The sequence below is a fragment of the Cryptomeria japonica genome, chromosome 4 (assembly GCF_030272615.1).
Source record: "Cryptomeria japonica chromosome 4, Sugi_1.0, whole genome shotgun sequence".
Taxonomy (NCBI): domain Eukaryota; kingdom Viridiplantae; phylum Streptophyta; class Pinopsida; order Cupressales; family Cupressaceae; genus Cryptomeria; species Cryptomeria japonica.
In genome coordinates this window covers 455,453,335-455,741,692 of record NC_081408.1, presented here as the reverse complement: position 1 = coordinate 455,741,692, position 288,358 = coordinate 455,453,335, and the positions used below count along the sequence as shown (strand labels likewise).

At 37.4% G+C, this 288,358-nt stretch overlaps 3 protein-coding genes across 6 annotated transcripts; 2 read left to right on the top strand and 1 right to left on the bottom strand.

The window, feature by feature from the left end:
* Positions 1–29,931: 29,931 nt before the first annotated feature.
* LOC131875162 (uncharacterized) lies at positions 29,932–30,588 on the top strand. Its single transcript, XM_059219196.1, has one exon. The coding sequence runs from the start codon at positions 29,932–29,934 to the stop codon at positions 30,586–30,588; it is 657 nt and encodes a 218-aa protein (XP_059075179.1).
* Positions 30,589–83,703: 53,115 nt separating this feature from the next.
* LOC131077377 (pentatricopeptide repeat-containing protein At5g02860) lies at positions 83,704–247,379 on the bottom strand. 4 transcript variants are annotated; one of them, XR_009113580.2, is made up of 3 exons: positions 244,721–247,379; positions 172,477–172,529; positions 83,704–83,755 (listed from the first exon to the last, which is right to left on the bottom strand). XR_009113580.2 is itself a non-coding variant. In XM_058014864.2 (2 exons), the coding sequence occupies exon 1, from the start codon at positions 247,231–247,233 to the stop codon at positions 244,735–244,737; it is 2,499 nt and encodes an 832-aa protein (XP_057870847.2). In that variant the 5' UTR covers positions 247,234–247,379; the 3' UTR covers positions 172,154–172,529; positions 244,721–244,734. The 4 variants fall into 4 exon arrangements, 2 of the variants coding, with proteins under 2 accessions (XP_057870847.2, XP_057870848.2); XR_009113581.2 differs by lacking the exon at positions 83,704–83,755 and adding an exon at positions 123,013–123,342; XM_058014864.2 differs by lacking the exon at positions 83,704–83,755 and having other exon boundaries at positions 172,154–172,529.
* On the top strand, positions 146,420–148,061 carry LOC131875161 (uncharacterized). Its single transcript, XM_059219195.1, has 5 exons — positions 146,420–146,542; positions 146,649–146,881; positions 146,982–147,134; positions 147,241–147,641; positions 147,750–148,061. The coding sequence occupies exons 1-5, from the start codon at positions 146,454–146,456 to the stop codon at positions 148,059–148,061; spliced, it is 1,188 nt and encodes a 395-aa protein (XP_059075178.1). The 5' UTR covers positions 146,420–146,453.
* Positions 247,380–288,358: the final 40,979 nt, after the last annotated feature.

The window sequence follows — 288,358 nt, the reverse complement described above, 5'->3', positions numbered from 1 at the left end:
AATAAGCTACCCCCATCTTTCAACTATCCATTTACATGCTACCAACTACCCCATACATTCATAAGATTCTATGCCTTGCTAGACATTGGGGTAAATAAATACATCTTGCTTGAGAATAAATCTTGACATTTCTTTTACGTGGATCAAAAAATGATTCAAAATTCTTTCAAAATCCAAAAAAAAAAAAACCATAAAATGTCGTAAAAAAAAGCCCTAAAAAATAAAAAAATCAAATAAAATTGAAAATCAGAGCAATAAATCGTAGACCATCCATCAAATCAAATCAACAACAAGCAAGCTCTCAAATATTGCAATCAACCTAGTCACATGTCTTGTTAACCAATCTATCAATCAAACCCAATGCCTTACATTCCTTAAACTTAGTGAAAAATTCATATTTTGAATGCATAAAATAAATCCAAGTATATCTTAAGACATCATTAATGAATGAAAAATAATATTGAGATCTATTCAAATAGTCAACATCCATTGGACCACATACATCCGGATGAATAATCTCTAAAAGTCTCTTAGCTTTATTAACTCCTTTAGGAAATGAAGATCTACTTTATTTATCAAAGACACAGTTTTCAAAAAAATCACTCTTACTAACATAATAATCAGAAATCCACTCAACTAGTTTCTTATTGAGAATGGTCTTTAGACCTTTTTCACCAATGTGACCCAATCTATGATGCCACAACATACATGCATTTTTAGTCCTAGTTACAAAAGAATTACAAAAAGTAGAAGCATGTAGCTTAAACAAAGTCCTTGTCTGAGATCCTTTAGCCACTACCAACTTCCCCTTACCAACCTGCAACTAGATTATCAAATGTCACATGCATTCCAAAATTATTTAACTTGGAAACCATAAGTAAAATTCTTGCAAGATCTAGAGTTTGTAAAACATTATCAATGGAAACAATCCTCCCATCATTGAAAGACAATTTTACCTTTCCTTTACCAACAATCTTCATTGAGGTGTTATCAACAAGAAAAACTTATCCTCCATCATATCTTTTATACACAAAAAAGCACTCCTTATGCAGAGTCATATGGTAGGCAATACCTGAATCAACAAACCAAGTATCATTACTAAGATAGTTAGCTAAAATAAATAAATCATCAAAATCACCATCATTTGAGGACTTATCCGTGGAAGCTTCGATACTCTTTTTCACGTTTCTACACTCCTTCACATGCCCTCTTTTACCACAAGTCAAACACTTCACTTTTCTCTTTTTGGGGGTCTTATAACATCCTTTTGACTTGTCCTTCTTTTTTATCCCCTTTAGGCCCTTTTTCCTTAAGCCTTCCTTGAACATCCAAGGCATCTTGGGAGCCAACATTCATGGTCTTTCTCTACATTTCTTATGAAAGAAGTATGGAAATCAAACTGTCCATCTTAGGCTTTGGACCACCACTACTTATGGCAACAATTAGATTTTCCCAAGAATCAAACAAAGAGAAAATTAGAAGAATACATTTGTCTTCATCTTCAATACTAACATTCATTGATGCAAGATGATTTAAAATCAAATTAAAAAAATTCAAATGTTTAGCAATAGAATCACCATCTCTTAATTTCAAAGAATACAAATGTCTTTTTCGATAAAGCTTGTTAGACAAGCTCCTATTTTGATATATACCACCTATTTTCCTTCATAGCTTGTATGCAATGTCTTCTATAGATACATTAAAGAGGATAGAGTCTAACTTTTTCCACTCATCTTTTGTCAAGGAAGAATCCTTAGATTTCATTTCTTTTGAAACTGACAACCACTAATCTCTCTCTTCTAGGAGATCCTCAACTTTTAGCTTTCACATATCATAACTAGTGCCATTGAACTTCTCGATATATTGATGAGAGGTAGAGGCCATGGTATACAACCTTTCTCAAATCTGCAAAAAACCCACAAAATGAGAGTTCTCAGTACAAAAAAACACCTTCAACACTTATACAAAAAGGCAACCCTTCCTCAACATAACCGTTATCTCTGATACCAAATATTGTAAAACAAGGTGAAGAAAGCTTGCAATATTAACTTTAAATGAATATTATTGCAAATCTGAAGCTAAAGATAAACCCTTAACAAAGTGATTGCAAAATGAAAACAAGGGAAGAAAACTATAACACACGAAATGATAGATTTACATGGAGAAACCATTTTGATAAAAAACTCCACCACAGAAAGAGAGGCAAGTATATTACTAATCAAGTGAAGATTAAAACACCAATACATTTCTCTTGTATACCTCTATAATATTTGACAAAATTTCGTTATCTTGGAAATTGAACACCATTGAATAAATAACTCTAGCTTAAGGCCCCAATTTATAGAGATTTGTGAGGATGAATACCACCATGGTATAACCAAATAGTTGGATACAAAACCACCTAAAAAGCTCACATGTATCTCCTCGAAATGAGTCAAAAATACCCAAAATAGCCTCTTATAGATGCTCTTACAATTGTCATAAGACATCTCTCATGCATGGGTACTTGCGTAAGGATTTCATCATAAATATTGTCATAGAATAAATAATGTTTGCCATAACCATTAGAGATGCTCTTACAAGCCTTGATAAGTGTCCAACCACCTCAAATTAGAAGCTTTCAAAAGGTGTCACCTAGCTATTTTTTCCTTTCCCCAAAGACATGGTAAAAGTAACTTTGCCTTTACATGATCTCTTTCACCTATTGGTTAAACAATTTAACCTCTTGTGGATAAATTACAAAAAATATTAGGAAAATAATAAATAAATAATTTAGAAGGTTGATCACACCTAAATCCTAATATGATAGTCAACTAATAAAATACAAGGAAATCGTCCCTATAAAGGAATGATAGGTTTTAGCTTAAGGGTAATTTGGCCAGTGTGTTATCTCCTATTAACCACTATTGGGGAAATGGGCACAATCAGACTTGCAGAGCCAAATGGAGTTGATTCCCTATACCTGCATCACTCAAACACATTATAGGTACATGTGCATGTTCATCATAGTTGAAGCATATATCGTTGGGAAAATGGTGACTCAACCTTGCATTTACATAAGGTTACTATTTATAGTAAGTTTTTGTTTGAGCACGAATTGGTTCAAAATTCTCTCGAAAGCTTTGGATTGGAGAGATTAGCATGCCGATAAATTTTTGTTGCAAGATTATAACTAGATTTGAAGATATTAAAGTTTTCATTTTTTTAAGTTGTGATAAATGTTTTAAATTTAATTTTGAGGACCTTAGAGGCTCCAAAACAGCCTAAAAAGTGGGTGTAGCCAACATAGTAGGTTACTGTTGACAAGAGACACTGTACAGGTTATCCAGTGTTGTCATTGCTGGAAACCCAAGTCAGTGCACCCATTTGCATTTCTGTATGTGATCCTACCGAAGTCAAATTCAAGATTGATTCAAGTCCGACAAGCTAGATCAGAGCATCTGAGAGTGTTGTGTATTTTGGTTGATACATCCTTTCTAGTTATCATCTTGTGTTGTGGATCTGGTTGTAGGTTGATAGATGTTTGGACAACCTTATTCCAGATTTTTAGTCTTCGATGATGATTTGTGTTCGAGTTAGAAGCTTCGGTGTATCAGTTTTTAGATTATTAGTGTAGGGCAACCGACTTGTGTGGATAATCCTTATGCAGATTATTTGGATCATTTTTGGTGATTATTTTTGTGGTCTAGGTGTTTAGTCTGATGGATGTGGTAATGTGTGGACAATTGTTTTGGTCCACATTGGTATTTTGATTTTGGATTTAGCCAATAGTGTGTACACATTTCATAATATGCTAAGTGTTCTTCAAGTCGACATGTGAATGATCTAATATCTTGTTGTAGATATATATAAGCGATGTATTTGATCATTTTAGTGCATGTAGTGAATGTGAAAGGTGTTGGTGATTGATTGTGCGTAGTTGCAGGTGTGTGAATTAGTGATTTATGCTCTGAATAAGAGTAGAATAGTGGAACAAAGCAGTATAAGGCAGGGTATGAAAAGTTTGTGTAATGTGCTTAACCATAACTATAATCAAGCATTTGTAGATGCTATTATTTAGTTCGTGTACTTCAATAATCTTATGTAACTCATTTGAAGGTAGTGAGACTCTCCTTTTTAAGCAGTGAGCTCTAGGTAGTGTGCTTGAATGCATGTGCATTCAATTGTAAAACTTATATTTGAGTATACTCATCTTGTGGGTCTCATCCCCACCATGGTTTTTCCCTTGAATGGTTTTTCCATGTATAATATCTTTGTGTTATGATGCTATAGTTAATTTATTTGTGCTCTTGCATCTTTTTGTTGGCTCAATGTATTAAGTGGTTGAAGGAACAAATTAATAAAGTTAAAATTTGCAGAACACTGATTCACACCCCTCTCTCAGTGTTCTTTGATTCCAAAAATTGGTATCAGAGCCTAGTTCCTTGAAAGAAGTCTAACAGCTTGAGGAGGATCCAGGAAGGTGGTTCAATGGATTTCAGTGGTCTTCAACATCAACTTCTTGTTGCATTTAATGATCTTGATCAGTCAAAAGATGAAGTCCAGGAATTGAAAGTGAATCTTAAGGATGCTGAAAATTTCATTCAGTCATTGAAGGAGCAATTGAATAAGTCCAGGGAAAAGAGAAAGGAACTCGTTGATCAGCTAAAGCGGAAAGAAATCCAAAGCATAGATGATGGTCCCTTGAATCAAGCTTTAAAGGAGAAGATAGAAGAATGTGAGAAGCTTTGATGGAATCTATAGTAATGAGGTTGACAAAGGAGATTGAGGGAAGAAAGAAGAATGAAGAGAGCCTTAATTAGTCCTTGAAAGAGAGATCTGATGAATGTTGTAGAATCAATTGTGAAAATGATCAGTTGAAGATTGAATTGCAACAATCATAAAACAATGAAGAAGAGGTTGAAATGTAGATTGTCATTCTTAGGGATGAACTTGCTACTGCAAATGAGTACAAGGAAAAGTTCAAGATTAGCTCAACTAAGCTTGATGACTTGCTGCAAAGTTAGAAGAATGAATATGACAAGCGAGGTCTTAGATATGAGAAAGGATAAATCTCCGGATCTGGTCAAAGCAATCGTAAGTCAAAAGATCAGAGGAACAAAGCTAAAAGGTCTCCAGTAAGACAACCTAATGCTCAAATTTTTTTTGGTGACTATTTTGTTTGCAATAAATTTGGTCATAAAACTAGTTAATGTAGAAATAAGATGAATCAAAATAGTCCATCTTTCTTTGGTCAGTGTTTCAACTGCAACAACTATGGTCATATATCAAGTGAATGTAGAAGTCTGACAAATAACTCTTTCAATAGAAGGAATGTTAGATGTTATGCTTGTGGTAGGTTTGGTCATATTGATAATCAATGCAGATCAAGAGGAAATCAAGGGAATTATAGGCCTAGATAGAGAAATGTTGTGTTCTATGATTGCAACAAATCCGATCACATTGCAAAATTTTGTAGAAGAATGAATGTGAATAGGAATGGTCCGACAGACAAGAACAAGAATGTGCAGAAAGATGATAAAGGAAAAGGAAAAATAACTGTGGATGAGATTAGGAATCATATGAAGAAGACATGGGTGAAAAAGAGATGGCAATGCAGGAAATGGATTTGCACTTGAATCTGGTGCTGGAAATTCCTACAAGAATTAGTTTAAGGCCTCTAGCCTAGGGGGAGTTTTCAAGAAAATATTCTCCTGTCGTGCCACCAGTTGGTACCGGAATGCGAAAGATTGTTAGTAGTTGCATTGATGTATTGCAGATCATCTCAAAGGATTTTCAGAGGTATTTGAGCGAAATTGGAGATCCACAGGAGAAATTTTAAGAGTAGTATGCAATACCAGGGTATTCGAAAGGGTTAGGGTAAGTGCATTTATTACATCTAAAATTTAAAAGTGTGAATGATAAAAGGCAACCTTTACCTTTCATTTTTCACCTCACATTCTATAAGAGAGAGTAGAAGAAAGCTCTGCGAGAAGATTTCCGAGTGATCAAAGTGTGAAGGTGTTTCAACATGAAAACCCTAATCCGGTGAAGTAAGGTATTTCTCTATGAAGTTTGTAAACTCAATATCTCTGCAATGGATACACCTTTGGTAGTTGATATAACTGAGAGATCTTGACCCAAATTCAAAAAGAAGCCTTTCAAATCAGTAGAAGATGATCCTCTAGGCACATTTTCATCCGTTTCGTATGGTGTTCTTCATGTAGAGGATATTAGGTCATACATACATGAGAATATTGAAGGATTAGGAGGTTCCTAGTTGTTGAATTTGTACACCGATCATATATTAGAAGATGATTTCAAGATCAAGCTCGAATTCAATGCTTTGAAGGAAAAATTACTTTACGCAAGTCATTAGGTTTCCAGTGTTTGACAAAAATGAGTGGGTCCGATATGTTTTGAGACAAATTCATGATGAATTCATGTGGTTAAACCAACTGTTCAAGATTATGAAGGATGTAATCAGAACTGTAATAGGTTTAAGCTCATCCAATGGTTTGCCCACACTCTAGTTTGTAAAGGATCAAATGGTCACTGATGCAACTGGTTCCAAGTTTGACAAAAGGGCTATGACGATCAATGATATTGTTGAGTCAAATGTGAAATTTGCTTCAATGATTATCAGATACAAGGTTTATCACTCTAGCTGAGAGAATTTGGTGTTCGATACTTCTATACATGTTGCATATCAGATGGTGAAGGAGAACAAGGAGTATGATCTATGTGAACTACTCTAGAGCCAGCTTATAGAGAATCTGACCAACATACAGAAGGATAAGAATAATACATTCAAATATGGAACCTTGATATTATGTTTATTCTTCTAATTCATGAATGAGATTTCGGGTATTGATAATATTCAATGGGCTATTGACAAACCGGTTGCAGTCCAGATCAAAGATCTTTTATATAGCATTGGAGATAGAAAAACTTGGAGAACTTCACTTTGGGGATACTTCAAGAACTTCTAGAGCATGATGCAATCTAGGGAAAGAATCCCTAAATCTATAGTGGAGAAGTACAACGACACCATATACTTCATGGTAGACATTGATCAATGTTTAATGTAAGTGATATAACCTAGGATAGTATGGATCATGCCCATGGGGTATGAGGTAGATGAACATTTATTGGAAGTGTATGCTCAACATTTATTGAGTAAGCTTGTTGATGATTGATAAGAGAGGTTTGGCACATTCACTGAGAAGGATTTACAATAACGTAGGTAGTTCAAGAAGCCTGAGATGATCCAGAAAGTGAGAAAGGAGGTGGAGCAATATGCAAAGAGCATTGGCATTATTACTTAAGTGGTTAAGGAAGCTAGGAAGAGGAGAGAGAAAGCTGAAGAAGGAAGGAAAATAAAGGTTGAGTCAGTTAGTCTAGCAACTTCCTCTGCCAGATCTAGACCTACTAGGAGCTCTGCACCTTCCTCTAGTTCTCAAAATCCAACCAACTCACAAAAATACCAAGTCAAGCCATCGAGAAGAGAAGGGAAGAGGAAGAAGGATAAAGGCACAAGAGTCTATGTTGTTGTGGATGATAATGAAGAGACTGACTTTGATTAAGTAGTAAAGGAAATAAAGACAAAGGGCTCTAAAGCTTCAAAAGTATCTAAGGACAAGCCCTCTGGTGAGGAGAAAGCCAACAAGAATATGAAGCTAGATCCATTCGGTATGTCTGTTGAAGATGTTGAAAAACCTCTCACTATTCAAGGTAATCTCAAGCCAGTCTTTGAATGTTATGACAAATTTGATGAAGTCGATCAGAGAACTCTAGAAGAAGCCACTATTAAGTACTTGAATATATTCAATGGGGATCTTGTTGAGATTATGTCTGAGATTCCTAAAAGCCTATATGATGTATTAGAAATGAGAAGATTTAGTGCTAAGGAAGAAGATAACAGACTTAGAGAGCGCGCCTTGATAAATCTTTGTCCTCTAATTTCAGTAGAAGAGGTGAATAAAATTCTCAAAGAAACCAAGAGTGAGTTTAGAAGTAAGACCAGAGTAAATAAGTTAATGATTGGGGAGATTGAGAAAGTAATTAGAGAAACAAAGAAGATTTTGAAATCAGTCCTGCTAAGGAACCATTTTGATGTTGTCTCAGAAGAGGCTCCTTTTGGTGGTAAGTCATATGTTCTGGAAGCTCATGGAATGCAATCTAAAGATGAACAGGCTGAGGTGAATGTTCTTTTTGCTCCGGATGAAGGAGAGTTGACCAAAAGTGGTGAAGTGTCAATCAAAGCAGCTACAGTTGAGGATACTCAAAATCCTCTGAATCTTGCTAAGACATCTGTGAAGAATGAAGTCCCATCTAGTGAAGAAGTAGTGAAGGTGGGAGAAGTTAAGAATGAACCAGTCACAAAAAAAGAGACACTGCAAAGGCAATTAAGGTATTTTTGGAGAAGGACAAGAAAGAACTAGATGATCTTGAGTTAATCAAAGGGCCTATCGACCTGACCACTCTTTGTCCCATCTAGAAATTGCAGCTAGCATCATTTGCTCAGGCCAGAGCAAGGGAAGAGATGCTAAAGTATCATATTGAGGATAATGAGCTACTTACTCTTGCATCTAGTGTCTTGGAGAAGATCATGCCTTCATATGTCAAGGACACACCGGATACTCCCTCCGGTTAGCTAAGAAGCCTAATATATTTGGTAAGAAGACACCTTGAATAATTTGAGAAGTCAGCTAAGGTTAGGTCCAAAATGATTTTGATGCTAAGAGGTTCAATTCATTTAAGAATATGATTGCAAATGATAGAATCTTGTTAGACACATGTATGAAGAGTATTGAAAATGCTTTATCGGGAGGAGGCAGTGTCTACAAGTCACGTCTATTATTTTCTAAGTTTACTGAGGATATTGAGAAGAAAATAAAAGAGAATGAGTAGTTATTGGCCGATATATCCCAATCCTTTGATCCTTTGGCTGTTTTGGTGGCCAGTCAAGATGGTCAAGTCATTTCCTTGCTTGACAAGATCAAGAATTTGATGCATGAAAATGATAGGATTGTTGGTAGAGCCGGTGAGATTTGAAGCCTAATTGGTCCCAAATTGGAAACTTTATTCAGTTCTTTGAAGGAAGCCCAACATGCCATGGTAACCAATGAACCCTCAGACCTTCATATAGTAGAAATGCAAGCATTTCTTTTTAGTGGGCAAATTTCAATTTTGGAGAGTCTCAAGAAAGGTTGGGATAGTGATCTGGTCTTATTGAAGATTTTTTTTGCAGATGTACTTAAATATATGTATGTTATGAGAGTCTGTTTGTATATATGCAGTCTGTTCATAGAAATTTTGTATGAATTTTGGCATGTGGATCCCTACCTTTTTCATTGATGTCAAAGGGGAAGTGTAGGGTAGTGAAAAATTCTATATTCATCTCAGGGGGAGTTTTGGAATTTGGAAGTCTATTTTGCAATTTGTATTCATGATTGGTCCGACAGTCATTTTTTAGTAAGTGTTGCCATCAATGCCAATGGCGGAGATTGTTGGAAAAATAAATTGCACAGGTTATTCAGTGTTGTCATTGTTGGTAACCCAAGTCAATGCACCCATCCACATTGCTGTATGTGATCCTACCAAAAGTAAAATTCAAGATTGATTGAAGTCCAACAAGCTAGATTAGAGCATCCGAGAGTGTTGTGCATTTTGGTTGATACATCTTTTCTGGTTATCATCTTGTGTTGCGGATTTGGTTGTAGGTTGATGGATGTCTGGATAGCCTTATTCCAGAGTTTTAGCCTCCGATGATGATTTGTGTTCGAGTTAGAAGCTCCAGCGTATCGGTTTTCAGTTTATCAATGTAGGGCAATCGAGTTGTGTGGATGATCCTTATGCGGATTATGTGGATCGATTTTGGTGATTATTTTTGTGGTCCAGGTGTTTAGTCTGATGGTTGTGGCAATGTGTGAACAATTTTTTTGGTTCGCATTGGTATTTTAATTTCGGATTTAGCCGCCAGTATGCACACGTTTTATAATATGCTAAGTGTTCTTGAAGCCGACATGTGAATGATCTAATATCTTGTTGTAGATATATATAAGCAATTTATTTGATCATTTTAGTGCATGTAGTGAATGCGAAAGGTGTTGGTGATCGATTGTGTGCAATTCCACATGCACAAATTAGAGATTTATGGTCCAGATCAGAGTAGAATAGTGGAACAGAGTAGTATAAGGCATAGTATGAAAAGTTGTGTAATGTGCTTAACCAAAACTATAATCAGGTATTTGTAGATTCTATTATTTAGTTCATGTACTTCAATAATATTATGTAATTCATTTGTAGGTAGTGAGCCTCTCATTTTTTAGCAGTGAGCTCTAGGAAGTGTATCTGAATGCATGTGTATTATATTGTAAAACTTATATTTGAGTATACTCATCTTGTGGGTCTCATCCCCACTGTGGTTTTTCCCTTGACTACGTTTTCCACATATAAAATCTTTGTGTTATGGTACTATGGTTGATTGCTTTGTGCTCTTGCATCTTTCTTTTGGCTCAATGTATTAAGTGGTTGAAGGAACAAATTAATAAAGTTAAAATTTGCAAAACACTGATTCACCCCCCTCTTAGTGTTCTTTTATTCCAACAATTATGAGATGATATAGCACATCGCGAGATTTTCGGCGCTTGAAATAGTTCGTCAATCAGACACATGGTTCACAAGTTATGGCCTCTGAAAGTTTGGTCTCCTGAAATAAGAAATATAAAAATGCATTGGACACATAAATGAGCTGGAAAAGGGAGTTAGACATGTTGATGTTTTTTTTGACACATCATAGGGCATCTAGATTGGAGATAAAGATAGTTCCTATTTATTGGGTGGTTTTAGTTGATGGTTTTGTAATACCATTTGACAGTTTCATGTATTGTATCTCCTATATATGGGGTGCATGAAATAGAGGTTGCGTGTAAGACTCTTATAGCTATTGAGTTACCTCTAAATCTCTGGTTGGTGGTACTCCTGAGAAGAGCTTGCTTTGCAAGTATATTGTAATCAATTATTAATTTCTGAGTAATATATTGGGTGGCTTTTAAAGTGTGAGATTTTTCTCCCAAAAGGGTTTTCCCGATGTAAATCATTGTGTTGGAGTATGCATGCTATTTATATTTATTTTTGTTAAATTTTTATAACTATTATAATGATCTATAGAATTTTTTGCATTACCCTCCTCTCAAGGTTAGTGTAGGAAGTTGCTCCACTACTTAACTTCCTTAAAAGTGGTATCAGAGCCTGATAACCTTTGGTTTCAGTTGTGAGTTGTTGGGTTTTTTGAAATAATTCATATTTGAGTGGGAGCTTGTGTAGAAGATACATTTTGATCTTGTTGCAAGAATTATTACATGGCAAGTTTATCAAGACGAATAAAGGTGGATAATTTTTTTGGAAGTAATTTTGAGATGTGAAAGCTAAAGATGGAGGATCTGCTAATAGATCGAGATCTATGGGATGCTATTGATGCAAATGTCTCAAAACCTTTAGATCATACTGCAAATACTTAGTATGATGTTATAGACCATAAAGCCAATGGTCTAATAAGATTGTGCTTGGAAGACTTTGTTCTAATCAATGTCCATGAATAGACATTTTCAAAGAAGTTATGGACTAAGCTTGGTGAAATGTATCAAGCCAAATCTTTATTGAATACCATTTTCTTGAGGAAGAAATTGTATTCCTTAAGAATGGAAGAGAGTGGATAAATTATAGACCACCTGGAAGCATTTAATATGTTGGTGGCTCAATTGGTATTTGTTAGTGTCAAGATGGATAAGGAGAAGAAATGTCAAATCTTTCTTTGTTCATACCTAATTTATTGGATTCTCTTATTATGGCTATCAGTAATACTTCTATTTTTTTTCAAGTTTGAGGATGTGGTGGGTGCACTACTTGGTGAAGAGATGCAGAGGAAGGTAACCATCAGTTCAAAATAAGCCCTAATTGTTCATGAAGACCTAAGGAGAAAGGCAAGAATAATGATAAGCGTAACAAATCCAAGTCTAGAGGGAGATCAAAATCTCCTGGAAAGTCCAAAGTCATTTGTTGGAATTGCGGTAAATCAGGACACAACCATAAGGACTCCAAAGAAGAAAACAAAAAAAAATGTTTGGTTTTGATTTTGAGTTTGAGAATGAAGATGGTGATGCATTCATTGCAACTTTGGCTACTCATGTAGGTAATGATGCATAGTTATTTGACTCAGGTGCATCTTTTTATATGAATTTTAATAGAGATTAATTTTCTGAATATGAAGAATTCAATGGAGGTAAGGTGTACTTGGGTGATGATTCATATTTAGATATTGTTGGTTGTGGTAAAGTTAGAATAAAATTTCCTTATGGTAGAATAAAAAAGATTAGCGGTGTGTAGGTAGTTTTTTTTTTTATGTAGGATGTAAAATGGTTAAGAGTGCTATGGTGATTGCGAGAGGTGTTAGATTTGACACTTTGTATAAGCTAGAAGCATACACTATTGACTGTAATAACACTTCTATAAAAAGTAAATTTATGGCTACTTCATTGGAAGATTTGAAGATTTCACCTTTAGTGGATGGACATGGCTTTTGTGTACCTAAGGGTGCTCTTTCTTCTAAAGTAAAGTTACCTGTAGAGAAGACTATGTTATGGCACTAGAGGCTTGACCACATTGGAGAAAAATGTCTAAGGACCTTGAAAAATAAGAACCTTGTTGAAGGTTTGAATGATTGTAAACACTACTTTGATTTCTGTGAGTATTGCATTTATGGAAAAAAGTCACGTTCAGTTTTACTTGAGTTCTCATAAATCTTTTGGTGTTTTGGATCTTATTCATTCTGATGTGTTTGGCCCTATAGATGTTCCTTACATTGGAAAATCCACATATAATGTTTCATTTATTGATGATTTTAGTAGAAGGACATGGGTATACTTTCTAAAGAGTAAATCTGAAATATTTAGTTGATTTAAAGAATTTAAAGCAATGGTTGAGTTGTAGGGTGGACAGAAAATTAAATGTTTGAGGACTGATAATGGGGGTGAATTTTGCTCTAATTATTTTGATATATTTTGTAAAAATTGTGGCATTAATAGAGAAAAGACAACTCCGTATTCTCCACAACAAAATGGAGTTGCCAAAAGAATGAATAAAACACTAATGGAGAAGGTTAGGACTATGTTGAGTGGTGCTGGTCTAGAACAAAAGTTTTGGGTTGAAGCTATTGCCACTACTTGCTACCTAATTAATAGGTATCCTATATCAACCCTTGTTGATAAAACACCTATGGAAGCATGGTCAGGTCACAAGTCTTCATTGAGACATCTTAGAGTTTTTGGTTGCGAGGCATATGCACATGTGCCAAAGGATAAGTGAACAAAGTTGGAGAACAAGGCTAGGAAATGTATCTTCATTGGATACATTTATGGTGCCAAAGGATACAAACTTAGGGACTTGTTGCAAAAAAGGTAATACATAGTAAAAATATTATTTATAGAAATTAAGTCTCTTATTACATTGCAGCCAGAACAGACTAAATAGGAAGATGTAATTCAATTCCCTTCTACGCCTGAAAGAGTTGAATCGAGACCCTTAGATGGGCAAGAAGTTGAGGAGAGCTCATGTAGCTTTGAATCTTCATAAGAGGAGGAAGAACCTCCAACTCAGCTTGTTCAATGGTCTACAAGACATAGACAATCACCTAAAAGGTATTCACTTGATGATTGGAGATGTATTTTTTCTTTGAATATTAATGTGGATGAACCTAGATCTGTAGAAGAGGTATTAGGTATGAATGATGCAAAATCTTGGAAGATTGCTATGGAAGAAGAAATGACAGTCATGAAATAGAATGATACATGAGACCTTGTACCATTTCTTAAAGGATAAAAACCTATTGGTTGTAAATGGGTGTTCAAAAAAAAGATTGGTTCAGATGGAGCTATTGAGAAGTATAAAGCAAGGTTGGTTGCAAAAGGCTACTCTCAAGTTGAGGGTGTTGATTATGGTGAGGTATTTTCTCTTGTTGCAAAAATGACATCCATTAGATTTTTACTTTCTATTATTGTTGCTTATGATTTAGAGGTTTAACAAATGGATGTGAAAACTGCTTTCCTTCATAGTAATTTGGAGGAGGATATTTATATGACACAACCAGAGAACTATGTGGTAAAAGGTAAAAGTAATTTGGTCTATAAATTTAAGAAATCTTTGTATAGTCTCAAATAGAGTCCTAGAATGTGGTCCATAAATTTGATATATATGTGTTGAGTTTGGAATTTGAGCATTCTAAATCAAATCATTGTGTTTATTATAAATCAGATGGTGATCATTTCCTGTACATTACATTATATTTATTGGTTAAGGAAAATGTATGATTTCAAAACTAAAGTCTTATATTGCTAGTAAATTTGAAATGAAAGATCTTGGTGTAGTGAATCATATTCTTGGGATGGAAATTAGAAGAGATAGAGTGAACAAAAATCTATGGCTAGGCCAAAATAAGTATGTGAATTTAGTTTTATGAAGGTTCAACATGCAATATTGTAAACCATTATGTGTTCCTTTTATAGATGGAACAAAATTATTTGTTTTAGATTGTCCTACATCTCCATCGGAGATGGAAGTCATGAGTAGAGTGCCTTACCAAAGTGCAGTTGGAAGTTTGATGTATGCTATGGTCTATACTAGACCAGACACTACCCAAGAAGTGGGAGTTCTTTCTAGGCACATGTCTACTCCTGACAGAGTTCATTGGGATGCAGTTAAAAGAGTCTTCAGATATTTGAAGGGTAACTTAGAGTATTGTTTGTGTTATCATGGTAATTTGGTAGGAGATGTTATTTCCCTTGATATTCATGGTTATGTGGATTTAGACTGGGTAGGTGATATTGATAGCAAAAGATCCACTAGTGCTTATGTGTTAACTTTATTTGGTGGTGTAATTAGTTGGATGAGTAAGTGATAGGGTGTGGTTGCTTTGTCCACTACAAAAGAAGAATATATGGAAACTACTCATGCTTGTAAAGAAGCTATTTGGATTAAAATATTGTTAAAATAGTGGAATAAAACAAGGTGCAGTGACAGTCAAAGTGCGATATACCTAGCTAAGAACCCAACATTTCATGCTTGGATCAAGCACATTGATATTGAGTATCATTTTGTTAGTGATATGATCAAAGATGGTAGGGTGAAGTTGGTTAAGGTAGAGACTTTGATGGATGTTGCAGATTCTTTAACTAAAGATATGAGCATAGAGAAGTGTAGATGGTGTTTAGAGTCTATGAGCCTCATGGCCCTTAAAAATTGATTTATTGTGTAGAAACTCCATTTGCTCTTGCAAGGTGTTCGACAAGTGGGAGAATGTTGCAAAAATAATGTCTCAAACTTGAATTTACATAAGGTTACTAATTATACTAATTTTTTGTTTGATCACGAATTGGTTCAAAATTTTCTCCAAATCTTTAGATTGGCTAGATAAGCATGTTAGTAATTTTTCGTTGCAAGATCATAACTGGATTTGAAGATATTAAATTTTTTATTTTTGGAAATTGTGATAAATATTTCAAATTTAAGTTTGATAACTTTAGAGGCTCGAATACGGCCTGAAAAGTGGGCATAACCGGCATAGTTGGTTATGCGGTGATAGAACACACGTGAGATTTTTTTCACTTCAAATGCTTCTTCAATTGGACACCCAATCACAAGTTATGGCCTCCAAAAGTTTGGTCTCTTGAAATAGGAAATATAAAAAATATATCGTATTCATAAATGAGTTGTAAAAAGGAGTTACATGTGTTGATGTGTGTTTTGACGCATCATAGGGCATCTAGATCGGAGATAGGGTTAGTTTCACTTTATTGGGTGGTTTTATCCCATGGTTTTGTAAAACCATTTGACAGTTTCATGTATTGTATCTCCTATATATGAGGTGCACGAGATAAAGGTTGTGTGTAAGAGTCTTATAGCTATTGAGTTACCTCTGAATCTCTAGTTGGTGGTACTCTCGAGAAGAGCTTGCTCTGCAAGTATATTGTAATCTATTATTGATTTCCAAATAATATATTGGGTGGCTATTAGAGTGTGGGGTTTTTCTCCCTTTCTCTCAAAAGGGTTTTCCCTACATAAATCACTGTGGTGTGGTATGCATGCTATTTATGTTTATAACTGTTAAATTTTTTTAATTGTTATAATGATCTGTAAATTTTTTTGCATTACTCTCCTCTCAAGGTTATTGTAGGAAGTTGTTCTGCTACATAACTTCCTTATAGACATAAATACATATATAATATTCCCTAATTAGGGTCAACACAATAACATTGTTAGTACATAATCCATCATTATAAACATAATAAATATCATAATATAATCACATCAACTAAATCTAACATGTATACTATCAATTGCAACAATAAGCATTTAATATCTTTAACTAAATACAATAACAAAAAATATCACTTTCTACATTTTAATGATTGATCAAATTCACATTTCATTCTAATATTCATATCAACATCTTAATATGACAATTTTGATTCATTACATCACTCTAACTCAACAATCATTTAATATTGAAAAAGCACAATTATTCCATGTTAACCAATACACCAAGATCAATAGGTCCAATATCCAAATTAGGATAAGATTCACATCACACCACTCTCATGAACAAAATTCAGCCATATCACATACATTCTCACACCCAGACACAAGGGTAAGAGCACATATCGGTGCAACAACACCATCATGGTCATCAAGAAGTAGTCCAATACATCATTGGGTCATGACAAGAACATAATACATCTAAAAGTAAAAAACAAAACAATATCCCAATAGCAACATGCAACAATAAGCATCTAGAAACAGGATCATAACATCACAAAATATTGAAATCACTAGAATGTCAAAAGGAGTATAACCATAGGAACAAGGCTGAATGGACAACAAGAAATATGTAATGCAAAAGAGTAAATGGGAGAGGCGTTACTCCCCCCCAAGGACTAAGCTTACTCTTGGAAGCCTACAAATCAATAACAGGGCACATTTGGTGTGCAATCCAACAAACACATGAAACATACAAAAACAATGATTCAACTCACTCACATTAGGCCACAACATAACTCTCTCACCAAGCATCACTACAACTATGAACTGGACCATCCACATAGTCTAAAAGAGCACCAAAAACTCATAAGATTCAACAAAGGGCCACTTAGGGTGATAGGAACTCCATCAAACCAGCAACACAACCAAGAATGACACAAACACTAACAAATTTACCTCATCATGAGGCAACAACGCATAAAATTGAGCTCTCTAGAGTCTATTTTGAGACCAAGGTACAAAATTTTTAGAGCTAAAACCCAAAATCAATAGAGAATACCATTCCACAAGACTAAAAAGCATCGCCATGCCCATCTAGAGCATACTTCAATTCTAGAAAAAGGTGTCAATTCTTCAACATATTTCTAGATAGTCAGGATTTTCTTAACATAACCACCTCTCTTCATGAAACTAGATGCCAATTAAAGGTTCTCAGAGGCACAAACACAAAGAAATCACCTCCTACAACTAGGAACATTCACACTGTAGAGGTTCAACAACTCTAAACTTCACAAGAAGGGAAACACAACTACCAACTAAAGACAAAGGATAGGAGAAAATTAAGCTTTCTCTACTATCGAATGTGCAAAGTTAGCTCCAACTAAGGGTTACACAAACTAGCTTGAGCATGAATTCATGATCAACAATGTGACAAAGAGCCTTCAATAGAGTTAACTTCACACACACCCAAATAGGAAACACACTCAAGATAGCCATTTTCTCTCCTAGGACCTACATCCTCTTCCAACCTTAGGCTAAGAACTACACAAACCACTAAGGAGAACTCCTAGAACTCAAAAATGACCTCCAACAAGGAGTCCCACATAAGACATATTCATATAAATATAGCTGCTGGAAATCTAAGCTATGTTGTCATTGATGTTAAAATTGTTGGTTCGGATATGGTCATTAATATTGAAATTGTTGGTCTAGATGTGGTCTAGTTTGGATATAGTCTTGTGTTGGGAAAACTATATTTGGTGACAGGTGAGCTATTATTATGTTGTCATGCAAATATACGAAGGTTTCTCTATTTTATAATGCTAATAAAGGGTGTCAGAAATTGGCATTGTTGTTGAGTTTGATTGGTGTCTCAGTTGAGTTTGTTGTGGAAGATGATCAAAGATGTATGATGTCAATATGTATTGCTTGGTGTTTATATTGAGTTTGATTGGTATCTTAGTTGATGTTGTGTTGTCATTGATGTTACAATATGTTATATAAAATTGTAGAAGATGTTTAGTGGTATATTTGGTCTAGTATTGAGTGTTCAAATGTCATATTGCCTAGTGAAGATGTTGTGCTTACATGAGGAGTTTTTGGAAGATCAATGTAGCTGAAGTTTCAATATGCAAAAAAGATTACTTAATGCCCCAGTGGAAGAATATTTTATTCTAGATTATAAAGAGTATGGTGTGCGGAATTGGATATAATGTTAATATTTTATTAATTATGTCCTATCAAGTTTGCAAGTCCTCTGGTTGCTCAGATAATGAGATTAGTTGTTGTTGTTCTCTAACAATGAGAGTGTCTGTTAGACTGGTCCAAAATTAGCTTGGTTGCTTCTAGATATGTGAATTCGAGCATTGTCATTTTGAGGACATGCTTATTTGGTTTGTATACTATTTTAGTTCTAATCTTTGGTGTTGTTTTTGTTCTGCAAGTGAGTTATGTTGGTTTGTGCTTGGCATGGTCAATTGTGTTGGGTCTTAGTGTGCTTGGATGGATTATCTTATTTGGATTATGTTATTTTCATTCGGATATGCATTGGAAGGGTCTCATCACAGTATACAAAGATCCACATTAGGTAATTTGTATTATAAGATGCTTTTGGGCCAACTGGTTGCTAAATTTTATTGTTTTTCTACATGTTTTATTTGGAATTAGCTTTGGAAGATGTGTTAGGGTATGTGGCTAATTTGAATCAACTTAGAAGGATGCATGGTTTTGATTTTGGGTCCTCTCTTTCTCCTAGAGTGGACCACATTAGATATTATTGGTCCATATGGTCTAGTTCATGTAATTTTATATAATCTATTTTGGGCCAACCTAGTTAAGTGTTTTAATGAATATGTTTGTATAAACGAATGAGTAAATGTATGTGTTGATGTGTATAGAAGATTGGACATGTTTCAAATGATGTGATGTGCATGTGTGTGTGATATGCAAACAGATTTGATGGAAAAGGTGTGAAAAATTTAGTTGAGAAGATCTTTGACAGTGTTCGATAATAGAGTTGGAGTCCAAATGTATTTGCTATGATATTAGACACTTGACATAGAGGTTCAAGGCACATTTCATGATCAGAAGATCCTATCCATTGTCAGGTCAACTATCCATATTGGAAGACAATGTGTCTCTCTTGCCAACTCTCTGTATCTTTTCGTAAAGCATTAAATTTCAATTGTGCAAGTACTTTATATCTTGCCCTAAGGTTGTGTGCCTTAGCTAGCAAGTCTGATCTAGGTGGATATTTTTCACCAAAAATTTGATTGTTCCAAATTCTCAAGATAACAATACCATGTTGAATAGCTTGTTGAGATGATTCCAATGATGCTTGAATTGTGTGAAAATGAGTCTATATGCAAAAGTTATGGCCAATCAAAGTTTTCAAGAACATGTTAACAAGAATGTACAAATGATGATGCCAACATGGTGATGTGGCAGTTACAATTAGCATATGATGTGGCATGTATAATTGGTAGATGATGTGGAAATTTTATAACATGGTGCAATGACATGGACCAATGACATGGTGCCACATGTCATGATGTGGATGAATGGAATGATTCTGCGTGAACCAATGGTTGGGTGCCACGTGGCACCACTACGTCTAGAATTTTTTTTTTTGTTGTTTAAAATTGGTTAAAGTTTGCACCCTTGTTGAATACAAATGTTCAACAACCTTGTGAAGCATGGAAACAACCTCCAAGTGTGGGACCTTGCACATGTGAGTTTGAATCTCTAGAGAAGTCTGACTTCCTTTTCAGTTAGGGTGCAATGTTAAACCAACTCAACACTTGTAAAACCTATTCTAAGCCTATTTTGATTAATTTCAGACGAAAAGGAAGAAGGAATGCTAAAAGGGAAATGAAAGGTGATACACCAAGATTGAAATGGATCTTCCCTTGCCTGTGAATTCACAAGACATCAATAAAACCACCCAAGGACATGCACAAATCTCAACCTATCAACTATCTCCAAGGAAAAATAGAAAGGCTAGAACTTAATATGATATTGAGAGGGATTGAAAGATATCCTCAAATAAAATGTATAAGCACATTTAAGACAATCTGAAATTTAAAAAAAATAAAGAAAGAAAGATTACAAATAAAAGGTGAAAAAAACATAGTGTATTTGCCAACAAAGATAAGGCAAGGCAATAACAGTTATAGTGAAGATTTTTGTAAGAGAAATAGGGAGTAGACCTCAAGAATATGTTACAAAGTCGCATTTAAATAGCTCAAGCACAACTCTGGTAGAATATTAGGCTCATAAACCCTAACTGACTAGGGTTAGGTTATAGAGATAGATTGAGATCATGAATCAGATGGAAGATGTGATGTTGCGTGTTGGAGTAGATCCATAGAGTGTTACTTTAGTTGATGGAGATAGAAGTTCTCAAAAAATCTGGGTAGCCTTGATAGGAGATGGCATCTGATGTCCTACGTTAGGTCAAAAAGTCCTTTTCATGCCATAAATAGGTATGGGCGATCTTGGGAAATATTTATAGAGCCTAAAAGGAGTAATGGCCATCAAATTATGTTGACTGTGGGTGGTTGGAACACATTCTGATCATGAATGGTGCGTCGATGGGACTTGCATTCAATTTTGACCTGAAGGGTCGACAACCACCACAACAACTATTTGAATTTTAGCGTTCATCCCCAAGTTTAAATCTCGGCCCCTAGATCTTCCCTTCATGTGTGGATGAATGACTGATATGCATCTAGAAAACCTCAATTAGATCCTTAATGATAAAATAAAACACAGATGTTGATCTTCTCCTTAAGCAAAATCAGATGAACGTCCCTTGCATGTGAAGCTCTATTGGTCCCACCATCATTTCTCACTAACTAGGTTGGACATGTGGTAGGATCTCATGAAATCGCAAGTTGGCTCAAAATGGTTACAAAGAACTGCGAAGGTGTGATTAACATTTCATTTAACTGTAAGAACCTGGTTGCAAGATTGTAGGCTGTAAATAGCACATGTCCTAACCATTGTAATGATGTGGTAGGTAGATTATAGTAACCTCCAATGGTCTATCGTGACATCACAAGGCTAATTGGCAGTTCACCTTGACTACTGCGAACTTGCGATGAATGAACTTCCTGCATGTCGATATTAAGTAAGATAGTATGGGGCTAGTTTTGAGATGAATAAGGGACACTCCAGTAGGTGGCACTTAAGTGATATGACCACTTGAGCCGGTAGATGGGAAAAAAGAACAAGGTCGAAAAAGACCAAGGAAGGAAAACTTAAGGGCTTAGGGTCTGAGGCCTTGGGGAAACATATAGAGTTTTAGCCATTAGGTTATCTTAGATCGGTCATTTGCATGGATAAGGTTGACATAAAAAATGTCAACATTTCAGCTGACTCAGGGGGGATGCAAGCCTGCTTGGCATATAGATCAGTGGCCTTGAGTCACAACTATAATAAACATATGAATTCCTCCCTCAACAACTTGTAAACTATTAAAACTTCATCACTCGAGGAAGGAATAGCTTGTGCTCGAGAACTTCTTGGAAAGTTGAAAACTAAACTAACTTTTTACAATGTTTTTTATAGAATGAATTAAACAAAGCCATTGAATGGCTTATCAAAACAACTGCCTTTCCTGACTAGCTTTTGATGCTTCTCATGCTTGTGGTCAATGAGCCAAGAAAAGAAAAATGACAGACATCCAATAGGTTGTTGGAATGCCTCCCAAGCTTGAGAACTAAGAAGCTCATGGGCATGTTTGAACAATATCCTCCTAAGATGGATGAGTGAACAAAATTCGTTCTCCTTGATGCTCAACTTCATGCTCAGAGGTAAGCAAGACTAAGGGTGACTTGAAGGTCTGGTTTAGATGCTTGATAGGGCATCCCCTTGAAGGAATCAGGCTCAGGACATCATGGTCGGCCTCCCCTTGAAGGACTACTTTATATTTTGCTGGTTGGAAAAGTCTACCCTTTGTTGTTAATCTGGTGACAAAATAGGCACCTTTGAGATATGCTTTTGTTGCTCATGGTTGTTTGCCTTTCCTAGGAATGCAATATCCTCCACCCTCTCATGGCATTCGCAAGTTAATTCATAGGAGGGTGTTAGCTTAGCACCCAAACCTAGACAAAAACCCTCAAAGTCATCCCAAAATGAGTTTTCCTCTAGTTCCTCTTCACTATTCTGCATAATAGTGCTCATGTTGGTGTTGTTATAGCTCCCTTGAAGTTCCTTTGATTTTGAGATAGGAGCAATCTTGGGATGCTCCATGATACCACAATCTTCATAATAGTTCAAAGGCAAGATAGGCTCCTTTATGGCATCATGCATAGGTTGGGGAGCAACCCCATGTACATTAGCCTCATACTCATGGACAAGGCTGTCCTCATGAACTCCTTCTACCTCCAACTCTGGCTCATGCACCTGTTCCCTGTGATCATCAACATCACCTTGCTACTCCAAGGCCACCATTGATGTGAGCGTAGAAGTGCCCTTTTCTTCATGATCAATGAAGAAAGGAAGATAATCAAATGAGAGGACCAAGTCCTCTTCTTCACTATTAGATTTCCTTAGTTTGATGGTTTGCTATTGCGACTGGTCATTATCAATATCCTCCTGCAACATATTTACCTCTTCCTCTTTTGGAGCATGCAGAGGCTCACCAATGGCACATTGAACACCTTCCTCATAAAGAGGATGACAACCATCTACTCTCCATAGAAAAATACCACTCTTAAAAAGGTAGATACCATCAAGCATAGGTCTTGGCGGTGGGGAAATTTGCAAAGGGCACTGAGGGGTTTGAATAGTGGGTTCTTGTATAAGAACAACTGGAGTTCCCCTAAAATTTGGGATCTCAAATTTGGGGCTCTCTTGAATAAGATCCTCAAAAGGCTTGGAATGTCTCCCTTGCCCAAATCTTGGGATTTTAAATTTGGGAACTTTAGAGGTAGAACCCTCCTCTTGCATGAGCCACATCTCCAAAGCTTCTAGCTATTAAATTTATTTCTTCCCATTAAAAGAAAGGAACTCCTCATGTTGTTGTCCTTGGGTTTCCATCCGTTGTTGTTGAAGTTGAGCTTGATAAGAAAGTTGACCTTGCTATAGAACATACTCTTGCTCCCCATAATGCCTCTTTGAGCCTCCAAATATTGCTCACAAAGATAGGCCTGATAGGTTAGCTCCTCCTATTGCAAGTCAAACTCTTGTGCCTCTTGATCTCATCTACTTGCTTTCTGAATTCTAGCAACATGTTTTTTATTTCTATAATTTTTCCTCCTTCATAATTCTAGAGTTGATTGGGCTACCAAGAAGGTTGAGCAGGGGGAGGGTGGAAAACATTAGGAAAGTACCCACTTGCTACTGAAGTGGAGCTGTTTGGGTTGAAACTAGGAGCAATCCTAGTTTGATCTTTTTGATAAGGAGGAGAAATAAAACTTGCATTGTCATGAAACAAAGGGGAATAGAAGGTACACCCATGATATGTATTCATGATAAAACATTCAAGAATACAAAACTATTTTTTATAAAAAAAAATGTTTGGAAGATAGACAGGTCTACTTTTCCAAAGATCTAGAACATACCATCAGATGCCAAAAAATGATTGTAGAGTCGCCGGGTATGTAAAATGTTGCCTGCAAAGGCAAAAATTTCTAATAGACACACCAACTATCAACAATTGATAAGAGAACTTGAACTAGAGATAGTTCAACTAGTCCCACTGGGTGTGCCAGAAACTGTTGTCACAAAAGTTTTCACCCTTGTTGAATGCGAATGTTGAACAACCTTATGAAACATGGAAATAACTTCCAAGTGTGGGACCTGCTCATGTGAGGTTTAATCTTCAAAGAAGGCTGGCTTCCTTTTCAATCAGGGTGCAATGTTGAACCAACTAAACACTTGTAAAACCTATTCTAAACATATTCTAATTACTTGTAGAGGAAAAGGGAGAAGGAATGATGAAAGGGAAATGAAAGGTGATACACCAAGATTGAAATGGATCTTCCCCTACCTGTGAATGCACAAGACATCAATAAAACCACCCAAGGACATGCACAAATCTCAACCTATTAGTTGTCTCCAAGGAAAAATAGAAAGGTTAGAACCTAATGATGCTAAGAGGGATTGAAATATATCCTCAAACAAAATGCATAAGCACATTTAACACAATCTGAAATTTAGAAAAAACAGAGAAAGAATGATTCGAGATAAAAGGTGAAAAACACACAATGCATTTACCATTAGAGAAGGAAAAATAGATAAAATTCTTAACATAAAGGAAAGACAACTAAAATTACAAACCGAATATTTCTGTAAGAGAATAAGGGAGAAGACCCCGAGAATATGTTACAAAGTTGCCTTTATAGTTGTTAATATTATTTCGTGATTGTTCGCAGGTGGTATATTTCGCTAAGTGGCAGTGCCTTCTGTTGTTTTCTGACTTGCTTTCCTGTTCGTTAGCACGCGTTCCAAGTGGTGTCTCAACGTTGGTCTAAGAGGCTCGCTTTTCTTGCCCAATGTTGAGAGAACGCAGAGCTGCCACGTGGCTCAAGTATTTTCCTCGGAGTGTGCATCTTGGCCCCACCATCCCCTGTGTAAAGGTAGGGACACTTGGTGCCCCCACATTGCATGTTCCAGTCCTCTTTTTGCGCTCGACTTCAGGTCTCCCCTGAGTTGCTGCATGTCTTCCTTGATAGTTCGTGAACCAGATTGCTTTTCACACCACGATTTTCTTGTTTGGCAGGTGTAGGGGTCGCCATGATGCGGTTGAGGTAACAACTTTGAATCCCGTTTTTGCCGGGCAATGTCTCGTAGAGTGCCACGCTAGGAGATTCCTATCTGAAGCATTTGTTAGGATTTTGCTAATGCTTTCGTGCTATTTGTTGAGGGCCAAGGGCTCTACATAGGCCTTCTTTTTCTTCTTTTAAAGAGGTTCAGACTTTAGAGAGTTTTTGAGACTTTGGGTCATTGAAGAAGCCTTTATGTTAATTAAATTTGGTGAATGATAGACATGTCAGATTGTGCCTATGGCCTTTATGATTGTTTTATTTTAATCTTTATAGATTGACTTCTGTGTTGTATTCAAATTTGATAACTTCTGTGATATATGTTATGAGACTCCACAGACTAAATTATGTTTTAGGACTTGTTATCTGTTGGATGAATGGTGAATGTCATATTATGTTGAATGAGTTTTTGTTGAATTATCCTCTCAAATAGTTCTGAGCATGTAGATTGTTGAATGAACTTTAAAACCGCATGTATCTAGGTTTCATATACTATTAGTGTTTTCAAAAATATTCTGGCGTATCGCCCAAGTAGTGTAGCTTTTTAAAGTTTTCCTCTTCCCCCTTTCTCCCCCAATTGTATGAAGAGCCGACTTCTCAAACCTGGAGGTCATTCAACGAGTCTCGCGCAAAAGGTCCCCTATCATTGAATTTCCCATAAGACTGTTAGCATTTAATGCAAAATTAATAGTCAACAATTGTTTTTCTGGCACGCCCAGTGGGACCGTAATTTTGAACAAGCCTAAGAAAGTTTATGAGCCATAGACCTGTTACCAGGACCCAAACAACTTAAATCCTAGTTTGCTTCTCCTACCCCTGGTAAGCGTCCATTCTCTCACAACTGCTTCTTCTCAGAATCCACCTATTTTTCCTGCTGTACTTGTTCCCATAGTAATGGCTCAGATTCCTCCTAGAAACTTTGTGACTTGGAATAATGGTAGCCCTCTCATTCCTCCCATTCCATTTGCAGTATGGGGGCCAATTCCTACCTCTCTGCTAAAAGTCATCCCTAAATTCACCGAATAATGTTTCAAGACGCTGGGGGAACACCTACAAGATGTGGCCAATGTCTGCACCGTCCATAACATTACAAATCAAAATGTAGCTCTGAGATTGCTTGTGATTTTCTTCAAAGGGAAATCTTTAGATTTGTACAGATCTTGTGGTCCAAAATCTATAACCGTTTGGGACCAGCTGGGTGAGCGCTTCTTTGAGAGATTTTTCGACAAGGTTGATAAATCATCCCTAATGCAAAAATTGATTACCATAAAAAGAACTCCTCAAGAAGCGGTGACATAATTCAATATGGGATTTCAAAGGACTTGGCAAAGAATACCATTGTCTACTTGTCCACCTGCGGATATGACATTTATTTTTTATCCAAAAGCCTTCAATTCAGATATACCTATGATGATCCAATCTCTCGGAGGAAATACTTTCCTGGATGCGTATGATTTTGCGGTCTGAGAAGAAAACAATTTAACTGATGCTGGAAAGCTTGTGCCATGACTACTCATGTCGGTCTTTCCTGAACCAGTCGTGCCTAGCACATCTGCACCCCAATCTATGTATGTGTATCCCGGATCCCAACAAGCAAGTACGTCTTCCCCCTCATCTCTGGCTGTGGAAGTCAATGATATGAAAAATTTGTTGAGATCTTTCTCAAATGAAATCGTTAATTTGAAAAGATCCCAAATCCCACCTGCTAGACCTCCCTTCCAACAAAATTTCTAAGGGAATAGACTCACATATCAGCAAAACCAATATGCGAATAACCGAGCTTCCCCAAGTCAGTCGAATGGCCAGATAGTTCTAGTGCCCAATCCTTTGCAAATTATCTATCCCAGTACCAATAAAGAGTTGACCGTAGGACAAAATAATCTAGCGGATGACACCAATTCTTGGTGTTTTCCATTTAACAATGCTCATGTCCCAAGAAACTACTTGAAAGGCAATTTGCAACAAAAAATTGCAGATCAGCGAAGCCAAGGTGTTTCCTCAGATAATTTGATTTATGCATCCCCTGGCAAGGACAATGTGACTCTTATCACACAGATGCAAGGTATGTCAATAGAGTAGGAAACAAAGATAGCTCCAGACCATGCATTATTCATTTGGATGGAGGATGAAGACGTCGTGCTCACAAATGACACAATTGCATCAAGCTCGAGGGGTCCTCAAGTGCAGTCAGATTACAACCTTTGGTCAAAAAGACATTTTACGGGAGAGAATGTAGGCACGCAAGGGAGGTTCATCTCAGATAAAGTTCCTGAACAACCTGCGGTTGCCACCACATATTCGAGAAAGGAGTTTATTCCCTATAAGCCGAGAGAGGCAAAAACATCAGTGCCATCAGTATTGGACATGGTGGAGTAGCTAAAGAAAGCCCTGACTAACATCTCCTTATGAGATCTCCTTAGCATCCTAGAGCAGAAGAATTGGTTGAAAGAAGCTCTGTTAGAGGTGGAGAGACCCGTTGGTAGGAATGTTGCCAGTTCTTCGCAAGCTAGTGAAGAAAGATTTGTGCCCCCCACATAATAATCATGCTCACCGATGGTGTTGACAAATGAGGTCGTACCACCTAGATCCCTATTGGAAGGTAGGCCTAAACCAAACCCTTTCTATTTGACCCTCATAGTAGGAGACAAGCTTTTTCATAATTCTATGATAGATTCCGGTGCTAGCACCACCGTCATGCCTAAGCAAATTGCTTAGGTTTTGAACATTAAATATTAGCCTTTAATCAAGGGTGTTATGCAACTAGATAGAAATAAATTCCAGACTCTGGGTCTTATTAAAAGCCTTCTGCTAACATTGTTTGCGTGTCCTAGTGTCACCGTGTCCCAATAAGTAGTAGTTATTGATATACCACCTGTTTTCATCCTTTGCCTTTCTCGAGACTTCACCACCAAAATAGGAGGTTACCTATCTTTAGATTGGTCCCACCTCATCCTCCGGACCCAGCATGGTGCTAAGCTCAAAATTCTTTCAGAACCCCTACACACCAAGCACGTAGCTGATCAAGCTATGCTCAACTTAGAGCTTACTTATACCTCCATCTCTAATGAGGAGAGAAAAATGGTAGAACTTCTAGAGGATGAAGAGGTGACCAGGGATATTACACCAGAGCAAGAAGTTTTTCTCAATGAATTCATAAATTCTGATCCTTATTCCAATTACCATGCCACAGGTCTCGGTACCTACTATATTTTTGATGAGGATCAAGTTATCCCAAAACTAATTAAGGGTCCACTAACCAAGGAAAAGCTATCTTATGCTCTTTGGACCTTGCACTTTGACGATGTAAGATGCAAGGTAGGTTCAGGCGCTGGAATTTGCCTTACTTCGCCTTCGGGTGAAGAATTCCTGAGATCTTTCCGCTTGCAGTTTGCTTGCTCCAACAATGAAGCAGAATATGAAGGGTTGATCCAAGGCCTAAGTTTAGTAGAAAGGATGGGCATAAAGCAACTGAAAGTTTTGGGTGATTCTAAGTTGATCGCGCACTAGGTCTAAGGAATCTCAAGTGCCAAGCATGTTCGCATGAGGTCCTACCATCATAAGACATGGGATCTGATTGAAAGCTTTGATGCCTTCGACATCCAAAGAATTCCTCAAAAAACAAATGCATCTGCTAATCAGATGGCCACTATTGGGTCGCAATTCAACCTTTCTATGGACTTGCTCACTAACCCCTAGGTGGTTTGTGTGATTGTTTGACCAGCTATTCTAGACAATGACACCCACTAACAAGTTTTTGAGAATGATGAGCAAATTGCTCTGTTCATTCAAAACTCTAAAGATTTTGCTTATCAATTGCAGTCTAAAGTAAAGGAGGCTTATGGGGATCAAATAATTCAATTGAAATCCAACAAGCTCCCAAATGGATTGATCACCCTGGAGAATTTATTTGACCATGATGATGCTAAAAATGAGAAGCGAAAACTTACGGCCGATAAAGGTGACTATGCCGAAATGTCAGTAGGAAATGGGAGAACACTTAAGATCGGAAAGGAAGTTCCCCCAGAAGACTGAAAAAGATTGGCTCAATATTGTGATGAATACGTGGGCGTGCTAGCATGGTCATATGAGGATTTGAAAGGTTACAATTATATCATCATTCAACACACCATTGAGCTCACCGATGGGGCCAAGCCGGTTTGACAGAAGCAAAGACCTATCAATCTGAAGATTGAGTTTCTTTTGGTGCAGGAATTGAAGAAATTGATAGAGTCCAAGATTGTATATCCCATCAAGCATAGTATATGGGTATCAAATTTGGTACCAGTCAGATAGAAGAATAGGGATATATGACTCTGTGTGGACTTTCGTGACTTGAATAAAGCCTCTCTAAAAGACCATTACCCTTTGCCACCCATAGAATAGTTGTTAAGCACTATGGCGGGGTCGGAGATGATTTCGATGTTGGATGGATTCTCAGGTTATAACCAAGTGTTGGTAAAGCCAGACGACCAACATTAGACCACCTTCACAACCAAGTGGGGAACATGTGCTTACCAGAAAATGTCGTTTGGATTGTCAAACACAGACATCACTTTTTCAGAGGGCTATGGATCTCACTTTTAAAGTGTTGATTGATAAAATCTTCCTCATCTACTTGGATGAATTGACGATGTTTTCAAAGCGTAAAGAAGATCATTTCAATCATCTCCAACTAGTTTTCCAGAATTGTTTGGAATTCCCACAAGGGAAATTATTGGGACACGTAGTGTCAAAAGAAGGAGTCTCCATCGATCTAGATTGAGTGAAGGCAATAAAGGAGCTTCCTCTTCCTGTCAACAAGAAGAGCGTTTAGTCCTTCCTAGGTAAAGTCAAATTTTTTAGCCGTTTCATCTCAGAATTTGCTGGAATGGTGAGGCTTATCACGCTAATGCTTAAGAGGGAAATGCATTTTAAATGGACTCCTGAAGCAGAAGAGGCATTTGTGAAGATCAAAGATGGCATCTCTTTTGATCCAGTACTCTCGAACCCTAATATGTCTAAGGATTTAATAATGTATGTTTTCTCTAGTGATTATAGCATTGTCGTGTTACTGACCCAAAAAGATGCAGACAAAAGGGGTGAACATTCGATAGCTTTCCATTCCAAAACCCTAAAGGAGTACGAGGCTAAATACAACTTTGTTGAAAAGCAAGCACTGGCCATTGTCAAATTCCTCAAAAAGTTTAGGCATTTCATTGCCTACAATAAGACTACTATGTATGTCACTCATCCTTCAGTAGGAGAGTATATAATGGAGGGTGACATTATAGAGAAAAGGGAAAACTGGATTACCAAAATATTAGAATATGACATTGATGTTAGACCCACTAAGGTAATCCATGGTAAAGGCTTGTGCGAATATATAGCCCAAGAGTCTGACCTTCGAGAGGCTGAGACTACTACAAGGGAAGTTGTAATGGTCACCTCCGAGCAAACAAAAGCATGCTGGATTGAGAACCGAAAACATTTCATGAAGACTGGAATCTTCCCTGCCGACCTCCCTCTTGAAAAGAAGAGATTTTAAAGGATGTAGAATAGCGGTTTCCGCTTGGTTGAAGGAGTGCTTTCTAAAAGAAATTTTGATAGAATCCTACTCCGCTGCATAGACCAAGGCCAAGCATGTAAAATTTTACATGAATTCCACCATGGCCTTTCAAGGGGTCATTATTCGGTGCAAACCACCATCATTAAGATTACCTGTGATAGGTATTTTTGGCCCTTGATGTTGAAAGATGCACATACTCTAGTAAGAGAAAGCAAATAATCCCAATACTATAGTGGTAGGTCTAGAAAGGCAGCAATCCTGCTTAGGCCCATAATGGTGGAAGAACCCTTTGCTCAATGAGGTCTGGATTTCATAGGAATGATTAATCCTCCAAGCTCAGCTAGACACAAATGGATCCTTACTGCCATTGATTACTTCACTAGATGGTCAGAGGCTGTACCCCTAAGGAATTGATTAGAGACAAAAATACTAGCATTTTTGGAGGACTTAGTGTGCCGGTATGGTCCGCTGAAGACCATAATATCGGACAATGCATGAGCATTCATAGGCTTAGGAGTCACTTAGTTTTCTCTCAGTCGCGGTATCTACCTGAAGACCTCCTCAAATTATTATCCACAGGGAAATGGTCTAGTTGAGTCTACTAATAAGAATCTCATAAGACTCATTAAAAGGATGGTGTTTGAACACAAAAGGGAACGACATCACCATTTGAAGAGCGCATTATGGGTGGATTGGATCATGCCCAAGCTGATTTTAAAGAACTCTCCATACAAGCTAGTCTACAACAAGGACACCTTATTCCCCGTGTCCTTGGAGATCCCCTCTTTACAACTCCTCAAGTCCATTGAGGTGGCCAAAAACAAGCCCATGGAGGTAAGGTTGGTAGATCTTATGGAGCTAGAAGAAGCAAGGGAGGCGACATTCGAGTCTCTTCATAACTACCAACAAACCGTTAAGAGGTGGTTTAATAACAAGAAAAGCTCTCACCCAGGACTCAAATAGGATGACCTTGTTTTGAAATATAATGAGAGGGTAGCCAAGCTTGGTCAACAAGCTAAGTTTGATGGTTTATGGGAGGGACCCTTCCACATCATGAATTGTAAGGGGTTTAATGCTTTCAATCTCAAGAATATGCAGGGGGAATCTCTCAAAATCCTGGTTAACGGGTTTCATCTTAAACCCTTCCACTAAAGTAGCGACTTTCCTAATCTAAATAATGTATTTTTAGTGTGCCTTATCTATTTAATTATGTTTCCTCATGAATTCCAAGAAGCAAAAAGTGAACCACAAGATATGCCTTGAGCAGACAAAAGGAGATCACTATATTATATAAGTATCTTTGTGCAATACATACAGAAGGCATGCAGCCTATATTTGAAAAGTAAAGTGACAAATTTTTGGAACAAGGTGGTAGTATTATAGGGGTCTTCCTCATCTTCCTCCTCGTCCATCCGGAATTTAGAATCATCATCTTTCGACCACTCATGGTCAGAGTCATTGTTGGATTCCTGAGCTATCGACACAAGCACCGGGTTTGGAAGAATTTGTGGTGTCAAGATCTGCAGGAAGATGGAAGAAGTAATCTCTGAATTCAGTGTACCAATTTGTGCCAGCCAGAATAGGCACTATTAGATGAACCCGAAGGAGGAACTCCGTGCCAAGCTCAGCTCAGAAGTAATGAGATGACAATGAAATGGTCTTCAAGCCACCTATAAGCAGATACCAAGTCACCTCCTCTCTGAGGGTGATGAAACACTGCAGATCTGAAGCCAGAGGTAAACCTCTAAAAGGAATGTAATATGCCACAACATCCTCCAAGCCGCCTAGATATTGCAGAGGGAAGAGCTCCTGGGTTAGCTCTGAAGTCAGATAACCAGTCATTGCAATATCCAGTAGTGAGGCCACAAAACATGAACAGATCCGTGTTGACACGATATCTATCCACGTCGTCAATAAAGTCTTCCCCGAGCACCCATTTGATGGCATCGTTGATTAGAGGATTTTTACGTCGCATCATTCCTTGCAACCTCCGGTCTGAGATGTTTCCTAAGAAAGCAACTTGAGCTTTACTACCGGTAAGCCTGACGGGAGTATCTATGGTTCAAGAAACTTTGCCATTGAGATAGATACTGTGCAAAAGAATGTCTGAAAAAACATATTTATAGCGGATTTCCAGCTCCAGGTAATAAATAAAATGAAAATCCAATGCTCTCGATCTTTGATGCAACTATCTTTTCTCATAACTTGCACGAGTAAATGGAGTCAAGCCTGAAGGTTGCGTACGTCCCATCTAGAACCTCGAAAAGAGAAGTAGTTTCGTCAGATGCCACACGTATATCCAAGTATATCGTGCCTAAGTCTAGTAACCCACAGGTCTGTTTTGGCTCGTGCAAGCCTCACTGGCTATAGATACTCTCCTTAATGAGGAGATTTGTCTGGACAAACAGATTGTCTCAAGCAGTTCAAAGTAATGACATATTGAACAGGCATCTTTTTGAGAAATGAAGATGGCAATGCTTATCCCTATTTTAGAATTAATTGCAGCTTGGAAAATGAGGTGGCATATGTGCGGACATGCGTTTATCATTAAATTCCCTCTTTTGCATAAATCTAGGCATGTGATGCATTTAAGGAAGAAGGCCTCAAAAAGTGCATGTCGTATTATTCATTTTGCATCCCAAGCGCCAAAACTCTTCAAAGGTGTCAGAAGGAAAAGCTTACTTGCAAAAAATAGAGATGGAAGCAGCCTCCTCAAATCCTTTCCAAGAGAAAATGTGGGTGGACGTATATGGGGAAATCTTATATGCCTCCCATGCCGTGCCCCCAAAGCTGGAAAATCCAAAGACCAAACCCAAATCAAAGTTAGCCACCTGCAATCCTGTGGCGTTGATCGATTCTTTGGAGAATGTCGTCAAGCCCGAACTACATAGGTAGTTGAAGAACCTCAGGGAAGCCGCTTGCGCAAGAATGGTAAATCACAGGATGCCTACTACCCGTCCTGTTAGCTTCCTGTTAGCTTCCTATGATGCCTACTAGTTTTCAGACTGTTTCCTGACCCTTGTCCTTCATGATTTTGGTTTTATCCCCGAAGAGCCTCTTGCTCATTTTTCCCAAATACAAATGAATTAGATGTGCAATGAATGCCCCTCTTGTGACTGGTTTCTGGGTAGTGATTTTTATTTTGTCTAGGTGCATGGATTCTCTGAAGAACCCTTCCACCTACGTACGTATGTCATAGAGAGAACCCTTGCCCTTGAAATTTTCCAACAATTGGCAAAGGTTGAGAGAGCTATAGGGGTGGGAAAACATGATACTTCTATAACAGAAGACCACAAGGCTATTGGCTCCATTACTCTCATACAGAGGATAATTGCTAAGAATGTCTTGACCTGCAAGCTGGTGCAACTCAGATTGGTAGCAATTGATGATGTGTGGAGCACTGGAGCTATGACCTAGACGAATGCCTATCTAAAAGAAAAAATGCAGTTAAGCATGAATCGCAGAGTTCGTGGGAAGGACGCACCAACCCGCTAGTGAATGACCCAAATCTTTATGTGGGTCCTAGTGATTTTCCTATTTTGAAACATCCCTCATGGTTGAATTTTTACCCTATCCTTCAAAAGCATAATCCAGTGAAGCCCATTCCCCAGAGCATGCTAGAAGCCATGAGAAATGATTCATGGCCTAAGAAAAAGAGGGAAGATTTCTGGATCTACCGTTAGGAAATGAATAAGCCCAGGGCTAATATCGGGAACACTCCTTTCAATGAGTGTTTTGAGGCTGAATTGCGACAACAAAATAAATCAGATGAAGAGACAGGCGATGGGTCCCCACGTGATGACTCATCCCCTAAGGAGGCTCGACATCAAGAGGTAGAAGTTATAAATGTAGAAGGGAAAGAGACCGAGTCCAATATTTATCTTCCTCTCACTGGTTCAAGCCGGAGACCTCATTCCCAAACCGCCAAAAGATCAGTTGAAAAGAAGGAACTTGATTCCCCTTTCAGTAAGAAACAATATTTAGGTTCTGCCAAGAAGGGTTTGTCTTTTCAGATCCCTGTGGTTCCTCTAGCCTCTCAATGACTGGTGACTTCTATGGTTCAGGTACGTCCTTCTCTTCCATTTCTCTCTGCTAAATCTGTGTCTTCTGTAGCATCCCAAGTTGCATCTATGCCTTCCCAAGTCCCCACAGCCCTCACATTAGCACCTGTCGAAATGCCGATTGACCCCCAAGTTACGTCATCGCAGGCCGCTCTTTCGCTCCCTGCCCCTAATTTAATTCCTCCTGCAACATTTTTCCCACATATATCTATTAGAGTTGCTGTCTTGCATAGGCTTGGTTTTGGAGAGACCACTTCTCCCCCAAATGTTAGGGTATCATCCACTAATCTATCTTTTTTAGGAGCCCCTTTGTGCCATTGTTCTCCCCAACCATGCTTGAACAACTCATTCAAACCTCTTTTAGTGGCCCTATTTCCCATTTCCCCTTTGCAATCCCTCCTGATGTAGCGTTTGCAGACCAAGCTATTTCAAACCCGAATGCTTATCAGCAATAGGTTACCTACTCCAAGACTGCACGTATTGGAAAGACCGACAAGATAAAGGAGAAGGATGGTGCCAAACAAGCCCGATCGCATGTGCAAACACATTTCAACAAGGAAAAGGATAGTCTCTTCTTTGCAACCATGTTCCCAAAGGTCGACAAGCCGAAGGCCCAAATGAGATCCAATGAATACACTCTACATGTTGTTGGGGTCAATCTCTTGAACACTACGACATTAGATAAAATAGAAATTATGGAAGAAACCTTGAAGGCCGTGTCTTAAAATTTCATCAAAAAGAGCTATCGTCTGGAGAAAATGCAAGCGGAAAATGTGAGCCTCAGAGAATTTTTGGACCAACAGAGAAAAGAAGACAGAGATAGAAATGCTGAAATCAACTGCTTGCAGGGCTTGTTAACACAAGTCAACTCTGAAAAAAGGAAGTTGTAGTCTGCCCTGAACAACATGAGCTCTCAATTGAAAGGGAAAGAAGCGAAATGGAATGTGGCATTGAAAGATTTGCAGGAGAGGGAGAAAGTGATACAACAACTGAAAGAAGCTTCCAGAGATGCTACCCAAATTCATACTCAGCTGCGAGAGAAGGTCCATTTGAAGGAAGAATATGATCGACAGATGAGCAAAACATAGTTCACGCTTTCAAAGGAAAGAGCAAGGTTTGAGATAGATGCACGTGAGAAACAAAGTAGTTTGGAGCAAGCTAAAAAGAAATTCCTGGATGTGGAGGGATTGCTGCAGCAAGAACGGGATCGCATGTCGTGACTTCAAGAGGCTTTTCAAGATGGAGGCACAAAGATCCTCACTTTGGAAAATCAGGTTGCCCATGAACAAGATAGGTGCAGGGAGCTGCAAAACAAGATAAGAGCGAAGGACGAGGAAGTCATGCGGTTATCGAACCTTCCCCCCCCTCTGGAGGTTCTTCAAGATTTGTATCCAGTTATAGTAGAATTGTATGTTTCTCATTGGGAGACAATTAAGTAGTATTGCCCTTCACTGCAACCATACTGAGATTGCTAGGAGAAGCACAATCTCTCTCTGCTGAAGCGGGCGCTCTCATTAACAACACAATGCTTTTCATAGGTCCTAAGCTCCCCGTAGCCCAGAGCTTAATTCAGTTGTTGTATGCTGCTCCAGATGAAGATTTGAGAGCAAAAGGAATTACAGACCGCAAGCAATTAATCAGGAAGAGTAACATTTTCATTAACCCGCACAGGGTAATCATGCATGTATCAACAACACTTGAGCCTTTGAAGATTTTGGTTCCAGACATCAAGTAGCGTGTAGAGAGGTTTGTTTTCCTGGGTCTGCCTTCTCCTTTTCTCGTAGATGGTTCTGTGCTAGGGATTGAACAAGTTATGAGCCAAATAGAGCAATTACAACAAGATCAAACCCTCCTACAATGCCTGAGTAGTCCTATTTCAGCGGAGGAAGTCAAGCATCTCTTGCACCCCCTAGCCCAACTCTACGCACTCCTAAAGTTGGTCCATGATGAACCAATGAGCTTGCCATTTGATGAAGTGATTTGTTTAGACCAAAACTATCAGAATTTGGAAGCTCAGGTGCTACCCTTCGAGGATGATTGGTTTCCATTGTAGTAGGTCTTTGATCTACTTTTCCCCATTTAGGCATGAAGTCTGGTCTCCAAACCCGCAATTTTAGGTTCTAGCATTCCGCAGGCAGAATTCCCCATTGGGTTGCCAAGAAATCTTAATATTGTTTCGTGGTCATTTATAGGCGGTATTTTTCACTAAGTGGCAACGCCTTCTTTTATTTTCCGTCCCATTTTTCTATTCGTCAGCACGCCTGCAAAGTGGTGTCTCGGCATTTCTCTAAGCGGCTCACTTTTCTCACTAAGTGTTGAGAGAACGTAGAGCTGCCGTGTGGCTCAAGTCTTTTCCTCGGTGTGTGTTTCTTGGCCCCACCATCCCTCATGTAAAGGTAGCGACACTTGGTTCCCCCACATTTCACGTTCCAATCCTCTTTTTGCGCTCGATTTCGGGTCTCCCTTTGAGTCGCCGCGTGTCTTCCATGATGGTTCATGAACTAGAATGTTGTTCGCACCGCAATTTCTTGTTTGGCAGGTGCAGGGTCACCATGATGCGGTTGAGGTAACAACTTTAAAGCACATTTTCGTCGGGTAGCGTCTCGCGGAAAGCCACGCTGGGAGATTCCTATCCGAAGTGGTTGCTAGGATTTTGTAGATGCTTTCATGCTATTTGTTGAGGGTCGAGGGCTCTATATAGGCCTTCTTTTTCTGCTTTTAAAGATGTTCAAACTTTAGAGAGTTTTGAGACTTTGTCTCATTGAAGAAGCCTATATATTAATTAAATTTGGTGAATGATAGACATGTCAGATTGTGCCTATGGCCTTTATGATTGTTTTATTTGAAGCTTAATAGACTGACTTCTGTGCTATTTTCAAATTTGACAACTTCTATGATATATGATGTGAGATTCCACAGATTAAATTATGTTTTAGGACTTGTTATCTACTGGATGAATGGTGAATTTCATATTATGTTGAATGAGTTTTTGTTGAATCATCCTCTCAAATAGTTCTGAGCATGTAGATTGTTGAATGAGCTTTAAAACTGCATTTATTTGGGTTTCATATGTTGTTAGTGTTTTCAAAAATATTTTGGCATATCACCCAAGTAGTGTAGCTTTTTAAAGTTTTCCTCTTCCCTTTTCTCCCCCAATTGTATGAAGAGTCGACTTCTCAAACCTGAAGGTCATTTAGTGAGTCTTGAGCAAAAGGTCCCCCATCACTGAATTTCCCATAAGGTTGTTAGTGTTTAATGTAAAATTCCATTGAAACAACCTTACAATAACTATATTTGGTTATTTTATAAGCGGTGAAGACCCAAAAATCAAGGGGCTCGAGTTTGAACATGACCCCTCCTCTATATAAGGCAAAAAATTTCACCATTGAGGCAGAGTTCAAAGGTATGACAAATTAGTGAGCGGTGTTATATATGAAGTTGTATTTTTCTTAGGATAGCTAGAGTTTTTAAAATAAAGGTTGTTGAAGCCTAATTATTGTAATCACAAGGGGAAGAATACTTGAAGACTTCTTCACTATTAAGAAGACTGTTTAAAGGCTTTACCTGTAGATTGAGGGTGCCTTCTTATGTATTCAAGCATTTAGAACATCATTAAGGATTGACAATTAATTGGAGAGTGGTCCAGAGACAAGCTAATTTTGGGTGAACTCCATTATCAATTTGTCATCTTTGTCCTCTTTTCTATATGTTGTTCTCATACTTATTTCCAGTTCTTTAATGTCTTTGAAAAACTTTTTATTAGTTTTAAGGCAATATATCCGTTTATCTAATACAACATTCACTAAGCAACTATCATCATAGAATATTTTTGGATTAAAGTCTGGGGCAATGAGCTCCTTGGCCTGTGGCCTAATCATTGTAATCATTTATATCTATATTGTGAGTGTTATTCTTGCTGTGGTTTTTCCCTTGGGTTTTCCACATAAATTTGGTGTTCATGAGTCGATTATGTTTTGTGCTTTCATGATTTAATTAAAGTAATATGCTAATTTTGGTTTGATGTCTAATAGAACAAAAATAAAGTTGTATTAGGGATCTAGACTAATTCACCCCCCTCTTAGTCCTGCTATGTTCAACAATTGGTATTTGAGCCTGGTCCCTTCTTGAAAAGCTTAACCGCTTGAGGGAGATTTAGAATGATGCAGAATTTGAATTTCAAAGCACCTGAGTTTGAAGGTAGAATTTACTCATATTGGAAAGAGATAATGGAATTTCACTAGGAGTCTCTATCGAAGGGATTATGAGAAATTATCAAGATTGGTTATATTGCCCCACACAATGGTCCTCCAAAGACTATAGATGAGATTAAATATTTTGAGAATAATAAAAAGGTTAAGTTTGCTATTGTCAGTTGCTTAAGTGATGAAGTGTTTGCCAGGGTTGTGGTATTGAAGACTATTAAACAAATTTGGGAAAAGCTAAGAAGTGTATATGAAGGTGATCCGAAGACAAAGCAAGCTAATTTGACAAATCTAAAGCACAAATTTGAGAACCTAAGGATGTATGATGATGATCTCATTGAAGACTATATACATAGGGTAAATAAAGTTGTAAATGTTATCAAAGTTGCTCGTCGAAAAATAGAAGAAAGCAATGCTGTGAGAAAAGTGTTGTTGACACTGCCTAAACCTTACAAGTCCAATAGGTATGCTATTTAGGAGAGTCATGATTTGGATAAGTGCACACCAAACCAGCTTCTTGGTTCACTATCTACTTTTGAGATTTTTGAAATGGATGATATAAAAAAGGAAAGGAGAGAAGTGGCATTCAATGTTTCAAAGAAGCCTAAAGATGAATAGACAACAAGTGAAGAGATGGATGAGCTTGAAGAAAACTTTGTAAGAAGAATGAAAAGGGGAACTAGAAAGTACAAAGGTAAGTTACTTTTGAAATGATTTAATTGTGGTAGAATTGGTCATTATGCTTCTAGATATATGTGTAAGGAACATTACTAAAGATTCGATGATGATAAAAGGAAGGATAGATACAAAAGTAGTGACAGAAATAAGAAGATAGATGACAAAGATAAAGGAAACAAAGTCTTTTGTTCAATGGAGACACACTTATTTGAAGATGAAGATGGTGATGATTCGAATGAAGAATTATTGTTTTTGGCTCTAAAGGATAAGTGTAAAGGAAGGTCTGGAAGACTAGAGAATATGAAGAATAGTGGAAAACCTTGAAAAAGGAAAAACTGCTTTGCATGCTAAAGTTGAACCAAAGGCTTGGATCATTGACTTTGGTTGCTCAAACCATATGATAGGTGATAAAGGGAAGTTGATTTACCTTGAAAAGTATGATGGTGGATCAGTGAAATTTGCAGGAGAAGAGGCAACACCTATTTGTGGAAAAGGAAGCATTACAATTGATGGTAAGCATAAGATTGATGATGTTTACTATGTCAAAGGTCTGGGACATAATTTGTTGAGTGTAAGTCAATTGTGAAATAAAAGTTATGAGGTCATATTTAAAAAGTCTAAAAGCGTGATCAGAAAAGGAAGTATTGAGAAATTAGTTACAAAAGGTATGAGAATTGATGTAAATGTCTACTATGTGAAGGATAACAATGGAAGCAACTATTTGCTGGTGCAAGTTTGTGGAGAATGGAATCAGACTAAGATTGAACTTGAACTTGAGAATGAGGTTATTCCTATTGTTGTAGAAGAAAAGAAAGCTATAGAAGTTAAAATTTGGATAAATATTGTTGAAGAGGATCAAAATCAGATAGAGGAAAGTCAAACATTAGAACACACGCCTATAAAAATAAACAAACTTAGATAGAAACCGAGAGGATGTTCATGAGTAGGCTGAATAAAGATGGTAAAGAAAAAGAAAAGATAAAAAAAAGAATTAAATCAAGATGAACTCACTATGGTCTAGAACAAAAGGAATTTTAGGAAGCCTTCTTCTCTTCCTACTCAAACTAGGTACTCATCATCTTTCAATGGTAACTATTGTGCATGCAATAAATTTGGACATAAAATGAGTGTGTAGAAGTCAAAAAGGATAACAGTCATTCAATAAACAATGTTATGTTTGTAATAAGTTTAGTCATAAAGCTAATGTGTGTAGAAGTAGAATAATATGGAATGGAAATATGAATGGAAGGCATGGTAGGAATGTTCAGTATTTCAATGGATATTGCTATACTTGCAATATGTATAGGCACAAGGCCATTGAGTGTAGGTCTAATGGAAGATCCAAAAGGACTAGTGATGGCATAATGAACAAAAGTGGACTACAACAAGGTTTGGTATGCTATAACTATAACAAAATTAGGCATATTGCTAAGTAATGCAAAGAAAGGAATGATAAGTCTATTGATCTAGAAAACAAGATTAATCTAAAGAGAAGTTGAAGATACTATGGATGAAGAAATTAGATGAAGATATGTTTATGAATGGATCTGCATCCTCAGTTGGTGTTGATTCTTTTGGGAACCAAGCATAATATTGTGTTTGGGGGGAGATTTGTCTAAAAATCTTATGAAACCCCTTAAAGATTTGGGTGCTAAATTGTCTTCAACATTGTTAATTGATAAAGAGATCTTAGGAAGCTTGTACTCCCAATGTGAGTTTTTAGATGAAAATGCATAAGAGGTGATCCAAATATGGAATCAATCTAAAATGTGGATAATAGAAGAATCTTAGATGGTGGTAGATTGATTTCTTGGAGCAGAATTTAGTGTCATTATCTATTGTAAAAGAAAAATACTTTGCAACAATTCCTTGTGGTACTCAGATCATCATATAACATAAACTCTAAAAATCATTAAGGAGGAGACCTAAATCTTATCTTCTATCTCCTGGATTGGTACAATGGTTTCTTTCAGGGAGAGTGGTGTAGTATATGCTTCCTCAGTTTTAAGAAATTGGTTGTAGATGAGAGTTGTCCCTATCAAGAGGAGTATTGCATGTATTAGAGAAAGAGAATGTATCAAGATAAAAGAGTTCAGATGAATATTACAAGGAGGGAGAGAGCTCTGAATGAAGGTGATTGTTTTTAGAGTGTGCCCTTTGTATTTGATGTAAAAGAGGGAGAAATTTCAGTAGAATATAGTACAAGTCTTGCCATCAATGACAAAGGGGGAGATTGTTGGAAATCTAAGTTATGTTGTCATTGATGTCAAACTTGTTGGTCCGAATGTGGTTCATTGATGTCAAACTTGTTGGTTCAGATGTGGTCTAGTTCAGATACAGTCTTGGGTTGTGCAAACTATTGTTGGTGATAGGTGAGCTATTATTATGTTATCATGCAAGTATATGAAGGTTTCTCTATTTCTTTATTGTCGGTTATGGGTGTCAGAAATTGGTGTTGCTATTGAGTTTGATTGGTGTCTCAATTGAGTTTGTTGTGGAAGATGATAAGAGATGTATGATGTCAACATGTGTTGCTTGGTGTTGTTGAGTTGGATTGGTATCTTAGTTGAGGTTGTGCTGTCATTGATGTTACAGTAATATAAATTTGTAAAATATGTTTAGTGGTATATTTGGTCTGGTGTTGAGTGTTTAAAGATGCTGCCATATTGTATGGTGAAGATGTTGTGCTTACATGAGGAGTTTTTGAAAGATCAATGTAGCTGAAGTTTCAATATGTAGGAAAGAGTATTTAATGCTCCAATGGAAGAAAGTTTTGTTTCAAATTGTGAAGAGTATGGTGTGTGGACTTGGATATAATGTTAATGTTCTGTGAATGGTGTACTATCAATTTTTTTAGGTCCTTTGGTTGCTTAGATGAGGAGACTAGTTGTTGTTCTCTAATAGTGAGAGTGTCTATTGAATTGGTTCAAATTTTTCTTGGTGGCTTTCAGACATTTGAATTCAAGTGTTGTGTTTTGGAGGACATGCTTATTTGGTTCACATAGTGTTACAGTTTGAATCTTTGGTGTTATTTTTGTTCCACAAGTGAGTTATGCTGGTTTGTGATTAGTATGGTCACTTGTATTGGGTCTCAGTCTGCCTAGATGGATTATCTCGTCTGGATCATGCTTTTTTGGTCTAGATATGCATTGGAGGTTGAGTTAGAATATTGTTTTGGGTGGTTAGGTAATTTGCATTGGAAAATGCTTTTGGGCTGACTGGTTGTTGGGTTTTATTGTTTATTTATGTATATTATTTGGAACCAACTTTAGAAGATGTGTTAGGGAATTTGGTTCATTGGAATTAACTTAGAAGGATGTGTGGTGCTAACTTCTAGTCCCATCTTTCTCTTGGAGTGGACCACATTGGATATTATTGGTCTAGATTACCTAGTTTAAGTAATTTTATATACTGATTTGGGCCGACCTAGTTGAGAGTTTTAATGAATATCTTTGTGTATAAGGATGAGTAAAAGTATGCGATGATGTGTATAAAAGAGTGGATGTATTTTAAATCATGTGATGTGGATGTAAATTATATGCAAACAAATTTGATAAAAAAAGGTGTGTGAAAGTTAGCTGAAAAAGAGCTTTGACAGTGCTTGGTAACAAAGTTTGAGGTCAAATGTATTTGCCATGATATTGGACACTTGAAATAGAGGTTCAAGGTCAATTTTATGATCAATAGATCCTATTCATTGTCAGTTCAACTATTACTATTAGAAGATAGCATGTCTCTCTTGGCATCTCTCTATATCTTTCCCTAAAGCAGTGAGTTTTAGTTGTGCAAGTCCTTCGTATCTTGCCCTAAGGTTGTACACCTTAGCTAGAAAGTTTGAAGCAGTGAGATCCATGGCATGTGGCCTAATCAGCGTAATCATTTATATCTCTATTGTGAGCATTTCTCACCGTGATTTTTCCCCTCTTGGGGTTTCCACATAAATATACTATTCATGAGTGGATTGTGTATTGTGCTTTTATGATTTCATTAAAGTAATATGTTAGCTATGGTTTGAAGTTTAATAGATCGAAAATAAAGTTGTGTTAGAGATCTGGGTTGATTCACCTGGGGCCCCCTCTCAGTCTCGTTTGTGTTCAACACTAGTGTATATATATATATATATATAATCATTAAGTGTCGAAGCACTAAGAGTACTTCTTGTCCCTACACTATGTCAATCATACATGTAGTTAGAGAATTTGCCTTTATAATGACATGATGTGCACCCACAAGCAATAATTATCAAGGCCAATGATGTGTTAAACACCTCTATAATCACTTCGAGAGTATTGATCACTTAGCAAAACACGATCTCAAGACCACACAAGAAAGAATAAGCATCATAAGTGGACTATGTTACACCCAACCATTTACTATTAATTAGAACCAACCATGATAAGAACACATGATCTTACTATCACAAGCAAGAGATCATACAAGAATTACCATAAGCACATTATGAGTATCCAAATACACTACACACAAAATCCAATACAAGCACCCACATTTAAACAATATCACACAAGCACACATTTACACTTACTAAGAACAAGGAATTTGCAATTTATTATTATCCTCGCTAATGCAATACTTATGTAATTCACATATGATCAGCCACACATCTCTTAACCATTTAAATACAATTTTAGAAACTTCAATCACATTTTATCATACAAATTATCTTTTAATCTAACTAGAAATCTAACCTCAAAAATGGTAAAATCTCTGTGATGTACTCCCTTGTACATATGATCAGAGGTTCATAACAAATGTGATAGTAAACAACAATTAACATGACACATTACCAACAATACAAAACATTCAAAATAGCCACCGTTAGATTAAAAAACCAAGTGGGGGAATCATCATTCAACATTAAATTATAGAAATGCACACAATTTCAACAATAAATAAAGTGTGGCAAGTGTCAGAAAATCGATAGATTGAAGAGTTTGGTGACTGATTTTAGGCATAAGAAAGAAAATAATTAAAGCTAGCCCATACAATGTATGGAACAATTCATCAAAAATAAACTAAAATATCGAATATGAAGCAAATTCAAATAACAAAGTAACTACTATTTGCCACATTTGAGGGAGTAACCACTACATGACGCCCAAAAATACATCCCAAGTTCATTATAGAATGTACCCAAGCACAATATACAATTAAGTCATCTACACTTCACTACTAAGCAACATCTATGCAATAATGCTTTCTACTCACTTGCAACCATTCTTTATCTTATTGTAATGCAATCACATCCTTATGCGAGATAACATCTACATGGGAAAATAGTACCACATCCACATGGAATACATTCACTTGAAAGGGTTAGGTTCAGTTAGAGTATCACATTTGCAAGGTAATTCATGATCACAAGGGTAACATGCACAAAATTCCATGAGGGTAATATGCACAAAATTCACCATACTCACATGTTCAAAACACAAGGCCACTTCAAGGAACATTATGCTTTCAACATACGAGTGCTTTAAAAATTGACACATTCAAGGGCGACTAGCATAAGCCTCATAGAAAGTTCCACACAAGGGTCATGTTTAAACTCAGATCATGATTCACTATCACAACAAAGATATACTAATATTCACATACTTACAAAAACAAATCAACAAAAGGCACTTTTCCTCATCAACACAAGGGTGTCATAATGCAAGATTTATGTTAACCATATAAAATACACACTATATAATATGGGGTTCACGTAAGGTTATGGCCAACAATGCCAAATGATGTTGAATCCTCTTTAGAATACCTTATGGTACACTATACAAGGTAAGAAAGTAATACCATGGTTGCAATAGTAAGATGCACATGATGCAAATGAACTGAATAAACTTCTTCTAATGTTACAAGGCAATACACCATCAAGATTCTCATATGAAGACAATGAACAATGTGAATTGGGGACCTAAGTTATTAACCCAATTGATCTACCATGATGATTCGAACAATTATCACTAATGGTCATTTTGTTTCACATATGCAATGATGCATTTGACCAAAACTAACACATAAAACTATATCAATTTATCATGAACATGAATTAGTTCTATCTCTATCACATCTAAATGTAGTACACACACAATGTGGTATACAATGCTCAATCATGATCCAATCAATAAGAACTCAAGACAATTTAGACCGAGAAAACAATCATACCATCTTGAAAGGGACACAAGAAACATGACTACGTAAGGGCCACTAAAGATATAGATAAGCAAGAATTGATCATTGAGGAGACTCTCACACTAGAAGGAACTCCACAAAACACACGAGGGTCTAACTAACCCTTATAACATACACTCAACAAATATATCATACTAGGTCAAATAAGGCAACACAACCATTGTAACCAAAATCATTTCAACACTCCAAACCACACAAAAAGCCAACAAGAGGTCACATACAAGGAGAAATGCACCAACAATTGATCTTAGCCATCTTAAGAGGCTCACATAGGGGTATCAATCCTTCCCTCCTAGATGCTAAAGGTCTATGAGGTACTCTCCATCCACTGCATGTTACTTAGGTTGCTTCATATTGAGCTCATGAAAATGCCACACAAGACACCCAAGAAAAGCCAAACAATTGACTCACAACACAAATTTCTATGCAACGATGCATCGACAACATCAACTTCATGGGAAACGTTGCAACCAAAGATCCAAATGCTACAACATGGACTTTGTTAATAGATTTAATGCCATTCTAAGGAACTGCCAAGGATAAGAGCTAAATACACATAAGAATACATGGATTTTTTATTTATTGAAGTGATTAAGTGTAACACATGCATTTTAAACAAGTTCCAAAGATCAAACTTCAAGAAGCACAACACCATGTCAACATACTACACTGCACAAACAGAAGACTTAAAGCACTAGCCACTAAATGAGCCTAGAGAAGGGTCTCCAAAAACCTAAGGCTATGACCAAAACAATATTAGAGTCACATAGTACCCTTCCTAAAGGAATTAGACTTGATTCAGAAGACATAACCCTCTACTAGGTCCTAGGTGTCACCGACGGCTTTGACAAGCATAGGCTTGCACTCGAATGCCCTTGACAACACCAAAACTTACTTTAAACATTCAATAGACACCCCAGAGGTTCCCCTAACACTAATACCCATGAAACACAACCTTAGACTTGATCAAGCTAACCTTAAGACACCAGGAAACATTGCCAAACAAGAAAGCTAAACAAGAGTGCCAATAGAGGTCCTAAACTTATTGCTAGGACACTAGCATACCTGATAGACACTAGAATGATGTGCCTTAGTCTTCCACTTGTGAAAGTGTCCTATTCTTGTGAATGTGTCCAATTTCTTCATTGGATTCCTCTAGGACTGGTAACCCGCACTATCATCCTCTAAGATGCACGTTCGTCTAGACCAATGAGCTTGCCAATTGGAGTGTTTGGTCCCTTGGACACCCCAGACATGCTAGTGAATTCCAAATATGTGGAGAATAATTTAAACAAGAGAAAAAAAAATGTGGACACAAGGTATGCAAAAGGTCTCCCACACACTCGAATTCTACTTGCATTCACTCGATTTCAATTGTAATACACAAGACAACAATAAGAAGGGACTCTAACAACTTGGAGACACCACATGACACAAAATAGGTTCATTTTAAGCACCAAACAAAGTGTTCCTAAACACTTAACCAATTATATCACAATGAGTAAGAAGAAGATGCCATATCCAATCGTGTCCAATACCAACGTTGAGACATGTAAAGCTACTCTAATCAATTACAATGACTTTGAATTACATAAATCTCTATAAGGAGTGTACACTAATATAATTAATTTACATCTCCCTTTGAATGCATTAAATAGCTTTCAATGGAAAGAAATAAAGAGCATGAAGGAGAATGTGAAGAAGAGGATAGATATGTGTTGTGTAATTCCCCGCCAAGAAACCCTAAAGGGTACAACTACAAACACTTGAAAAGAGTGCAATTTTTTTTTATAAACAATATAACATTGCAATAGAAGTTGCACAAGAGGAAGACTTAACTCAAACTCCTAAAGGGTTTCCCAATGTGAATTACTTAATTAAACTAATCCTTACTTAAGATCAATTAATCCACTTAAGAAATATATTTAACCATAAGGAACTTAGTTACACTAATCAATGACTGTTTCATTCTTTGCATGAGATAACATTATCATTTCTATACTTCATTCATGTTAACACGTTCAATTACATTACATTAATAAATTAATTAAAGATAGAAATCCTAACATATAACTCACATCATAATACATTTCTTTTACATTGCAAGGATAACTTAGTATTAGAATTGCACTTAATACATCAAGTCTCATAAAAATTACATAATGATTACATCAAATTACAACTGCCATGAAGGCATACATATAACATATGATACAACCAACCACATAAGTGTCCAAGAGATACAAATATGAACCAAGAAGAATAAGAAGGATCCAACTAGTACAATAGAATGAAATGAATCCAAGAGAAACATCTAGAGCACCTGTGAAGCTAATCCCTCACAAGAAGGCACGAACAAAATACCCAATGGAAAGTGGCACTACCACCCGACCATGTCGCCCAAAAAGGAACCACCCCTCCATGATAGGAGATAGTAATAAGGCCCTCAAGCAAGCCATAACAAAGCATCACATGGTCTAACATGTACATCAAGTACTCACACAAGGTATACACATACAAATAAGACTCCCACAAGAGTGCTCCAAGTAAATCCAACACATGACTACACACTAGTGAACATAAGGGAAGAGTGTCATCGCATAGTTGGTATGGGTTATCTTGGTAGGCCTCCATAGGCCCCGACCCCCATCCTAGGTTATCTTGGTAGCCTCTCCTGAACCCCCGACCCTCATCTGGACTCATGTGGACCCAACAAACCTTTCGTGAATATGTAAGGTAGTTGGTTTTTCATTCCAGGCCTTCCCATTGCATCCTGAGTCTGTACTAGCACTCAACCATGAGTGGGGCACAATTAATCTTGATTAATGTTTGAAACCCATCCCTAGTTTATTAATTAAGTTATCACTTATTACTCAACTTCCAAGGGGTTATCTTGGAAGCCACTTTGGGCCCCGTCCCCCACTTAGAAGCCACTCTTCCTTATGACACTACACAACCTCCAAAGAACCCCAAGCCAATCAAAAAAGCCAACTAACACAAGGAGTTCAAAAACAAAACCGAAGAACAACTTGATTATACAAACCTTCTACCAAGGTTAAACCATCTGGAGGTGTGAAATGAACAATTGGTCTATTCACAAGACAAGACCACAACCAAAATAAAGAAAGTACAACCACAATAAAAACTTAACCAAACCAACTTGCAATATGGACTTGCATTCAACAATATACCACACAACACAAAAATGACTCTTTCAAATCAACACCAAAATCCATGAATTAGAGTAAATACTCAAAAGGGTACACTTGCACTCTAAACACATCCATGTTAAGAGTCATAACGATCATTCAAAATACAATTAAAAGCTAATGTTATCTAATTGCAACTCTTTCAATAAATGACTCTTTCATGATAAGAAAAACCACAATAGGGAATAACACATAAAAAAAAAGTCTAAGTAAACATACACCCAAATAGACTTGCACAATACATGATTTAAAAATCATACAACCTATAAACGCAACTCGTAGACTAAATAAGCCATCATTTAAAACAAATATAAATCTTTTCCAATTAAAGTCAATTTGGCTATAAACAAATTCCATTTGCCTTCAAATTTCTAATTAATAAAAATAACTATTAAATACCTTTGAAAACTAAAATCATTATTTAGATCAAAATAAACCTTTTCAATTAAAAATCATATCGACTAAACTTAATTGATGACTATTCATATAGCCTTTATTTTCACAAATCAATTACGACTATATCGAATCAATCTTAACATTTAATTCATATTACTAATTCCAAAATACATATTATACACACACACACATGTGTGTGTGTATTTATTAAATTCAAAATCTAAAAACCATTTTAAAAATCAATCCCACTAAACCTCATATCAATTTAAAATTACACACACACATAAATCACATTTTAATACCTATCGAGATCCACACGACCAAAACAATTTTTGATCGGCGAATTAAAAAAAATGAAATGCACTGCGCATTCTCCCCACAATGTGGAGGAAGAGGCCTCCATGACAGTGGAGAGCTCCCCCCATTGTGTGGGGTGAGGAGCCTCCACATGTTGTGAAGAGTCTCCCCCCCACGACTGTGGTGAGGGGACACCACAACAGTGGTGCCCTCTCCCCACCACTATGGGTTGAGAGGAACCATGGTGCTGGTACCCTCTCTCCACATTGTGGGGTTTGGGCTCCACGCCCCCCCCACAATTTCATTTTTTTGTTATAATTTAAATTTTTTTTAAAAAAAAATTCCTCTTCTTTGTGGAATTCGGCCTAGACTTTTTATTTATTTATTTAAAAAAAAAAGACTCTTCTCTATGAAATTGAACAAAGATAAAAATAAATTCAGACAAGAGCTGTAATTAAAACAACAAAATCATCAAATTGAATTGTCTTCATGGGGTTATTAAAATTTAAAATCTTGTTTTTCTATCTGGGTTTTCAAACCATAAATTTCTATTTTTTTAAAAATGAACTCACAACCCAAGCTGGAAAAACAACAAACCCCCATTTCTTCTTCTCCCAAAATTGGGAAAACTAAAACCCCATTTCCAAATTCCCAAAACACAACACAAAAGCAGACAAGAAAGAACAACACATAACATGAAAACCATATTTCCCATCTCTTCTTTCTTCCCAAACAGAGAGGATACCAAAAAAACAAACAACTGACAAACAAACACAAATAAACAAGCAGAGGTTTTAAAACTCCAACCTTCCATAGCTTTCCTAGAAAGAAATTGAGAAGAGCTCCCCATCCTCCCAAAATGCTAGAGCTTTCACCCAAAACCCCAATCACCAACATAGAGGAAATTTTTTCCAAAATTAAAAACTAATCCCCCTTTTTAGAAATTTCCCCAAATTATAAAGCCATTTCACCCTAAAATCTATTTCAGGGCACAAATTCACTTTTTTATAAAAATCGAAAATCTAATTTTATTTAAAACATTTACATGACATATTTAAAAAAAAATCTATTATTCTTTTATTTTTTCAGCACAAAAGTCAAAATATTTTAATTTCTAAAAGTAAAAATTGACTTTTTATAAATACACAAGGCATAAAAATAAGCCTACCATATGATAAATTTAAACAATAATTTAAATCAATCAACCTAGCATGCTTGCTTTATTAATTTAACCCTATTTAATTTATAAACGTGATTCACATAAAACAACACCAGAAGAATAAATAAAGTCACAAAACACATTACACTCAAACTCAACTTAAACAAAAAAGAGACATGACCCACATACCAACATTGGAATAGAAGCCTACTTGGCAATCGGACAGGCTTGACAAAAGATTGACGACGCTCACAATCGAGAAAGGCTAGGGGTGGCATTAGGGCCTTAGAACTATGTTCTCCACTTCCATCGGGTTAATTAGGTATGCTCAAACCTGTGGAGCCAGGTGGAGTCGGTACCTTGTACCTGCAATTCCTGCATCACCGAACCACACATACATATATATACAAACATGGTAAACACACTGGTGAAGGAGAATCATGACTTTTCATGTCTCACCGAAATGAGTGACAAAAAATCATCTCCTCACACCCCATACACTTTCCACACATACATAATGACATATACACAGTGCAACTCACATATGAAGTAAATGTGTTAGTCCATCGTTAGCAACACATGAATAAAATTAACATTTCATCACTTATAAAATCCAATGCATAAGCAGAGTTAATGACTACTTATTTAAAGAAATAGCACCTAATCAACATCTAGTCCTCAATCAGCAATACTGCATAGTCATATTCACCAAATCACACTCCAAAGCATAATACCTGGATAAAACATCACAATCACAATAAATCAACCATCCACGTAAGCCACAAAATTCAACCAGGGTCAATGAGGTCTAAAAGGGTTTGATTAGGGTAGGGGTACTACATCCTCCCCTAAGGGTTAAACTTACTCCTGGAAGTCGCAAGGCTATGATGGAACAACAAAGACACCTAAGTCATCGCACTCACATATCATAGCCCAAAATCTTAACTTGACTTAAGGAGGATGCAATCCGCAAAATCAATATACTAATGTAGAGAAATCAACATCCAAGTCATCTATCTTAACATAAACATTTCCCGCGTTTTCTAAATCAATTAGTTAACATTGAACAATCTTCCTTTTACGTTCCTCAATTATGGAAATCAATGCATTAAAATGGTTATAACAAAATGCGTTATCTATAATTACTTAGGTTAAACATACTAACATCCTTATTCAACTTTTAGGAACCACTATTCAAACATACATTCATACAAGTAAAGAGCTTCTATAGAAATCCTTATCCAAAAATATACATATCATATTGTACAAAGCATCATAAATTAGTCTATCCAAATATGAAAACATTTATTTTACATCAATAAGCATCATAAAAATGATATTTACATGTCTACTGCAACATCCTAATTATACACACTTCCTTGCATTACCAGGTTAATCACAACATACTCTTATATCTAACTCTAAAATTCAGTCATAACTAACATTTCACACTACCTCTCAGGTACATAATGCATACACATTGAATGAATAAAAATTCATGGTGCAAAATCACATCAACAACAACACCAAAACATCACTCCTAAGGCAAGATACAACCTCATACGAAAGAAGAAAGAAATATAATTACCTACATCCAACCATCTAATATCCACTTAATTCATTTAAAACTCATGTAGGTGACTGCTCTTCTTAATGGTTCAATAATATAGACCTTGAAATCATACCTCAGGGATTGGACATCCAACTAAGTAATTATCTTTCACCATGAAGGTTCATTGAATTGTCAACACGAGGCGTATACTTGAAATGGGTCTGCAAGGTATATGTACTAGAAAGACTAAAACAACCACTTTTCCTATTGCTAGAATTAGAATGCTAGAAATGAATAACTGAAATATTTGTAAAGAAAGCTAACTACCTTCTAAGAATCAACTAAGGAAAACAAAATTTATCCATGATCAACAAACATGATTCTACCCAACTCATGGTGGTTGCAAGAATAGTCGCTTAAACCATTATCTTTATTGATTTCAAAGTACTTCACAACATAACAATTCGTTGAAAGTCTGTTTATTTCTAATTCAGAACTGTATTACTATAACTGCAAGCTATCTTTTCCTCAACCACCACACAAGAGAAGGTGGGAGGTTTATTTAAAGAATAAAATCCCTAACTGACTAGCATACCACTCTCAAGGTTCAAGGAGGATGCTTTTATTGAACAAGGAGGAAGAAAAAGGCGAAATTACACATGCTGAGAACCAGTCAAAGTTCGTTGGAACAATAGAGAGAATCTAGTATAACTTCAATCCTAAATCTATTCCTTCAACAAAGGAAACCATTAAGTCTTCAGATAAGTCATAATGAACCACTTCCAACTGCCATCTGACTTCTTCAACAATGATCCTTGCTGTCCCTTACTTGGCCAGTGACTCCATCATCTTTATTGCTAAGCATCCTAGATTGGTTCAACATCCTTCTTTAATCCTGCATGAAGTCGTTAACGTGCACACATATAGGCCTAATTATTCCTATTAAAATAACATTCAAAATCTACATGAGACATTACCACGAATATCCCTCAAAAACCATTATCTATTATATTGCATCAGAAAGGAACATATATCAAATGAGTTTATGCCAAATGACCATATCATCAGGACATATAAAATAATATCACTTTAGAAAAAGGTTCTAGACTCAAAAACAAACTCCTAATGTCTCATAAAAGACACATACACATAGACAAAATAGAGCCATTCTTTTTGGCTCATCATTTCCCCCAACTTAGAATCTTACTGGTCCTCTAGAAGATGAGGATGCTGCATTTCTTCCCTTTGCTTGAGCTCTGTAATTAATAACTTGGTTCTATCATGATCCTCCTGTAGCAATATTCCAATAAAATCCCTTGTTCTTTTTGAGCCTATCCCATCTAGCCTTTTCTGTTGTCTCATCAAATGAATTGGCATACCTGTTGCAATTTGGTATCGACCACAAAAGAATAAGTGGTTGGAAGAGTAAATGAAGCCAATTATTCATTTTTTTTCATCCCAACTAGAGGTACCATGAAGTCCTTTTCAAAGTTGCATAGTAGTTTTGCAAAGAGTGTGGCTCTGTCATTTGTAGTTCTTCTGTAAGACTGTCCCATCTTCTTGCCACATGTCCTAAAGTTGATTGTGCCTCAGAGGCCCTCATTGATTCAAACTCCTGATATGCTTCTTCCCTTAAGGCTAATATTTTGGACTTAAAATCGGGATGATACAAAATTTTCTACCAATCATAATACAGTCGCCTTGGATTATTACTCTATTCTCTTATCGACAAAGAAATCTTAAGTTCTTCTTCCTGATAGGTTTTAGCTTCTTCACCCCTTGTATGCTCATTCTGAATCTAGGATATTAATGCCCTCAAATGTATGTCACCAATATATAATAAAGGATTCCATTCCCTATCATTAGGTATTGCATAGTTGTGTAAGTAAAATTCACAAAGAAAATTTCTAATTACAACAGGAGAGTTCTGGTAAACCTAATAAAATTCTTGAGCAGTTTCCAAGGAATGATCTCTATCTGAAAGAACACTGGACATTTTAAAAGTGAGGAAGCATTCCTTTAAGTACATAGAATAGACCCTAGCTGGTGGTCCACACTCAAGAATACTGGGCACCATATTCACCACAATGTCTATTTTTCCTTTAAGAGTGGCAATCTCCTTATCTTTCTTTTCAATTTCCTTCTAAAGCTATCGCTTCTCATTTTCCCACTCTGCCTCCTTATCCATCATATCTAGGTATAAATCAAATGCAACTGATATCCATGAAAAAGGAGTGGGCCTATGTCTAACTACCAAAAGAATTCTCTCACCTTTCCTCTGTTCTTCAGTTGATTGTTCTTGCTCTGTCACTTGCTCTTGTTGTATTTCTTTTTCAATGATGGAGTTATGCCCTCCTACTGCAGGAACTTCCTCCCGTTCTATTACCTTCTCCATTGCTTTTGCTAAATTATTCAACCCATTCATGTTCTCCTCACCATAGTATTGTCCTCTCTGAATTTTCTGCTGTTTTGCAATGCTCTGTTCTTCCTTAGAAATCTGATGATTTTCAGAAGATGCACCTATTTCTTCCTCCAACTCAATTTCGTCTTCTTTTTCTTCATAATCCGGGGTTTGAAAGGCTAATCTTGAGGAATCAACCTAAATAGGTCCCTTGGATTTTACGTTGGAGTTTCTTTTGAGCTTCCCTTTAAGCCTATGACTTATTCTTTAAAATTTAGCTAGAAAACCCTTATGGGTTCTAGAAATTTCAGATTCCTTTGTACTCTCTTTAGATGAAAGAGTTGCAACAAGAGGTTTTGCAACTCCCCGTTTCTTTCTTCCAAGGGCTGAAGTTTCTTCTTCTAATTTCTTATCAAGTTTCCTCTTTCCATCTTTCTTCTGATGTAGTCTCACAGGGTTCTCCATACTAGGGTTTTCTTTTTTCACAGATTTCAACTTCAGTTGACTCTATTGGCTTATCCTTCCCCTTCCGAGCAGAAGCCCTAGTTTTTCTAGGAATGTTCATCAAAAGATCTCCACAAGTGCCTATAGGAACTGACTCAACATTACTCGAGATTTCTTTTACTGCAAGAGAATCTACAACAGAGGAATCTTTAAAACTTGAGGCTCCAAGGGTCGTTTTCCTTCTTTTTCTGTAAACCCTAGTATTTACTTCTGCAATTCTTTCCTGACCCTGATAATTTTCTGCCCTAAATTCATGAAGTGACATGAATTCCTCCCATGATAGTTGAGACACATCCCTTAATGACCGTTCCACTAATAATTTGATTAAACAATGGTGGGAGACAAAATTTGACCTACCTTTCTGGGTTTCAATGACCATAATCATTAGGAGATTATACAACACATTTGGACCATTCATCCTCATTCCATGCCTAGGATGACTAAGCAACTTTAAGTGTATTGAATGTAAACAAGACGATCTCCCTTCACCTGTTAAATACTTAATTATGTGAACAACTACTGCCATCCATTTATCTGGCAAAGAAATTCTTCTGGCCCCTTGTTTATCAACAATTAGTGGACGATCTACGGGTCTCGTAAATTCCGCTCAGGCACTCCTGGAATCCTTTGATTCTGGATATTTGGATATTTCGCTCCTTTAGCAGGTAAACGGGTTGCTTCTACAATTCTTTCTTCAATGGCCAAGACTCTCAATCCTTTAACATTTGCTTCTCCATTAGAGAAGGTCATGGAAAATTCAGTGGCTATTTCTTCATTAAAATCTTTCAACTTCAAAAAGTAATTCAGCCGTCCACTATGAACAAATTACTAACCACATACTTGATCTTGCACAACAAAGGTATGAACTGTGAGTTCATGCCTTATCAAAGACCCCCATTGTGCTCTTTCAGTGTGGTTTACACAATATTCCAAAATCTTCCATTTTATCTGCTTACTAGTGTCACTTGTATCTCTCCAACTTGTTATTTCAAAGAAAAACCTTTCTTGAGTGAAAATAACTGAGGACGACGATTGGTAATCACATGGGTGACAAGACAATGCAATTATGACTTTTAAAGGTGACAAAATTAATCAGAATGGCAATTCATGCAAGGTTTTCAAAAAAATGACGTGCATAAAATGTCATAATCAGTTTATTCGCTCAAAATTTGATTTTCATGAAAAACTATATATATACAAAAAGTGATGCAAAGTACTGATGACATAAGATACGAAAAAAATAGATCACATGCATGAAATCAATCACACGTAGGAGATCAAATTATACATAGGAATAAATCAAATCACGACATACTCCCCCCAACCTAAAATGTGCCAAGTGTCCTCACATGGCGGAAGAAAAATAATAGCAAGGCAACGCGGAATATACATGGCAATTTGAATGCAGTGAATGATTGTATCTAACAGGAAATAATTGAAGCGTCAATTTGTGATGTACTTGGAGTGATGTGGCGTAATGCATGGAAGAGTCCATTTCATATACATGCAGTTAACTTAATGATAAAAATTGAAAAGCGGATAAATATGAAGTGAGGTGAAGTGATACGAAAGATATGAGGGTGAAGTGGAGTGAAATACATATATTATTACAAAGAAATAACTTCCAGGATTATGGAAGTTTTTTTAATTATGAATCAAAGTTTTTACTTAATTAGAAGGCAGGGCTAAAGGCCCACTGTCATTGGCTGTAGGAAACTCCAAGCGTGAAGTTGTAGGAGAAAAAACAGTTGAAGTAAATTGTTTCAAGAAGGCTTGTTTAGAGGAGGGCTTACGATATAATTTCAATCCGTGCCCGTTAACCAACAACTTCAATCTTACAGGATCAATTGTTGTGAGTTGAACATTGCCATTGTCAAACACCTGTGATATTTCATATGGCCCTAGCCATTTGGTGTGAAGCTTTCCTAGATTATCTTGATATCTGGGAATAGTAGAGCCCAATCTCTAGATTGAAAGTGTTTGTCCTTGATATATTTATCATGCCATTTTATTCATTGATTCTGTAGGAGTTCTCTGTGTTGCAAGGCAGTTGTTCGGACTTTATCTAACTCATTGAGTTGCATAATTCTTGCTTGTTGTGCATCAGTAATGTCCATGCCCAATTCAACTGTTGTTCTTAAAGTTTTGAGCTCAAATTCAATTGGTATTGTTGATTTCTTACCATAGAGCATCTCAAAAGGAGTAAACCCTGTTGTTGTTTTCCATGATGTCTTATATGCCCAGACTGCTTTAGGTAACCGAGCTGCCCAATCTTTTCTATGAAGATTAACAATCTTGGTTAAGATGCTCTCAATTTCCTTGTTTGTAACTTCTTCTTGTCCATTGGCTTGAGGATGGTATGGTGTAGATTTCCTATGCCTGATGTTGTATTCATTTACTAATGCTTTAGCAAGTTGAGAGGTGAATAGTGCTCCTTGGTCTGTGACAATTTCTTTAGGAACTCCATATATTGTGAAGATTTCTTCATATAGAAATTCAACAACCTTGTTATCTATGGCATGTGTCATTGCCTTAGCTTTTACCCATTTGGTGACATAATCAGTACAAACCAAAATGTAAGACTTACCATTAGATGGTGGATCAATTGGTCCTACAAAATCAAGACCCCATTTGTCAAATGGCATGACCATCATTCGAGGATGCAAAGACATTTCATCTAATCTAGTTGGTCGTCTTATCCTCTGGCATATATCACATTGCCTTGTATACTTCGTTGCATCTTTATGAAGGGTTGGCCAATAATATCTTGTGTTAAGTATTTTGATAGCTGTTCTTTTGGCTCATCTGGAAATGAATCATCCAAAATGGGTGATTCTAGATTTGTTGTTAAGCGTGAAAGAAAATCTACAACTACATTTGCTCTTCCTGGTTTATCTATGATTGTGATGTCAAATTCTTGCATTAGAAGAATCCATCTAGCTAACTTTCCTGATATTGATGGTTTATTCATAAGACATCTGATTGCTGCATGGTCAGTGTGGACATAGACTTTATATCCAGTTATATAATGTCTAAATTTATTGAGAGCATAGATAACTGCCAACATCTCTTTCTCTATTATTGTGTAGTTAAATTCAACACCTTGCAAGTTTTTGATGACAAAATAGATTGCATGCTCTACTGATGTTTCTTTTTGTTGTAGAACAACTCCATTTGCATGATCAGATGCATCAATATGTAAATGGAATGGAAGTTCCCATTTAGGACCTTGAAGCACTGGTGCATGAGTTAATGCCTCCTTCAACTTAGAGAATTCTTTGTTGCATAAATCTGTCCACTAGAATGCTGCATCTTTAGTGAGGAGTGTATACAATGGTGCTGCAATTTTAATAAAATCTTTGATGAATCTTCTGTCATAACCTGCATGGCCTAAGAAAATCCTAACATCTTTCTGTTTTGTTGGTACAGGCAAATTAGAAATAACTTCAATCTTTGCTGGATCTACTTGAATTCTTTTATGAGAAAGATAGTGGCCAAGAACAACACCTTCCCGAAGCATCATAAAACACTTATTACTATTTCAAGATAAATTATGATCCTCACATCTCTGTAGAGTCTTTTATAGGTTACCCAATGCTTCTTCAAAAGTACCACCATAGGTAGTGAAGTCATCCATGTATATTTCCATGCAATCGTGAGAAATATCTGAGAACATACTGATAACTGCCCTTTGAAAAGTGGCTGGGGCATTACATAAACCAAATGGAAGAACTAAGTAGGCATAGGTCCCCTATGGGAATGTGAAAGTTCTCTTGTCTTGGTCCTCAGGGGCTATTCTTATTTGATTGTATCCACTGAAACCATCTAAGAAGGAAAAATATTCCTTTCCTGCTAAGGAGTCCAATTCCTGGTCAATAAAAGGAAGAGGGAAGTGATCCTTCTTGGTTGTAGCATTAAGTTCCCTATAATCTACACAAACTCTCCACTTTCCATTTTTCTTAAGAAAAATAACTAAAGGCGATATCCATTCACTATCAGAAATAGGATATATAAATCCTGCATTGAGTAACTTCTGCAATTCTTGCTTAACTATTTCCCTTAATGTAGGGTTTATTCTTCTTTGAGGCTGCCTTACTGGTTTACAATCTTCTCCAATGTAGATTCGGTGTGTGCATAATTTCTGATGTAAACCTTTCATATTTGTGTAGTCCTAGACAACCGCTTCTTTGTGGGATTGTAATATTCTTGTTAAAGACATTGTTCTTGGGTAAGGTGACTATTGACATTCAACCATTTTTCCGGTGCCACTTCAACTTGCTTAACTAGCTCCATTATAGATGCCGCAGGAAAATGTGGAACTGTTATTTCATGCGGCAACAATGTATGCATTAAATCTATGGTTGCAGGAGATCCTACAAAAGTGGCTGACAGTAATGGTTGTAGAAAACACACATTTTGTGCATTACATTCACCAATTTGATCAGGGATTCCATATTGATTTTGCAAAACATTAGAGAGCACATCCTCTTCTTCTTGAAGTTGCAAGAAGGGGTCTCTCCTTATCATCATCAATTGTTGTATTGTATTGACTTTATTAGATTCTTCTTCTATATCTGGCCAAACTAAATGCTTGTCCTCAAGTTGAGGTTGGGCAGGTGAATATAATGCAAGTGTTTTAGTTTTTGTCCCATCAGAAATGGTGATGTCCCCTGATGTACATCCTATGAAAGCATCTGCTATGGCTAACCAGGGTCTACCCAAAATAATAGGATTGCCTCCTAAAGTTGCTTTGAGTGAGAGAATGACAAAGTCATCTAGATATTCCCAGGAATCCAATGTTACTACAAGATCTTCCACCATACCATCTGGTGTAACAGTATAACTGTCCGCAAGTTGTAGGACAATAGTTGTAGTCCTCCAATTGGTGATATTGAGTTTCTGCATCACATCCTTTATCATAACATTTATAGCTACCCCAAGGTCTATAAGAGCATTCTGAACTTGAACTCCATTGATAACTACTGCTACAAGAGGACTTATTAGGTCTGAATACTTAGGGATAGAAAATTTCCCTAACATAAGGTTTGCTAATTGGCCTACAACATGAACCATAGGTGGATCTTTCTTCTTTCTCCCTGGCTTTTTCAAGCAAGCTTCCTTAATTTCCTTTCCATATATTGGAACATCCTTTAATGCTTGAAACAAGGGAATCTTGATACATACTTTCTTTAATTGATCCACAATATCAAATATGGGTTCTTCTTTTTGTTTGGTTGGCTCTACCTCTAATCTTTGAGGAAATGGAGGTATATTGCTTGATTCTTGATGTTCTGGCCTTGATGGAACTGGTGAATTTTTGACACTTTTGTAGATATCACCTTCATTAGGCATTTCAGTTATAATTGGAGGCGAAGGTGCAGGAAGAGTGGTCCCAGACCTTAAATGGATATCACTTATACTAACAACATAGGCAACGTATTATTTGGATCAGTAGCATAAGCCTGTTGTTGTTGTGGTTGTTTATTGTTAGGATTTGGAATGGGCTGATCTAATAATTGAGTAGGTTTAGGCAGTGCAATAACATTTGGATTAGGTGGAGGCATTAGGACTTGCTGGTGAGGTTGTTGAGGCTGTTGGAAACCAGATGACTGATTTGGCCATTGTTGTCCTCCTCTCCACTGTGGTGCTTGTTGCCAGTTTCCTTGAGGTGGCTGCCAATTTTATTTATTTTTCTGCCAAGGAGGAGGGGAATTATGGTAATTGGTCCATGCATTCTGGGAGTTGTTCCAATTTTGTTGAGGGAAGTTCCCATAATAGGGAGGCTACTGATTTTTTTATTGATTACTAGAATTATATGAATTGGAATAAGGACCATTATTAGATAAAGGACCAGGTGGCATACCTTGTCGTGGAACCCATGGTCTTCTTTGAGCTACATAAAAGATTTGGTCCTCTTCTCTTTCAATAGGTTTGAATTTCAGTGAGGAATGGTGGTTTTCAATATTTTCTACTATCTTGCATCTGCAATCTCTTTTCTTTTGCTTGCAGTGAGGGCAATATTCAATTAGGGCTGCTTCTTCTTCCTCATGCTTCCTTTTTTCCTGAAGTGTGTCTAGCTGTGTGGCCATATTATTTATAATATCTTGCTTGAAGTTATACAATAAGCGAGTAATCTCCATCCTTGAAACTCCATTGGAGGATTTTCCTTTGGTAACTTGATATCCTCGTCCCTTTTTCACAGCTGCTCGAGAATGTTTCTGACCTATTTTCTTTAGATCTTCCCAAGACACCTGAGAGATATCTCCTCCTCCTATCAGATCCAGAGCTTCAATACAGTCATCACTTATTCCTCTGAGAAAAAGCAACTTTTGGGATTCTTCATTAAGAGTACAATTTGATTTTTTTCTTGAGACAGAACAAGAACCTTGAAATAAAGTCTTCCAAATTTTCATCCTCTTTTTCCTGCATCCTAAAGATGTCATCTCCCCTACTACCACTTTTTTGCAATATTCTTTATATTTCTCAAGAAATTTTGTTTTCACATCTTCCCAACTGTCAACAACATCTCTGCCAAGACTCATAAACCATCTGAGGGCTCCTTCTTTCAGAGTAGCAGGAAACAGTTTTAATCTATGAGCATCGGTAGTGTAATCATAGCTTTGACAAAGGATATCAAATTCAAACGAAAAGGAGTCTGGATCCTCTCTTACAAGCCCATAAAACTTAGGAAGAAATGAAGTAGGGATATTCTTGAGATTATTATTATCATGCTGATATGTGATAGGGAGTTCAAAGGTAGCTTGATTGGGTTGATTTTGGGCTACTATCCTTGCTTGATAAAGTATCATGGCAAATGGGTTCTCAACAAGTTCTTGGTCTGCAAGCTCGTCAATTTTGGCAAACAACTCAACTTATGGGTTTATATCTTGGTCTCCCTCTTCAAATAAATTATAAGGTTGCTCAAAATTATTACTAGGATAGGGGTCGTTAGGAAGAAACCTCCCTAAAGCGTCTCTTCTCCTAGGCATGCAGTAGTATTATGGGTCATTACTTCTAGAAAGTTAAATGGAAACATGCTTTTTAACTAGTGAAAATAGAGTACAACTATCAATGACTGCAAAGGTTTCTAGTTTGACATCATCCCCGACAATGGTGCCAAAAATGACTGCTCTTCTTAATGGTTCAATAATTTAGACCTTGAATTCATACCTCAGGGATTGGACATCCAACTAAGTAATTATCTTTCACTATTAAGGTTCATTTAATTGTCAACCCGTGGCGTAGACTTGAAATGGGTCTGCAAGGTATATGCACTAGAAAGACTAAAACAACCACTTTTACTATTGCTGTAATTAGAATGCTGGAAATGAATAACTAAAATACTTGTAAATAAATCTAACTACCTTCTAAGAATCAACTAAGGAAAATAAAAATTATCCGTGATCAACAAACAAAATTCTACCTAGTTCATGGTGGCTACAGAAACAGTCATAGGAAATGTTTCAGTGGTTGCAGGAGTAGTCCGTGATTAGAATAATACTAAGTACAAAACAAGAAATAACTGATAAAAGAAACCAAAGGAGTACTCACTAAGTGGGCCCCATTAGCAAGCATCTAGATAACTGAACCAAACGACTGGAGCTTAAACCATCATCTTTATTGATTTCAAAGTACTTCACAACATAACAATTTGCTGAAAGTCTGTTTATTTCTAATTCAGAACTGTATTACTATAAATGAAAACTATCTTTTCCTCAACCACCACACAAGAGAAGGTGTGAGGTTTATTTAAAGCATAAAATACCTAACTAACTATCATACCACTCCCAAGGTTCAAGGAGGATGCTTTTATTGAACAAGGAGAAAGAAAAAGGCGAAATTACACATGCTGAGAACCAGTCAAAGTTCATTGGAATAACAAAGAGAATCGAGTATAAATTCAATCCTAAATCTACTCCTTCAAAAAATGAAACCATTAAGTCTTTTGATAAGTCATAATGAACCACTTCCAACCACCAACTGACTTCTTCAACAACGATCCTTGCTGTCCCTTCCTTGGCCAGTGGCTCCATCATCTTTATTGTTGAGCATCTTGGACCAGTTCAACATCCTTCTTTAATCCTGCATGAAGTCGTTAATGTGCACAAATATAGGCCTAATTATTCCTATTAGAATAACATTCAAAATCTACATGTGACATTACCATGGATATCCCTCATAACACCATTATCTATTATATTGCATTAGAAAGGAACATATATCAAATGAGTTTATGCGAAATGACCATATCATCAAGACATATAAAATAATATCACTTTAGCAAAAGGTTCTAGACTCAAAAGACATAAACAGACTCCTAATGTCCCAAAAAAGACACATACACAGACAAAATAGAGCCATTCTTTTTGGCTCATCAGTAGGCTTTCCAAACACTCGACGATAACAATAAATCTATAGATCATCAATATTTATCTAAAATTTTTCACACAATTAACTAGATCCAGTTCACACTTCTTCCTATCACATCTTATGATTCATATGATTACAAACCAATTTCATCAAAGAATATACACTTATTTCCTTAACTAATCTAATTATTTATTTAGTTACCTCATTATGCCTAGAATCACTCTCTGCGGTGTTCTCCCTTAACACATTATCAGAGGTTCAAACGAACATAATAGATATAAAACTTAACATGATTGAATCATGTATGATTGTTATCTGTTTGTTTTAACTTTATTTTATGTTACTGCACTATTCTGTTTTTGCATAACAGTAAAGTTATTATTCAAGAAAAGTTTTGAAGTACTGATTCACCCCTCCCCTCTCATTACATTAGCTTTCCATATTGGGCCTAACAATTGGTATCAGAGCTACAATCTTGGAAAAGGGTTTAACTACTTAAAGAGAAAGATCTTATCAATGGAAGGCTATAAACAATCTCAGAGGATTGTGTATCTACAAGAAGAGATGGATCATGCAAATCAAGTGATTGCAGACATGCAAAGGCAAATGCAAAAATCTCTGAAAGTAAGAAGAAGATTATCTGATGACTTGCATGATTCTAATGAGTTAGTGGAACAAATTGAGACATCATCTGAGAATAGTATATCTGAAGAGACTGAAGAAATGATTGGAGCATTGAAAGAAAAGAACAAAGCATTGGCTGATCAACTAAAAGCAATGAAAAGAGAAACATGAACCTTTCAGTACACAGATGACTGAAAATCTAGATGCATTGAGGACAACAGAGGATAAAGCAAGAGATCTACAAAGAGAGAAACAACAACTTGAAGTCTTAGTATCTGATAAGAATGATGAAATCATAAGGTTAACTGGGATTCAACAAAATATGACAGATCAACTAGGTTATACACATCATGAAGCAATTCTGAAGAATGATGAAAATCAAGGATTGAAACTTGAAGTATCAAGATTGATTGATGAACTTGAAACAGAGAAGAAATCCAAAGAAACATTGAAGAAGAGTTATGAAGCATCAAAGATGTTGGATGAGCAACTGAATACAAGAAGACCCAACAAAGATGCAGGACTCGATTACAAAAGAAAAGAATCTATCGAGAAAGGAATTCATACTACCGAGAGAGGAGAATCATCAAAGCAAGCTGGAAAAAAGAATAACATCAAAAGGAAGAAGCCTATTTGCTACTACTGTGGAAATCAAGGTCATACTGCCAACTTATGCCAGATCAGAAAAGGTAAGCAACCGAATATCACTAAGTCCAATGATTATTGTTACAATTGCAATAAATATGGTCACACATCTAATCAATGTAGGACTAAGTCTGTTAACAACTATCAGAAGACAAAATTCAAAGGGTTTTGTAAAAATTGCAATAGATATGGACATAGTATCGAGAAGTGCTCGTCTAAGCAAAAGAACTACATGCGGTGTCCACACTGAGCAAATGCTAGAGGTTACCGAACTCACACAAATTCTTACCGACAATATGCAGCAGTACCATGGGATTACAATACAAGGATATGGTGCGAATGTTGTGGAAGATATAGACATATTAGTGCCAACTGTTTTATAAGGTTTGGAATGAACAACTAAAGATCATGGAGAAATCCTGGTATGGCATGTTTTCATTGTCACAAAGATGGACATTTAGCTGGAGATTGCAGAGATCAACCTAGAAGAGACACTGAAGAGATAAAAGAAAAATTTAAGATGATTTGGAAAAAGAAGGAAATCATGTCAGACGAAGAAAGCACCTTACCTATCGAGTTAGGTGCACCTATTTCAAATTAATCAGAAAAGGTATGAAGGGACTGCATTCTCTAAAGGTTAAATCATAACAGTTCCTATTCTATTATGTACTAAATTCAAAATCTGCATAGTTAAGATGCATTAGTAGGTTTGGAATTCTATCAAAAGCACTTTACAAGGAAGCCTGTCAAATCGGTAAATGAAGGAAAGTTGGTTACTCAGTTAAAACAAAAAGGAGTAAATCGGTTAAAGGTAAACCGAGTGCATTTAATGTTTTGACCTAACTTGCATGAAGCCCGATAAGGTATTTTGTGTACTTAAAGGTATTTTTGCGGTCATTTTCATTCACCAAAGTTTTCAAGAGAGCAGTGCAGAGCGAATCAAGGCGATCAAACTTCATTCAGAGCGAATTTCAAGGTATTTACATCATATTTCTTCGCATTGTTACGCTGGTTTCCGATCTTGTCAAATTGTTATTATCTACCGAGTATGAAGCATCAGTCGTTTGTAAACCGTCAAACCGTAAGGATAGTTTGCTAAGTTTTTACCTGAAATCTACAATGGCACCTAAGATCCAAGATCCTGTAGTTTTCAAGAATGTGGAGAAGCCCTCACTGAAATACTCTTTGACTCCTAAAGTCGCCTCTGAACCGGATGACAAAACTGCATTTTCACTCATCCCAGATTGAGTCTTGTTAGTCAAAGATGTTAGATTCTTCACCAAATGCCGTGTTGAAGAACTTAGTCATGTTGAGATTAGTGACACATATGATGAACTTTGTACCGATGGCAAAATGGATAGCAAGTACGAGCATATCAAGCCCTAGCCTATCCCCGTGTGTTCAAACCCCAGTGGGTTAAGTTTGTTTTAAGCAGTGTTCATGATGATTTTATGTGGCTAGAGGAGCAACCATTCAAAATCACCAAGGAGATCATTCATGTGATCACCGGGTATCCTATCTATGATCATGAATGAGCACAGAAAATGATATCACATAAGGAGTTGATCAGTCTAACTGGAGTAGAATTTGATTACCGAGGACTAAAATTGAACAATGTCACTGATTCAGAACTCAAGTTTGCAATTAGAGTAATTGGTTACTGTTTCTTCCAATCAACAAGGGAAAACAGTGTACCCTGTGCAGCGGTTGACTTAGCCTACAAAATAGTGAAAAAGGGAATGAAAGTAGATTTATGTGAAGTTCTACTGAAGAACTTGTTTGAGAACCTGAACACAATTAGGAAGCCAAAGAAGAACAACTCGGCAAATACACTGAAGTTTGGTTCACTTCTTGTATGCATGTTTTTCTACTTTGAGAAGTTCTTTCCCTTAGTCGGTAAAGTAGTTTGGGAGCTACACCGACCTATCACCCATCAAATCAATGATTTTATCAAGAAGTTGGGAGATAATTTTAATGATATCATGGATGACTACTTCAACAAATTTCAAGAGAAGATGCACAACAGGTACCGGATTCCACTGCAGCTGGTAGAGAAATATAAGGATGATATATGTTTTGAGGTAGACATCGATTACTGTTATGTGAATGCTGTTGAGCTGAGGATTCAATCTTTGCCACCAATGGGTTATGAGATTGACTATGATATCACACAACAGCAGATTGATGCCTATCTTTCATTACCAAGGCATGCTACTGAACTAAGGTATGGAACTTATGAAGAAGTTAAAGAAAAGGTGAAAATGAGCATTGTAGTACCTAAAGCTACAAGAAAGGCTACAAAGATGATCAAGGTTTTATCTGAGAAATTAGGAGAAGAATCTTCCTCTACACTTGTCAAAGGCACTCTTGCCATTACCGAAGAGGAATCAGAAGCTCAAGAGGCAGCAATAACATTAAGTACCGAGTTGCCTAAGGGTAAAGTTTTGAAAAGAAAGAAACAAGACATTTCAAAGGCCCTACTGACTCCACCAACAAAGAGACTTAACACTAGAGCATCAGCTGCATCACTGAGTAAGAAACAAAAGAGTGTTACTGTTCCCAAGGTAACCAAGACCTATAAGAAATCTACTCGGAGACTCATTCTGGCAAAAGAGTCTAGTGATACAGAATCCGATGATGCAAACAAATTTCAGATTGTAAAAAGCAAGAAGGTAAATATTCATAGTGTTGAAAATTTTTGTGCCAATCTTAAAGAATATGATGGATTTGTAGGATTTAGATATGTCAAGTATGAGACTAGGAATAATGATGAGAAGCGACAAATTGAAGAAGCTGTCATCTGCACACTTCTAAAGTTTCGGCTAGCTCCATTAGAACTAGTAAAGTCACTTCTGAGTGAATTATACTTACATATTGATAATAGATGGAAATATGCAATGGACTCAGAGAAACAAATAAGAGAAAGAAGTCTAGTCCATCTATTTCCTGATATGTCTGTGGCAGAAACTAAGGAGCATTTGACAATATACAATTCTGAATTTCTTGTCAAACATTGAGCCTTAAAAATTGATGAATGGGCTATACATTGATGTAGAAAATGAGACAAAAGCCAAGTGGCAGGAAATCTTCAAACTAAAGGATGTCGGTGAACAATCTCAAGTTGAAATTGTTGACGTCACTAAACAAGATCTTGATGTCACCAAGCAAGGTCCTGATGCTACCAAGCAAGACCCAGCTGACACTATTCAAATTGATGAAGATGTCATGGATGTAGAAGCATCGGAGCAGGAAATGATAGAAGACACTACCTATGCAAAACTTGTATCTAGTGAATTTGTCTTAGAACAAGTTCAGCGTTATCCGCCGGTCAAGCCACCTGTCTCTACCGAAGCTCCTAAGGATACAAAACAAGGAACCAAAGGTCACAAGTCTGAAACAATAGAAGGTACAACTAAAGATTAGACGTCTCAAGCACTGAAAATGTTGCAGCTGAGACACCTAGTACCGAGACACCCAAGGTCACCACAACGGCTACAGGAACCAAGCAAAGTGTTGCATCTATCGAGCAACCTACCGAGGGTCAACAAGCCTCACAAGCACTTGTCTTAGTACAATCGACCAAAGGTAAAGAGAAGAAGGTGAGAAAGCATAGTTTCAAAGTTGATTTGACTAAACCGATAGTGTTGCCCAATGTGGATATTTCAAAATTAAAAGGGCAAGCACTTATTGATTTTGGTGAACTATGTAAAGCAAAGGCCGAACAGGAAAAACAATTGGCCATTCAAAAGAAGAATAAAGTACTACAGAAGGTAAAGACACTGCTAACAGATATGCTACCTTCAGCAACAGTGTCCACCGATGCAGCCATCCACACTCAACTAGATGAACTCCTTACTCAAATACAAACATCTGGAGTTGATGCATCTGAGTACTTGGGCAAGCTAAAAGATAAAGAGCTTATTGAAAAGATGATTGAAGAGGTACAAAAAGCTCTCGCTATTGGAAAGGTTAAGCTTGTCAAATTCATTGCTGAGTTGTCCCCTAAACTCAAGCATATTCTTTATTTATTTCAGAAACTTTGTACATTTTCCTTATTCATTAAAGATATCAAGAATAAAATTGATGCAATTGAGAAAGAGATCACTGATCTCTCAACTAAGCTAACCACCGAGCCTCATTCAGTTCACAATTTTTACACCAAGCTTCAACGGCTCATGGCTCAATAGTTAGAACTCAGAAATGAAGAGCATAAGATCAAGATGGATATAATGACCCTCCAGACATTATTCCTTCCTCATCTCTCATCAGTCCAAGAGCAGATTAATCGAGCTACACACCTATCAACTACACAAGAGGGAAGCACTCTTGATGGCTTAATATCACTATTGGCTGATATTCAAGCACAAAATTCTTTAATGGAAAGTGTAAAGGATGCACTCTCAGTCGCACTCATCGACGCCCAAAACAAGTATAAATCTATTTTTGATCAGTTACCGCCCCCGGATGGAAATTAAGTTTTTGATGTTTGTCAAAAAGGGGGAGTAATACTACATAGGGGGAGCAATACCAGATAAAGGGGGAGTAATACTATATTCAGGGAGTGATACAATTTTGGTTATACAGTTTTGAGTATTGTATACAAGGGGAGTATACCGACAAGAATATATAGAGTATGTAGAGCAAGCAGAGCACTCAAGCACAAAACCAAGCATGCAAAATCAGAGTTATGGACAGTATAATGATAAGGGGAGTATATCTGGATGTACTATTTCATTGACTGTTGTATATATTGTCAAGTGTAGTCATTTTGCAAAGTATATAGATTTTTGAATTATGACTTTGAAAGTAGTTTTTGTCAAACATCTCAACTAATGTCAAAAGGGGAGATTGTTACTACTTATCAAATTGCCATTAGTTTTTATATTCAAAGTCATACTATATATTCTAGTCGGTTAGCACTACCGAATCAAGAAGTTGGTATAAACAGAGAAGTCGGTATGCACAATCTAGTCGGTTACAGAAGAAAGTAGTCACAAAACACAGTATACACCGAGCTGTCTACCGAGTATTTTTTTATGGCTACCGAGCAGTTAAGATAACACACCGAGTTGATATTCACTGAGTGAAACATGTTACTAGATACATTGAACCTGGACATGCATATGAAAACGTGTTACAAGATCGAGGCACATCTAACCGTTATTACATTGGAAATTACACTAGAAGATTGTGTATGATTACAAGGTCAATCTAACCAATGAAATATTTTGTTTAGTTATTCATTCGAGGAATTTTGTTTGTAAGATCGAAGCAATGAATTAGATCACCGTTTTAAGAGATCTATTTATATAGCATGAGAAAAAGAGAAAGGTGTGAGTGTGCATGTATGGATGAAGGAAGACTGTCACAGAGACACAGAGGTCACCGAGAAAGTTTTTCAGAGAACAGTCGAAGAACAGAGTAAACAGAAGGGTTTACCGAGTTACTATAAGGGTTACCGAGGTATGCTATAAGCAAGGTAATCTTATTCTAAGCACATAGAATCTGCTATAACATTTTAGATGTAAAGTTGTAGATATTTGTAATGATTCTATTGTAATATTGTGAAGATTGAAAGAGAAACCTTTAACAGGGTAAAAGACTCTAACCAAGTCTATAAATTGTAAAGCCTCTAATGAGGTGCAACATTCAGATTAAATGTTGTAAAATCCTTTAGCAAGGTAGATCTAACTGATCTTATTACTTCTAGCAGGGCAAACTATCAGAAATAGCTAAATGTAGCTCTAACCGAGCATTCTTTATTATTGCAGTAGTGAAGTTATGGGTGCCATCCCCACCGCAGTTTTTCTCTCTAACCAAGAGTTTCTACGTAACCAAAATATATGTGTTATGGAGTGAATCATGTATGATTGTTATCTGTTTGTTTTAACTTTATTTTACGTTATTGCACTATTCTGTTTTTGCATAACAGTAAAGTTATTATTCAAGAAAAGTTTTGAAGTACTGATTCATCCCTCCCCTCTCAGTACATTAGCTTTCCATATTGGGCCTAACAAAGAAATCTCAAAAGAAAATGCTAGCCCCATAGCCACAAAACATTAGTCAAAAGAAAGTCAAAACACTGTCGCAATAAAAACACGAAACAAAGTGACCATTTTCAGTCACATCATAGGGAGTAACCACTACACTACATCCAAGATCACATGTCTTGAGTGCATTAGAGAATGAATAATAGACACTGAGGCTATTAGATTAACTACTTTATCTTAATACCATACAATCTCTATCACAAATATCACTTTCCCAACATTATCATTTATCCATATTACTAGAATACCTAAATCGAATAAAGTAAGGAAGTAACATTATTTCTATATTTTCAAAATAAAACGGAACCACTAAAGAATAATTTCCTATACCCTACACACATTCTACATGCAGTAATAAGATTATCTTAATCAATACTCCTTCTCCATCATGATCTATCAAACATCTAAATTACATGGACTACCTAGAGAGTATATGCAAAAAGTATTCCATTTACTTACTTACTTACTTGACATGATGCTCTAATAGACAAAGCAAGACACTTTGGTTTTCAATGCAAATAGACATTTCTTAGTACATGCCTCATAATATTCATTTACAAACAATCAATTATTTCTATTTAATTTTCAATTACATCATTTAATAGCATTTCTATGAATCTTCATAACTAGATAGAGAGAAGAGGGAGAGAATTTCGATAGTCAATCAATTCACACCTATGCACGTAAACCAACAAGATCATACAAGTATGACTTAAATTTCTCCCTCTATGCCTATCATCTTTATTGTACTATTTTTCATTTCACTACTGATATAAAAGAATGCAAATTGGCTTATCATGATATTTCTTTACATTAAATATGCCACTAATATCCTAGTTTCCAAATGAGATTAATAAAAACAATCTTTCCTTACATGCTAACTTTATAGCGAAACCACTCTACTCTTAATTGATAAAAATACATCATTAACTATGGCCATTCATTGAATGTCAAAATATGAAGAGAAGAAGAAAAATGAAATCACCCATTAACTAACATAGGGTTATGTAGGCACATCATACACATTCTACATTTACACATCCTATTTATACAAAGTCAATTTGATATGCCTACTGCAATTACATTATTGTATTGTTCTTACAGGTCATTATTTGAGTTGGTCATACAAAAGACACAATGAAATCTCTAATGAAAACACATTCAATTCCCTCCTATACCACTATAACATGATCCTTTACACATCCAAGATATCTTCTAACATTCAAGTACACACTAACCTCTCCAAGGTTCACATAAGGGTTTTAGGAAATCACAACATTCATTCGCAACAAGAAGACATACTCAACCGTAAGCACACGAGATATAGATATATTAATTTCTAGAGAAAAGGAGGAAGGAAGAAATACATTCAATTCGCTATGAATATGCACTCAACATTTTCTATGCAAGTTCTTAAAATTACGACACTGAGTCCAATTACATGAATAACACAAGCGCATAGTCATACTTTCAGACTTAAGGCAATGTATTATCCAACTAATAAGCTAATCTAAATAGTATAATATCAGTTAAGAATGTACATCCAATTATCTCTAAAAATGAGAGTAATTGTAGACCTAAACATCTTACAAGAAAACAACACACATATAATCACATAACACGAACTAATCATCAATCACAAAGAGAAAGAACTGAATACACATGTTACACTCGTTTAGGGTTTCCAGAAAGAGTTAAAATCAAACAGAGCACAAAACATCTAAGATCTTCAAGATTCCAAGCGTTAATCACAAGCATACATCAGAGGGACAAGCATACAACGAAAAAACTATATATCGCACACCAACTATGGGCACAAGTTACACTAGAGATCCCAGTGTTTGCAAACCTTGGCTTTGATACCAAGTGTAATGCCTCGCCAAGAAACCTTAAAGGATACTACAAACACTCGAAAAGAGTGCAAAATATTTTTTTTAAAACAATATAACATTGCAATAGAAGTTGCACAAGTGAAAGACTTAACTCAAACTCCTAAAGGGTTTCCCAACGAGAATTACTTAATTAAACTAATTCTTACTTAAAATCAATTAATCCACTTAAGAAATATATTTAACCATAAGGAACTTAGTTACACTAATCAATGTCTGTTTCATTCTTTGTACGAGATAACACTATCATTTCTATACTTCATTCATGTTAACACATTCAATTACATTACATTAATGAATTAATTAAAGATAGAAATCCTAACATATAACTCACATCATAATATGTTTCTTTTACATTGCAAGGATAACTTAGTATTACAATTGCACTTAATACATCAAGTCTCATAAAAATTACATAATGATTACATCAAATTACAACTGCCATGAAGGCATACATATAACATATGATACAACCGACCACATAAGGGTCCAAGAGATACAAATATGAACCAAGAAGAATAAGAAGGATCCAACTGGTACAATAGAATGAAATGAATCCAAGAGAAACATCTGGTGCACTTGCGAAGCTAATCCCTTGTAAGAAGGCACAAACAAAATACTCAATGGAAAGTGGCACTACCACCCAACCATGTGACCCAAAAAGGAACCACCCCTCCGTGCTAGGAGATAGTAATAAGACCCTCAAGCAAGCCACAACAAAGCATCACATGGTCTAATATGTACATAAGGTACTCACACAAGGTATAAGCATACAAATAAGACTCCCACAAGAGTGATCCAAGTAAAGCCAACACATGACTACACACTAGTGAACATAAGGGAAGAGTGTCATCGCATAGATGGTAGCAGGCCTCCATAGGCCCTGACCCCATCCTGGGTTATCCTGGTAGCAGACCCAACAAACCTTTCGTGAATACAAGGCAATTGGTTTTCCATTCCAGGCCTTCCCACTGCATCCTGAGTCTGTACTAGCACTCAACCATGTGCGGGGCACAATTAATCTTGATTAATGTTTGAAACCCAACCCTAGTTTATTAATTAAGTTATCACTTATTATTCAACTTCCATGGGGTTATCCTAGCAGCCACTTTGGGCCCCGACCTCCACTTAGAAGCCACTCTTCCTTATGACATTACACAACCTCCAAAGAACCCCAAGGCAATCACAAAAGCCAACTAACACAAGGAGTTCAAAAACAAAACCGAAGAACAACTTGATTATACAAACCTTCTACCAAGGTTAAACCATCTGGAGGTGTGAAACGAACAACTGGTCTATTCACAAGACAAGACCACAACCAAAATAAAGCAAGTACGACCACAATCAAAACTTAAACAAAACAACTTGCATGATGGACTTGCATTCAACAACATACCACAACACAAAAATGACTCTTTCAAATCAACACCAAAATCCATGAATCAGAGTAAATACTCAAAAGGGTACACTTGCACTCTAAACACATCCATGTTAAGGAATCATAATGATCACTCAAAATACAATTAAAAGCTAATGTTATCTGATTGCAACTCTTTCAATAACTGACTCTTTTATGATAAGAAAATCCACAATAGGGAATAACGTATAAAAAAAAGTCTAAGTAAACATACACCCAAATAGACTTGCACAATACTTGATTTAAAAACCATACACCCTATTAACGCAACTCGCAGACTAGATAAGCCATCATTTAAAACAAATATAAATCTTTTTCAATTAAAGCCAATTTGGCTATAAACAAATTCGATTTGCCTTCAAATTTCTAATTAATAAAAATAACAATTAAATACCTTTGAAAACTAAAATAATTATTTAAATCAAAATACGCCTTTTCAATTAAAAATCATATCAACTAAACTTAATTGATGACTATTCATATAGCATTTATTTTAACAAATCAATTATGATTGTATCGAATCAATCTTAACATTTAATTCATATTACTAATTCCAAAATACATATTACACACACACACACACACACACACACATATAAACACAAATATATTTATTTATTAAATTCAAAATCTTAAAACCATTTTAAAAATCAATATCCCACTAAACCTCATATCAATTTAAAACACACACACACACACACACACACACACACACAGATAGAGAGAGAGATATATATCACATTTTAATACCTATCAAAATAACTTTTGATCGACGAATTAAAAAACAAAACGAAATGCACTGCGCATTCTCCCCACAACATGGAGGAAGAGGTCTCCGCGATAGTGGAGAGCTCCCCCTATTGTGTGGGGTGAGGAGTCTCCACATGCCGCAGAGAGTCTCCCCCCATGACTGTGGTGAGGGGACACTGCAACAGTGGTGCCCTCTCCCCACCACTGTGGGTTGAGAGGCACCACTGCTGTGGTGCCCTCTCCCCACATCGTGGCGTTTGGGCTCCATGCCCCCCCACAATTTCATTTTTTTTTATAATTTAAAAAAAAAAAAATTCTCTTCTCTGTGGAATTCGGTTGAAACTTTTGTTTTTATTAATTTAAAAAAAAAAGACTATTCTCTGTGAAATTCAACAGAGATAAAAATAAATTCAGACAAGAACTGTAATTAAAACAACAAAATCATCAAATTGAATTGTCTTCTTGGGGTTATTAAAATTTAAAATCTTGTTTTTCTAACTGGCTTTTCAAACCATAATTTTTAATTTAATTTAATTTTTTAAATGAACTCACAACACAAGTTGGAAAAACAAAAAACCCCCATTTGTTCTGCTCCCAAAATTGAGAAAACTAAAACCCCATTTCCAAATTCCCAAAACACAATACAAAAGCAGACAAGAAATAACAACATATAACATGAAAACCAGATTTCCCATCTCTTCTTTCTTCCCAAACAGAGAGGATACCAGAAAAACAAACAATTGACAAACAAACACAAATAAACAAGGAGAGGTTTTAAAACTCCAACCTTCCATAGCTTTCCTGGAAAGAAATTGAGAAAATCTCCCCATCTTCCCAAAATGTCAGAGCTTTCACCCAAAACCCCAATCACCAGCAGAGAGGAAAAAATTTCCAGAATGAAAAACCAATCCCCCTTTTTAAAAATTTCCCCAAATTATAAAGCCATTTCACCCCAAAATCTATTTAAGGCACAAATTCACTTTTTAATGAAAAATGAAAATCTAATTTTATTTAAAACATTTACACGACATTTAAAAAAAATCTATTATTCTTTTATTTTTTCAACACAAAAGTCATAAAATATTTTAATTTCTAAAAGTAAGAATTGATTTTTTATAAATACACAAGGTATAAAAATAAGCCCACCATATGATAAATTTAAACATCAATTTAAATCAATCAACCTAGCATGCTTGCTTTATTAATTTAACCCTATTTAATTTATAAACGCGATTCACATAAAACAACACCATAAGAATAAATAAAGTCACAAAACACATTACACACAAACTCAATTTAAACAAAACAGAGACATGACCCACATACCAGCATCAAAATATCAGCCTACTTGACAATCCGATAGGCATGACAAAATATTGACGATGCTCACAGTCGAGCAAGGATAGGGGTGACATTAGGGCCTTAGAACTATCTCCTCCACTTCCATAGGGTTAATTAGTTACGCTCAGACCTGTGGAGCTAGGTGGAGTCGGTACCTTGTACCTACAATTCTTGCATCATCGAACCACACATACACATATATACAAACATGATAAACACACCAGTGAAGGAGAATCATGACTTTCCGTGTCTCACCGAAATGAGTGACGAAAAATCATCTCCTCGCACCCCATACACTTTCCACACATACATAATGACATATATACATCACAACTCACATATGAAGTAAATGTGTTAGTCCATCATTAGTAACACATGAATAGAATTAACATTTCATCACTTATAAAAATGCAATGCATAAGCAGAGTTAACGACTACTTATTTAAATAAATATCGTCTAATCAACATCTACTCCTCAATCAACAATAATGCATAATCATATTCACCAAATCACACTCCATAGCATAATACCTGGATAAAACATCACACTCACAATAAATCAACCATCCACGTAAGCCACTGAAAAGTGAACCAGGGTCAACGAGGTCTGAAAGGGTCTGATTAGGGTATGTATACTACATGTTGAGTCCAATATTCAAATCCAAGTCCACCGGTCCCCAACTGTGGTTGGCAACACCACCCAACCATGTGAAACTTGTAGGTCCACCCCACTATGCTCATGGATATAGTCACTAAACCCAAACAACCAAACAAATAAGGTACAAGGGGATAAGAATTACATAGTCCCAAATAGGGAGTATCCACTCAACATGGATAACACCGACCATTCATCGACCATAATGCAACATCAAGCTAAGAAATACCATAAAAAATGCATCATCATCATCATCATCATCATCATAGAGCAAAAATTAAATAAGAAAGGTGTCCAAGCAACAATAAGAAATCATAAAAAGGGAGAGGAAGCCTCCTCAAATAACAACAATAAGGACAAGAGGCACCATCAATGAGAAATACCAAATTTTCCACAAGGCACAATAGTGCAACACAATAACTAAAATGATCAAGCAATAATAAATCCATTGGGTGCTACTCAACTACTAGGTCCTAGATATTAGAGTGCTAAGTGTAGGGAGTGCCATCATGTGTGCTCGTGAGGCTGCACTACATAGAATCAAGCATTCTCTTCTACATTTGAGAACAACGGTCATGCAAGTCCCAAGACTACATGAGCGGGCATGTCTCTCTAGACAAGTCCTAGTGCTCCATGTGTAGGCATGCCTTCCCAAGTCATCCTTAGCCTCATACTAGTGCTCAAAGAATGCTTGGGAAACCAATTATCTTAGTTAATGTTTAATCCCAATGTTATATTATGTTATCACTTGATTACAAGACTCCCTTGTTGTACATATGAATGCCATTGTTGTCATTGATGTCAAAACCGATGTTAGTATGTGTTGTCAAGTTGTTGTTGATCATCTTGATATGTATTTTGATGAATGTTGAGTGTAAGTATGGTGTATCTAGTTGATGGTCCCAATGTCTATTTCTATGATATTATGCTACAAAATTGATTGTAGATTCATGTGGTGTTGATAAGAGGATATGGGATGATGATTCAGTGTGTTTCTAGAAGTTAGGTGTTCCTTACCTAGTCCGAAAGTGATTCTATTATCTTTGGTGACTACTTTGGTGAACTATGTTATGTTCTAAAATGTATGCTTGTACTAGATATGCTTTAGATAATTGTGTAGATAAATTGTTACTATTCTTAAGGTGCTTTATTTCTTTTATGGTGGACTGCTTATTCTGTTTTTGGGTCTGGGTTAAGACATTTTGAATTTAGCAAATCAATTTGTACCGACTTATGCATATTGGTCTAAGTGGTTGCATGCAAAGCTTTTAGATGATGATTGGAAGGTGTGATGACTTGGTGTGAATCCTCACATGCCTACTTTACCTTCCAGATGTTATATTTTTGGGTGGATACTATGTACACGTTATATTTTCCTTTAGCCAACCTAGCAAAGTTTATTTTGATCCGATTGGTATATATTAGACAGATCAATCATGTTTGATATAAGACATATGATGACAATGGATGAAAAGAGTGTGCTATGATGATTTGAACAAAGTGTGAAGTAGATCTAAGGTTCGATGGTTGTGAAGAGCAGACAAATGAGTATAAAATGTGAACTGGTATCCATATTTTGACAGATATTATTTTGTATACAGTTCAACCTATTATTTCTATTATATCTGAACAACAATTTATATCTAGCCCTGAAAAAGTGACCTTCAATTGAGTAAAACCTAATTTTGTATCTTTCGTAAGGTTGTGTGCCTTAGTCTGCAAGTTCAGAGCAGTGAGCTCTTTTACAAGAAGCCATATTCATTGTAAACAATTGATATATAGTGAGTTAGATTCTCACCGTGGTTTTTCCGAGCTTGGGTTTTCTACGTAAAAAATTGGGTGTTCTTGTGTGTGGATGCTTTTGGTGTTCTGGTTATTTACTTTTATGCATAAGTGTTTGGATGAATGTTATGGTTCAATTAACTTAATTTAATCAAGTTTTTGTATATGTTGATTCACCCCCTCCCTCTCAACTTCTGGTAGTGTTCAACAATAGGTATCAAAGCATTGGTTCCTAAAAAGATAACTTAACTGTTGAGGTGGATCATGGATTTTGAACATTATGTTTGAAGAAGAATTAAATGATATGGATCGAAATGATTGGAATGATGTGGATGGCATTGTTTATATGGAAGGCAAATTGAGATATGCATTGGTAGACTTGGATGATAGTAGAGAAAAACATAAAAAGGCAGTTGAGAAGATTTCTCTTTTGAGAAGTCTACTTGATTATAAAGGAAAGAACGTCATTGATGAATTTGAAACAAAACTTAATGAGAAGACTAGAGAATTTTCAAGGCTCTAAGAAGAAATTGGCAAACTCAAGGAGGAATTGAAAGTTGCAAAGGATCAAATTGATATGGATTAAAACTCAAAGGTGGCAGTGAAGTGTTAGATGTTCTCAATACTCAAAAACATTATAAAGACAAGAGTGGACTTGGCTTTGAAAAGGTGAATGTTCAAAGGACAAAGGAAAAGACAAGATCAATGAGAACTCTAGCAAGAATTAGAAAAACTTCATTCCAGACCAAAGCTTCAAAAATTCAAGGAATGTCCAGAGACCTCTTTTTGTACCTACCAGGTATTCATCCTTTAGTGGTAACTGTTTTTCATGTAATAAATTTGGGCATAGAGCTGGTGAATGCAAAACTCAAATAAAACTCAATATTTTATGGAAGATGCCATTATTGTAACAAATTTGGTCATAAGGCAAGTGATTGTAGAAGTGGAATGAATTGGAATAAAGATGTAAAGTTGAATTTCAGCAGAGGTGTTAAATCTTTTAGTGTAACTAGTTATGCTTGAAGGACCTATGGGCACAAATATTTGATTGCAGAATAAATTGGAGATTTAGAAATAGTAGAATGAATGACAATAAACTTCAGAAAGGTCTAGTATGCTACAATGGTAACAAAATGGGACACATTGCGAGACATTGCAGAAGCAGAACTAAGAAATCTAATGATCTAGAAAGAAAATCAATATCAATGAAGAAAAGGAGAAGATGAAGATGAAATGGGTGAAGAAAACAAATGATAAGACTAAAGATAAGATTGAGGATGGATCTACACCTTCTGTGGGTGCATACCCTTCTTCTAGTAACTAGCTCAAACAATTGTGTTTGAGGGGGGGAGAGCTTAACACATATCTTTTGTCCCCTCTTGGTTTGGTGTTGAGTTTCTCTCAACATGGCAAAAGTGTGAAAGACATTTTTGGTGGATTGTAAGCAAGTGTGATGGTTCAAAACTTTTTGGGTGACCACAGTGTACATCTTTTTGAGAAAACCCTAGGTGACGATTATATATTGCTTATTCAGAATTCAATTGTACAAATATGATCAAAGAGCTACAGAGTGCGAAGAGAAGTGAAGGAGATCAATCAAAGGTATTTCTCTTGTTTGTGATATTTTCTAATGGAAAATCCTAGAATTATTAATGTCAATAGTGTGGCAGACCTAGTTCTGAGTTTTGACCATTTATTTTGGCGATGAGCGACCCGATTGGTGCATTTTATGTTGTTTCCAACAAAGTGGTATGTAAAGAAGATATTTTTCAGTTACATTAATGTTTCTCTGTAAGAGTATGATCAACACAAACTTAATGTTTTTAAGAAGATTCACCCAATAGATGGTACATAGAGATTTAAGGCAAAGTATACTAGTTTAGGGCATAATGGATTTGGATGCTTGGAGTAATTTTTTCATGTTTAATGATGAAGAAATAATTAAGATAGTGCTAAGCAGAATTCATGAAGACTATTTATGGTTGGATCAAACCATATTTGATTTCAAAAGAATCCCTAAGGGATATAATTGGTTTATGCTCGTTTGGAACCATGCTTGCTTTGAAACTTGTAAAGAATAATGAGGTGAACAGATTACTTGGTGTTGTGTCTGATAAGAGAGCCCTTCAGATTAGGAGTATTGATGACTTTGCAATTAGATATGAGACTATGGGAATTTCACAAGGTGTATTAAGGAATCATGAAGTATTGTCTTCTTCCATGATGGTATATGTGGCCTATAAAATGGTGAAAGAAAATACTAACTATGATCTGTGTGAATTGTTGAGGCGATAATTATTGGACAACCTTTGACTGATGAAGACTGAATTGTACCCTTTCTAGTGTGGTTCACTCATTGTGTGCCTAGGATTTATTTTTCTCAATGCATTGACTGGAATAAATATTGTGGTATGGAGGATAAATGTTAATGTCAATACTCAAATTAAGGAATATTTGGATAGTTTGGATGATTGTGATGCTGCTTGTCACAAGATTTTTATGGATATTCAGACATAGATGATTGTGATGAATCAGATCCCTCTGAAAGTGGTTGAATGGTACAAGGATATTTGGCCTACAAATGTATGATAGGTATTCCTATTTTGATTGTATTCTAGAGATTTTTGTTAGGGGGAGTTGTAGTTTTTTCTCAATATGTTTTTTTTAGTTTGAGAAGTTGTCCTTTGTCATTGTTGTCAAAGGGGGAGAAATATTGCTTGATGAAGTTTTTATTTTGCCATCAATGACAAAGGGAGAGATTGTTGCACATATGAATGCCATTGTTGTCATTGATGTCAAAACCGATGTCAGCCTGTGTGGTCTAGTTGTTGTTGATGATCCGAATATGCATTTTGATAAATATGTTCAATGGAAGTATGGTGTATCTAGTTGATGGTCTGGATGTCTGTTTCTATGATATTATGATATATAATTGATTGTAGATTCACGTGGTGTTGATCAAAGGATATGGGATGGTGTTTCAATGTGTTTTCAAAAGTCTGATGTTCCTTAGTTGGTCCGAAAGTGATTTTGTTATCTTTGCTGAATGCTTTGGTGAACTATGTTATGTTCCAAAATGTATGCTTGTACCAGATATTCTTTCGATAGTCATGTAGATCAATTTTTACTATTCTTAAGGTGGTGTGCTTCTTTTATGGTGGTTTGCTTATTCTATTTTTGTGTCCGGGTTAAAACATTTTAATCAATTTGTACCAGCTTTTGCATATTGGTCCAAGCAGTTGCATGGAAATTTTTTTTATGATGATTGGAAGGTGTGTTGACTTGGTGTGAATCTGCACACGTCTTCTTTACCTTCCAAATGATATATTTTTGGGTCAATACTATGTACACGTTACAGTTTCCTTTGGTCGACCTCACAAAGATTATTTTGATCTGATTAGTATATATTAGACAAATCGATTATGTTTGATATAAGACACATGATGATGATGATGGATGAAAAGAGTATCCTATGATGACATAAAGTAAAATGTAGATCTAAGGTTTGGTGGTTGTACAAAGCAGACAGATGAGTACAAATTGTGAACTGTTATCCGCATTTTCATAGATGTTATTTTGTATACAATTCAATCTATTATTTCTATTATATCTGGACAATAGTTTGTATCTTGCCCTGAAGAAGTGATCTTCAGTTGACCAAGTCCTGATTTTGTATCTTGTCTAAGGTTGTGCACCTTAGTCTACAAGTTCAGAGCAACGATCTCTGGCAAGAGTCCATATTCATTGTAAACAGTTAATATATATCATGAATTAGATTGTCATTGTGGTTTTTCCCAATTTGAGTTTTCCACGTAAAAATCTTGGTGTTCTTGTATGGATATTTTGGGTGTTTTGGTGGTTTAATTTTATGTATAAGTGTATGGATGAATGTTATGGTTCAAGTAACTTAATGTTATCAAGTTTTTGTATATGTTGATTCACTCCCCCCACCCTCTCAGCTTTTGGTAGTTTGCAACATCCTCAACCTTGATTGCCAAGTGTACCACTTGCGGGTTGGGAACACAAATGGGAACCACTCCCTGGACTCACTCTACTACCTAATCCTAAGGCTCATACCATCCACAAAGAACGAGAGAACAAATCTAAATCAAATACACTATGAATATCGTAACGATTTTCAGATCAAATCTTATGACACTTATGGCCAATGAATCCTCAATTTTCACATAATACAAAGTATCGCAATGTCACTATTTTCCATATTGCCCAAATGCCCAATTGCCTAGTAAATCATGATACAAATCAAATTTGATCCCAAATATGAAATTCCAAATACATTATCGATTATCCCACATCATAATATCAAGAGAAAACATTCAAAATTCACTTTTTGTTTTTACACAAAAAAACGCCCAAAAACTAGTCATAAACCATAACCTCCATTAGAGGTCCTTCAAAAAGCTTCAAAAATCTAAAATTTAATCAATACCCATTGGTTTAAATATGAACATCCCAAATCCATAATAAAATTTCACTTTCATGCATTTAAACTAATTTTGGCAACATAACATTACCTAGGGCATCATTTTGGATTTTCAATCAATAGAAATTATAGAATGGATAAAACCATTTAATCCAAATGATTGAAATGTTTAAAATCATATTGTTAAATCAAAGAAACAAATTTTAATCGAAAAGAATGAGAAACTAGGGAGAAATCAAAATTTTCCTACCTCAACTTGAGCAAAATTACAAAATTGAAGAATATTTCACAAATCCAATCATAACTCGAATCCTTCGGACAAAAAGAAGAATTCATGAAGACAAATCCATTAAGATTCCACCCACAAAAATCTTCCCAATAAATCTCTCCCAACTAAAATCCCAAAATTTAAATGTAGGAGAATTTGGAGATCAAAAGTGTGGGGGACAACGGTCACAATGCTTTTGCTAAGCCCATGAGTAGCCATTCTATGCCCATTTTGCAGTTTAACTGTTTGCATAACACAAAAAGTTCTCAATCATATGATAGCGTGGTTTTGGAGCCAGATTAGGTGCATTCGTAAAAAAGAAATAAGTGTGAAAATAACTTATGATTCCTCATTATAAAACTCACTTTTGAAATGAATTATAAAAAGAATAAGTTAAATTATAATTTAAATCTCTCAAATAAACCTGAAAAGCCAACTTATGCAATTACCAACATTTTGCATACTCATAAGGCATATAAACAATCAAATCAATTAGAATAAAATAGTATCTATAAATTCCCAACAAGCCCTAATTATCAAATCATATCATTGCCTTCAATTAAAATACATACAAGGCATCTATAAGCATTTAATTATTGAATCACCACAAATATCATTATAACACATTAGTATATAAAAATACAACAATAAATTGAAAATAAACCAAAATGCTCAAACACTCTTTACAAGCCGACTACACATGACAACTAGGTTTTTTGAACACTACCAACTATAGTAGTTAGGGCTCAAATCATAAAAAAAGAAGAAATTGTCCTTATCAAGGAACGACGAGTTTTGGATCGAGGATATTTGGCTAATGTGCTATCTCATATTAACCATAATGGGAAATGGGCATGCTCAGACATGTGGAGCCAAGTGGAGTTGGTGCCCTATACCTACATCACTCAAACACATTACAGGTACTTGTGCATATTCATCATAGTTGAAGCACATATATATACAAATATGATATCCCCCAATCAAGGTCAACACAATAACATGGTTAGTATGTAATCCATCATTGTAAACATAATAAACATCATAATATAATCACACCAACTAAATCTAACATGTATACTATCAATTGCAACAATAAGCATTTTATATCTTTAACTAAATAAAATGACATAAAATATCACTTGCTACATTTTAATGACTGATCAAATTCACATTTCATTCTAATATTCATATCAACATCTCAATATGACAATCATGAACCACAACATCAATCTAACTCAATAACCATTTAGTATTGAAAAAGCATATTTATTTCAAGTTAGACCAATACACCAACATCAATAGGTCCAACTCAAGACAAGAGTAGATGAACATCACATCACTCTTAGAAACATAATTCAGCCATATCACATACATTCTCACACCCAAACACATGAGGGTAAGCATACATCTCAATGCAACAACACCATCATGATCATCAAGAAGCAATCCAATACATCACTAGGCCATATGAGAACATAATACATGTAAAAATTAAAAAAATAGAACAAAATCCCAATAGAAACATGCAACAATAAGCATCCAGAAACAAGGTCGTAGCATCACAAAATATTGAAATCACTAGAATGCCAAAAGGGGTACAATCATAGGCACAAGGCTGAATCCACAACAAGAAATATGCAATGCAAAAGAGCAAATGGGAGAGACATTACACATTTACATCTCCAAGTCTCTTCACATGGTTAGGGATAGGCCTTAGAATCAATTGCTTGACTATGAGGGTCTCCCTTTCAGATGTAGATGATGCTTTACCATTAATCATCTAGCTACCGATTGTCCTCTCTCTTGGTGCAAGTGTTTGGCTACTTGGTGTAAGAATGCTAATGAAGATCACTTGACAACTCATTCCCTTGAATCTCTAGTAGATGGCTCTTATGAAGATGATGAGTCTTATCAAGAGAATGACTCTTTAGATTTTGGTGTGGCTCTAACATGTGATACTCCTTTTTCTGATTCAAAACCCATATTATAACATCTTGCTCCAATATATTAACTTGCTTTACCTTTGGTTTTAGATCAAACTTATATTATTCATGTGGTTGGAGGTCATTATTTGTCTTTTCCTTGATGAACTATTGCTCCTTCTTCACACTTTAGACTCTTTGAAGGGGACTCCCCTTTTAGTTCCCCCTATACCAAGGACTTGGAGGATAATCTCTTGAATTGTTGTTAAAATAAATTAGAAAATTCTTCCGAGATCTTTCTCCCAAACTTATACCAGAGTGAAGGGTGTGAGGACAATTAGAGTAAGGTCTATAATTGTCTTAAGTGGGACCTTGAGGGTCCTAACTTTATCTTTTGATAGTAGTTTTTTATAGCTTAGCTACAATTGCTTCACACTCTTCATTATCTTGTTGTGTGATTTGGTTTGTCCTACTAGTCACAATACACATTTCATGTCTTTTGGCTATTTTTTGTACAAGGGTTAAGGCCCTTTCAATCTCATTTATCAATATTAAAAATAATTGTCATTGCCATTATAACATTATAAATAATGTTCAAATTATCAGAATACAAAAAGTCTTGTATTTTTATGAATGCTTCAAGCTATTATATGATTAGTGTAATTGATTATGATCAATATAACTGATTCTGCAACAACAAAAAATGAACCCAATGGCAACATTGTATGTGGCGAAGTTTCTAACCTTCCAAATAAGTACAATGATATCATCTTGAGATCCATTTAATGAGGAAACTAGATTTATTGTAGCTCTAATAGATAGATTCTTGTTAATTTGGATAAAACCTAATCACAGTAATTTACAATGTCTTCTCTCCTAGTAACAATGATTCTACAAGAGCCATATTAGATATATAAGTGAAGCTAAATTAAAAAGAAATGGAAAAAAAACATGTATTATAATTGTTATTGTAGTCACATAAATTTGTCCATCTAATTAAATGAATATTTACTATTTATTTGATTAATAAACCCACTAGCCAACAGTTAATTAAATTAACATTTAATTAATTCATCCTCAAACATTCTCCTAATAATTAAATAAATTATCCAATTTATTTAAATTAATTCATTAAACCAAATTCACAATCAATTAAATGAATAAATCCTATTTATTTAATTTAATCATCTTTCCTCTTTTAAATAAATAATTAAAACATTTATTTAAATCATTAAATCCCCCCACTTGCATTCTCCTACAAATACAAAATGTAACCACAATTGAAATAAATTAATTTTATTTTAATTTAAATCCTAATTTTCCTCACCCACCAAACCCACTTGCAATCCTAAATCTCCTTTTAGACCCTTCTAACCACTTTCTAATCATTCCTAATTAGCCTAATCCATCCCCTAATTATTGTCACATTCCTAAGCAACTTGGAGTCACTTCTCAAAGCCTTCAAAGTCTTTGAAAAGCATTTAATGTTTTATGTGTTCAACAAGCTAACCTCTAAAGTCTTCCAAACCACTAATGGCTCTTACATAACCATTTATGGTTAAATCCACTTGCCCCCATAGTTAAAGACTTTCCCTCTAACACAACCCTCATTTAACCCATGGGTCTCTTCAAGTATTTATTGCTTTGACCATAGTTATCGTCACTAACTTTTGCATAAGAGTTTATCCATTGGATAAAGACATTATTTATTGGATATTGGCTTTATTCATTCAACTCAACATTAACTTTACCTCCCAAGTTAACCCTTAAGTCATGTCAAACATTTAATGCTTATTCCTTCCCTTCTCAACCCATCTCTTGTTGACATTTGTCATCTTGGGATTGGGTTGAAAGTCCTCACATAGATCATAAACCCATCAATCCTGGCCCTTGTTGAGATTACTCAATCTCAACCATCCATTGCTCCATTTTACCTATAAATATAACTAATTTCTTCATAATCCAGATCCTGAAAACTTATATGCATCTAACTTATAGTGAATTTTAGAGAGCATTTAGCACAATCATCTCACAATGTTATTTTGGGCTAAAATAAATCTTAGTTAATTACATAATGTATCATATTTAGTTTGTTTTACACTTGCATTTGCATAGTTTAAAGCATTTACAATCTTGAACCTCCATAAGACATCCAGAATAGTGCAAAAAGCTACTGAGAGCTACACTCATTTGGGAACTTGGAGAGGAGAGGAACAATGGAGGAGCCACTATGAATGTTTTGGTCAGCATTTGGAGGAGTTTAATATACCTCTTTTGTCTTTGCATGCTTTCCATTTCTTATTTAGTATCTCTCTTGATATGCTTGCTTAGGATAGTATTTGATTTGTGATTGCTAACACTAACGTTTGAATTTGTTTATTGTGTTTTTGTGTTTGCATAACTCTCCTAACCATCCTTTTTGTAGAACATCATTTAATGAACCTGACGTAAATCCAACACGCAACCTTCTGATATCTTTTCTTTTGAAAACTACTAACTTTTGCATGTTTTAATTGACACATTGGTCGCGCTTTAGCACCTTCGTTCACGCTTTAGCGCCTTCGAAAGTGGGTACTTTAGTGCTATTGTTCCTAATAATAGCGCTATTATCTCTCAACTGGCGCTATTATCCGTCTTTTAGCGCCATTGACCATTAAATAGTGTTATCGTATCTATTTTTAGCACTTTCAGCTCTCTATTTGACAGAATTAATTCTATCTAACAGAGTTCTTTTAGCGCTTTTGTCTATTTTTTTAGCGTGTTTGCATTTCTTTTGGCGCTTTTGATTGTTATTTAGCGCTTTCGTGTTAAATAACGCTTCTGTTTTCACATAGAGTAGCGCTATTGTAATAGAGTTGTAAAAAAGACTTTTTGTAACCGAAAAATCAAGATTTAAGATTGTAGAAGCCCACCATAATCATTTTTTTTTGAACTGTTTATCTCCTTGTGTAGGTTTTTAAATTAGATTAGGAAGTAGATTTACTTTTTTTAACTAACTTTTTCAAAGTTGGCTTAAAAATGAATTCACTTTTTATTTTAGTTTAAAATCAACTTCACATTTCCATTTGGGCTCTTAAAAAGAATCACATATTTTGTTTGGGCTCATAAAAATAATCTCATTTGTCAAGGTAAAAAGAACCACAATTTCAAAGCCCAACAAAACTTCTTTTTTTTGCAAGATAGGAGCAAAATCTTTATTTTTGGTTCTTAAAATCAACAACACAAATTTCATTTCTTGCATCAACTTACAGAAATCACAATCCACACTTCATTTTTGGCAAGCTTAAAAAGAGCAAGCCATTTTTTTCCTTCAAGTTCAAAAGCAATTTTACTTCAAAGCAAAAACGTGTTCTCAATTCAGTTGACCAGGATTTCAAATTCTTAAACTACAAAACATTTTGTCTTTGAAGTTAAAAAGAACACCATGGTTGTTGGAGCAACATCTCCAAATAGTTAGATCACATTGCAATGAAAATCAGTTAAAAAGAACAAGTGTTTTCAGTGATTGACATGCTTGTGCAAAGTTTGTTGAGTGGTCCTACTTCTAACACACTATCATCTCCTTTGGCTTTCGTGGTCCTAGGTGCAAGAGAAAAGTGTTAGTAACACTCAAAATTTTATCTTTTTAAGAGAGGCCTGCCAAGAGACACATCACTCTTGGGAATGACCTCGTGCAGTAAATCCTTCAAGCCGCTATAAAAATCAGGTGTGAGCGAAAGTTGTAGCCTTGGGTATAGCTATTCCTACAGTGTAACTTGCCGAAAGGACAAATGAGCCCCACCACAAGTTACATGGCTCTTAAGTGAGTCACCACAAAATGAACTTATGTCCAAAAACATCGAACATTACTAGACACCTTTTTATATAGAAACCCACCCATTCTATTGGTTGAGGATATTTGTGATAAATTCAGTGCAAGAGCATAGATGGTTTTGCTCCCAAGATACTCACCATACATATTTCCTTGAGTAGAAACACAACTTTTTGAAAGGATACTTGTAGCTTGATGAAAGTGGTGACTCCCCCATCATAGGGATCATCTATTTGTTATGCTCACGCAAGACTTAGTATATCACATCCTTACCTGCCACGACGGGATTCATAAGGTATGTAGTACCATAGTTGAAGAAATGTCAAGATGTGGGCTGAAATTATCGCAACTGGCCATTTGACCTTAGGGATAAAGTGTGTTTGAAGTGTCTTTGTTTTGTGTCAGACCAGTGATAAATTGAGCCGACTTTAGGCTTTTGGAAAAACATACACAAGAACATTTGGAAACTTGGGTCAAAAAGTTCGAAGATTGGGTTGATTTAGACCCACACTTATTTGTGCATTTTGAGGCAACATTATTGTGTTTGTGTGCTTGCTCTGTTTTCTTGTCAAAGAAAATCAAAACCAATTCAAAAACAAGTATTCATCCAACACAAAAGTTTCAAAACCAACATTTGACAAACATAAAAAACAAAGTGCAAACAAGATATCAAACTATATGACTATCCTTCACATTTTGAGAAAGAGGAATCTTCATCAACATATCAATTTGAAGAAAAGACCATTAAGCTCAAAGGCTTTCATCAAAAGAAGGAGATTTTTCTATCTCAATAGACAAATTTTTGTCTCACACAGAGCCTTCTTGCGTCATATGCGTCTATATCTTCAAGGAAAATCCAACGAGTTTGATCAATAATCTTTGAACAACAAAGCTTTTACTCAATATAGAGCTTTGAGTTATCATAAAAACAAAGGAGGCAAAATCAATCCTGCCTTCTTTCTAGACATCTGCATAGCATATAACATAGCTCGGGAAGAACCACCAACCTGTGAGAGAGAAGAGGAAGAATTTGTTCTATATGTAACACAAAGTTTTTATTGAAGTTAACATTCCATCCATCCTCACATTCATACATCATCAATCCATTCCAACTCTCGAAACATAAAAAGGTCTTGTCCTAAGTTCTTTTTTAGATATTGCTTGAATCAAAACAAACACATCACTTTTTAGAGTGTCTCTACATCTAGGATAAACTCATCCTAAGAGGCATTTCTATGCGGGTTAAAACTAGTCTATGAGTGCATCCTCTCATTACTAGGTAGCTTGGTCTATAACACATCTCAAACTTTGCTATACCTTATCATCTCAAAACATTGTCAACAAACACAACAAGCAATTCATAGGACTTTGGTAACATCAACCTTTAGTGTTAGAGATCCATATTCTAAACACTTCACCAAACATTTATCTCTCATTCCATCACCAACTCATAATCATTTTCACCAAACTTCAAGAACAACTTAAAAAAAAAATGGCTCAAACCAGATCAAGGACTAGACAACTAGAGATCGAAGAAGAAGAGGAGGAAAATCTCAATGAATTCCAAGAAGCCCTTGGAGGAAATGCAAATGATGAAAATCCTAGTACTCCCACTCCTGAAGCAATAGAAAGGGCACAACACGACCCTCTCTTTAATCGACTTTTCGATGAAATTCTCAAAAACAACGCTGATGCTCATTTTTTAAGACTTTCTCAAGAGGGAGCCAAACTACCCTTTGATTTTGATATTGCACAATTACAGCAAGCATCAGAACACCATAGTCGTAACAAGGGTGGAAGAGGTCGAGATAACTTCAGATATGACCTTAAATCAAGGAAATCCCCCACCTCCTCCTCCTCCTAATGAAATTGACATGTTGATGCAACCAGTCGAGAATATAGCCCAACAACTCCACAGTGGTGTGAAAACTACCCAGTTTTCACTTAATGATATTTGTCTCTATCCCTTTGATAGGAATTTACATATGCCACCTTTTCCATGAGGGTTTCAACACCTAAGTTCAAAAAATATCAGGGAAAAGGAGACCCTCGAGATCATGTCAGGAAATTTTACTTAGCTTGCCTAGAAGTGGCATATGAAGACACATATCTAATGTGCCTCTTTCCTCAGAGTTTGGGAGGGACAACCACACAATGGTTTTCCCAACTAATAGGCGGCATTAGGACATTCGAAGAACTGGTCCAAAAGTTCCTCGCACATTATTCACACAACATAGAATGCGATGTCACCATGATATATCTGTGTAACACCAAGCAAAAACCAGGGGAGCTATTTTCAGCTTTCCTGCAACGGTGGAGACAACTATCTAGTAGATGTTCTCTTCATGTACCTGAACGAGAGCTACTGGAAATATTTATTTCCAACTTGAACGATGAAATGGAATTCCACCTAGACTTGAAGGGCACATAATCCTTTGCTGACATGATCACCCAAGGGTTAAAATGTGAACGGGCCCTCATTAAAAAGGGGCTTATCAAGATATACAATGAACCAAAAGATGGCCCTCGCTCGTGCTTCAATAGTGATAAACCCAGCTTCTAGAATAAAAACGAAAACATCGTCAATGAAGGGGTTTTGGATGCAAGGACTATAAAGAGTGCACAACCTGTGGTCCGATTTGCGGGGCAAAACCCCCCTCCTAAAGACAACATGGTTGCTCCTCCGCAAAATCAAGAATGCAATGCACCGCAAGAGGAACCGAGACAATGCCAACAAAATTATAAGCCAAAACGTACATACACTCCCTTAGGGGAACCTATTGAAACAGTGTTACGTCAATTGGTCTCTTCAAATCTGCTGACCTTACCAAAGACATCTAATTACAAACCTTAGGTCAAGCCTCCATGGTGGAGAGATAATGAACATTGCAAATTCCATCAAGGGAAAGGGCATAAAACAAGTAATTGTCATAAATTGAAAGATCTTGTTCAGGATCTTATTGACCGAGGAGAGATTGAAATTGAAGGACATGACCCAAAAACCTCAAATAATGATCATCTCATGTTTAAGAATCCGCTTCCATCACAAGATCAAAGGGGTCCTTCCACTTTAGGGCGAAACACAGATACCAATGATTATATGCAAGCCGCCTATAATTACACTGTGAATCACCTATATGATGCCAATGAACAAATTACAACTATTACCATCAAAGATCCAAACCATACCTGCAATGTTGTTATGCGATGTAGCAAGATCACCATTAAAGAATCTCCACAAGGCACAACATCCATCCCAAAGCAGTATAACCTTGTGGAACAATTAGATAAGACGCCCGCACTTATATCCATCTTAGATATTTTGCACCTATCACCGTCTCATAAAACAATCTTGGATCAAGCTCTTCGAGAGGTGTTAGTCTCTACCAATCTAAATACAGATCAATTTCAAGCTATCGTTGGTAATCTGAGGTCATCACCATGTCTCACTTTCTCTGAAAGCGACAATACATCCTTCCAACAACCCCATAATGCCTCACTCCATATTGAAGGATTTATCAACCAACACAGGATCAAGCGAGTCTTGATTGATAATGGAGCAGGCCTGAATATATGTACATTACAGTTGGTCACAACATTGGGATATGCAGTTGAATCAGTGGACCCCCGCAAAAAGATAACCATAAAAGCCTATGATGATGCAGAGCGTTCTTGAAAAGGAGCAGTTGTGTTACCAAACCGAGTGGGCCCAATGGTGAAGCACATCATATGTCAAGTTTTGGACCTTCCTCTGCCGTATAATTTGTTGTTAGGAAGACCTTGGATACATGTCATGCAAGCCGTTCCATCCACCTATCACTAGTGTATCAAGTTCCCTCATAACGGTGTAGAAATTATAATCCTTGGTGATGCAAATCCATTTGCATATTGTAACAATATCAACCATCAGCCAAAGGTTACCGTTCCCAACAACAGAGAAGCTATTCCATCCACATCATATGTAAGTCCAACCTCTCTTTCCAGTTCAAACACCACTATACCAGAGCAAGAGAAGCTACAAATGAAAATGGAAGAGGAAGGTCCCGGGGAATACAATCTAAGCCAACTCTTTTGTGTTGGACAACTACCCACTTCCCCTAGAACTCATGGTAAGCCTCAAAGGTTACTTTAAGCACCACTAGTCAAGCCAACATGCACTTTGGCACCTTTTATCCTTGGAAAGAGACAAGAAGAGGAGACCATAGATGAGGACTTAGCAGAATGGATCTATAAAGATCCTATCACCACATAAATCTCACAAGCTAAGCTTCCCACAAATCAATATTGCAAAGGCCTTACCATTATGGAAAGAATGGGCTATGATGGTCAGAGTGCTTTGGAACCTTGCAAGCAAGGAGGACATGAGCCGTTACAACCTGAATTAAAGCCTAAAGATAACACTGGATTAGGCTTTCAAAAGGAGACTCTTCCTAAGCTTGGATTCAAAGGGAAACCCAACAAACCTCTATATCAACCTAATACTCTAAAGAGGCCACCCTTGATTATATCAGCAACACCAAGAACCACACCAACTGCCCCAATGACGCTGAGAATCCCATCAATACCATCCATAGTACCAATCATACCGCCCATCAAACCAACAACCCCGTCAGCAGCAGCAACCACATCAACAACATCATTAGCAGTATCAGAACCCCCAGCAGTATCGACAACACTGATAATTCCATCAGAAACAACAGATTCAACAACACTGATACTCCCAGTATCAGATTCACTGATCCCAATAATCCTCCCCGCATCACCAACCATTCCATCTCCAAAGGTACATCACCCGATTACACCTGCAGTGTTCAACTCAAAAGATATCCCGGTTTAGTATAGTAATTGGATACTGGAAAGCGACTCAGAGACCGACTCACATGAGTGGGAATTTGATTCAGTACATCTCAATACTTCAGATGAGGAAAACACATCTCCCCCTCCACCTCACAAAGAAATCCTTGTTTACGGAGAAGCACATATTAAAACCTCTTGGGTTCCTGAATTGAAAACACCTTCCACAAACCCTACGTCACATCCCGCGCTTGATTAAGATAAGGAGAGTACCATCAACAACCTTCACCACAATATCTTAACCCTCACTGACACATCTTATGAACTTAACCTCATTGATGAGGTAATGCCCATTATCCATCCTGAACTCATCGAATGGAACCAACCACATCCCCCATGCCTTGACCAATTCCAAAACAATGAGGCGATCATTGACTTTTTGGAACTATGAGATAATATACCAAGCGGGGATCACAAATTTGGATTCGCCATCGAACTTAATAGCACAACATACTTTGGGGTGGATGCCAAACCTTTCAGCTCCAAAAATATTACAATAAAACATGGATCTTCTAGTGAAAACCACACTGTGTCACTGTTTGATCCCAAAAAAGTAAAAAGAAAGAGTGTATCCAATGGTGAAAACCTCTCTGAGGCACCTGAGGATGAAAGGTTTGACATCCTCCCCTCTAGTACAAATCAGGAATGATCAACGATCCTTATTGAGGAAACAAAAGAATTCAATGTGGGGACCCCTGAGACTCCTCACCACATACATCTGGCATCCATCTGACATCTCTTTTAACTTCAGAGGAACAACCTAAGTTTGTAGAATTCTTCCAGAAGCGTCAGATCAACTTTGCATGGTCATATGCCGACATGCCTGGTCTCAATCTTGATTTGGTCATGCATCACCTCATCGTGGCCGAAGGAGCTAAGCCTACCAAACAGAAGCTTCGCAAGATGCACCCCCAGATTGCGGTACTAGTCAAAGCAGAACTTAAGAAACTCTAGATGTTGGTTTCATCCGACCAATCGATTATGTAAATTGCATCTCCAACATTGTACCTGTCGGCAAACCGAATGGGGGCATTCGTATCTGTACAGATTTTCGAGATTTGAACAAGGCATGTCCTAAGGATGACTTTCCCCTACCAAACATTGACATAATTGTGGACCTAACAACAAGAAATGCCATGCTATCTCTTATGGATGGCTTTTTAGGTTACAACCAGATAAAGATCGCTCCAGAGGATCAACATAAGACTGCCTTCACATGTCCATGGGGAACATACTGTTGGAACGTAATGCCTTTTGGTCTAAGGAATGCAAGGGTGACCAATCAAAAAGCAATGACCACCATCTTTCATGATATGATGCATACCATAATGGAGGATTATGTCGATGACTTATTGGCAAAATCATTAACAAGAGAAGGTCATCTGGAAATATTAGATAAAATTTGACAAACAAGAACAATATAATGTTCGACTCAACCTGAAGAAATGTGTCTTTGAAGTAACCTTAGGGAAGCTTCTAGGATACATTGTCTCAAGCAAGGGTATTGAGGTCGACCCAACAAAGGTTATAACAATCATAAACATGCCACCTCCAAGGAACATCAGTCAACTAAGGACACTACAAGGGCGACTACAATCCATCTGAAGATTCATTGCACAACTGGTAGATAAGTGTCACCCCTTTAGACACCTGTTACACAAAAACATCCGCTTTCAATGGGATGCCAGATGCCAGCAAGCATTCCGGATGCTTAAGGACTATCTCATGAATACACCGTTGTTGATCCCACTAGATCCAAGTAGACCTCTATTGCTCTATATTTTAGCTACTAATACAACATTAGGAGTATTGCTGGCTCAACACAATGCAAAAGGGAAAGAGTGTGTTGTATACTATATCTCTCGCACACTAGTCAGCTATGAACTCAATTACACACCTATTGAGCGAACTTGCCTAGCTGGTATTCTTGGCAGCCACTAAACTGAGGCACTACCTATTAACACATAAAGTACAACTCATTGCAAAGATCGATCCACTAAAATACTTACTCAACAAAGCAACATTAACAGGCCGCTTGGCCAAATGGGTGATGATTCTGAGTGAGTTTGACATTGAGTATGTGGACCGTAAGGCTATTAAGGGTCAAGTTATTGTAGATCAGTTGGCCGATGCACCCCTCACAGGTAATCATCCTCTTGTTTCCAATTTTCCAGATGAAGAGATATTCATGATCACAACAGCACAACCATAGAAACTATACTTTGATGGTTCATATACTAGGCATGGCTCGGGGACAAGCATTCTGTTTATCACACTTCAAGGTGACAACATCCCGAAGTCTTATAGGCTAACTTTTCCATGTACAAACAACATAGCAGAATATGAGGCCTTGATCACAGGACTCAGACTAGCCATACAATGGAAATTGAAAGAGCTACAGATATATGGCGACTCCCAATTGGTCATCTGACAAGTCATAGATGAATATCAGACCAAGGATGATAAACTCATGCCGTACAAGCAAATGGTGGGTAGTTTAAAGGCATCATTTACGACTATCACCTTTGAGCAGATACTTAGAGATCAGAATCGAGCTGCTGACGCCATGGCTACCATTGCATCTCTCCTAGATCTTCCACATAATCCAACACGCTATGAGTCCTTGGTAGAACAACTTTCGATTCCCGCTTATGATACCCCTGAATCTGAGATGATATGTTGCCTTGTCGGTTCTGAATCCCCATGGTACGGTGAGTTCTACACCTACCTACGTGATCACACACTTCCTTCTAACCAATCGAATAACCAACGTAAAACCTTCATTCGCCAAACCGCTTGATATACCATCATTGTTGAAACCCTATATCAATCAGGATTCCCGCTTATGATATCCCCGAATCCGAGATGATATGTCGCCTTGTCGGTTCCAAATCCCCATGGTACGGTGAGTTCTACACCTACCTATGTGATCACACACTTCCTCCTAACCAATCAAATAACCAATGTAAAACCTTCATTCGCCAAACCGCTCGATATAACATCATTGCTAAAACCTTATACCAATCAGGATGTCCGTGAGCTCTATGAGAAGTTTCACATCCAACACCGCTTTTCCACTCCCTATTACCCACAAGGAAATAGTCAGGCCGAAACATCGAACAAGAACGAATTGAGAATCCTCAAAAAAATAGTCAATGATGCTGGTCACGATTGACACGTTCAATTAAATCCAGCACTATGGATTTATCGAACTAGCATTCAAACCCCTATAGGCGCAAGTCCCTACTCACTGGTCTATGGCACAGAAGCCATCCTTCATATTGAGGTTGAGATACCATCTCTACGGGTTTCTTTGCATAATTTGATAGATGATGAAGCATAGCGAGTTTCACGTCTTCAAGACTTGGAACTACTTGATGAAAGGCGACAAGCTGCATACAACCACCTCAAAGCCTATCAGCAGTGCATGAGCAAAAGCTATAATCATTGGGTTAAACCTCGTACATTTGAGGTAGGTGATCTTGTTCTTAGAGAAAATCCTCGTAATCAACCAAACTGAGAACATTAGGGAAAGTTTGAATCAAACTAGCTGGGTCCATATGTTATCACTGTTGTATTTGGGTCTGGGGCATACCAGTTGGCTACTTCAGAAGGGGAACCGCTAGCAGATCCGATCAACAACATGCACCTCAAACGGTTTCATACATAAAGCTGTACAGAACATCAAGCTCCAATACATACCAGAAAAACACCAAAAATATTCAGATAAATGTCCTGAAGAAAATACAAAAAAATCAAAATAGTAAAGAAAACTCATGCATCCAAACGGTGAACAACCACTCCGGTGGCACCTTGGGTAAGTGCGATGGTGAAAACTTGGCAAATAGGCACCACTCGTAAAGGCTATGGCTCCATTGTCTTTCAGACTTGTTGCGATCACATTCATTACATCCAATCATCCATCAATCAAACCATGGTTTGTTATTGATCTGCAATCAAGGATAGTACTTCATGCGTCTTGCATCTCGCTTTTTCATAGTCATGTCTAAACTGGGGGCAATGCTCTTATAATATTGATGGAAGTGGCTTCTACATTACTTATGATTCATTAAGTTTTTCATTCAAAACTGACTTACAAAATTCAAAAACATTAAAAAACACTCGCAAAATACCAAAAAAATTAAAAAACAACTCACAAACTCCAAAAACATCAAAAATCAATCAAAAACATGGCAACGCATTGTACATACACATCGAAACAGACACCACGCAAACATTTTGAGCTACTCAACACGATGATCACTTATAAAATCAACCAAACAATCAACACAAGTACACACAATTGTCTTAACAAGGATGCATCCTTATTTACCAAAACAAAGACATGATAACATTTTCTTTGACAAGAAAATTCTGTTTAAGCTATCAAGTACTTGGTCGGTTTGTTAGTTATTTATTCATTTATATCAGATTCCTACACTACTCCGGGATATCCACAAGTGATTAGAGTAGTCAGGATGGTTCCTAAGTATCATTTTGTTTGTTGTATGTGAATTATTCCAATGAAGTTCTGGGGCATGTACTAATGATGTCTACGTGGGAAGTTCACTAAGCTACGTGATCATATGCAAAATCTAGTCATGGATCACTATGGCTTGTTGACTACAACGTATACCTCGACCATATGAGCATGAACCATTATGGAGGGTCCATATTCTTTATCTATACTGTTTGCTTATAGGTACAATGCTCCAAACTTGGTTCCTACTACCTCATCCAAGATTGATGCTACCATGCTCAATGATGAAAAATAAAGCACTATGGATCGTCATTTCATCTCATCTGTTTATATTGCATTTTGTTGCATATCACCCATCCATTTGCTCATTCATTATTCACATTTATAGTTTTATATGCAAGTGGAAACAAGTATAAATATGAAAAATTATTTAAAAATGAATTGGTCTTGGATACAATCATGACGAAGTTCTCTGATACATCATCAGTGCATCATACAATTTCTCACCAACTTGCATTCATCTATCATGAACGCATGGCATTATCATTCCATTGCATTTAAATGCATCTAGTTCATTATCTTTAACTTGCATATAGGTTCATTACATCCATCTTATATATTCATTTAGTCGCATTCATTATCATTTACTTACATTAGCATCCTTACATCATTTCATCGTTGCAAATAAAGGCATTTAGATTCATTTGTATAAATTTCCCATCATTTCATTTACTGCCATTATTATCCATTAACGTACGTTCATTTAGTCATCTAGGTACAGTTAGATGTCTTTTAAATCATTCAAAATCACTAATCATCCAGTATATTCTTATACTCATTCATTTCATTCTCATCTTAAAAAGTTTCATCTGGATTCATTAAGATGCATTCATTATTCTTTTTAATTGCATTAAGGTGTAGTTATTCATTATCCCTTAGTTGCATTTATTTGCATTATCATTTCACTTAGTCATGTTTTAAGTCATTTAGAATCATAACATAAACATTTGTCTCAACATGTGTTTATTCATTTTACAAGTGCATTCATTTAAGATCATCACATAAACATTTGAATCACAATTTGTTTATCCATTTTGCATTCATTTTTAACCATCTATAAACATTTACATAAATCATATCAAACACAAGATGCATCTCATCATTTCATCAACATAAACATAAAGTACTATCTATCTCATAGTCAACATCATTCATTCATCATTATGCATACATCATCATCAACAACACATCATATATGTATTAACCTGTATCCACAGGTTAGCATCATATTCATAAACATGCATATGGACATCATCAAATCATCATCACATGCATCTAGACAGCATAAAATCATCATCACATGCATATAGAAATCATCTCATCAACATATACATCTAGCAAGTAAAAACATCTATCTAAGCATAAATCAAATCATCATCCTGCATAAAACCCATACATATCATCAACATGCATATCATCACAAAATATGCGATCTCCTCATATATCACATCATATATCATCTCGCAAAAACATACATGTATTAGAGTACAGTGATGTAAAAAATATCGGCTACCAAGAGCCATCCAAGTCACAGTCCAAAATGACAATGTAATAAAATACATAAATCTCTCTCAAATGGCACTATGTCTAGATGTTGCACCCCTTGCACCACCCGCATTATCTCACCATGGAGGACCCATCACACCACCACTGCCTTGCATCCTCTGAGACCTCTCTGATCTCATCCGACGCATCTGTGAATAGCTCAGTGCCTATTGACTGGATGGCACCGCTTGCTCATATAAACCCCGCCAATACTCTATCTCTGCTTGAGCTCGTTGTATCTCCCTCATCACCTCCCTAGTAGGACCTTGTGCTCTTTCCCCAACTCGTACTCTCTCCTGCAGCTCCATCAATCTCTCCACTGCATCATCTCTCTCGCAGCACTACAGTCAACTCTGACTCCCGTGCAAACAACTGAACATCTCTAGCTGCAACCTCTGCCTCCATCTCCTCCACCCGTGCCTCGACTACTGTAAGTCAAGTCTGCATATATACTAGCATATGCTCCCACACATCTCCCTCTCCTCCACCAGTAGCTCCCTCTCCCGTATCCATAGGTGCCTCTCCCTCCCCCATATCCCTGCCACCTAATCTGACTCCTCCCTGAATCAAAGGACCCTGTGATAGTCGCAATGACTGCTCGCCTCTCCCTCTCCGCTGTAACCATCCTCCTCTATCACCCCCACCTCCGAATACTCCTCCTCCAAAACCACCACCACCACCACCACCACTCCCTCCTCCTCCTCCAAAACCACCACCACCAACACCACCACCACCTCCTTTGTCACCTCTACCTCCTCCTCCTACTCTTCTGCCTCCTCTCCTCCGTCGTTGTCTCCTATCATCCTCAAAATATGGTACTGACTCAGCTGGATTTGAAATGCGCAGAATCGGATGCGCAGTTCGATACTGCGTGTACTCTGTCACCCCTGCATCTATAATCCCCAGCCTCATATGCCATGGTCTCGCCTGTAAAGTCCGGAATTCGGCTAAGGCTTGGTCATACGGTAATACTGGCCCCTACTGGAATCTCTCCTGTACCGCCCGCGCATACTCCCCTGATCCACTCGGCAATCCCTACCTCCGACTGAACTGCCTCATCACTCTGCCAGGTACCTGTCTCTCCACATTGTAGGATGTCCTACCAATCAAGTACCGTGTCATAAATACATAAGGAAAGGCCTCTGCATCATCATCTCAAGGCTCACACTCAATATAGGGCCTCCATATCACTATATCTAAATCGTCTAATGTCCACCGCCACCACTCCAACTTCCCCACGTGGGGCTGAATCATCATACCTCTGTACATATACACATAGAGCTGATCTACTGCTCTAAATCTCAAACTCACAAGTCGTGTCACAGGTAGGTGCTCCCATGCCCAAATATGCAACATAGTGATCCCAACTCCCAGCGAGCTCGTCTCTGGTATACCACCTCATGAAGCTCCCTGTATAGGTGTGATAGAACACATGGTCCCCATGCAAAGCGGGTCCCCTCAGTCACCATCTGCTCTATAACCTGGCCCCAACCCACGGCCAGTCCATGTGATCATCAATCAGGGCATAGCAGGCCCCCAACAATCCCTGATAACACAGCTGGAAGTGGCTCATATAACGCAGCTATCTCCTCCCACGCTACCGAGCCATCATGAATAAAAACATCCTCATCAAATATCCGCTGCACAGTTGTTGTCCCCCATGCTCGGTCATGTCACTAGTTCCCCTCAGATAGGGATATGCAAGATCCGCCACACATCCTCCAGTGTCACGGTCATCTCACCTATAGCCAGATGGAACGTGCAAGTCTCGTCGTGCCACCGCTCCGCCAGTGCTGTCATCAGTCCGCGATTTGTCTGAATCACGAGCATTTACATCACATCATAAAGGCATGTCATTGCAATGCAATCAATCTCGACCTCCCTCAACCAATCTCTCAATTGCTGTGTGACTGGATGTCGCTCCCGCATCTATAAGATGGGAAGATCCTCCTACACGCGCATCAACATCATCATCAGTTGTTTTGTTTCAAACTTTCTTAAGTTTAAACCTAGACTATCAACAAATACTTTGATCAAGTATCTTCGGGTCTCAACAGGTAAGCGATCATGGCAAACCTAGACTACAACATACATTTATCATAATGATCTAGTCTCAACAGGGTTGCTATGATTCAAAACAACTTATCCATCCATCCATCCAACATCGGCATCAGGAGATTATTTTTCTAAACACTGGGGCATCTATTTTTTCGGACAATAGCGCTATTCTGCTAACAGTCGCGCTAAAACTACACACTAGCACTAAAAAACCAATAGCGCTAAAAACAGTGCACAACAACGCCATTCCAGGGCAATAGCGCTACAAGATTGACTTGATCGCACTAAAACTACACTAGCGCTAAAACTACTACACGACTGCGCTAAACCTTGCAATAATGCTATAGCGACACAAAAGCACTAGTTTAAGTGACAACGACGCTAAAACACAATTTTAATGCTATTGTCTTGACTCAACTTGGAAGCTTGCAAAAAGACATAAAAAATGCATGAAAAAAAAAAATTCAAATTTGTGTACCACTGGTTTGTAGTCATCTGGCCGCTGGAATCGACAAACTCGCTTTAGCCGATGATTTTTTATCAGTACTAGCATCCTGACTACTGCTCGCTCTTTCAAAGAAGTCACTATCAGAGCTCTAAATCACTATGGAGATGGATGCAAATGACTCTGTTTTTACCCCTTCACCCCCATATATACCCTCAACCCTAACCCTAATTTTACCTTGCTCAGCGCTGTGGTCCCCGTGAACTTCCAACGCCTCCCATTTCTCCATTTTACTCCCGATTTCTTCTATTCTTTCAATGTTATTGTTATTTTCTTCTCTTCTACCTCCCCGCCAATTCTCATTCTTTTTCAAAAGATTGCCCGATTTTTTGAAATTTTTCGGTCCATCTCTCGAGGGGGCATACCACCCATTAAATTAACATTTATGAGGCATATTTCTTCACACCTATTTTTCTTTCTTTGAAACGACGTGATAAACCGCATTGTCTCAAAGAGGGGCAAATGTAGTCACATAAATCTGTCCATCTAATTAAATGAATATTTACTATTTATTTGATTAATAAACCCACTAGCCAACAATTAATTAAATTAACATTTAATTAATTCATCCTCAAACATTCTTCTATTTATTAAATAAATTATCCAATTTATTTAAATTAATTCAGTAACCAAATTCACAATCAATTAAATAAATAAATCTAATTTATTTAATTTAATCCCCTTTCCTCTTTTAAATAAATAATTAAAACATTTAAATCCCCTCATTTGCATTCTTCTACAAATGCAAGTTGCAACCACAATTGAAATAAATTAATTTTATTTTAATTTAAATCTTATTTTTTCTCACCCACCAAACCCACTTGCAATCCTAAATCTCCTTCTAGACCCTTCTAACCACTTTCTAATCATTCCTAATTAGCCTAATCTATCCCCTAATTATTGTCACATTCCTAAGCAACTTGGAGTCACTTCTCAAAACCTTCAAAGTCTTTGAAAAACATTTAATGCTTTATGTGTTCAACAACCTAACCTCTAAAGTCTTCCAAACCATTAATGGCTCTTACATAACCATTTATGGTTAAATCTACTTGCCCCCATGGTTAGAGCCTTTCCCTCTAACTCAACCCTCATTTAACCCATGGGTCTCTTCAAGCATTTATTGCTTTGACTATAGTTATCCTCACTAACTCTTGCACAAGAGTTTATCCATTGGATAAAGACATTATTTATTGGATAATGACTTTATTCATTCAACTCAACATTAACCTTACCTCCCAAGTTAACCCTCAAGTCATGTCAAACATTTAATGCTTATTCCCTCCTCTCTCAACCCATCTCTTGTTGACATTTGTTATCTTGAGATTGGGTTGAAAGTCCTCACATAGATCATAAACCCATCAATCCTGACCCTTGTTGAGATTAATCAATCTCAACCATCCATTGCTCCATTTTACCTATAAATAGAGCTCATTTCTTCATAATCCAGATCTTGAAAAACTTATATGCATTTAACTCATAATGAATTTTAGAGAGCATTTAGCACAATCATCTCACATTGTTATGTTGAGCTAAAATTAATCTTAGTTAATTACATAATGTCTCATATTTAGTTTGTTTTACACTTGCATTTGCATAGTTTAAAACATTTACAATCTTGAACCTCCATAAGACATCCAGAATAATGCAAAAAGATACTGAGAGCTACACTCATTTGGAAACTTGGAGAGGAGAGGAACAAGGGAGGAGCCACTATGAATGTTTTGGTCAGCATTTAGAGGAGTTTAGTTTACCTCTTTTCTCTTTGCATGCTTTCCATTTCTTATTTAGTATCTCTCTTGATATGCTTGCTTAGGATAGTATTTGATTTGTGATTGCTAACACTAACGTTTGAACTCGTTTATTGTGTTTTTGTGTTTGCATAACTCTCCTAACCATCCTTTTTGTAGAGCATCAGTTATCACTAAAGTTCGCACACACGTTGAGCTCTCAACTCAACAACCTAGTGATACATGGAATATACACCTGGGCTTGTGGGTTGCTTATAGTTTGGAGTGGATCTCCAGAGAAGGTTGGTTCCTCTGGAGCTATCACCTAAAACTATGACTTGATTGGGAAAAGGAAATAAAATGTCTCTAAATGAAACCTACTTTGTCAAGGTGATGCACCAAATTTTGTTTCAAACATAAAACAATTGTTTTCCTCACACTGAATGATCAATGCACAAGATAATCCTAATACAACTCAAGTTTTGACATATTCACAAATCAATACTTCATAGGAAAGTTGACGTTTATCCAATCGTGGAAAGAAAAAATAGACTTCTCACAGCAAGAAAGGTTGTTCAAACTAATGACATAACCTACAACTTGTATAAAATATGTTTTTCTCTACATAAGGTGTTGAAAAATAAGACATACTTAAAAGATTTGAATAAAATCACATAAAATATATCTCCCATTCATTGGTACACACAAAGGGACAAATTAGAGAAGGCAGACTCCTTTTTTTATTCATCAGAATGTAATTACAAAACAACTCTAAAAATCTGATATATTATTATTCTCTCTAGAGAATAACTCAAGAGTCACAAATATAGCCTAGAAAGGATAGAACTAATTGAAATAAGGCCTAAAAGTTGTGTTTTATAGCTTACACTAAGCTTCCTACAAGTTTGTAATGTGTGTCATAAAGAGCAGGAAAAGTATTCAAACTATTTTTGGGTCGGATGAAACTGAAAATGGTCATCAAAGACCCTTGAAAGTGCTCCAAAATGATTGTTGTATGAAAAAATTCCTTAACATTGACCCCCTATTGATGAGGTTCATCAATTAGATCCTAGATGCTCTCAAAAGGCTTGAAAAAGTCTTAAATTGCCCAAATAAATTTGCTCAACTACTTCACAAGGTCTTCCAACTGTTCTAGATCTATTCAACCACTTGACAAGGTCTTCCAAGTGTCCCTATATTCCCTCCAGATGTTGCACAACTTCCTTTTACTTTTCCTTGACTATTGTCACCCTCCATTTACAAGTTTATAGGAAATGTGCAATAGTAGCGAAATAATCTTGAACCTGCTAGGGATGTGGTAGATATTCTTGGACAAGTTTTTGACATAAAAGGCACTTAATTGTAGGTATTCCACTCTCAAATTTACCCTATACTTGGCACAAAATAGATTTTCATATGTGAAGCAGTCACCGTTGAGGAGAGACCTCAAGGAGATCAATCCGTACCGATCAACAAGAGTAAACACAACGAAAACACAAGATATGATGGAGGCAATGCTGAACAGATTGTTTTATTGCATGAAATCTGATTACATCCAATTGGTAACAACCGGGTTACAACATACTAGCTCACAGGCTTGGTAGAGTGGGTCACAACCAGGACCTTGAATCGAAAGATCTATCTTCTATGCACAGTCTAGCTACTTGATTCTCTGTTTGATTGCATTCTAAAACATAATTACAAATATATATACCGATCTAAAGGATCCAGTCAGCCCAAAAGGGATCAAAACCCAAAGAACAAGACTTAACATGAAAAATAACAAGGTCGGACTCCACCAAGAGATTCCCCTGGAAAATCCAAAGGATGAAATGTAGATCGCGGGAAAAGGTCGGCCACATGCCAAGGAACATCGAGATCAACATCCAAAGCTCCGCAAGCTTTGGAATGGGTTCCGATAGATCACCATAACCGGTAACAAAGGAACAACCAGTAACAAGAAACTGTCATGGAAACCGGTAACAATATCTTGTCGAAAAGTGATCCAAATGCGATGCAGTTTGAAAGCAAGAAAGATGATCAAGTCTTCAAGTAGAATCCAACTCCACAAGATCCGGTGAGCCAAAACCGAGACACACAGAAAGGAAAACTGAAACTGCAAACATAAAATAAAACAGAAAGGAAAATGTTTTTGGTTGATGCAAAATTGTTGTGAACCGGGGATGCTCCTGCATCAGACATCCGAGGTTAATGAAAAAGTGAGCCACTCACTTTGTTGGTGTCAGAGGGAAACCAAGGCGGTCTACCTCTGCCTGAGAAATCCAAGATGAATCTTCAACTGGTCTGTCCTTTCACTTCACAAGATATTCCTTATACTCACTGCTCTGGGTACTACGCCCAATCCTATTGTCCAAAATCTCTTCAATCTGATCCGGTTCCTTCCGGGGTAACTGTTTCTCAAAGTCAGCAACACTGTTCTCACTGAATTCTGGTTCATGGTACTCATGAAGATCTGCAATGTTGAATATAGGTGAAATACTTAGACTATCTGGTAGCTCTACTTCATATGCATTTCCAAAACTGAACTTCCTCAAAATCTTACAAGGTCCAAACTTCTTCATCTGCAACTTATTAAATGTTCCAACTGGGAATCTCTCTTTTCTCAGATATACCATCACTTCATCGCCCAACGTCAAATTCCTTATGTCTCCTTTTCTCATCTGCCTTCTCCTTATATTTGTTGTTCATGTCTTCCAAATTTTGTTTAACCTGAATATGCAATGCTGCCATGTGATCTGCAAAATCTTGTACTTCTGAACTCTTTCGGTCTTCATTGCTAATGTCTCTCAATTCTGCTATACCTCTAGGGTGCACTTCGGTAACAATCTCAAAAGGTGTTTTTTCGGTACTTCTATTCACTAAATTGTTGTAGGCAAACTTTGTTTGTGCAAGGATTAAATCCCAACTTCCGGTTTTATCTCCCACTAAACATCTCAACAAATTTCCCAAACTCCGGTCAACTACTTTTGTCTGTCCATCGGTCTGTGGATGAAAAGTAGAAATGAACTTCAAATCTGTCTTCATCTTCTTCCAAAGTGTTCTCCAAAAATAGCTAACAAACTTAGTGTCTCTGTTTAAAACTATGCTCTTAGGTAATCCATGCAATCTCACCACTTCTTTGAAAAATAGGTCTACTACATGCAATGCATCAAATGCCTTCTTACAAGGTACAAAATGAGCCATCTTCAAAAATCTATCCATTGCCACAAATATAGAATCATTCCCTCTCGGTGTCTTAGGCAATTCAAGTACAAAATCCATGCTTATATCCTCCCAAGGTCTTACCGGTACTCTCAAAGGTTTATACAATCTCACATTCTGACTACTACCTTTTGCAACTTGACAAACTCTACAACTCTGTACATATCTCTTAACATCCTTATGAATCTGGGGCCAAAAGTATTACTCACTCACCAATGCAACTGTTTTGTCAATGCCAAAATGTCCAGCTAGTCCTCCACTATGTTTCTCCTTTATCAAGTTCTCTCTCATGGAACTCTTAGGTATGCACAACTCAACTCCCCTGAATAACATCCCATCCTGAATGAAGTAATCCAACCATTTGCTCCTATCAACCATAACCGGTTCTCTAAATGTTTTCCAAGGTTCTGTAAAATTTGAGTCTTCATCATACAAGGTCTTCAAATCTTCAAAACCTAATACTGTCACTCTCATCTCTGTCAACAAATTCCTTCTCCTACTCAATGCATCAACAACTTTGTTAGATTGTCCACTTCTATGCTTCAACACAAAGGTGTAACTTTACAAGAATTCTACCCATCTCATATGTTTTTTATTCAACTTACTCTGATTGTTCAAATACTGCAAAGCTTGATGATTTGTATACAACACAAACTCCTTAGGCAACAAGTAGTGTCTCCAATTCTTCAAGGCTTGAACTATGGCATAAAATTGTTGATCATACACTGAATATTACCTCCGGGCATCATTCAATTTTTCACTAAAATAAGCTACTGCTCTCCCTTCTTGACTCAAGACTGCTCCTATTGTTGTTCCACTTGCATCAAAAAACCACTTGAAATACTTATTGAAATCCAGTAAAGCTAACACAGTTTGCTCAGTCACTTTCTGCTTCAACAATTCAAAACTTTTGTTTGCTCCAGTGGTCTACTTGAATTCCTTCTGATCTCCCCTCAAGGTCTTAGTCATATGGTTACAAACTGAACTGAAATTTCTGATAAATTTTCGATAAAAAATAGTCAATCCATGAAATGATCTTACTTCTCCAATGCTTTCCGGTGTAGGCCACTCAACAATGCCTTTCACTTTCTCAGGGTCCATCTTCAAACCATCCTCAAATATCACAAATCCTAAATAGACTAACTCATCCTTCATGAAAGTACACTTCTTGATATTGATCAACAACTTTTCTTCTCTCAACCTCTATAAAACTTGTCTTAACTGCAACAAATGCTCCTCTTTCGTCAAACTGAAAATAAAAATGTCATCCAAATACACAATAACAAACTTACCCAAGAATTTCTTCAATACATCATTCATTAGCCTCATGAAAGTACTCGGTGCATTAGTCAATCCAAAAGGCATCACCAACCATTCATATAGTCCTTCATTTGTCTTAAATGTTGTCTTCCACTCATCACCTTCTTTGATCCTGATCTGATTATATCCACTCTTCAAATCTATCTTTGTAAAGTATTTTGCTCCAATCAAACAGTCCATTATGTCATTCATCCTAGGCAAAGGAAACCGGTATTTCACTATGATCTTGTTTATTACTCTTGAATCGGTACACATTCTTCACTCTCCATTCTTCTTAGGTGCAAATACTGTTGGTACTGCACAAGGGCTCAAACTCTCGCTGATCAAACCTTTCTTCAACAACTCCTGAACTCGTCTATTCAGTTCTTCATTTTCTGTCGGTGTCGATCGATTTGCAGCTTTGTTAGGCAAAATAGCTCTGGGAACCAAGTCCATGCAATGACTAATACTTCTTACAGGTGGCAATCCATCAGATACACTATTTGAAATGATGTCCTCATATTCTGTCAGCAAATCTCTTATCTCTTTCGGGTGTTCTCCATTCGGTTCCAATCTCTCAGTCTTCTTAGGAATTAAGGCAAAACACACATTCTCATGTCTCAGTCCATCCATGAATTTCCTTCCATACACTAAAGAGATTCTGGCATTCGTACAAACTTCATTCTTCAAAGGTTCCTCCAAAGGTAATAAGGTTTGCTTCATCCCATTGGCCACAATAGTGTATGTATTCTTCCTCCCATCATGTATTGCATGTCTAACAAAAGATGACAAATATCCATAGGCATATTATCACACAAAACTTCATCATAATAATTTCCAATTTTCAATTTCACCAAGCATTGTTCACCTACTAACAACTTATGTTCATCCTGAATCCATGCTATCTGGTAAGGCTTAGGGTGTTTCAATCTCTCCAATTTCAACTTATTCACCATCATCTCCGAAAAAAGATTATCTGAACTACCACTATCAATAAAAACTTTACAACACTTACTGAATACCTTACATCTGGTTTTGAACAGATTCTTCCTCTGCAAGGGCTCTTCGCCTCCTCCGGTATGACACAAAGCTCTCCTCATCATCAATAGTTATCTATCTTCCAATTTATTGTCTGATCCGGTGGGGGTTTTCTTCCACCACTGTTGCTCTTCCGGTAGCCTCTGTCTTCTTACATTCGAATGCACGGTGTCCTCCTCCACACTTAAAGAAGGTTCCTCTAAATGTCCTATTGTCTTGTCTTCCAAAGTTCTCATTCTGGTAACCATTCAGTTCTCTCCTCCGATAGAAATTTCTATCATCCTTCCAGTATGAATTACCTTCTTTGCTCACTTCCTTGTCCTTGTTCTGATCTGTACTGGTTCTTCTTCCTCCTTGAAATTTGCCTCTGGTAAACCTTCCACCTCTACCTCTTTGTATCTACTCATGTCTTTTGTTCAATTTCTCTTCAGCCTTTAGGGCATACTAGTAAGCCTCTTCAACACTCTCCAATTTGATCACACTGAGTTCATCTTGTATAGACATCCACAATCCGTTCAAATATCTTGCAGTTTGTTCAACTTCATCATCAACAAGTCAAGATCTGATGTTCAACTTGTAAAATGCTTTCATGTACTCCTTCACACTAGATTCCTTTTGTCTCAGATTCTGCAACTTCTAGAACAAATCCACTTGATAATTTGTTGGCACAAACTTTGATTTCAACTTAGCAATCTACCTATCCCACCTCTTAATCTTCTCTTTACTTCTTCTATGTCTGTCAACTTGCAAATGCTCCCACCAAAGAGATGCATGACCTTTCAATCGGGTACAGGCATATTTCACCTTCCTCTCTTCTGCAGTGTTTTCAAATCAAAATACTTCTCCATCTTTGAGATCCAATCCATCAATTAATCCAAATCTAACTTCCCACCATATTCTGGTGGGGTAAAATGAGGTTTAGTGTTCGCCCTCCTCAAAACCCTTAAAAATATTTCTTCATCTGGATCAATCGTCGGTGGGTTCGCTTGTTCTGTTGGGGCTTCTTCTCCTTCATCTTCACTTGCATCTTCAATATATCGGCCTCTTCTTTGGGTTGTCTCCACGACTTCTAATCGTGCAACTATTCCTCGCAACATCTCCATCACAACAGGGTTTGCATTCCCACGCGCTCCACCATTCCTAGTTCCTCTTCGCGCCATCGATTCATGCTAGTCCTTCGCAATTGCAAGTCAAATCCGCAATCCACCACCCTACAACAAGAAATTCAGGACACGCAACCTCCAGAACGAAACTTCGCTCTGATACCACTTGAAGCAATCACCGGTGAGGATGGATCTCAAAGAGGTCAATCCGAACCGATTGGCAAGAGTAAACACAATGGAAACACAAGATATGATGGAGGCAATGCAGAACAGATTGTTTTATTGCATGAAATTTGATTACATCCAACTGGTAACAATCGGGTTACAACATACTGGCTCATAAGCCTAGTAGAGTGGGTCACAACCGAGACCTTGAATCAAAAGATCTATCTTCTACGCATAGTCTAGCTACTTGATTCTCTGATTGATTGCATTCTAAAGCATAATAAAAAATATATATATCAATCCAAAGGATCTAGTTGGCCCAAAAGGGATAAAAAATCGAAGAACAAGACCTAACATGAAAAATAACAAGGTCAGCCTCCGCCAAGAGATTCCTCCGAAAAATCGAAAGGATGAAATGTATATCGCGGGAAAAGGTCGGCCACACACCAAGGAACATCGAGAACAACGTCCAAGGCTTTGCAGGCTTCATAATGGGTTCCGTTAGATTACTAGAATAGGTCTCAGGCAACCGGTAACAAAGGAACAACTAGTAACAAGAAATTGTCATGGAAACCAGTAGCAATATCTTATTGGAAAGTGATCCAAATGTGATGCGGTCTGAAAGCAAGAAAGATGATCAAGTCTTCAAGTAGAATCCAATTCCACAAGATCCGGTGAGCCAAAACCGAGACACACAGAAAGGAAAACTGAAACTGCAAACAAAAAACAAAACAAAAAGGAAAATGTTTTTGGTTGATGCAAGATTGATGTGAATTGGGGATGCTCTTGCATCAATATGACTATATTTGAGTGTATTTGGGACTATCATTGCTATCCTCCATGATTGCCCTTCCTATTTTAACCATAGATTATCATAATACTTGGCATCTTTTATTGATGATTGTTGGCCTTTTGTTGTAACTGCTTACCTCAGTGATTACTCATGGCTGTCATAATTATGGTACCATTGTCATAGTAAAAAATATATGATAGCCTTGAGGATCTTAGGGTAATGGTCTTTGTTCTTTTGCTCTCAATTTTTCGTTGATGTTGCAATTAAAGAGCTCACTATCCTCTATGATTTTATTTTCTAGTATCTTGGGTCCAATTATAACTAATAACTATCATATCTTGTCTTACATCTCATGCATGCAAGCTTCACAAATTCTATATTCTTTGTGCCTTCTACTTCCTTGGACTAAACTCTTCCTCAGAAGCTACCCTTAAAATAGTTTCATCTCATCAATACCCTTTTGATCTTCTATTACCACTATTATGCATCACTTGAAAATGTTGTCAACAGTCATGGGACTGTCTATTTATTCTTTGCTTGGAATCATGACCTCAATAAGTTGATTTTCACTTGCATTGCTATAATATCTCTTGGAAACTCTATCTTACCATATCTAGAAGACTATACTTGTGTTTGTCTTATTCATGTTATTATCCTTTGAATTCATGAGGTCCCTCTTTTGATGGATGCCTTTTAATGAGAACTTTATAAAACTGTCATTTGCATCTATGTCATGCTTCATCATGTCCTAAGGACTTTCCCTCATTCTCTGTTAGTATTTTTTTACCCCTTTGATCCTTTTCTCTTTTTTTTTCCACGTAACCGCTCTCTTTGGGACTGCCACCTTGCTTTAGTCTCTGTCATTACGCTTACCCATAAACTGTCTTTTTGATTGATTTTTCTCTTTGGACTCTCTCTTGATTGAACTGTCTAATTCATGTTTATTGTTTTGTAGTAGACTTATGTTGGATCTACATCATTGTCATCATTGATACAATGAGTAGTGTTTTTCTTTAAGTGCTTTAAGGTTTTTTCTATTGTACTATATAGATGTCCTATTGTATAATGATTGCATGATCTCTTTGATGACCACCATTCTTGAAAGTTTATTTTCTTTGCATAAGGTCAATTTAGACTTGAAACTATTCCTTAAAGTTTCATGGGCCCTTATCTTTCAAATGTGATCCCTCTTTGTAAAATCCATGACATCATGTCAATATATCTTTAGTAACACTGTCTTCTATGTATGCATTTCAAAATCCTAACAATGACAGAGGTTATCTTTGGATTTTGACAACTTCTTGATGTTATAACTATCTATTTATGGATAGAGTATGGGGTATTTGCCTTTCCTAGACTTTAATCATGCATGCAAACCTCATTTTCTTGTATTTTTGGGTCTACTAAGAACTAAGCAACCTCTACAAGGGCAAAAAGATTTGTGAAAAAGAACGACAACAATAATGCAAACATAAAATTCAAAGTTGATAATTGTAAGTTCCCACCTTGTCCTCAGCATTAAAAATATTCTCATCAATTCTTTGTGACATAATTTCCATCAAGGCACAGTGTTTATGTGAACCTTCATTGTTATTGCACACTGTCTTCACAAGTCATTAGGCTAGTTATTCCTTTTGGTCTCACTGCCATGTTGTGTAGTCCCTATTCTTGTATTTTTTAACACTTGAGAATTGTCTTTTGTAAAGCACCATCTTCTTATCTTGCAAACCTTTGGCTATCTTAAATCCCTTTCCTTGTGTAAGTTTGTAGTGTAAAAGGAAAACTGTGATCTTATAAAAGTTTTCCATTACTGTTGTCATTTCTCATGTTGTCCAATAATAATTGTATTAGTGACTGTCATGGAACAATGCATCATCATTTTGTCTATTTCTAGATCCAACCCTAAATATTTGACAAAGGTATTCCTTTTCAACAAACTCTCATGCCTTATACACTGTGATCTAGCAAATAAAACTGAAAATATTTCTACAATCACTGTGCTTTTGCTAGTAAGCCCTGACATACTTCATCACGGCGATTTCTCTATTCATTATAGATGAATACAACCTATCTTATCACAAGATCAGGGCAAACTCAAAGAACAACAATACCAAAAAGGGAAACCTAACCACTATGTGAACTTGAATGAAATGAGGTCAAGACTTTCAAACCTAGCATAATCTCCTTTATCCACGTGCACAACAATGGGTAAACTGTAATGCTTCAAAAATACTCTCTCAACCTTCCTTCCATGTGCCTAAAGCTTAAAAGAAAATTTATCCCCACATTCCATGGCAACCATATCTGCTTGATCTTGGGGCTAAGTATTAATTAGTGAAGCCCTACGTTTTCCTTCAAAATGATGCTTGAAATAGTCTTTGATTCCATAGAAAGTTGCATAAATTTTTGAACAACGAATGCCCAGATATCATGAAAACCTAAAGGACTTAGTCAAAGAAACCCAAACTTGTGTATGGGAGCTTCTTTGGCAAAACTAAAGAGAAATTAGACGTTGGAACAACACCCTTGACTCTTTGACCCTTTCAAATGTATCCACAAAGATGTGGCAACAAGATTTTTACGAAAACAAACATGTAAAAAAAGTTAAACCTAAAGACTCATTTTGAGAACATGGTTCTAAGGCCATTTAGACCATGGGAGAAAAATGGCTAACACTTTGGCAACCTTTGTACATGTTTTTCTTGTTAAAACTTAGAAAACCAATTGGCTTGCATATCCATTGGGTTATAGTCATCACAACCTAAAACTAACTCAAACTTGACATCATTGCTAGCACCCCAAAAACTAACAACCAAAAACTAACAAGCTAACTAAACAACTACTAAAACTTACCCAAAAGACCAACTAATTGTGCATCAACACTTATTGGAAAGGAAACCTAGCCTATCCTACACTAACAAAAGACAAAACCGCTTAAACAAAGTCATTATCAGGTTGACTAAAATAGTTGCCCCATCTTGTTAACACGCAATGTTTTTCATGTTTGAGGATAGTTGATAAGAGTTGGTGCATAGATAGGTATCCAATAGATAGTTGTGAAGCTTCTTGAAGGGCATAGATAAACTCATTCACTTCTTCATTATATACATGCACACTATTGTTGTAAAGTGGATAAGAAAGTTTCATCTGCTCTTCTTCAGTAACAATCTCATTCTTCTATGCAAGCATGACCAATGCTTCTTTTTTGGACTCCATCATAGCCAAATGCCTAATAGGGCATCCCCTTGAAAGAAAAAAACTCAAGCTCTTCTTGTTGATTTCATGTTTCTGAGCATACACTTTCACTACAATTTCATGTTGATCAAAATGAGTTAGCTCATGTGATTCAAATGCAAAAACAACTTCCTTCTCAATTTGATTATGTTGTCACATTTTTCTAATTTAAGAGGTGTTAACTTGTCATCAAGTTTTATACAAGACTCCTCTACAATATTGGAAAACATGTCTTCATCAAGTTCTTCATTAGTTGTGTCATACATAACATGCTCTATTTCAAATTCATGATCCGTTTCTTGGATATTTGAAGGAATATCAAAACCCATACCTTGGAAAAGATATTCTTGTTCAACTTGATGATAACTTATGAATGCATATCAACCTTTTCATATCTCAAAACAAGGTTGTCCTTATTTCCTTCTTGATGGACCAACACCTTGTCAAAGTGATTTGCATCATCTTGTTGTCCAAAACTTGTCATTAATGTTAGTATGGGCATGTTCTCTTTACCATCATCAATATACAAAGGAAGCTCATTACACAAATCAGTCATTACCTTGTCACTTTGCTCAATAAAACCAGGAAGCTCATCCAAAATGAAAAAAAAAATTTGTTAACATCTCATGTTCAACACTCATTTCCTACTTATTACCCTACTGTCCCAGCTAGTTTTGTTCACAATTCACTTGTAGTAGGTCTGATTTTTCCCTTTGAACCTCATGCAAGAGTGCATCAACAATAAAAGACTCTTCTTCTACCTTACAAAACTCCTTTGTTTTCTTATTGAGCCAACTCTCTTGGTACACAATAGGTCCATCCAAATAAAGATAAATAGTAGGAGGGCAAGGAGGATGACTTGTTAAAGAAAGTTGGGGAGTTTGTTGGGTTTCTTGAAGGTGAGTGGGCTCTTGAAAAAGTTGCTCTTGAGGAACAATGGGTTGAGATAATGCATTTGGCATATTTTCTTGCAATGAATGAGGCCTTCTAAAACTCAAAATTACAAACTTAGGATACTCATTTGTAGACTCAAGAGATTTACTTTGTTTGAAACTTGGAAATTTGTGCTTATGAATCTCTTCTTCAACATTAAGAGGATTTGGAAAGTAAAGACCTAATTTAGTTTCCAACCTTTGAACTTGAGCAACAAAAGCTTCATCTGCTCTTCTTCTGCAGCCACCTCCCTTGCAAGATCTTCCTCATGTTGCCTCCTTTGTGTCTCCGACTCCTTCTCATGAAGATAAGCTTGATAATACAACTCTACCTACTGTGGATCAAACTCTTGTTGTCTCTTAATGTCATTCAGCTGCTTAGTGAAGTTCAACAACATACTTCACATCTCTCTAACATCTCTAAGCTCCACATCTTTATTATTTTGAGGTTGGATTTGCAGGCAAGCATGTTGTTTTGGAGAAAAATAGATTTCTCGGGTTTGGCTTTGAGCACACAGTGGCTGCCAAGAAGGTGGGTGGGTGGTAAGCCTGTTGATCTTGTTGATAACTCGTTGCCAATGAGATATTTTGGTTAAGGGTAACAGTTTGCTCAGCTTGATATGCAATGTAAGAAGGAACATTTTCATGATATGGAGGGTGATAGGACATATCTCCATGAAATGAAGACATAATAAAGCATTCATAGAAGCTGGAAAATCAGAATAAAATATATTTTATTTAGAACATACCAACACTCAAACTGTTGAAACCAGTAAGTTTGAGCTCGTAGTCACCAGGTGTCTAAAGATATTGCTTCCAAAGGCTGAAGTTGCTAACATACACATAAATATCAGCAAAGCATGGAAATTTTTTGAACCAAGACAATTCAAACTATCACAATGGGCATTGCCAAAAACTGTTATCACTAAAGTTTGCACCCTTGTTGAGTTCTCAACTCAACAACCTAGTGATACATGGAAACACTCCTAGGTGTGTGGGTTGCCCGCAAGTTTGAGTGAATCTCCATAGAAGGCTGGTTCTTTTGGAGCTATCACCTAAAACTATGACTTCATTGGTAAAAGGGAAAAGAATGTCTGTAAGTGAAACCTACTCTGACAGGGTTAAGTACCAAATTATGTTTTAGACAAAACTATTGTTTTCCTCACCCTAAATGATCAATGCACAAGCTAATCCTTACACAACTCAAGTTTTGACATATTCACACATCAGTATTTCATAGGAAAGTCAAATTTTAACCGACCCTAGAAGGAAAAATCAGATTTCTCACAACTAGAAAGGTTGTTCAAACCAATGACACAACCTATAACCTGTATAAAATATGTCTATCTTATGATAAAAGAGGGTACTATATATATATATATGGCTTTATTGGGATCTGCACTGACATAGTCATTATGTTTAAAACCATTAAATCATGCGACATCATTGATATTAAAAAAAGGTTGAAAATGAAACATACTTAAAGGATTTAAATAAAATCACAGAAAATATATCACCAATTCATTGTTACACACAAAAGGACAGATTAGAGAAGGCAAAATGCTTATTTTATTCATTAAAATGTGATTAAAAAGTAGTTGTACAAATCTAAAAATTAGATAAATTGTTCCTTCTAGAGAAGAACTCCCGAGAGTTATAAAAATAGCCTAGAAAAGCAAAAACTATATGAACAAAGGCCTAAAAGCTGTGTTTTGTAGCTTACAATTATCTTGCTACAAGTTTTCAACATGTTCCATAAAGAGAAGAAAAAGTCTTCGACCTGTTTTTGGGTCAGATGAAACTGAAAATGATCATTTAAGACCCTTGAAAGTGCTCCAAAATGGTTGTTGTATGAAGAAAAGTCCTCAACATTACCCCCCTATTGATGAGGTTCATCAATAAAATCCTAAATGATCTCAAAAAGCTTGAAAAAGTCTTCAAGCTACCCTCCTAAATCTGCTCACCTACTTGACAAGGTCTTCCAATAGTCTCTATATTCCCTCCATATATTGCTCAATTGCCTTTTGCCTTTCCTTGACTGTTGTCACCCTCCATTTCCAAGTTTATAGGACATGTGCAAGAGTAGTGAAATAGTCTTGAACCTCCTAGTCATGCCGGAGATATTCTTGAACATTTTTTTGACACATAAGCCACTTAGCTGTAGCTCTTTCATTCTCAAATTTACCCTGTAATTGGCAGAAAATCACTGTTCATATGACTCTATTTGATTTTGGGTGTATCTGGGACTATCATCACTATCCTCCATGATTGCCCTTCCTATTTTAACCATAGATTATCATAATATTTGGCATCTTTTATTGATGATTGTAGGCCTTTTGTTGTAACTGCTTACCTCAACTATTGATCATGGCTGTCATAATTATGGCATGACTATCCTAGTACAAAATATATGATAGCCTTGAGGATAGTCCTTAGGCTAATGGTCTCTGTTCTTTGGCTCTCAATTTTTTGTTGATTCTTCACTCAAAGAGCTCACTATCCTCCATTATTTTAGTTCCTACTGTCTTTGCTCCAACTGTAAATAATAATTGTTGTAACCAGTCCTACATCTCATGCATGGAAGCTTCACAAATTCTATCTTCTTTGTGCCTCGTAGTTCCTTAGATTAAACTCTTGCTTGGAAGCTTCCCTTAAACTAACTTCATGTCATCATATAACCTTTTGATCTTCTATTACCACTATTATGCATCACTTGAAAAGCTGTCAACAGTCATAGGACTGTCTCTTTATTCTTTGATTGGAATCATGACCTCAAAATAAATGTTGACGGTCACTTACATTGCTTCAATATCTCTTGGAAACTATTTCTTAGTACCATATTTAGAAGAAAGTACTTTTGTTTGTCTTATTCATGTTATTATCCTTTGAAATCATGGGGTCCCTCTTTTGATGGTTGTCTTTTAATGAGAACTCCATAAAGAATTATCATTTGCATCTATGTCATGCTTCATCACGTCCTAAGAACTTTACCTCATTCCTCGTTAGTATGACCTACCCCTTTAATCCTTCTATTTTTGTCACTTGACTACTCTCTTTGGGACTGCCACCTTGCTTTGGTCTCTATCATTACACTTAACCATAAACTGTCTTTTTGACTGATTTTTCTCTTTGGACTCTCTTTTGATTGACCTTTGTCTGATTCATGTTGACTGTCCTGCAGTAGACCTATGTTTCATCTACCTCATTGTCACCATTGACACAATGAGTAGATAGTGTAGGCCTTTAAGTGATTTAAGGTATGTCCTCCTGTATGGTGACTGCATGATCTCTTTGATGACCGTCATTCTCTAAAGTTTATTTTCTTTGCATAAGCTCAATCTAGACATGAAACTATTCCTTAAATTTCCATGGACTCTTATCTATCAAATGTGATCCCTCTTTGTTAAATCCATTAAATCATGTCAAGCTTTCCTTAGGAACACTATCTTCTATTCATGTATTTCACAATCCTATCAATGACAGAGGCTATCTTTGGATTTTGACACCTTCTTGCTCTTATAACTGTCTATTTATGGACAGAATATGGGGTCTTTGCCTTTCCCAAACTTAAATCATGCATGCGAACCCCATTTTCTTGTATTTTTGGGTCTACTGAGAATTGAGCAACCTCTACAAGGGCAACAAGCTTTGTGAAAATGAACAACAAAAATAATGCAAACATACAATTCTAAGTTGACAAGTATAAGTTCCCAACTCGTCCTCAGCATTCAAAATATTCTTGAATCAATTCTTTGTGACACTTTCTATCAAGGCACAGTGTTTATGTGAACCTTCATTGTCATTGCTCATTGTCTTCACAAGTCATTAGGCTAGTTGTTCCTTTTGGTCTCACTGTCATGTTGTGCAGTCCCTATTTTTGTATTTTTTAACACTTGAGAATTGTCTTTTGTAAAGCACCATCTTCTTATCTTGCAAACCTCTGGCTATCTTGAATCCCTTTCCTTGCATAAGTTTGTAGTCCAAAAGGAAGACTATGACCTTTTAAAAGTTTTCCATTACCACTGTCACTTCTCCTCATGCTTTCCAATACTAATTTTAACAATGACTGCCATGGGACAACAACAATGTGTCATCATTTTATCTATTTCTGGATACAACCTTCTTGTTTATAAGAGATCCAATCCTATATCTTTGATAAAGGTATTCATTTTCAAAAAACTCTCATTCCTTATACACTGTGATCTAGCCAATAAAACAACTAAAACTGAAAATATTTCTACAATCACTGTGCTTTTACTAGTAAACCCTGGGGGACTTCATCACTATGATTTCTCTTTTCATTATAGATGAAATACAACCTATCTTCTCATGAGATCAGGGAAAACTCAAAGAAAAACAATACCAAAAAGGGAAACCTAACCACTGTGTGAACTTGAATGAAATGAGATCAAGACTTTCAAACCTGGCATAATCTCCTCTACCCACATGCACAACAATGGATGAACTGTAATGCTTAAAAATTACTCTCTTAGCCTTCCTTCCACGTGCCTAAAGCTTGAAAATGTATCCCCACATTCCATGGTAGCCATATCTGCTTGATCTCGGGGTTGAGTATTAATTAGGAGTGAAGCTCCACGTTTTCCTTCAAAATGATGCTTGAAATAGTCTTTGATGCCATAGGAAGTTGCAGAAAATTTTGAACAACAAATGTCCCGATATCATGATAACCTAAACAATTTTACTCAGTCAAAGAAACCCAAAACTGGGTTTGCTAAGTTTCCCTGCAACTCGTGTATGGGTGCTTCTTTGGCAAAACTAAAGAGAAATTAGATGTGGCAACAAGACCCTTGACTTTTTGACCCTTTCAAATCTATCCACAAAGACGTGGCAACAAGCTTTTTAGGAGAACAAACATGTAAAAAATGTTAAACCTAAAAACTCATTTTGAGAACATGGTTCTAAGGCCATTCAAACCATGGGAAATAAACGGCTAACAACAATAACTTATGATTTACATGGATTATAACATCATTCACGAATAATAGAGCATATAAAACCAATGTGTTAGTAATATACTCAGCTGCCAGCCTGCTTCAATGTTGTTAAGATCATTGCATTAGAACACAACTAATTTTTATGACAACATTTTGAATAAAATATAAAAAATCCAATTACAAATCATCTTGCCTTCTTAATATTTATATATGCTTCTTGACCTATTATGTGATAACTATAATTGATTCTACAACATAAAAGAATAAACCCAATGGCACCACAATGTGGAAGTTTTGACCTTTCAAATGAGTATGATGATATCATATTGAGGGTCGTTTAAAGAGGAAACTTAATTTAAAGCAGCCCCCATAGTGAAATACAGTATTTTATGATTTAGGTGTATGGTTAAATGATTCATGAAGTGTGAAAGTATAAAATGTATAATATAATGGTATCGACAACATACCCACCTGCCAGCCTACTTCAATGATGTTAAGATTAGTGTCATCAAATGATCCTAAAAAAATAAACATTTGAGACAAGCTTAATTCACTAGGGGTTTTTATGTGGGGCTTATATCATTCATACTTTCTTTTGCACCATAGCATTATATTCTTACATGGGCTATTGCATGTTGCACAACCAAAACAAGTGAAAGAAAAAGCAAAAAACTTTTCACAACAAAATCACAGTATATATTCATTCCATATTGTTGGGTGAAAATTTTGTACACTTGGGGGATGTGCAAAATTGTGGTTTCAGCCACAATGTGTGAGTATGATACTCTCCTAATTTATGGAAGGCTCCCCCTAGCTATATACTAAACTAATTTAATATGGGTGGGACAACAGTCTTTCTTCTTCTTTCAAGAAAAATTATACTCTTTTCTCTTCACAGAAAAGTAATAGCAATTGGAAATAAATAACAACAAATACAGAAATGAGACTTTTTTGCAGGATTTTTGGAACATAAAGGGAAGCAAAGTTTCCATGAAGGCACAAAGACCTTCGTCACTTCCTCGAGACGAGAAAACAGAAATGAAAGCACAAAGTCTTCAACACTTCTCTTCTCCTATCAACCTCTTTAGATGATTTTTTGCTAGTCAAGCACAGTATGTAGCAGCTCAAAGTCTAACTACATGATGCACCTCTTACGGACAAACATAGAAAATAAAAGAAGCACAAAGTTTGCAAGTTACCTTCTTACTTTGAGCTTTCTACACTGGCTTCAAACATGATAAGCAGCTCAAAGTCTGCAAGACCAAGTCTGAAAAACAATCTAAAATTCCAAATGCAATAAGCATCTGCAAGATTGAGCTTGAATCCCTTTTGTATAACACCTCAAAACTCACAATCAATCTCCAGAAAATGTCGTCACATAACACCTTGAATTAACACAAAGTTTGAAAGCAATTTGCCTCTTTAAATTGACTGCAATCTGATTTACAACTAAGCTCAAAGTCTTAGAGTGTACATACAAACTGACAGAGTTTTGTTGCATTGCCAAAAGATATCAATTACAATAGACCCCCTCAGGTATTTATAGGAGAGAAGCCTTGAGAAAAAGGTGGGAGGATCCTAACTAACTTGATAAATTCTCTCAACCACCATGACTTATTCCAACTACTAACTAAGACTTATTCAAAATTACAAGTCCTATTCTAAATTGACTTGTAATCAACTTACTTGTAATTACAAAAGTGCAGGTGATAAACTTGCAATTACCAAATTGTTTTTCTTTTTTTTACAAGTAAACTTTGTTGAAAGGAAAACTACAATTCTGAAACTATTATGTGTTCGAAGACACAACTCTAATTAGATCATCCTTTGTTTTGAAAATCTTCATGCTGCTACAACTGTGATTGAGGCAAATGACATCTTGAACTGGAACAAGAACTTGCACCTTTGATAGTCTTTGTGTCTTTAACCAGTAAGCTCCAACCTTTCACATGCTTGGGGTAGTACTGACTTTTCAGGAGAGAAGTTCTTTGCAAGGCTGAAGTAAGAAGCCTATCTCTGTCTTGAAAGCATTCTATGCTCTCAACCATTCATGTCACTTATCCATCTCCTAGTGTGGCTCCGTCATGTTGTTTTTCTTTCTTTGTATCATCCTCCAATCTTGGAATCTGCTTGCAAAATAAGGCCCATGCCTTAATTTCCTGATTTGGTAGATCGTGTGTGCAAACAAGACTGACAAGGGAAGGGATAAATTGATGCAAAAGTGGGCTCACAAGTGAATTTCGGGTTCTGGAAACTGCATTACATGTGTGGAAAAACAAGAGCATTAACTTGCAATTGTGGAGAACAAACATGCAACTTCATATGTGTAATGCGAAAACACAAGTTTGCACTTGTAATTGGACCTTTAAGACTCATTTTCAAGTGTTTTTGAGTGCATTTTGGACCAATTTAGGGTTTTGAAAGGTTGGTTGCAAGTGGAGACACAACTGCTATCGGGTTTTTTAATTTCGACTGCAAGTAGACTTTAAATGGGAAAAATGGATGAAAGTGAAATGAATGGATGAAATGGGGTTTTGACATGAGAGGAAAATGGAAAGAATGATACCAATCGGTAATGGAAAACTTGGAAAATGGGAAAAACTTTTGCTTGCAATCAGATTTGTAAAACCTGAAATCAAATGAATGAGTCTCATGGCAATTCTTCAACATTTGTAAATTTTGTAAAAAGAAGATTAACTCTTTATACCAAAGAGGGAAGGTCAACATTACCACAGTTACTTGTAATCGGGTTTTGAAAACCCGAATACAAGTAAATAGGAAAAATGAAAGAGGGAAAAACCTTGCACATTTACAACTTGCATTTAATGAACCTTGCTTGAAGAATGCCCTAGACCAAAACAAATGAGCTTGGGAAGAACCGAAATGCTCTATAAATAGATAAGGAAGCCACCACATTATGATTGCAATCAACAAACAAAATCGGTTTTGCCTTTAAACCTTTCCACCAAAAACGGCTTAGAAGGAGAGGTATGCTTGACTTCAAACACTCATTAATGGAGGACGTACAAGACGTGTTTGCAATGTGGCAAGAAGGCAATTCTCCTGCTTCAAAACGTGGTAATAACCAACAAAGGGTGTATTCCAAAAACGTCTTCAATAATGTTTCCAAAAATACATTCAAAAATGCCTCACATGTTCACCCAATCCGTTTTTGGTGAAAAACGTGGCAACCAACATTGATTCCCAACAATTTTGCATGAATGGGATGGATTTTGGGGAAGAAAGCCACACAAAATGGATTTGTGAGAACAAACGTGCAGGTCGGGTTCTTCCTTAGCAAATACAAGTAGATGTGCCCTCCAAAGATGCAATTGGGTTTTTAAAACCCCTTTACAAGCTTTAAATTGCATTACTTTTCCTGCACTTGAGCAATTTCAGGTTTCTAGGGAAGAAGAGCACAAAAATAAAGAACAAATTGACTTGCAATGGGAAAATAAAACCCCTACAACAACTAAAAGGAATAAAAACATAAAAACTTGTAATAGGGAAATAAAATTCCCATTACAAGTAAAGACACAAGACATAAAATCTTAAAAACTTAAAAAGACTTGTAGTAGGGAAACAAAATCCTTATTACAACTTAAAAGCACAAAGTAGGAACTTTAATGAGAACTTACAAGTTCTCATTAAACTTGTAATTTTAAAATTCACTTGCAATTTGTCCAAAAAATTCCTATAGACAACTTAAAAGACAAAAAGGGAAATGGAAAAAAAAAAGCAAGTTACAAGTTACAAGTTACAAGTCTTTTATAAAGTTCACTTATAATTGCTTGAAAAATCCCCTACAACACAAACAAAAGAAAACTCCTAACCTGTAGAAGAAAGAAAATTTCCCACTTGCAGTCAAGAGGAAAAAACCCAAATTTGAAGGAAAGACATAGCAAATGAACTCGGAACGCGATGAAATTTGAAACACGGATCGAGGATGGACTGAAGATCAATCCAGTTTAACCAAAAGCAAAATTTTTGCCTCGGGAAACATTTCATAGAGTAATTTTTTTCATTTTTTAACAAAATTTTTGAAGGGGTTTTCCAATTTTGTGAATGCAAAAATGTAGACAACACATACGTGTATAATCTTCTTCAAGAAAGGCTATGAAAATTGTGATGTCCCCATCCTAGTCAGCGACAGTGGTTTGAGGAGTTAGCCTATTTTTGGACCCTTGTAGGCTAACAGGGTATGGATAACGGAGCCAGTGATGCAGTATCTTGAGGAGTGGTTTGTCTATTTGTTCTGGTTTAGTGTCGAGTTCAGTTCTGATCTTCGTTTCATCAGTTTCTGACATTATATGAGGATTTCCTAATTTTTAGGGAAAAACTGCTAAAAATAGACATGGTCCTATTTTCATTGGCATGGTGAACTGTGGCCCCAGCTTCTGACAAATTCAGTTTTTGAGCAATAATGAGGGAGATGTGAATTTTTAAGTGATTCCCACAAGGAATTAATGTTTTAATGAAATATTAAAATAAAACCACAAAGTGCATCGCTTAAATTTATTTAAGTGAAAATTTAATATCTCCTAGGTTGGGCGTTGCTTTTAGGGTTAAGTAGGGAACCCTAAAAGCAAGTTATGATTTTTAAAAACCTAATTGCCAAAAATCGTACTTTTTGGTTATTTAGGCAGCCAAGAGGAAATTAAACCTCATTCATTGATATTGAGCATTTGACATTTCTTTTGAGCACTTGGCTATGGCGGTTAGGGTTTGGACCTGTTTTGGAGAGCGTGCATTCTTCAGAATTCAGTAGCTTTGAGATTGTGAAAGATCAATCGAATTGTTGCAGCTTGGTTGGCTTCATTCAGAAGTCAAATTGAATTAAATTGGGGCAGATTTGGCTTCTTACAAGGCAGATTTGTTGTAGGTTTCCTATTTACTGTTTGTTGTTAATTTTTCTATGGTTTGGAGGCTTCTTTTCCCAAACACACAACTTGCTCATTTATTGGTGCCATCTTCCACTGTTTGGGTGTCTTAGTATTAAATAAGAGTAGATCTGAATTGTTTCAGAATAAAAAATCAGAACTTTGTAAATTGTTGATCGAATTCTTTTAATTCAATAAATTGGCTAAGGACCTACGGGTATGCTCCTAAATTCTCCAGTTTATTGTTTCAGTCATAGAAACAAGACTCGGACTCGACGCGGACTCAGCAAGGCTGAGCCGACTCGGGACTCGACAAAAAATCGACAGGACTCGGCAAAAACTCAACAAAACTCGGCAAAAAAACCAATTTCTAGTGATTTTTGCCTAGAGCGAGTCAGGTCAGTCTTGCCGAGTCCGAGCCACCCAGGACTCGCCGAGGGTCACTCGGCCCATGACTCGCCGAGTTTTGGCGAGTCACAAAACTCTGGTTTTAGTTGATTAATTTCATGTATTATTTCAATATGTGTTGCAAATTAAAGAAACCCCCTTCTGCAACTTCTGTCTATTTTTGAAAGACCATCTTAATAATCAAAATTACAAAGAAGATCTACAAATTATAGCAGGTTGAAGAGTTGAACCAGCAAGGGTTCATCACGGTGGTATTAGAGCTTTGATCCTGCCATCCTGGAGGGTTAGAATTTTTTATGCATCAACAACAGACTAGGCATCACAAGTATTACACACGCAGGTGACCTGGTTTACAGGGTGATCTTGATCAAACTGAAGAAATACCCTTGGAAATTATGGGGGGCAAGAATGATGGTGAGCCACACAGAGAGGCTGTTAACAACGAGGACCAAGACGTCGAAGTTATTATGAGGGGTTTAGTAACAGGGCAGAGACAAGTGGCAAATGTGTTGAAGCAGTTGACTACAACCATACAACAGATCATTGTGCCAAGGGGGCATAATCAGAACCAGGAGGAAAATGGTAGTGTTGTTGGTCGCCCAAGGGCAAGAGTGACTCCCACACACACCTATGATAGGCCTACACACCCAACCTTTGTTAGAAATGAACCTAAAGAAGAGGATTTGGCTGACGAGGAAGATGAGGTGGCCTTTACGGTTAACGTGACCACACTTCATGATGAATGGGATGCATTACCACCAAGAGTTCAGGAACATCTTAACTTTGACAGGTTTATGAGTCAGAAGAGGGAACACAGCAAGAAGTGGAATTGGAATGACATGAAACCTTGGAACAAAACTAATGATCTCAAATATGCAATCAACAAGCTCATACTTTCTACTTTTGATGGCACCGGTAGAGTTACAGCCAGAGCTTGGATTAGCAAGTTGGATACCTTCTTGAACCTACGTCGTATGTCAGAAGAAGATGCTATTAAGTTTGCAGCCTTGCATTTGGATGGGGTAGCCCATGATTGGTGGCACCATGGGATGGTGACTTGGCATCATGACCTTATTACTAAATACCAAGAATTCACTAACAGATTGGTTGCGTTTTGATAAAAGAGATCCAGAGTTGTATTTCAGGGATTTAGCTCAGCTGAAACAAATGGGCAGCTTGGAATCTTATATTAGTGAATTTCAGAAGCTTTCAGTTATGGTAACTAACATCTCAGAGAGAAGGCTGGTCATTCTTTTTGTTGAAGGTCTTTATGAGCCTATGAAAGGTTGGATTAAGGCTTTTGATCCCCCTACCTTGCAAGAAGCCATGAGGAAGGGATGTAGCATAGAACTTACCGCTCCTCATAGTAAGTTCACTCCAAACAACTCAAAACCGTCCTCATCATTTAATGACAGCAAGTTTGATCAAAAGAAATTAGAAAATGTGGACCAAGGGAAGAAGTTTACAGTGCCTTTGGATAGGGAAACACTTAATGATTTGCATAGAAGGAAGCTATGTTTTCATTGTAAGGGCCCTTATGATCAAAACCATGATTGTCCCCTCAAGCCTAAGGGTCAAAATAGGAATATGGAGTGGTTTTATGAGGGAGAAAACATGACTGTTAACATAGACGAGCAAATTGATCAAGATGATTCCGAGACTGAAAATTCAGAAAAGGAAGTTGAAAATGAAGGAGAATTCAATCTATGGGAAACTCACATGTCTAGCATGCAAGGAGAAGGTTCTTTTAGGTTGTGTGGACTCTTGGCTGGTCAAAGAGTCATTTTTCTACTTGATACAGGTGCAACTCATAATTTCATAGATGCACAGTTGGTGGAGAAGCGCGGGATTCAAACTCAAGAGTTTGAAGGCATAAGGGTGAAAGTTGTTGATGGTAATGTCCTGACTTGTGATAGAATGATTTCAGACTTACCCATGAAACTCAATAATTATGAATTCAAAGCTAACTTTTATGTGGTTAACATGGGAAACATGGACGTGGTCCTTGGCATGACATGGCTTCATGCCATAGGTGAATTTACACTCAACCTCAAAGATATGGAGATGAAATTCAGGGTTGATGGGACTAATCATGTTCTTAAAGCTATCAAGGCCAGCAATTTGAAATTAATCACTCTTACAAGAATGGAGAGACTTATCAGGCATGACATGGTGGATTGGGCAGCGGAGTGTAAACTAATGCCTGCTTATGAGGAGCAGCATAAAACACCTTACCATTCAGATATTCAAGAGCTTAGAGTTAAGCATACAAAGGTGTTTAGTGACATACCTCCTGGTAGGCCTCCTAATAGAGGCATAGAGCAAATTATTGAGCTAGAAGAGGGCACCAAGCCCATCATGATTACACCTATCGGCACCCCAAGCGGTTGAAAGATGAAATTGAGAAAACCATCAAAGAACTTCTAGCGATGGGACACATAAGGCCGAGTAAATCTCCTTTCGCTTCATCAGTTGTTTTGGTGAAGAAGAAAGATGGCACACTTAGAATGTGCATTGATTACCGTATGCTGAATAGAAGGACTATAAAAAACATGTATCCCATTCCTCGCATCGATGAGTTGTTAGATGAGCTTCACGGAGCTTGTTATTTCTCCAAGATTGACTTGAGGACAGGTTATCATCAGATCAATGTCAGGGAGCACGATATTGAGAAGACTGCATTTCGATGTCATTGCGGACACTATGAGTTTTTGGTTGACCAACGCACCAGCCATCTTTCAGTCCACTATGAACAGGGTCTTCCAGTTCCAATTGAGGAGATTTGTTTTGGTTTTCTTTGATGACATTTTGGTTTATAGTAGAACTTGGGAGGAGCACCTAGTTCACTTGGATACTGTTTTAAGCATACTTGACAGGGAGTCCTTTTACGCAAAAGAGTCCAAGTGTGCATTGGGAATGGCCGAACTTTTGTATTTGGGTCACATAATCAGCAAAGAGGGAGTTTGCATGGATCTTGATAAGATTCGTGACATTGTTGATTGGCCTACGCCTGAGACCCTAACACAACTCAGGGGATTTGTGGGTTTATGTGCCTTCTACCGTCGGTTTGTTAGTGATTTTTCACGGCATGCCTCACCACTCACTAATTTGACCAAGAAGGGTGCATTTGTTTGGACACCTCTCGCATAGGAGTGTTTTGAGAAGTTCAAGCAATTGATGACTACATGTCCAGTTCTTGCTTTACCCGATTTCACCAAACCTTTTGAGCTTCATTGTGACGCATGTGGAGAGGGTATTGGTGCAGTAGTTATGCAGGATTGTCATCCTATAGCTTATGGGAGTAGGAAGCTTCGGGGTCCGGAGAGGAGCTATAGTATTTATGATAGGGAAATGTTGGTCATCATGCATGCAATGGCCAAGTTCAGGCAATATTTAGTTGGCAGCAAGTTTTGTGTCAAAACTGATCATAATAGTTTGAAGTATTTCCTTCGACAGCGGGATCTAAATGAGCGTCAACAGAAGTGGGTCAGCAAGTTACAGTTTTATGATTTTGACATCTCCTATGTCAGAGGGACTCAGAACATTGTTGTTGATGCTTTATCTCGCCGCCCCCATTTGAGCTCCATGGCAGCTATTTCCGTAGATTGGAAAAACTTGATTATAGAAGAGTATGCCAAGAATCTATGAGCTTCTAGTATTATTGATGGGACAGTACAAGACAATAGGTACTCTCTTGCGAATAACCTCATCATTTACAAAGAGAGGATATTTCTAGATCCTAGGTTCTGAGGTGAAGTGCATAGTATTGAGGACTTTCCATGATTCACCTATGGTTGGACATCCCGGTTACTTTAAGACCTATAGGCAGGTATGAGAGAGATTCTCTTGGAAGGGTCTCAAATCTGATGTTCTTCAGTACATTAGAGAGTGTTCATGTCTGCTAGCAGAACAAGCAAGAGCACAACTTTCTTACAGGGTTACTTCAGCCACTTCCTATTCCTGACAGGAAGTGGGAATGCGTGTCTATGGACTTTATTATGGGCTTGCCGAAAGCTCAAGGGAGAGACAACATTTATGTGTTAGTTGATCGGTTGACTAAGTATGCACATTTCTTCCCGATCACGACTACTTATTCAATTGGATAGGTGGCTGATCTTTTCTTTCGTGAGGTATTCAGATTGCATGGTATACCTCGGAGTATTGTCAGTGATAGGGACAGCAGGTTCATGGGTCACTTCTAGCAAGAGTTATTCAGACTTTGCGGGACAGAGCTCACTCCGAGTACCAGTTACCACCCCTAGATTGGTGAACATACAAAGATTGTCAACAAATGGGTGGAAGGATACCTGCGGGACTATATTTCAGGGCAGCAAAAGGCTTGGGTGAAGTGGTTACATTTGTGTGAGTATTGTTATAATTCCACTCACCACATGACTATTCAAATGACACCTTTAAGAGCTTTATATGGATATGATGCTCCTAGTTTTTTGGATTTATTGATGAGCGATTGCAGAGTACCGAGTGTTGGGAATCTGTTATAGGAGAACCAGGATATTATGAGAGCACTTCGTGATAATATTCAGAAGGCTCAAAACCAGCAAAAGCAATATGCTGATCAAAGGAGGGTTGAGCGATCTTTTGAGATTGGGGATATGGTATATCTGATGCTACAGACCTATAGACAGTCCTCTCTTAGGAAGAAGGGCTTAGAGAAACTCAAGCCACGTTATTATAGTCCTTTCAGGATTACCAGGCGAGTTGGCCAGGTGGCTTATGAGTTAGATTTACCGGCTGATAGTAAGGTTCATAATGTGTTCCATGTGTCACGCCTTAAGAAGGCATTGAAACAATAAATAGTTCCTTCTGCAGTTTTACCACCCCTAGATGATGAGGGGAAGTTAGTGCTAGTACCTGAGGCCATTTTGGAGTTTAGAGAGTGTCATTTGCGGAGAAGTGTCATCAGGGAATTTTTTATTAAATGGAAGGATCTGCAGATAGAGGATGCTACTTGGGAGTGTGATAACATTTTACAGCATCCAACATTGAGTTTGCTTGAGGACAAGCAAATTTTGGGAGGGCGGATTGTGATGTCCCCATCCTAGTCAAGGACAATGGTTTGAGGAGTCAGCCTATTTTTGGACCCTTGTAGGCTAACAGGGTATGGATAAGGGGGTCAGTGATGCAGAATCTTGAGGAGTGGTCTTTCTATTTGTTCTAGTTTAGTGTTGAGTTCAATTCTGGTCTTCATTTCATCAGTTTTTGACATTATATGAGGATTTCCTAATTTTTTAAGAAAAATTGCTAAAAATAGACATGGTCTTATTTTCATTGGCATGGTGAACTGAGGCCCCAGCTTTTGATAGATTCAGTTTCTGAGCAATAATGAGAGAGAGAGAGAGATGAATTTTTAAGTGATTCCCACAGGCAATTAATGTTTTAATGAAATATTATAATAAAACCACAAAGTGCATCACTTATATTTAAGTGAAAATTTAATATCTCCTAAGTTGGGCGTTGCTTTTAGGGTTAAGTTGGGAACCCTAAAAGCAAGTTATGATTTTTAAAAACCTAATTGCCAAAAATCATACTTTTTGGGTATTTAGGCAGCCAAGAGGAAATTAAACCTCATTCATTGATATTGAGCATTTGACATTTCTTTTGAGCACTTGGCTATGGCGGCTAGGGTTTGGACCTGTTTTGGAGAGCGTGCATTCTTCAGAATTCAGTAGCTTTGAGATTGTGAAAGATCAATCGAATTGTTGCAGCTTGGTTGGCTTCACTCAGAAGTCAAATTGAATTAAATTGGGGCAGATTTGGCTTCTTACAAGGCAAATTTGTTGTAGGTTTCCTATTTACTCTTCCCTCACATTCCTTCCACCCCACATTCCTCTCACACATGTTGGGCCCCACGAAATCTGAAGTGGAGATTCAAAAAGGGTTCTTTTAAGGCATAGAGCATTTCTTTTGACTACTGTATCATTAATTGGGCCCCACAAGCTCTTGAGGTGGAAATTTAAAAAGTTTTTTAAGATATTAATAATGCTATTTTATATACTGGACCCCACCCAGCTCTAAGATGGAATACAAAGTTCGAAGCATCCACCTCACCCTTCCTTTTGACCCCTGATATCCCCAGCATAAGCCATGATGAGACATGTTGATGTGTGTTTTATGCACATAACATTTCATAATAAAATACCAAGGTAATTTACCCTCTCTTTAACAAAATCACCTCAGATGCTAAGGGTAAGATCAACTAAAATGATTCCAAGGTTTCTACATGTCAGGTCTTGATGAGTGGGTAACTCAATGGTCGATGTGAATTGTTGTGTTCACTTGGGGACTTACATAAATGTTCGATCTATCTTCTTTGATCATGAAATATGTGGAATAGGTGTGCTGACAACTTAGGATTTAGCAATGTAGCTCTGGACTTAATTCTTACTAAAAAAATGGGCAAAAGGAATAGGGTTCAAGAAATCTATTCTAAGCCTAGGAATGTAGGAAATGATGAATAAATCTAGTGGAATCGAACTAGGCAAGGTCTCACAAACAGGTATCGACACAAGCTTAGTGCAATCATCTAAGGTGTACTTATTGATTTTCAAACTATTACCATCACACATTGACACCATCCAAGTTGACGCTTGTCAAGGGATGCATAATAATTGAAGTTAAACTTACTCAAATTTCTAGTTGACCACGCACAGCGCACTTACCAACGACAAGAGGCTAGTGGTATGGATTAAAGATTCCACACAAATATACTCAACAAATCTTTCACTCAATCTAACAAACATGAAAACAAATTCTAATCTAGCTTGGAAGAATTGAGAACCATGAATGCAAAGACAACATTTGAAGAGCAAAATCACCAACAATTGAACAATGATTTAAATTCAAATAACTGCAACATATACCAACAATTCTACAAAAACTCTCTTACAAATGAGAGACAATGAGGTATATATAGAGTCTCATACAAAATGGATGGCCAAGATTAAAACTAAATCAAGGGCCAAGATCATGCCAACAAAACCCTAGAATTGCCCTAATTAGGGTTTACATAAAAAATGGTGCCACCAACATATGGCCCAATAGAAAGATACCTAGTCATCAAATAGAGAATCTTCTTGAAGATTCCCCCTGCATCTCTCTCTCTCCTAGCATATTCCAAGAATCTAGCCAATACAGAATCTAACTCCTCCATGGAAATGCTAGGTAAGGTATCTTGCTCCAAATCAATCATATCCAATGTATCCAAGCAAGCGTCCAAAGTGTTCTCCCAATCTGGCATGAGCTTCTGCGAAATATGAACATGAATCAACAAAGAGACCAAATCATCCATCTAACTCTTCTTCAAAGAGTCCAACTGACAAAAATACATAAGTTTCATCTTGTCTCTTAATTCGACTAAGTGTAAACCACTAGCATCACTAACATCAACACCCAATAACTCCTCAATCGAGGCAACGATCTTCAATTGAATATCCTGAATCGATCCTTCCATCTCTGTACAACTCAACTGGGCGTTCTCATAAGTATCTGTCTCCACTGTGCACAATGTTCTCGCTGATCAATGTGGACTTGGGAATCTTCTTCAAAGCTTTGAGGCGTGGAATAGTCCTCTCCTGGATAGGCCGGAATTCTTCCCAAACTCCCTCCATATACTGGATTCTAAACATGAGCTCTGTTGTCCTATCATATGCCTGGACAAACTGAGTAAGGAAATCATCCGCCTATTTTCTTGCACTTTCAATCTATTTCTCCACCTCCGAGAGCGTAGCTCTCGCTGACTCATAGTGTGAATGTAGTCCATGATCAACCGCAATAGGGGAAATAAGGGTGGGATTCTCACACCTTATCCCCGCAATATACTCTCTAAGTCTGATATTCTCTTCTATGTACGTCTCCTTCTCTTCAATCTCTTTGTCCAATCTTGTGCTGATCGCCCTAAGGTTATCACCAACCTCTTGAAATTCTTGCTCTCTTGTAGTACGGCCAAGGGCAACTGAAGTAATCTGGAAATCCATAGGAGTAGCAATGTCCGCCATCACACCTCCAATAGGAACAGCCACCTGCGCAATCCGCATTCCTGTCTCATCTCTAGCTATGTGCAACAAGATCTCAGCTCTCATAGGTTCTGGCTCCTTATTGCTCCTAGCTAAGTAGTCATCAATGTTATCAATAGGCTGTACCTCTATCATTTTCTTACTCTTTTCCATACTTTTCATCAGCCAATCAGGAATAGCGGATATCTCCATACCATCATCGAGACACATCTCTCGATCAAGCCCTCTCAATGTCGAGATAACATCATCATCATCATCATCAGGATTACTCCTGGTCAAATCATATACCTCATTTCCCAAACTAACTTCCAAAAAGATAGTAGGGGATCCCGGTTGATCATCATTCTCATTTGGTGGAGCGGATGTCGTTGTGGCATGTAAATCCTCAATATTCTCCGGTAGTATCACTGTGTTGGAACATTGTTGGGTCTCCTTAATCTGTTCTGTCATTTCAACTTCCTTAATTGATGAGACACTGAGAGGGGGTGAAGGAATGATAGTCTTTTGTTTCTTCTTCTTGACCTCCTCAATCTTCCTTCCTCTGGCTTTGTCTCTTCCTGGCGTGTTTTTCCTTCTCTTGGGAGCTTAACTCTCCTCATCCGCATGAATCCTGACATCATTGATAGTCCTCTGATCATCATCGGAAGTGGATTCTTCCGGTTTCATCTTTTTATAAGTGAAGGAAACACCCATATCAACTAACTTATTTATCTGAATATCCACCCATGCACAGGAGAAACTCAAAACCTCTCTCATCAATATCTTCAAATCTATATCCTCTGACTCTAACCAATTAGGCAATAAGATCACCTTCTTCACTTCATTTTCATACTATGGATGCATATGATCTCTGTCGTCTAACACCTGATCAGGAATGAGGAAAAGTCCACACTTCCTCATGAAATCCACTAACATTCTGGACCACATTTGTCTCTTCACTGCCTTCTCGTTCATCAGGTTGGCCCAATAATCTTCTATGTCTACCTTGTGGATGAACCTCTCTCCCCTAATCCTTCCAACTTTTTTATCTGGTCAAATCTTTCTCTTTTCTTGAAGGTTGCTAATCAATAGAATGCAAGCTCCTCACTCGCAATGATGGCGGCTAAGGCAGACTGGCAAACCTCCAACATTTTCCCAACTGAGATAGGGAATGTCATGCCTGTCCTATGCTTCTCTTTCTGAATAGAATCAACCTCTAGAAGTTGTCTCACCACTTCCAACAAGATCATTTTGTCAGAAGGATATCTAGGAAGTCTGTAGGGTTTGGATTGAAACCCATGAATCCTATAGCACGAGAAAGTGGGAAACTGTATATACCACGATCCATATTTCTCTATTAGCTCTGTTGCCTCCTTGGACAACCTCATGTGGATTCTGCCCTGCAGCATCCGCGTAATGTACATTGTGAATACATCATTCACTCTCTTATAATCTTCAATTCTATACATGTTCAACTATGGATAGCACTCATAACTCCTGAATTGTTCTTTCCCATTCCCGACTTCACCTTTGCATATCATTCCTTTGTATGTAACAAACCGTGCAAGTAGGTATACCAAGTAGGAAGTCATGGCGAATGACTTGGACCACTCCACATTCCTCAGTTGAAAGTCCAGATTGTCACTTATGATTCTAGACCAATTTATTAATATTCCTATAAGACAATCCTAGATAAAATAGAACATCCATCCATCGTATATTGCACCCTGAGGCATCCCCATCACTCAGTTAAGCAGGAATACTAAATCACTATATTCCTCTTTAAAGTTTGTGCACATGAGTGTCTTGGGAGCCTTGGAATGATGAGGTATAGGCTCGATCATCCACTCCATATTCACCATGGTCTTACACGCATCCATCTTCTTTGTATATCGATCTTCATATTCATCTTTAGTTACATCCTTCATGTCTGCTCCACGTGGAATTCCAAACATTTCAGCAATCGCATCCTCGGCAAGGTAGGCAATGACAACGCCCATAGGAGTCTTGATCATTTGGAAGTGAGGATCATAACATCGTGCACACTCTAGGATAAGCTCACTACACTGTATGGATTGTGGAAATCCAGCGGCTTGAAAAATACCACTTTTCGTAATGTTTACATACGTTGGGGAAGGAATCTGGCTTCCAACTCCGAACATCCGCTGTCGCATCAGGTTCAAGTTCAAGAAATGCATGTTCGTATCCGTTATCTCCTTCCATTTGGATGACATCTTGGATTCTGGATAGAATCCAATCTCCAATATCTTTTGTTGTTCTCTCATTTCCTTCCTAAGTCCGGACTTTGACATCGCACCTATATGAAGATCGAAGTTAAAACTTCGGAAAAATAATAATATTCTCAATAAAATTCCTGACTTCTTAGTGATTTAGACCGATTAGGGTATGAAAATCAGGAAAATAATCCACACTCTAGGGGTAGATTTCAACAGTTTAAATACGAAATGTGACAAGGTTAGGGTATGAAACCCCCATGAAATCAACACCTCCTTATACTTAGAAATTTTGTGCAAATTAAAGTGCAAAGGAGTATACCGGATCAAGAGTGATTAAGGAAATATGTGTAAGTGGTTTTGGAGCACCAAGTGAACCAAGTGTACCTCCTGATTCCAATGACGTATATGGGGTCAAATATGAACATTTTGAGTTCTAGATGTTTTCTTGTGTCAAATAAGGTCTAATGAGATCAATAGCATTGTAATAAGGTCATTTGACCATTCATGTAATCAAGTTGTCTAGATGGTCTTAGGAAGGTCTTGATTTGGCCAATATTGTGCAAATGAGTCAAAATGGGTCAAATTGATGTAATAATGTATAAGTTGGTTCCAATGGTCCTTTCATGTCTATTTGGACCTATTTTAATGTGTTTTAAGGTCATGGTTTAGCAAAATATTGAAAGTTGTCATAATTGACAAATGTTGTCATGAGCAACTTTTCTTTGTAAAGGGCGGTTTTATTTCTCCAACGGTCAGTTCAGTTTGAAAAATGGTTGAAGGTTGTGTTCGTTTGGGGTGACACCTTTAAGGACCGAATCCCAATGCAGAAATAGAGGCAGATGCAGGTACACACTTCAAAAAATGAAGTACGGCAGGCACAAATTTCAAGAAAAAAATTCCGATTGATCCAAAAAAATCTGAAGACAACCCAGAAATCCTTGCGAAAAACCCAGAAAGAATCTGCTGTCGGAATATGGATCCGCTGGATTGAAAATTGAGGCATGAAAATCGAGGCACCCAGAAAATTCTGACGACCCAGTTGAGAACTCGAAAAACCCACCACGAATCTGTGCTCAGAAAAAAATTTCGACTGAATCTAGAGGGTCAAAACCCTAGCCGAAAATGCAGATTTCCATCCAAAAATGGCAGAAAAAAAATCTGCAGGCGGGAAAAAAACGAGTCGCGTGGTTGCACGAAATGCAGGAGACGGGTCGCAAGAGAGGGCAGAAAATAGCCAGAAAACCCTAGTAGTTGCAGCCAAAACGAACTGTCAAAGTAGCAATTTCGAATAAACAAAGAAATTTTTCAAAAAAAACTATTAAAAATTCATGACGAATTTTCAATTGAAAAATTATTTCGAAAATAACCAAGGCTCTGATACCATAAAACAGTGCGAGACACGCAATGGATTTCTGGGTTGTCTTCGGATTTTTCAAGGTCAGCCGAATTTTTTTTCTTGAAATTTGTGCCCGTCGTACTTCATTTTTTGACGTCTGTACCTACATCTGCCTCTGTTTTTGCATTGGGATTCGAATTTTTTGAATTTCCTGTCAGCCTCTTCTCAGTTTTTTCATTTTTCGTGCATTGGGAAACATGCAAGATGGCGTCATTGACCAACTTGATGTTGGAAGGCAGTCAGGTTTTGTGCACTTAGCATCTTCTCGGTATCTCGTTTTTCATGCCTCGAAAAGCGTGAAGATGGCTTATGGGCATCGATGTTTGTTTCGGTTTTTAATATTTTTTTACCTAAAAAAAATTCTGATGGGTTTTAATATTTTTTCCCTTAAAAAAATATGTGGGTTTTAATAATTTTGTCCTAAAAAATTATCTGTGGGTTTTTAAATATTTTTTGTCCCTGTAAAAAAAAAATCATGAGGGTTTATGATTTTTTCCTCAAAAATTGTACTTTGTTGCAGTCGGTTTTTCGTCGCACCTGGAGTTGTGCGAACATCTGCACTAGTCTCTTATTTGCAGTCTATTTTCGGGCATCTTGCTCATCTGCAATAGTTTGGAGGGTTTGCCGATTTTTTCCTCAAAATCGTGACAGTTGTTCTTGGTGTGTCTCTGGTTACAGGGAGGGACAGTTCTCCAACATCAGGTTGGACGGTTGGTGTTGTTTTGGGTATCTCTAGAAGTTTTGCAGTTTCTGGGAGGGTTGGTGGCAGACTCATCTCAAGTGGCAGAGTTAGTGGCAAGCTATTGTCTTTTGTTGTAGCGTGTTCTGAGAAGAAGGGGGCAACCTTCTCTGTTATTTCTCTTGGTAGTTAGAACGATGACCATTAAGGGAGGGTATTAGAATAATATCTTTCTCTCTGTGTTATTAATGGGCATTTAAGTTGTTTCTAATTTCGCCTCTAGTTAACGATTGTTTCTTTTAGAAACATCGTCTTTGTAACTCTATTTAAAGGAGCTTTGTCTCCTTGATTAATTGAACAACATCAATTCTTTGAAATCCATATGCTTTTGCATCTGTATTAAAGGGTGTGTAGATTTGATTGTTTTGAGAAGGAAATTGAAGCATCAAAACTATTGGAAACGCAGGAAAACGTCTAATTTTTGTTGATTGGATATTGAAGGTGGATTGGCAAGAATGATCATCACATAGATCCTGAAACTAGATTGTTTTACCTTTGTTTTGCATTTGGTGTGAAGCCTTGAAGTTATTGCTGCCCCATTCTACAAGCAAATCTCTACCGGGCAGCCTAAAACCTTCAAACCCCTAGGGTTTGATTGTAATAATGGGTTTTGGCCTATCAATCCTTAACTGAACACTCTACCGTTATAGGAAATGATAGGCCATTGTATCATACGTCACTTCCAAGAGCCATTAAGAGGACACAACACGGCAAAGAGGATGGACAACTAACCCTAGGTCTGGCATCTCTATGTGATAGATCGGTTTGATGAGTGCAATGCGAGAGAATTGAGTGGTAGAGCACTGGAAAGGGGTTTGAATGTGATAGAGGAGTATTTTGGAGTTTGACACAACATTTCATGGTTAGGGATAGTCATCTTTTAGGAGAACCAAGCAAGTTTGTGACAAGTGTTCAGTCAAATAGGCCTAATTGCCCTATTAGGTCTGTTAGTGCAGTATTGGTTGGGATATCTGCAAGTTGGTCTAGTACCAGAAACTGAGATATTGTTGAGAACTCCAAAAAGGGTATCTGGAAATATAATTTGTTTGCCTAGATCCTCAGAGTGTCAAAAGTTATCACTCGATTCCTTCAAATGGAGGCCTAATTGCAACTGGTTTTGTTTGTGGGCAAGTGAGTCAAAATTGATGTTCTGGTGGGTCTAAACCATGAAATCCTGTTTCATTTGTGTTAAGGTGTTGTGAGAACACCCCTCCAAGGGTTGTTGTATTGAATTGGTCAAGTGGGCCATTCTAACCCCTAAAGCCTAGTAGTAGCCCACTCATGTATGCAAGGGTGTGTAGTCACACAAGACTTGAGAGTGTTAGTTGTTTGTAAGTGGACATATTGGAGCCCTTGAGTCTCCTAAGGCATTGTTTAGTGTCATTGAACCATTGCTTGACTTGGTGTTGTGTAAATACCCTTTCGTAGTAGGATTTTGGTTGAGTTTGCGAGCCTTAGAGATTGGTTGGTTCAAGGTTATCCTTCCAGTCTGTTGCCTCCTCATCATATTGGTATCAGAGCAAGGAAGTAGGTCCCTGAAAAAGATAGTTGGGTTTTGAGAGAAGGGTAAGTAAGAGGTTGAAGTCAAGATGCCTCCTAAGAGTGTGGGTACTGCTAGAGAGTTACAAGAGTTAAAGGAGAAGAATGCAAGGTTGCAAGAATCCTATAATGCAGTGATGGCAAGGCTTGAAGCCTTAGAGTCCAATCAAAGAAGGAATGTTGATATAGGAGATGTGAGTGATGAAGAGGAAGAAGAAGAGGAGTTCCAAGAAGCACAGGAGGACGAACAAGTAGATCCTGAGGAGCAGCGGACGCTCAGATTGTTAAGGCAATGAAAGGTGATCAGTACAAGGCAAGAGTTGACCTACCTATGTATGGTGGGAATCTAAATGAAGAAGAGTTGCTTGATTGGGTAGCAGCCATGTATACTTATTTTGAGAGTGAAGATGTGCCAGAGGATCAGAGGGTCAAAGTGGCAAAGACAAAGTTGAACGGACATGCTCTCCTATGGTGAGATTATGAACAAGCAGAACGAAGAAAGAAAGGCAAAGCCAAAATCATATCTTGGGACAGGATGGTTGCAAAACTTAAAGGTAAATTTCTTCCTAGAGACTATGAAGTTCAAATGTTTAAGAAATTGCAAAGTTTAAAACAAAGGGATTTAGATGTGAAGGCATATACTGATGAGTTTTATAAGTTGAATATAAGAGTAGGAAGGGATGAGGATGAAGTTGAAAAGGTGGCTAGGTACCTTGGTGGTCTTAGATTCAATATTCAAGATGAGTTGGTGATTGCTAACCCCAAAAGTGTGGAAGAATGTTTCCAATTGGCACTCAGGGCTGAGGAGAAAATCAAAAGAAGGTAAGAGAAATCTACAAAAGGAAGAGGCAGCAGTACTAACAGAGGAAGAGGTGCACTTCCTTCACATAAGCAAACCAATGATGAGCAAGGTGATACAAGCAAAGGTAAAGAACAATCATTTTCTGATTTTAGAGGTGGATTTGGTAATAATAGAGGCAGATTTGGTAGAGGTTCTAATCAATTTTCAGGAAGATGTTATAATTGTAATGAATATGGTCATCCTTCTTTTAAGTGTCCTGAAAAGACAACATCATCGTCATCTAAGGTTGACAAGAGGGTTGCATTTGCTCAAGAGGAGGAGGAGGTTGATAGTAGTCCAAGGGAAGTTGTATGCAATTCAGAAGTTGGTGAGTGTTTGATGATCAAGCAGCATATCTTGAAGACCTCACAGGAACCTGAACCCATCCAGAGAAGGAGCCTTTTTAGAACAAGGTGTCAATGTAAAGGTAAAGTGTGTACTCCTGTTGTTGATTCTAGTTCCACTGATAACATGGTTTCTACTGAAATGGTTGACAAGTTACATTTGGAAAGATTGCCTCATAATAATCCTTATAGAGTTTCTTGGGTCAATGATGATGTTAGTCTATTGGTTAAGGAACAAGCAAGGGTTGATTTTCAAATTGGTCAATATAAGGAGAGTGTTCTATATGACATTTTACCCATGGAATGTAGCCATATTTTACTTGGTAGACCTTGGCAATATGACAACCATACTAGTTATGATGGTAGGAGAAACACTTATACTATTGAAAAGGATGGGGTTAAGTACACTTTATGGCCAATTAATGGTGGTGTCAAGGGTAAGAACAAAATAGTCATGTTTGGGAAGAAGACATTGCCTGAGGATGAAGAGTTGGTATCCAAGTCACGGATAAAAAGGGTTGGAAAAGATAATTTGTGTGAAGGTATAATGGTTGGTTCAGTTTTATGTCCATTTGTACAGGACATGGTGAAGGATAAATCTGATGTTGCAGGTAAGAAAGAGCAGGTACAGCAAACAGAGGTTGGGGAAGTGGAGAAGAAGGTGCAAGGGCAACCACCTATTGAAGATTCTTGGTATCCACCAAGTACTATGGTGGTTGGAGTTCCTTTGTGGACTAATTGGTTTTTGTATTTTGGTTTTTATCAGTTTCTTGGAGGTTTTCAGAAGGCTGGAGTTGATGTTCCCTCATGGGACATGAGGATTTTTCAAGGGGTGGAGTATGGTGCAAGAGCACCAAGTGAACCAAGTGTACCTCTTGATTCCAATGACCTATATGGGGTCAAATATGAACATTTTGAATTCTAGATGGTTTTTTGTGTCAAATAAGGTCTAATGAGACCAATAGCATTGTAATAAGGTCATTTGACCATTCATGTAATCAAGTTGTCTAGATGGTCCTAGGAAGGTCCTGTTTTGGCCAATATTGTGCAAATGAGTCAAAATGGGTCAAATTGATGTAATAATGTAAAAGTTGGTTCCAACGGTCTTTTCATGTCTATTTGGACCTATTTCAATGTGTTTAAGGTCATGGTTTAGCAATATGTTGAAAGTTGTCATTATTGACAAATGTTGTCATGAACAACTTTTCTTTGTAAAGGGCAGTTTTATTTCTCCAATGGCCAGTTCAGTTTGAAAAACGGTTGGAGGAGGTTGTGTTCATTTGGGGTGACACCTTTAAGGACCCCAAACCCCGAAAGATGTAAGGGTGTGTTGATTTGATTGTTTTGAGAAGGAAATTGAAGCATCAAAACTATTGGAAATGCAAGAAAACATCTATTTTTTGTTGATTGCATAGTGAAGGTGGATTGGCAAGAATGATCATCACATAGATCCTGAAACTAGATTGTTTTACCTTTGTTTCACATTTGGTGTGAAGCCTTGAAGTTATCGCTGCCCCATTCTACAAGCAAATCTCTACCGGGTAGCCTAAAACCTTCAAACCCCTAGGGTTTGATTGTAATAATGGGTTTTGGCCTATCAATCCTTAACTGAACATTCTACCCTTATAGGAGATGATAGGCCACTGTATCATATGTCACTTTCAAGAGCCATTAAGAGGACACAATAGGGCAAAGAGGATGGACAACTAACCCTAGGTCTGACATCTCTATGTGACAGACCGGTTTGATGAGTGCAATGTGAGAGAATTGAGTGGTAGAGCACTGGAAAGGGGTTTGAATGTGATAGAGGAGTATTTTGGAGGTTGACACAACATTTCATGGTCATGGATAGTCATCTTTTAGGAGAACCAAGCAAGTTTGTGACAGGTTTTCAGTCAAATAGGCCTAATTGCCCTATTAGGTCTGTTAGTGCAGTATTGGTTGGGATATCTGCAAGTTGGTCTGGTACCGGAAACAGAGATATTGTTGAGTACTTCAAAAAAGGTATCTGAAAATATAATTTGTTTGCCTAGATCCTTAGAGTGTCAAAAGTTATCACCCTATTTCTTCAAATGGAGGCCTAATTGCAACCGGTTTTGTTTGTGGGCAAGTGAGTCAAAATTGATGTTCTGGTGGGTCTAAACGATGAAATCCTGATTCATTTGTGTTAAGGTGTTGTGAGAACACCCCTCCAAGGGTTGTTGTATTGAATTGGTCAAGTGGGCCATTCTAACCCCTAAAGCCTAGTAGTAGCCCACTCATGTATGCAAGGGTGTGTGTAGTCACACAAGACTGAGTGTTAGTTGTTTGTAAGTGGACATATTGGAGCCCTTGAGTCTCCTTAGGCATTGTTTAGTGTCATTGAACCATTGCTTGACTTGGTGTTGTGTAAGGACTCTTTGGTAGTAGGGTTTTGGTTGAGTTTGCGAGCCTTGGAGATTGGTTGGTTCAAGGTTATCCTTCCAGTCTGTTGCCTCCTCATCAGAAAGGATGTGTTTTCACACAAAAATTATGTCCGAGGACACCTTCTGCAGTCAACAATGGCTGCCAACAAATTTGAAGACAACCTGCAACTAATAAATTAACCTCTCAAAACAAGTTGCAATCATTCAAAATATGCACAAATTTGATGAAAATCAGTCTTTATGACGAAAGCAATCAAACTAAGGAACATAGGTATGGCTGGTAAAAGTTAAATTTCTAAGGACAAGCAGCCAATAACAAAGTTGCAGACCTATGACAACCTTCCAATGGTCTGAAAATGATCTCAAAATGCCCCCGAAATGTCTCCAAATGTAAATCGTTGTAGTTGTAGTTAGCTGGGCAATAAAAGTTAGGTCTGAAAATTGATGATCAGCCAACAGTGGAGGTCGAACTAGCTGAAGCAATGGCGTCAAAATTCAGATCTGCAGTAACCACAGCAAGTAGGAACAATGGCAGCCACCAAGCGTGAAGGGATCCACCAAAATATGGCACCAAACCAAAATCGAAATTTTCCAGCTATGGCGGCACCTCACACAAGTCTGAAAAATGTCATCAATGGCATTCAAATTTGCCAACTTAGGTCTGAGAACAGCAAGCAAGGATGGAGGTATCAAGAAAAATCGCCCCAAGTTGGAGGTAGAAGCTCCAAGCACAAAATAGCTCCTCCACACAAAATTGCTACCTCACCAAAAAATCGTGGCATTCAATCAACAATCACAGCCACCAAACATGTCGCCCAGCTGGAAAATGGAATGGCAATGGGGAAAAATGGCAGCAAGAAGAGTTTTCAATCAATCACTTTACTTGAACACTTGCTCCAAAATCGTCAACTATGGAGAAAATCGCCCTTGCATAGACACACTTGGCAAACTCAATAATAAAATAATGTTGGCTTTCCCTTTATTTGAACTCACTTTCATTATCAAATCTCACCACACAAGCAATGTGGGATAGAACCAGAGAAACGGGACTCGCCCGAAATCGCCTAAACTCGGCAAGTCCGGGTCCGAGTCAGGCCAAACGAGTCCCAGGGGCTCGGACTCGGACTCGGCCGAGTCTGGCGAGTAAACTCGCCAGACTCGCCGAGTTGGCGATTTTGGCCCAAAATCGCCAAACTCGGCGAGTCCCGAGCCTCGGACTCGGCCGGCGTGGGCATGGCTTAAAACACAAAAAAAAATTAATTTGCATAGTTTTTTTAAATCCGTTTTTTTATGTTAAATGTCTTCTAACCCTAAAAGTGACTTTTATTTCATTCACTTGCAAAAAAAGGAAGAGTAAAGTGAGTTGGGAAGAAAAACAAGGGTGCATAGAAGAAAAACCAGCAAGGAGGATGCTCTAGTTTTCTTCAATTTGTCACATTGGAGCTGCATTGTGTTTCGATTTGGTGCATCAAGAGTTCGATAGGAAGAGTTTGTAGCTCATTTCAAGCTTGTTGTAAGAGGTAAGATTGTTTTTTTTAACATTATTTTGTTTCTTATATGCAAAAATTCCATTTTCTATTTATTTATTTTGAAAGTTTTATATTTTCTTGTATGCAAGATCTTTTGCATGTTTGTAATTTGTATGTAGCATGTAGTATGTAGTTGTACCATGTAGGGTTGTATGTAGGGTTTGTAAATTTTATTTTTTTTAAATTGTAGGGTTTGACAAACCCTACAATTTTTTTAAAAAAAAATTTACAAACCCTACTTTAGTTTTTTTGAATGTATGTATTAATTTTATTTTGCATTTGTAATGTTTTATTGCAGCAAACTTCACTTTATTATTTGCCTCAGCTTCAACTTTCACAAAACTATCCTAAAATGTCTACTTCAGCTTCTAGACCCCCCATGAGAAAGGACCCTGCTTGGAAATATCATGAGGATTTTCCAGGGCAAGGAAAGGGGCAAACAAAATGTATGTTTTGCAAAACAATATTCCATGGAGGTATATATAGGCTGAAATACCATATTGCTGGTGTGCGTGGACATGATGCCGAACCATGCCCAAAAGCAGTCTCTGAGGCCATACGTGATTGTTATGTAATGGTTGAGGAGATTGAAAGAAAAAAAAAAAAAAAGGAGGATCGAGCGGCCATTGGGAGAGAGACAGTTTTAGGATGAGGGACACAGTTAGGTTGTGTTGGAGGCCCTTCTTCCTTACCTCCATATCGTCCCACTCAGTTTGCTACTGCTGGTGCTTCCGTTTCTGCTTCTGCTTCTATAAGTGGCAGTGCCACTGCCACCGCCACTTCTCATGCTCCTACCACTAGTAGTCATAGTGGGAATGTTACCATTGGACCTAGGATTCGTAAATCTAGGTTGGATTCCTTCTTCGTGCCTCGCACTACTCCTGGGTCCCAACCGTCGCTTGAGGGCATGGGTTGGAACAAGGAGGTCCATGATGCTGCTAAAATGGCAATTGGCAGGTTTTGGAGCTACAGCTGTATTCCATTCTTTGTAGCCAGGTGAATGTTTTACTTTTATGTTTGATAACTTTGATTGTTTTAATTTTTATAGTTAACTTATCTCATTGAATTTTTATACTTATCTCATTGAGTTTCTTTGCGACAGGTCTCCTTATTGGCAACAAATGGTTGATGCCATTACCATATGCGGGGCGGGGTTCAAAGCCCCTAGTGAGAGTGATTTGAGGGGACCCATTTTGTCTCAAATGGTGGATGATGTGAAAAAGGATTTAGATGAACAACGCCACATATGGAGCACTAAAGGCTGCACCATCATGACTGATGGTTGGACGGATAGGAGAAATAGAACTCTCCTTAATTTTCTTGTTTCTTCCGCAGGTGATTGATTAATTTTAGTTTCATATAGTCTTTAATTTTTTATTTTTTATCTAATGGTTTATTGAATGATCATTGACCTAGCTTTATTTTTTTATTTCAGGGGGCACCGTTTTCATCAAGTCCATTGATGCCTCCACCCATTGCAAGAATGCCACCTACCTATGTGAGCAGATAGAGGAGGTGATTGAAGATGTGGGTGAGGAGAACGTGGTACAGGTGGTGACCGACAATGCAGCAAATTATGTTGCTGCGGGTAAACTTTTGATTACAAACTAATTTTGTTTGCAAATTAATTACTATCTTGTAGTTTGTACCTCCATTAATTACAATTTACAATGCAACAAATTATGTTGCTGCAGGTAGACTATTGATGGAGAGGCACCCATCTATAGTTTGGACTCCATGTGCTGCTCATTGCATTGACCTCATGTTGGAGGATATTGGAAAAATCCCATGGGTCAAGAGATGTGTAGAAAGGGCAAGAAATGTCTACAAATTTGTATATAATCATTCATGGGTGTTGGCTCTTATGAGACAATACACAGAGCAGAAGGAGTTGCATCGTCCAGGAATCACAAGATTTGCCACAAACTTCCTCACATTGCAATCCATGCTTAGGTCTAAGCCTGCCTTGAGACGTATGATTGTTGGTGAGGAGTGGTCTTCCTCATCCTATGCTACCACCCCTGCAGGGATAGAGATGGCAGACTGCATTTTTGATGAGCAAGGCTTTTGGGTCCCTTGTGATGAGATAGTGAAGGTAATTTTTTTATAAATTCTACAATTTAGCTTCATGTTTTATAAGTTATTATATGTATTCTCTTATTTGCTCATTTTTCTAAATTACACAATATTTTCAATTTTGCAGTTTGTTAAGCCCTTGGTGGTTTTGTTGCGAGTTGCGGATGGAGATAAGCCCGAAATGGGCTATATATATGAGGGCATGGATAGGGCGAAGGAGGCCATCAAATTCGTCTATGGAGCAGATGAGAGCAAGTATGGTCCCATTTGGGAGATCATTGATAGGAGATGGCATCATCAGCTACATAGGCCCATCCATGCGGCAACCTATTATCTGAATCCGGCATTCCGTTTTATCCCTTCTTTCAAGGCTGATGCGGAGGTCCTTAATGGGCTATATGCAATCATGGAGAAGATGGGACCTGCCAGTATTTCTTAGATAGACCTTTTTCGAGAGCTACAGATGTTCTCAGATGCACAAGGGGAGACCTTCTCTCGTCCTGTTGCCAAACACGCTAGAACAACTATGATGCTAGGTAAAAATAAATTGTTAGGCTTAATTTTAGTTTTATTCAATACTATATTGTAACTTGTTAAATGAGTTCATGAGTGAGACTGATTTTATTTATTTTTCTCATTTCAAACTCAGATCATTGGTGGAACTTTTTTGGCCCAGAGACACCAAATGTTCAGAAGTTGGCCATTCGTATCTTGAGCCAACCATGCAGTGCATCAGGTTGTGAGCGCAATTGGAGTATGTTTGAGCACGTACACTCCAAGAAGCGCAATAGATTATCTGTGGAGAAGATGAATGATCTCGTCTTTGTTCACTACAACCTCCGCCTGAGAATGAGAAAGAATGCAACAGTTGACATGTCTCCTATCATTCTAGATGAGGTTGATCTTGAAGCAGAGTGGGCCAATGAGAATCAGACAGCTCCTGGGACTCCTACAGCTGTATTTAGTGATGATGACATTGATTGGATCGACCAGGTAGATATAGAGGCTGAGGCTGTAGCCATGGCAGAGGAGGAGCAGAGAACACGAGCAGAGACAGGAAATACTGAGACTCGGAGTGACACAGCTGTTCCTGTTGTTGGTGAGCATGACACAGCCGTTCCTGATGTTGGTGAGCATGGCATGGTGTCACGGGGAGCAACTATGGCTGCTGAATCATCCAGGACCTACTTTAAACGCCTTCGCAGGGGGCCAGGGCGAGAGGGTGCACGGCCATCTCAGCCATAGGCTTGTACACTTGTAGTTGTATTTAGTTTTACTATTTACCTTTGGTATTTGTATGAAACATTTGATGATGATCATATGATGACATGGATTTTTTATTCCATGAGTTTTGTAATATTGTATACATTTGACAATATTTATATATCTATGTTTCTTATTTTCTTCAGCTACAATTTGCGTTTATGCTTATGTGATTGATGTATACTTGTGTATGTAATCAAATGAGCCGAGTTTAATGATGTTTTTGTGTCTTTAAGGTGTATTCAATAAAGGGTGTCTGAAACAAGTTTTAAATCTTTAAAAATCTCTAAATTTCTTGAGTTTTTCACTTTCCCGAGTCCAGCCGAGTTTGGAGCCGAGTCTGACGCCGAGTCCCGAGTCCGAGTCCGAGTCGGCCTTGCCGAGTACGAGCCGAGTCCGAGTCCTGTTTCTTTGGATAGAACACTTGTTTTTATACTTGCTTGGTGAAACCGATTTGCTTCTAGAAGGTTGAAAACATTAAATGCTTATTGCAAATCATTCATTGTTTTTTTATTTTTTAAATAATAATCATTGTCTTTCATTAAAAAACAATTAAATGGGGCTCATTTTATTAAAATATTTCAATTTAAATCCAAAATGGGCCAATTGGGGAAAATCGATCCCAATAAGGATTAAAAAATCCTCACAAAAATCACCTAAAATCATCAAATATCCCCTTAGGGGAAAATCGATCTAGGTGTGGAATGAAAATTCCACTTAAAATTAAGTCAGGACACAAAAAAACCCCTCTGGTGGAAAAACGACCTCAGTCTGGATGAAAATCCGGATTCAAAAGATTGAAAATCTCTCGCAGTGGAAAATCGCCTTGAGTCAGGACTAAGTGTCTGCACAAAAATCCTCAAAACTTATCACAAAAGTCCTGGTGGAAAATCGACCCAGGTGTGGAATCAAGACAAATGTAATCCACAATCCCATTGATACTCCTTGGTGGAAAAACGTGGGTAGTCAAGATAAATCTTGACACTTAGTCAAAATTTAACGCATCCAGGGGAAAAACGACCCCAGTATGGATTCACAGTGGTGGAAAATTGAGGCAAGTATGGATTTCAAGGGAAATCCATGTCCAGTTTGGATTTTGAGTGAGGAAAACCATGGGTAATCAAGAATATGAGGGGAAAAGCACCTCTAGTATGGAATTTTGACCTCCTAAACCTTAGAATATGGATTTTCATCTAGAAAATGATGATTTTTCCACTCAAAACCACTAGGAAACTTCAAAACTCAATAAAACTCAACTGAACTTAGGCAAATTTACCAAAAATTGGAGCGTAACACAAGGAAATTTATCGGGATAGAGTGTGAAATCAACTTGAATAACTTCCTAGGAGCGAGAAAACAACTCCAAAAGGTCTAAAAACACCTTAGCACTTAAAATCACCGATGAGGACGTTTAAAAACCCGTTAACGCTCCATGGGGGGTCAACACTTGGACAAAACTAGGGTCATTAAAAATCTCAATTTTCATGCGCTTGATCCTATAACTTCAAAACCCTAAACGACACTAGGCATGATCAAAACTCCAAGACTTGAGCACGGGAAACACAAAATTGCCCACTAAGCTGCCAAAACCTTAACCTAAACAACGCGGAAAGCAGGAAAAGAGGGGGTCCCCGTTAGCAATGGCGCGATGTGTGAAAAGGTCACAACAAGACATAATATAAGGTGTGGCATCAAAAAGATAGGGAGATGGCCTTTGAATGAGGATGTGTCACTTCAACAAAAACAGAGTAAAACAGACCCTTAGCATCCAACGCCCATATAAAGAGTGTGATTCACGTCATTTTAGCACCATTCAATAAGAGATTCTGATCAGATATTAAGAAAGCAATTTTAGTGATTAAGATCAGACCTGATTTTAGCAAATTTTCCAGATATATCGTGATCAGTATCATCATGTCTAGACTTGAATAGGTTGTAGGAAGATTGATTTTTGCAGAAAATTGTTTTCATTCCTCATGTTTTGATGCAAAATATTTTTGCTTTTCAGGCTTGGTATGAAGATAAAAGAAAAGAGAAAGATGAGCATCCAAGGAAGCATGGAGCAGCAGTCATTAAGGCAAATTTTGATCGAATTTCCCAGTAAATTCCATCAGCACATTGTGTAAAGGTGAATTCCATGATGGTTGCAGCTATTTTGATCAACAACAAAGACAGTTTTCAGATTGATTCTCAAGCAGTTTCTAACATAGCCAGGGTAACATCAGAGGTTATTCAAGCAAATTTAAGGCAGAGATGAGATGAATTGTAGGAGTAAGATGATTTTCCATCAGAAATTCAACTTTTCAAAGCAATCCAAGTGAGTACCAACAGAGGAAGGCTCAAATCAGATGCAAGACAAGTAATGGATGAAGGAGGCCGGTGTTAATGTTAAAAGATTGGAAGGAGATAACCTTTTGAAGGAGAAACAAGCTAATTGAATGTAAATCTGGGTGGATTTCTTCATCAACTTCAGTAGTTCCAGATTTTGAGACATCATGAGAAGGGTAATACATGACGAATGATCGCTGGATGAGGCTGAATGATGAGGAAAGGAACAACAACAATCTGAAAGAGCTAAGTTTAAAGCCATACAAGGAAGCAAATCAAAGATAGAGGCTTGATCAGGACAATACAAACGAAAACAGAATTTGAATGGAAGAACTACTTTGAGGATTCTTGGTGATTGTAAGGCTGAGAGCAGGCTGGAGATAGCCATTTAAGGTGACTTCCCCTGCCATCCAAATAGTCCAATGCATTTCCTTTGCTCATCAAGAGAAGTGAACTGCACTTCCTTTGCTCATGCATTCAAGCGAACTTACTAACTTGCTGACCTTACTCATTGGCATAACATAAACAAGTGAAGGGGACCGAATTAATGGAGATTTTGATAAAAAGCTGGTAGAGAAGGTAAATTTGAGCGATCTCCTCTTGAAAAGCATTTCCTTTGCCTTTGAATTTGAGCAATCTTCATGAGAAGTTTGAAATGTCCCCTTTTTCGCTCTAATTTGTTTTGGGCACTGTTGGCCAATTCCGAGACCCGTTGGTCAATCAAAGGTAGAAATTTAGATTTATGATTTTCTAGGAGGATGCTTTGGCAGTTTTGGTGGCTTGCCTGTTAGAATTTTACAGTTCTGATTCTAGATTCCTTCTGGGTTTTTACAGAGCTTCGTGATGGTGTGACATGCAACTGAATCTGAGGACTTTTCCGAACTTACTATTCTTAGTAAGTGGGGGGGAGGACAACTTATTTTTGGGGGTTTTTCTGGGTTTTCAAAGAACCTCGCGATGGTGTGACATGCAAACGAATCCGAAGACTTTTCCAAACTTACTATTTTTAGTAAGTTGTGATGGCTGCTCAGAATGTGATTAAAATGCATTTGGACACACACTATTTTTAGCAGTATGCTATTTTTAGTAAGTTCTATTTTCAACGGTGCTATTTTTAACAGGGTTTTAGTAGGTCAGTTTGAGTAGTTGGTCTTCTAGCATTTTTGGAGCTATTTTGGCAAGTCTGAGCTTATGTTGGGCGACTTCATGGTTGAGGAAAAATATTTTATAAGTACATTATTTATAAGGCATGATGGACGCCTTAGAAAGAAATAAGTTAATTATTTCTTTTCACTTTATTACCTTGGACGTTATAACACACTTTATTGATATTTTTATGAAGTATATTTGCTACCTTGAGGGGGTTGATTTCTTGGAAAATGTTGTTTAAAGTTGGATTATAACTAGGCAATATGGACGATTTATTAAAGGGATTGCTTAAGTTATATTAGTCATTTTCTCAATTATATGTTGGGCGCTCACATTATGTGTTATTTGCATTTTAATAAAGTGTCTTGTCTAGGTAAAATGGGATGACTTGGTGAAAGGGATGAAATGAAATGCAAATTAAAGTGAATTTGAATGCCATTGTTTAGTCCCACATTGGAAGGAAAAGGAGGTTTGATTTGGGAGAAGGTTATAAATAAGTGCCTTGGCCTTCATTTGAGACTATCCATGTTGATTGATATAGTTATGCTACCTGTTGTGGCCTAATCACACATCACCCCATCCCAGATGGGGACCCCCTACTTTTTAGGCCCTCTCGGTCGTTTGGTTTTGGTTTTTGGGGTCTTTTGGTGGCAATCTTGTCAGTCTCTCTACTTTGCAAGCATTTGGGGGTCAAAATGATCAAGTCTGCTTTTCGTTTGAATGAATTTGGTGAATCTAGGGCTCGTTTTGTCAATTTTAGGGTTTTGCCTTTAGTCCAAGATTTTAGGGTTTTCTATTAGGTTTTTTGAAAAATTGAATGCAAAACTGGAATCAGGACGCTTCGAGGAATCTCCCACTAAAATTTGAAATCGGAGCAACTTTCTATTTTTAGAAAGTTCCTATTTTAGGGATTTTACTATGTCCTAGAATGTCTTCATTTTGCCCAAAATCAAATTTACTAGTTTTAGTAATTTCTATTTTTAGGAAGTTTCTATTTATAGTAAGTCATCCTATGTTTTTTTGGCTCTAACTCTGACATTTTGAAAAGTTTCTATTTTTGGAAAGATTGTTTTTGACGGGACCATTTAGGCAGGGAATGAAGATTGAACATTCACGACTATTTCTAAATCCGGAACGCCAAAAGAAGACATGCTGGATCAAAAATGGCTAAGTGTTGGCATCAAGTCTTGAAATGGAAAGCTCGAAAATTCATCTAAGTCCGGGAAATCACTTCAGATCCACAAATGGCATCCTGATCCGGAAGCGGCTAGAATCGACTAAGTCTGGATAAAAAAGGATCAAATTCCAAGGCAAGGTGAAATTGGCACCCTAGAAGTCAAGCGGGCGCCAAAGTTGATGTGTCATGGAATTCATTCCGAAGTCAAGAATCCCTCCCTGAGTCAAAATTGCGCCCATACTTGGGATGGGGCGCTAAAATCACATCATCATGGAAAATATTGAGCATGTTGAAATTCCATGTCTCAGTCAAAAATGCGCCCAATAACAGAGGAGGGCACTAAAGTAGGGTTGTCCTGGAAAACTCCAAAATGCAATGAATCCTCGGCTAAGTCAAAAATCCACCCAAGCTAGGAAGAAGGCACCAAATGTAAGGAGTCAAGAAAAATGTTAAATGCATCAAATTCCCTGCCTTGAGGAGAATTGTGCCTAAGGAAGGTATAAGGGTGCTAAAAGAGACCTTCTGTGGAAAGCATGGAAAGTATGAGATTCCATGACACATGCCAAATTCGCCCTAGGATTCATTAGGTCACTGAAGGAGGGTAGGTTTGGAGAATGTGAAAAATTATAAATTCCCTCACACAAGAAAAATTCCACTCAAGGTAGCTAGGAGGGCGCTAAAGTGCTCAATCCATGGAGAAAACTCAAAAGTTATGAATTCCAAGCCAAAGTTAGATTAGCGCCCTAGGACAAGGGCGCCAAAGCAGATGGTGCATGGAAAAATGTTGGAGTTAGAAATTCCTTGCCTTGGGGAAAATTGTGCCTAGGGAAGGTACTAGGGTGCCAAAACTTGATGATCATGGAAAGCTTCAAAATCACAAAATTTCTTACCAATACAGAATCATTACCCAAGTCCAAAGGCAGGTGCCCAAGTCAAGGTATCAAGGAAGAGCATGGGAAGGATGAATTTCCTCCGTCGAAGTCAAAGTTCCATAACCAGTCAGGAAGTTAAAAAATTTCAAAGGCAGAAATAATGAAATTCCTTCACCAAACTGGATTCCACGTTCAAGTCTAAGAATGAAGAGGAATTTTCCAAGGCAAAAAGAAATCCAAGGGTCAAGAAAGGAAAGGAAAAGCAAGAGATCCCCTCGGTAAAAAATTTGAAATTTCCATTTTTAGACACCAAATCTCACTGGGATTCGAATTTTTTTTCAGATTTGGACTCATGAGAGAATTCTCTCTCCACTAGACCCGGGTCCTAAATTTGAGGAAAATCCCTAAAAAATAGGATATTGTAAAAAGGCGTAGAAAAATCCCTTCGGAGCAAGAAAAGTCAAGCCAAGGAGATGAATTAAGTGAATCTTGAAGGAATCTTCTAATTTCCCTCCAAAATTTGAAAAAATGGAAATTAATAAGTTGGCAAGGGAATATTCTAAGTATGACGCACAATTCAATGCAATAAGAGAAATTTCCAAATTTAAACTCAACTACGAGGGAAATTCCACTTGCATGGTGTGGTGATTGGGAGGGTATGACGCATAATGAATGCAGTTGCCGAATTAGATTCCTCCCAACTTAGCAGCATGATTGGGGAAATTCTATATAAGCATGAAGATGCATTCCATTTCTCACGTGCAAGATTTAAGAAAAAAGAGTTGGCGAAGAGGTGAAGAAAGTCATACTTAGAGAATTTTTCATCATTTCCAAGAAGCTTTTCCAGGATGGCAGAATCAAGCAAGGCAGCTACTATCACTAGGCAAGCACAGATAAAAGCAGAGATGAATGGATTCCTTCCTGATTCCAAGATTGCTTCCAGGTGGAAGGAGATTAGCGATACAAATTTAGGCATGTTCAAGTTGGCTGCCTTCAAGATCAAGATGTTTGGAACAGCTGGGCATAATCCATCTCCTATAGCTGTCAAGTTTGTCAAAAGCGGAATTGTTGTAGCAACTGGTTTTCCTGCTGCTATCCAGTGTCCAGATTTGATTCTAGAATGTGCAAAGCATTACAATTTGGAGTGGAAGACAATTTCAATGTTAGATGGCAAGCTACTGGCGACATTGACTCTGGAATCGATTGGTGAAGCCTTCGGAATTCCTTCAAACTATTCCATGACATACATGACCATAAATGGAGCTAAGGCAGTTTATGAAGCGGGTCCTGGCAGATGTGCAGATATGATCAATAAACCGTGGTTGCTAAAGCCTAGGCCGCATATCTCCAAAATGCCTAAGGTTCTCACTATCTTCGAATTCAAATAGGAATATGTGGACCTGATAAAGATGCCAAGTAGGATAATGGGATGTTCACATTTTGTGAATTTTGAGCCATGGATGTTCTTCTACATCGGCGAGATCATGAATGCCAATGGGTTAGTGGATTGGGCTAGGTTGATCAGCCACTACTTGCATGAATAACTGAGAGATTTGAAAGAAAGGAAGTCCCAATCCTTCTTCATGAGCTCCTACGTGATCTATATGCTTGCAAGAAGGGGAGGCTTTGATGGTTTGCCGACAAAAGGAATCATGGGTTGCGGACCGGCACAACTGTAAGTGCATGAGTGTTATCCTCAGTTGCATCTTCATAATAATTCTTACAAGCTGGCGAATGACACCCTCACTATGTACTTGGCAAGGCTTATGTAGAATGAATTTTACACAAGGGTGTCACCACAGGCTAGGGCCCTAGTTCAGAAATATGGAGCCACGTTCTTGCAATTTCCGAAGTTCACCTATATCAGGACGCAAGGATTCTCATTCCAGTCATACAAATTACCAAGGTATCCATTCGACAAACTGGTATTGCTTGAACTCATGAGGCAGTTGACAGCCTATGATCAATTACAAAAGAAGAAGAAGAAGCAGTCTATTGAATTCCCAGTTGTCCTAGGTGATTACATGGACGTGTGCCTGAATTTGGAAGCAGCTGAGAAAGAAGCAGAGGAGTTGGCATTCTATCACTTGGCATTTTACATATCCAAAGCTCAATATGATCCTTATCGCCAAATCAAAAAGGTTGTTGGAGTGAAATTTATACATAAGTTTCACCTAGAAGACTTTTGGGCAAGTGCCAAGGATGACCTTGAAGTCCAGAAGAAAATGTACTCCAGACTGCCCCTTGACACCATCAGGATAAGTGAGATAATGCAAATGCCGAATCAAGTGAAGGAAGATTCGGACCTGGTGCAACCAAAATTCGAAAGGGTGAAAGATCAACCCATTCAGCGACCAGATAGGTCAAAACCTGAAATTGACGATCTAGACATCCTAGCCAAACTAGTTCTAAAGTTTACCAGACATTGGGTTGATAGGCATATCAAAAGGTTGAAAAAGGGAGTTGTCTACCTGACTTTCCAATTAATGGGAAATCTTGATTCCCACAGCGAGGCTATGGAAGGATCTTCACAAGCTCAGGATGAAGAAGGAGAAGCTCAGCAAAAAGGAGAAGTCCAGCTTGATAGAGGGAAAAGTGCTCCAAAGAGGCCGAGGATGACAAGGAAGAAGGATGTCCAACAAGAAGCCCAACAGAAAACCCAGCAGGAAGACCATCAAGAAATTCATCAGGAAGTTCAACAAGAAGTGAAGCAGGAAGAACCACCGCAAAAGAGAGCAAGGGTAGAAAGGATGCAGTCACCGGCTAGTTCTTCCAGTGTGCAGGAGGTAGAAATGTTTTCGCAGGAAAATCTAGTAAATCCACCTCCAGGCAACATCCTTGACAATGCTCCAGCACAAGATATTCTCAGCGTCAGTGCTTCGCATAGACCAAATCAGCCAAGAAGTCAAAGATAGGAAATTCCTTCTTATCAGGAAGAAACTCGCCAGGATAGTTTCGTGGAAGCCATCCTTGGCAAGATGGAGGAAGTATCACAAGAGCAAGAGCAAATGGAAATCCATAGTCACTCCATTCCCGCTCCTGATTGGTCGATGGATAGATTAAGAAAGGAGTTGGAAAAGGAGATTGATCTAGCATAGGAGTTACAAGAGTTGTTAAAAAGAATGGATCAGCCAGCAGAGAGGAAGCCTCCCCAGAAATTTTCCAAGGTCGTGAGGGATGAATCTGGATCCCGAACCTTGCATATAGCTGAGCCTATAGTAGATAAAGACAGGATTAAAATTATGCCAGAAGATTATGTGATTAGACAGATTGATCTAGGGTGTGCTTCCATTGGGCAGGTAATTGAAGACTTTGAAGGATCTTCCTTGGCCATGACAGAAAAGATGCACAAGACAAAGGCAAAATGTAAAAGGCTGAAGGAAGAAAATAGGGCCTTATGTGAATACATTAGAAATCTCAAGCAGTCGCTCAGAGAAGCAGATCCCTCATTCATTCCTCCTTCCTCTCTCCCTAAGGAAGTCGTTGACGACACAAAAGTAATCAGAGTGATGGCCCAGAGTTCCAGGGAATGGGTGGAAGATGTATTTACTGTGGCTGGAAAGTTCATTGAAGATTTGGCTCAGCTTCATACCAGATTTGTGGCCCTTCTAAACAGATTGGAGATAGCAGAAGGTTTGTGGGAAGATGTCCACATTTATCAGGACTCAACCATTCCACGACTCAGGGCTCTAATGAAGATTCTGAAGCAAACACTGATAAAAGGAAAAGTAATCCAAGAGAATGAAATCTATGATTTTTCCTGATGGTTCTGTGTCGTTTGCTCAGGGAAGAATACCTTTGAAAAGTTTAGCATGGAGTCTTTAACTTTGAAAGACTCAATTAGAAGGGTGCAGGAGGAAGTGATCAATGTGATCGAAGCACTGTTCGCAAAGAGGCTCAATGAGGATGGAGTAACGATGAACTCCTTGAAATCCCAGTTACATGAGTTCTTCGTAGGTTCCTATTGATGTGTTTTTTACGCACATGCGAACACAGATTAAAATAACTAAGAGTATCCTATCCTCTCTTGAACAAAATCTCTCAAATGTTGAAGATTAGCTTAAGGATCACTTGACAAGACTCCAAGGTTCATGAATGTAGGGTCACTACGTGTGGATAAGCTCCATTGGTTGATGTGATTATGCTGGAATCACAAGGGGACTTACCTTGAATTGTCGAATGCTTGAATTGCTGGAACTTAGATCATCTGATGTTGCGATCTTGTGATGCTTTGTTTTATCCTAAACTAGCTTGAGTTTGAAAAAATGACAAAAGATGAAGGGTTGAGAGAGTCTATTCTAAGGCCTAGAATGTAAGAATATGGGTGAATGATTAGATGGAATCCTACTGAACGAGGTCTCACCATCAACTTGAACAATTTGACACAAGCTCAATGCAATCTTCTAAGGACATTTCAAAGATATTTGAATCAATACCATCGAACACTGTTCACCATTCAAGTTAATGCATAAACAATGGATGTATAGCGATTTGAAGTTAAGCTCATATTACTCCAGTTGACCACACAAGGCACACTTACAATCAGCAAGAGGCTAGTGGTATGGACGAAACGGATTCCACGCAAATGCACTCTAAATTTTTTTTTCCATTTGAACTAATCAACATGAAAGTAAATTGAGAAGTAAAGAGCATGCGGGTTGTTGAAGCAACAAATCAAATTCACCACAACTTCAACGAAATCAATTGTTCTCTACAACAAGGTTTGGCAACAATCTTTGCCTTCTCCTAATCTAACTCCTATTATAATTGCTATTCTTCTAAGTTATCTATTATTCTATTCTATTCACTATTAACCTTTACAAATGAGAGGGTTGAGCCTTTTATAGTGCTCTCAATACAATTCAATGGCTCAGATCCATTTGAAATCAATGGCCGAGATTTTACAATGAAAACCCTAATTAGGGTTTGTTACAACAAACTCAATTTGGCCAATGAAATAATTACAACACTTTAATATAACCAATATATAACAAGGGTAGGTGCCTTGGAGTTTGTGCCATCACTGGTGAGTCAGGTACATTGAATCAAGACGAGCTGATGTGGAACTTCTTTGATTGGTGAGTGGTGACTGGGACGATGACTAGGATTCCACCTTCCAACTTGCACTTTATAGACTTGATTTGATTCATCATCATGAAGGGATGTTGAGAGATATCTCTTGATACTCAACATTATCCAATTTGCTTGAAGTGATGATGATGATTGAGAAGCAAACTTTGATTAACTCTTATGAAACTATCTGCTCCCTCGATCATGCTCAATGTAGGTCTTGCGATGACTTTGGTTGATCTTCCTTCGTTTTTGACATACTTGATGAATGATGCAACTGGTTGAATGTAGCTCTTCATCGTACTGACTTCGATTCTTGGATTCCCGAAGGGAATTCAAGATTGTAAAACATCCTTTCATCATGTAAGTTATCCTTCCTTGATGCTCTAGTGCCTTGAGGTAGTTGGATGATTTCTCCTTTGCACTCCTCTGATCTTTCCATATCAATGTGATAGAATGAGAACCTTGAAGATATCCCACTCTACTGCTTGCAGCTATGCAATTGAGGTGGTGAGAGTCTTTAAACACTTTGAGATCTTCTCTTCCTTGATGTTCTTGCGTTTGTTGACGAAGCTTCTTGAAGAGGTTCTCCTTGTATCTTGCTTCATCTCCTGCAAAACAAACAAGCAAGTATCAAATACAATTGATATATAGGTTTAATAAGAGCATAAAAAGAGAATTCGTCCTCATGATGTGACACTCGAAGTTGTTTTTGTGCTCCTTGGAGAGGAGTTCTTGAAGTTTATTCCATCCTCGATGTTCATTAAGTTGCCCTCGTCTTGCCTTTGAATTTACTTTCATTCTTGACATTCACTTTTGCAGCTCAGAACATGAAGTTCGCTCCCCTCTGTCCATTCATGATGTTCACTCTTGCATGTTGAGTTTGTGAAATTCAATATGAAATTTGCTCATGCATGCTGATTCATGAAGTTGAGATTCGCTCATGTACATTTGAAGATGAAGATTGCTCTAGATGGTGTTCATGTGAAGCTTGTTCCAATCACCTTGCTTATTAAGTTCTCGTCTTTCTCAACTCATAAAATTCACTCCAATCTTCTAAGTCATGAAGTTCACTTTTGTAGAAATTTGCTCCAAATCCTCAACTCCTGAAGTTCGCTCCAAGGTGGCAACTCATGAAGTTCTAAAATTCGCTCCAAGGTGACAACTCGTGAAGTAGAAAATTCGCTCCAAGGTGGCAACTCATGAAGTTGTAAAATTTCGCTCCAATTGCTCAATTCATGAAGTAAGAAATTTCGCTCCAATTTGTCAACTCATGAAGTAGTAAATTCGCTCCAAGAAGGCAACTCATGAAGTTGTAAAATTTCGCTCCAAGATGGCAACTCATGAAGTTGTAAAATTTCGCTCCAAGATGGCAACTCATGAAGTTGTAAATTTCGCTCCAAGATGGCAACTCATGAAGTAGAAAATTCGCTCCAAGAAGGCAACTCGTGAAGTAGAAAATTCGCTCCAAGAAGGCAACTCATGAAGTTGTAAAATTTCGCTCCAATTGCTCAATTCATGAAGTCAGAAATTTAAATTCGCTCCAAGAAGGCAACTCATGAAGTAGAAAATTCGCTCCAAGAAGGCAACTCATGAAGTAGAAAATTCGCTCCAAGAAGGCAACTCATGAAGTTGTAAAATTTCGCTCCAATTGCTCAATTCATGAAGTCAGAAATTTTGCTCCAAAAGTCCAACTCATTAAGTTCAAGTTCACTTCAATTGCTCAACTCATGAAGTGCATTTGAAATCCGCTCTAAGGGATGTACACATGATGTCTTATTTCAATCACATTGCTTGCTAAGCTTGCTTGTCTCTTTCAAACATAAAGTTCGCTCCAAAAGGTGAAGTCATGAATTTCGCTCCAAAACATGAAGTCATGAAGTTCGCTCCAAAACATGAAGTCATCAAGTTCGCTCCAGACTTGCAACTCATGAAGTTTGATCTAAATGTTGAATTCATGAAGTTCATGTTCTCAAATTTGCTTCATTCCATTATTCCTAGCTTCACTCATGAAGGCTTGAAGATGTAATTCACTCCAATCTCCTTATTCATGAATTTTACTCCAAAAGTCCAACTCGTGAAGTTCAAGTTCACTCCAAGAGGTGAAGTCCTGAAGTTCGCTCCAAGAGGCAAAGTCATGAAGCTCGCTTGTGAATTCTTGAACATGAAGCGAGTGGTTCCAAATTTCCTTCATCTCTTTATCTTCCATTTCGCTTGTGAAGCATTGAATGTGAAATTCGCTCCAATACCCCAACTCATGAAGTTTGCTCCAAAAGTGCAACTTATGAAGTTGGAAAATTTCGCTCCAATTGCTCAATTCATGAAGTTAGAAATTTGCTCCAAAAGTGCAACTCATGAAGTAAGTTCTCTTAAATCCTTCACTTCGTTTCTTTATTGCCAACCTCATTCAAGAAAGCTTGAAAGTGAAATTCGCTCCAATCTCCTCATTCATGAAGTTAAAGTTAGCTCCAAGAGGTGAAGTCATGAAGTTCGCTCCAAAGGTCTAAATCATGAAGTTTGCTCCAAAACATGAAGTCATGAAGTTCACTTGGCATTGAATCCATTCAAAGCGATTACTATCAAACACCCTTCATTTCTCATTCGACTTTGCTCATGTAGGCTTGCTTATGTATGCTCATTGATGAAATTCGCTCCACGGTGGCAAGTCATGAAGTTCGCTCCAAGATGGCGAGTCATGAAGTTTGCTCCAAGATGGCAAGTCATGAAGTTAAAACCTCTTGTGAACTCACAATACTGGTTCCCACTTTTTGACCAATTGACACTTAGATGAACATTTTGAAAAAAACCTTCACTTTCCGATACCTATAACTTTTAAACCGTTAAGAATTTGAAGATGATATAGACTAGTGATTTGTAACATCTTGTTTGTAGATTCTAAATATATTTTTTTCAAAAAAATTTGAATAAAATTTTATTGATTTTTCCATCTCCCTTGAAAAGTAGTTTTTTACAACAAACAACATTTTTTAAGAGTGATGTGCATCCTGAAACGCATAACTTTTTTTCTATAAATGATAAAAACTTAATTCTTTTGAATTTTGGTTTGTAACATCAATACCCAGGGCATGTAGTTGGTTTGATAGTGATATGTCGAATATTTTTCATTTTATTTAGTTTTGAAATCCGACTAATTATAATTTTGATATAGGTGTACGTTTGAACACATAACTTGTTCTATATATATCAAAATTCAATTTTTTTTTTTTGTTAGAAAGAAGACATCAATAACTAGGGCATAGATATTTTTCAGAATTTTTTTGAATTAGTTTACTATTTTTCCCAATGCATTGAACAAAGAAGTTCATGTTCGGTGAAAAACCTACATTCATAAGAAATAAAACAAAAGTATATTAATGAAATTAAATATATTAAAAATTATACTATTTGGAAAGCTTATAATAAGGACTAAATACTTAAAAAAACAGAACTTCTAAATGAACTCATTTGAGCCCCGAAAAGCTAATGTAAAATTGGTTTTTTATTAGTATTTGATAGATGCAAAGGAGACTCCATTGCAAGTATGATTTAAAAGTAGAGAGGTTCTATCCAAGAAATTTTGATCTAAGAGCCTTTGATCTAACTCTCTTCAATTAATTACTTCAAATGGGACCTCTTAAAGCTTTAATCATTATATTTTCTAAAAAATGTATGATTTCAGCAAAAATCAGGATGTACCAAAAAGTGGGAACCAGTATTGTGAGTTCTCATCCCTCTAGAGAAGACTTAGGGATGAGGCGGATTACAAATGAGCCTATTGATTATTTCATTGCACAAGAATTCAATCCTTGGAATAATTCATTCAAACGCTCAAACTCATACTTACACCTATTCCCAAAGAAAAGACTCAAGGAAAAAATTCACTCATCTATCACTCAACATGAAGTGTGATTTTGAGGCTTAGAGACTAACGTGATTTGACATCTTAAAATTGCTCATTTGCATATCACCTTGATCCATTCTCTCCCTTCAAGCTTTTGAGATGAAGACTCTTGGAAACAACTTCAACTAAAGATAACTAAAACAATGGAGTCTACTTACAACCTTGAACTCTTGGATTGTCGCTACTAGCAACTTCTTTAGACCTTTTAGCTGGACCCAAACCCTACAAACTTACTCATTTCACATTTCACACAAGGCTATTCACCTGACTCCTAGCCTCTTGACCTTATTTTCCTCTTCAAATGCAAAGGCCAATAGCTAAGGACACAAATACAACCTAGAAAGCCAAAAAAAAAGTGGGGGTCCCCATTTGCAATGGGGCGATGTGTGAATACCTCACAACAGTTCCTTTTCTAAAGAACATTTTCAGAATGTTTCCTCATTTTCCAACACAATGAAGAAGGCACAGGAAATGATAGTGGAACGGGAAAGCTTCTTTTCCAAGAGCAAGGAAGAAATCACCTTGATGGAGTTTGGCATTGAAAGCGTGCCAAGTGTCTCCATAGGAGAGTTGGAGGCCATCATCAGTAAATTCATTGCGTATGCAATTAATGAGAGGGGTAATGGTCGTCCATTCTTGGACGAGAATCTTTTGACTTAGTGGTGGCGCATTTACTGGTAGGATATTTTGACTTAGTGGCAGCACGGTCAATGCATGTTAAAAGCATGAAGAATCTTGTTGCATGCATCCGCCATATTAATGACTTTATGACAGATTCCTTTTGCCTATAGTCGTCGCATGAAGAATGATGGGCATTTATGTTTGCATAGGGAATATTTGTGGTATTTTGGGCAAATTTGATGTAATGGGGTGCATTTCATGCACAAATGGATGCCATTTTTGGGCTAATTTGAATTAATTGTATATAGGCTTAGTGGGTATTAATTGTTGATTCCCACCTTGTTGCATCTTGAGTGGAGAATCTTTTAGGGTGAAACCCTAATTAGGGTTTGCATGTAGCCAAGGCTAGAAGCCTATATAAAGGGGTGACCCCCCTCATTTGTAAGGGAGGAGAGATTGTTTTCTGAGATTGTTGCATTAAGATTGTTGAAGTAGCCAACTTAATACATTGTTCAATTTGATGGTGTATTCTTGTTCTATTTTAGCAATCCGCATGGTCTTGCTCTCTTCAGTTAGAATAGATTTTGCTTTATGTTGTTAGAAGAACTAGATTTGATAGGATTACATGTTGCAAAGTCTGAGCTCATACTTTTGGTGTGCAGTTGATTGTTGCATACTGTGCAAAGTTAGCCCGAGCCTTCGTTATATGTGTATGCTTAACTTCAATCATCAATGAAGATTGTTCATATTGATGGTTTCCATTGATGATTTGAAAATCCTTAACACACCCTCTGAAGATTGCACCGCCTTCGCATAGTTGTGCTCTGCTAGCGAAATGAAGTGTGGTTAGATTTTGCGTGAGTGATCCCGTCTCCTCGTTCTTAGGTCTAGATTAGAATTAGCGTAGTTCTCTCGACCCTATCCTATTTACTTTTCTGCATATCTTAACCCAAAAATCCAAAAAATAGAGCTTTCATTGCAAATCATTCGAGCAGAAATCCTTGAACCTGCAAGTTTGTTAAGATCTTTTGTGAGCATACGTAAGGCCCCTTGGGTTAACAGCAAACCCATCAACTAACTGAGTCATGTCCATGCGCAAAGGGAACCTTGAGATTAGCCGTTTGATCTTTCTTTGCAATCTTAGCATACAGTTTGATTTTAAACAAGAGAGAGTGAAGTGACCATTGGAAACTTTATTCCGTGTTAGACGTAGTCCTAAAAACCACGTCAACATTGTCGGATTGGTGCCAATTGAGCTTTGAAGTTGAGAGCTTCCTAGCAACCATTAGTTTCGTGCTTGAGAGATAGCACCTAGCTGGTCTATTGAGACTATCTTTCATCCAAAGAGATAGAGTGAGCTGATAGAATGGATTGTGAGCCTATTTTTCAGTTTTTCGAGTGTTTTGGTGTGTTTCCAGCTTGCTGGTTTTGGGTGTGGCTGTAGCGTATTTTAATTCATAACTCTCTATCCATGTATCCATTCATTATGGATAATAGCTCATTGGAAGCCCCTTTGCTGGGCGATTTTTCACCTGGAGGCTCGTATTATGAGGTGAAGTGTGTAATTTTTCATTGCTGGTCAAGTTTCCTTGTTGGCCGTACCTTGCCTGGAGCTGTCTTGGAATGCATGCATTAAATATTGGATCAGATTTGCAATGAGTTATTGATCCTAGCCCGGGTGCCTCCTCTCTAGAGTTCATTTGCATTCAGTTTCAGGTATTTTCGTTGAGTTTTGGTGAAGTTGTAAGCATTTTGGTGTGTCTTAATGTTGCTGGTCTGTGATTTTCAGTCTGCTGGAAAGTATATCAGATTTTGAGTTTTGGAGTTTGGGGTTGTTTTCTAGATTGGTAGTTGCTTGTAGCTTGTGAAGTGTAATGAGCTTTATTTGTAGTTTGGACAGCGATATCTCTTGATCTGAATAAGTTCATGCTCTATATTGTAATGCTGATTAGTAGTACTAACAGCAATCATTGTCTGATTTGTTTCACAGTACCCACTGAATAAGTGGAAGAGGCTGGCTTTGCCACCTATCTTATTTCATTGTACTTTTGTTTTCCTGCTAAATAAGTGGTTGAGTGGATTGTTATTAATATTTTCAGTCCTCCAACTACATAAGTGGTTGAGTGATCTATTTCCTTGTTTGTAATAATTGTCCTCCCGTTGAAAAGTGGTTAAGTGATTTGTAAGAACCTCAAAAGGGCCACAATTCTGACAACTGAGGTTTAGTTGAACCTGTTGCGTTTTAAGTTTGTTCTTTGCAAATTTTTGAACAGCAAGTATAATTTTGACTATTACAAGCTCAAAAAGCAACTATGGGAAATTGCTAGAAATCAATTTTAATTTGATAGTATACTGACCAAACCCTTATTACAATGCTAAAGAGGAAGCTGATAAATACCAAGAAATTCTGAAACCTCTTATTTCCTTCTTGCTGGCCAGAAACAGTCCATTATGACAGCACGCTGTAATTTATTCCAGACTGGCCCGAACAGCTTGCATGATAGCTTGATGGGAAAGTCAAGGCTAGGTGCACCTTCTACCTATTTTTAATATTTTTTTGCAACCCTCCAGTATGCAGATCTCAGCCTCCTTAAGGTGATTGGCGCAACTCCCAAGCAGCCGTACAAGTCTCCACAATCACCCAATAATATCCTCTTTCTCCTGCCTTTGTCTCCCTCTCACTGCTGCAATCAAATCAATGAAGATTGACGATGACTCTCTGATCAATTAGCACAAACTTGGTCCCTGAATGAAACCAACTGAATAAGCAAGATCAACTGATATTTCACAGCCTCTAATGTTGATGTACAAGAATCCCACGTTGTCCTGCACCGATACCTCCGATCACTGCAGAAGAAGCTTCTGCTGAAACCCTTGACCAAAAACTCCTCTCAAAGCTCAAATCCAAAATATCAAAACTCAGCATAATGAAAAGAAGACCTAAAATCTTCTTTTATCTTCTCCTCTTAGGGTGTGGTGCGATTCCCAAGAAAGGTGCGATTTTGGCATTAAATGATATTTTAACTTATTATTTATTTTTGACTATTGAAGTATCAAAAATAAATCGCTTTCAATTTAATATAAAAATTGGCCCCATCTGATGAGAAATAGACCCTCACTTAAGTTATAACTTAAAGTGACTTTTAAAACATTAAAACATTAAAGTTCGCCATTAAAGTAATTAAATATTAATATCTCTCTAAGTATCCATTAGAATTGCCTGTCGTTAGCACTGGAGACTGCCAAACCATACTCTACCCCTGCCCAACCCACTGGCTATAAATAGCAGGACTGCTAAAAATAGAAAGTATCTCAAACGGAGTCCTGGAGACCTCAAACGAAAACCAATCCTGGAGTGCTCACTCTAAAGATAAAGAATCAAACTCCGAAGGACCCTCTAACCAACCTCATCATCCTACGAGGGTCAGTGATAGGCTAATCTACTCAACTGACAGATGTCAACTAGAAGGGGACATCACATCTCCATAGTCACCCAATAATATCCTCTTTCTCCTACCTTTGTCTCCCTCTCACTGCTGCAATCAAATCAATGAAGATTGATGATGACTCTCTGATCAATTAGCACAAACTTGGTCCCTGAATGAAACCAACCGAATAAGCAAGATCAACTGATATTTCACAGCCTCTGATGCTGATGTACAAGAATCCCATGTTTTCCTGCACCGATACCTCCGATCACTGCAGAAGAAGCTTCTGCTGAAACTCTTGGCCAAAAACTCCTCTCAGAGCTCAAATCCAAAATATCAAAACTTAGCATAATGAAAAGAAGACCTAAAATCTTCTTTTATCTTCTCCTCTTAGGGTTTGGCGTGATTCCCAAGAAAGGTGCGATTTTGGCATTCAATGATGTTTTAACTTTTATTATTTATTTTTGACTATTGAAGTATCAAAAATAAATCACTTTCAATTTATTATAAAAATTGGCCCCATTTGATGAGAAATAGACCCTCACTTAAGTTATAACTTAAAGTGACTTTTAAAACACTAAAACATTAAAGTTCGTCATTTAATATTTAATTAAAGTAATTAAATATTAATATCTCTTTAAGTATCCATCAGAATTGCCTGCCATCAGCACTGGAGACTGCCAAACCATACTCTGCCCCTGCCCAACCCACTGGCTATAAATAGCAGGACTGCTAAAAATAGAAAGTATCTCAAACGGAGTCCTGGAGACCTCAAACGAAAACCAGTCCTGGAGTGCTCACTCTGAAGATGAAGAATCAAACTCTGGAGGACCCTCTAACCAACCTCATCAACCTATGAGGATCAGTGATAGGCTAATCTACTCAGCTGACAGATGTCAACTAGAAGGGGACATCACATGATTCTTCTTAAGTTGTTCTTGCCCACTGGACAAGCGGAAGGGGTTGGTTTGCTGCCCTACATTGTATTTCAATTGATTATTGGAGCTAACGATCCCCTATTCACCATATGCTCTCACCTTCCCACATTGGGCTCTTGGTGATCAGAAAGTGGAAAGGTTACCTTTCAGTAGTGTTGTGATTATCTTTTCTAACCCTAACAGATGCTTTGTGATGTTTGTAACTGGAAATAATTGAAAAATAAAAGTAAGGAGATATTTCAAAGTCGCTTAAAGTCCATGAGATTTGGAGTGAACTTTAAGTGCATGAGATTTGGAGTGAACTTCACATGCATGAGATCTGGAGCGAACTTCAAGTGCTTCATCTTTGGAGCGAAACTTGCTTCATGAGCTCTCCCCTTAGAGCAAATTTGCCTTTGAAGCCTTGATTGAGCACAATTTAAAGCATTTGAGTGGTCACGAGTGAAGATAGTGAACATGACTTTAATTTGAAATTCACTTCAAGTGATCCTTTGGAGCGAAAACCACTTTGAGTGCCCCACTTTTAGACAAATTTCACTTCAAGTGCTCCTCATTGAGAGCGAATCTGCTTCATTTGCCTAGGATAAGATGCGAAATTGCTTATAGAACATTGCCTTGAGCCAATTTGATGTCTTCATATGCTTATAAAGGAGAATTTTTGAATTTAAGATGATGGAGAGCGAAATTGAAGGCTACTTCAAGAGCTCCTCTTTTGGAGCAAACTTCAAGTGCTCCTTATTGAAAGCGAATTCCTTCTTTTAACTGTTGCAAGCATAATTCCAAATGCATTTTAGCACCAAACATGAATTTGAAAAAGAAAATGCTTATAAACTTTTCAAGTCGGCCACCCTAAGGAAAGACAATTTAATTTTTATTTGCTTTAGGTCAAGTCGGCCTTCACTCTAAAGGACATACCTCTCCATTAAGGTGCCTATATAAAGGGACTCAAAGCGTTCATTCAATCACCAATTCAAAGCAATTCTTTCTTCTACAGCAAATCTGATCAGCAGATAGTGAATTTCACAAGCCAGGCAACGATTTCAATCAGCTTTGGCAGCAGATTTCATCATAGGGAAAGCAAATTCAATCACAAAGATTGCAGACTCAATAATCAAGAGGAGCGAACTTCATCATACAATAGCGAAATTCATCAAAGAGAGTAGCGAAATTCATCAAGGGATAGCAGCAAAATCCATCACAAAGACAACGACCTCCCCTATAGAGACACATACCAAAACTAAGATGAAGAAAGAAATCAAGGGGATCACGTTGGAGGAGGATCAAAACAAGTATCTCAAGGAGGAAATTTCAATGTCAAGGTCAAGAAGACGTCCTCAAGAGGAAAACTTCAACAGCAAATACAAAAACATCAATGATGATGATTGCAAAGCAAAAGGAGGAAGATTGTAAGATCTACACCAACATGAAAAGAAGAAAACTTCATTTACAAGCACAAAATGCCCAAGAGGAATCTCAACTCTCACCACACAATGGAGACATGAAGTTATCAAAGGAGTGCGAAGGAGAAATCATACAATCACCCCAAGGCAAGCAGGCGAGGATGGAGGAATGACTTAGCTACATCAATGCTTCCCATTACCACTACTTTGAGCAAACTTGAAATGTTGAGTATCAAGAGATATCTCTCGACATCCCTTCATGATAATCTACCAAGTACAAGTACAAGTTGAAGTGGCAACCTAGTCATCATCCCAGTCACTACTCCACCAATCAAAGAAGTTCCACCTCAGCACGTCTAGATGCAATGAACTTGACTCGTCCATGATGGCACAAACTTCAAGGCACATACACCTATTATCTATTTTTTTTTTGATCGGTCATGTCAAAATGTTATAATTATTTTATTGGCCAAAATAGAGTTTGTTGTAACAAACCCTAATTAGGGTTTTCATTGTAAAATCTCGGCCATTGATCTCAAATTGATCTAAGCCACTGAATTGTATTGAGAGCATTATAAAAGGCTCAAGTTCTTCATTTGTAAAGGTTAATAGTTAATAGATAGTTTTAGAAGAATAGAATAGAAAATAGTTCAATATCAGATATCAATTAGAGTAGAAGTTAGATTACGAGAAGGCAAAGATTGTTGCCAAACCTTGTTGTAAAGAGCAATTGATTTCATTGAAGTTATGGTGAATTTGATTTGTCACTTCAACAACTTGCATGGTCTTTACTTCTCAATTTACTTTCATGTTGATTAGATTGAATAGAGGAATTTGTTGGATGCATTTGTGTGGAATCTGTTTAGTCCATACCACTAGCCTCTTACTGATTGTAAGTGTGCCTTGTGTGGTCAACTAGAATGATATGAGCTTAACTTCAAATTATTATGAGTCCATTGTTTATGCATTAACTTGAATGGTGATCAATGTTTGACGGTAATTATTTGAATATCTCTGAATTGCACCTTAGAAGATTGCATTGAGTTTGTGTCAAATCGTTCAATTTGATGGTGAGACCTTGCCCAATAGGATTCCATCTAATCATTCACCCATCTTCTTGCATTCTAGGCTTTAAGAGCAATAAAGTATTGGGATTGACTTGCTTTTAGAATATGGATGACTAGAAAAGAAGATGGAAAAAAATTCTTATATGCATGGACAGTAATACAACATGCTACAATAAGTTGCTAATATGCCTTTTGAGAATGCAAATAAACAAAGCAAAGAGGACAATTTTGGGGGGTTTTAAAATACATTTCCTTGTATTTTTTAAAATCATTTTGAACTGTCAGAAACAAAGTAAAAAATGGTTGGAAGTGAGTTTAGGGTTAGTAGAGTTGAATATGCATTCTAGTTTTTGGATCAAGTGTTACCAAAGCAAGGTTCTAGACATCCTTGCATGTGTGTGACAGGATATTCTGAAGATTTCTTATACAACAAAATAACCGACTTAGAAGGGGTCCCTATCATACAAGATTACCCATAGTAATCTTAGTTTGACTAAAACACCTAGAAAAGATTTTTTTGGCATTCCAAGTTTGTTGTTGATACTTTGTTTCTCCAACTTTTGGTCTTTCACTATGATATAAGGTGCTAATAAGCCTTTTGATACTGCAAATAAACAAAGCGAAGAGGACAGTTTTGGGGGGTTTTAAAATACATTTCCTTCTATTTTTTAAAATCATTTTGAACTGTCATAAAAAAAGTAAAAAAAGGTTGGAAGTGAGTCTAGGGTTAGCAGAGTTGAGTAGGAGAGGGATTCATGCTTGTTCATACTTAATTAATTTTAGTGTTTTGATCCTTTCAATTAATCCATAAGTTGATGACTTGCATATGGAATATGCATTCTAGTTTTTGGATCGAGTGGTACCAAAGCAAGGTTCTAGACATCCTTGCATGTGCACGATAGGTTAAGCCATCAACAAGAGCAAGTGGCAATGGAATTTTGGGCCCTTTCAAGACCAAAATCAGAAAGGAAGAGTAGAATATGACAGCTTCCCAATCCAAAAACAAGAGGTTGATGGAGAAATGAAGTAATAACAAGTTAGACCAATAGGTCTCAAAAATGGAGGGGTAGTTTAGTCTCCATAAATGAACAGAAAAAGGTAACATGTGACTTGGTTAATCAGTTTTCTCAGTTGTTTCTTGAGCAGAAAGGGCTGCCTCTAAAGAGAGTGGTAGTGCATGGAATACAATTGTTGTCTGATTGCCCACTTCCAAACATTGGGATATACCATCAAAGTTACGTAGAGGCTAATGAGGTCATCATACAGGTGAAGGCACTCCTTGAGCAAAGTGTAATCAGACCTAGCAACTCACGTTGCTGTTCTTCTATTGTTGTTGTACCAAAGAAACATGGGACTTGGCGAATGTGCATTGACTACATGGTTTTGAAGAAAGCAACCATAAAAAAATATTTGGTATCCTACAGTGATATCTTTTGGAACACCTGCATACCAAATGTTTTTTACTAGGTTCAACATCAAATCAAGGTATCACCATGTCCAAATCAAAAAAGAGAATGAGCGAAATAAGCTTACTCTTAGGCATACAGAGGAGAAGCAGAGCAGGGGCAATGTAAATAAATGTGCTATTTAACTGGTAATCTTGCTTTGTTGAAACTCCATCCAAAGACAAATAAATGTACCTGTGAAATGTAGACTGATGGAAAAATAAATGTGCACTTGAATGAACTGCAAACTGTAGACAAAAACACATTAACAATACAGACATAAGTCATATGGATGCGGGAGAAAAGCTAATTTAGTTTAATAAGTTTTTTCAAGTCCATATAGTTGTGAAAAATTAAAACAATAACAAAATAAAACTGCTTCTGGTTAAACTTGTCCTAAAAAAAATATACATTTTCTAAACATAATTCTATAGAGATGATCAAATCTTCCGATGGTATTGGGGATCACGGTGAATATTGATATGTATTGGGGTTAGGGGGGTTCCGATGGTAATGGCTTGCCTGTTCTAGAATTAAATTCACAAGTTTGAAAGACAGGTTTTAATATCTCAAAACAATATAAGGTAAATCGGAATGGAATACTCTTGTGATGGGGTGTCATAGCGGGATCTGATCAAATTGATGTTTTGCTCGTTTATCATGAGTTCTAAACAAACACTTCTTTTGTAAAATAGAATGTAGGAGTTCTTCTGTCTTTTCTTGCGGATTAGATTTTACCTAAACCATTTTTCAAAAACTCATTTGTAATGTCTAAACAATTTGTTAACAGAAGTTGGTTCTTTTGTGGTAGTAGTTATAAGCAGGTAAAAGCTGAACCTTAACTAATGAAAGAAATGTATAGGGTAGCATGGAAGCTTATTATAATTCCATTATGATAGAAGTGATGAGGTGAAAGATTTGAAGAGACTAAATCAAAGTTTACTTATTACAATCACCAATGAAAGAAAATAAATATATGAGTTGTAAAACAAATATTCTTGTGAGGAAGCCATGTGTTTGCTAAAGAATGAGCTTACTCAAACAAGAATATTGAGTGAAAGTCATGAAAAATTATGTACTTAATTGACACAAGGAAAAAACGAGCTGGAAGATAAGTTGAAAGAGTGCAATGATGAGATTAAAGAATTACAATCTCTAAAAAAATGAGCTTAATCAAATAAGAATATTGAGTAAGAGTCATGACAAATTATGTACTCAATTGGCACAAGAAAAAGATGAGCTCAATTAAACAACAATATTGTGTGAGAATTGTGAAAATTTATGTTCTCAATTAGCAAAATGTTGGAAAATAAGGTGCATAATAATCAATACTGAAAGAAAAAAAGAGAGAAATATAGTACTATGGAAAGGTATTTTGCAATATTAAAGATCATAGAAATGTGCATAATTAGAAAATAATTGACGACCCTCAGACAACCTTAATCAGGATTTGATGATTGGGCCTATAACTTGGCTTCAAATTAGCATTTCATTACTGCAATTTTTTGTAAAATAAGGCATGGGTAGTGTGTGTCTCCCAGATTTCCTCTCAAAGATAAATGTCAAAAGGTGGAACACAATTTGATTCCCACAGGTTCTTCTATAAGGTTGAACAATAATCAAAAAGAGTATGCAGGGCACCTTGTGATATTTAAGCAAGTGACAAGCAACAAATGCAAATGAGACATCCTATAGGTAATTGGGCTAGGGAGCGGGTAGAAGAGAAAAAAGGACAGACCATGGTTATGATTGAAACTTTTGGAGTTCCAGAAGTATCATCCTGAAAGGGGACTAAGAAGAAAGAAATATGATATAAGAGCAGGAGACATTGGAGATGAGGGTTTGTACAATATATGGTGAGCTGCATGCCAGTGACGTGAAAATAAAGGTCTATGTGCTACCAAAATCAGAATTCAAGCTAAACAGGTAGACAAGCAAAGCTTGATTTTTTATTTTTGAGCTTTTTGGAAATTTATGGCTTCACTGCTACAAAACAAAGTTTCAACTCTTTTTGTTTCGTTTTTAGCAAAGCTATTAGAGCTGTTGAGCAATCTGCAAGAAAAGTAGATTGGGAGCTGCCATCAGGAAGGTTAGGCAAATAAACTCAAAATGAAGTTGATAACCTGATCTAAAGCAGACTTGTCCTCATGGGCAGACAACATCATTTAAAATAGTCAAACAGAGAATGTTTTATATCCCTTATTTTGATCTGTAAAGCATACAAGTCAAATAACAAATTACAAATAAAGGGTGTAGGACAGTAAACTCAATAGGTAAAGCAATCCTTAGGCAAGGTGACAAAGGCAATTTTAAGAATGGGACAATCGATACCAGATCTAGCATAACAAATTAGATGGGAACAGAATTTGGAAAGGGCAATTTTGAGAATGGGACAATCAATACCAGATATATTATAACAAATTAAATGGGAAAAAAACCTGGGCTGGACACTTTCAATTAAAAGAAATATTTATGAAATATCCCAGACCAATTATTTCAATTTTTCAAAAAGTAATGCAACATACATCCGTTAGGGTTAGCACTTAAACCAAAACGATGCGGAATACAACTCTAACCAAGAATGTACACCAGGATCCCGGGTTGGGTAAGGTGTGAGCATATGGTCAGAGGGTCTTAAAGCATTCTGAAAGTGACTCTAACCAAGAATGTGCCCAAAATGGACTAACATATGGTCAGAGGATCTTAGTGCATGCTGAAAGCAACTCTAACCAAGAATGTGCCCAAGATGGACTAACATATGGTCAAAGGATCTTTACAATTACAACTGCTGAAAGGAAAACTCGACACCAAGCATGTGCTTTCAAACCCAAGGTGGGAATGGAGCTACCATATGGCGGAGATGCTAAGAACTTAGAAATGGAATCAAATGTAAATAACAAGCGTGAAATGAAAATGAGAAGAAATGCTGTCAGTACTACTGTTCAGCTTACAATTTGATAGTGAATGCTTGCCAAGATCATAAGATTAAGACTATACAATGCTGCAACAATATAGAAGACTCTCCCGGGCTTAACAAAAATGATAAGTCCAAGAAATTCTTCTCAAGGATCAATCTTAATATTCTGATTTATGACAGACCTGCATTTGAAATGCTTAATCGGCAACACCATGGAATCACTAAAATGCTCATTACTCTCTCAATACGAGTCCGAATGACCCAAAACCAAAAGCAATGGCTTCCTATGGAGGCGACCAAACCAATACCAAGAAATCAGACATTAACCCAACAGATTATTTAACACGAACCCCAAGGCAATTCCCAGCAGTGATGCCAAGCAAGAATGGCGATTCTTCTCTATAAAATAAAACACTTCATATTAGAATCTGCAAATTTGCACAAAGGAGCGCCCAGCCAAAACAAGAGGAAATATGCAATACCCAGAATGAATATGTTTTTGTTTTGAAATATATGAGTGAAACTACAAATCTGCCCTACTAACCGCGACTCCCGAAAATGAAATGAAATGCAAATAACTGAACTTCCAGCATAACTCTAGCTACAATGCAATCCTCACTACAAACTCTCACAACTACACTAAATCACCACTAGTTGCTATCTTTCAAGCAAGAAGCAATGTCAAGGCTAGGAGGCATTCATCCCTCGAAACAACCCCAATACCATTCCAGCAGAGTAACATTATAATAGACATAAGATGCCCAAATGAAGGGAAGAGGCCTCCATTTATAAGCTTAACAAGGAATCTCAAGAGGCTTCTAGAAAGTGCGCCCTAATTTCATATTTGAATTTTCCTCCAAGAGATGGCGCCACTTTTAAAAGCTTTAATTAACCTTTATTTTAATTCACTTCTCTTCATAAAGTTGGCACCCCTTTTCATAAGCAAGATTTTAGACCTTAGGAAATATTAAATCCCTTCCATGATGCGTCCACCCTTGAAGACCACCTTTTAAAACAACTTGAAGTGATGAAGCTAGGCCAAGGGGTCAACTTTAAAATATAACATTAAAACATAACATTATTTAAATGAAAAGAACTTATCTCTCAAAAAACATCCCAAGGCCAAAAGTGACGAAGCCAACTGAACCAACTGAAGAAGAGAACCAACTGTGCCGAAATAATCAGGACCACTGCCAGAAATAGAATTTACTAAAAATAGTAAATTCCAAAAAGTGCTCGGAACGCAAAGCCGGACATACCACTGCGAAGCCCTCTGAAAACCCAGAAAGAATCCACGATCCAAACTCTAATTCACGAGCAACAACAACCTCCAAAACTAGAAACCCTAATTTCACCCATTGAGTAGCCTACGGGTCTCCGAAATAGGCCATCGGTCAACTGAAACATCATTCCTGAGAAGGGGCCATTACAATTTACATGGTAAAAACACACATATAGCAAAGATGAATGACGGTAGAGATTTATAGGATGCTTGTAAGTCAGATATGCAAACAGAAATTGTAAAGCTATAAAATAAGCTTGATTTTGCAATTAATTAAATTGAGTACCAGAAATTACAAAATAAAATTATTGAAGATGGATTCTCTTTTGATGCTTGTAATGTTGAGTTAAAAGGAAGAGTTGCCTCTTTCTAGAAAAATTGTACAGCTAATTTAGAAGAAACAGTTGTAGAGCTGCAAAATGAGCTTGATGAATCTAGAATTTTGTCATAGAAGAACCAAGTATGTTGCAATGAAATTAGTAAAGAAAAGATTGAATTGGAAACTAAATTAATCAGCTGGAGTTGCAAAATGAGATTGACAGTACCAAGAAATTGAATGTAAAGATGACTGACGATAACAAGCTGTGGGATTTTTGTAGGACAAAGTTGAAAGGCATGGTTGCAGGGCTAGAAAATGAAGAACAGTCCACAAAGCTAGGGAAGGGAAAAAATGTTTTAGAAAACAAGTTGAAAGAGTTTAATGATATAAATGAGGAATTACAAAATAAAATGATTGAAAATGGATTTTTGTTTGATACTTGTGAGGTAGAGTTTGTTGTGACGTTTTCACACATCGCCCTATTGCAAATGGGGACCCTTGCTTTTTTTGCTTTTTAGGGTTTGTTTTCTGGGTCTTTTAGGGTTTTGTCTGTTAGCCTTTGCATTTCGAGTGTCGCCAAGGGTATCACCTGGATAGCAAGTTCTACTTGAGTTAGGTCAAGTTGGTGAGTGATGAAGACTGGAATGTCCCAATCCTGAAATTTGACTAAGTCTGGAAAACTGAAAATCCTCCAAAAACTAGATTTTGCAATATAGCTCCTGGAGGTCTAAAACCACTCTCAAACATCCTGAAAGTATATATGGAATATAACTTAAAGTATAATATACTTAAATGTTATATTCCATAAAATGATCCTGACAGAGAGTTCAAAAAGTCAAATTTCGCTCCTGACCCTTCCAGAGGGTCCAAAGCGAATCTTGCCCCTGACCCTTCCAGAGGGTCCAGGGCGAAAATCAACCTAGGACTCATTTCTTTCCTTATTTGACCAAACTTTGAATTGCAAGGCATTTTGAAGGGAAAAATGGAAATGTTTGAAAACCTTGAAAAAATGATGGATTTTGGCCGAGATTAGGAATTACGCTCCTGACCCTTCCAGAGGGTCCAGAGCGAAATTCATTATAAAATTCATTTGCCACCTTGTTTGAGCTTGAAACCTTGTTCCTAACTTGGAAAATGATCTAACCTTGCCTCATGAAGTGGTTTGAAACTAAAAAATTGAGCAATTTGGCCTAGAATGAAGATTTCGCTCCTGACCCTTCCAGAGGGTCCAGAGCGAAAATCTTATTTGAGCTTATTTGTCACTAATTTTGGCTAAATTTTTATGTGCAGGGTCTCCTGGAAGGAAGATTAGATGTTACTTGATGCGAATTGGAGGAGCGAAATATAGCATGTTGGAGGCGAAATTCTACTAAGTGTGGAGACTAAGGAGGGTGGAACTCATTTTGAAGGCTAATGGAGGCGTAATTCATCCAAGGGAGGACTATAATCTAAGCCTTGTCCATCAAGATCAAGTCTTCTTTCATCATTTTCCAAGGTTGTGTAGTTAAGCATTCAAGGAGGAGGTATGAAGAACTTTTTGAACTTCTTATTCAAGACTTATTGTGATTTCATGGCAATTTTGTAAAGTCTAAGTCTTGAAAATCCAATTTCCATTCATAATTAATTTGAAAATGTGTAATTCTTGATTTATCATGTCTTTTTCAAATTAATATCTTAAACTATTCCTTTGAAAGGTCTGGAATTCTATGCTTTAAGGTTTGATGCTCAAAGACTAACTTTAATCTTTTGTGTAGGCATCAAATGGCGGCCCTAGTCAGAAGATCTATTACTTGACAGACTCTCATCAAAGAAAATCAAGCCACATCAAGGACAGTCTCTTCCAAGAAGATCAAGCAAGGATAAGGGCGACCTCCTCCAATCTAGCATCGACAAGGACGGCCTTCTTCGGTCAAGCATCATCAAGAATAACCTCTTCCAATCCAGCATTCCAAGGCGAGGTACATCATCATCCTGCACATCAAAGACAAAAGAAGTCAGAGCAAGGGTTCGCCGAAGAAGCAGTTAGTTTCAGATGAATTAATTAAAGCTAGCTTCTCAGCATCATCGAATTGGATATCTACCAAGTTGCAAGTATCAGACAAGGTGGCATCCTAGTCATCACTCCTCCAGTCGGGTTGGTCCACCTCAACATGTCCAGATTCAATGTACCTGGCTCATTAAAGGTGGCACAAACTTCGATGTACCTACCCCAGCTATCCATTGGTCAAATATTCCAAAGAAGACGTGTCCAATTAATACAATTATTTCATTGGTCAGAATTGAGTTTGTTGTAACAAACCCTAATTAGGGTTTTCATTGTAGAGTCTTGGCCATTGATCTCAAATTGATCTAAGCCATTGAATTGTATTAAGGGCACTATATAAGCCCCGGTTCTTCATTTTTGTAAAGGCTAATAGAAAGTGGGGAGTGAATAGTTAGACGTTAGTAAATAGAGAGTAGTTAGAAGGGGAATAGTTAGCTAATAGTGGATAGTCAATTGATAGAATAGCAATTAGAGTAGAATAGAAAGAGAAGGCAAAGATTGTTGCCAAGATGTTGTTGTAAAAGACTTGTAAAACTTCATTGAAGAAATGGTGAAATTTATGGGTCGATTCAACAATTTGCATGGTCTCTATACTTCTCATATTTGATTTCATGTTATTAGATGAGTGGAAGAAATGTGTTTGATTGATGGTGAAATTCGTATATCCATACTACTATCAGTTTGTTGATTGCAGACTTGCCTTGTGTAGTCAACAGGAATCATTCAGCTTAAGCTTAATTTCAATTGTCGCTTCTTCATTGATATGCATCAGCCTGATGGTGTCTATGCCTGTAGTGATGATCTGAACATCATAAAGCTTTCCTTCGAAGATCGCACTAACCTTGTGGAGATGGTCTTGGGATGTCAAAACAAGACTTAGTTAAAATTTCATCAAAGATCATTCATTGCTCCTACATTCTTTGTGTTAGGAATAGATCCTTTCCTCGCCCTCGTTCTTTTTCCTTTTTTTCAAATCAAAGCTAGTAAAATCCTGTGTTCCAGCAATATTCAAAGCAAATCAGACGTTTAGGTCGTCAAGTGTAAGTCCCCTTGTGATTCCAGCAAATCACATCATACCACAAAGAGCTTATCCACACGTAGAGATCCTACAGCAAAGAACCTTGAAGTCATCCCGATTGATCCTTTTCGCGACATCTTCAGCATTCAGAGACTTTATTCAAGAGAGGATAAGGTACCCTTTAGGTATTTTATTCTGTGTTCGCATGTGCATGAAAAACACATCAATAGAATTGGCGCTAGAAGGTGGGCCTGATCGCAATGAATGCCTAAACAGCTAGACTTCAGATTATATCAATTCATGTTTACAGGAGTAATCTTAAAGACCTTTTTTTACCCTCCTCCTAGGCTCGACAGAATTGAAGCAGAAGAAAGGTGAGCGAATACGAACTCTCGAATCCAAGGAAGATCAGTGGAAAGCCTTTTCTCAAACACTCGACGGAAGTAATACAGAGAAGGAAGGTGGTCGCTGGGTCGTCAGTTGGACTTGCGAAAACAAGGAATCAAGCTGGAACCAGTTGAACGTTCAAGTTGAATCTGAGATATTCAAGATCTCTCTTATTCCAGAAAATCAAAAAAAAAAAGTGAAAAAACCAAAATAAAAAAAAAAGTGAAAAAATAGAAAATCCAAAAAAAGGTCAAAATAGAAAATCCAAAAAAATCAAAAAATCAAAAAATCAAAAAGAAAAGATTTCTCAATGGAGCGGCAACAGTTTCACGAGCAGCAACAAGTTGATTTTCCTCAACTTTGGTGGAGATTAGATACACAGCTTTATCCACACAGATTGTCCGAGTTTGCAAGACCAAGGCAGTGTCGAGTCCATGAGACAAAAGAACATGATGAAATGCATTGCTTGAAGTACTTGTCAAGAATGGAATCGGCAGCGCAGGGAAAAATCTTCTTTTGGGATGTCCCCAGGCCAAAAACAGAAGAAGGCAGCTTCAGTGTCCCAGAGAGCAAGGATCCTCTTCTAAGCTTCATGTGGATGATCGAGAGTCAACTCATTTTGAATGGCGAAATGCGTTTTGAAAACATATTGCTACCATTGTGGTGTAGAATTCACAACTCACCTCACTCTGAATTTACTTGCTCAGTATGTGAAATGGCTATCAATCAAGTCAGAAACCAGTTTGGAATGCCAACTTTGTCCGAGGAAGAATGCATCATGAACAGATCTTGGGGTTCACATCTTGCAGTTGAATTCAGGAGAACCTATGAACAAGACATTGCTCCAGCATTTGATTGTGAGAAGGATCAGTTGTATGTTGACGATACAAATGCACCTGAGGAACGATGTATTACAGTAGATAGCTCACCATGCCTTGCACCTGAAAAGGAATACCATGAAACAAAAGTTGAAGAATCAATTGAGAATACTCAAACAGTAATAAAGGAAGATCCAAGAGTTGAACAAGCAATTAAAGGAGAAGATGACTCATTCCTTGAAGAATTCTCGTTTATGCTACAAAAGGAGATCCTTGAGGTTAAACTGTAGGAGGTTTCAAATGGCCTCATTGAAGAAGACAATCAAGTTGAGATGTTGAACAAAGAGATACAAATCACATCATACCATAGAGAGCTTATCCACACGTAGAGATCCTACAGTAAAGAACCTTGAAGTCATCCCGATTGATCCTTTTCGCGACATCTTCAGCATTCGGAGACTTTATTCAAGAGCGGATAAGGTACCCTTTAGGTATTTTATTCTGTGTTCGCATGTGCATGAAAAACACATCACCCAAACTCCAATAAAAGATGCCATTTAGAATGCCTAGGTGAAGTTTTGAACTTGCAAAAAATAGGATATTCAAGGCCTAATTTGAAAAATCACTCCTGACCCTTGCTAAGGGTCCAGGGCGAAGTTATTGGCATTCTTCATTGATACCTTAATCAAGCATTGATATTTCTCAAATCCCCCTTTGGAAAGATTAAATCAAATTCGCATTAAATTAGAGGCGTTTTTAATTTAATGAATTAATTTTGACCTTGAAATCATCAAAAGGGCATCTTAGAGGCATCTAAAATTAATTTTTTAAATTAAATTTGTTAATGAGCGCTCAAGGCATTATTTTGCCTTTACTTAGCAAGTCGGCCCACCTTTTTTAAAGGTTTTATTTATTTTTTACCTCCTTATTAACAAGTCGGCCTTGGGGAAACAAGAGGTGAGCGCTCTATATAATGGAGATGCTTTGTTCAAGTTTTAATCATTCATTCATCCCTTTTTAAATGCGAAGTTGAAGTGCGAATTGGAGGAGCGAAATATAGCATGTTGGAGGCGAAATTCTACTAAGTGTGGAGACTAAGGAGGGTGGAACTCATTTTGAAGGCTAATGGAGGCGTAATTCATCCAAGGGAGGACTATAATCTAAGCCTTGTCCATCAAGATCCGGTCTTCTTTCATCATTTTCCAAGGTTGTGTAGTTAAGCATTCAAGGAGGAGGTATGAAGAATTTTTTGAACTTCTTATTCAAGACTTATTGTGATTTCATGGTAATTTTGTAAAGTCTAAGTCTTGAAAATCCAATTTCCATTCATAATTAATTTGAAAATGTGTAATTCTTGATTTATCATGTCTTTTTCAAATTAATATCTTAAACTATTCCTTTGAAAGGTCTGGAATTCTATGCTTTAAGGTTTGATGCTCAAAGACTAACTTTAATCTTTTGTGTAGGCATCAAATGGCGGCCCTAGAGTCGGAAGATCTATTACTTGACAGACTCTCATCAAAGAAAATCAAGCCAGATCAAGGACGGTCTCTTCCAAGAAGATCAAGCAAGGATAAGGGCGACCTCCTCCAGTCTAGCATCGACAAGGACGGCCTTCTTCGGTCAAGCATCATCAAGAATAACCTCTTCCAATCCAGCATTCCAAGGCGAGGTACATCATCATCCTGCACATCAAAGACAAAAGAAGTCAGAGCAAGGGTTCGCCGAAGAAGCAGTTAGTTTCAGATGAATTAATTAAAGCTAGCTTCTCAGCATCATCGAATTGGATATCTACCAAGTTGCAAGTATCAGACAAGGTGGCATCCTAGTCATCACTCCTCCAGTCGGGTTGGTCCACCTCAACATGTCCAGATTCAATGTACCTGGCTCATTAAAGGTGGCACAAACTTCGATGTACCTACCCCAGCTATCCATTGGTCAAATATTCCAAAGAAGACGTGTCCAATTAATACAATTATTTCATTGGTCAGAATTGAGTTTGTTGTAACAAACCCTAATTAGGGTTTTCATTGTAGAGTCTTGGCCATTGATCTCAAATTGATCTAAGCCATTGAATTGTATTAAGGGCACTATATAAGCCCCGGTTCTTCATTTTTGTAAAGGCTAATAGAAAGTGGGGAGTGAATAGTTAGACGTTAGTAAATAGAGAGTAGTTAGAAGGGGAATAGTTAGCTAATAGTGGATAGTCAATTGATAGAATAGCAATTAGAGTAGAATAGAAAGAGAAGGCAAAGATTGTTGCCAAGATGTTGTTGTAAAAGACTTGTAAAACTTCATTGAAGAAATGGTGAAATTTATGGGTCGATTCAACAATTTGCATGGTCTCTATACTTCTCATATTTGATTTCATGTTATTAGATGAGTGGAAGAAATGTGTTTGATTGATGGTGAAATTCGTATATCCATACTACTAGCAGTTTGTTGATTGCAGACTTGCCTTGTGTAGTCAACAGGAATCATTCAGCTTAAGCTTAACTTCAATTGTCGCTTCTTCATTGATATGCATCAGCCTGATGGTGTCTATGCCTGTAGTGATGATCTGAACATCATAAAGCTTTCCTTCGAAGATCGCACTAACCTTGTGGAGATGGTCTTGGGATGTCAAAACAAGACTTAGTTAAAATTTCATCAAAGATCATTCATTGCTCCTACATTCTTTGTGTTACGAATAGATCCTTTCCTCGCCCTCGTTTTTTTTCCTTTTTTTCAAATCAAAGCTAGTAAAATCCTGTGTTCCAGCAATATTCAAAGCAAATCAGACGTTTAGGTCGTCAAGTGTAAGTCCCCTTGTGATTCCAGCAAATCACATCATACCACAGAGAGCTTATCCACACATAGAGATCCTACAGCAAAGAACCTTGAAGTCATCCCGATTGATCCTTTTCGCGACATCTTCAGCATTCAGAGACTTTATTCAAGAGAGGATAAGGTACCCTTTAGGTATTTTATTCTGTGTTCGCTTGTGCATGAAAAACACATCAACAGAGTTGAATGTAAGAATTGCGGAGCTCAATGCAACAAGATTGGAGCTTAAAGAAGAAACCACTTGGAAGAAAAGTTGAAAGGGTTTACTTATCAGAACAAAGAATTGCAAAATGAGCTTATCAAAGAATTAAATGCAAAATTGCTCTTACGGGATACTTGTAAGGAAAACTTGGAAGGCAAAATTGCAGGTCTGCTGTATGAAAAAAAGGACAATGAGTCAGGAACATGAAATCCGGGATTCCATGAAAAAACAGGTCTAGACCAAAACCCATACACTATGGATATGAAGCTATGGTTTTTTGAAAATAAGAGTGCTATTGCACTCTCAGAATTTTGATGGTTCTACTCACAGGGTCTTTTACAATTACACAAAGAAGAAATCAACTGTGGGAAAAATCTGACTTAACCCTCAAAGATACGGGAGTATCATTCTTTAAAACTACTTGTTGCACCCAAGATGTCATTACACTTGCAATAGTATATCACTGTATAGCAAGTGGAAAATGTCATAAGAGACTCATCTAAGTTGTAAGTCATAAACACAATTACTATTAACCAAAACTGAAAATTCCCAATACTTCTTCATCTTGACTCTTAGCCTTCAAATTCAGGATTTTGTAACAAACAGTTATTCCATTCTATAAGAACATTACAAACCTAAAAATAAAAGTTAATGCAGTCGATGACTAAAAATAACATAACAAAACTTTATTCAAAAATAAAGTTAATTGTGATAAGCTAAAGCAGTATGCCAATCAAGCTTTCATAGCAAAGCCCCATATTGAAATTTCTAGACATGTTCACATGCGAGATTTCAGTAATACAATATGCTAAAATTGATGACGCCAGGTGCAATCAGGTGTTAATATAGCATTCCATTCTGGGTGCAGCATGTTTAAAGTGATAAGCGCTTATGCAAGATGACATGCTTAACCTGATGTGTCGCAATACAATATTTATGCAATATACTACATCAGTTTCTAGACATGACATAGTGTAATGTCCCCGTCTCATTGATGCTCTTTCAGTGGTCCATTAGCCTATTCTTGAGACCCGTAGGCTAGGTGGAATGAGGAATGAGGGTCTAGCATTGATGAAATGAGGACTTACTATTTTTAGTAAGTCAGGGAATGACCATTCTGGTGTTCCTGTCCTACTGAGTTCTCCTTGTTTTGCCCCTGGTCGCGATGATCATGTTTTTCTGAGCATTAATTCTTCACTTACTATTTTTAGTAAGTGGCTGTGTGGCACAATTCTATTTTTGGCAGTAGACAGGGTTCTGATTTTGCAGCAGTTCTGTGGTCGTCCAGGCTCAGTTTCATCCTGGTTGTGATAATAATCAGTACGGGAGTCATTTGCGACATAATTAAATATTATTTCCTTATCCTAAGGTTAATATTTAATTAATCTGTTTATTGGCTACTGGTTTATTAAATTTGGGATTAATGCCTATTTTATCCTAAGTTTGGCGAAACTTAGGTGTACTATGGGATGAGAAATATTTTAGAAGAATATTATTTCACTTTTGCATCGCCATTATTTGCCTAAGTGTTTAGCGTGGGTCCTCCCCCTTCTTGGGCGTGAGTTTTGACCTAGGAGAATGGGGAGCTACACTTGGGTCCACATGTAGTGGAATGAAATTCAAATGCAAGGCGTGGAATTTGGAGGGATGTCATTTGGATTTGAAGAATGAAGTTATAAATATGAGGCTTGGGCTCCCATTTGCACTATCTTTGAAAATTGCATCGTTATGCTGCCGGTTTGACTACTGAAAATCTGAGCTTCGAAGTTGGCTTCCTAGCTGAGTCTCAGTTTTGTACTTGCAATATAGTACCTAGCTGTGCCCTTGTGTTCCCATTGCAGATTGGGTAATTAGTTGCAGAATTATGGAGCGATTGATGATGGATTTGACTGTTTTTGGTTGCTGGTCGCGGGATTGTTGAAAGTGAAATTTGCTCATACCTCTCAACCAGGCGACTCCATCCATCTGGGTACCGGCTCATTCTTCCTTCCATGCCATGGCGATACATTGTGTGAGCTTCTAGCTATTTTGTTTGAGCAATGATTTTATTAGACAAAATCGAAATTCCTAGTCTAGGCGTGGGTTTTCTGTGTTGCATTGGGATGCATGCAAAATAAAAATGGGCTTGTTTGGGTTGTGGCTTTGATTAGTTTTCATTGCATTGGATGTACGGTGGGATTGGGATTGGTTTGAATCAGTTCAGGTAAAAATTGAGTGAGTGATGAGTGTTTTGGTGTTTCCTTGGGCTACTGAAACTGTACTTTCAGCCTGTAGATCAGTGTAACAGAAAATTACAGTATTGTTGTTGAAATCTGCATTTAATCTTCTCATCTCATCTCTATATTGTAAGGTTGTTTCAGTAGTACTGATCATCCCATTCTATTTGCTTTCATTTGTAATCCCCACTGCATAAGTGGAAGAGGCTGGCTTGCCGCCTTCTAAGTTTTGTAATTCAGTTTTTGTAATCAATCCTCCCGCTGAATAAGTGGTCGAGTGATAAGTTCAATACTATGGTCCTAGAGTGATTGTTTAATGTAATGTCCTCCCGCTGAAATATGCGATAGAGTGATTGAACTTTAATTTCTTGTAATTTTCCTTGGTCGGTTCACCGCCAAGAGTTTAGTTTCTATCCTACTGGATAAGCAGAAGGGGCTGGCTTGCCGCCCATGCATTGTAATTTTCAGTTTGATTATTGTTGTTGACGATCCCCGGAACACCGTATGCTCTCACCCTCCCAGTCTGGGCTCTCGGTGAACAAAAGGTGGAAGGGTTCCCTTTTAGTTGTTTTATTTATTCCTCTAACCTTAATGGGTTATTTGTTGTGGATGAATTGTTATTGGCCTTTAAAAAAACAAAAAAAAAATTAATAAGATATTACAGTGGTATCAGAGCTGGTTTTCCTACCAGCCTGTGAGAGTCAGTGGGTTCAGAAGTCTCCATGAGTGACAGAGACATCAGACACTACAACAGAGAGCAGAAGAGACAGCAGTTTCAGATTCCTATAGTGCCTGAAGAGGACACATTTTCAGAAGTACTGAGAAACAGAGGGAAGGATCTAGATACCTCAGATTCAGTGGATTCAATGGGAGATAAGACTACAGAAACAAATGAGGCACCCGACAAGAAGGCAGAAAGGCAATTCAATGCCATGATGGATATGATGTCTTTACTGCTAACAAAGCTCAACCAGAATGTTGTTGGGGTCCCTAATCAGCCAAACACCAAGGAAGATCTTATGAAAGATCTTAATTTGGACGACTTAATGTTGACGTGTATTTTGTACACTATCAAACACAGAATAAAATACCCAAGGGTACCTTATCCTCTCTTGAATAAAGCCTCTGATTGCTGAAGATATCGCGAAAAAGGATCAATCAGGATGACTCCAAGGTTCTTGTATGTAGGGTCTCTACGTGTGGATAAGCTCTTTGTGGTATGATGTGATTTGCTGGAATCACAAGGGGACTTACATTTGATGATTGAACGTCTGATCTGCTTTGAATATTGCTGGAACTCGGGATCTTACTAGCTTTGACTTGAAAAAAGGAAAAAAAGACGAGGGCGAGGAAAGGATCTAATCCTAACACTAAGAATGTAAGAGCAATGAATGATCTTTGATGGAATTCTAACTAAGTCTTGTTTTGACATCCCAGGACCATCTCCACAAGGTTAGTGCGATCTTCGAAGGAAAGCTTTATGATGTTCAAATCATCACTGCAGGCATAGACATCATCAGGTTGATGCATATCAATGAAGAATCGACAATTGAAGTTAAGCTTAAGCTGAATGATTCCAATTGACTACACAAGGCAAGTCTGCAATCCACAAACTGCTAGTAGTACGGATATACAAATTCCACCATCAATCAAGCACATTTCTTCCACTCATCTAATAACATGAAATCAAATATGAGAAGTATAAAGACCATGCAAATTGCCAAATCAACCCATAAATTTCACCATTTCTTCAATGAAGTTACAAGTCTTTTACAACAACATCTTGGCAACAATCTTTGCCTTCTCTCTCTACTCTACTCTAATTGCTATTCTATCAACTAGCTAACTACTCTCTATTCACTAACTCCTTTCTAACTGCTTCCAACTATATCTCTTATCTATTCCCTTTACAAAATGAAATGCCAGAGCTTATATAGTGCCCTCAATACAATTTGATGGCTTAGATCAATTTGAGATCAATGGCCAAGATTCAACAATGAAAACCCTAATTAGGGTTTGTTACAACCATTACATAACATTTAATGCTTGACCAATGATAAAATTGTATTGCTTGGACACATGTCTTCTCTAGAAAATTCCACCAATGGATAGCTAGGGTAGGTACATCGGAGTTTGTGCCACCTTCCATGAGTTAGGTACATTGAATCTGGAAATGCTGAGGTGGACCACATTGACTGGAGAAGTGATGACTAGGATGCCACCTTGTCTGACACTTGTAACTTGGTAAATATTCAACTTGATGTTGTTGAGAAGCTAGCTTTAATTAATTCATCTGGAACTATCTGCTTCTTCAACGAACCCTTCTTCTAACTTCTTGTGTCCTTGATGCGCAGGATGATTGATGTACCTCGCCTTGGAATACTGGATTGGAGAAGTCACCCTTGATGACGTTAGTCCAAAGAAGGTCGTCCTTGTCGATGCTAGGCTGGAGGAGGTCGCCCTTGTCCTTGCTTGATCGTCCTTGATCTGGCTTGATTTTCCTTGAGGAGAGTCCTCCGACTTGTAGATCCTCCGGGCTTTGGAGTCGCCATCTTGATACCTACACAACATTTCAAAATTAGTAATATATCTTGAAATCTAAAAATTAAACTTTAAAAGGAAGATTCAAGATTTTAATTTAGGAAACTTCATGATAAATCTTGAGTTATCATTTCCTAATTTTAGGATTTTCAAAGCAAAATTTAAATCTTCAAAAATGGTGCCAAGGTGATTACGCGATACCTCCACTTGGGAATTAATTCTAAAAAAAAGATGCAAAAATAGGAGAATTCGCTAGGCAAAATGTAGATCAAGACTCCCTTTAGCAAAATGCGCCCCCTTTAGTCTTCACAAGCATCAACTCCACCACCTCTAGCCTTCAACACCTTCAAAACATCTGGAATTTATCCTCCAATCTAGCAAGAAATATGCCTCTCCAATAGCCTTCAAGATGAATTTCGCCTTCCTTAGTCTCCACACTTGGTAGAAATTCGCTCCACACAAGCTAGATTTCGCACATCCTTCCTTGCTTCTCCAAATCGCACTTGAAACAATGAGTGAATGATTTGAATAATGAAAAATACACCCCAAATATATAGAGCGCTCACCATTTCACCTCCCCATAGGCCGACTTGATGAAAATAGGCCAAAAAAATAAATAAAACTAAAAAGGAAGAGGCCGACTTAATTAAGCAATAAAAAATGATACCCCAAGCGCTCTTCTTTTAAATTTTAAATTAATAATAATTAATTTCGAAATGCCTCAATTAATTAAAAAAAACGATTTTCCAAGGCTCAAAATTAATTATTAAATGCTATGCGATTTTCAATAAATGCCAATTTAATTAGAATTTTTTTAAAATATTTCGAAGTTTTTTGGCGAACTTGGCGTCTAGTGCGATTTGCTAAAATAAGGCAAAAAATAATGAATTTTGATAACTTCGCTCCGGTCCCTTGGAGAGGGACAGGAGCGCTCCTGCATTTTTGTCCTCCATCCTTCATTTTTTATGTTCAAAACCTCATCCTTGACGTTCAAAATGGCATTTTATCTGGAACTTTAAGTTCAATTCATGTGATCTTTGGAAGGAGCTTGCCTTAAGGCATTTTCGCCCTGGTCCCTTGGTGAGGGACATGAGCGACTTTTGGGTCATTGCACAAACTCTTGATCATATCAACCTCGAATTACTTTCTAGACGTAGAACATCACTCCCCACTTCATCTTGAGTCCTGGCAACAAGAAATAGCATTTCAAAATGTTAGGCACTTAGGCATTTTGAAGATTTCGCTCTAGTCCCTTGGAGAGGGATAGGAGCGATTTTGCAACTATGAGCTTACTTGTGTTTTGCTAGCCTTCGAAATTATCTTCATTGTACCAATCACGCCCCTTTTCATTCATTTCAAACATAAAACTTGCTTTGCCATTGCCCGAAGTTTGTCTTGTGAGAAAATCGCTCTGGTCCCTTGGAGGGGGCAGGAGCGCCTAGTGCAACTTGGGTTGATTCTCTCCTTTGTGGCCTATTCAAGTTATATTCAACGGGCAAAACATACTTCCCTTGACCTCTTCAAATCGCGAAATCACTTAAATCTTGCAAGGATAATGCAAATTTGGAATTCAAGCTCCGGTCCTTCAGTGAGGGACGGGAGCACTTTTGCAATTACAAGCCAATTCATCCTTTGCTAGTCTTCCAAATTATCTTCAATGGATGAATCTTGCCCTCCTTCATTCATTTCAATCACGCAACTTGCCTTGCCTTTGCAAGAAATTTGTATTTTTAGAAAAGTGGGATGGTCCTTCAGTGAGGGACGGGAGCACTTTGTCTTGGTCCCTTGGTGAGGGACAGGAGCACCTTTTCACTTTTGTCCTCAATCCTTCATTTTTTAATTGCCAATTCACGTTGTGGGGCTAGCAATGATCTCTTTCGTCCCTTCAGTGCATGTTCAACTCGTTTTTTGCAAGGCAAAATTGATGTTCTAGAGATTTTCGCCCTGGTCCTTCAGTGAGGGACAGGAGCGATTTTGCAAATCCAAGCTTATCCGTCCTTTGTTAGCCTTCCAAATTATATTCAATGGATAAATCATGTTTTCCTTGGTCTCTGCAAATCATAAAATTGTCTTGATCCTGCAAGAACAGTGCAAATTTGAAATTCAAGCTCTGGTCCTTCAGTGAGGGACAGGAGCGAATTTTATCTTCTAGGCCAAAATGCTTCACTTTTCACCATGAAATGACTTGGCTAAGGAAGATATCATCTTGTTACACGCCATGAATAAGAGTTCAAGTCTAAGAAAGGTCTAAAAATGTGTATATAAAGAAAATCGCTCTGGTCCCTTGGTGAGGGACAGGAGCGCTTTTACCTTTGTAGACAAAAACTCCATCATTTCATTGTCTTTGATCAAGTCTGGATGCTCTATCATGCTCATTTCGTCCTTCACCATGCTTTTGATGTCTCAATTTGACCAAACAAGGTCAAGAATGACTCAAATAAGCTTTTTCGCCCTGGACCCTTGGTGAGGGACAGGAGCGCTTTGCCTTGGTCCCTTGGAGAGGGACAAGAGCGAAATTCGCTCTGGATCCTCAGTGAAGGACAGGAGCGAAACTTGACTTTTTGAACTCTCTATCAAGATAATTTTTATGGAATATAACATTTAAGTATAAGTGCTTATACTTTAAGTTATATTCCATATGTACTTTCAGGATGTTTGAGAGTGGTTTCAGACCTCCAGGAGTTATATTGCAAAATCTAGTTTTTTGAGGTTTTTCAGTTTCCAGACTTAGCCAAATTTCAAGAGCAGGACTTTCAGACTTAGCCAAATTTTCAGGATTAGGACTTCACTCTAGCAGGACCTGCTATCCTATTGATCTCCCCGACAGTACTCAAAATGCAAAGGCTAACTAACAAAACCCTAAAAGACCTAGAAAACAAACCCTAAAAAGCAAAAAAGCAAGGGTCCCCATTTGCAATGGGGCGATGTGTGAAAACGTCACAACAGGGTTCCCTTTCAGTTGTTTTATTTATTCCTCTAACCTTAATGGGTTATTTGTTGTGGATGAATTGTTATTGGCCTTTAAAAAAAAATAAAAAAATTAATGGGATATTACAGTGGTATCAAAGCTGGTTTTCCTGCCAGCCTGTGAGAGTCAGTGGGTTCAGAAGTCTCCATAAGTGACAGAGACATCAGACACTACAACAGAGAGCAGAAGAGACAGCAGTTTCAGATTCCTATAGTGCCCGAAGAGGACACATTTTCAGAAGTACTGAGAAACAGAGGGAAGGATCTAGATACCTCAGATTCAGCGGATTCAATGGGAGATAAGACTACAGAAACAAATGAGGCACCCGACAAGGCGGCAAAGAGGCAATTCAATGCCATGATGGACATGATGTCTTTACTGCTAACAAAGCTCAACCAGAACGTTGTTGGGGTCCCTAATCAGCCCAAAAATGGACCGGAAGCCAGCACTTCTAACACTCCTATAGGCAATAGAAATGGGAGTAACAACGGGAGTAACAATGGAGGTTCAGCCCCAAGGCCTTTACAACCTGTCTTTTTGCCCAAAGAAGTACAACAAGCTGAAACAGAGATACCCACAGCTGATGAGATAAGAAATAGCTATATGGAGTATGCTTCCCTTCCTGGTGAGATCCGAGATATCCTAACTTTGGATCAATTCATGAATCAGAAAATGAAAAGAGGAAGGAGGAATGACTACAAGTTTGCTGCCCCAAGAGATTTCCAACAAGCTCTTGGAAACGTGACCTTAGCACACTTTGATGGGAGCGCTAAGAGTATTGCTAGAGCATGGGTACAGAAGTTGGACAATTACTTGTCCTTGAGACCGATGCCGGAGGAGGATGCCATCAAGTTTGCTACCTTGCACTTGGATGGAGTGGCCCACGAATGGTGGTACCATGGGTTGGTCACCCTTGGTCACAACTTAGTCACCACCTACGCTGATTTCACCAACAAGCTAATTGAGAGATTTGACACCAGGGATCCAAAGGTGAAGTTTAGAGAACTTGCACAACTGAGGCAGCAACGTTCCTTGGACATTTACGTGACTGAATTCCAAAACTTGTTAGTCATGGTGAGTAGCATCTCAGAGAAGCGACTAGTTGTCCTTTTCACTGAAGGACTTGAAGAACCATTGAGAGGATGGGTCAAAGCTTTTGATCCGCCCACACTGGCAGAAGCTATTAAAAAATCTAGAAGTATGGAGTTGGCTGCCCCTAAGAGTAAAATTCAGTCCAAGCCTTTCCCTTTCAGAAAGGATAAGAAGAAATTCACTAATCAGACCAAGAGGTTCCCTCCGCGAATGGATGATGGGCTCTGTCAAGAGCTCCGGAGAAAGAATCTATGTTATTCTTGCAAAGAACCTTGGATTCCCGAGCATAGGTGCCATGGAAAGGGGAATTTGCATCAAATGGAATGCTATTCAGAAGATGGATCAAATTCTGAAATTTCAGAACAGCAGACTGAAGTTGAGGACAGCGAGTATGAAGAGGCTCCTGAAAGACCTGAATTTGGGTCAGAAGATAGAGGAGCGGTTGCTCAACTCTCGAGCATTCACAAGAATGAGTCTTTCAGAGTTCGGGGTGTGATTGGAGAGCATCGTGTCATAGCTCTCATTGACACAGATGCAACACACAACTTCATTGATGAAAGGATTGTTGCAAAAAAGGGACAAGTGGCAGAGGAAGTTGAGGGCTTAAAAGTCATGGTAGCAGATGGCTCCACTATATCCTGTAATAGAATGATTTCCAACATGTCTCTGAAGTTGGGAAATCATGAAATCAGAGATGATTTCTTTGTGGTAAGCATTGGAGGGATTGATGATGCAGTCTTCGGGATTCAATGGCTAAGATCTCTTGGTGAGATCACACTAAACTTACAAACCATGGAGCTGAAATTCATGTCTGAAGGGAAGAAGGTAGTTTTGAGAGGAATGTCGCATGGGGGACTTAAAGTTGTATCCTTGAAAAGAATGGAAAGGCTGATCCGCCATAATCAGGTGGAGTGGGCAGTTGAGCGTTTGATAATGCCCTCCAATCCTTTGGTGGATAAGGGCAACTATTCCTCAGATATTTCAGCAATGGTCAAGGATAAGAGCAAGATCATGGTAACACCTTCAGAACCACAACAAGAGCATAGAAAGTATCCTAAAGACATTCAAGCCTTGATAACTAAGAGAAGCAAGGTGTTCGAAAATCCACCTCCTGGCAGACCTCCTGAAAGAGGTGTTGAACACATTATTGAGCTTGAGGAAGGAGCTAAGCTAGTCATGACTACTCCTTACCGATACCCCAAAAAGCAGAAAGATGAGATTGATAAAGCAATTCAGGAATTGCTTGACATGGGTTACATCCGGCCTAGCAAAAGCCCCTTTGCTTCGACTGTTGTTTTGGTGAGAAAGAAGGATGGGACCATGCGCATGTGTGTGGATTACAGAGCACTGAATCATAAAACCATCAAGAATCGGTATCCTATTCCGAGGATTGATGAGCTCATTGACGAGCTACATGGGGTAGTGTTCTTTTCCAAGATTGACCTCAAATCAGGGTACCATCATATTAGAATGAGAGCTTCAGATGTGGAGAAGACTGCTTTCAGGTGCCACTTTGGGCACTTTGAGTTCCTAGTCATGCCCTTTGGTTTGACTAATGCTCCTGCTACATTCCAGTCATGCATGAACAGAATCTTCCAAGAACAGTTGAGGAAGTTTGTTTTGATATTTTTTGATGACATCCTAATTTTCAGCAGATCTTGGAAAGAGCATCTTCAGCAGTTGGATGAAGTGTTGGGCATACTAGAATCCGAATCCCTGTTTGCCAAGGAATCCAAATGTGAATTTGGGATGGAAGAGTTGCTCTACCTTGGTCACATCATCAGTGCAGGTGGTGTGAAGGTAGACCCTGAAAAGATTAGAGCTATCATTGATTGGCACACTCCCGAAAACATAACACATCTGAGAGGATTTTTGGGATTGTGTGGATTCTATCAGAGATTTGTAAAGGGATATTCTCAGTTGGCTGCCCCCCTTACAGATCTTACCAAGAAAGGGGCTTTTGAATGGTCCGAAAAGGCACAGGCAACATTTGAGCAATTTAAGAGGATCATGAGCTCCTGCCCAGTTTTAGCATTACCTGATTTCACCAAGCCATTTGAGCTACAATGTGATGCATCTGGAGAAGGTGTTGGTGCGGTCCTCATGCAGGATAAGCACCCTATAGTTTTTGAGAGCAGAAAGTTGAGAGGCCCTGAGAGACTATATTCCATTTATGACAAGGAAATGTTTTCCATAATGCATGCACTTGCAAAATTCAGACAATATTTGGTGGGGAGTAAGTTCATTGTTAAGACTGACCACAACAGTCTTAAGCACTTCATGCACCAGAAGGATCTGAATGAGAGACAGCAGAAATGGGTGAGTAAGCTACAAGCTTACGACTTCAATATTGAGTATGTTAAAGGGAAAAACAATGTGGTGGCAGATGCCTTATCCAGGAGGCCCCATTTGAGCTCACTCTGCGAGCTTACTGCTGGTTGGAGAGAGTTATTGCTTGCTGATTATGCCAAAAATCAGTTTGCAATCAGCCTTATAAAAGGTACTTTTCATGATGAAAGGTACAAATTGGTTGAGGGATTGATACTGTACAAGGGAAGAATCTTCATAGTACCTGAATCTAAGTTAAAAGAGAAGATTTTGAAGACTTTCCATGACATTCCCCTTGCTGGTCACCAAGGTTATTTCAAGACATACAGGTAGATCCGCGAGAGATTCTCTTGGAAGGGGCTTAAAAATGATGTTTTGAAGTACATTAAAGAGTGTCATACATGTCAGAAGAACAAGGATGAGCACACTCTACCTGCTGGTTTGTTACAACCCTTGCCTATTCCCGGTCAAAAATGGGAAAGTATTTCCATGGATTTCATCACGGGGTTGCCTCGGGCTCAAGGAAAGGATAGTATTTATGTGGTGGTGGACAGACTTACAAAGTTTGCTCATTTCTTCGCCATTACCAGCTCTTTTACAGCAACACAAGTTGCTAAAGTGTTCTTCCGGGAGGTGTTCAGATTGCATGGTTTACCGAAGAACATTATAAGTGATAGGGACAGCAAGTTCCTAAGTGCTTTTTGGCAGGAGATTTTCAGATTGTGTGGTACTGTGCTCACTCCAAGCACTAGTTATCACCCTCAAACTGATGGACAGACCGAGATAGTGAATAAGTGGTTGGAAGGTTATCTTAGAAACTATGTCTCGGAGCAGCAGAATACTTGGGTGAGATGGCTTCACCTAGGGGAATATTGTTACAATTCTTCCTATCACATGTCCATCCGGATGTCACCATTCATGGCACTATATGGTTATGAAGCTCCTAGCTTCGCAGACTTGGTATTTGGTGATAGTAGAACCCCTCAGGCAAAGGATATGATGCAGCAAAGTCAGGATATTCTGAGAATTTTGAGCAACAATCTCCAGCATGCACAGAATCAGCAGAAGTTGTATGCTGATCAGCAGCGTATTGAGTGCACCTTTGAGGTGGGCGACATGGTTTATTTGAGGCTCCAGCCCTACAGACAGTCTACTCTCAAGAAGAGTGGGGTTGAGAAATTGAAGCCTCGATTCTATGGGCCTTTCAGAGTCAGCAGAAGGGTTGGAGAAGTGGCTTACGAGTTGGAATTACCAGCAAGCAGCAGGATCCATAATGTATTTCATGTGTCTCGCCTTAAGAAGGCTTTGGGGCATTATGTTGTTGCTTCCGCTGAGTTACCTCCACTAGATGAGGAGGGAGAGTTGGTTTTGGTTCCAGAAGCTATCCTTGAATTCAGGGAACGAACCTTGAGAAGAAGAGTGATCAGGGAATACTTGGTCAAATGGAAGAATCTACCAGCAAAAGATGCTACGTGGGAAAATGAGGAGATTTTGTTGCATCCAGCCTTACAATTGCTTGAGAACAAGCAATTTTGGGGAGGGCGGACTGTAATGTCCCCGTCTCATTGATGCTCTTTCAGTGGTCCATTAGCCTATTCCTGAGACCCGTAGGCTAGGTGGAATGAGGAATGAGGATCTAGCATTGATGAAATGAGGACTTGCTATTTTTAGTAAGTCAGGGAATGACCATTCTGGTGTTACTGTCCTACTGAGTTCTCCTTGTTTTGCCCCTGGTCGCGATGATCATGTTTTTCTGAGCATTAATTCTTCACTTACTATTTTTAGTAAGTGGTTGTGTGGCACAATTCTATTTTTGGCAGTAGACAAGGCTCTGATTCTGCAGCAGTTCTGTAGTCGTCCGGGCTCAATTTCATCCTGGTTGTGATAATAATCAGTACGGGAGTCATTTGCGACATAATTAAATATTATTTCCTTATCCTAAGGTTAATATTTAATTAATCTGTTTATTGGCTACTGGTTTATTAAATTTGGGATTAATGCCTATTTTATCCTAAGTTTGGTGAAACTCAGGTGTACTATGGGATGAGAAATATTTTAGAAGAATATTATTTCACTTTTGCATCGCCATTATTTGCCTAAGTGTTTAACGTGGGTCCTCCCCCTTCTTGTGCGTGAGTTTTGACCTAGGAGAATGGGGCGCTACACTTGGGTCCACATATAGTGGAATGAAATTCAAATGCAAGGCGTGGAATTTGGAGGGATGTCATTTGGATTTGAAGAATGAAGTTATAAATATGAGGCTTGGGCTCCCATTTGCACTATGTTTGAAAATTGCATGGTTATGCTGCCGGTTTGGCTACTGAAAATCTGAGCTTTGAAGTTGGCTTCCTAGCTGAGTCTCAGTTTTGTACTTGCAATATAGTACCTAGCTGTGCCCTTGTGTTCCCATTGCAGATTGGTTAATGAGTTGCAGAATTATGGAGCGATTGATGATGGATTTGACTGTTTTTTGTTGTTGGTCGCAGGATTGCTGAAAGTGAAATTTGCTCATACCTCTCAACCAGGCGACTCCATCCATCTGGGTACCGGCTCATTCTTCCTTCCATGCCATGGCGATACATTGTGTGAGCTTCTAGCTATTTTGTTTGAGCAATGATTTTATTAGACAAAATCGAAATTCCTAGTCTAGGCGTGGGTTTTTTGTGTTGCATTGGGATGCATGCAAAATAAAAATGGGCTTGTTTGGGTTGTGGCTTTGATTAGTTTTCATTGCATTGGATGTACGGTGGGATTGGGATTGGTTTGAATCAGTTCAGGTAAAAATTGAGTGAGTGATGAGTGTTTTGGTGTTTCCTTGGGCTACTGAAACTGTACTTTCAGCCTGTAGATCAGTGTAACAGAAAATTACAGTATTGTTGTTGAAATCTGCATTTAATCTTCTCATCTCATCTCTATATTGTAAGGTTGTTTCAATAGTACTGATCATCCCATTCTATTTGCTTTCATTTGTAATCCCCACTGCATAAGTGGAAGAGGCTGGCTTGCCGCCTTCTAAGTTTTGTAATTCAGTTTTTGTAATCAGTCCTCCTGCTGAATAAGTGGTCGAGTGATAAGTTCAATACTATGGTCCTCCCGCTGAAATATGTGGTAGAGTGATTGTTTAATGTAATGTCCTCCCGCTGAAATACACGGTAGAGTGATTGAACTTTAATTTCTTGTAATTTTCCTTGGTCGGTTCACCGCCAAGAGTTTAGTTTCTATCCTACTAGATAAGCAGAAGGGGCTGGCTTGCCGCCCATGCATTGTAATTTTCAGTTTGATTATTGTTACTGACGATCCCCGGAACACCGTATGCTCTCACCCTCCCAATCTGGGCTCTCGATGAACAAAAGGTGGAAGGGTTCCCTTTCAGTTGTTTTGTTTATTCCTCTAACCTTAACGGGTTATTTGTTGTGGATGAATTGTTATTGGCCTAAAAAAAACAAAAAAAAAATTAGTGGGATATTACACATAGCAAGTATAAGACTGTGGTGTAACCCAATTGATAAGGGACAGGTGCAAAAGCTAGGTGCCTTTGGTAAAATACACACCATCAATCAGAGCATTTAAACCAAAATAATCCCTCTAAACATTAAGGAGGTGATTTACATAGAAAAAATAACAATATAAAACTAAAATCAGCCGAATTTCATTCAGACATAGATGTGCTCCATTGCAAGCTGAGACAATTTGAACCCAAAGATTGTATATATCTATTGGTTTGTGAGTGTTTTTAAGCGTTGGTGTATGTTGATGGCGAAAAAGAGCTTGCACTTTCAATCAACATAGAATAGAATGCTGAGCATATCCTACCCTCTCTTGAATAAGGAGATCTCTAGTGCTATTTGGGGCTGATCATGGAAGATAACCTCAAGGCTCATGTTGTCAGGTCTTGACTGGCTAAGGATAACTTAGTGTTGATATGTTTCGCTGGAAAACACAAGGGAGCTTATGCCTGCTGTGAGGATAGACTTTTAGGACAGGTTCTACAGGCAACTTTAAGACTTCACAGGCCTTACATTCATCAAATATCAATATTCATGATGCTATCTTATATACTTGTAACAGATTCTGAAATAAACAGCAAAAAGAAGGGTTAAAGAGATTAATTTATCCTAGATAGAACAGCTTTCAAGTTAGTAGACAGAGTCTTTAGAAACCAAGCCTTGCTTTGCCAATTTTTGGACACAACTCAGCAAATACTAGTGCAATCTTCAAGGGATTAAAACAGATTTTCAAATTGCTAAATGCAAACATTGAACTCTAAAGATACATAGCATTTCAACATAACATCCAGCAAATAAACTAAGATTCATACATGTTCAGCCTAACCATACACAGGAAATAACACAACTAATTCCTAATGGTATGAACAAAAAACTCTATCAGATACTAACTCAAAGAAACCATTCCATATTAATATGCATAAACAGAAGTAAATAAATGGGAAGAAGGAGAACCATGCACTCACATGAAATTCATACATAGACTATTCTTCAAACAGTTTTTGTATTGATTTTGGCAAAGCTTTTGCAACAATCCTTAAGCTTCTTAAAACAAATGGGAGAAAGCATGCTCCCTTTCATAGAATTTCAAAAACTGGATGAATGGCCAGGATTTAATCCATCAAATGGCCTAGATTCATCCATAAAATATGCCCCCCATACCTAGTAAAGGATATATTTCACTTCCCAACTAAATCTACAACTACCAGCCATTAATTCCCTTCAGAAAGTAAACTGCACAAAGCTCAAGACAAAAAAAGCTAACTTATCTTGTTGAGGAAATAACTAACTTTGGGCATTGTGTTTTATCTCTTATTTCAGCCCAAAATAGATATAAATCCTTTTCACCATCTAAATACCTTTTCCACCTATCCCGTCCTGCTACTCACTCTACCCGAACATATTCTTGTAACTTTATCAGGACAAACCTTATCTCTTGACCAGAAGGCATGGGTGTGTTGTGCATTTGATAACCGGTATCCATAATATGATTCTCCACCCTTTTCAAATCCCGCTTCCACTCAGCCTTGTTGGCTTCATACTGACGTATCACAGCACACAACCTACTAGCAGTCACCATGTCACCTTTGGAATACAGGGTTCCATCATTCCTCAGCTAGCTTTTCCAGAGAAGCCTCAGCATGTCAATTTCCATTTTGGGATGTTTATCGCCGATCATACTCTCTAGAAGCAAGGAGTAACTATCTCCGACGAACGCAACAGCATTTTTCACAATTCTCCCATCCCCCATCAATGATGTTCAGTATGTCATTTTACAATCTCAAGGCCCAATGCCAATCCTCGATGGTGTTGAATTCATGTGGTTCTATAATTTGCTGGCCTGTGGTGATCTCAAGAAAGGTCCACAACAAGGCATTTAAGAGGGGAATTGGATTATTAACTAATTTTTTCAATTCTTCCAAGCTGTTTTTGAGGGTTTCCATTGATTGCATATCCCGATCCACCTCACGCTGCAAGGAAATTATTTCCTTGTGCTCCTGGTTCCCTTTCTTGGTTATATCCCCAAACCATTCGTGTGTTATTCTAGCAGTGGTCCTTATCTTTTCGAACTTAGTTGTTGTCTTCTATGCCAATGCCGTGGGAGGGACATAAGACTCATCTGCTTGCTGTAATGGCCTGAGCAAGTGATCAATGTATTTCTAAGCCTGTTTAGCCCAGGATTTATACATCTCTTACTTCTCCATTTCTTTCTTCAATATTCTCAATATTGCCTCAAAGGAGTCCAGAAATTCTTCAACTTCCTGCTCTTTGGTTGCTTTCCCCATTTCTACTAATAAAATGTGGTAATCCGCAAGGGTTACATCTTCAATTGATTTGTCTAATGGTGGAATAGCAACATGAATGACCCTATTTTGTTGTGCATCCCTAATTATCCTTGAGTAGGTCCTAGGCTTCTTCTTCTCTTTGACTTGAGGTTGTCCTTCTCTAGCAAATAAGTCCTCAAGACTTATGGGTGCCTTCACTGTTGTTTTCTTCTCTATCTGGGTCTGCAACCATATGGGAGGTGCAGGCTGGCTGAAAGTGGCTACAATTTCCTTCCCCTGCTCTTCGGAAGCTACAACTGACCCATCATTCACCTTCTCTTGCCAACCTATGGATAGAGGTTGGTCCTCAACAGCATCTTGCTCCTTCCCTCTGGTCAAGCTTTCTCTGATTTCACTTAGTAGCTACTATTGTACCTCGGTGTCTTACTGTTCTCCACCTTTGTCTGTGTCCTCCTCTTTGTCATCAGACCCTACAAGCGGGATTTCTCCTTCCTCAATTTGATTTGTAAGATCTTCTAAATAAATAATTTGTATCTCTTGCTGCTGGAAATTCGACTCTTCTAGGTCGGTTGTCTCTATGAAGACGGATTCCATTTGCAGCCTGGGAGGAGTGGGTTGGCATTCTATGTCAAAATAGAGTCCTCTTGAGAGGTGGTTGTAGTAGAAGGTCGCCTTATCTTTAGTTTCTTACAGGTGGGAGCCTCAAGTGACGAGCTCTTCTTTCTTCTGGATTTCCTGGATGCCTTGGGCTCTTTGCTGGCCTTTTTCTTCTTCCTTTTCTTTTGAGGTTCTTCATCACTGTCCTTATTTTCTTCATCTTCTTGTGCTACAATGAGTGTCTCTTCTTCACTTTTAGAGGATTGAGACTCGAGGCCTCCCATCAAATTGTAGATGAATTTCACACCCTCATGTGTCAGCTCTTCAATTCGTTGTTGTATCCAAGCGTCAATGAATTTCTTGGGTTCCCTCATTATCACCACCAAACTAGTGATAGGATCCTGAGACCAATTGATCAAGGCCGGTGAACGATCCTTGACAGAGTCATAGACATGGTGTTGTAGGCAATACCCATCATCATCTATCTGGTCAAGAACTCGGGCATATTCATAGATCTTGATTTGATACAAGCTTAGCCGAGAACACTCCCTTCTTCAGACCTCGAAGTCATTGTTGCATCTAGCCCAATAATCCTCTATGTTTACCTTATGCCTGTAATGCCTGCCATAGGCCTTCTGTCCCAAATCTGTAGAATCAAAGTTTTTCCTACTAGGGTGCTCTTGTAAACCATATGTTGCCAATTCCTCTGCCGACTGACCTGCTTGGGCAATAATTTTCAAATACACATCATTGTCCCCAGTGGCCATTACAAACGACACCCCTATGACCTTTTCTCTAAGGATCTTCCCTATTGCATTTGTCTATCTGGCCACCTCCAAGAGTACTAGTAGATTTGTGGGGTACTTAGGGAGTCTATACGGAGAGCCTTCGGATCTAGAAATTATCAAGTAAGAGAATCTAGGGAATTGTATGAACCAAGCCCCATATTGCTTCACTAGTGCAATTGCTTGTTTGAACAGCCTTTGTTGCAGCCCTTCTTGCATTATCCTGACCATTCGCATGGTGAAAACATCGTTCACCCTCTCATATAGGCCCATTGCATATGCTGCATTGTTCCTTTCCCTTTGGCCTATGTTGTGATAGTGAAGCTAGGGGTAGCATTTGTGTACCTTCATTTGCCTCTCCTGTTTCCGACCTTGCCAAGGCGGATCAATCCCACAAGTCTAGAATGTCGAGCTAGCATATACACCACATAAGAGGACATGATGAACATCCTCTTTTCTAATAGTAGCACCAGCTACTCATGGATGTTGTCACTAATCATCGGAGCCCAATCTAACATGAGCTTGCCCCCAGAAACCTCCTCTGCATAGTAGAAAATCCACTCCTCGAACAACTCGAACAAGTTCGAGTGGGGTAATCCCATGATACGGTTGAGGAGGGTGACCATATCCCCGTATTCTTCATTGAACTCGCTTTTGTAGGTCTTTTTGAGGATCTTGGAGCTGTGAGGCCTCTTCTCCTTGAACCAATTATCATTCGTTTTATTTTTACATTTAATTGGGTTTTGGTCGCACATTGCTTGGGCTTCATCCATTTGCACGACTATCGCATCCTCATGGACAAGAATGCCAAAAACCTTTGTGAGGGCCTCAAGAGTAAAATCAGCTATCACCATTTCGTTGATGAAGACCGCCCTTTCTGTTGGTTTATAGTGCTTGGCACCCTCCACAATCAATTCATAGTTTTGGATAGCCTGCGGAAAACCAGCAGCCTATGCTATCCCACTCTACACCATCATTTGTGCTCTCCAGGTTGGATTCGGGCCATACATCCTATCCTTGAATTGTTGGATGTCGATGTGCCCAAAGTCTGTATCCCCGACATTTTCCCACCTACTCAGAACTTTTGAGTCCGGCAACACTTCTTGGTACTCATACTTCATTTTGTTTAACTTGAGGGGATTCTCAGCTCTAGACATCTGAGATCTACTTGGTGCATCGAGTGCCTTGGAAAAGCCAACCACCTTAGGAGGCATCTACCCTACGCACCATGACGCAGATTACACTGGATTTTTTGATGAATAAAATAGGGGTTAGCTTTGCCAAAGACTGCATTAGCATGTAAGCATCAACACAATGATGAAAGAATTCAATTTCAATTTGTGCAAAAGTATAAAGGTGGTTTAAGCGTTTTAATTGACAGGCAATGATTTTTAGTTTCTGGCCTTGCACACATTCCAGGACTTCAGCTAAAAAAATAGTCTGAGACTCTAATGTGCACTTTATCATTCCAAATCAATTTTAACAAAACCCAAGGAAAATTTCAGAGTTGGCAGGTTTGTTGGAAATAAGCCCTATTTCATTTTTGTGTTGCAAATCCCAAGTTTTGTGCTAGCAAGGCAATTTTAAAGTTTTGTTTTCAACGTCTAGTTGTGTTTGTGTTTAACCTAGGGTTTGATCTAGGTTAATTTTGAATGAAGTTTTCAATGGATGCAAACCACAGGTGTTGATCATTTAAACCTAGGGTTTAATAGCAAGATTTCATTATCAATTTAAACACAAATTTTAACTTGTTTTGCTAATACAACCAGAAAAGCATACCTGTTGCTATGCGTTTTATCATTTACCGAACATTAGAATAAAGTATCCAAGGATATTCTATCCTCTCCTGAACAAAATCACTACTTGTGCCAAGATTGCGAGAAAGACCACAAGGTGACTCCAAGGTCTATATGTGCGAACGAGCAACTTTGTGTTGGATAGCTACCTTGGTTATGTATGCTGAAATACAAGGGGGACTTACGCTTGGCTTGTTCAATTCACAATGGAGATTTATCGTTTGAGTTTTGGATCATGGATTTCAAGAAAACTGAAGTGGAGATAAGGGTTTAGAAATTCTAATCTATTCCTAAGAACTCAAGAGACGGTAAAGACTGGGTGAAACTAATAACAACACTTTGTTTCGCCACACTTAGGACAACTACGCAAAGCATGTGCAATCTATTAATATTATATTTTCCTAAGTTAGTTATTAATGCTCAATCGTGTAATATATTGTATTTTAGAAACTTTCCTTTTTGTAAATCTTTGTAATCTATTTATTGAGCGTTCTTGCTCATTGTTAATAACAATTATTTTTTACCAATTATGTTTCCGTAATATGGTATCAGAGCCTGTATCTAAAATTTCCTAATTTTTCTTCAGGGCCTGCATTCGTAATATTGTGGGTTTTTCTTTAGGCAATTTTTTCACCCAAGTTCGCGTTCTGTTTGGTCGATTTTCTCATCTCACTGCATGGAAGGTTTATGCGACACGCGTTTTTCATTTTCGCATCGGAAATTAGTTTCTTCTACACATGACCTTTCGTGTCTGGTTCTTCTGTGACCGCGCGTTTGTTTTTTCATCCAAAACCTCGAGTTTTCTGCGTGCAACTTTATTCGAGCAACCTACCGCCACCCGCCATTCCCAGATGCCAAGTAATTTCATGGCTTCTCCTCTGCAACCTACAATTTTTATTTTCGTGTGGCATTTTTTTTTTTGACGGGAATTTTCTAGCCGGATTTCTCAGACGCGCGACGGCCGCAACTTTTTTTTTCTCTCTGCGCAACTTTATTTTGTGCAGCTTCTCTTCCTTTCTGCGCACGACAGATCTTTAACTCGCGATTATTTTTTTGTCCGTGTTCTCTCTTGAACCCAACTTGGCTAGGGTTTCAAAGCGACGACTCTTTGTTTTTTCTCAGCAACTAGGGTTTTGATCCCTATTTTCTGCATTTTGAACAAAATATACTATTTTTTTAGCTCCAACTAGGATTTCTTCGAAATCCTCAGACTTTTTGGTCGAAATAAAATTTAAACAGCAAATTCCTTGTGGTTTTTTGCGTAGTTTTTTGGGTCTACGTCGGATTTTTCAAGGTCAGCTGGAAACTTTTTCTCGAAATCCGTGTTAGTCATAATTCGAATTCTTCAGTTTGTATTTGATTCTACCCTTATTTCAGATTCACGCCTTTTCAGATTTTCTCGTTTTCCGTGCATTGGGAAACGTGCATAATGGCAACATTGACCAACTTGATGTTGAAAGGCATTCAACGATTCAACGGCAAAAATTATAACACCTGGAAGCAGGGCATGATGACTATTTTCGAATATCGTTGCCTAGATGATTTGGTTTTGGGAAAAGAATCTCATCCTTCCACAGTAGGAGCAAATCAGGACAAATTTGATGACCGCAATAGGGAAGCCGTTATGCTTCTCAAGCTCTCTGTCACAGTTTGTCACAGATGACCAGTTACCTCAGATTCCTTTCGGCAAGTCAGCCTCAGAAATTTGGAAGCATCTAAAGGAGTTGCATGAGACATTCGACAAAAGCCGAGCGTTCTTTCTGAAGAACCAGTTGTTCTCCATCATGATGGATGAACGCATGTCCTTACAGGGGCATCTAACGAAGATTAAGGACATTCGAGATCAGCTCGAAGCCATTGGTCGGAAAATGGAGGAAGAGGATATGGTAGTCATAACCTTGAAGAGTCTACCAAAATCCTACGAGCACTTTATCAAGACACTCACATTACGTCTACGAATGTTGATTTGAAATTTCTAGAGTTGTGCACCAAACTTCTGCAGCAAGATCGTTGGAAACAATAGTTTGGTAGCGGTGCCACTTCATCCTCCTCAGAGTAAGCCTTCACAACCAAATCCTTTCATAAGGATAAAGGCAAAGCTCAGTCATTGCAATCATCTCAGCAGAAGGGCTCTAGTCAATCACAGGAAGGTTCGAAGAAGAAGGTTCAATGCAATTATTGTCACAAATATGGCCATCTGAGTAAGGATTGTCGCAATCGCATAGCTTCCGAACAGCGGAAGCAAGGAGGGTCTCAACCTAAAGCCAATGTCGCTGAGCACACAGAGCATAAAGAGTCTGCCTTTTACACCTTCATGGCTAAAAGCCTGCAGACCACGTGAAATCTTCTACTTGGTATATTGATTCTGGTGCTTCTCGACATTTCACTCACAGACGTGATTGGTTTACAGAATTCTCTCCTTATACTGATTCCATCATATTTGGAAGAGGTGAGGAGTATACAGTTGTCGGCAATGGAGAACGTTCAGATACAGTCTGGTGGGAGGAATCTCATATTCCTCAATGTATACTACATTCCTGGCATGGAACTAAACCTTCTCTCTGTGAGTCAGATTATGAGGCATTCTCCTCAGCTTGATGTCATCTTCAGTGCACATAAGTGTCCCATTGTTGATCGTGCGACACGCACTACTGTTGTTGTTGGTATTGAGGATCATGGTCTTTACAGACTTGTGGATACAAGTGATTCTCTTGAGCATGCCTTCGCAGTCCTCCTCTATCACCCATCTATGGCATCAACAATTTGGTCACCTGAATATTCATTATCTTGCTCAGCTTGTTCGGGAAGATTTAGTGCATGGCCTACCTGAAATTCAAACTCAGAATCAGTGAGTTTGTGAAGCTTGTCAGGCTGGGAAGCAACACAGGACACCGTTCAAGGATGGTGACTCATGGCGAGCATCTAAGGTACTACAGTTGGTTCACGTTGATGTATGTGGTCCAATGAATACTCCTTCTGTTACTGGGTGCAGATATTTCTTACTTTTTGTTGATGATTACAATCGTAAGATGTGGGTGTACTTTCTTAGACAAAAATCAGATGTGTTTCCTGTATTTCTGAAATTTATGGCCTTGGTAGAAAAAGAGTATGGTTGTTCTATTATTACTCTTAGGTCTGATAATGGGGGGAGTTTTGTTCTACTGCTTTCTCCACTTTCTGTGATACACATGGCATAAAACGTCAGTTAACCACACCCTACACCCCTTAGCAGAACAGCGTTGTAGAACGTCGCAACCGCACCATTACAGAAATGGCTCGGTCTATGTTGGAACACAGAAATGTTCCTAAGAAGTATTGGGCAGAAGCAGTGTTTAATGCAGTCTATCTCCTTAATAGGTCTCCCATTCATGTTGTTAAGGGGAAGATTCCTGAGGAAGCCTGGACTGGTCGCAAACACAAGATTAGTCACTTGAAATTTTTTCGCTCTCTTGCATATGTTCGGATTCCAAATGTCAAGCGCTCTAAGTTGGATTCCAAGGGTCAAAAGCTTATGTTTAAAGGATACAATGACAACCATAAGGCTTACCAGCTGATTGATGTAGACACTGATCATCTCATCTTCAGTCGCGATGTTGTCTTTGATGAAGATCGAGGACCATTTCAGCTTTACTCATCTGAGCAGAATTTTGAAGATTAGCCTTTGAAGGCTTCTGATTTAGGTGTTTGTCTTCCATTTGGTTCACCTAATGGGAGGGATGATGCAGATTCTGTATTTGATGATGCACTACCTAAATTTCCTCCGGATGATGCTAATCTTCCACCTATTCCAGATCCTCTTCCACCTCCAATTCCAGTTATTCCTCCTCCATCTGATGTTGGCACATCTACTCTCCGGCCTAAGTGGTGGGCTAAGACCATCAGTGATCTTTGTCCTGATGAGCTCATTGAGGGTAGATCTTTCAGAAATAAGGGCAAGCAGCAAAATACAGTTAACTTTGCTCTCATGGCCAACATTCATAGTATATATGAGCCTCAGACCTATATTGAATCAAAAGGGATTCCAGAGTGGGAGCAGGCAATGGATGCAGAATACCAGAGCCTTCTGAAGAACAACATCTGGGTTCTCATTGATCTTCCTCTAGGGAATAAGCCCATTAGCTGCAAATGGATCTATAAGGTCAAGTATCATGCAGATGGTACTTTGGATAAGTACAAGACCAGATTAGTTGCTCGAGGATTCATACAGCGGGAGGGCATTGATTATGAGGAGACATTTGCTCCTACTGCCAAGATGAGTACCATTCGACTTCTTCTCGCTATTACAGCTCAATTTGGATGGAAAATCCATCATATAGGTGTTAAGAGTGCCTTCCTCAAAGGGGAGTTGCAGGAAGAAGTCTACATGACGCAGCCACCTGGTTTCAAGGTTGCCAACAAAGAACATCAAGTATGTAGACTCATTAAAGCACTCTATGGACTTAAACAAGCTCCTTGAGCGTGGTACATTAAGATTGATCAGTACTTGGTTGCTCATGGTTTTCAGTGTTGCCCTTCTGACAGTAATCTGTATATCAAACATTTTGGTGATGATATTCTCTTTCTTGTTGTCTATGTGGATGACTTGATCAATACTGGCAGTTCAGCACATTTGATTGCAGAAATCAAACAAGACCTGTGCAAGGATTTTGATATGACGGATTTGGGGCTTCTCCATTATTGTTTAGGTGTTGAGGTTTGGCAGACTGATGGTAGCATTTTTATTTCTCAATCTAAGTATGCCAGAAACTTGCTTGACAAATTCCGGTTGCGGGATTGCAAACCTGCCTCCACACCTATAGAGTCAGTACTGAAGTTGTCAGCCAAGTCTGATTGTCCTCCTATAGATGAAACATAATTCAGGCAAGTAGTGGCCAATCTCATCTATCTTATTGCTACTAGACCTGATCTCAGTTTTGCAATGAGCTACATTTCACGCTTCATGACAGCCCCCAAGGTTGATCATTGGGTAGAAGTGAAGCGTGTGCTGCGTTATGTGAAGGGCACCTCTGATTATGGACTTCTTTACACCAGGAGTCATGATCCTAGACTCAGTGGGTTCACAGATTCAGATTGGGCAGGTTCGGTTGATGACAAGAAATAAACCTTTGGATATGTGTTCAGTTTGGGATCCGGTGCAGTCACATGGACTAGTAAAAAGCAGCAGGCAGTGGCTCTCTCCTCGACAGAAGCAGAGTATCGAGGAGCAGTTAAGGCAGCATGTGAGGCAGTTTGGCTTCACCAGATGCTTGCGGATATGCAGATATCTCAAGCAGGTCCGACTCCCTTGTTCTGTGATAATCAGGGAGTGCTCAAACTTGCCAAAAATCCCGTCTTCCATGAAAGAACCAAGCACGTGGAAACTCACTGTCATTTAATCTGAAAGCTTGTTGAAGACGATTCAATTCAGTTGTTGTATGTTCCAACAGTAGAGCAGACAGCAAATATTCTCACCAAATCGCTTAGTCCAGATAAGTTTGTCAAATTCAGGGGGCAACTTGGTGTCATTGATAGATTGAGCATTAAGGGAGTGTATTAATATTATATTTTCCTTAGTTATTAATGCTCAATCGTGTAATATATTGTATTTTAGAAACTTTCTTTTTTGTAAATCTTTGTAATCTATTTATTGTGCGTTCTTGCTCATTGTTAATAACAATTTTTTTTACCAATTACGTTTCCGTAATACAATCTTCTAAGGTTGTGCTCAAGATTTTCACACTTGTGAGTAATACCAACAATTGAAAAATATTACTCAAACTAGAAGTTAAGCATCCACATCAAAAGCTCAAGCTAACTTTACACATTGAATGAAAATCATCCATCCAACAAAAGTATGAGCAAAAAGTTTCACCAATCCAAACTATCAAATCCTTCATTCATCTAACATACATGAAATAAAATCTAAACTATGATGAGGGATAAGAACCATGCAAACTCCAAAATAAGAGAGGTAATCACCATCAATTCGAACAATGCATTACTTATTACTTTGGCTGTTGTAAGCAACAATTACATATTTCAACATGTTTTGCAACATGCTCCCATGATTTACAAATGAGGGGTAAGCTCAATTTATAGGCTCCCCAATTACAATTCAATGGCCAGGATTGATTTCAAATCAACGGTCAAGATTACAAAATAAAACCCTAATTAGGGTTTGTTACAACTAACTACCCCTCGACCAATGAGAAAATTACACTTGAGGACACTTGTCCTTCTTGCTAAATATAAACCAATAATAAAGTAGAAGGTTGTTACATTGTGAAGTGTGCCTTCTAGAAGCTTCTGGATAAGTCAGGTTCATTGAACTTGGACACGTTGACTTGGAACAATCCGATTCTCCAATTTGTGTTGAAAAATTGCCTATGTGGAAATTTGTTTGGAATACTCTTCTTGCCGCCAACTAATCTTGATTGGGAGCCTGTCTTCAGGAGATGAAATCCTTCAAGAAATCCGGAATTTCTTTTTCAAATTTTTGCCAAGTCTGTGCCCTGATTTTGGAGAAGAACTTCCCTGTGCCTTCGCCACAAAGAAGGAAATTGGAACTTTTCTGTAAAGTGTTTCCCATACTTAGCCAAATTTTGGCTGGTGAATTTTACCTTGTGATACCTTCATGTGGATCCTTCAACACCTAGCCAAGATTTTGCCCATCTCTATGCTTGAATGAACTTTGTCTATGGTTTTGCCCTCAATTCTGAATCTAGCTTGTGCTAAATTGAACAAACTCCACCTTTGGACAAGAATTTTATTCATCTCTTTATTTTCCTCTTTGTTCTTCTTCTTTCTTCATGTTTCCTCTCCAACACTTACTCAAAATTTGATTCTTTTGGTTGAGGAAAATTCCATACTTAGCCATTTTTCATGTGTCAAACTTTTATTTTCCAACCCGTTCATTTGTTTGACCCTTGATTTCATGTGCTACTTTGTCAAATTTGTTTTTCCCTTTAGCCATTTTCTCTCTTCCGCAAGGCAAGTTGATCTTCATGTTTGATCTTCAAATCTTGGGCGAATTTTCATGTCTGGCTTAGGCATCTTCACATATTCCATTTATGCCTAGGTTGAATTTGGAATATTAATGTTTTTGCCAAGTTTAAAATTTTGTCCAATTTACTTCGCCATCTTTTAATTTCTTCTTAAGGAGAATTTTCATTAGGCTTTGAACATCTAAACCTTGCCTAGGTAAACTTGATACAAGTCTAGACCATGTCTTTCTTTCTTCGTGGTAGACTTGGATAGTCTTATGCCAATGTCTTCTTTGCTTTTTGGCGGACTTGGGAGTTAACATGCTTGCCAACTTTATTTACCTTTTCATGTTTTGCCTTTATTCCTCTCCTTGTGGCGAACTTGGAGTCTTCTAAGACAAGGCAGAATTCAAGGTTCTCTTACCATGCTTTTATGCTTTCATACTTAGCTGGGCGGAGTTCACACAAATCTAGACATCTTTCTTTATGCCTTGGCGGAGTTTGAGGGTCTCATGACATGGGCGGACTTGGAAGAAGTCTTGCCAACTTTGCCTTGATCATTCTTAGGCGGGGTTTGAGGATGTCTAGATAGTCCTAGGCGGACTTCAAACTTTGTTGGACATCTCCTTGAAGGGCGGACTTTGAAGACATCCTGCCATTTGTTATACATGCCTAGCGGACTCTAGAGAATTTTGGACATTAATCATAGGGGCAGACTTTGAAGACCATTGGACAGGTTCCTCTTGGCGGACTTTAGACATGCTTGGACATCTTGTATATCATGTCTTAGGCGGACCTTGAAGACACTTTGCCAACTTAATCTCATCAAGTGTATAGGGCAGACTTTGAAGTGTATCAGCCAATTTATGCTTTGCTTTAGTCTTTCTCCTAGAGAGCGGACTTTGACAATCCCTTTCCACACTTGCCTAGGCGGACTTTACCAACCTCTTTCCAAACTAGCATGGGTGGACTTCAAGGGTCTTAGGCGGACCTTGAAGACACTTTGCCAACTTAATCTCATCAAGTGTATAGGGCGGACTTTGAAGTGCATCAGCCAATTTATGCTTTGCTTTAGTCTTTCTCCTAGAGAGCAGACTTTGACAATCCCTTTCCACACTTGCCTAGGCGGACTTTACCAACCTCTTTCCAAACTAGCATGGGTGGACTTCAAGGGTCTTGGACATTATGCATAGGTGGACTTCATGCTTCTTTAGACCGTCCAAGGGCTGACTTCATGTCTTCTTGGCCATGTTGCCTTATGTCTTAGGCGAAGTTTGAGACTGCCTTGAAATGGGCAGACTTGGAGGCTCCCTTGCCAAGGCGGTCTTTGCCAACCCTTTGCCACTTCAACTTCCAAACCTCTTGGGCGGACTTCATGAATGAGCTGCCATCTTTGTTTGTTTGACCTTAACCAAAGGTAGGAGTTTGATTAACTCTCGCCATGAGTTCCTTAACTGAAGGTAGGAGTTTATCGTGTGTCTGACAACTTGTTTGTGCATGGGCGGACTTGAAGAGAGCTTGGACATCCAAGTTGATGTGCCATCTTCCATGCTTCTAGACAAGGCGGACTTCAACCTTTGTCTGCCATTCTTCCCTTGGGCGAATTTTATCTGGACAGCCATGTCTTCACACTTATTCAAACTGTCATGTCCATCTCTGACTTACCATGTTCATACTTGGATCATCTGAAACAAAAAACCCTAATTAGGTTTTTACCTTGCTTTTTGCACTTAAAGACATAATTTTTCAATTCTTAAGACATGGGTACTAATCATATGGCCTGAGGAGTGATCTTCCGGAACAAAACCCTAATTAAGGTTTCTAGCTTGCTTTTTACACTTAGAGACCAAATTTTTCAAATCTGAAGACATGGGCAGTGATGATATGGCCTAAGGATCAAAACCCTAATTGTCACATCCCCTCCTAGATACTCTTATTTTGATACTTAGTTGTGTCGATGCCGTAGATGGATATTGGTTACTGAAACAATGATTTTGATGCCCTGCAAGATTTTGGTTTTGCTAACAGTGGTATTGGTTTTTCAATGATGCCCTAAATGCTATTGAATGCTAGAAACAGTGGTTTAGCCTAAATGATGCCCTAGTTGAAAATGGCTTTATTTCTTATTTTTGAATATTATAAATATATGAAATGTTGTGATGTTCATTTACGTAAAGTAATGTTATAACTCATCTTTTGATTTACCAAATATAAACATTAAGGTTGAATTATCAAGATGATGGACTAACTACTCTAGTTTAGACAAGTGGATGCAGGAATGACTTGGCCTCCAAGAAGAAGGGGAAAAAGATATCACCGAGAAAGAGGGAAGTGAAATGGTTATGGTCAATGATCGAATGGAATATAAGACTGGTATGTACTAGCTAATGTCAGCTAGTGTGACCTGGTCAACCTGGTTTTCCCTATTAGGACCATGGAAATTATGTCTATTAGTGTCTCCGACTTGCTCCGGCTCATTTGTCGAACCCTTGTTCTTGCATTGAAAAATCATTATTATGTACCTTCTATTATTGTCTTAATTAATACCTTCATTAGACATGTTTTCGTCTTGCGAAAGTCGACTCCGTATATATTTACGATAAAATATATACTTTGATCAATTGTAAAATAATCGAAATAAAGATATATTGTTATTAAATTTTAAATTTTTATTTTTTTTAAAAGAAAAGAAATATTTATTAACTTTATTAATTAATTTAATGTTATTATAAAAAAAATATTCTATTACTTAGTTTTTTAATCTCTCTTGGACCTTTTACGTTCCTTTAAAATCTAATTTTATTAAATATTGAACCTTCTCGATTAAATACTTTATCCTCTAACCTTATCGGGCTACATTTATATTTTCGTATAGTTTGGTATAGGGGGGGGGGAACTATGAGGTTTGTTTTGAAAATTTATTTATTTGCCATCGGACATGATTCCGCCTCCCAGAGCCACAACGGGAGATGGCGGAATCATAGCAGCTTTTCCTCCCGTAAAACATTAGGGTGGCGGGGCTTAAAGGAAAACGAATTTTGGTTTTGAGGGGCATTATTCCTTCTTCGGCAGCTCTAGTTTAATTTTTCTTCATTTTTCTTGATGAACGGGAGAACCTATGAGATGGAGTGAAGGCACCATGATTTCAATTCTTCTGCAGTGGAAGGAAGTGTATCCAGTCACCGTGGTTGCCAGGACCTCTCTATCAATCTCATTGTTCAATCCTTTTGCTGTGCAAATTCTCTCACATTCCAGGCACGAGGACTTTCTTATGTCTTTCTCTTTTTTTCTTTCCAGTAGAGAGCAAAAATATTGTTGCAATGAGGCTTAGCCAAAAACTACGAAGGGGTCTTAGTTTTAAGAGTTGTATTCTCCTGAGAATCTAGCTAGTTAAATTTGCTTTGTAACTCAACAAAAGCTTCTTATTTGTTCTTTCCTTCATAATTTCTGCGTTGTTGTTCCTGAAGGAGTCTTTGGTAAATACCAATACTGGTTTTTCCTTATATAATCATTTACTATTCAGTAGGAACCTCAGCTGCAGCAAGAAATTAAATAGAATTTAATTAAAGAATGGTAATATAATCATTTACTGTTCAGTAGGAACCTCTGCTGCAGCAAGAAATTAAAGAGAATTTAAATTAATGAATGGTAAATTTTATATAAGGGTTTACACCCAGTCAGAAAAAGATTAACCTGTAAGTGTGAGATAAAAGTATTAACCTCACAAGTACCATAAGAAATTTCTGGTGAAATTCCAGTTTCTTATTTTTGTTAATAAATTAAAAGTGCAAGTCGGATAGGGTGGAACTGAGTCTCATAAAAACATGTAGACAAACCCTTGGCCAAGGTGCACTAGCTGCATGTAGTGCTTGTCAGTTCTAAGAATCCAGATACAGTCCTAGTCAGGAATTATACTAGTTAGCAGGCAGCTATAGGGTGTAATTGATTACGACTGTAGGGTCTTACACCAGTTCCAGCATGACTTGACGTAACCATTCTCTTACCCTTGCGGAGGGCCGGGCCACTTCAGCTAGAAGTGAGCAAAGGGGATCGGAAACGATCTAAGGATGGGTGGATAAACGCCCTGGTGATATCTTTTTCCCCTCTATGATTCAGAGAGAATTTAAAGATGAGCAAGTTTGCCAGATAACAAATGAAAAGTACATTCTAAACCCTTCATCTTTTTCTTATATATAGAAAATAGTTGCAAACATATTTTCTGTTCATGTTTCCAAAGAACTGATGTTATTTTGTTCAATAAAGAATATTTTTTTCTTCCTGCTCTGTCATTTAGCTTATCATAAAAAAATGCATATGATAATGGCATTAGTATTCATGTTCACTATTTTCTTTTTTCAAAATAAAACTAATCGTTACTTGCTTTTCTTGTTATTTAAAGTATAAAACTAGCCGTTATATGCTTGAGAGATTTATGTATGTTACACTAATTCTAGAAAAAAGCAAAAAAAACATAGCCCTACTTTTTGTACTTAAGAGGCAAAAAAATTCGAATCCGACAACATGGGCAGTGACCAAATGATCTGAGGAACAAAACCCAAGTTCTACTTTCAAAAAAGCAAAAAAAAGCAAAAAACAAGCCAAAAAAACTGCTTCCCGAAATGTGCCCAAAGTGCCAAAAATCAAACTTTCTATTTTTTTTTTAAAAACAAAAAAGCAAAAAAACAGAAATTCCTAAAAATAGAAAGTTGTCAGAAATGACTCAAAGCAATTGCGATCCTCGTCCTTCAGACCTTCTAAGCACTTTGACAACATTCAAACCTGATTCTGAGCATGATTTCTCCATTTGGCTCGGGATGATTTCTCAAAAACTCTAACTCCTCACTGTAAAAAGACTGGTGATTAGCAGTTGCGACGCCAAAGCAAAACCCTAAAAAGCAGAAACAGGGGTCCCCATTTGCAAAGGGGCGATGTGTGGAAAAGGTCACAACAATACCTAAAAGGAATATTGTGCCTTGTCTACTGATTTTGTTCTCCCTTCTAAAAATGTTTTGCAATGGTTTTACTAAGGCATGGTTTTGCATGTGTTGAAGCGATTCCTTTCCTCCTTTTGCAACGGTTTGTGAATGACCTTGCCCTTCACATTTTGGTTGCTAGGTGCTTTGATTAAGCTTCTGAAAAACGTTTTCTACAGCGATTTGAATGATGCTAAACTGTCTTCTTTTGCAACGTTTTTGATTTCTAGATGCCCTCGTAGCTTGTATGTTGCGTTGTTCTTGGCTACATTTTCTTTGGAATCGCTATCCCTTGCCTTTGTCTTTAATGATTTCCTTTTTCCTTTGAAATATCATCGCGTTTTTTTTTTGCTCTAATCATGCGATTCTGGCTGCGTTTTCTCCCTTCGCAATTCTTATTTAAAGGGTGCGACTTCTTCTTCTCCTCGTTTGGAATTGGGGGGGGGTCTACATTCTAAAGGCCACGATAAAGAAATAAAAGCTTAATGTTTTGGGCTTTACAATGCTTTAAAACCAACTCCAAATAAAACTTCAGTGATTATTTTGATGAAAAAGAGGGCGAAGACAAACATTTAATTCACTTTGTCGAACTTCAGTTCATACTTCGAAATTTGTTGTTTTGAAATGACTTAATACAGGGTTTTATCGGCCTTTTCTTCAGTGTTTGCTGTAATATCCCCTGTAGTGAATTGACTGAAAAACAAGGAATATTTACTGAAAACTTGACTCTTCAATCTGTGTGTTATGCTATTTGGTGTTTGTGTGTTACGCTGACAGAGTGTCTCAGACATTTTCAGTGTGATATGGAGGACTTCAAACACATACTTCTCATAAATGATCAACCATAAATGACTCCTAATAAATTGGACTATTGCCAAAGATGCTTTTGCTGCTAAATTATATAATTCAATGCCAATTTAGACACACAGATATACACCTACAGCAGACTGACATTTGGACAAACAGTTGGCATGCAATCATATAACAACATGTGAATGATATACAACCTTATCTCTCCTTTATTTAGAAATCATATGCTCATTACATTGGCCAGCTTGTACCAAAACACATTGACTAATGACAAAGACCACTTTCAGATTGTCTAAAGACATATGACAGCCCATAGACTTATGCATACAAACTGAGATTATAAATGAAATATCAATGTCAAATGAACCTGGTTGAGACACCTTGATGTAAGGATGAAGAAGCAATCGATATCCAATTCGTTGAGCCAACTCCATCAACAAAATGAAGAGTTTCCCAAAATCGCCCCTGCTGCTGCCTTAAAGGTTTGAGAATAAATAATTTGCAATGCCCAACTCTTCTCCACTACACCAAAAAGAATCGCTCTCATATCCCAATCAAATTGCTATTACCAAATGATAAGTTCAATGCCAAGGTGGAAGGCTAGGAGCAGATTTCACGAGACTTAGCCGTCTGATACAGTTTATCTTCAGATCAGATTTGGGTAATGATTCCTACTCAAAACTCCTTCCAATCACTCCTAATAGAATCGCCCTTGACCCTAAATATTATCGCTGTCCTCCAATGCAAATTAGGATGCTTCAGCAATAGAATAGGAGCAAAATCGTGGAATATGGCTGACTGTTATGGTGTGTTCTCAGAACTGATATATCAACAAAATCCTTCTTTTTGCACCTTCCAAATACCTCTAGTAGAATCGCTTTATGCTTCCAAGACTAGCGTTGACCACCATTGATTGTTATGTTGCTTCGACCAAGGATTATTAGCAGAATTGTGGGTTATTGATGATGAAGTTGATTTGTCTCAGATCTGCAATTATGATCAACTACCTCCTAATTTCCACCCTCAATCAAACTTTACACAAATCGCCTTTCTCTTCCAATAAGGATCGATGCATTTAGGTGACCAAACTGAAATGTTGAAGATACCATGAGTCCATCTACTATGTGTTGTTTTGTAACTATGAAAGAAAATAGGGCTGGGCCCTCACGCTACAAGAGGTAGCGTGTCCCTTTAGGGCCGACCCTAAAGGGAGAACACGCCTCACCTTATCAAACAGAAAACAAATATAACGTGTGGCCCCAAAAGGATTATCGACAAAATAATAAAAGGTTTTTTGGCGCCAAAGTTTATGAGGCCGACCCCATATTGCATCCCCAGCAGCTCATATAAATAAAGAACATTTTGGTTGCAAATAAAATCAATTAAGTTCGATTTGCTCTTCAAAAGAGAGGTGCGAACCTGCTCAAACAAATGCAAATTATCTCCAGAAGGGTGCGAATTGTTTTGAAGCCTCTCCTTCCAAGGTGATGGTTGATGAATCATCTTTAGGCCTATATGCTGGTGAAGAAGATCTGTAGACTTTGTTGTATCAGATCTGAACATTGCTGTTTGAATTCTACACAAAACTGAAGGTGATAGGTGCTACTCTTATCTGTTGTTAAGGTGCTGTAACAAAAGCCCTATCTATGCATTGTATTGTTACAATTTAAAGTGAATACATAGTCAGACCTGTGGGTCTTTATAGCTAGGTTTTTCTTCATCAGAGGTTTTCCCAGGGTAAATGTTTTGAGTCTCGTGCACTTGCTTTGTTATCATGCCTACTTGTTTCAACTTAATCTGAAATTCATTTTATTAATTCTGATTTCTGATCTGAGACACAAAATTCTACATGGTATCAGAGCCAGGTTATACTAACATCAGATTTCAATAAGGTCATTTTTGTTGCATCTAGTTGTTGTTTGTTTTCAGATTAAAATGTCAGGTTTGAAGGGTGAAGACAGACTTGATGGAGCCCTTGATTTTGCTGCCTGGAAAGTTCGCATTCAGCTCATACTTGAGGAGGATGAGCTTCTCAAATTTGTTGAAGAAGAAAAGTTGTCCCCTCCTGAAGATGTAGAGGAACTAAAACAATTCAAGAAGGATTCAGCCAAAGCTAGGAAGATCGTTATTGAATCCGTCAGAAATCATCTTGAAACTGTCATATCGAAGTTTGCTTCAGCCAGGGAAATAATCAAACACTTGGAAGGAAGTTTGAAGTCAACAATCTCAGCAAAGCCCTTGCTCTAAGGCAGCAGCTACTTCATATCAAAATGAAAGAAGAGGACTCAATCATGGCCTACTTTATGAAGATCAATGAACTGAAGGATAAACTAAGTCCTCTTGATTGTGAAGTTCCAGACAAAGATCTTGTTCTAATTGCATTAAATGGTCTACCTGATGAATGGGATCCCTTCATTCATAGCATTGGCGGGAGAGCTGAACGTCCCAACTATGAGCATCTTCAAGTTGATTGCATTGAAGAGGAACCCTGCATTGAAGTGAGGGGAAAACACAAGAACTCTCACAAAGATGATAATCATGTTCTTACAGCTAAGTCCAAGAAAGGTGGGAATTGGAAGAAAGATAAGAGAAGCAAGGATTTCAGACCTCCTTCCTACAATCCAAGAAAGAAGTCAAGAGATTCCTCTCATATTCGTTGTTGCAGATGTGACAAGTATGGTCACTATGCTAGAGACTATCAGAATGAACCTAAGGAAAGGGAAGCAAATTTAAACGAAGTCTTTGAAGAAAATGAGGACTATCTTCTTATCTCTGTCTTATCAAGCAATGTTCCTACAAACAGTAATACTTGGATAATTGACAGTGGAGCCTCCAGACACATCTCAGGTTACCGTGAACATCTTTCAGATTTGATAGAAAAGGACACCAATCTTCATGTGGTAATTGGTGATGATGCTCGATACTCCATAAAAGGTCCTGGTACTACTTCCTTAAAACTAGATTCGGGTATTTCCTTACAACTCAGTGATATTCTTTTTGTACCTAGAATTAAAAGAAATCTTATTTCCATTTCTGCTTTAGAAGATAAGGGTTTGCAAGTAGCATTTTCTGAGAGTAAAGTACTTGCTTGGTCTAAGAAATCTAGTTTTAAATCTGCTCGTGTTATTGGAAATAGATATGATAGTTTGTATAAGCTTGTAGCTAACCCAGTTCAAGCCCTCATTCATGAGGCTCCTGAATCATGCGAGCTATGGCATAGAAGACTTGGACATCTGCACTTCCAGGCTCTCCCCACTCTTGGTAAAATGGTTAAAGGTATGCCTAAACTCAGTTTATCCCATGATGATGCATGTAAAGGTTGTGCAATGGGTAAGAATGTGAAGAGTCCATTTCATAAAAGTGATAGTAGGGCTAAAGAAAAGTTAGAGCTTATCCATTCAGATCTATGTGGTCCTATGTTTGTAGCGTCTCCTAGCAGTTTCCTTTATTATGTTATCTTCATAGATGATTTTTCTAGGAAAACATGGATTTACTTTCTTAAATCTAAAGAGTCTAACGAAGTCTTAAATAGATTTAAAGAATTCAAAGCCTTGGTTGAAAATATTTTTGGAAAGCGAATTAAATGTTTAAGCTTTGACAATGGAGGTGAGTACACCTCAGGTAGTTTCCATGATTTCTATGTTGAGACAGGAATTAAGAGGGAGTTATGTGTTCCCTACAATCCTCAGCAAAATGGAGTTGCTAAAAGAAAGAACAGGTCCATCGTTGAAGCTGCAAGAGCCATGATTCATGATCAAGACTTGCAACCCTTCCTATGGGCGGAAGCATCCAAAACAGTAGTTTACATTCAGAATAGATGTCCTCATCGTGCTCTAAAGAATGTAACTCCTGAAGAAGCCTTTGCAAGAATCAAACCTGACATCAGCCCCTTAAGGATTTTCGGGAGCCCTGTGTATGTTCATGTGCCTAAGGAAAAGCTAACCAAGAAGATATTGCATTCAAAAGATCTAAAGGTTCATTATCTGATGATGATAATATTGTGACTGAAAATCAAGAATCAAATGTTGATACTAACCCTGAGATTCAGAAGGAGTCTATTGACCCCCCAAAACAGGAAGTTCAAGATGATCCAGCTGAACCCATGGATTCTACAAATATACCTAAGGATATTGTGGTCAGCAAGAAGAGGCCACTTTGGGTTAGAAACACCATTCAAGATGATGAAAGATTTGCTACTCCCAAAGGAACCTTCAGAGATAGCAAGAGACCTCAAAATCATGCCAACTACATTTCAGTAATGTGCAACATCATTGAGTTTGAACCTTACAATGTCAAAGAAACTATGAATCAGCATGCTTGGAAGTTAGCCATGGATGAAGAGTATGAGTCTATCATCAAGAATGATGTTTGGGACATTGTACCTAGACCCAAAGGTAAGTTTGTTGTTTCCTCTAAATGGTTATTTAAAATTAATCATAATGTTGATGGTAGTATTGAGAAATATAAAGCTAGATTTGTAGCTCGTGGTTTTTCTCAAAAGGAAGGAATAGATTATGAGGAAACATTCGCTCCTGTTGCTAGATATACTTCTATTAGATCTATAATAGCTATTGTTGTAGCTAAAGGTTGGAAACTACATCAAATGGATGTTAAGACAGCTTTTCTAAATGGTGTTATTGAGGAAGAAGTCTACATTGAGCAACCAGAAGGTTATGTAATACATAGAAGAGACTCATGTTTGCAGATTGAAGAAAGCCTTATATGGACTCAAACAGGCTCCTCGTGCTTGGTATGAAAGAATTGATAAATACTTCATAAGCTTAGGGTTCTATAAGAATGATATTGATGCTAATCTTTACCTTAAAATATGCAATAATGATATGCTTATTCTGGTTTTATATGTGGATGATTTATTTCTCACTGGTGAAGATAAACTGATTATGAGATGTAAGAAAGAATTAGCCTCAGAATTTGAAATGAAGGATTTAGGGTTAATGCATTACTTCCTAGGGTTAGAAGTATGGCAGAAATCTAATGAAATTATCCTAAGTCAAGGAAAGTACACTATTGATATTTTGAAAAGATTTAGAATGATGGATTGTAAACCTATGTCTACTCCTGTGGAATCTAACTTAAAGAAGTTGACCATCTCTGCAGCTAACTCTGATTTTGCAGATCCATTTCAGTACAGGCAATTGATCGGATCTTTGATGTATCTAGTTAACACTAGACCGGATATTTGTTATGCAGTGAATGCTCTCAGTCAGTTCATAAGCATGCCTAAGCATGTTCACCTTGTTGCAGCTAAACATATACTGAGATATCTGCGAGGCGCTATTGGTTATGGACTGAAGTATTCGCTCAATACTTCAATCTCCTTGGAAGGCTATTCAGACTCAGACTGGGCAGGAAGTGTCAAAGACAGGAAAAGTACTTCGGGTATCTGCTTTAGCTTGGGATCTGCAGTAATCTCTTGGGCCTGTAGAAAACAATCTTCTGTAGCATTAAGTACTGCAGAAGCTGAGTACATTGCAGCATCTGTTGCATCCAGAGAAGCAGTATGGCTCCGCAAACTTCTTGTTGGATTGTTTGGACAACCTAGTGGTCCTACTACCATTCATTGTGATAATCAGAGTTGCATAAAGATGTCTGTCAACCCAGTATTTCATGACAGGTCAAAACATGTGGAAACTCATTATCACTACATTTGGGATATGCTTCAAAGAGGCGCCATTCAGCTAAAGTATATCAACACAGATGAACAGGTTGTAGATATTTTTACCAAGCCCTCGTCCAAAGTGAAATTTGAATACTTCAGAGACAGACTCGGTATTGTGGAAAATGAAGTCCAGGTTGAGAGGGAGCCTCAACCTCAGTAATTCACTATGGATCAAGAATGGTCCATTCATCGCTTGTGTGCAAGAATGGAAGGTTCCAATCTACGCTTGTGTGCTAGATGGAAGGTTGTAATTGTATAAAGACCCACTTGTGTATTACACTTTCTATGCTTGTGTGCTAGAACCATCCTATGCTTGTGTGCTAGGTGGAAGATGTAATTCTATGCTTTGTGTGCTAGATCCATTCTATGCTTGTGTGCTAGATGGAACTCTAAAGGTTTTGATTATGTATTCATTTTCTTCCTAGTTAAGAGGGGGTGTTGTTTTGTAAATATGAAAGAAAATAGGGTTGGGCCCTCACGCTACAAGAGGTAGCGTGTCCCTTTAGGGCCGACCCTAAAGGGAGAACACGCCTCACCTTATCAAACAGCAAACAAATATAACGTGTGGCCCCAAAAGTATTATCGGCAAAATAATAAAAGGGTTTTTGGTGCCAAAGTTTATGAGGCCGACCCCTTATTGCATCCCCAGCAGCTCATATAAATAAAGAACATTTTGGTTGCAAATAAAATCAATTAAGTTCGATCTGCTCTTCAAAAGAAAGGTGCGAACCTGCTCAAACAAGTGCGAATTGTTTTGAAGCCTCTCCTTCCAAGGTGATGGTTGATGAATCATCTTTAGGCTTGTATGCTGGTGAAGAAGAAGATTTGTAGACTTTGTTGTATCAGATCTGAACATTGTTGTTTGAATTCTACACAAAACTGAAGGTGATAGGTGTTGCTCTTATCTCCTGTTAAGGTGTTGTAACAAAAGCCCTATCTATGCATTGTATTGTTACAATTTAAAGTGAATACATAGTCAAACCTGTGGGTCTTTATAGCTGGGCTTTTCCTCATCAGAGTTTTCCCAGGGTAAATGTTTTGATTCTCTTGTGCACTTACTTTGTTTTCATGCCTACTTGTTTCAACTTAATCTGAAATTCATTTTATTAATTCTGATTTCTGATCTGAGACACAAAATTCTACACTATGAACATGCAACAAACACAATAAGCTCAAGTGAAAGGACTGAATTGTCCTTCCCAACCACCATGAAGATGTGGCAAACTCGTTAGGCCCAATGTGGAAGACTGAGTTACCTCCCACTCACATCTGCAACCCCTCGGAAGGTCTTCCACTCCATCAGTTATGCTATCTATGGGAGTTTTCGTTCCCAAAGACGAAATTTTGTAGACACCTCTCTGTTCCACAAAACCCAATTAATTCGATTATCAACTCCTGGCTGACTAGAAGTTCAACTTGATCTCCCTTTATACTTTTTGACCCCAACATCCAGAAGCTTCTAGAAGTGACTTTATGATATAATATTAAATTAAGTCACTTTTATTAAATTTATTAAATATAAAGTCATCTCTTAATTTTAATTTATTAGATAACTAAAATTTATTAGATGACTTTATATTTAATTAACTTAATATTTATATTTAATTAACTTAATATTATTAATTAAAATAATTAATTAAGCTATCCATGAAAAGTAATAATAATTTGGACAGCTTAACTAATTAAATTAATTAATTAGTTCATCTCTAAAAATGGGAACATTACATTTGCAGAGGCGAAATCAAACAAAACATATAATCTTGTCTTGAAAAAAATAGACCAAACTTTGACTGCCTTTAGACTTTAAGGTGTCTTAACTCGGACTTCGGTGTTTCTTTCGATGAAAACAAGGGCGAGAAAAAGCAAAACAAACATATAACTTTCGCTTTTCTTAAATTAAAAAAAACCGCCGAACTTGCTTGCTTTGCAAACATTTAAGTGCTTTGATGTTTTTTTAAAACAACTCAGGCCCTTTACAAGTGCGTGAATAAAAAACATTCTACTTTGCTTGTCTCTTAAACATGACCTTCCAATGTTTATTTACAAAAGGACGGATTTCAGTATTTTTATTGGGCTTTTCATGGGAGGAGATAAAACACTTCAAGTTGCCTAGCAAAGACGAACTTTGGCTTACCCCTTTTTCTTTTTAAACTTTAATTTTAAAAACACCCTTTAAAGACCATGAATTCGGTGTTTATTTAGGAGAAAGCAAGTGTGAAAACAAACATTTAAGCTATTTTGTCTTTTCTGAAGACTGAACTTGGATCTACGTTTTATACGTTGGCTTTTCAATGCACCATCCAGAGTCTGTTTTGGCCCTTTCAAACATTTTGACAAAAAACAATTCCACCATTCTGCTTGTTTTACTGAATTTGGAATCATGTTCCAAATGTTAGCTTTTAAAACGCTCTAAGGCAATGACCTGGGTACTCTCTTGGCGCTCTGAAGACTCTTTCCCTATGGTGACCCTTAAATTTTCAGGCTCAGGTCTATGGGCATGCATTTGAATGGTTCCTATCACGTTTCAGATTCAAGCTTTCTGCTTCTCTCTCTCTCTCTCTCTCTCTCTCTCTCTCTCTCTCTCTCTCTCTCTCTCTCTCTCTCCACCAAACAAACAAAATTTATTGCAGGACCTTGACGAGGCAAACCAAGGGAGGGGGTCTTTGTTGGAGACAGGGAGTGTGTGCAAGGCACAATAGTGTACTGGATAATTTAGTGTGCAATATTTATGGAAATCTTGGGTGATGGTAGAAGGTGGCGAAAGACACGGCGAGGCATTGAAGAAGTTAATCAGTTCCTAAAATTTCTTAGCCAAGCACCAAAGATGAATGTTTGTCCTTAATTTTGAACGGCGAGGCATTTTCATTGTTGTAATTGTTGCAATTTTTTGAGACGATGATTACAAATTCCTCACACACCAATCTTAAATAGATATCTTCTAGGCCCCAAAATATTTGTTTTTTGCTTGCAATAAAGATATTTTTGTATCCCGTCAAGATGTTTCAACCTAAAATTTTGCCAGTTTAAAAGCACGAGATAGGTACTTTGGCATTTTGTGGACTGGCAAGTCCACCATAAAAGCCTATCGGCTAATTAACAATCGTTTACATAAAAATGTGAATGCATAGATAGTGTATGTAATTTGCTTGACAAAATGCCTCAAGAAGTTTCAACCTACAAAGGAAGCACACGAATTGTTTGACAACGTATCAAAAGAAATGCGGCATTAGGAAATGCAATACTTGCAGCAGCCCCGTATTTCTTGAAAATGGTAAACAAGTCCATACATCGTAAAGGATTTATCTCTATCAGACATCAAGAAGCAAGATCATTCTAAATGTGCTATGAACATTACAACTAATGCATTAGATTTCAAAGCTTACAACTATAGTAGAATGAAATTTGAGGTTGTATAAGGACTAAAACAAGGAACAATGGATAATCTTATATCATCAGAATTCCAATGGAAATGGCCAAGAATACACAAGAATTTTCATGAATGCCCAACAATGCATTAAAAATAGAGGAATTTGATTTCATTTTATAGTGCAAATGTCGTGAATATAACTACAAAATGTGAAAATACAAGGTAAGCAAGCGAACAACAAGTTCAAATTTACCATACCTTAATACACAAAAACCTACATCAAATCCAGTCACCCCAAAATTGCCATGTTCAAACCCTGCCAATTGACTAAAGGGCCACTAAAAAACCCTCATTCCACATAAAAATAGCCTAGCCCACTAAAATACAAGGGCCATTCCTTGCAGTAATATGACAAAGCATTTGAAATTTACCTCATAAACTAAGACTGGGAAGAAACAAAAGCTTCAAAGAATCGGATGCCAAGAGGAGCAGCAAAAACTCCAAAACCCTAGCAAAGAAAAAGTAATCTAATGAAATGAGCCCCAAAAATCCTTCCAAGAAATCGAAAATATTTTCTCTTCAAAACCAAGATGCTCTGATAACAACAAAAATGTTTTACAATAATATAAAAACAGCAAAAAATGAACGCCCCATGTGCAAATTCCACCCCCTTGCCACCCCTACCCCCTCGCAAACAAAACAAATCCACCAAAAATGGCAAGTGACTTACCTTAAGATTCTGCACAAAATTGTGTCATGCTGTCAACCTAAGTCACAATGTTCGAATTCGGCAACCATAAAATTCGGATGAAGTTCGGCAAGGGTAAAAATTTAGAAAAAAAACTCGGATTAAATTCACCTTATATAATTTTATTTATTTTTAATTATAAGTAATATATCCTATAAATTATCAAAAAAGTTTAATATTATTGCTAAATAGATTTGAAATAAAATAAAAATTGTAATTTTTAAATAGTAATTTTAAATCTATTATTAAATACTAAAAATGCATCCTATAACACACTTATAATTATATTATTTAATATATATGTTTATAAAATTTAATTGTATTTAATTTTATTTAATATAACAATTTTTCAAGATAACTATATTAATATATACCTAAACAACTATTCAGGATAAAGCTGGAGAGGGGATAATTTTGGATAAACTCAAAAACCAGTCCGAGGCTCGTATGGGTTTTGACAGGTGGGTTTATGAAGGAATCAAGAATCTGGAAAAAACTGATAAGCAACAGGAAGAGAAAGGGAAGAAAGCTGAAATAAACCAGGAACAGTGGAATAAAGGTATGGAGGAAAAAGTGGAGAAGCTGGAAGCTCAAATTGGTAATCTAGAGGAAGGAAAAATAGCTATGAAAAACTTTTTGGTAATGATTCCGGATATCCTTACCTCTGTGACTAAAAATTTAGAGGAAATTACCAAGTTCCTTGATGGTTCCAGCACCTCCAAACCTGTCGTGGACCTAGATATTGATGAGGATGCTATCGAGGCGGGAACAATAGAAAGTGCTCCTGGTGGTGCGGCAAAAAGAACAAGGGCAAGCATGAAAAAAGTTGTTGTGGCCTCTTCCAAGGATATCCCTAAGCTTAGGGATAATATTAAAGATTTGCAAGGGATTAGCGGAAATTTGGCTAATGCCCTAAAAAACATTAAGTAATTTGTCTTCTGTCTTTTTTATGTTATGGTTGGATGTGGCTGGTTTTGTTGGGCTTTTTTGCTGATTTTTGCCCATAACTGTGCTGGTTTTTTGGCAGTCTGTCTTTTCATGTTTCTTAATGCTATTATCTTTTAAGGATCTTTTGTAAAGGGTTTCGGGATCCCTTCAAAACCTGCTTTTCCCGTAATCAAAAACATTTTAAAATTTATAAAATTATATTATTTGATTCATAGTTTATAAACTTTGAAAAAATATATTAATAACTATAGATTATAAAATATATCGAATTCTAAAAAAAAAACCTAAAAACAACTAAATAAATACACGTTGGGGAGTGTTGTGACCATTTCACACATCGCCCCATTTAAAATGGGGACCCCCTCTTTTGGCTCGTTTTTCGCTCGCCTTTCACTTCGTTTTTAGGGTTTTGTTAGTCAGTCAGTTGTCTGGATTTAGGGTCAAGCCTTAGGGTTCCCTTTTCTGTCTTTTCAGGCCAGAATCCAATCAGTTTTGAGAGCTTTTTGAGCTTCCTTTTGTAAGATGCAATTTTGAATGAAATGAATTCGCCAAAATGGTCTATTTTCAATTGGAATTTTGAGTGCAAAGTCTTAATTTTTCTAAGTGTTGGTGATGAAATGTGAATTTTTGTCCAATTGAGTAATTTTGACTAAGTTTTGAGTTTTTTTTATTTTTGATCCCGGGCATGGGGAATAATTTGTTTTTGCCTTATGAAGTGATTAAATGTGTAAAATCTTAACATTTTGGCCTATAGGAGCAAAATCGCTCCTGTCCCTCAATGAAGGACCGGAGCTCGTTTTCAAATATCTTACTGTCCCTGCAGAGTCAAGATGAATTTCGAATTGAAAGTGATGAAGAAAGGCGTGATCTTTCCGTTGAATATAAATTGAAGAATTTCACGAACACGGAAATGCCTCAGGGAAGAAAATCGCTCCTGTCCCTCAGTGAAGGACCGGAGCTTAAAATCAAATATTGCTTTGTCCTTGCAGGATTTTAACGACTTGATGATTTGAAGAGGTCCAAGGAGATGTGTTTTATCAAATGAATATAACTTGAAGTGTCGTCGTGAAGGAGAATGACCCAGGATGCAAAAATCGCTCCCGTCCCTCTCCCAGGGACCAGAGCGAAATTCTTCATAGGGCACGTTCTGGGCAAAGATCAAGCAAGTTTCACGTTCGAAGGCAAGAAAGGAGATGAATTGAACTCATTGAAGACAAATTGAAGATTATGAAACGTCAACAAGGGACCCAAATCTTGAAGTTCGCTCCTGTCCCTCAGGCAGGGACCAGAGCGATTTTTTGTCTTAGACAAATTTCTTGCCAAGTTACAGTGAATTCCAAGGCATGGATGAGTGGAAAGGTACATTACGAATCCATTGAAGATAATTTTTGAAGGTGATAAAACGAAATGAAGCCTACAGGACCAAGATCGCTCCTGTCCCTCTCCAAGGGACCAGAGCGAAGTTTTCATAAAGCTCTAAATTTTGAAGGATTAACAAGTATCAAGTATCCAAGGGGTTCAAAGGGACTTCATTTTACGCGTTGAAAGTAATTGCAAGTTGGTTTAAGCAAGGACAAGCTCAAAATCTTGAAGTTCGCTCCTGTCCCTCAGGAAGGGACCAGAGTGATGTTTATCATATTGGCCAAATCTCTCAAAAATCACGTTAGGTCAAGGTTTTACAAGGTGGTAAAAGGTCCAAGGCATGATTAGAAGATGATATACAAAGGCTTCAAACGTCAAACGATCATCAAATCGAACAAAGAGTCTAGATCGCTCCTGTCCCTCTCCAAGGGACCAGGGCAATTTGCATAGGATCCTTCATTTTCCTTCAAATGCATGTCAAAGCAAGTTCACACAAGATCAAGGACGTCCTTTAAGAGGCAATGAACGAGGAACCGAGGTCGAAAGATGACGCATTTTGGCTAGAGCTTCTAGATCGCTCCTGTCCCTCTCCAAGGGACAAGGGCGATGATCCTTCCAAGCGTCTAAATGCCTTATAGAAGTCAAGAAAAACAAGCATGGAGTAAAGAAACAATGTTATTATTCACCTTATGATGGAAATTGGAGATTGAAGATGCAAGATCTAAGTGAAAACATCTAGATCGCTCCTGTCCCTCTCCAAGGGACCAGGGCGATAATGGTCATAAAAGGCATTCGTTCACACAAGCAAGTCAATCTAGCTCGAAATCCCTAGCGAAAATGCCAAGTTCAACGTGGAGATGAAGACTTTGGACGTCAAAAATGCAAGAATCAAGACCAAGATGATAAATCGCTCCTGTCCCTCAGTCAGGGACCAGGGCGATGAGGTTTGTATATTTCATTTTCAAATTTTGGCGCTCAAACACATTTTTGAATTTATTTAAATGCTAGAAAATTCGATGAGTTTGAAAATCCAATTAAAATGGCATTTAAAAATTGCGCTTGGTATTAATTAATTGTTTTTGCCTTGTAAGAAAAATCGAATTTATTAATAAAAAACGATGGCATTTAATAATTAATTATTAATCAATTTAAAAAATTAAAGGAGCGCTTGGATTTGGTTTATTTTGTCAAGGTCGGCCATTGTTATTTATTTAAAATCGTTTAAAATTACTTTTACAAAAGTCGGCCTAGAGTGAATGGGTGGTATGAGCGCTTATAAAGGGAGGTGAAAGACTTTCATTTTCACATCATCTTTTATCATCTTTTACATGCGATCTTGAAGGAGAAGTGCGAGTTGTAGTTAGAGGTGCGAATTTATATTCAAAGGTGGTGCGAATTTCATCAAAGGAAGACGTAAACTACTATCCAAAGAGGATGCAAACTTGAAGTTTCCATTTGAGCGAATTTGCCAAGGACATCAAGGATATATCAAAGGTGGCGAAGTTCCTAATTTGAAGAAGAGATCACGTTGAAGACCATCTAACGTCAATTTTGCCTAGGCGATTTTGTTCATTTTGCATTCTAGAGTTAGCTCTCTATTGAGGTATGGCGATATTGGTTTTATTGTTTTAAATTTTGAACGTTAATCGTCATAGCCTAAATTTTGAAATTTTGAATTTTGAATTCCAAGTACCTCAATCGTTTTTAGGAAATGATAACTCTAAGACTTATCATGATGTTTCCTAAAATTTATTCTCTAATCTATGTTATTTATTGCAAAATTTAGTTTCTCATTATGAAATGTTGTGTAGGTATGGCGACCCCGAAGGCGGGAGCATCCACCAGTCGTCCAACTCTCATGAAGGAAGATCAAAGGACTGAAGAAGTGGAGACCAAGATCGTGTCGAAGTGGAGCAACATTGGAGATACAAACTTAGGCAACTTTAGCACGAAGAAGTTTCGAGAGGTCCCTTATATTGGCAAGCCATCACCTGTCGCCTGGAGAATAATCGAGAGTGGCATCATTAAGGTGGCCGGCTTTCCTCCAGCTGTTCAGTGCCATGAATTGATGATCGAGTGTGCTCGTCACTATGATCCTCAGTCCAGAACGATCGTCTCCAATGAAGGAAATACTTTGGCATACCTTTCAGAGGAAGCTATAAGTGAAGCTTTCCATCTTCCAGAGCACAGGGACATGATATACAAGAGCATAGAAGGAGCCAGGTCAATGTACGAAGATGATCCAGATGCTTGTCTAAGCATCATTGACAAGAACTGGTTACTCAAGAGCCGTCCCCGTCTAAGCAAGATCCCGAACACACCGCACAGGATTGATTTCCAGGAGGAGTACAGAGATTTGATTACAATGCTCAACCGAGTTACAGGAGCCCCTCACGCATTCTATTTTGAGAAGTGGATGTTCTACTTCATCCAGGTGATCGTTCAAGGGAAAGGTACCATACATTGGGCTAGGATGATTAGCCATGGCTTAGACGTACAGTTGAGGAGACTCAAGGCTACCAAGTCCTTCCACATGAGTTCATACGTCATCTATGCCTTGATTAGGAGTTTTGAGTACGCAGGACTACCTCACAGAGGGGTGATTGGAAGAGGACCCGGCGAGGTCAGAGCGTGTGATTCCTATGCCTACTTGCATCATCCGCCAGGGAGTAACTACAAGTTAGTAAATGATACCTTCACGATGAACATCACAAGGACGTTGCAAGGTGGGATTCACAACAAATTATCTCAGGATGCACAAGAATTAATCAAGAGGTACGGTGCTTGGTTTATTCAGTTTCCGAAGTTCACTTATATTAGAGTGCATGGATGTCCTTTACCTCCATACATGTTGCCGAGATATCCGACAGACAGAATTGTGTTACTTGAAGTAACAAGACAATTGGCAGCATATGCGAAGGCATTCAGACACAGACATGGGAATGGAGTTCCAGTACCTATCATTTTGGGCAATTCAGTTGAGGTATGTCCTAATGCTTTAGCCATGGATGACGCAGAGAAGGAGTTAGCCTTGTATTCTTTTCCATCTTTTGCTTTGAGAGAAAGCTTTGATCCACATGGACATTTAGAGGAGACAGTCGGTAGGAAGTTTAAGCATGAGTACCAAATTGAAGATTTTATGATGAATCTCTTAGATGATCTTGAAGTGAAACGAAAAATGCATTCTAGATTGCCTTTAGATTTCATCAGGAAATGCAGGATTTACAGAGTGGCCGACCAAGCTCAGGACAGTGGCAGACATATCCAATCATCCTATGATCGAGAAAGCAAATCAATAAGGTTGGATTGGAATGAGCCCGAGGTCGTGGATTTAGATGCTTTGATGGCACCAGTTTTGTCTTGTACTCGCAAATGGGTTGACGTACAGCATCAGAAGTTGAGAGAGCAAGGCATAGCTATGACTTTCACTTTGGAAGAGAAACCAGCCGAAGGTGGAGCTAGTGTGAGTGAAGGCAATCCTAATCCTAGAAATTCAGGTGAAGGTAACCTTCGATGTGCCAGTGAGGGCAATCTCCATCCAAGAGGTTCAAAGAGGAAAGAAAGATCAGAAAAGAAGGAATCTTCCAAGAGGAAACAGGGAGCCAACCGAGATCGATCATCCGGTACATCTTCTAGACCAGAGAAGAGAACACTTCAAGTGGAAGAATCCATGGAGTCGATGGTACAGAATGATAGGCAGGAGGAAGGACAGGCACAACAAGGATCACCAGATGGATCTCTCCAGGATTACGAGTTAGATGAAGATAAAGAAGACAACGAAATGACATCTCCTCCCAAACAAGAAGAAATAGTGCATAAAGAAATACAAGTTCAAGAAACAAGATCGGCCATCCCAGATTGGTTGAAGGAAAGATTAACTAAGGTGATCATGATAGAGGACGAAGATAATGCAATTGATTTAGAGAGCCTTGTTGGACGCTCACACGAAGTAACAGAGAAAAGGAAGGCTACTAAGATGTCCAAGATGATTCGAGATGAGACTGGATCCAGAAAACTGCAGATAGCTACACCGGCAGTAGACAAATATGAAGGTGAGATCCTAGCAGAAGAATATGATATACAGACATTTGAGCTAGGACCATCCACAGCAGAGCAGACATTGGATGATGCTACCGACTCATTTGAGGCGTTGAAAGACAAGCTTAGAGAAGAAATGGAGAAGAATAGAAAGCTTGAGAGAGAGAGAGGTGCATGGAGGACATATTTCAGTCATCTCAATGAGCCTTTGGGACGTCAGGATCCAGCTAGATCACCAGTACAGGCACTTCCACTTCAATCAGTTAATGAGGCAGAAAGATTCAGGAATATGGTCCAGCGTACAAGTACTTGGATGGATAAATCACATACAGTTGTCGTTGAGTTTGTAACAAGGATGATGAAGATTATTCATCAAGCTATCCAGGTTTTTGAGATAATCCACAATTTGATGATAACAGTAGCTGCATTTGCTCATACCAAAGATGTTATCATTCCTATCTTGAAAGTAATTAGACATACATCAAGGAAGGTCTTAGCACAAGAGAAGATCATGGATGGAGGACCTCACAGTTTGCTTCAATGGTCAACCTTACTCCATATGAAGAGTGTTTTCTTCGAGGACATCAGTGTTAGATGTAGCCAAATTGAGGAGGTGATCAATCCGATCCAGGACAGAGTATTTGAGGTACTTCGTACCATTCTTGGCGAAAGGATCGAGGTCGAGACAGATGTGGATATGCAGGAATTAGAGGATAGAATTAAGGTCATCTTTTGCAAGGACGCAAATGTTACAGACGAGCAATATGATCAGATGTTTGCCACCATGCTCCTGATTGAAAGAACAAAGGAACTTGAATCTTCATGGGACGCAGCTCTTCTAGATGCATTCGATCAGGTCATCCACTTGGAAGAAAGTATGAAGAATCTTCCCGAGATTCCAATTGCAGAAATCGAAGGAATCGTGTCAAGATTCATTGCATATGCTAAAAAAGAGAATTGGAAAGGGAATAAGATTCTAGATGAGAGGTTGTTATAGATGACATGGCATCTTATTTGTCATTGGTTCATGTCTCCTAGGTTTTTGTGCCAAATTTAATATTTGGCTATGCATTTAATATTGTTCAGTAAAAAGGAGGCCATTTGTATCAAACCCTAATTAGGGTTTAAGTGTCATGATCTTGACCGTTGATCTACTTTCAATCTGGACCTTTCATTGTAATTGAGGATGCTATTTATACCCTCATTTTTCATTTCATTTGTAATAGAATAGAGTAATAGTTAGATATCAGAGAGTTTGTTGTATTAGAGAGATTAGAGTTAGAAGCAATTTCATTTTTGTAGCAAGATTGAGTTTTGAGGAAAGGAATTCAAGCAATTGTTGTACATGATGACTTGGAAATCAATGAAATATTGAAGTTATGGTGTTTTGTTGCAACTTTCTTGGTTATCTTCATGGTTGTTCAATTTACTTGAATCATGCTCAATCAAAGTAGTGTATTAATTTGAAGGACAAAGTGTGAGACTTGATCTTTGGTAGGATTCGTTTTCCATACCACTAGCTTCTTGCTGATTGTAGGAACGCCTTGCGTGGTCGACTGGATATATTTGAATCACTTTACCTTCAATCATTATTGTATCTTGGATATGTACCTTCGTGGTAGTGTCTTTGATCTTTGATGCATTGAAAATCATTTTATTACCTTAGAAGATCGCATCAATTTCAATTAAGTTGTTATCTTATGGCAAAATTGAAGTTGGTTGAATCTTGCCAAGTCTTGTTCACACGAAGTCATTCTTAGGGTTAGACTAGATTAGACCTCTTGAAAACCCTACTCTTTTGTCATTTTTTTTTTGAAAAGCTTCTTTAGTTTAGCAGATTTCGGAATTTCGGAGTGTAAGATCCCCTTAAGGACACAGCAAATCACATCATACCGCTGGAAGCTTATCCACACGTAGAGACCCTACTAACCAGAACATTGGAGTCATCCTAACTGATCCTTCATGCGAATCTTCAGCAGTTAGAGACTTTTTTCAAGAGAGGATAAGATGCCTTTAGGTATTTTATTCTGTGTATGATGGTGTACAAAATACACGTCAACAGGGAGTTGAGACAAGGAAAAATGAAATCCTGGCAGCGGCAGAGAAGAAAAAGTTGTAGTCACCTCTCCTAGAAAAGTTGGCCTCTTGTGGACACTGTGGCGGCAACAAGGAATGGTGCTGATTCCGCCAGTCTGATTTGTGTGTTTAAGGGGCAGGAGATGGCAGAATCAGCACTCCATGTTGCCTACGACTTCCAACTCCAATTGATTTATGCATGTAAGGGGCAGGAGAACAACTTTTTATTAAAATTAAATGGTTTGAAACCTTAAAAACCATTCCAAAACCCTAAAAACAGTCTGTCAGGTTTTCCGTACAAACAAATGGAAAACTTTAACGATTTTTTTATAAATATTTGAAATTCGGCTAAATTCGAATTTCATGGTTGAAATTTGCCAAATGCTGCGACACAGCTGTCAACCATGCTGACAAGGAAAAAAGGGGAGAATTTGCAGGAAAAAATTACAAACCCTACCAAAGCACAAAATTAATAAAAATGAGACAAACGTAAACCAATGTCCCTACAGCTGCTGCTTCAATCTATTCACAATAAACGAAAAGCAGATCTAAAACATCAAGGTTTTAGAGTTCCTAGATTATTGAGATTGATATTTTTGCAGCCATTTAAATGAAAATATCAATTGCGAGTCGGAATTTGTTTTCAGGCGTGAGGCCAGAAATGTTTCAAACACTTAGGAAATGTGTTTGGTGTGAGAAATACTGAATTCCAATGGGGAATACCCACACAATACAGCCTATCAGCTAATAATAAGACATGTTTGTTATATTACATGATTTGGGATTGCACATAATGTGTACCCCAAAAGTCTGTCTAGAATCGTAGATTTTTCCTGAAGGAACTCTGCCTGCAACACTACATTATAGCTTCACTTGAGATTATGAGGTCATGTCTCTACTTGACTTGATTATGTATGTCAATTCAAAATCACATTAGATTTAAGTTTTCTGTACATTTTCATACAGGGTCTAATGTTATTCAGCTATTTTTAAAAGACAAAGATCCTCGAAATATATTAAAGATATCTGAGATAAATGTTTAGCATCTCCAGCCTTTCCCACATGAAATATTCACATTCACTGGTTACAAAGAAAAGAAATTCAAACAGAGGTGTGAAAATTCAAAATTCAAAATTCAAAATGTTGGAGTGGAAGCGAGTGGCCATTCATGCTCTCTCTCTGATAGTGACATTCACCAATATTTAAAAAGATGATAAATATTATTTTCATACTGCAAAAATAAAATATATTATTGAATGCCATGTATATTTTGGTAGTACAAAAAAAAAATTAAAAATAATATTTGCTACTTATTGGTAAGAAGATTTGTTACTGCAATTGTTTCTCTGAAACTAACCCTGGTCGCTTGAAGAGCAATGATAACCGTGCCAACAGTTGGATAGATTGCTATGAAACTGCAATCTTCCTCTGTGTTTGAGAGGGGCAGCTCCCTTGTATGATGGGGGTATTTGTGGTTTCTGTGTACTTTTAACCTGAAAGTACAAAAAGGAGAGAAAACTAAACTAAAGAAAGGTGAATAATAGAAACCCTACTGGAAGACATACGAACACCAAATAGGATTTCATGGATGATAACATATTATAGTGGGTTTTAGCACAAAATAAGTTTGACATGCAATGACAAAAGAAGGATAAAGAATCTCAACATATGAGGAAACAAGTTATCTTATCACATTCAAACCAAGATACCAAGGTATGATTGTGTTTCATCATTTACAAATATCATTTGAACTGAAAACCAATAGAACACACAGATACATAAAGGGATTATCAATTTTACATACGAGAAATTGATGATAATAATTTAGAAACACATTCAGGACATACGAATCAAATGCATTCTTTATTATCTTTTGAAGATATACAAGTTCAAAAGTCCTTAAGTACAAATTGTGAACATAAAAGTTCTCAAAATGTTTCTCTCAAAAATTCTCTAGAGTTTCCCCTCTATAAGAGTCCCCCTTTACAATGCAGAAGCCTTGTATTTATAGCCCTCATAAATAATTAACCCATAACCAATTAGCGTAACTACTTAGGATAACTACCTAAGGTAACCACTTAGGATAACTACCTAAGTTATTATTTCTGGTAACTACCTTTTAGAATCAAGTTAACGATGTACCTAACTTTTACATAAACTGAGTTCGATTCTAACTTGTAGTTACAATAAGTAACATAAGTCACTATTACAAAAAGATAATTTGAAACCCATAACATCAAAGAGAAAGCATGATACCGGCTTTGTCAAAGTGGCAATATGTCTTCTAGCAATCATGAAGAACTTGGTCTTGAAGGAAATCTACTCTGATTCTAATTTGAAAATTCACTCCAATTTGTGCAATCAAATATCCATCTTTTGTGGCATGTATCCTTAGTGAAAGAGTTCTCTTAGATTCTTGAAATGAATGATGACACAAATTGCTGCTTGGTTGGCTTTTACCTCTGTAGGGGTATCTGTATCTTCCTCCTCTTTATAAAACTCTAGAGATTTTTTATGCATTCATTGACCATTTCTCTAGTCTTCTTTTAGTTGCATGCAATAACAAAGTTCTTGTCATTAGCAACAAGTAACATAAAGCATCTCCAAAATTTCTCCAAGCATGTTGATTATTTGAAAAACCTTTTCTACAAGCAACTCAAAGATTGATAGATGCCGCACCCTTTAATGATTGTGCTACAGTACCATTAGTAGCTATATAACCGAAACTTGGAATAAAGGTAATCATTTCAAGAGCCTTTTTAGCAAACTCCATTGTGAGAGTGTGACATTAGATGAGACCATGTTTCTTCAAGGGAATCTGTCAAACAGCTTTTATGCTTCCATATTTGTCTTAAGACTTCTGTCAAACTAGCCACATCATTTTCCTGAAAGTTTCTATGCCCTGCTGTCAATACATTCGATGATAAATCTCTTTGAGACGTTCTGTAGAATGGGCTCACGTGCCCCACCTAGGCTTGCGCAGTGTACACAGACCTTTACCAAAGTGAATACAACCACAACACCTGACAAAAATCTCCCAACCATTATGCTTTGATGCATGTCTATAACCTGTTCCAAAGTTGGGAAGGATGCTGGTAGAGGTGGCTTTATACCTGCAATTGCACTTGCTTGAAGGTTTTTTTACGGCCTTTTCAACAACTCCATTTTCTGCAAATCTTTTAATCATTTCATTGTTTGAGATGAAATCTCTTTGAGGCCGACTATCAAACAGCTCAACACTATCGTGGGCTAGAGTCATTTCAATAGATCTAGTTTTGTATAACCCGCTATTATTGTTTTCCATGAGATAGCATCTCTTTGAGCCATTCGATATGTTTTGATGCATGTTAATTCCATATTCTAAAGCTTCCATTGTTGCGCAGGTAGTAAAGATGTTGGCAAATGTGGTGAATTTGATTTAGCAGCTGCAAATTGCATTTTTTCAAGAATTTCTACTCCGTTTTCACCAAAATCATTCTATGCATGTCATGTTGCAATTATAACTTACCAAACAGTCATATCCCTTCTAAATTTTCTATCCATGCTTCCATTTTGATGCGGGTGGAAAGAATTTAGTTTTACAGCTTTTCATTGTATTTGTTTCAAACTTTCAAAAGCCACTTTGACAAATCTATTCATTCATATCCGGCAACATTCCGTGAGATGACATTTCTTCGAAGTGTTTCTGTCGAGCAATTTCAGGTGCTTTGTCCATGGTTACATATTTTGTGTGTGAACATTCACGACAACAACATTTGACAAAACTTATGTGTTGTTACATTTAGATGCAAACATACTCAAGGCAATAGATAAATAATTCATTTTCACAACATTACGTAAATGTCATGAGTTTGAAAATGCCCTGTTGTATTCATTGACTAAGCCAATTTCTCCAACTTGTATTGATCTTATTTACAAGGAGAGAAACCTATGATATTGGAAATACTTCGCCTATATTCATATACGATCTACCTGCACTGAGGAACACATTCACACAACTACCATAGCTTTAATGTTCATAAATGCCAATGAAAGCTTATAATGTTAGAAAGGTCGAGGTTGCTACATTAATTCAAAGATTATGAGAGCTTCTTTGCAAAATCCTTTTGGCATGTTCTGCAATCATTTCACTTTATCCTGTGCAATGATATCTTGAAGGGGTCGACCAAACAGCTTACTGTGAAAAATTGGTTTATACAATAGCCATGTAATTGCTCTGAAGTTTCAAAAGCCGTTTCAACTGATACATTTCGTGCTTATCTTGAAATCGTCACATTCCATTGGACAACAATTCTTTTATGCAGTTTGTCAAAAAATTCAGGTTCGTTGTTTATGATCCCCATAGGCTGCTGCTTTAGTGCTTGAGGGACTTTGCCAAACAATTTGCTTGCCTTGTCTTTTCTACCACCTTTTGCATGCATGTTAAACATGGCATTTGCAGCAATGATATCTAAGAAATCTTCCTTTGCTTGCTGCGCAAAGAAAGATGGTGGAATTTAACTTTATGAAATTTGCATTTCCTTCGAATTCTGTAAACAATCCGTACATATTGCTATAGTTGCCTGTAGGTCTATGTTTTCACATTTTGCATGTATGTTGACAGAAGCATCTCCAGCTATAATATCTAGACAAAAATCTCCAAACCAACATGCTTTGATGCATGTCAATGACCTGTTCTAACCTGCCAGTTGCATTTGTTTAAAAGTTTCCAAAGCTTTTTCAATAGAGAAACCAAGGAAAGCTCTTAGGCAGCAGTTTTAGAATTAGTTACAGTAACCAACTTTCCCACAAAGAAGGTGTCGTTGTTTTAATGAACTCAGCCAAGTTTTAAGAATCACCAATGAATAGGCATTGAGACTACATCGGTGTTTGAATAGACTTCGGCAACTTTACTAAACCACCAATGAGATAATAATTAATTGGCTCTCTTTCAAAATTGTATCGGCCTTTTTCAAAACTTTACAAAGTTAGGTGAATTGCCGATAATGTCAGTTGGTTAACCATATCCCGATGCCTTCCATAACTTGTCATTAAGTGCATGTATCGGGTCTTTTGGAGATAAAAACAGCTTGATGCGGCATCTTTATGAAGTCAACCAACTTGCCGATAATACTTATTTTGCATCAGCCATTAGTTGAACAACTTTCGTGCTTTGATTACATTCCCACACAAAACTATTTTGCACCATTCCTCATAGATTTTTAAAAGTAATGGTTCCTATGATTTTGCTCAAGCCGCAATATTGCTCTTTAAGGTCTTAATCGTGACAAATGATGATTTCACTTTGGAATGGCAAGAGGCTCGACATTTAAGAGTGATTGAAGGCATTTCAAACAAATAATTATCTAACATGAAATTTCAAATGCCAAAATTTCAAAAATTCCCAAGTTTAAAAATAGGGCTAACACTACTAAACATTATTAAGTTACAAAGAAAGTTTAGCATATAATGGCTTAGCAGCCATATCAATCATTTCATGAGTAATATAAGGACTTGAATGAACTTTTGGGCTTTTCATTATGATTTGCAATTTTTATGTTGTCTAAATATCTTGTTTATAGAAATAGAGAACTATGTTCTTCGCATGGAGCTAACTATTTATCCTAAGGTATGGTGAGCTAAATGGATTCTAGGCTGCATCTACCATTGCCATAAGACATAAGGAGGATGGTTTAGAAATTAACTAGCCAGTACTTCCCTATATGATAGACAAAGCTACTATACAAAATAAACTTATGTATTCAATTTTTTTTCTTTATCTTAAATAACAAAGGAGAAGCAGTGATCTGATACCCTACTTTGTCAATCTCCATCCATCGGTGAGGTGGCCACTTTGTACCACTCATACGTAGACAGTGATTAAACCTCTTGGACATTTTCAATGACATGTAGATGAGTATAATTTCCTTCCATTTACCTCATTAGATCAAGAGCCATATCTCCTTGGACATTTTCTCCTTGTCTATTACTATACTAAGATTTGCTCAAGCGGTTTGACCTACTATACAATAGAAAGGGGGAGCTTGCCTTGAATTTTTGTGGAGCAAAACTTCACCTAACACCAACCCCTTGCTTTGTGAGAGTGTTTATGCCTCAATTTTGGCTTTACAAAATTGCCATCAATTGGTTAGATAAGATATGACTCACATCTCAACCTATCAGTCAAGATCCCTTACCTTCTATGTTGGTTTATTAATTAAAACTCTCTATCTATCATTCTATTTCATCAGGAGAAATTACATCTAATTTTTTTGTTATATGTAGCCCATATGCAGTTTTAGTTTACTCCTCCCTATTTATAGTTAAGGTACAGTTGTCCTTAAGTTAAAATTGCCATATCACATCAGAAAAGATAATGTTTCAGTATTTTTTTAAAAACAGAGTTCATTAAGACAAGAGACACTACTATTGTGTAAATATAAAAGAAAATTTAACAATGATAAATAGTTGACCTATTTCTGCGAGATGTCATCAGCTCAAGATAACTATGGAAGGCTGATAACATCCAGTGAGAAGAAAAGTCTTCATTGGAAACAATCTTTGGTGTTGAGGTAGATTTATGCAAGTCTCTTAGAGGCTCTGAAATGAAAAGAAAAAGCTCAAGTTGAAAAAAATGGGTTGCTTATAACAAGTAGTAGAACTGTAGAACACATAGACCTTTAAGAAGAAGAAATTCAAATCAATGATTTTTCAAGTTACTGTTGTTCAACTCTTGAGTTTGGTACAGCTACACCATGCTACACTCAAGATCTAGAGAGCACATTTTACACTAAAACTACAATTGAAATTTTGTATTAGGTGAACTTACAACCTAGACAAGGGAGAGAATTTCAATATTCCACTAAGCTGGACAATAGTACGTAATCAAATTTCAAGAACTGTGCAGAAAGATGAATGTTGAAAAAGATTGTAACATGGTGTTTACATGAATGTAATTATATAATATATCATATGACATATTCATCTGACTTTCCACAAGTGAAGAAGGATAAGAATGTTGCTGACACAAATGGTGATCCTACTACTATTCTTGCGTTATATTCCAAAGTCTTGTCTCCGTAGCCTTTGTGGCATGCCATGACAAGATAGTATTCTTAAGAAACTGTTAAACATGGTAGCAATTTGCTTGCTTTTAATTCTTTTAAGATCAGCTCAGAAGATTAGTGAACTCTCATCCTTCTCATCTTTAAAAGATTGCTCCATATGAAAAATTTATTTACAACTAGCATCTCCCAGTGACAGCAAGGTGTATTTGAGAGAACCATGCTTTTACCCCAAATTTCTTTTCATTTTCAAATTTATTTACAAAACTCGAAATTTCAACCTGTACTTTTATTATTATTTATTAAGTTACTTGCTTTTAAATGAGCTTTTTAGATGTGCATTCGTTAAGGGGTGACCATGAATTTCCTTGCTTTTAAATGAGCTTTTAAGATGTGCATTCGTTAAGGGGTGACCATGACTCAATACATGCATGAGATAAAAAGTTCTATGATAGCCGATATTGTTTTGGGGGCTGCCTTTACACTCAAAATCTAAATATGCAATTCATTCAGGTTGATTGCACAGTAGCTTCTCTTTCAGGGTGAGAAGTAGGTGCTAAAGCTCTACTAGTGGTTGATGTTAACAATGTTGAGCAACAAAGCAGAAGAGAAGCAAAAACTACCTCAAAACATCTTTTGGCAAAGTTGCTTTGTTATTGATGGTGAAAAGATGTTAAATTTTCTAAATCTATATCTTATATGCAAACTTGTTTCTAGCAATGTACCATTCTCGCTGGATTATATTAATTTATGTCAATATATCTGTTCCATAAACAGCAAGGACACTAGCATGGTCGGAATTTGCCAGTCCTGAGCTGATACAATCTTTAATAATTTGATTATTTCTGATAGAAGTGTCCATCCTGACAGGTTTACAAACTCCTACAGAAAGGCAGATATTTTAAAATCTGCTATACATATTCATATTTATTGTTAAATATACACTAACCACAATTTCTTGGTGTAGTCCAAATTTAAAATTGATGTAAGAATGTTATTAGCCAAATTTTATTTTACATCATTACGTCACAAACAATACTCTCTATTATTACGGCAGAAAGCTAAAGTTCTCATGCCATGATATCTCATTCAAGTTTTCAACAAAACAATAATTCGGGCAATTGGATTTAGAGCTTGAGAAGTCCTTTGCCAAAGAAAAAAAAAAAGATTTCCTCCAGTCCTTTAATTTCTGTTGAAAGCTTAAAACAAATAGCCTTGAAATCGTAGCTATGAATATAGAAGATCTAAATATATGAGATCAAAAACTTAATTCTTGTGATCTTTAAGATGGTCGGGAAGACAATTCTTACTCAAAGAAGAACATGTACCAACTCACAATGGCCAATCTCTCTGGAGCAGGAATCATGCTTGAGCATTGAAATCTAGTGTTTTTCCATGACCCACTAGTGAATGATTCCAACTCAAGGAATGACACAACAAAGCCACTGGTTGTTAAGTCTACTGTCCCATAAAGAATGAAGCTCTCACCTGTTAATCCCAGTTTAACCTGATTTCACTCCATTTGGCCCTCTTAAAGCTATCACTAACACTGCCAGAGATTCAGAGTTAACCTTAAATATCCAGTCCCCTCTACCCCAGCCCCAATAATATACCCAAAAAAGCAATAAATTTATTATGTTCACATCTTCATACCTAGGGGTATATTGATTTCCTTTGGCCCAATATAAAAACCAGAAAAATGAACACCGTGCTAGGATATTGCCTAGTCAATGTCACCCACACCACATTCATTCTGAGCTGGAACAGTGACATGGCCTTCAGGAATCTGTGATAAAATGAACATCGTGGCATCGCAAAGTATAATAATTATCATAATTTAGTATGATGTAAAAGTAGATGCCCAAAACATTAGTCAATGCAATTCCAGATTGGTTATAAAATATTTTATGATTATCTGAAATTCTGAATAACCCAACAGTTTTAGCAGAGTGTCACCAAGATTTCACTTGTAAGTTGCCTCGGTTTTGCTTTGCTAAAAAATGAAAAACTACATATATAAAGTAAAATCACCGGAAATTTGAGAGTAGTATATTTCTCAAATGTCAAATAGATTTGGAGCCAAAAAAATGCTCTTAACTGTCTGCAAGAAAACTCCACTTTCCCCAAAGAAAATGTGACTCTACATTAAGTTATCTAATTCATTATATATGGAATAATATTAAATTTGTAAGCATGGCAGATTAAATAGAAAGTTGCAAGTTCTTATCAAATATAAATCCTGCAGCGAACTTTTCGTACAATATAACTACCACAAGGGCTGAAAAGTTCGCATAAAAGAATGTAACAAGAAGAATGCCTAGTCATACAGCAATCAACTTATGTGACAATAAGACAGGTAAGTGAACTTACAGAGCATCTTCATTTGCTAAATTAGCCTTATCAATTTGCTGATAAATACCAATCTGTGGACTGGACATCCAAAGATTTTAATAATTCCTATATATCTACAACTAATTGTTCTTTATAGCCATTTTAAAAGTGCACCTTACTGACAGCTCTTAAGTTCGAAAATCATGTATGCGCTCAACAAGCCTAGCTTCTGCTTTTATACTGAAAAACTGATCATGTCTCCTGATATCATAAGCAAATACAATTGCTTCCCTGAATCTACCCACTTTACAAAAGCCATCTACGATTGCATTATAGGTAGCCTCATCAGGCTTGCATCTCTGTTTCTTCATGTACTCAACAACATCCATAGCTTCCTCAAACATTGAAAGATTTGAATAGCTAGCAACAAATGAATTGTATGTGATAACATTAGGGGTAAGGCCGGATTTTATCATTTCTGTAAGAAGTCTCGAAGCATCATGCATCAGACCACCTTTGCTGTAAGCATAAATAACTGTGTTATAAGAGACACAATCTGGCTTCAACCCATTTGTTTGCATTTCTCTAAGGATTTCTTCAGATTTCCTCCACTGTCCATTTTTGCCATACAAATTCATCAAAGTATTGTATGTTACTAAATCAGGAGCCAAACTATTCTTCTTGATAGAGTCTAATATCTTTTGTGCTTTTTCAACCAGGCCTAACCTCCCATAAATAGCAATCATGGCATTGAAAGTATTTAAATCTATTAAAAAACCCCTTCTGTTCATCTCTGAGAATGCATACTCTGTCGCTGGGAGAAGGTTACACTTGCTGTTTGCTAGCACAAGTGTCTTGAGAAGAATTCTACAGGGATGGACTTTGCCCCCATATATTTCATCTGCAAGTGCCTTCATTCGTTTTATCTCCTTCCCATTTGCATAAGCATTCAACAATGAACAATAGGAAATTTCATTTGGTTTGCAATGGCCACCCCTCATCTCTATAAGAACTTTCTCTGCTTGCCTCCAAAGACCCTCTCTAGACAGGGCTGTCAATACTGCGTTGTAGGTAGAAAGGTCAGGATAAAGGCCAGCCTTCAGCATCGCACTATAGATTGTCATAGCTTGCTCTACTGATCCACATCTACTATAAGCACAAATGAGAGTAGTGAACGTTTCCCGCTGTGGCACAAAGCCTGCAGCCTTCATTTCTTTAAACACTTGAGACAACTCTACATGCATTCCATTCTGTCCAAAAACTGATAACATAGTATTCCATGTAACAATGTCCGGAGTACACCCACTAGACCTAAGTTCATCAAACACTTTCATCATCTCCTCAAATTTCCCTTTCTTCCCATACATAACAATAAGAGCATTATATGTGCAGCGATTTGGCGTGCAGCCTGCATTTTTCATCTCCTTGAATATCTCCATAGCCTTCCCTGGCCGCCCTGCTTTGTCACATCCAGAAAGTAAACTGGTATATGTAAAAACATCAGGATGAATTCCTTTTCCTAACATAGCATCCTTTAAAGCGATCGCCTCACTGTAAAGGCCAGCTTTACTGTAAGCAGATATTAGCGTATTATAAGTAACAATGTTAGGATAACAGCCATTCGTCTCCATTTCTTGCAAGGTTTTCAATGCATCATCATGGTACCGAGATTTCCCATACAAATCTAGCAGAGAATTGTAGGTCAGCCTAGTTGGTTTACATCCAGCCGCCTTCATCTCATGAAAAATATTTATTGCCTCTTCACAAAGAGAATCTCTACGACATGCACCGATAAGAGTATTATAGGTGTACTCATCAGGTTTATTACCCCGATTTTTCATCTCGTCAAAAAGACCCGTAACTCTATCCCAAGGTCCCATTTTCCCATACACGGAAAGCATCAAATTATATGTGACGAGGTTGGGCTCAAGTCCTTGTTCCTGCATCTCCTGGAAAAGCAATGTTGCATCATTATATTTGCCATTCTTTGAAAAGGCAGTGATCAATAAATTATAGGCATAAGCATCCATGGAATAGCCTTCCTCCTGAAGACTCCTAAACAAGCCAACAGCTTGGCAGAATTTTCCCTCCTCGCCCAGAAGCCTAATCGTTACGCAAACTGCTCCCCAAGTTGGCTTGTAATCCTCATGTTTCCTCATCCACCCAAACACCTCCAGAGCTTTCTTCCACTCTCTAACATATTCTAGCCCTCTTATAATGCCTATCAAGTCCCCTTCAGCTAATTTTTCAATACCCAAATCCAAAATTTTATCTACATCGTCATTTTCTTCTAGAATAGATTCATAAACCAGCTTACCAGATTCTGTGAGCTTGCTCTTCCAAGTCTCATTTTTCTTCTTGACTCCATGATATCTCCCTCGTTTGGAATTTTCTTCTTCATGAGTAACCATTTGGGAAAAACAACTGTCCTCGTACTTTTTGTTTTCGATGCTTGGAGCAGGTCTGGAGGGGCATTCTATAGCCAACTGATTCTTTTGAATTTTCTGCTGGATTTCAATGAATTTTGGTTTGGGTTTGGCGTGTTCTTGTTCACGAGGAGGAGCAAGTAATCGTTGAAGAAGGGGAATTACAGGAGAGGGACCCGGAGGCGGCAGAGGAGGGTGCGTCAAGATGATTTTGGGCCTCTGTGGATATGAAGGCCGTGGCACCATGGAAGGGCCAGCCATTGTTTGGCTTCCTTTCCCTCTGTTCTGTTATCCAAAAACATATGAACCCAGAAAGCTTCCCATTTGTGCTTGGCTTGATATTGAAAACTCGATTCTGTACTGAAGACTGTGAAGTGCAAAAATCTCGACTTGCTTAATAAATGAGTACAATCGAGCATAAAATTAGTATTAACAGGATAATATTTTTTTAAAATATCTATCTAAATTTTATAGAGATATATAAAATTATTTTTTAACTTCAGAAATATTTTTATATTATATGGATATATAAATTTTGATTTTATATTATATTTTCTATTTTTTATATCTAATTGTTATTTTAAGAGTTATTGTATTATATATTAATATTATTAATATATGGTTTGATTATTAAACAGAATGCATAAATAAATAAGTAGATATATAAAAAAGTTAAAGATACTATTTATTCAAAAATTAATTTTATTTATTTTTAATAAAGTATCTATTTTTATTATTATTTCAAGAAATTATTTATTTTCAATAGTAATAAAATAAATAATACAACACATATAAATAATTATTAAATAATTTAAAATTAATAATTTTATTATTCAATTTTACATTTGATTGTATTTATTGATTAATTAAAATTAAAAATTGTTTTATATATGAAATTTTTAATATTTAATTTTCTTAAGGTTGTGTTTTTGTTAGAGTTTTCAAGTTTTCCTTCTTAATATACCTTTTTATTTGTATGTATTTTCACCCAACTCTCTTGTATCCTTTATTCCTATCAAGATATCAAACTTTCCCATCCCAACATACCTTTCCTCGGTTCCTATCATTTTTTCCCTTTCCCTATCAAAACTTTGGATTTTTACTTAACATTTGTTGTATCCATTCCCTAACTTTTTTCTCGCCTTTGTCACAATTTCCTCTTAGTAGCATGTTTTTCATCCAACACATTGACTCTTTAATCCTTCACACTAAACTATCTATCAGAGCTAGAATTTTCACCATCCCTTTATCTAGGTATGTTTTTATTGGTATCCTTGGTCCTTGACTTTCAATATCTCCTTCTATATATTTAATCAAAGTTAGAGATGTGGGAATACCTCTAATATGGTGCAAGGTATGAGACATCTTTGAGTCTCAATCCTTGACACTTTTCATTGTATTACCATAGTGGGATCACAAGTTTGGACTTATTCTTATTTGCATGCTTAGACATATAGATTGTTTGTCTCATCCTATCCCTAAATCCTCAATAATGGTATTGATTGCAAAAGGTATCCCTAACCTTCGATCTTCAAAACTCCAAAAATTCTACATTGTACATTATTCACTCCCACCTAACTCCTTGCATAACCTAGAGCATCATTAATGGCTTGATAAGACCCTCCAAATACCTATGTTACTCGGGGATGCGTCCCCAGATTTTTTTTAAGGCATCGTCATCTTGGGGATGTCTCGAGGATAGGGGCATCGTAATAAATTCTACATATTGACAGTGAATTTTGACATTGAATTCTATAAACAATTTGACTTTGACTCTCAATTTAACACAAATTTGACATAAGAACTTTGCTAGTTCTTATATGTTAAGGTTCTATAATGTATATGTGCATGCTTTATTCATGTTTCATATGAATATTTTAAATTTCCCTATACATTTTATTTTTCCCTTTTTTTATATAGTTGTCCCCTTTGTCGTCCCCAAAATTGCCAAAAAAAAATCACCATCCTGAAAACACATACCCCCTTCCCCTGCCATCCCCATCCTAGAAACTCGGGATAACATAGCCAAATACCCAATCGGATTCTCCTACCCAACATTAGTGTTTATTTGAGGGGTGCATATTCAAAGGCACACTTAACAATAAAATATGGAGGCTCCCATGTTGTAATCAATATGATAATTAGGTTTCCAACCCCATCTAATATCATTCCATATCCTAGCTACTATTTCAATAAATGTATTGCGCTCTTCTTCAACCTATGCACTCAAATTGAAGGATGTTGTTAATGCTTAGAACAATGGTGATCGTGAAGAAAAGGATTTCCTCACACCTCTAGATACCTATGTGCATCTCGAAGGGGTGATTTCTACACAAGGGAATTAATGTTCATGACACCAAAGGCATGGGATGTTGCAAATATGAGTTTGTGTCGTCCTTGATGTTAAACTTGTTGTTATTGATGGTAATTTTAGTACAAAAGGTTAAGTAGTTGCATTTTAGACTATTGTAGTATCAGAGGATTGGCTATGAGTTCATGCGAATGTGTGGAGTTTGATTCAAAAGGTATTTCTAGTTGTTGTATGACTTTTTTGGAAATTTGGAGATGTATTTTGTGGTCTGCACTTGAAGATGTCTAAAGGTGACTATTCCAGTGAACAAATTGTCAAACTGGGCATAGGTTTATGGTCTAAATTGTGGCACATTGCTTTATCACTTTTTGCAGTTTTAATATGACATTGGTGAATGCAAATGCTTGATATATATTTATTTTTATGTTCTCATTTGAACCATAGTTGAAGTTGTGATGGTTTAAGTATCGACTTGTATAGTGACAATGTGACAGTTTGCAGGAATGTGTTGCATTCCTCCACCTTCAGTTATTTTGATAGTGTGGCTTAGTAATTTGGCTATGTTGATGTCAATTGATGTTATTTTGAGCATCCACAAGAGTTTTGGTGGTTCATATTATGTTTTGAGTAAGTTTTGGTCGGTGTGCTTTAATGGTTTTATCCTTTAGAGTCGACCTGTGCAATTTTAGTCTGTGCAATAGTATGTGGAGCTGGAGGAGTTGATCTGAGATCAATAAGAAGGTGTTCCTAGATGGTGTGATCCTTCACATGTTCCATTCTTCCTTTCGCATTACCTTGGAGATTGTTTTTGGACCGACTAAATTTGTATCCTACAAGTTACATCTAATTAGGCTAACCTAATTGATGTTTCTTTGGTTGCAAATGGTATACAAAGATGAAATCCATTTGGAGGAAGAGAGATTTAGTAGATGTGAGATGTGAAGCTATGTATATTGTATCTTGTAAGTGTGAAGGTTCACTAGTGCAGTTGAGCAATAATGAAGTTAGTTTCAGATGTGTCATAATAGTGAACTGTAATCAGCATTTTAGAGGATGCATTCTTCTGCAACTCAACTATATTGATTCTTTGTATTCAGATCTCTTGCATCTTGCCCTAAATATGTTATCTTCAATGTTTGCAAGTCTAATGTATCTTGCCCTAATATTGTGTGTCTTAGTCTTGCGAGTCAAAATCTAGAGTAGTGAGCTTCCTTGGCCTTGAGCCTAAAACTTTGTAACATGTTTTCATATAGTGGGATAGTTCTTGCCGTGATTTTTAACTCGTTGGGTTTTCCATGTTAAAACTTGGTGTTCATGTGTGATTGTTCTTTTGTGTTTCATTTCTTTACTTTTGAACATATAGCAATTGGAATGAATGGTATTTAAATGGTTAAATTAATTAAGTACTAATATATGTTTATCCCCCCTCTCAACATCTAAAAGTGTTCAATAATTGGTATCAAAACAAGATTCTTGAAGAAACAATCTAATAGCTGAGGTCGATCTGGGATTTGAATACAATGTTTGAATATGAAATATTTGGATACTATGGAACAACATGAATGGGATATTGATGTTGTTATATATCTTGAAGAGAATTAAGATTTGGTATGTCTAATCTAAAGGTTTGTCAAAAAGGGTCAAAGAAAACATAATAACATGTTGTCTATTTGAAAAGACAAATTGATGAAGGAAAAAATGCCATTGTTGATCTTGAAACAAATTGACATGACAAGTTCAGACAATATACCAATCTTCAAGAAGTAGTTATGTTAAGGAAATGGTTGAAAGAAGTAAAAGAACAAATTGACAAGAACCTAAAGCTCAAAGGTGGCAATGATGTGCTTAATGAGATGCTAAGTGCTCAAGAACCATCTAAAAACAAAAGACAACTTTGATTTGACAAAGGAGAATGTTCTAAAACTCCTAGCAAGGTGACAAAGGAAAGGAAAACCTTGTCAAGGATGAATCTAAGAAGAAAAATGAAAAGCAAAAGGGTTTCAATCAAGTCTAGAACAAGAAAAACTTTAGGAAGCCTCCTCCAACTCAAACCAGGTACTCTCCATCTTTCAATGGTAAATGTTTTACATGCAATAAATATGGACATAGAACTAGTGAATGTGGAGATCAAAGTAGATATCAACCATTGAATGGTCAATGCTATGCTTGCAATAAGTTTGGACATAAGGCAAATGAATATGGAAGATGAATGATGCATGAATATGTGAATACAAACTATGGTAGAAATGTTCAGCCTTTTAATGGATATTACATTATGCATGCAACAAATATGGGCACAAGTTTGTTGAGTGCAAATCTAATTTTAGAAAGAATGGAAGTGGTCTACAAAAAGGTCCTACTTGTTATAATTGCAAAAAATTAGGACACATTTCTAGTTTCTACTAAGGAAAGAATGAGAAGACCTCTGCTTCAGAAAATGAGGTTGATATTAATGACATAAAGGAGAAGATGCAAAAGACATGGGTGAAGAAATTTGATAAGAATGTAGATAGCAAGACAGTGGATGAGTATGTGCCTATTGGAGGTGTAGATACTTCCTCCAGAAACTAGATCATATGCATTATCTGAGGGGGAGAACTCTTTGAAGATCTTAAGGACCCCCTTATTGTGTGGATGATGGATTGGTTTTATCATGGCTAATGCTAAAAATGTATTTTTGATTAATTCTAGATATTTGTGTTGATCCACGAAGGTATTTGTGATCACTGGTGTAATAGAGTATCAACTTTTTGTATGTAATGGTCAAAAACATTGAAGGAAAAAAACTAAGTTGGTGGAGTTAATGGATAAATTGCAATTTTGAATTCATTTTGATCACTTGTGATCTTGTGAATTTGAGTGTTATTGTGTATGAAAGAGAATTATGGTGATAACCTTAATGATGGTGTGTTTTGAGGTATTATGTGAAGTTTGTGTCTTATATTGAGTCTATATGATCAAGATGGCTACATCAATTGTTTTCTTTTTTGGTTGGTAATAGTGATTTTTATTAATAACCCAGGATTTTGAACTGGCCCGAACTAGGTGGTGCTACAATTAGGGAGCCACCTCCCCAGATCCATCTCCCCCTTCAAGAGGGGGGCATAACAAATATTCCCATCCTTACCCCACTTACCCTTCTTGTGCTTCACCTCTATCCATCCATAAGTTTTGGCATCCTCCAATGATTTTAGATTTTGAATATCCAATTCAACCAACCCCTTACAATCCCAACGAGGATTCTCAAACTAAATCCCCTCAACCCTGCCTACATTAAAAAAAAACCTGAGAGATAGGACTGGATCCTCCATCATTTGTGCACCCCCATTAGTAGCCTAAATGGAGCTGCAACCCTCTTGAAAACCTCCCTCACTCATGCCAACCAAATCACTAGCCAAACCTTGCACATCATTTGAAAGTTCTAGAGCCTCCACAATGGATTCGTTGATCAAACCCTCGACATCCTAGGGTGATTTCAGGTTCCCTTCCACCTTCTCCACCATGTAAAAATGGGGGGAACATCCTTCCACCATGAAGCTAGACTCTTCACCTTACACTTTGCACAGGAATCAACATTATGTCTAATCTTAAAGCATCACCTACACCTAAAATAAATCCCTTCATAATCCACAGACTGAAGCCAACTACCCTTTGAAGTAGAAATAGAGATCTCTGAAGGGAGATCCATGGACGTATCCATCTCCACCAAGACACCAGCAAAATTTGTATGTAGCAAATTGAGAGAGCCATCATCAGTCAATAAAAACTTACATAGGGAGTTCCCAATAGCTTCAAAACATGAGTCAAACCAGTATTGCAATGGAAGGTTTGGAAGTTTAATCCACATAGGAGAGCGATCAAAGGATTCTGACTCAGGGTTGAAAGTCGGATGCCACGGTTTAAGCATCAATGGATTATTTTCCTCTCAGCACCAATGACAACCACCAAGGATTTTGTTTCTATCCTCCATAGTTTGAAAAACCACAACAAAAAACCCTTAAGCATGAGGGTATATCTGCACACTGTCATCCACAATGGGCTCCCAATGATTAGAGATCCATTTACGAAGAGCACCAAGACTAGGCCAGAAACCTCTAAAACGCCCAATGAGCCCAAAGGCAGAAAAAATGAGCTCATTATGATCAACCTCTTTCTCCACCGCCTCTGACAAAGATATAGTAGTAGGCTTGGCCGATGCAGCCATAGTCGAAGTTGAAGGGGCCTAAATATCTCTACCGTGATGCGACATCAACCCTCTTGGCAGCGAAGAAGAATTCCCCCCGACCCAAACCTTCTCTATTTCGTGTTTTTTGCACACCTGCCCTCTGTTCAGGCATTGCACGAGGTCGAGATTGGGGGCGGAAACCAGAAACACGACTGACAGGAACATTTGAAGCAAATGCCCCAAAACCCTGTCGAAAACTTGAGGACCCAAATCTGCCATGGTTTTGAGATCTGCCATCACCTCCCTTCACCACGGATGCCCAGCTGACATCGCCGCGTTCGGGAAGAAATCTACCACGACCCATAGAAACCCTAGCCCACGAAGCCACACGAAGCAACATCGCAGTTTTAATAAAAGGGATTCCAATTCTTATGCAACCGACAACGACTACATCAATTGTTGTTGACATATCTTTGAAGCCACAACTGCAATTTAGACCCTATCCTTTTGTGATAACAGAGAGGGATAAAGAAGGAGATTTTTCAAAGGTGTCATTGGATGTTATGTATGTAGAGGATGTTAGGGCTTATGTCCATGCACCCCTAACAGACGTTAGTCATGTAAAGTTCAATGATGTATGGAATTAGCTTGTGAGAGATGACCTAACTGTTGGAATCAAGGGAACACTGAGAGGGGGGGAATCAATGTTCAACAAATTTAACTTTAATAACCTGATCTTTCAACCACTTTATGCAAATGAAGAAAAGTAAGTGCAAAAACACAAAGCCAAGATCAGCAACACCATAACAACAAGATTTTTACGTGGAAACTAGGTTAAGGGAAAAACCACGATGGGATTCAAACCCACAATATTAATATACTATGTTAGAAGTATAAAAGTATTACATAAGAGGAATGCACATGCATTCAGGCACGCTGCCTAGAGCTCATTGGTCAATTACAAATAAGGGCTACAACCCGAAAGGCTCACTGCCTTACAAAATGATTATAAGAGATACAAAAGAGTCAGAACTATTTAATAGCATCAACAAATGCTTGAGTATAGTTCTAGTTAAGCACAAAATACATGATCACACTCTACTTATCTACTCTGCTCTGTTATGATATTCTGCATTATACTGGAGCACAAATCTCTTAATCACGCATGTGAAACTATGCACAATCGCTCATACATGCTTCTTCCATCACTATGAACATACCAAATGATCATATCAATCAGACTAATATATCCACGTCATCAAATTAAATCAATTCCATGTCGGCCCAAAAACCACATAACACGCAACATGAAATGTGTTACCCAAGTCAGCTCAATCCGATCCAAAAACAACTAAGTGGACCAAAACAAGATTTCCACATGCTTCCCATATGGCGGCTCATTGACCTTGAACACACAAACAACCATCAAAATTACTTTACATGATTTGCACAATGAATCTTCACATGCTACTGCACCAAAACATTGTTCTACCAGAAAAGCCATCTACCAGATCTTCCAACCAACACCAAACTTAACATCGGAGGCCACAAACTTGGAATAAAGTAAATTGCATATCCACAATACATCTCCCAAATCCGCAAAGAAAAATACTCAACCAAAATAATCCGCTGACCACCAAACTGTACACTATGTCGGATACAATGTTCTTCTTACCAGACCTTACTAGACCTTAATCAATCTTTCAAAATGAATCAATTGTGAACTAGGGATGGATATCTGAATCAATTTGCCATTAATGACAACATTTGATCATCAATGCAGTGTCTCTTGCCAACAATCTCCCCCTTTGGCATTGATGGCAACACTTATCAAAAAATGACTAACTGTCGGATCAAAACCAAAATCAAACTATCGAACTCAAAAGAACCAAAGAATCAAGAATCTCCCCCTAAGATCAACATTTTTCACTCATCTATTCTCCCCCTTTGACATAAATGACAAAGGTATAGTTTTGAAAAAAAAAATGTTATTTTCACATGCACACACAGTCCTTATACACTCACAAAAATTTGAAGATATCAGAATAAGAATTATTCAATGAGTCCAAGTGGTTGTCCCACCCTTTTTGCAGATTCTCCAATATGGTTATGAACCCACTAATAAAATAAGCTTGGGCCTCTGTTGTCTTTACATCATTTGGATCACCACTGGCCAAAGCATCTTGAGCATCTTTGAAGGCACTCTGCATAATGTTCAACTTAGGAGTAATAAGACTCCTAGCTACACTAACTCTCCCAATTATTTTCTCTAGGTCATGGTTCAGGCTTTTGACTTTCTCACTCAAGTAGAGATATTACCTGATCCTCATGACTACTCAATGATGCTACTAGGGAATCAACTGACTAAGATATGCATTCAATCTCATTCTCATGGACCTTAGACTTCTTCTTAATATCTGTAGTGAACGTGTTCAAGGATAGACATGATTTGTACAAGTTCCCACCTTCGGACAATGCATCTTGCATGCTCTTCGCACATTCTCCTAATGTGGCTTTATCTTTGGCAATCATCCTTTTCAAAGTTTGAAGCCTTTTTGCATTAAATTCATTTTTTGGTTTTTCCTTCAGTTGAGCTTTCAAAAGACAAAATATTTGTCTAGAAAATTAATCAAACTCTTTAATTGTCTGGATGGAGTATCTGAAGTATCCTTTTGAAATTAGGGCATCAACTTTTCAAAAACATTGGTTGCCATGTTTAACAACATACTATCCTTGGTATGAGACTTCAAAAGATCTTCGTTGGCTTTGGCTTGTGCAAACGATGCAAGTTGAAGCTTTTGAATTGGGGACAAAGAAGCAAGGTTTATTGGACCTTGAATGAATTTTGGATCATCAATGACTTTCTTTCCCTTTACTTTCCCTGTAGTGTCTTTTGCTTCAGTATTGACTTCAACCTTGACCTCCACTTTCTCTCTTTTTTTGCATTCTTCTCAGGAACTGGAGGGTCAACTTCAACATCCGGAGGATTCTCAACCTTGTCCTTTCCTTCCTCAGCTTTCCCTATGTCCCCTTCTCCAACTTCTTCTTGCACACTAACCTCTACATACTCAATTTTCTAGACTTATGGAACAAAAATGTCATCCACTATTTGCTCGGCTTTCGGATTGACTTGTGATGTTATTTCATGTTCTTCAAGATGAATTTATTCTTGCCCTTTGGCCTTATTTACCTCATACTGATTATCTAACAAAACTTTTGTCAAAATATTTTCAGCCTCTTTGGCAACTTCATCTATCTTTCCTAACATGATTTTGTTTACCCTGTGTTTACACTTGGATTCGTTCTTTGAAGTTTAAGTAATTTAGCTATCTCATGTGTAGTAATGACTAAACATAAGTTGACCAACACATAATTCCTTCATTCTCTCATCTTCCTTATTAGTTGTTTATCTTCTAGCATCCAAATGTCATACAAGCTCTTGGGTATGACTGTCATTAGTTCAATCAATGCTTTACTATACACATTTAGGTATTCTATAGTAGCCTCTTCTAGTGTTCTCTTACCGGATTCATCAAAATTGTCATACCACTCAGATAGTGGTTTCAAGTTACCATTCTTAACAACTTCATTAACAATATGTTCTAATGTTATAGGAGGAATAATAGTAAATTTTCCTTATTTCAAAGCTTCATCAAACTCAGATACTTTAGATTTCTTCTCAGATCTTGTTCTACAGAAGACTTCTCCTTTGTGATCTTGGTGACTTCTGGAGTTTGGGTCTTCACTTCCTTGATGGCTTCATCAGATTCAGTCTCTTCTTTATCCACAGTCACAAATCTGACTATCTTCCTCTTCTTTATACCATCAGGTGGCTTGATTGAAGATTTAGGTTTGCTTGTTGGCTTTGCAGGACTGGAGGAGGGAGTTGTGTTTCTAACTTGCCTTGGCTTAGGCTTAGGAACTTCCATTTTTTCTTCCTTCTTCACAGACTACTCCTCAGAGAGAATATTTTCTTCTCTAGATTTTTGGACATCTTCTTTTGTTATCCCCATACTTTCTGCAAAAGCCTCTACTTCTTTCTGAACGTTCTTCTGAATCACCAATTTCTTAAACTGTTGATGAAGTTTTAAACTTTTCTCCTTGTATGTTTTGAATCTTTCCTCATTGGGGTCCACCGGTTTGCTCAACATATGTTGTGCATACAGTTCCAAAAAAATTTCTTCGAACTCATAGCCCATAGGCATGATCCATACAATTCGGGGCTCTACAGATTCCATCAAACATTGATTAGTATCTACCATGAAACAAATGGTGTCTTGATATTTCTCTACAATAGACTTAGGTATCCTTTCCCTATCATGCATTTCTTTCTGGAAGTTCTTGAAATAACCCCATAGATTCTTTCTTTAGACCTTGGAGTCACCAAAATTGTACAGGTGTTCCCGGATTTGAACTCCTATAGGTCTATCAAATGCCCATTGCACTGGACCAACACCCGGAACCTCTTTCATAAAGTAGAAAAATAGATATAGAAGCAGTGTTTTGAATTTGAAATAATATTTCTTATTTTCTTTGATCTTCTTGATATTCTTGATAAGCTCACTCCAGAGCAATTCACAAAGATCATAATTCATGTTCTCTCTCATCATCTCATATGCGGTATAAATGGTAGTACCGGAAACAAAATTTTCTTTGCTAGAAAAATAGATTTTGTACCCAATAACCATTGATACAAATCTAATATCGTGTTCTAGAATATCGTTAATTGTCATTGCTCATTTGTCAAATTTTGATCTTGTCACATTGATCACAATTTCATTCTTCACAGCTTTTAGGGATGGCAGTTCTTCGATTGCACATAATCCTGTTACAGCCTGAATGAGTGTCTTGGTGATTTTGTGGGGCTTGTCCAACTAGACAAATTTGTCATGAACTCAGCTCAAGATGAACCGAATCCATTCCTATTCATATAACATTGGAAATCTGATGAACTACGGAAAACCCTTGTTCTCCAATTCTTGAAATTATGGTTTCAATACCAAACTCTTATCTGCTAGCTGATTGTTACACAGATTCAACATTTGTGTGCTACCAAATTCCTCAATGAGGCAGTGTGTATATACCTTAATATCTTCAATATGCAATACTCCATAGGGCACTAATGAAAATGCACTCTCAGGATCGTCTTCCATCGAAATGAATGGATGATTATTGAAGCTTGGACGCGCACACTCAGTGATTTCAACAACCAAAAGAGTTGTTGTACCAGACATAGCCATCTTATCAAATTCAAATTTCAAACTTCAATCGAAAAGGAGTTTCACTGTTAAATACCTTCCAACCAGATGTAAGATCGCACACCAAATCTAGATATCGCTTTGGAATCTCTGCGAATTCTCCTTTACTATGCTCTTGTACTCTTCCACTTCAAATGAAAAGTGAGAAATGGATTGTTAATTCTCTTTTTATCCTTCGCATACCTAACTTTTCATTGCAATAAATGCACTTAGCCCTAATACTTCTGGATACTCTTCATTTCACAAAGATCTTCTATGGACCTTCAGATTCTTCTGGAAATCCATCATAAATATTTGTAGTCATCATATATACCTCTATAACTTGTCAGAATCAAGAACAAATCTCAGATAGGGGGTTTGAAAGATTTTAATGAAAGCTTCCCCCAAGGCCAGATGCCTTAGCTGAGTTGCCGGATGAGGTTCCAACACCAGAATCAGGTGCAGACCCATTTCCTGTCTCAGAATCACTCTTCTTGACCCATTTCTTCTTGTACTACTCTCTGATTTCTTCAAACTTTGCTTTTCCCTTATCGTCAGATTTGTTCTTATCTATCGGAGTATTCTTGTTCACACTCTTGCTTCTACATAATATAGCAATGTGACCAGATTTGTTGCAAGCATACTAAATAATGTTGTTTCTCTTATTAGACCTGGAATTTATTCGATTTCCCTTTGATTTGCATTGGTTAGAAATGTTAGATATTAGAGTTGTTGGATTGTGTTGTTGTCATTGAGGTCAACATATTCCTGTGTTGAAGAGAATTGGTTTGATTGTAGATGTGCTTATGCGGATTAATGGGTTTTGAGATACTTATCTCTAGTTGATTCAGTATGAGTTTCAGTGTTCTGAAAGGTGATTTGGTCAAGTTATGTGATCTGTTGTAATGGTTAGTTTTTATATTGGTTTTGTATTGCAGATGTCATGCCCAACTTTTGGGCATGAACGGAATAATTTTTTTTTTTTTAATACTCTACTAAGTATGATTAACTTAATTAAAATAATGCATTTTGGGTTGGGTCTAAACTATATTTGTGTAAATCAGGTAATTAAATTCATTTAAGCGATAAGGTTAACTAAATCATCTACGAGCTAAAATTTCTCCCAAAAGGATTAACACTAATCTTCATTAATAAATAATTAGAATCTCAAGTATAACGATTAATCTTGAATTTAAACGTTTTTAAATTTCTCTTATCTATCTTAACCCACTAGGATTCTAAGTTTAATTATCCTCGTTATTAAAACACCTTATTAAAATAAAACCCCCGTAATTTAAAAATACTTTATAATCTTAAACTTAAATGGCCCTCTTGGCCCTACAAATAATATTGCTTATACATTTTTTTTTTGAGTCTAATCCACCAAATATTAAAATCTTTTTATAGAATTTCTTCTACATTTGTCCAATATTTAAAAAAAATAATACAAAACTTAATTTTACATCTAACACATTTATTTACAAATAAGTACTAAAATTAATCCACTTTTATATATATATATATATATATATATATATATATATATATATATATATATATATATATATATATATATATATATATATATATATATATATATATATATATATATATATATATATATATATATAAAGTTACCCCCTTTTTTTAAAAAAAATACCCACCCCATATCTATCTCCCTCTCTTTTTAAAACAAGCACCAAGAAACTAGATGTGTTTGCCCTAACCCGAAATTAGGGTTAGGGCATGTGTGTAAAACCCCCATACTTATCCCTATTTTTTTTTTTATGTGTGTGTGTTGGGTGTGTGCAGGGTCGGCGGCCCGAGCTCAGCCCTTGGCCGAGCCGAAGAAAGGAGGCGGGGAGAGGAAACGGCGCGCAGGGCCAACCCCTCCCTTTTTTTTTTGCTGCGTGTACTAACTGGTTGGTGGGCAGAGGGAGGGTCGAGCAGAGAAGGGGAGAGGCGGAGTGAAAGAGGGGAGCAAACAAAACCTGAGCGCCATTTCAAAGCTACCATGCGGGTTGCGGGAGGAAGGAGGAGGCGGAGCGGAGGGGGAGTGCCGGCAGCGCGGGGCACTGCCGGCTGCGGACGTCGCCGCCCTAGGCCGCGCCCCCGCCGCTTCTAATGCATACTATTTAAAAAAAAAAAACGTTTTTGCTGTGTTAAAACAACGTTAAAACCCTCGAAAATTTATAATATGGTTTTTTTTACTTTGTTTTCTTGGGTTATATCAAACGCGAAATCTTTTTTTTTAATGTAGTTTTCTGTATATATATATATATATATATATATATATATATATATATATATATATATATATATATATATATATATATATATATATATATATATATATATATATATATATATATATATATATAAGGCATTATGTATGGTTTCATTAGAAATAAACAGAATTTATTTACAATGTAAAAATCATGCATATATATATATATATATATATATATATATATGTTTCTTTTTTCGTTTGAATGACCTAGATAGGAGATTAATCAGTTTTCTCCTCCTTCACTAAGTAATATTAAATCTGTAAAAGCATCACCTTCTTTTTTTTTATAAACAGATTTTTAAAAAAGAAGAATTATATATATATATATATATTTGTGTATTACCATTTTTTTTTTTTTTTTACTTATTTGAGTATCTATTGAATGCATGCAGAACCCTCTGATTTTTTTTTTTATTCCAGATTGAACAATGAGGAAAACATATATTCTTTGTAAGCAAAAATAACCAAGACTAAATGCTAAACCTTTTGAATGGAAATAGACTACTAGATACTAAGTTTCATTTTCTGCTTTAAGGAGAAATTAAATGACTGTTCTTAAATAAATTTACAGCAGTATATTAACTTAGGGAAATATGGAGTGACATCTAACTTGAAATTTCAGTTTACACAAAAGTGCATATATTTTTCCCCTTTTTTTTTTAATGTACAACATGCAGATTTTAAATGCAAACTAACACATTTCTTTCTTCTTTTGCAAAACAACCAAAGTAGGAAATACAATATGCATTTCATTAGCAGATGTAGATGCAAAATAAACATGAATACAAATGGGTTTGAAACCCCAACTATGTCTCTTTTTTTTTTTTTTTCTTCATAGTAACTTGAATGTAATACAACATTTTCTTTTCTTGGAAGTAAATACAACAAATGCTCACATCTCTTCTTTTATACAACTACAACATTGAATCTATCCCTTTTTTTTTTGAACACTTTTCTGCAACACAAAATAGCAACATAGTTCTTTACTCCTTCTTTTCCCATCCCATGCAACCTGCAATAAAACACATCTTTGACCATGGAGAGCTCACCTCCCAACCTAGGCTTACTAGAAGCCACCCCCGAGCTTGGAGAACCAAGCACTAGACGGGTTACAAACAAGCAAACTCCACAACAACAACATAGGAAGACACTCAACATACAAATTTCCCATCCCAAGCTACACTTTCACCACATTCATGATGATTCTTCCATGGGTGGAAGTGGACCAAGTACCAATGGGGAGATTGCAAGCCAAATACAACACAAGCCACCTCATGGCAATACAAATGCAACAAAATACTTCCACGATCCTTATGCCCCCCAAAAGGCTCAAGGCCATATTTACTCCCCTTATGACCCCCAAATGCATACACAAGGCTATGCAACAAGGGTCACAAAGGACACCCTTGAGATCACCCTCCATAAGGAGAGCCTCTCACCCAAGGCTGTCATACTCCTTCCACCCCAAGATCATCCTACCCTCCCAAGAGTAGGAGATCTTGGACACTCCCAAAAATCACAAGAACACAAAACAAAACACATAGAAATGAAACTACACATTCTTTACTTCAACAAAAACTTCATAAACACTTTCTTTACAAGCATCTCTTTTCTTCAACAAAATAACATAAACTAATACATACAACATAAACAAGAGGAGATAAGAAGTAACCAACCTTATTCTGCCAATAGGTATGCTAAAATTAGTTGGGGATGAGCTGCCCAATTCCACACAAACTTTTCTCCAAACTCCTCCCAAAAAATTCTATTCTCCTACTAATTTTTTCAAAACAAAGCATAATCTCCAAAAATGGAGAGTGGGTGATTACTCACTAAGTCTCCAATTCTTGCCTAAGAAGGCCTCTCACACACTTCCCAACCCCTTGGGTGAGGTGAGAGTTCCCATTGGTTGCCCTTCCCAAACTCTTACACCTTACTAAAATTGGAAAGGGAAAAGGTGGAAGAAGACGGGGAAGAGAGTTTGACATCAAAAGGGAAGGTTGTCTATCCTAGGAGGAACTTTCTAAGTTGAATTTTCGTTCATCTTGGAAACACCACTTTTTGAAGTGACTAAATAGTCACATGGGAGAAGCCACATGTTTCAAAATACCCCTAACCCATAGGTATACCCTTTGGACCTTTGGAAAAGCCTTAAAACTGACCCTAGGAGTCCATTAAACCCTTTGGAAACCCAACTGAAGTTTACCTACGGGTCAAACTTGAGTTGACCACTCCCAAAACTCCCTACCCAAGGCAAATTTGGGACCACACTCATGTTTTTGAATGGCTTTGGTAGAAACAAAACTCCCTCCAAGAGACAAGTCAAAATCAATGACACTAATCAGCACATGTGTCAAGTGACACAATAAAAATACAATATAAAAATCACACATGGAATTTGTCTCTTGTAGGATTACACATATACCTATAAATTAATTTTAACACTCAAGCATCATACACTTCACAAATAAAATACATTACAATGGGGTGTTGTCTCTCCAAATAGACAACTCCCGGCTTAACAAACGTACATTGGTCTAGGCTTGGTTCTCCATATAAATTCCATGGTCACATGGATAATTTTCCTGCGCATCTCAATTAACACATTAGTAATTCCAAATAATCACATTTATACATAATCAAATACATGGATTCCATTGCACATCAAACACTCATACATTTGGCAACAATAATTCAATATCTCATTCGTTCAAATTCAATTTCACATAAGCAATTAACATAATTTTCCAAAATTGAACCACTCATAAATAAGCATCATTTTTCTATCATCAAAATGAAATCCTGCAAATTTCCAATAATGACATTCACCATCATAATGTAATTCTATTGTAGTAACATATCTAAAGTTTCATAATCATCATGCATGAAATAAAGCATCAACATATGTCAGTGTGATCCAAATCATGGAACCATTTAAGTTCTAAGTCCATAAAGCATAAAATAAAGCATCCATAATAGTCTCAATATGCAAATAACTGAAAATGTCAAACTGAGTCGGGGTAGGGCCTCATAGCAGAGTTGTGATTTTTGAATTGTATTGCTTCAAAATTGATTCCTTACGTTGTGCAGATTTTGGAGAGTGTTTGAGACATTCATGTGTGTCCTCAGTTCAGATGGTTCATTATTTGGAACTTCACAAGCATATCTTTTAGCTTGTCAGTTGGTGTTCTTGAGCTCCAGTGATGGAATAATGATGATTCTTGTTATTTGAGTTGTTGTGGTTATTGCAGTGGAATTTACGTTGTTTGTTGATGTTCTTTGATCGTGTTCTATGCGTTTTGGTGGTCTGTGTTGATCATGGTGCGCGTTATTGAATATTTTATTGGTCTGGTGATATTCTTCGTGTTATGTGACATATTCAGTGGTTTAGCATGTTGTGGATGATCTTAGTGAGATACTCGGTGGTGTTGCGCATTCGAGGACTTGATTTGGGTCCATGCTATGTCCTTGCCAACATTCTATTGGTTTGGTTATGGATCTATGTTTCGTGTGATGTAATTTTGTAATTAGGTCTTATGTGTTGAGCTAACCTTAAGGTTAAGGTTGATGATTTGTATAAATAAGTGTTGTCATCATGTAAGATGGGTGTCTGCGGTTGTGTCTATGATTTGTGAGAGTATTGTATGTGTGAACAAGCGAATTTATCTTTCAGAAATGGAGAAGAGTAGAGAAGTGTTGTTGTGCAGACAGTGTACTTAACTGTAACTGTAATCAGGCATTTGGAGATGCTATTCTTGCAGTTCATGTAATCTGAATTTTTGTCAGATCTTTGTAAGGTAGTGAGCCTTCCCAGGGTTGTTACCCTTTTTTGTTTTTGAGCAGTGAGCTCTAGGCAGTGTGCCTGAATGCATGTGCACTCCCCATTGTAATATTTACACATACTACTGCACAGTATCATCATATTGTGGGTAGGTTCCCACCATGGTTTTTCCCTTAATCAAGTTTTCCACATCAAAATCCATGTGTTATGTGTGTTGTTGATGTGGTGTTTTTCTTTGGTATTGTTGCTCCTAATCAGATCTAAAGTTGAGGTTAATTTCCCTAAGTTTGGTGAAAATTGAATCACCCCCCCTCTCAGTTTTCCTGCATTATTGCTGCCAACAATTGGTATCAAAGCTAGATCCTTTGGAAGGAGCTTGATCGCTTGGGGAGATCCGGGATAACAATTGTTGTTTTTAAGAAGGAGAGTCTGAGATTTGATGGAACTAATTACTCTATATGGAAGAACTAGATGGAAGTTCACTTGATTTGTCTTGGAGAAGATTATCAGGAGATTACAAAGATTGCATACATTGTTCCTCTGAATGTTCCTGTTACTGCAGCTGAGATTAAAGATGTTGAACATAATATAAGAGCTAAAGAATCATTGTTGATTGCCCTAACTAACGTAGAGATGGCTAATGTGATGGGATTGCAGACTCCACATGAGATCTAGGAGAAGCTAGAAACCCTGTCTGATTGAGATAAACATGTAAAAGTTTCTAAATTGCAAAGCTTGAAAGGAAAATATGGGTTGCTGGGAATGGGAGAAGATGAGAATATTTCATCCTTTATGTATATAGTGAATGCTCTTATGTTGAACATCAGTTGCGCCAGTGGAGTCCTTGAATAAGATGAAATTGTGGCTAAAGTGTTAAGATCTTTGCCTCCTGCTTATAAACATAAAGTTGTTGCTATTGATGAGATCCAGACTGTGACAACTGTGACAAGAGATATGTTGGTTGGTAAGCTTGTTGCTTTTGAATTGAGAAAACTTGGTGAATCACATGGCAAAACTAAGACTGCATTAAAAGCTACTGTATCTGGGAAGCAGAAGTATGATCCAAGAGAAAGTTCAACTAGGGTTTCCAGATATGAAAGGGAAATGAGAGAGATGGAAGAACAAGAAAGAGAATTGGAAGAGCTTGAAGCACTTATTTCCAGAAGATTGGCTAAGGGAGTCGGTAAGTATGAAGGGAAGTTGCCTTTGAAATGTTTTTCATGCAATAAGATTGGTCATTTTGCTTCTAGGTGTCCTGAAAGAGCATAAAGAGTGTCAAAATATGATAAGCCTTACAAGCCTAATTGAAAGTATAGATATTAGAAGAAATGTTATTATGTTGCCGATGAAGGTGTGACAAATGATGAGTTTGAGAAAGGAAATTTGGAAGATGAATTTGTGTTCATTGTTATCAAGGAAGATGATCTGGTATCTATTGATTCTACAAGTTGTATTGTTGAAGAGAAAGCTTTGGCTGCTAAAATTGATGAGAAAGATGAATGGGTGATTGACAATGGTTGTTCACATCACATGACAGGTGATAAAGGTAAATTTGTGAATATGGAGAAGTATGATGGCGGTGTAGTAAGATTTGGAGACAACAAAGCTTGTATAATCCATGGTAGAGGTTTTGTTTCTCTTGATGGTAAGCATAATACTGATGATGTTTTATATGTTGAAGGTTTGAAGCATAATCTTTTGAGTGTTGGACAGATGGTTGATAAGGGATATGATTTGCAAATCAAGAATGGGAAATGTAAGATCTTGAATAGCTCTAGTATAGAAATTGCATCAGGAACTGAGACTAAAGGTAATATCTTTCATCTAAATGTTGGTGAGAAAAGTTGTTTGATTGCTCAGATTGATGAGAGTTGGTTGTGGCATAAGGATGTGTCATGTTAATTTTGACTGCATGATTAAGATTAGTTCTACTCAAGCTATTATAGATCTACCTAAGATAGTAAAGCCTACTAATCCGGTATGTAAAGAATGTCATTTGGGAAAGAAAACAAGAATTTTATTCAAGAGAAAACTATATACATCTAATGGGTTATTAGTGTTATAAGTGTGGTTGTCGTTGCACCAAAAGATCTACCTGTTAATGCCTGATACAACCATTAGACTTATAGAATCCACGGGAAGTGGTTAATCCATGCTACAAACCTGACCGTTGCACTACACAGCACAAGGAGACCAAGGACGCACACCTTGCAACGATCCCCCCAAGTGCAAGCGAGGGGTTTGAACCTATGACCAAGATCTGATACCACTTGTTACAAGTGTGGTTGTCGTTGCACCAAAATATCAACCTGTTAATGCCTGATACAACCACTAGACTTATAGAATCCATAGGAGGTTGTTAAGCCATGTCACAAACCTGAGCATTGCATTGCACAACACAAAGAGACCAAGGGTGCACACCTTGCAACAATTAGATCTTGTGCATACTAATTTATGTGCACCTTCTAGGTTGAGAAGCTTGCAGGGAGACATATACTTTATGTTTCTAATTGATGACTATTCTAGGACGATGTGGGTCAATTTCCTAAGGGAGAAATCTGAAGCACTAGAGAAATTCAAAATATTCAAAGCTAGAGTGGAGGCAGAGACAAGATTGAAGTTGAAGTGTCTAAGGTCTGACAGAGGAGGAGAATTCACCTCTGGTTTTTAATTCTTTTTGTGAAGAGCATGGAATTAGGAGACAGTTACCTGCTCCATGAACCCCTTAGCAGAATGGAGTTGTTGAAAGGAAGAACATAAGTGTTTTGGATGCTGCTAGAACTATGATGATTGAAGGAAATGTTTCACATATCTATTGGAGAGAAGTTGTTAGCACTTTTGTATACACATTCAACTGGGTGCATATAAAAGGTGATTTTGGTAAGACTTCTTATGAGTTATGGTTTGGTCATGTTCCTACAGTTAGATATTTTAGAATCTTTGGAAGAAAATGTTATATCAAAAGAGATGAGGATATAGGAAAATTTGATGCAAGATGTGATGAAGGAATCTTTTTGGGATATTTTACTAAGAGCAAAGCCTACTAGTGTTACAATGAAAGACTAAGAAAGCTAATGGAAAGTACAAATGTGAAAGTTGATGAGAGTCATGAGAAGTAAATCAAAGCATGCAGATATGAGTCTGATGATCAGGATGTTACTTCAAAGCAAGTGCAGACTTCGAGTATTAAGCATAGTGATCCAGAAGATATAGTAAATCCAAATTTTGCTGGTAGTGAAGAAGGTTCAAGAGATTGAAAATTAGAATAATCAGAACACCCTTAGTTATGTAAGATTAAATCATTTAGAGAATCAGATTATTGATGATAAAATAAAGGTGTGATGACTAGGAGAACAATTGTTGCTGAAGAAACATGTTTGATTTCCAAAATTAAGCCTAAAGATGTTGTTGAAGCTTGTAAAGATGAAAATTGGGTAAAAGCTATCGAAGAAGAGTTAGATCAGATTGAGAAAAACAAAACATGAGAACTTGTTCTGAGACCTATGGACAAAAATGCAATTGATACTAAATGGGTGTTCCAGAATAAGATGAATGAAGATGGATAAGTTGTTAGAAACAAAGCAAGACTGGTATGTAAGGGATATTCACAAATGGAAGGTATTAATTTTGAGGAGACTTTTGCTCTGGTAGCTAGAGTTGAAGTTGTTAGACTATTTCTTGAATATGTTTGTTGGGTGAATATTTTGTCACTAGCGTACCAATGACAAAATATGTATTTCACACATAGCTATGTTAAGACTGTTATTGTGAGGATCTGGTTATTACTAAGAGGGGGGAGGGGGGGTGAATCAGTGATAACAATAAACTGCACTCTTTCACCAATCTAAAAAAATATTTCACAAAATAGTTCATAACTAGTACCGGTAGCTGATTAAACAGTAACTTAAATCAGATTTACCAAAACATTACTGGTAGCAACTTTAGTGTTCATCATTAAGAAAACATAGTAAAGACATCAAATACATAACTCAACAATTCATCCACAACATGAACATATATATTTTTTGCGTGGAAACCCAAATGGGAAAAACCACAATGGGAATGGGTACCCACAAGTTATGCACTCTTTTGGAGTGCGCCCTGTTAGGAGCCTAGCCTGGTTAGGAGCTTTACAACAATGCCCAGTTAAGAGCAAGCCCTTTTAGGAGTCACCTGATCAAAGGATTTTACAATTTAGCTCTGTTGGGATCTTTACCCTGTTAGGAGTAACCTTGTTGGAGGATTTAAACCCAAATTAATGAGTCACTCGGTGAAGGGATTTACAAGATCAGGCCTGTTAGGACCTACCCGGTTAAGGGATTTTAATGTTGTTGCAACTGTTAGGAAACAACAAATAAATGATCTGGACTCAAAACTTCATAGCTTGCTATTACAGATCCTTGTCAGCTCTAATATGCTTCTCTCATGCAGACATCTCAATCTAGTTCAGAACACACACACTTCTCTGATCACCGACACAATAAACCTTCTAAAACTCGACCTAAATAGACTTTACAATTAGGCCGATTATAAAAACCTAACCTACAATGAATCTACATCATAGATCATATCATATCATTGCAAATCCATACAGATCATTACAACAAATTACAAGACAATTATAGTCGTTGAATGATCATAACTCATCACTGCACATCGATCTAATAAGCTGTCAAACCCTTAACACATTTTTATAAGCACTTCGCTGCTTCCGAATAAATTCGATCCTTGTACGTGCCAAAACAACATCTTATCTCTTCACACAAATTCTGACACATCATCGTCAATTTATGAACATGAAAAGAATCACCGCCAAACCATAAAACATTATCAGTCAAAGGACCTTGTTACCGGTTCTCAAAACCTATCTGATTATACAATAGTCAATTACAAACATGACTTTTGGTTCTCCAAACATGATGCGGTTCATTTCATAGACTCATTATGACGTCATAAGCACACATTCCAAATTGCAACACCTGACTCAACACGGATCACTATCGCAACCATCTCCTTCTTTATTCTTGCTTATCGATTCACTATCACTTGGCAGTTTTGCTTTCCAAATCAATTCAATTCAATCCATTATCAGTTAGAATTTAACCAGTAGACTTAGATGACATACCAAGCATAAAAAAACATGGACAAATATGGTTGCCATAAATGACAACACAAATAACTGATCATCAAGCATCATATCATAATTATATCATCACCAATAGTCCATCAATATATCATCACCAATAGTCCTTTAATATATCATCACCAACAGTCCTTTACCGGTACACCATCATCTCTATCAGTTATGCCAACATGCCAATATTCTCCTCCTTTGGCATTGATGGCAACACCAAAATCTCATCATGAAACTTGTTATGTCTATACATAATTGTTTGGTCATCAGTTCTTCTCCTTTGCTCTTTATTTCTCTTCTCCCCCTATCATATTTCTTCTCCCCCTTTGACAACAATGCCAAAGGTGTAAAGGCATCTTTTAACATCATCCCAACTGCTCCTTCTGAGGAGTAGCCCACTTCTCATCAGTCCACAGTGAAAGATATTCAACGAGTCCACTGGATTGATGCTTCACTAGTATCCTAGTTGATCTTGGGTAGGGGTATAACCCCTAACTTACCTCTGAGATATTCAAAGGTAGCCTTAGTCAATGGCTTAGTGAGTATATCAGCCAATTTCTGCTTACTTGATACATTCTCCAATCTCACTTTCTTTTCCAACACCCTTTCTCTCAGAAAGTGATACTTCAACTCAATATGTTTAGTCCTTTCATGCAGTACCAGATTCTTAGAAATGTTTATAGCACTAGTGTTATCATGATGTATGATCACCGGTTCTATCATATCCTACTTGAATCCTTCCAAGACATGTCTCATCCATATATCTTGTGTACAATTCATTGATGCAACCACATATTTTGCTTCATCTATAGACTGAGATATACAAGTCTATTTCTTACTGGTCCAAGCTAACAGTCTACCACCTAGAAATAATGCACCACCAGTTGTGCTCTTTCGGTCATCTACATTCCCTGCCCAATCAGCATCAATGAATACCTGCAAAGAATTGCCTCTATATGGATACCACAATCCATAATCAACTATCCCTCTAAGATAGTTGAATATTCTCTTCACTGTTGTCATATGTGTCTCCTTATGGCTCTTCTGAAATCTTGCTACTAAACCAACTGCATGGGCAATATTTGGTCTACTATGAACAACATAATGCAATTTCTCAATCATGGACCTGTATTCCTTCTCATCCACTAAGGGTAAATCATCTTCTTTTCACAATCTTCAATCGATAACCATAGGTGTTCCAACTAGTTTATAGTCTTCCATTCCAAAGGTCTTTAACACTTCCTTCACATACTTGGACTGACTAATAAAAATACCACCTTTCAGTTGTTGGACCTACAAACCAATGAATTTTATTTCTCACCTATAAGAGACATCTCAAATTCTTTCTTCATCTCATCTGCAAAAGTCATACTCATATTATCATTTCCTCTAAATATGATGTCATCAACAAATACTTCTGCAATCAACATCTTGTCTCCTTCAGTCTTCAAATAAATATTGTTGTCCTCACTAGCTCTCTAAAATCCTATTTTTATTAGATGTGCATGAAGTATTTCAAACCATGCCCTTGGCGATTGCTTCAATGCATATAATTCCTTATGTAGTTTGCATACCATATCCTTATCTTCTGACAATGCAAACCCATCCAGTTGTTCAATATACACCTTTTCTTCAAGAATACCATTCATAAATACCGACTTTACATCCATTAGATATACTTTAAAACCTTTAAAATCTATAAATACAAGTAGCATTGTAACTCATTTAAGTCTAGCAACCGGTGCAAAGATCTCTCCATAATCTTCACCTTCTTCTTGTGCATACCCTTTGCATACTAGTCTTGCCTTGTTTCTAACAACTTCTCCATCTTCACTCAACTTGTTTCTAAATATCCATTTTGTAGAAATCACATTTTTATCATCAGGTCTAGGAACAAGTGACCAGGTGTTGTTTTTCTCAATCTAATCAAGTTCTTCATTCATTGCATTTAACCAGTCATCATCCTTAAGAGCTTCTTTAATTGTCTTCGGTTCAATTGTGGAAATCAGACAAGAGCTTTCTCTGATTTTTCCTTCTAGTTTGTACTCCAACATTCTTGTCACCTATTATCTGGTCTTCAAAATTATTTAACCTTGCATACCTAGGTATAACCTGTTCCGGTGCCATAACCTCTTCTTGTTCTTCATCTTCTTCATCTACTGGTTGAGCATCTTCATTGATGAACCTAAATAATGACCGTATTTTGATAGATTTGTGTCATAGTATTCCTGCCTAGGTCTTGTGTTTAGATGATGTTTGGATCAAGATACTCTCCTAGTTAATGCCTTTGCAAGTGCTTCTAGAACTGATTTGTCTGATACTTAAGGTTGTCATATAATGGTTTCTAAATGGTTTATCTATGCAAAATATCTAAATTAATCTTAAGTGTGGTTTACTTTATGTCATGTTAACATTAGTATATACACATTCTTTTTGTGCACGTTAACATCATGATGGAGGGTCGTCTAAGAAGAAGGAAAGACTAAGCTGGTAGTTTGAAGGAACATCAAGCATACCACCATGATGCAGACCCAGTCAAAGAAAAGCAGCATTGAAGAAGATTGAAGTCACTTGACCATTTCTTCAGAAGCCTGGTTTATGAGACATTTATAGTTCTTGTTAGTAGAGCTTAGATCTTGGAAGCAAGTCATGCTATATATTCTTAGTTGTAGGACAAATGTTGTTCTGTTTTCCTGCATTGACTTTTTCTTTTGGTATAATAAACCTGTTCGCCTATTTCGTTAGAATATGTGTCGATCAGTTAGGAATCTGTTATAAGCTTCCATATAAATAAAAGGTCTCTATCTCCTCTCAAGGACACATAATGACCATAGAATTTGTAATACCAACTTTCAGACTCATGTATTTTTGTAGTCAATCTGGAATAAAGATTATTGTTATCTCGAGCTTATTAGTTGTTGTTTAAGAATGTTGGATATAATCACTCAAGGGGGTCCACTTGGCGAGTATTCCCTTTGTGTTTTTTAGTTAGTTTCCATCTTGCAATAGTTGTTTCAACATTTGACTGTTCCTGTAGCCACTGGAAATAGATCCTATGGCTGTTCCTGTAGCCACAACGAGCAGAGTAGTTCATATCCACTTGCCAGAACATTATCATTCGGTAGCTGTTTCTTAAGTTACTTTCAGTTGTGATTTCTAAATAAGTATTAGTTCATTATGTTTTTGCATTTATTTTAGAGAATTTCCTTTCCTGCAGTAGGTTAGAATGGTTGCAATATGAACTTGGTGCACATACCGTGCTGGCCCGTTTCAAGTTTACGTCCTTGGTTGATAAATAAAGGAGCCTTTTCTATAGGAAGGCTAGCTATTCAGTAAGGATGTCCAATCCCTGAATTGATTTTTTGTCACCTAGTTTCCATTCCGGTTGTAAGGACCAACATTTTTGGCGCCATTGACGGGGATGGTGCCAAACTAAGAACTTGTTGTAACCATTAGTTTTAAAGATTTCTTAGTTATCTCTTAGAATTCCTTCATTAAATCTGTATGCATAGAAGAAGAAGAGATGCATTAGGAATATTTCTTCCCTCACATTCCACTCGTGACATAAGATCAGATCAAGCACTAGAAGTAAATCCTTTTGCAGAAACCTTTGTGCGAGTAAGAAATAGAGCTATTTTTTATTTTTCAGAGGGAGACCAAGGCTTCTTAAATGAAACCCCTGAGCAAAACATCTTACCTTTGGTTCTTTATTAGGGACCAATGGCAACAAATCCTCCACCTCTACCTGCAAACCCAACATTTGAGTTTCCTATTCCTGACCAACATGATAATGCAAACTTGAAGAATATACCAGCCTCTTCTCTTCCAAAATTTTATGGCTTGGCTACAGAAGATCCATGTACCTTTCTATTTGAATTCTAAATCCTCTGTAGAATTTATGACTATACCACTGATGCCCATAAACTCAAGTTGTTCCCTGCTACTCTAAAAGAAGCTGCTCCAAGATGGTTTATGAGTTTAGGTAGAGATGTAATCACTACTTGGGATGAAATCAAGACAAACTTCTTGGATAAGTACAAATATTATTGTAGGGGAATGGACCGACATGGTGATGATATCTTCCGGATGACACAAAAAGAAGATGAGAGTCTGGAATATTATTTGGAGAGGTTTCTGTTTAGTGTCAGAATATCCAAGCATAGCACCTTGAGTGAAGAATCCATGAAATTGATTTTTCTAAGAGGAATCAATGATGATTGTATTGAATCATTAGACCTCATGGGAGGAGGAGACATTTCTCAAGTTCAATGGGATGACATTAGGCAAATCTGTCAAAAATATTCCAGAGCCTCGGCCAAGAAGGGAAGACACTATAGGCCCGATTCTTCAATTGCAAAGACATCTACAATTGTTTCAAGGATGGAGATAACTCATTTGTTAAAGGAATTAAAAGAGGATATTATTAACAATATGGCTACTTAGTTGGATGCACTTCAAGAAAGGAAGAAGCATGAGGAAGCAGAGGCCATGCTTGCTGAATTTTGTCCTCACTGTCAACAAAAAAAGAGAGACTGCAACTGTAAAATCCTCACTAAGATTGACAGTCAGCGGGATCCTCCAAATTTCAAGCCAGTCTATGGAGATGATGAAAAACTCTTTTATTTTGCACAATGAAGGCCTTGGCCTCCAAGACAAGGTATGCTACAAGATCCATTATCTTTTTCTAGTCCTTATATGAACTATAATGCACAAAATAATTAGTGGCAACCCCCATATTCCCAAAATTTTGGAAACTATACTCCTCAGTCTTGGAATAGCTCTCAAAACCCTTGGCCTAATTATCAAAACCCTTCCTTTCAATGGTAGCAACCACAAGGGAATTGGTTGCCACCTCAAGGTAACTAGAAATAGTCACCGCAATGGAGGGGAGGTCAGCAATGGGCAAACCAGCCATCAGGTTTCCTGCAACCACAACAACAGTCCCAATAGCTGACTTTAATGCCACCAGATCCTAATGCTACTCCACCTGAGCCAACTTAGCTGCCAACACAACCTCTGCCAAATCCAAACAATAAACCTCAGCAACAACAACAAGTTTATTCAGTCGATCCTAATCAGTATCCTGCATATTCTCTAAACACAAGTGATATTAACTTACGGTCCGGAACAAATTTGCCTACCCCATATCCTCCATTTATAACAAAATTACCATCTAAGGAGACTACACCTGATCAACTTGGAAACTCTTAGTAGTTACCTCAATCTGAAACTTCAAGCACACATGTTAGAATGCCTCCATTTCCTCAGAGATTATAGGTAGAAGTGTCTAGGCAACAAGATGACATAGCTTTTGATCTTATTGATCAATTAAAACATATATGTGTAAAGATCCCATTGTTTCAAGATATTAAGGATATTACCATATATGGAAAATCTATTAAAGAGACATGCTTAAAAAAACATGGACACAAGAAAAAGGACCCAAAAATAGTGCATGTAGTAGGACAATTGGCTAATATTATGTTAGGAAAATTTGTTGTCCCTAAATATTCTGACCTAGGTAGTCCTGTTGTCAAGATAGTTATTAATGGAACACAAATTAAAAATGCCCTGATAGATTTGGGAGCAACCATAAACGTGATGACCAAGGATGTCATGTAGCAACTCAGTATTACTAGTCTTAGGTCTACCTGAATAGTCTTGCAGCTTGCTAATAGTTCTACTGTTCGACCTGATGGGATGGTTTAAGGTATTGTTGTCACACTAGATTCCTGGGAATATTCAGCTGATTTTATAATACTTTCTCCTAAGGCAACATTGGGGGGATATCCAATCATTTTGGGAAGACATTGGCTTGCTACAATTGATGCATACATAGGTTGTAGATCAAGGGACATGACCATTTAAGATGGTATAACTACTAAAACTCTGGCCCTTTATTCTCCAGCACAACCACAACTAGATCAAGAGCAAGTAGTATGACCAGATATAGGAGAAGCAGAGGAATTCAATACTGTTCAACAACTTATGATGTTGACTAGGGAACCATTCATAGAACTCCAAGAAGATGATAGGGTACTCTCTAACATCATAGAAAATAATTATGGGGAAGCTCAACAGTCATGTGGTATACCGATAGATCCTTTGCATACTCTTCTCCCATCCACGGGTTCTTTGGATTCTCTTGTAGCCATAGATATATTTTATACCTTATTGTTGCAGGAAATCCAAACCTCTTCTATATCTGAAGCATCTAATTTTGAGTCAATCACCCAAGTAGAAGTTCCTTCAGGAAGGAATTTGAATGCCAATAGTCAACTCACAATAGACCAAAGGTTGTCATTGTTAGGTCCCAGAGACAACTGAGAGGGGGGGGGGTGAATCAGTTGTCAAATAAATTCAAACCAAAAACAACTTAACCAACTTAATGCTTAATACTAGTAAACCAGCTTAACATGCCGGTAGATAGTTTTAACAGTTAATTGTTATACCGATAAGGATTAGTGCATGAAACATAAAGACAAAGTCATCCACAACACATAACACCAATATTTGTATGTGGAAACCCTGTAAGGGGAAAAACCACGGTAGGAAACCTTACCCACAATCAGATGATACTACTGCAGATAGTAAGTGTACATAAATGGGGTCTGCATATGCAGAAAGGCCAAGCGCCTAGAGCTCACTACTCAATCACAGAATGAGAGTCACACTGACTACAGATGGATGGTTAAATCCAATAAGAATATACTGCACAAAATAACATCTTCATATGTTGGATTCAGTACCGGTGTAGTTTTGATTGTCTTCACAAAAACCCTTCTTCAATCTTCAAATGATGTCTGCATGTATAGCTCTTCTTATTCTCACATATACCTTCACACAATCCTTTTTCGCATTCCACACTTGATCTTACAAATAAGATCTTACATTTATACCATAACCTAAGACCAATTTTAGTAGGTCAGCTCTACAAGATATTACAATAAAAACATTTTACAAACAATACAATATCTGATGCAATAACTGATTCAACATGTCGACTTAATGCATTTATAATAATAATTATTCATCTCCATAGCGTGTCGTGCTGATCTGGAAAAGATAAACCTGCCGGTGTAACCTTGGACCTATTTGCCGGTAACAACAAATATGCAAATATGAATATATCAATAAACAAAATTCCAAGACAAAGTGTCCACATGATGTCTTCGACATAACCATGTGTTCTCCATATCATTCCAAGTGCCGGTGATCATTATATCGTGCCGGTGTACCAGATACCGGTGACTGTGCATGAGTCACTTGCTTGCCGGTGAATGTTGCTGATTCTCCAAAGTGCCAGAGTTGATAATTGTTTAGTAGGTGTTGACATCAATGACAAAACCATACCAAAATACCAACAATCCCCCCCTTTGGCATTGATGGCAACACAATATGGAAAAACCATCAAAGTGCCAAAACAGAAAAATGCCAAATACCAAAAAACTAACAATCTCCAAAAAGAGATGTACAGAGAGTAATAATCTCTCCCAAACAACAATCTTTCCCCCTGGGAGCAACATGTGTTTTCCTTGTGTTTTTCAAAGTTTTTCCATACCAATCTCTCCCCCTTTGACATCAAATGCCAAAGTTACAACAAAACCAAATTCATATACAAAATACTAATCAATTTAGTATACCAACTACTCCCCCTGAGAAGTAGCTTCCCATCAAAGCCAGAATAAAAGATTTCTCTGTTAATTCTACCGGTTGATGATAATCATCAACTTCCTAAGTCTCTATCGGTGGGGGTATGACTTCGAGCTGATCTTTGAGATATTCAAAAGTCTCCTTAGGCAGAGGTTTAGTAAAAATGTCTACAATTTATTCTTTAGTATTCACATAAACCAGTTTTATCTCCTCTGCTTCAACATTTTCCCTTAGAAAATTTAGTTTGATAGAAACATGTTTGGTTTTAGAGTGTAATACCAGATTCTTAGATATATCAATTGTGGCAGTGTTGTCACAATAGATAGTAATAGGTTCCTTGCATTTTGCCTTGATGTCTTTCAACATTTGCTTAAGCCATAGTACCTGTGTACAGATAGTTGCTGCTGCAACATATTCTGATTCTGCTGTTGATAAAGATGTACAACTTTGTTTCTTACTCAACCAAGAGACTAATTTGTTTCCAAGAAAGAATGCTCCGCCAATGGTGCTTTTTCTATCATCCACATCTCCTGCCCAATTTGCATTTGTGTATGCACATAATTCAAAGTTTTCATCTCTAGGATACCATAATCCAAGATTTATAGTGCCTTGTAAGTACCAGAAAATCCTTTACTGTTGATTCATGATTTTCTCTAGGATTACTTTGAAATCTTGAAACAATACATACTGCATTCATAATATTAGGTCTGGTTTGTGTCAAACACAGTAAACCTCCTATCATAGTGCTTACCAGTTTAGAGTTCTCGATCCCAAATTTCTTTAGTAACTCTTTTAAGTACTTGGATTGACTCAAGAATATATCTTTATTAGTCTGTGAAATCTGCAATCCTAAAAAGAATTTTATTTCTCCAATCATAGACATTTCAAATTCTTGCTGCATTTTAATAGAAAATTCTTTACATAGTCCATCTTCTCCTCCAAATATTATATCATCAACAAATACTTCTATAATCAAGATGTCATCATTAGTTACTTTATAATATAAATTGATATCTGCATTTCCTTTAGTAAAACCAATCTTCAAAAGATACTTATCCAATCTTGCATACCAAGCTCTTGGAGCTTGCTTTAATCCATACAGAGCTTTTCTTAACCTACAAACAATATCATTGTCATATGTCAAAGAAAATCCATCAGGTTGTTCAATGTAGACTTCCTCTTCAAGATCTCCATTCAAAAATGCACATTTAATATCCATTTGATAAACTTTGTAGTTTTTGTGTGCTGCAAAAGCCAAAAATAATCTGACTGCCTCAATTCTAGCTATCGGTGCAAAGGTTTCATTGTAATCAACTCCTTCCTTCTGAGAGTATCCCTTACACACTAGTCTTTCTTTATTTCTAACAACCTTACCATCTTCATTAAGTTTATTTCTGAATACCCATTTGGTTCCAATTACATTTTTATCTTTAGGCCAGGGAACTAATGTCCAAGTGTTGTTTTTCTCAATTTGTTCTAATTCTTCTTCCATAGCTTTAATCCAAAATTTATCTTCACATGCCTCATTAACAGATGATGGTTCAATTTGAGAAATAAGACATACCTCTTCATTTTCCAATCTTCCTCTTGTCATAACTCCTTTAAACTTGTTTCTAATTATCTGATCTTCAGAATGATTCAGTCTTACATACCGGGGTGTCTTTGTTTGCTGCGGTTCCTCAGTTATTGTGGAATCCTCAGATGATACCGGGGTAACTGGATCTTCATTCTGTACCAGTGGATTTAGAGTAGGTTCATTTGCCAGAATTTCTATTGCCGGTTTAGAGTCTATATACCTTGAAGTTCCTCTGAATTGTTCATCAATCTTTACATTTGTACTTTCAACAATTTTCTGCAATCTTTTGTTAAAACATCTATATGCCTTGCTCTTAGATGAATAACCAAGAAATATTCCTTCATCACTTCTAGGATCAAATTTTCCAATATACTCATCTCTTCTAATATAACATTTACTTCCAAAAATTCTGAAATACTTAAGAGTAGGAGTATTACCAAACCATAGTTCATGAGGGGTCTTACCGGTTTCACCTTTGATGTGAACTTTGTTGAATGTATAGACCGATGTACTGACTTCTTCTCTCCAATATACACATGGTAGGTTTTCTTTTGATAACATACTTCTTGCTGCATCCAAGATAGTTCTGTTTTTCCTTTCAACAACTCCATTCTGTTGTGGTGTTTGAGGTGTTGATAGTTGTCTTTTGATTCCATTCACTTCACAGAATGTATTAAATTCTTTAGATGTAAATTCTCCTCCTTGATCTGATCTTAGACATTTGATTTTCTTACCAGTTTCATTTTCAACCATTGCTTTGAACAATTTAAACTTTCCAAGTGCTTCTAATTTTTCTCTAAGAAAAGTAACCCAACACATTCTAGAGTAATTATCCATGATTAGCATGAAATATCTATCACCTTGTAAGCTTTTAGTTCTAGCTAGACCACATAAATTAGTGTGAATCAAATCAAGAGCATTATTGGATTTTTTTGGAATACTTTTGAAACTAGCTCTAACTTGTTTTCCAAATTGACATTCCTTACATACTGTATTTTGAGGTTTGACAATTTTAGGTAAATATCTAACTGCCTTAGTAGTACTGATTTTCACCATGCAATCAAAGTTTACATGACAAAGTCTCTTATACCATAACCAACTTTCATCTATATGTGCAATCAAGCATGTCTTTTCACTGTTATTCAAATGAAAGATATTACCTCTAGTCTGATTACCGGTTGCAATTTCCGAACCAATTCTGTTAATGATTTTGCATTTTGCATTTTTAAATTGTAACTGAAATCCTTTCTCAACTAATTGACCAACACTCCAAAGATTATGCTTTAATCCTTCAACATAGTAGACATTGTCAGTGTTATGCTTACCATCAAGAGATATTGTACCCTTACCTTTGATTGAGCAAGCTTTGTCATCTCCAAATCTCACTAAGCCTCCATTGTATTCTTAAAAGTTCAATAATTTACCTTTGTCTCCTGTCATATGATGTGAGCATCCTGAATCAATGATCCATTCATCCTTTACTTCAACTTTAGCTGCCAAGGCCTGTACTATTGGTTGAGCAGTAGGTGCCGATTGATCTTTTGTTATAGCAAAAAAAACCCATCCATTGTCTGTTGGATCCTCATCAGAATCATTAGTCACACCTTCATCAACAATGTAACAAGATTTGTCTTTATTTTTCTTAAATCTGTATCTATGATATTCAGGGTTAGGCTTGTATGCTCTTCTAGCTTCTTCTCTTAGTCTAGCATGTCTATCAGGGCATCTTGAAGCCATATGACCAATCTTATTGCAGTTAAAACATTTAAAGGGTGCTTTACCTTCATACTTACTTCCAACTAGACCTTTAGGCATTTTCCTTGCAAATAGTGCTTCAAGTTCTTCAAGTTCTTCATTCTCTTTCCTGCTTTCTTCAAGTTCTCTTGCATAAAAGGCTTTCCAATCAGATTTGTCAAATGATGGAGTAGATGGTGTTGATGCTTTAAAGGCCAAATCTGTCTTTATAGTAGCAACAGGACCAAATTTTTCAATTTCAAAAGTTGAAAGTCTCCCAATCAATGTATGCCTAGTAACTGATGTATTAGGCATTGTTCTTAACTCATTTATAGTAGTGACTTTCATTTTATATGTCGGTGGCAATCCTCTTAAAACTTTTGAAACAATTTCATCTTCACTTAAGGTTCCTCCACAACATTTAATACCTAAAACAATCTCATTTACTCTTTCCATAAAAGCAGAAATCCTTTCATCTTCTTCCATTTTCAGATGTTCATACCTCACCCGGAAGCTTTCAAGTTTTGCAATTTTGATTGTGGAATCTCCTTCATTCAGTGTTTCCAAATGATCCGAAATAGCTTTAGCAGTAGACCTATCTGATAGTCCCATGATTTGTTGATCTGATAATGCGCTCAAAAGTGCTTCTCTTGCTTTGCAATCATTTTCCTCATCTTTAGTCAAGTTAGCTGGACTAGGCTGACCTTGTACAACAACAATATAACCATTCTTTGTAACATCCTAGATGTCCTTCCCAATGCAATTTAGATGTGTCTCCATTCTGATCTTCCATATGCCATAGTTGGTTCCATCAAGTTTAGGAGTGTCCTTCCTGAAATAGTTAGTAGACATTGGATATCCTCAAGCTATTAAACTTCTGCAAAAGAGGACTAAGCTCTGATACCAATTGTTAGGTCCCGGAGACAACTGAGAGGGGGGGGCGGGGTGAATCAGTTGTCAAATAAATTCAATCCAAAAACAACTTAACCAACTTAATGCTTAATACCGGTGAACTAGTTTAACATGCCGGTAGACAGTTTTAACAGTTAATTGTTATACCAGTAAGGATTAGTGCATGAAACATAAAGACAAAGTCATCCACAACACATAACACCAATATTTGTACGTGGAAACCTTGTAAGGGGAAAAACCATAATGGGAAATCTTAGCCACAATCAGATGATACTACTGCAGATAGTAAGTGTACATAAATGGGGTTTGCACATGAAGAAAGGCCAAGCGCCTAGAGCTTACTACTTAATCACAGAATGGGAGTCACACTGACTAAAGGTGGATGGTTAAATCCAATAAGAATGTACTGCACAAAATAGCATCTTCATATGCTGGATTTAGTACCGGTGTAGTTTTGATTATCTTCACAAAAACCCTTCTTCAATCTTCAAATGATGTCTACATGTATAGCTCTGCTTATTCTCGCATATACCTTCACACAATCCTTTTTCACATTCCACACTTGATCTTACAAATAAGATCTTACATTTATACCATAACCTAAGACCAATTTTAGTAGGTCAGCTCTATAAGATATTACAATAAAAATATTTTACAAACAATACAATATCTGATGCAATAACCAATTTAACATGTCGGCTTAATGCATTTACAATAATAATTAATCATCTCCATAGCGTGTCATGCTGATCTAGAAAAGATAAACCTGCCGGTGTAACCCTGGACCTATTTGCCGGTAACAACAAATATGCAAATATTAATATATCAATAAACAAAACTCCAAGACAAAGTGTCCACATGATGTCTTCGACATAACCATGTGTTCTCCATATCATTCCAAGTGTCGGTGATCATTATATTATGCCGGTGTACTAGATACCGGTGACTGTGCATTAGTCACTTGCTTGCCGGTGAATGTTGTTGATTCTCCAAAGTGTCAGAGTTGATAAGTGTTTAGTAGGTGTTAACATCAATGACAAAACCATACCAAAATACCAACAGTCATTAATATAACAGCTCAAAAACCAAAAATAGGCTTTTGCATGGGATTATCATGACATGAAGGGATTAAATCCTACATTATGTACCCACAAATTTATATCAAAGAGGACTGTAAACTAGTTAGACAACCTCAGCGAAGAATTAATCCTGGATTAAGGGAAATAGTCAAGGAGGAATTACAAAAGTCACTAAATGCAGGATTCATATACCCTATTTTGGATAGTCAATGGGTATCTCCCCTGTTTTTTGTCCCTAAGAAAGGAGGAAAAAGGAGAGTTTGTGTGGACTATAGGGAGCTCAACACTACTACTAAAAAATACCATTTCTCACTTCCATTCATTGATCAAGTGTTAGATTCTCTAGCAGGCAAGTAATACTTTTCATTTTTGGATGGGTTTAGTGGATATAATCAAATCAAAATAGAACCCGAGGACCAGGAAAAGACCACCTTCACTTGGCCCTGGGGAACATATGCCTATTCAGTCCTTCCTTTTGGTCTATGCAATGCTCTTGCAACCTTTCAAAGGGCTGTCCTCAGTATATTCTCAGATATTTCCCATGATTTTATGGAAAATTACATGGATGATTTCACTGCTTATGGGGCCACTTTTGAAGAAGCGTTGCAAAATCTTTCCAAAGTGTTGTAGCAGTGTGAGGATCATAATTTTTCCCTCAATAGTGAGAAATGATTCATGATGATGCAAGAAGGCATAGTGTTGGGCCACCGTATTTCTCAGTCAGGCATTCAAGTTGATTAAGCCAAAATTGAGGTAATACTCAATCTTCTTGCCCCTACCAAACAAAAGGATGTAAGAAGTTTTTTAGGCCATGTAGGGTACTACAAGAGATTTATCAAAGACTATAGCAAGATGGCAGTTGGACTTTAAAATCTGACATGTTAGTTGAAGGAAAAGCTCAACTTCTTCACATCAAACTTTACAATCTGATGTGAAGCCACAGGCAAAAGAATTCTCGTATGTTAGATTTTAGAATCCGACATGTGGGAAGCTATTGATGAGGAAAGCAAAGTTCTAGGGTATTCAGATTTTAACTAAAACTAAACCAACAGAAATAAACAAAAAATCGAAAACCCTAACTAACTGACACAAAGCACAAACTCAAGAAAAACATGAAAAGAAACAAAACATACCTCAAATGACAATCAAGATGGAGGAAATCAACTCTGAAAATCTTGAATGCGCTTGCAGAGGAGAAAAAATCCACATAACTGTAAGAAAGGAAGAGCATAGCAAAAACTGAAGGAAACCGACTCAAAATAAACTAAAAAAAACCTAAAACTCAATTAAAAACCTTAATAAAAAGATTAATAACTGCAATTAATGCATAGAATGTCAGACTTTAAAGTCTAATATGCGCATAAAAACTCCTACAGGTCGGACTTTAAAGTCTGACCTGCAAGTGAAAAACTTAACAAGACTGCACATCGAACGTTAAAGTCTAACCTGCAAGTGAAAAACTTAACAAGACTACACATCGGGCGTTAAAATCAACATGCAGTTAAACCAAAAGCTAACTCCCCTACAGGTCAAACTTTAAAGATTGACCTGCAGGTTAAAAACTGCAAATCACGCACATCAGACTTTTAAGTGTGATGTGTAGTGAACTTAAAAAAAGATACCCTGCAGGTCGGACTTTAAAGTTTGACTTGCATTTAAAACTGCAAATAACTACTAACTTAAAAACGATAAAAACAAATGCCAAAAGCAAAATTTTGACTAACCGATGGAGTAGGTTAGCCTCTCCCAGAGGACATGAGGTACAAAATAGACCAGTTTTGTAGGGTTGCCTCACGATTTCGGCCATGCTGAAATCGATGACAACAACTAGCTTTGACTAGGGAACAAGCCTCACCACTTGAAGATTATAGAATCCAGAACTCGAGTGCCTGTATCCATTGGGCTATAGAGTCAGGCAACAAAATGACATAAAAGAAATACTATACAAATACTAACAATATGTACAACATTCTGATGGTATGATGAAAGAATAAGTATCCGATCAACTACTGAGAGGGGGGGGTGGTGAATCAGTAGATAGAAAAACTGATACAAACTTCACCAATCTCAAAATCAATCTCTCAAAGTAAACTTAGAACTATCATTGTAATACCACTGTCAAGATAAAAACTCATAAGATAAACCGGTTAATTGTTACAACAAATTAACAGTAAAAAACTTCAAACTCATAAACATCCAAATGCTTTTTCATATGTCAACAAACTTCATTTCTCAATGCTTTTGATTATCATTACTTGTCAAATTAGTTAAGTAAATCAACCATAAGAAACATAACCACAAAAACATTCACCACTTGACACAAATATTTTTGACGTGGAAACTCAAATGGGAAAAACCACAGTGAGATGAGACTCACAAGATAACTATCTGAACTCTTCTGAAGTTCGTCCTGTTAGGAGCCTAGCCTGTTAAAGCTTTACAAAAGTACTGTTAAGGACTGATCTTGTTAGGAACCACCCGGTTAAGGGATTGACTACAATGCCTTGTTAGAAGCAATACCCTATAAGGAGTAACCTCGGTAGAGGATTTGAAAATCCAAGCTAATGGATCACCTTGTTAGAGGATTTAAATAGCACCAAGCTTGTTAGAGCTTATCCGGTTAGGGGATTTCAATTCTGCTGTAATTGTTAGAAAACAACAGGAGTTTGCTGATCTGTTTGAATAGCACTACACTTACTTGTTTAGGTCCTTTTCATGCTCCTATCTTCCTTTACTCAAACTGTAGAAAGATCATCCAGTTCAAAAACCACACACTCAACTGATCTTAGCCGACACTAAAACTAAACAACTTCATTGAACTTATAAACAAATCAATTAGGTTGGTAACACAACAAAAATCTAATTCTCATAGAGATTGCAAACAAGTCGATTCAATTATGATCGTTGGATTACATAGCAATCTCTGCACATCGATCAAGAAAATCTCAATCGCTCCCTGATCATCGCTTCATCGAACTTAGTAACTCATCATGCACTTTGCACTATATACAATATAATTGCTCATTCCCTAGACAAAAAAACCATTACAACAACACACCAAAATCACTTGAAATTATCTTCATACAATAATCATACGTGTCATAATCATCATCGCTCATCATCAGATCATAAACCAATATAACCAATTCACCAAACTTAATCGGTTAGGGTTTACCGGTTACCAGTTCAACTCACAAATTCTTCCTACTGGTTATAGTTTCTTTCACTTGTTCAACCTACCGGTTACAAATAAATATTAGAACAATATCATTACTTGTTAATTGACATCAATGACAACATAACATATCGTTAATGCAATCTTCATGCAAATGCCAACACATTCTTCTTGCATTTCTCCTTATTGAGTAAAGAGCTTCAAATGTTCTCCATTATGAGGTAGCGAGAATGGGGTACCATCAGCATATGCGAGCAAGTAACTATGCTCACCACATACTCCATGAATAGTGAAGGGGCCTCTCCATAGGGAATCAAATTTCACGTGCATTCCCTTTGGTTCCCTCCTCTCGTCCCATAATAAGACTTGATCACCAACTGCGAACTCACAAGAAGTTGCCTTCTTGTCAAACAACACCTTCACTTGGCTTTGGTGTGCAACAATTCTATCTACCACCTCTACCCTTGTTTCCTCCAACTAAGAAAGAAACATTATCCATTGATCAAGCGAATTTGTGTAGGACTCATCTTCAATGGCCTTGGCAAGCTTCAAAGCTGGAAGTACCACAGTGATAGGAATCTCAGAATTTATTCCATATAGAATTTGGAATGGTGACATGCCGATTTCTCTCTTAGGAGTTATACGATCCGCCCATAGCGCATCATAGAGAGCCTTATGACAAGTCTGTTGTGTCTCATCAACAAGCTTCCTAATAATTGTAACTAGGTTCTTGTTGCTTGACTCAGCCTGGCTATTTCCTTGTGGATAATAGTCAAATGAGTGTGAAAGGGTAATACCATAATCAAAACAAAAGTCAATGATCTCATAAGATGAAAACAAGGAGCATTGACAGTTACTATCTTATGAGGAACACCAAACCTTGAAATGATGTTATCTTTCAAAAATTGACAAACCACTGCTGAAGTAGCTTGCTTGGTTGGAATTGCCTCCACCCATTTAGTGAAGTAATCTGTCGCGGTGAGTATGTACATGTGACTCACACTAGATGATGGATTGATAGGTCCAACGAAATCCAATCCCCACTGTTAAATGGCTCTTCAATTATCACTGGCTTGTGAGGAAGTGTAGCCAGTTTAGGCTTACCAACAAACTACTGACATTGTTCGCATTTGCGAACCCAACTGTATGTATCCTTAAACAAGGTAGGCTAGTGGTACCTTGCACACAAAATTTTGTGTGCAGTGACATGAGTGGAAAAGTGTACTCCACAAGCAAGATCATGGAAATCTTGAAGTAACCTTACTTGTTGTTGCTTGTCAACACAACACAAGAAATTTGCATCCAAACCCTTCTTATACAAACCATTGTCCCATAAGACAAAATTCACCACTTTTGAGCTTCAAAGTTCACCTTTCATTGCGTGACAGGTGTGCGAGACACTCGCCATATGTTAGGAAGTATGCTAAATTAGAATACCACTCATCAGTGGTGTTGACAAACAAAACCTTGGGGAGATCATCATCATGCCCTTATTTTCAAGCACTACCTCATCACTTGATTTATTGTCAGTGATAAACTCACACAAACCTTTTCCACGAACCAACTTAGTAGGCTTATCTCCATGTCATATTCCTAAATTTTGGCAACCCAGTTGCCCCTTTTAGTTCCAAATTCTTGTTGCATAAGAATAGACTTGACAACATTATCAGGAACAAGAGCAATGACATGAGAATTGAGAATGTAGAACCTAAATTTTTTTACTTCTTTTACTATGGAAAAGGCATGCTTATCCATTGCAAAAAACTTTAGCTCATGAGTTTTCAAAGGGTAACTCATAAAAGCAATAGGTGACTCAACACCTTTGTTCTTCTGCATTAATATAACTGAACAATTGTGATCTGATGCATAACTATACTGTTAGGTCCTGGAGACAACTGAGAGGGGGGGGTGAATCAGTTGTCAAATAAATTCAAACCAAAAACTTATTAACCAACTTAATGCTTAATACCGATAAACCAGTTAAGTATGCCAGTAGATAGTGTTAACAGTAAATTGCCATATCGATAAGAATTAATGCATGAAATATAAACACAAAGTCATCCACAACACATGACACCAATATTTGTACGTGGAAACCCTGTAAGGAGAAAAACCATGGTGGGAAACCTTACCCACAATCAGATGATACTACTACAGATAGTAAGTGTACAAAGAGGGGTTTGCACATGCAGAAAGGCCAACAGCCTAGAGCTCACTGCTCAATCACAAACGGGAGTCACACTGACTACAGTTGGATGGCTAAATCCAATAAGAATGTACTCTACAAAATCGCATCTTCATATGCTGAATTTAGTATCGGTGTAATGCTGATACGCTTC

Bases quoted from the DNA above. Each gene is read 5' to 3' on its own strand.
- LOC131875162 (XM_059219196.1), top strand. From the start codon at position 29,932: ATGGTGAGGCTTATCACGCTAATGCTTAAGAGGGAAATGCATTTTAAA.
- LOC131875161 (XM_059219195.1), top strand. From the start codon at position 146,454: ATGGGTTGGAACAAGGAGGTCCATGATGCTGCTAAAATGGCAATTGGC. The intron at 146,543-146,648 runs GTGAATGTTTTA...TCTTTGCGACAG, and splicing joins ATTCCATTCTTTGTAGCCAG to GTCTCCTTATTGGCAACAAA. The intron at 146,882-146,981 runs GTGATTGATTAA...TTTTTATTTCAG, and splicing joins TTTTCTTGTTTCTTCCGCAG to GGGGCACCGTTTTCATCAAG.
- LOC131077377 (XM_058014864.2), bottom strand. From the start codon at position 247,233: ATGGCTGGCCCTTCCATGGTGCCACGGCCTTCATATCCACAGAGGCCC.